The sequence below is a fragment of the Monodelphis domestica genome, chromosome 1 (genome assembly GCF_027887165.1).
Source record: "Monodelphis domestica isolate mMonDom1 chromosome 1, mMonDom1.pri, whole genome shotgun sequence".
Lineage (NCBI taxonomy): Eukaryota > Metazoa > Chordata > Mammalia > Didelphimorphia > Didelphidae > Monodelphis > Monodelphis domestica.
The window spans coordinates 48149321-48437678 of NC_077227.1; the positions used below are offsets into that span (position 1 = coordinate 48149321).

At 41.4% G+C, this 288358-nt stretch overlaps 4 protein-coding genes across 24 annotated transcripts; 3 read left to right on the forward strand and 1 right to left on the reverse strand.

The window, feature by feature from the left end:
* The first annotated feature begins 44609 nt into the window (after window positions 1-44609).
* LOXL1 (lysyl oxidase like 1) lies at window positions 44610-88418 on the forward strand. Its single transcript, XM_001379155.4, has 7 exons — window positions 44610-46450; window positions 72283-72391; window positions 79849-79986; window positions 81043-81199; window positions 82248-82343; window positions 84617-84732; window positions 88095-88418. Exons 1-7 carry the CDS (start codon window positions 45175-45177, stop codon window positions 88099-88101), a joined length of 1899 nt encoding a protein of 632 aa, XP_001379192.3. The 5' UTR covers window positions 44610-45174; the 3' UTR covers window positions 88102-88418.
* Window positions 81197-132713, reverse strand: STOML1 (stomatin like 1). 8 transcript variants are annotated; one of them, XR_008912098.1, is made up of 8 exons: window positions 132157-132412; window positions 121545-121651; window positions 119430-119579; window positions 117364-117567; window positions 114276-114465; window positions 111410-111637; window positions 94240-94339; window positions 86354-86490 (listed from the first exon to the last, which is right to left on the reverse strand). XR_008912098.1 is itself a non-coding variant. In XM_056798578.1 (8 exons), the coding sequence occupies exons 2-8, from the start codon at window positions 132299-132301 to the stop codon at window positions 108265-108267; spliced, it is 1218 nt and encodes a 405-aa protein (XP_056654556.1). In that variant the 5' UTR covers window positions 132302-132510; window positions 132644-132698; the 3' UTR covers window positions 107447-108264. The 8 variants fall into 8 exon arrangements, 5 of the variants coding, with proteins under 5 accessions (XP_016280329.1, XP_056654558.1, XP_056654556.1 ...); XM_056798578.1 differs by lacking the exons at window positions 86354-86490; window positions 94240-94339 and adding exons at window positions 107447-108458; window positions 132644-132698 and having other exon boundaries at window positions 132157-132510; XM_056798580.1 differs by lacking the exon at window positions 94240-94339 and having other exon boundaries at window positions 86229-86490.
* PML (PML nuclear body scaffold) lies at window positions 132448-180823 on the forward strand. Of its 10 annotated transcripts, none has more exons than XM_007478137.2 (11): window positions 132448-132944; window positions 137952-138071; window positions 139004-139235; window positions 143229-143704; window positions 157382-157962; window positions 158581-158672; window positions 161322-161378; window positions 161859-162129; window positions 169796-169845; window positions 171811-171967; window positions 176472-180823. In XM_007478137.2, the coding sequence occupies exons 1-11, from the start codon at window positions 132448-132450 to the stop codon at window positions 177236-177238; spliced, it is 3300 nt and encodes a 1099-aa protein (XP_007478199.2). In that variant the 3' UTR covers window positions 177239-180823. The 10 variants fall into 10 exon arrangements, with proteins under 10 accessions (XP_007478199.2, XP_056654469.1, XP_056654510.1 ...); XM_056798491.1 differs by having other exon boundaries at window positions 161859-162120; XM_056798532.1 differs by having other exon boundaries at window positions 175484-176612.
* A 32960-nt stretch (window positions 180824-213783) lies between these two features.
* On the forward strand, window positions 213784-241463 carry ISLR2 (immunoglobulin superfamily containing leucine rich repeat 2). 5 transcript variants are annotated; one of them, XM_056798622.1, is made up of 3 exons: window positions 213784-214288; window positions 235556-235738; window positions 237502-241463. In XM_056798622.1, exon 3 carries the CDS (start codon window positions 237510-237512, stop codon window positions 239655-239657), a length of 2148 nt encoding a protein of 715 aa, XP_056654600.1. In that variant the 5' UTR covers window positions 213784-214288; window positions 235556-235738; window positions 237502-237509; the 3' UTR covers window positions 239658-241463. The 5 variants fall into 5 exon arrangements, with proteins under 5 accessions (XP_056654600.1, XP_007478200.1, XP_007478201.1 ...); XM_007478138.3 differs by lacking the exon at window positions 213784-214288 and adding an exon at window positions 235011-235434; XM_007478139.3 differs by lacking the exon at window positions 213784-214288 and adding an exon at window positions 235051-235319.
* Window positions 241464-288358: the final 46895 nt, after the last annotated feature.

Sequence of the window (288358 nt, forward strand, 5' to 3'; positions counted from 1 at the left end):
GATTGAGACTAGCCGATTCAATTCAACAAACTTTTCTTAAGCATCTAATATGTGTACTAGGAGCCGGGCATACAAAGGCAAACAAGATGATCAGTGCCCTGGATATAATGCGTGTGCAGGCAATGATGATGATGGTAGTGATGGTGATAACTGGCACTAGAGGATGTTTTAAAGCTTGCAAGGTGTTTTACACCCAAAATTTCCATCTTGTTCTTTCTGTTTGGTTTCTTAAAGGAAGTGATGAGCATTCCTGTAAGCCTGGCTACAAAGGAGAACTCTGTTTCCTCCCAGTTCTGATCTAACCACTTAAATCCCCGGATCTTGGGTTCCTTACATGGGGTTGGGCTAGATAGCCTCTAAGGGTCCTTCCAGCTCCATGTCAATGATCCACTGCAATACTATAAGAGTTATGACTTACCTTCTCTGCATCAGGCACTGTTTGAGTGATTAATAATTCCTAACACTTGTATGATGTCTCTAGTGTACGAAGTTTATCCATAAATTCATTTGATCCAAACAACAGTTAAGGCATGAAGTTGCTCCTGAAACCTATTACTAATACTGTAGCCTAATAGCCTTGAAGGTCTTATCTCAACTTCTTCTCATATTGGCAAGCCGTATTCCCAGAGGATGACTACATATTGGCAAGCCGTATTCCCAGAGGATGACTACTCGGGGTCATGGGGTACCCACGAGGAACTGTTGGCTTGCTTCTTTTAAAGGCAGCCACTCAAGCCTGTATTCCAGTTTGTTCTCCCCAGTACCATCACCAGGTAATTTCATAATATCATTGATACTATTGATACCAGAGATACCATATCTCTAATTCCTCTTTGATGACAACAATGAGCAACTAAGATAAAATATAATTTTATAAAATATGTAATATACTTTAATAACAAAATATAACAATTTATAACAATTTAATATTAAAATATAAATTTTATAACATGGAAGATACTTTAATAATAAAATATAAATTTCATAACATATAAAATAATTTAATAAAAATATAAATTTAACATGTAATATAATTTAATATCAAAATATAAATTCCATCACAATATAGTAACATAAATTATACATTTTATAATAATTTAATAACATAAAAATACATTGTATAACAATATTTAATTTAATAACAAAATACACATTTTCTTACAATTTAATAACATAAAATATGAATGTTATAACATAATTTAATAATATAAAATAGAAATTTTATAACAATATATAATATGATTTTATAACATAAAATATCAATTTAAAAATGTAATATTTTATAACATAAAATGTATATCTTATAAAATGTAATATAACATAATATAATAGCATAATAATAACATAACAATAAAAATATAACATAGTAACCTATAACATAATAATACAAAATATAAATTAATAACAGAATTAATAATAACAAAATATAAAAATAGCATAATATATAACATAATATAATAATATAACATGAATAATAACATAAATATAAATACTATATGATAACAAATATAACATAATGATATAATGTACAATATAAAATATAAATTTTATAACATAATTTAATAATATAAAATATATATTTTATAATATAATTTTATTTAATAACAAAATACAAATTTTCTTACTATTTTGTAACATAAAATATAGATTTTATGACATAATATATAATGTAATAACAAAATATAAATTGTATAACCTAATATATAATATAAATTTATAACAAAATATAAATTGTATAATATATGTACTATAATTTAATACCACAAAATGTAAGTTTTATGAAGGTACATTTACTGCAAACATATGAACAGAAATAAAGTACAAGGCATTCCCCAAAGGGAGACAAACTCTCCCCTCTAAAACTGAATCCCTAGGGAGAATGGGCTCAAACTTTAAGCAGTCATTAAGGCTCCTCCCAACCAAGCTCCCTTCTGAATGTGGCATTGCTATGACTGAAGTTGCTCTCTTGCTTGCTGAACTGAATCAAGCAGGTCACTCTCTCCTCAGGACTGGGAGACTCTCCTTATTCTTCCAACCTGCCAAATCTCAAGGCTGAATTTGAACTCACCTTCCTTACTCCAAGTCCAACAATCTATCCACTATGTCATCTACTGGCCTCCAGCTGTATTTATACACAGCATCCCTTACTTAGCTTTGCAACAACTCTGTGAAGTAGATGCTGCAGGTTATGTTATTCTCATCTTAAAGGCTAAGAAACTGGGGCCCAGGGAAAGGTAGTGACTTGGCCATAATCGATGGCTGAAAGTCCTCTAATTCGACACTCTGCCAACAGTCTCTTGACCACCTGGGGATCTCCAGGGAAGTTGCGTTGCCAGCTCCACAGGCACTGCCTTAAGGTTCCATTTCCCAAGCCTGCCAAAGCCCTACCACTTTCTGGTCCCCAGCCGTCCCCACCATCACCCCCCCCCCCCCGCCCATACCCTGTGTTGTTAGGCAGTCAATCAGTCATTTGGATATAAAACTTTGATTGCTCCATAAATCTAACTGCGCTAAATCACTCCATAACTCAATAATGCATCACCTAATTACTCACATGACTACCAATTTTAAATCACCTAAAAATATTTAGGCAATTAAGTTGCTAAGTAATTTGATCGTTTCTGAAATTAAATGCAGCATGATGGCTTCTTTCTGATTCGCCTTTCCCCACAAAGCACCAGTGAAATGAACAGACTGTGGGGGTTCTCCTTCCCCCAGCTTTCCCAACCTGGGTAACATGGGGAATTAAAGGGCTAGAGAGCAGGTGAGGGATGGAGAGAACTGGACGATGATGAAGTCATCATTTCCCTTCCGAGGACTTCGGTTTTCCTTATTTTCAAGAGGAGGGGGCTGGAATTGATGCTTTTTTAAGGGCCTTTTGAGCTCTGATATCCTGAATCTAGCTTATTGCAGTGGAAAGAGCACTGGCTTGGAAGTCAGAGGACCTGGGTTCAGATCCTGTCTCTGATAACCAAGTGAACTCAAATAAATAAATCACTTTCCTCTCTGCTCAATTTTTGTTTCTTCTCTAAAAAGAAGTGATTGTACCAGATGACCTCTGAGGTTCCTTCCAGGTGTCCAAATAACACAATGGGTAGAATTTAGGCAGCATTTTCAAGTTTACAAAACATTTTACTTGCATTTTCTTATTTGATCCTGGCAGTGGAGCTGTGAGATGGGTACTACAGGTCCTGGCCCAATTTTCCAGCTAAGGATTGAGTTGAGTGGCTTGACCAAAATCATACAGTTGATAGGGTCATGGTCTAGGTCTCCCTGAGTCTAAATGAAGCATTCCATCCACTATGCCATACCATGACTTCTTCCTTGTTCCTAAAGAATAACATCCTCAGAGACCTACGTGGCTCAGTGGATAGAGGGGCAGGCCTAGAGATGGGGGGTCCTGGGTTCAAATCTAGCCTCAGACTCTACCTAACTGTGTAATCCTGGGCATATTACTTAACCCCAATTGCCTAGCCCTTGCCACTTTTCTTCCTTGGAACTGATACTCAGTATCACTTCTGAAATAGAAGGTAAGGGCTTTTAGGAAGAAAAAAAAATTGGTATATGAAAAAAGAACATCCTTAGCCTGAATAAAGTCTATGCTGCAGTGTCTAGATGAAACTAGGGTGTGGTGGCTGGGGCTTTACCCCAGGATGCAAAATTTAGAGAATACTCGGAATATAGTCCTTCACATGAAAAAAATAACAGAACTTGGCACCTAATTTGGCAAAAAGGATTAAAATGGGGCAAATTAAAAGTTAAAATGAAAAACTGCCAGCTAATCCAGGGCTATCCTGGATTCCAAACCTATCTTGCTTCTCCCCTCTCAGCCACATCAACCTCTGCTAACATGGATTTCAGAGCAGTAGCCTGAAGGCAGAGGCCTCAGGGAAATCTCAAGACTGAGCTTACAAATCCAAACCTAGAAAATCACCTATAATGAGGTCATGGCTGCATTTGTGCAGGGCACTTCCAGCTCCTCTCTCCAGTATAGTTCTCCCATTTTTGTGCTAGCCTTGTCTTTTCTAGGGGATGAGTTGCCTTTTTTCCTATTCTTACATCCTCTTCTGTGCCTCCCACCAGCCTGGATGGACACACAGAAGCAGCTGAATCTTTGTTTCTCGTGATCCCCATAAATGCAGACATGACCTTACTAGAATAGCTTATGTAATATTGAAAAATTAATATTATGCCAAATGTAATATTTAGAAATTGGTTTGGAAATATAAGATTGGTTTAAAAAAGATTCTTGTGGTTGCTGTTTATAAAATAATTAACTCAAGTCACAAGGATGATAGTAGCTTTTAACAATTTAATTTTTTTAAATCCTCACCTTCTGTCTTAGAAACAATACTGGGTTTTGGTTTTAAGGCAGAAGAGTGGTCAGGGGTAGGCAATGGGGTTTAAGTGACTTGCCCAAGGTCATCCAGCTTTTGAATGGTTAAGAGGTCAGAACAGCAAAGTCATCAAACCGGGGAAACTGAGGCACTCCTACAAAGGATGATCACAGGATGTTTTAAGGTCAGATTTGAACCCAGGACCACCCATCTCTGGGCCTGGCTCTCCCAGCCTCCCCCTAACAATATAATTTTAATATAAATATAGTTTAAGAAAGAAATAAGGAGGGAAGGAAATAAAAAATATATATTTCTTAGCCTACCACCCTAATCTTACCAGTCCACGAGAGTGTCTTCCACCTGAGCCACCAATGCCGAATCACAGAAAGACCCCCAGCCAAAGACCTCCAGAGAAGACCCCCTCCTCTTCTACAGTCTCATTTTTCATATCCTCTTTCTCCTCGTCACTTCATTTCCCTGTGTAAGGGTCTACCGCATCTCAGTAGCCAATCAAAGTCTCTGTTTGGAGCGTTCCACAGCCCTGGGAGGAAGGGGTTCCCCTTACACACTTCCTAAGGTTAAGGTTATGAGCTCCACTTCGAGGTAGCCCTGGGGTCTCTCCTAAAGGGCTCCAGTGGTTCATCTCATAGATTAAAAAGCCCTAAGCCAAAATCTTTCTAGGAATCGCTCCGAGCTCCAAGCTCATGAAAACTGAGTCTCCACATACTGATCCATCTTTAGCGAAGTTTCCTCTGTGTTTGGCCACATGTTGGGAGAGGAAGGAGTTTGGTCCTTCCTTCCTTCCTTCCTTCCTTCCTTCCTTCCTTCCTTCCTTCCTTCCTTCCTTCCTTCCTTCCTTCCTTCCTTCCTTCCTTCCTTCCTTCCTTCCTTCCTTTCTCTCTCCCTCCCTCTTTTCTTTTCTCCCTCCCTCCCTCCCTTCCTTTTCTCCTACCCTCCCTCCCTCCCTCCCTCCCTTCCTTCCTTGCTTCCTTCCTACCTACCCTCCTTCCTTCCTTCCTTCCTTCCTTCCTTCCTTCCTTCCTTCCTTCCTTCCTTCCTTCCTTCCTTCCTTCCTTCTTTCCTTCCTTCCTTCCTTCTTTCCTTCCTTCCTTCCTTCCTTCCTTCCTTCCTTCCAAATGCTTCCAATGGGAATGGTAAGGCTCCTATGTTTGTGACAATGAGAGACTTAATGGGACCAAGGGGCAAACTCCATGGCTGAGACTTGGAGAGGATGTTAGGGAATGAGATGAGAGAGCATTAAATGAGGGACACAGAATGGAATCAGAGTTCATGAGGTGAAATGGACCTTGGGCTTTGTCAAGTCCATTTTTAAAGATTAGAACACTAAGGCCACCTTCCAGAGTCCCAGAGTGGCTGAGCTGAGACCAGATTTCATGTTTCCTAACTCCAAAGCCGCCCCTCTTGTTATTTTGTTATAACCGTGAACTATATACTATGTTGTTGGAAAAGACTTCTGAGCTCTGTTTAGACACTCTAACCAATTGTGGTTCCACTGAACAGAGGATGAAATAGTAATAGTTACCATTTATGTAGAACTTGAAAACTGGCAAAGTGCTTCCCAAATATTAACTCATTTTATCGTCCTCATAATGGCTCTGGGGCTTGTTTTGTAAAATAAGAGTAATATTAATTATCCCTATTTTCGCAGAAGAAGAAACTGAGGCTGACGGAGATTAAGTGAATAGACCAGGGCCACACAGCATTTCACCTCGTGTTTCTGACTCAAATTCTAGTGTTCTGTCCACTGAGTCACCCAGTTCCTTCCCCTAGAGGAGACGTGGTAGCCTATAAGGGTGGAATTTTACATAAACTGCCAACCTTCATCACAGAGCCAGCTGAATAGGCTTCATTTAACAATATGTCATGGTGGCAAGAACCCTAGACTTGGAACTGAGAAGTCCTGGGTTTAAATTCTGCAGACACCAGCTGGGTGGTCCTGGACAAATCATTTTACCCTATTCTTAGTTTTCCCCTCTGGAAAATGGGCACTTTGTTCAGCTATGAGTTTCAAATGAGATATTTGTAAAATGCTTTGAAAACCTCAAAGAGCTAAATAAATATTAGTTATTATTGCTGTTGTTATTAAATTAATTATTTTCTGAGTTACAAGGAAGGGTCTGTGTGTATGTGAAATGGGGTTTATGTTAGGAGGTAAAAATGGTCTAAAAAATACATCACTGCAACAAACAAAAAAATAAATACAGCATTACTGAAAACTCTCCTGCAGTTTGGGGTCTAAAATGATATAATGATTATGGGCAACCACCCAGGGCTTTTCAGATTTGTAAATTCTATTCAGGTCAGTGAGCACAGAACGGACTGTTATCTGCTACAATATTAAAGACTTTCATTTTGTAACCCACAGACGTGATGTGACTTCACACTTGAGGGCTTCTGATTTTTAAGCAGATGTCTTGGATTTTCGCATCTAGAGCATCCTGTGATCATCCTTTGTAGGAGTGCCTCAGTTTCCCAGGTTTGATGACTGTGCCATTGAAATTATAATCTGTTCTGACCTCTTAACCATTCAAAATTAAACCACCACTACCACCACCCTCGACTCCCTACAAACTCTCGGTGTCAAGAGATGCATCAAAATAGTGGAAGTACCCCCCCACTGCCATTACCATCCAAAGGAAGGCGTGATTTCTCCTCTTTCTCCATAGACAAATTATTTCCCTCAAATATGCCAAAATCTAGGGAGAAGTCTTATAGTCTTAAGTTTTAGTCCCCCCACCCCACAAATGCACAAAGATCTAGGGGGGAAATCTTATAATTTTAGGTTTAGTTTCACCAAATACCCTAAGATTCAGAGAGAGGTTGCCATCATCCCTGAAAGAGTCTCTATGAAGAATTTATAGAAGAGGGACAGCATGGTAGAGTACCAGGCCTAGTGCAGGAGGACCTGGCTTCAAATCTCGCCTCATACTCTTCCTAGCTGTGTGACTCTGGGCAAGTCACTTAACTCCATTGCCTAGCCCTTGCTACTCTTGTCTTTGAATTGATACTAAGACAGAAGGTGAAGGTTTAAAAAAGAGAGAGAATTTATAGAAGGGCGTGGACAATAATCTCATGAAATGAGAAGGCAAAGAGATGCCTCCTTCACCAGTAAAGGAACTATAAACATGGAGAAGATCATCGATCCATGAAATCAGGAAAGTATTCACTGGGTGTTGGTTTTTAAATGATTTAGAAAATGGTTAAGGACTGATAGGAATATAATTTTAAGTGGGTAAAAGCAAGAGAAAACAAAACTTCCTGAATCGAAGGTAGCTATATTAAAAGTGGCCAGAACAATATTCCAAACCCCATCCTATGTCCCCATGGGAGGCCACCCTGGATGCTATAGTCTGGGCTTTTTATCATTCATATGTTATCTACGTTCACTTTCATGGGAGCCATAAGGATTGCATTAAATGTTTGTTCCTAGATGTTATTGGTGTTCCCAGGCACCTGCCCAGTGGATAGAGTGCTGGTCCTGGAAGCAGGAAGACCAGAGTTTAAATCCAATTTCAGACACTTACTATGTGGTCTTAGGTAAGTCATTAAAACCACTATCTGCCTTACTTTTCTCAACTGAAAAATGGGAATAATAATTACACCTACCTCCCAGAGTTGTCAAAAGGATAAATGGAAATAATGTTAGTATTTTGCAAACATTAAAGCAGTATACAAATGCTAGTTATTATTCCCATTTAAAGTTTGCAACATGTTTTAATACATTGTCTTATTTGGTCCTTTTTTAAAAATTCTTTACTTTTTGTCTCAGTATAAATTCTAAGATAGAAAGGCAAGAACTAGGCAAGCAAAGCTAAGTGACTTACTCATGGTCACATAGCTAGGAAGTGTCTGAGGTCAGATTTGAACCCAAGCCCTCCTTACTCCAAGATTCATGCTCTATACACTGTGCTCCCTAGCTGTCCCTATGCCAAGATCTTTTTTTTTTTAAACCTTTACCTTCCATCTTAGAATCAATGCTAGGTATTGGTTCCAAGGTAGAAGAATGGTAAGGGCTAGGCAATAGGGGTCAAGTGACTTGCCCAGGGTCACACAGCTAGGAAGTGTCTGATGTCATATTTGAACACAGGACCTACCATCTCTGGTTCTGGTTCTCCATCCAGTGAGCCACCCAGTGGTCCCCCAAGACCTTTTTTTAAAGGCAACTACTGTCTATCCAGGTTTCCTCCATTTTACGCTTATGACTGTTTTTTTTTTAACCTAAGAGTAAGCATAAGACTTCATTTATCTCTATTATATTTCATCTTCTTGGGTTCAACCCAATGCTATAGTGTCTTAACATTTTTCTGAATCCTGTGTTATCTATCATCCTATGTGTTAATTTCCATTTTATAGATGAGGAAACTGAGTCTTAGATAAATGGTTTTTAATCTGGAATTTGTGAACTTGATTTTTTTTCATTATAAAATTTAATTGGTTAAATATAACCAGTCATATAAAACATGTAAGTGATTTCTTTAAAATCCCATTTCATCTTTAAAAAATAAAACCTTATCTTCTGTCTTAGAATAAATACAAAATATTGATTCCAAGGCAGAAGAGCATTAAGGGTCAGACAATTGGTGTTACACAGCTAGGAAGTGTCTGAGGGCAGATTTGAACCCAGACCTTCCTGTCTCTAAATCCACTGAGTCACCTAGCTGCCCTACATCTTATGCATTTGAAAACCTAATTCTGAAAAGGGATATAGAGGCTTCACCATACTGCTCATAGGGTCCTTGACATAAAAACTGTTAAAAGCATTTGAGAGGGATTAAGTGGCTTGCCCAAGGTCACACAGCTAGGGCTGGATTTCAGTCCAGATAGCTCTTGACACCACATCCAAGTGGCCCCTTCCACTACACCATATTGCCTATGTTCATGGATGCTGCGTAAGCCCAGTCAGGCCATCCCACTCCCCCTGCTTCAAAGGTTCCCCCAGGATTCTCTGGCCTCTTGTTTATCCCTCTGCTTGCACTCAGCCTTTGAAGTGAGCAAGGTTTGCTGTAGGTCATTCTAAGCAGCTTTGAGAATCCCCAGGTAGCCGTAGGTATCACGCAAGGACGGAGCGTGAGGGATTAGTTCAGGAAAGAAGCAGGGAGCAGATAGCATGCTTTGAACATAATGGAGGGTTTCAAGAAGAAGGATGTATGGAGTTATTGTGATCAGATTGGTCTGTAAGGAGGAGGATGAGCCAGAGTCACCTTGGTGATAAAAAGTGTAGCAATTTGGTTCAAATATCCAATTGCCTCACTTGGGCTGGGAGCTACAAGCAGTAGAGAAGAGAACGAGCGAGCGAAGAGAGTGGACTGAGGAGGAGATTCAACCTTGGAACCCTGATCTAAAGGGATTCATGACAACAATAATAATATGAATTCCCTGAATGATCTCAGACAAGTTATCTAGTCTAATGAATACTTTTTCAGGAGGGGCATAGCTTTTCCTCCTCCACCTCCAACCCTACAGCAGAGGCAACCCCACAAAAAGGGGGAAAGGGCCAAGAGGGCAGTAGGGGTGGGGAAGGGACTGCTGGATCACCATTAAAGAGGGGCAAAAATCTAGTATCACCTCTGACCTCCTGGGACTGATAAAGAGAAACGAGATGGTGTTTGTTGGCTTGAACATTCCTGAGAAGACACTTAGATTTGTCTGAATCAGATTTGAGTGGTGGATGAGTGTCTAGAATGGAACAGCGATGGCTGTTGTTAAGTCATTTTTCACTGATGTCTGACCCTCTGTGATCCCATTTGGGGTTTGCTTGGAAAGACACTGGGGTGGTTTGCCTTTTCCTTCTCTGGCTCATTTTACAGATGGGGAACTGAGGCAAACAGTGTTACATAACTTGCCCAGGGTCACACAATTAGTACGTGTCTATGGCCAGTTTTGAACTCATGAAGATGAGTCTTCTTGACTCCAGCCCTAGTACTCTATCTATTGCACCACCTAACTGCCCAATGGAATATTTACCCCCATCCTAAACATTAACTTTGCAGCTAGAACCCACCTTCCCTAGAGGGTTTCTTTCTATGGCCTTTAGAAACATCAAATTTTGAACCAAAGTCACTAAGTCTAATCTTCTCAAGTTTTGGATGAGAAAAATGAGTTCCCAGGTTGTCCCTTGCCCAAGGTCAGATAGGTCATAAATAGCTGAGTCAGGATTTGAACTCACATCCTTTAACTTGCAGAAACTTGTAGCACAATGCCAAATTATTGACCACATAGCCCACAGGCTATGATAACACTCCTCAGTGTAGCCTAAACCAGATTAAAATGGAATCAGGAAATAGTCAACAAAACAAATAAAAATGTAAAACATTGTGGACAATGTTACATTTTCAAATTAAGTCAATATGTGGCCCCCAAGGATCCTTACATCCTGGGCAGTGGCCTATATGAGTTTCTATTTGAGTTTGACACCATGGGTCTAGTGACTAGCATATCATATATATATATATATATATATATGATAGGTATATCTTAGAGTCATGAAGGTCTGTGTTCAAATCTTACATCTAATACTTACTGTCTGTATTAGAGAACAGAAGCAAGTTCTCTAACCATTCAGAATCTCATCTATAAAATGAGAGGGTTGGGAGAGAAAATTAATTACTATTCTTTAGATGACACTTTAAGGCTTGCTCAGCTGTGTACATAAGTTATCTCATTTTATCCTCATAAAAACCCCATTATTATCCCCATTTTATAGATGAGAAAAATGATGGTGAGAAAAATTTACAATGTCTTGCTCAGGATCACCCACTATTTCCCGAGGCAGGATTTGAACTCGAGTCTTCCTGACTCCAAGATGACATACATGGCACCAGCTTGCTGCCTCCATAAGGTCTTGTGATCTTTCAAAATCTCATGATCTTTCTACTGTATCATCCTGGCTTTCTCTCTGCCTCCCTATACTTTACTTGTGATGCTGAGTGCCAGGGGCAGTTGTCCCTCTAGAGAAGAACTAGAGACATCTTTTGACTTCCAAAGGAATGGAGAGAAGCAGGAATACCATCAACAACACTGGTTGCATTGAGGGGTAAGACCACTGGTCCTTAATTCTTTTAGACCAATTCGTTTCCCCAGAAGATTGTTCAGCTTCCATCTCCCACCCCTCTGCCTGCTCTCCTAACCAGTAGAGACCCTGGCCCAGAGGACAGGGCAGCCGGGGTGTGCCTGAGGAGTTCTCTCATCCTCAGAGAAGCCATGGACAAGGTTTCAGTTGATGAATTTTAAATCCTCAGGAATGTGGTCTGGGCAGCCCTTCAGCTGAGGCCAGGTCCTCAGAGGCGCTCGGAGCTCGGGCCAGACCAGGCGGAGGGGGAAACATGGCAGCATTTTGTGTACAGAGCTTTCTACCTTATCTGAGATCTGTCTCCTTGCAGGCAGCTAAATATAGCCCTTCATTCCTTGACTGTTAGAAATCCGGCCACAAACTGTCGAGCGGTATTAATTCCTCGGCACAGCTGTTCGCCAGCTGCTGTTCCTAATATTTTGTTTGGCCACTGTGTTCGGTCTCCCTCTGGCTGGGTCTGCACATCAGGAGAATGGTGGGCCGGAAATGGCCAGTGCAGAATGGGGAGCCATCTTGTTGGGGAGATGGGAATTACCATCGGGTCAAGGCAATAGCTGTGACAAAAATCAGTCGTTTTAGTGCTCTGTTCCTTACATGTCCATCCAAAAAACAGAATTACTACTGATTCAGCGACGACTTTTTGTTTGTTCTAATTCAATTTTATTTCATTTTATTTTTAGATTTCCTTTCTCTCCCTCTCACCTCCCTCTCCAGTCACTCTGTCCCACACTGAAAAAGCAAAAAAAAAAAAGACATAAAAACATGTAGAGTCGAGCAATACTAATTCTCATATTAGCCGTGTGTTTTATATGCATATATGAATATACATTCACACTCATATCTGTGCATATATACTCACATATGTAGAAATGCATCTTTAGTTTAGCTGTTTGTAGTTGTGTCTGACTCTTAATGATCCCATTCAGGGTTTTCTTGGCAGAGACACTGGAGTGATTTGCCATTTCCTTCTCCAGTTCATTTTATAAACAAGGAAACCGAGGCAAACAGGGTGAAGTGACTTGCCCAGAGTCACACAGCTAGAGAGTGTTGGAGACCAGATTTGAACTTGGAAAGATGAGTCTTCCTGACTTCAGGCTCAGCGCTCTATCCACTGCACCACCTAGCTGCCCTCTATATGAATACACTGAGTCATTTATACACACATGTATTGCGCCTGTATATATATTTACATCATACATGTGAAAATTTTATTTACATGCATCAGTACATTGTGTACACCCATGTGCAGGCATGTATCATGTATGTGTACATATGTGTACAACATGTAATATACCACCTAGCTGCCACTGCCTCTGGGGGCAATCCCATCATCCACTTTGGGACAACCCTAGTTATTCCTAATTATTTCTAGACCTAGAGCCTAAATTGGCCTCTTTGTATCTTCTACTCATTGTTCCTCTTTATACTCCTTGAGGCCAAAGAGAAGTCCCATCCCTTCTTCATGGGAGAGCCCTTCAAATTCTGGAAGACAACTATGGCTTTCCTGTTGGATCTTTCCTTCAGACCAAATATGTCTACTTCATTCAATCAATCCTATGCCATGGCCTCAGGGCATTCCACCATCTTTGTGGACACTTCAGTTGACCGATGTCCTTCTAAAAGTGTCGAACCCAGGACGGAAGGCTCCAGAGGTTCTCCAGATGAGGGTAGGGGACAGTGAGACTATCACCTCCTTCACAAACTCATTTTTAGCCATCCTGTCAAATAAAAGGAAATAAGGATCGTCTGGGCATAACCTGTTCCAGATAAAGCCAGGTAGGCTCTTGTGATCACCACTTCCCTTTCCAGATGGTCACCAACCATCTCTTTAAGAATCAGTTTCAGAGTTTCCCCAGTAATCGAAGTCTGTGGACACTGGTCTATTATCTACAGATTATTCTGTCTGTCTGTTATTAAACATTTATTAAGCACCTACTATATGCCAAACACTGTGCTAAACTAAGTGTACAAAAATCAGATATACCAACATTTTTTAAAAGGCAAAACTCAGTTCCTGCCCTCAAGGAGAATACATTCTAAAGGGGAGAAAACATGTAAGTAACTAGACATATACACTATATTCACAAAATGGATTGAAGGTAATCTGAAAGGGGGAAACAGCAGCAGCTGGGAGAAATAGGAAAGACTTCCTATAGAGGGAGAGATTTGAGCTGAGTTTTGAAGGAAGCCAGGAAATATGAGAGGTGAAAGAGAGGAAGCAGAACATTCCAGGCAATTGGGAACAGTTAATGAAAAGTTATGGAGTTTTGGGAGATGGAGATATGACACGGAGGGGAATGGATTATAGAAATCCTTGAGGGCAGGGACTATCTTTTGCATTTTTCTGTATCCCTGACACTTAGTACAGTGCCTGACGCATTTTTGTCATTCAGTTATTTCAGTTGTTTCTGACTCTTCGTGACCCTATTTGGGATTTTCTTGGCCAACATACTGGAGTGGTTTGCCATTTCCTTCTCCTTTTACAGATAAGGCAACTGAGGCAAACAGGGTAAAACAACTTGCCCCAGGTGACACAGGAAATATATTTTTTAAATGTTGTATTACAAAGGAAAAAAATAGAGAAATCCAGTTATCAAAATAGTCATTTAAAAACTCAAATCCATGGACTCTACATTAAGGATGCCACTAGATGGCTCATCAGCTCTGGGAGGGGGGAGGGAAAAGGGGAGGGAAAGAATATAAATCATGTAACCATAGGAAAATATTCTAAATAAATTAATTAATTAAATTTTAAAAAAGAATAACACTAGATTTTTTCTTATCTTTTTTTTTTCTTTTATAACCTCTACCTTCCATCCTAAAATCAATACTGTGTATTAGTTCCAAGGCAGAAGAGCAAAAAGGGCTAGGCAATGGGGGTTAAGTGACTTGCTCAGGGTCACCCAGATAAGAAATATCTGAGGCCAGGTTTGAACCCAAGATCTCCTAGCTCTCAATTCACTGAGCCATCCTGCTGCCCTCAGGATCTCTTTTTTTTTTTAAAACCCTTATCTTCCATCTTAGAATCAATACTATGTACTGGTTCCAAGGCAGAAGAGTGGTAAGGGCTAGGTAATGAGGGTTACGTGACTTACCCAGGGTCACACAGCTAGGCAGTATCTGAGGCCAGATTTTAACTTTGCATCATCCATCTCTAGGCCTGGCTCTCAATTCACTGAGCCAAGGTTCTTTACAGGAATATACTGCGGTCCTGGGATTCTAACCCATCACCAAATCCTGAATCAATTATTCAGGCAGTACAGCCACAGAAGGTAGAGCCTTCTAATTCTTCTCCGTAGAACAACAGAGGGTTGACTTCTCAGTGGGTACCAGAAGTCACCAAAAAAAAAAAGAGCAGAGAGAACACAGCTGAAGGGGATCCCTATTCTAACTGGGAGGCAGGAACTGCTCAGCCACATCTTCGCACTGCCATGGAAGATCCATCTCTCTCTAATAAAAGCTTAGTATCTCCACTCTGCAAGATGGGGAATGTTTCCTAGCAGGGCCTTAAGAGCCACAGGGCTTGGTCTAAGCTTTGGAAATAGTCACATAAGCCGAGGCTTCCAGTTCCTTTGCAGTGCTGGTGATTGGAACCAGACCTCCATACTGCTGCTGGGGATCTTGAGGTCAACCACCTTGGATCTGGAGGAGTTGGAACACAGATGGAGTGTTTATGTCACTGCAAATGCTTTTCTTCCATAGGATTCAGACCCTTTGTCTGTCTGTTGGTCTTCTAGAAGAATGTGTTTGTCATATCTTTCCAGACTCAATCAGGGGAGAAAGATTTTGAGGGAGACCTAGAGCCTCAACTTCCAGGGACAGCCTAAGGCACTTTCTCTGCTGAATGAATGAAAAGACATTAATTAAGCCTTTACTAGATACCAGGCGCTGTGCTTTTTGATTAAGGATACAAATATCTTTTTTTTTAAGAGGCTGACTCATCACAAGGCCAAAAAGAGTCAGTCTGAGACTTTCATTTTCATTATGATAAAAGCCATTATTAAATAAGGTGGCAGTGATGAAATAATAGGATCACAGATTTAGAACTGGGGGTTGGGGAAGGGAACCTTAGAGGTCCTCCATTTATGAATGAGGAACCCAAAGTCCAGAGAGATTAAGAAGCTTGTCCAGGGTCACAATCTGGTGTCTGGGACAGATTTCGAACTCACATCTTCCAGGTCCAAATCCAGCATTCTATCCAGTGTGTGTATGGATAGATAGGTAGATAGATAGATAGATAGATCGATAGATAGATAGATAGATAGATGGATGGATAGATAGATAGATAGATAGATAGATAGATAGATAGAAAGTATAAAGCTACTGAGACTCTAGAGAATGACAAGATCTGTATAGGGTCTTATAGCTGAAAAAGTGGCTGAGGGGGGATTTGAACAGAGGTCTTCCTGGGTCCCAAGTCCAGAGCTCTAACACTGTACCACTTGGGGGGGCTGGGGATACCTCTCTAATCAATCCATTCCCTCCTTTGCATTTCTATTACCCTGACATTATCCTGGGAGCTGGGGCAATGGACCTGGATCTGCTAACTGGTATCCAAGCTACTAATGCTTCTGCACACACACTGCTCTCAATCTAATTAAAATAACTAAGTAACTTCCTTTAAAAACAATTTCATATTGTCACTGTCCTGTTCAGATTCCCTGTTTCCTGTTCTCTCCAGTCTAAACTTCTCTAGAGGCCTGGATTTTTTCAAGGTTTCTACAGAGTCTTTATTTCCCTGGATCTGTCCAAGCTCCTGTCACCCAGAGGCAACTGGGGCAATCAGTCTAGCAGTTAGTCAACAAGCATTTTATTAAGTGCCTACCAAATGCCAGGCTCTTTGCTAAGTGACGAGGATGCAAAGGAATGCAAAAACAAGCCCAAAAAGCCAGGTCCTGACCTCAAGGAATTTGCCATTTTAATAGAGGAGACAACATGCAAACACCTGTATAAATACAAGATATTCTCCGTGAAAATGGAAGCTAGGAAGGAAGTGGAGAAGCTGGGGCAGGAGTGAGAGGTAGGAGAGGAACTGGGACAAGTTCTTGCAGAGGGCAGGACTTGAGCTGAGTCTTGAAAAAAAGCTAAGTGAGAAAGGAGAACATTCCAAGCATTGGGAGACAAGCGATGAAAAGGCACAGGCGTGGAAGATGGGAAAGCTGGCTTCGTATACTTTCTAGCTGTGTGATCCTGGACAAGTCATTTAACCCTGATTGTTAAATTAACTTGATTGTCTAGCCCTTACCTGAATTGACACCAAGACAAGGTTTGGGAAAGTTGGAGATGGAGTGTCCTTTGGGAAGAATAATCAGGGAGGACGATGTCACTGGATCATAGAATATGTGAAATGGGGACTAAAATGCAAGGGGGCTGAAGAGATAGAAAGAGCCACTTTGTGAAAGGCTTCAGCACTAAACAGGACTTTGTACTTGGCCCTGAAGGTAATAGGGATCCTCTAGTGTTTACTGACTAGAGTGATGTGGTTAGACCTACATTTTATGAAGATCACTTTAGCAAGTGACCAGAGGATAGACTGAGTGAGAAGGAAGTGGAGGTGAGAACAGCCAGAGGAGTTATTGCAATAGTCCAGGAGAAAGATGATGAGAGTCTGGACCCAAGTGGTAGCTGTGTTTATGGAGAGAAGGAAACACACAGGAAAGATGTTCTAGGGGTACAAATGACAAGACTTACTTGGTAACTGATTGAATATCTGAGATAAAGAAGGATGAAGGAACATGGAACAAAAAACATTCAATTTGGCAATTGCGAGATGATTAGAAAGTTAAAGAAAGGATTTTTAAAAAATTTTAACCCCTTACTTTCCATCTTGGAATCAATGCTGTGGATCAGTTCCAAGGCAGAAGAATGGTAAGGGCTAGGCAATGGGGGTTAAGTGACTTTCCCAGGGTCACACAGCTGGGAAGTGTCTGAGGCCAAATTAGAACCCAGGACCTCCTATCTCTAGGCCTGGATCTCAATCCCCTGAGCTACCCAGCTGCCCCCAAGAAATCATTTTAGTTGAAAGATGAAGTTGACTTTTCCAAGATAACCCAGTTAATTGGTAGCAGAGGGGGGTCCTGAATCTTGTTCCTCTAAATCCAAATCCAGTGTTCTTTCCATTAATCTACCCAACCTGATGGCAAGAAAAGATTTAACCAGGAATAGGTAAGTAGAGAAAACTGACCAGGTCTGATACTGAAGAGAGTTACAATTCAATTCAACTCAATCAACCAACTTGATCAATACCAACTCTATTCAAAGACTTAGGTTAGCTTCAGGGAATTCAAAAACAAAAGTGAAAAAATTCCTACCTTCAAGAACCCAACATTCTCTTGGGAGACCAAATATCAGATGCAAACCATAATAAAAACCAAGTTTGTCTTTTTTGTTGTTGTTTCTGAGAAAGTAAAAGCATTCACAAATGTTAATTAAAGAAAAAAGAGAAAAATAAATTTGAAAGTTCAAATAAGGAAAGGTTTTATATAATATAGAAGTTATTAACTGGGGGTCTATGACCCCCAATAGATAGATTTCAGGAGGTCTATTATTTTCACTAATCTCTAACTGAAATAAATATTGATTGATTGAAATGATCATTCCTTTCTGTGAACTGTGGTCCACAGTGGTTCATAAATGGTCATAGATAGAGTCCGTGACACCCTCAAAAGTTAAGGATCCCTGATATCAGGGGTGGTTCCTAAGATGAACTTCAAAGGAATATAGGAATTTGAAGAGGTAGAGATGAATGAGGAAGGAATACATAGGCTGCCTGTACAAAAGCATGAAGATAGAAGATGGGCATCAAGTGTAAGAAATACCAACCAGCCTGACTTGAACACAGAGCATATAGAGGAGAGAAATATGAAATATATTTAGAAATGGTGATGAAAGCTAGATTGGGGAGTGCCAGGCTAAGGAATTTATATTTTGCCCTAGAGGCAATAGTGAGCCACTGAAGAATTATTTTAGTAGGAGGAAATGAGCTGACCCTTGTTTTAGGAATATTGATTTGGCAACTGAATGAAGGAAGAAGATGAGAGACAAATTAGGAGGCTATTGCAATAATTTAATGAGGAAGTTGGTCAGTTGATGTCCTTCACACTTGAAGAGGACCAAAATGACATCACAATGGCTTTTGACTCTAGAATAAATTGAATTTAAATGAGGCAGAGTTGCACCAAGGCATTGACTTCCCTCTCTACCAGAGTCATTGAAGTCCAGTGGCAAGACCAAAATGCCTAGTGATGGCTCAGACTATAGTGGATGATGTTGGCTTCTTTGTTGGCTAACCAAGCTCTTGAAGCACTCCATGGCACCTGCTTCTGCCTCCCTTATGGCTGCCGGAACTAATTATTCTCTAGCACCCTTTCCACCAGGGGAAGTCTTCACCTGCCTGGAGTAGACATTCCCCTAACTCACCAATGGGTTTGGGAGCTGTCAGTTCCCTTCAGCTTGGTTTGGCATCTTCCCTGAGGCTTTACCCTGATGGCTGCTGTGCATGCTACAGCTTTTTGGAGCCACAGGTGAGAGGTGGGTGGCAGGTGGATACCAAAGGAGGAAGGTGGACCCGAAAAGGGCTCAGCAAGCTCTCATATCAGAGGTACTAGTCTTCTCTAATATACCTCAGGGGGAAAGTAATGATAAGGAAATGAACTCTAGGAGTGATTGTCAAGATGGAGACAAAGGGACAGACGTGAGGGATATCATGAAGGTAAAATTGTCGGAACTTGAAAACTTACTTGTTAAAGGGGAAAAGAGGAGTCGAGTAAGACTGAAAGGTTGCAAACCTGGAAGATTGGAAAGATGATGGTGCTTTCAGCAAAGATAGGATAAGGGTCGATCTAAACATACAGACAGATACAGAGATGGTGAGACACTCAGACATTCATGTATAGTAGTGCAAGAACACTTGAAAAGGTAGGAGATATTTGTAAAACGTGAACACATGAAAAAGTACATCTGGGCAGAGAAATGTACACCCGAAGCACAGAAGTACCCAGATTTATATGGGCGCAGAAAACTATCTCTCTGTCTCTGTCTTCTCTTTGTCTCTGTGTCTGTCTGTCTGTCTCTGTCTGTCTGTCTGTCTCTGTCTCTCTCTCTCTCTCTCTCTCTCTCTCACACACACACACACACACACACACAACCCCACCAAATAGAACATGGTAACCAAGTAGCCCAAGCACCAATTGCTACCTCTTTCCCATGTTTCCTAAAACATACTAAGACTTCTATGAGTCAGGATTTACTCTGTTTATGGAAGGCTTTTGGTGCCCTCTAGTGGCTCAGGTGTATCTGTGCTTCAAAACAACTGCCCACCAAGGGTATCGCTTTTTCAAAAATTTGATAGCCCAGGTGTGAAAGAAGTGTTCTTCTGGGAAGAAAGGGGGTTCAGTGCCCATAGGTCAGCTCAGTTCCGTCCCTGCAGATCATCGCCTTCTCTTCTACATGTCATCTCCTCGATTTAGAGTGGAAGCTTCTTGAGAACAGAAACCACCTCCCCTTTTTTTAGTATAATGCCTTGATACATAATAAGCACTTAATCAATTATTTTAATTTATTCCTTTTTATAAATCAACAAGAATTCATTAAACATCTACCATATGCTAAGCACTACATTAATTACTGGGGATACAAATATCACTAATGAAACAATGCTATTTAGTCTCTTAAAATTGATCACTGGAGGTAATATTCATATATATGTATGAATATATAAAAACAGAAACACAAAATAAACAGAAAACATTTAAGAAAGGGGAGGCACTAACAACTGGAAGATCAGGAAAGGCACAGAGATGGAATATGTATGTAGAGTTATATGTGAGAATGCCAATATGACCAGAGGATTAGGTATGGAATTTGGTAAATGGAATAATATATGTCACGATTGGAAAGATAAGATGAGGCCAGGTTGTGAAGGTCCTTCAAAGCCAAACAAGAATGTTTATCTTTTATCCTAGATGCAATAGAGAACTCCTGGAGCCTATTGCATAAGCTAGAGATATTGTCAGATCAGCACTCAAGGAAAAATACTTTATCAACTATTTGGAGGATAGATTAAAGAAAGAAACTCTCCTGAGTCTGGAGGTGGCCCAGTTCTGACCAGTATCTCTAGTTTCTCTTTATCCATGTCTCATCAGATGGTTAGATAATCACCACCACCATTACCAATCACTGCTATCTTTCTTCCATGGACCACAAACATACAAACATGCATATAGAAATACACACATGCATTCACATACATGTACATAAACATGCATGTGTGTACTCATATGTGGACACAGAAACACAAAAATAGTTCCACTTAGGAAAAAACAGAGTTTTTTTCAAAGGGATTTTTACTTAAAAGTCCAGGCTGTTAAGCAACTATTAGTTTCTAGTTTTTGATAAATGACTTCATCTTTCTGAATCTCCTTTTTCTCTTTTGTAAAATGAGGTCATTGCATTTGGAGTTCTCAAAACTCTCTCCCAATAATTCCATTCCATGATCTGAAATTCTTCTGGAAGGAGATGCTACCGCCTTCAACTGGCTTCCATAACCTCTACAAGCATCCAGTCATACTTCCTTGTCCAGAGGAAAATAAAAATGCTTTCCTCCCCATTCAAAACAAAACAAAACAAATCCCCTGGCAGATCATTGTCCATTATCTTTCAGTTATCTTGGAAAATGAAAGAAGTATCTTGGGACCAGAGAAAAATATGTGTTATCCCAATTTTCAAAAAAAGGAAGAGAGGGAAGGCAGAGTCAAGATAGCGGCCTAGAGGTTTAGACCTCTGAATACCCTTCCTTACCAATCACAAACTGAATGCTCCAAGGGGACTGAAAAATCAAACCTAAGAACAAGACAGAGCCAAGGAATCCTCCTGCTGGACTCAATTCAAAAGGTTTGCCCCCAAAAGCCAGAATCTGAGAACACACGGGTTTAAGGGGAAGGCAGAAGGAAGGCCCCAGGACCCCAACCCCACCTAGAGTGCTAAGCCTCCAGTGGTAGCATGAACCTCTGGGCAGGCAATGGTGTTGGTCTGGACGGTGTACCTTGCAGGTAGGGCTGTGCCAAGCTCAGAGAGTCGAACACAGATGGTGGGGAAGGAGCTGGAGAGGGAGCATAGATCTGGCAGCCTAGTCAGAGCTGTGGAGATCCTCCATATTGCTCTAGCATTCCAGGAGGTTTTGGCCTCAGGGCCCATGCAGCCCAACACAGCTGAACATAATCCCATCAAAAGTCTTTAAAGCTCAGGGAAGCCCAGGCTCCACACCCCTCCCTCATTGACTGCTGGACTTTAATCCAATCAAAAACCTCCAGAGGACAGGGAAGCTCAAATACCAACAAACCTCCACCAGAGACTGCACCGAGAGATCTTCTGTCAAAGCACCAAGAGGGGAGACTGACAGAAGCCCCCAAAACAAAAAATATCAGAGGAGCAAGAGCACAGACAAATGCGGGGAACAAAGAAGGGGTAAATATGAGCAAACAACAGAAAAAGAAGAAAGAAATCACAATAGAGAGCTACTATACAGCGAATAGAACCGAGGGGGAGGGATCAGCAAATGATAAATCCTAAATCCCAGTGAATTGGATACAGGCTTTGGAAGAACTCAAAATGCAATTCAAAACAATTAAGAGAGGCTGATGACAATTGGGAAAAGAATTTAAAAACTAAGATAACTCATCTGGAAACAGAAACACTTGAACTAAAATGAGAAAATAGTGTCTTGAAAGCCAAAATCAACCAGCTGGAAAATAAGGCAAAGGAGATGAAAGATGAGGTAAAGAGGATGAAAGATGACCTCTATAAAAAATCAGACCAGAAGGAGAAGAATGACCAAAAAGCCAGGGATGAAATCCAGTCTTTAAGAACCAGAATACAACAACTAGAATGAACTCACAAGGCAGCAGGACACTATGAAACAAAATCAAAAGAATGAAAAAAATTGAGGAAAATATGAAGCATCTCATTCACAAAACAGATGATTTGGAAAATCGTTTGAGGAGAGAATTTAAGAATCATTGGTCTACCAGAAGACCATAACAAAAGAAAAAGCCTGGACGAAATACTACAGGAAATTATTCAAGAAAACTGCCCTGATATTCTAGAACAATAGGGAAAAGTGGAGATTAAAATAATCCACAGATCGCTTCCTGTACTTAATCCCCAACTGACAACACCCAGGAATGCTATAGCCAAATTCAAGAACTATCAGACCAAAGAAAAGATATTAGGAGCTGCCAAGAAGAAGTCATTCAGATGCCATGGAACCAAAGTGAGGATAATGCAGGATCTGGCTGCATCTACCCTGAATGACCAAAAGGCATAGAATATGACATTCTGGAAAGCAAGGGAACTAGGTCTACAACCAAGAATCAACTACTACCCAGCAAAAGTGACTATATTCTTACAGGGGAAAGTATGGTCATTCAACAAAATAGAAGAATGTCATATTCTATGCCTTTCGGTCATTCAGTGTAGATAGAAAAACTATGCTAGTGGGAGACCTGAACCTTCCTCTATCCAAACTAGATAAATCAAACCAAAAAATAAATAAGAAAGAGGTAAGAGAAGTGAATGAAATCTTAGAAAAATTAGAATTAGTAGACATGTAGAGAAAAATAAAAAGGGACAAAAAAGAATATACCTTCTTTTCAGTAGCACATGGTACATTCACAAAAATTGACCATGTATTAGGGCATAAAAACATTGCAAACAAGTGCAAAAGAGCAGAAATAATAAATGCAACCTTCTCAGATCACAATGCAATGAAAATAATAATTAGTAAGGGCACATGGAAAGGTAAATAAAAAATTAATTGGAAATTAAACAATGCAATTCTCCAAAACTGGTTAGTTAAAAAACAAATTGTAAAGCAATAACTTCATTGAAGAAAATGACAATGAGACATCCTTTCAAAACCTATGGGATGCAGTCAGAGCTGTACTTAGGGGGAAATTTATATCCTTGAGTTCATATATTAATAAATTAAGAAGGGCAGAGGTCAATGAATTGGGCATGCAAATTAAAAAAACTAGAAAATGAACAAATTAAAAATCTTCAGATGAAGACTAAATTAGAGATCCTAAAACTCAAAGGAGAAATTAACAAAATTGAAAGTCAAAGAACTATTGATTTAATAAATAAGACTAGAAGCTGGTACTTTGGAAAAAAAAACAAATAAAATAGACAATGCACTGGTCAGTCTAATTAATAAAAAGAAAGAAGAAAACCAAATTGACAGTATCCAAGATGAAAAGGGAGACCTCACCTCTAATGAAGAGAAAATTAAGGCAATCATTAAAAACTACTATGCCCAATTATGTGGCAACAAATATGACAATCTAGGTGATATGGATGAATACTTACAAAAACATAAATTGCCTAGACTAACAGAGGAAGAAATAAATTACCTAAACCATCCCATATCAAAAAAAGAAATTGAACAAGCCATCAAAGAACTCCCTAAGAAAAAATCCCCAGGACCAGATGGATTCACAAATGAATTCTATTAAACATTCAAAGAACAACTAATCCCAACATTATTCAAACTATTGGACAGAATAAGCAAAGAAGGAGTTCTACCAAATTCATTTTACGACACAAACATGGTACTGACCTCAAAGCCAGGCAGGTCAAAAACAGAGAAAGAAAACTATAGACCAATCTCCCTAATGAATATAGATGCAAAAATCTTAAATAGAATACTAGCAAAAAGACTCCAGCAAGTCATCACAAGGGTTATTCACTATGACCAGCTAGGATTCATTCCAGGAATGCAAGGATGGTTCAATATTGGGAAAACCATCCACATAATTGACCATATTAACAAGCAAACTGACAAAAATCACATGATTATCTCAATATATGCAGAAAAAGCCTTTGATAAAATACAACACCCATTCCTATTGAAAACACTAGAAAGTATAGGAATAGAAGGGCCTTTCTTAAAAATAATAAACAGTATACATCTAAAACCATTCAGCAAATATCATCTGCAATGGGATAAAATTGAAGCCTTCCCAATAAGATCAGGAGTGAAACAAGGATGCCCATTATCACCTCTATCATTTAACATTGTACTAGAAACACTAGCAGTAGCAATTAGAGAAGAAAAAGAAATTGAAGGTATTAAAATTGGCAATGAGGAGACCAAGCTATCACTCTTTGTGGATGATATGATGGTTTACTTAAAGAATCCTAGAGAATCAACCAAAAAGCTAGTCAAAACAATCAACAATTTTAGCAGTCACAGGATACAAAATAAACCCTCTTAAGTCATCAGCATTTCTATATATCTCCAACCTATTTCAGCATCAAGAATTAGAAAGAGAAATTCCATTTAAAATCACCCTAGACAATATAAAATACTTAGGAATCTATCTGCTGAGACAAACACAGGAACTATATGAACACAACTACAAAACACTCTCCACACAATTTACACTAGATCTAAACAATTGGAAAAACATTGATTGCTCATGGGTGGGATGAGCTAACATAATAAAAATGACAATCCTACCCAAATTAATTAATTTATTTAGTGCCATACCATTGATCTACCAAAAAATGTTTTTACTGAATTAGGGGAAAAAAAACAATAAAGTTCATTTGGAAGAACAAAAGGTCAAGGATATCCAGGGAAATCTTAAAAAAAATGCAAAGGAAGGAGGACTTGCATTCCCAGATCTGAAACTATACTATAAAGCAGTGGTCATCAAAACAATTTCATACTGACTAAGAGACAGAAAAGAGGATCAGTGGAATAGACTTGGGGTAAATGACCTCAGGAAGACAGTCGGTGATAAACCCAAAGATCCCAGTTTTGGGGACCAAAACCCACTTTTTTATAAAAACTGCTGGGAAAATTGGAAGACAGAATGGGAGAGATTAGGTTTGGATCAACATCTCATACCCTACACCAAGATAAACTCAGAATGGGTGAATGACCTGAATATAAAGAAGGAAACTATAAGCAAATTAGGTGAACACAGAATAGTATACTTGTCAGATCTTTGGGAAAGGAAAGACTTTAAAACCAAGCAAGAGCTAGAAAAAAAATCACAAAATGTAAAATCAATAATTTTGATTACATCAAATTAAAAAATTTTTGTGCAAACTAATGCATCCAAAATTAGAAGGGAAGCAACAAATTGGGAAATAATCTTCATTACAAAACCCTCTGACAAAGGTCTAATTACTCAAATTTATAAAGAGCTAAACCAGTTGTACAAAAAATCAAGCCATTCTCCAATTGATAAATGAGCAAGGGACATGAATAGGCAATTTTCAGTTAAAGAAATCAAAACTATTAATAAGCACATGAAAAAGTGTTCTAAATCTCTTATAATCAGAGAGATGCAAATCAAAACAACTCTGAGGTATCACCTCACACCTAGCAGATTGGCTAACATGACAGCAAAGGAAAGTAATGAATGCTGGAGGAGATGTGGCAAAGTTGGGACATTAATTCATTGCTGGTGGAGTTGTGAATTGATCCAACCATTCTGGAGGGCAATTTGGAACTATGCACAAAGGATGATAAAAGACTGTCTGCCCTTTGATCCAGCCATAGCACTGCTGGGTTTGTACCCCAAAGAGATAATAAGGAAAAAGACATGTACAAAAATATTCATAGCTGCACTCTTTGTGGTGGCCAAAAATTGGAAAATGAGGTGATGTCCTTCAATTGGGGAATGGCTGAACAAATTGTGGTATATGTTGGTGATGGAATACTATTGTGCTAAAAGGAATAATAAAGTGGAGGAATTCTATGTGAACTGGAACAACTTCCAGGAATTGATGCAGAGTGAGAGGAGCAGAACCAGGAAAACATTGTACACAGAGACTTATACACTGTGGTACAATCAAATGTAATGAACTTCTCCATTAGTGGCAGTGCAATGACCCTGAACAACTTGGAGGAACCTACAAGAAAAATCACTATCCACATCCAGAGGAAACACTGTGGGAGTAAAAACACCGAAGAAAAACAACTGCTTGAATACATGGATAGAAGGGATGTGGTTGGGGATGTAGACTCTAAATGAACATCCTAGTGTAAACAACAAAATGGAAGTAGGTTCTGATCAAGGACACAAGTAATACCCAATGAAATTATGCACTGGCTGTGGGGGAAAGGTGGGTGGAGGGGAGGGAGGGAAATAATGTGATTACTGTAACCAAGGAATAATGTTCTAAATTGACTAAATAAACTAATTCAAATGGAAAAAAAAAGGGAGAGAGTAGAGTCTGCCTTCATAGGTTATAGATAGTACTAGGTACTCTGTTGATGAGACCAATTAATTTTCCTATTAAAATTTTAGAACAAATTCTAGCTGTTATGTGAGCCTTCAGAAATGGGAGCACTAATTACTAAAAGCCACCATGGGAACAAGTCATACCAAAGGAGATTCGTTTTCTTTTTTAACAAAGTGCCTAGACTGGTGAATAAGAGGAACAATGTATATTTAAATTTCAGTAACAATTCAGACAAAGTCTATCATCATTTGTAGATAAGATGAAAATATCTGTAGATAAGATTTTTAAAAAATGATCGCAAGCCCAGATGGATTTAGAAGTGATTGAAAGTGGACCAAGTCCAAAGAGTAATCAGTAATGAGTCAATGTCAAGTTGGAGGAAGACTCTGGGATCTGGGCCCAAGAGATTTGGCATTGGCCTGTGATATCTGGTATTTTTATCAATGGCTTAGATGAAAGCATGATGTTTTAGATAGCATGAACAGCATGGAAGAATTTCTAACTCATTGAATGAGAGAATTTAGAACCAAAAAGATCTTAATGAATTAGAATAATAGGACAAACTGAATGAGATGGAATTAAATTTAAAGTTCTATATTTTAATTTTGAAAGTAAAATTTGTCCAGGATAGTTGAAATGTGGTCAGAAAAATTTTTTGAATATCTGCAGGGTTATAGTGGATCACAAATTCACTGTAAGCCAATAGTGTGGCATATTAGCCAGAAAACTAATGTTATCCTGGACTACAGTAGATAATGTAATTATGGGCCCTGGTTGGACCACATCAAAACTACTGAGTTCATTTATAGGGATCAAATTTAAGGAAATATATAGACAAATTGTAATGTGTCCAGAAGAGCACAATGAATATATTAAAAGGCTGTGAGAATATTTCATGTGAAGCTTGGGTGAAGAAACTGGGAATGTTTCATCTGAAGGAGAGAAGACTCAGAGGGGCAATGATGCCTGCCTTCAAGTACTTGAAGGGCTTTTAAATAGAAGAGTAGCCACAATTAGCCACTAAGTGGTGCTGTTAGCCCCTAACCTGATCCTTGCCAAGAGGAAGGCTCAAGTGCTGGGCAAATGCCATGCTCAACTGGGCAATTTTGTACACATTCTTTAGGCTTTTCAGAGAGTAGACAACTTTCTATTTCATCTCATCTCATTTTTTCTTTGTCTCTGAATGTGTGTGTGTGTGTGTGTGTGTGTGTGTGTGTGTGTGTGTGTGTGTGTAAGATCTATAATCTCTCCATCTATCACTTCTATATCCCTATGTATCATTTCTACCTCTCTCATTCTCTCTGTCTCTGTTTCTGGCTCTCTATTTCTACGTGTGTGTTTCTATCTCTTTATATTTTTGTCTCTATCTCTTCTCCCTTTCTTTATTTCCTGAGGATATTGCATCTGCTTACCCTTGGAAAAGAAAGTTATAGTCTCTGTCCTCAGGAAGCTCTCCATCTACTTGAAGAGACAAAATTCTGGTGCATGCAAGAAAGACAGACCAAAAAAATATAAACAACCAGAAGAATAGGTACAATAAGAATTCATAATTGAACTGAATTATCCTTGAGATAATGTCTAACATTTGAAGTCAGAGGGTTTGAATCCTGGATCAGCTATTTAATATGTGACCTTTGGCAAGTTACTTCTCTCTGGGTCTCAGTTTCCCTTTCTGTAAAGAAAGACAATTAGAGGACATAACAACTAAGATCCCTCCAATTCTAAATCCCATGATTTATTTTATTTAAAGCTGTGACAAGAGGGTGCTGTCAGAGACATTTTCCCAGGGCACCAAATTTTAGGGAGTGAAAAACTGTCTTTATAGCAATTAAATCTTGGCCACTGTACTAATTCCTCATCCTCCTTCAGCTAAATTTGCTTTAATTAACATATTTTGACATCATAAAAAATATGATTGATTTAAAGCTACCTTTTTGCTCCTTAAACTAGGTAGCAAAATTTCTAGTTAGAGATCTTTGTATAATTCTCATTTGATCCCCATAATGACCTTGTGATAAAGGTAGATGTCTTCCCTGTGGCATCTTGAACAATCTCTCTAGATTTTGTACTTTGGTCCCTGCCTCTTAGGGCATATGTGGCATCTTACTTCCCAAAGAAATCCTTAGTGTCCAAGAACCCTGGTAGTTTGGGCTTATTATTAGCATTACCATCAGGAAATTATACACACCATGGCAGATGTTGGCATAAGACCCTCCTAGGGATCAGAACCAGGTTAGGTAGAAGAGTCTAAGACACTCTAGCTCTCTGCCTGGGTATGCCTCACACTCTCCCTCTCTCTTCACAACAATGGTGCCCTCTCTCCTATCTCTTTATCTTCATGGACCATGAACCAAGAGGGCTGTAGAGAAAACAGTATCAGCTACCCTCTTAGATGTTCTGATCCTCCCTAACTCTCCAAAAAGATCCAGAGTCAGCTAAGTAGTTCCTGAGCTCTAGCCTCTGAAGGATCTGCCTTTCTTGGGCCATGTGGAGCTAAGCCCACCCACAAGGCAAGAAGTCTGGAAGGGAAGAGTCTCCAACACCCTTCCTCCTCCTGAGGAGCCCAAGCATCCATTCTGTGTCCCTGAAGGACCAGGGTTCAGAAGCCTCATTTGGAGGTCTGCTGAAGTTTTTCCAGTGGAAAAGAAGATGGGGGTGGGATGGGAGGAGAAGGAGGGAAGGATTTGAATAAACTAGCTATCTTCATTCATGTGTAGAATTGTCAGGCATTTGTGGAAGACAGATTAAACTGTTCTACTTGGCCCCAGTGGACAAAACTAAGCACAATGGAGGATACTAAAGGAAGCTTTTTTTTGATGCTTCTTCCCATGCCTTTGCAATTACTTTTTATTAAAGTAAATGCAAATTTTTCCCACGGAGATAGTAGGAATCTAAAGAATAATTTGGATTCGGGTCTCCTGGCTCCAATGATCAATATACTCTCCTGCCAGGCTACTTATTTAATACTTAATAAATTATTGCTGGATGAATGAATAAGTGAAGTTGGAGGAAGAATATTTCAACTTGGCATAAGGGAAAACTTCCTAATTGTCATGACTACCTCAAAGTTGAATGGGCTTCCTTGGCAGATAATAGATTCTCCTTCACTGGGTATCTTTAAGCAAAGATTAACTGCTGGGCTATCTGGTAGCAAGATTCTTGGGAGGGCACAGGTTGGATTGGATGGCCTCTGAAGTTCCTCCCAAACTTCTGAGATTCTGAGATTCTAATCCTCCCTGAGAACTTTTACTCAAAATCAATTTTCCCTAATTAGCTGGTACTTAGATTTTTTGGATAGCCAGAAGGGTCTCTCACAGTCTGAAAATTGTCATTAGAAGATTGAAGTCTAAGCAATGTTTGAGCTCACTTGGCTATAGGAAAGTCCATTTTCTGCCATAAAACTGCTGAAATAAAAACTGAAATCTACCCTCAGTGAAGGATACCTGTGGTTGAAACTGAAATGAGACCTTCCTGAATACACCCCATGGTTTATAAGAGCAATTTAGTCTGCTAAACACTAGCAACTAGCAGTGACTTGATCAAAATGGGCTAATGAGTAGCACCAGTTCCATAACTAATACCTTTGTATCAAAAGCTAATGAAATTTTTGAGGGGTAGGGCTTAGGCTGCATCATAGATTTAAAGCCAGAGAGGACTCTAGCAATCATCTCTCTGGGCCTCATTTTATAGATAAGAAAACTAAGACTAAGTGAAAGGATAAGCTATTTGTCTAGGACCATACAGGTAATAAGTGAGAATTCAAGTACATTTCCTCTGAGTCCAAATCTATTTGTCTTTCCACTGAATCGAGTAATTTTTTTAAATAAGGTTTGATTTGGTTTTATTTTGGTGAACGTCTGAGTTAGCTTTATTTGTACTATGTATGATTTCACCATGAGACTTTCCATTTTTACAGTAATAGGCTAAAAAGCCCCAAATATTTCAGTCTGCTATTTTAAAAAATTCTTAGTGTTTATTTTCTCTTGTCCTATTGCCCCTCTCCAGAAAAACAATTTTTAAAACTCACAATAAGAGTTCATAGACCAAAAAACAAATCCCAACACTGACCATGTCCAAATATGAATGTCTCATTCTAGACCTTAAGCTCATCCCTGATTTGGCAAGAGATGGGGGACATGGTTAATCTTTAGGCTTCTGGAATAATGGTTTTTTATTGCATTGATCAGAGTACTCAAGTCTTTCCAAGTTGTTTTTCTCCATAATATTACCATCATCTAAAATGAGCAATTACAAGTTGTATTAGATGGTCTCTAATGCCCTTTCTATTCCTGAGATTCTATGATTCTGATTCTGCCTGAGAATTTGTAGTCCAGAATGATTTCCCCTTGTTAGCTAGTCTTCTTCACTGTCCTCTGCACCAGTTCACAGAGTCTTTCCAGTTTCCTGTCAAACCATTAGTTTCATTATTTCTTATGGCATAGTAATTAATGTTCCATTATGTTCATCTATCAAATTTGTTTAACTATTCTCCAGTATGTGGGCACCCTCTTACTGACCAGCTTGAGATTATAATAAAAAGGCTTTCCATTAATATTTTGTATTTAGTATTCTTTTTTCCTCTCTCTTTGATCTCTTTGGGGTAGAGGGCTAGTGATGGTTTAGTTGGGCCAAAGGGAAAATGCATTTTAGTAAATTCTGAGGAATTATTCCAAATTGCTTTCCAAATGACAGACCATATCACAGTTCCACCAGTAATACATTCATTAAAAAGATTTGTACCAAAACATTTACAGCCATGCTCTTTGTGGTGGCAAAAAAAAATGGAAAACGAGGGGGTGTCCATTGATTAGGAAATGGCTTAACAAATTGTGGTGACTGTTGGTGATGGAATACTATTGTGCTGAAAGGAATGATGAACTGGAGAAACTCCATGTGAACTGGAATGACCTCCAGGAATTGATGCAGAGTGAAAGGAGCAGCACCAGGAGAACATTGTACACAGAGACTGAAACAGTGTGGCACAATCGAATGTAATGGACTTCTGTACTAGCAGCAATGTAATGATCCAGGACAATTCTGAAGGACTTATGAGAAAGAACACTATCCACATTCAGAGAAAAACTGTGGGAGCAGAAAAGCAGAAGAAAACCATATGATTGATCACATGGGACAATGGGGATATGATTGGGGGTGTAGACTCTAAACAATCACGAGTGCAAATATTAATAATATAGAAGTAGGTTTTGATCAATGACACATGTAAAACCCAGTGGAATTGTGTGTCACCTACAGGAGGAGGGTGGGAGGAGGGCTAGGCAATGGGGGTTAAGAGACTTGCCCAGGATCACCCAGTTAGGAAGTGTCTCAGGCCAGATTTGAACCTAGGACCTCTCTTCGCTAAACCTGACACTCAATCCACTGAGATACCCAGCAGCACTCAGACTCCATCATTATTATTAATTTAGAAAGGCATGCTAGCTATATACATGTAGATTTCTGGCCCAACATTGAAAAAACTTGGAAACCTCTCCCTTAAGGAAAAAAAGGGCTCTGAGAAGCCCCTCAGAAAGAGTATACATTTTCTCTGAGCTTGTCCTTCAGTCTTTAAACCTCATTCTTTTTCCCCATAGTCCTTCCCTCTCCTATAATACCTCCACCCTCTTCTCGATCTCCAAAGTCTTATGTGAAAACTAGATCCAAAAGGCCCACACCCACTCAGCTGGCCAGACCATGTCCCAAAATCTATTCCTCCCCAACTTCAAGAGGTTGTATTCCTCGACACTGGTGAGCTTCTTGGCCTGTGGCCCATGTGGGCAAGTGGGGGACAATGGTGGAAGAATATTATAATGAATCAGTCAGGAGACCTAGGGGTCCTGAAAAAACATAAGGTATCTAAGAAGGGGAGGGAGAGAGACTCATGGTAACTAAGGGTGTGGAGAGGGAGAAGTGAAGCTGTAATTAAAAAGGATGGAAGATGGGATGGAGAAAGTGGCCCATGTCTTAATCCAAGACTTAGTTCTTGGCAAGCCACTGCCTGGTCTATTATATCAACTCTGGTATTTCCAATAGGGAGGAGGGGATAGAGGGGATGGAAGAGAAGGAAAAACAAACTGAGTTAGAGCTGAAGGCTCAGAATTCCCCCATGGTCCTAGAGAAGAATGATTTACTTCTCACTCCCAATTCAGAAATCCCTGAGAAGGAGGAGATCTTGATGATTCCTTGGGGCCTGAGCTATTGCAGAGCAGAAGTCCACAGGAGAGGGTTGCTCTGGAGTCTCTCCTGGAGATCTGACACACATTTAGGAGACCTGAAGTGGTTTCTTGATTCCTCTTCATTCCCTCCCCACCCCTGCTCCTCTTGACAGTGCTGAGGCTGGATGTTGGCGGGTGCTGAGGCTGGATGTTGGCGGGTGCAGAGGAAGGCAGTCCGGGTTTCTTGGCAGCAAGGATCTTTGGTGGTGACCCCTAAGTGGATTCAGCATTTTCTCCCAGCCAACTGGCCCTGCCCTCTTAAGATACTTCACTCCAATGTTTTCACTGCCCTATTTCCAATTTCTCTCTCTCTCTCTCTCTCTCTCTCTCTCTCTCTCTCTCTCTCTCTCTCTCTCTCTCTCTCTCTCTCTCTCTCCCTCTCCCTCTCTCTGTCTCTGTCTCTCTGTCTGTCTCTGTCCCTCTCTCTGTCTGTCTCTGTCTCTCTCTTTCTCTCTCTCTCCCTCTCTCTGTCTCTGTCTCTCTGTCTGTCTCTGTCCCTCTCTCTGTCTCTGTCTCTGTCCCTCTGTCTGTCTGTCTGTCTGTCTGTCTGTCTCTGTCTGTCTATCTGTCTGTCTCTGTCTCTCTGTCTCTCTTTCTCTGTCTCTGTCTCTCTCTCTCTCTATCTCTGTCTCTGTCTCTCTCTGTCTCTCTGTCTCTCTCTGTCTCTCTTTGTCTCTCTGTCTCTCTGTCTCTCTCTCTGTCTCTCTCTCTCTGTGTCTCTCTCTCTGTGTCTGTCTCTCTCTCTCTCTCTCTCTCTCTCTCTCTCTCTCTCTCTCTCTCTCTCTCTCTCTCTCTCTCTCCCCCCCCCTTTGTCTCCCTGTTGGTCTTTCTGTGTTTCTTTCTCTCTGTCTCTCTCTCTGTCTCTCTCTCTCTCTCTGTTTTGCTCTCTGTCTCTCTGATTCTCTCTCTCACTGTCTCTGTCTGTCTGACGTTCTCTGTCTCTGTTTCTCTGCCTCTGCCTCCCTCCCTCCCTGTCTCTCTATCTCTGTCTGTCTCTCTGTATTTCTTTCTCTCTGTCTCTCTTTCTGTCTCTCTATCTGTCTCTGTTTTGCTCTCTGTCTCTCTCTGTCTCTGTCTCTGTCTTTCTCCCTCTCTTTGTCTTTCTTCCTTCTTTTTTTTCTATTCAGCACAATTCTAGTCCTAAATGAGTCTTAATCTCTATCTACCAAGTCATGGAAGGGTTGGATCTCCATTAGTTATCAGGAGCTTCTTATGTTTGGCCTTTGTTTCTGTTTTCCTTTTTTTATAACCAGACCTGTGATTTCATTGGCATTGAAAGTCCAAAGTGAGAAATTCTCCCAGTCCTCTCTCTGCAGTGATAATCTAGGGTTACCTAAGGACACCGAGAGATTTGAGTTTTGATGATTTATTGGCTCATACTAATAGCCTGACCCTGGATACCTAAAGAGTTCGAATCACATTCATTAATTATGCCATAGGATCATGGATTTTAAGGTCACTTAGTGAAGTCCATGCCTCTTGTTTTAAAGATAAAGAAACTGCAGCTCACAGAAATAGTGACAGATCTGGGGTTCAAGTCCAAGTTCTATCTCCAAACCAGAGCCTGAGGTTACACAACATGTATGTGTCAGAGGTGGGATTTGAACTCAAGTCTTCCATGATGCACTCATACTCATCAATTTTGTACATATTGTTCTTGCTCAGTCAACTTCTCTGTGACCTCATTTGGGGTTTTCTTTGCGAAAATACTGGAGTGGTTTGCCATTTCCTTTTCCAGTTCATTTTATAGATAAGAAAACTGAGGAAAATAGGGTGGGGTAACTTGTCCAAGGAAAACACAGATAGTGAGTATCTGAGGCTGAATTTGAACTCAGGAAGAGGAGTCTTTCTGATTCCAGGTCTCATGTCCTGTGTACTTTGGTGCCCCACTAGCTGCCTCATGTTAAAGCACAGCATTTGGGCCTTTGAGAATGTCACAAATCACTAAGAAATCATCCTTCTTATTGACTCCCCAAGATGATCCTCCCATTGATGGCTCTTGGCTTCCCAACAACTTGCCCTTTAGGTCTTGATGGTCCCTAGGTCTAACATGTAGAACTATAAAGGAGGCTTCAGCAGAAAAGAGGAGAAAAGGACAAGAGCTAGATTCAGCTCTTTGATCACAATCATTCTTGCAGCTGACCACTCAGGGTCACTGGCCGAGAACCCCAGAGCTCAGATGGCCCACATCCCTGATCATCCAAGACCACTCTGTTGGCCCAATGTTCTCTGATTAATTGCTGGCCTCAGCAGCAGCTAATTCTCTCTTGTTGGATAGAACTTGATCGTCCTTCACTCTTCTCGAATGCATGGTTTTTCTTTCTAACTAGATTGTAAGACTTTTGAGAACAAATATCACTTCTTAGACAGGGCTATGTCTTGTGCCTCATCTGGACAAAGTGTTCAGCAAAGGCTGGGGAAGAATAATATTCATAGATGCACTCTTTGTGGTGGAAAAAAATTGGAAAATGAGGGGATGCCCTTCAATTGGGGAATGGCTGAACAAATTGTGGTATATGTTGGTGATGGAATACTATTGTGCTCAAAGGAATAATAAAGTGGAGGAATTCCATGGAGACTGGAATGACCTCCAGGAAGTGATGCAGAGCGAGAGGAGCAGAACCAGGAGAACATTGTACACAGAGACTGATACACTTTGGTACAATCGAATGTAATGGACTTCTCTACCTACAACAATGCAATGACCCAGAACAATTCTGAGGTACTTATGAGAAAGATGCTATCCACATCCAGAGAAAGAACTGTGGGAGGAGAAGTCCAGAAGAAAAATATATGATTGATCACATGGGTCAATGGGAATCTGATTGGGGATGTAGACTCTAAATGATCAGCCTGGTGCAAATATCAATAATATGGAAATAGTTTTTGATCCATGATGCATGTAAAACCCAGTAGAACTGCTTGTTAGCTACAGGAGGGGGGTGGGAGGAAGGGAGGGAAAGAACATGAATCTTGTAACCATGAAAAAATATTCTAAGCTAATTAATTAAATAAAAAAGAAAGAAAATGAAATAAAATTAAAAAAAACAATAAATCTGGAGACAAAAAAAAAATCCTGAGTTTAAAACCCAGCTCTGTCACCTACTTTTCTGGCTTGGTTTTTTCTGCTTTAAAACAAGGGGCATGGACTTCCCTACATGACCTTAAGATCCCTTCAAGCTCTCAAACCATGACCCTGTGGCACAATTATTGACATGATTTTCATATATTCAAGCCTCCAATCCAGAGCCAGGCAAGGCCATTATTAGTATTATCCAATAAATCAACAAACATTTATTAAGTGCCTACTATGTGCATTGCACTCGTATTGTTAATAATTGTCAGGGGGATTCTGGTCAGTGTTGAACTACATTACCCGAGACATGCTTTTAAGCTTAATCTGCAGTCACATTTTCTCTATCACTCTCTTAAGTCAACAACTAACAGAACAATAAGTCAAGCCCTGGTCTGTAGCACTCACAGATTCCCAAGGTATAAACACTCACAGCAGCATGCCTAAGAGGAGAGCTGACATTTATAGGGTGCTTTAAAGGTTTGCAAAGTGCTGGATTTAACTCATTTAATTCCCACAACAGCTCCTGAGATTGGTATTGCCATTGGACTTCCATGTCTCTGGAAGGCAGAGTGAGGTTGATGACTTTGTGCAATTCTGCCTCACTTAAAGCCAATTCCACAAAAGCCAAGACACCACCCATGACATCATGAGCCCTCTTCCAAAAGGAAGGACAAACAACAACAATTATCATCCCCATTTTAGAGATGTGGAAACTGAGGCTCAGTGAGTTTGTGACTTGTCCACAGCCAAGTGCTAGTAAGAATCAGAAGAAAGATTTGACTGTAAATCTCTTCCCACTCCAAGCCCCACACTCTTTCCACTAAACCGCATTGCTGACTCCAGAAAATAAGTATTTGGTATATAGAAGATTAAATACTTAAACTATCTTTGAAAACAATATTGATGAGCCCAGGCCATGAGGGAATGAACCAAGAACCCAGGAAAGTAGATGGACAGGAAATAGGTAAAGATTAAGCTGTGCCTCCCTTCAGATTTCCATGTTGGGGTAGCAGCCAGGCCTCAGACCTGAAATGTCTGTCTCTCCTCAGTGGAAATCAGGCTCCAGCACTGAGCCTGGATATGATCAGATCTCTGCTTGGGTCACATGCTCTACATTCCACCCATTTCCCCCAGCACCTGCCCTGTGACCACTTCTGTCTCTGATTATGTAGTTTCCAACCAAAGCAACCCCACACTGCAAACACACTGGCCCTGGCGATGACTCAGGGCAGCAGGAGACGTTGGCCTCTGGCCTGCCGTCTATCATCCACGGGGTCAGGCAAAAACTGGGCCTCACCCAGATGTGGGAAGAGACAAAACAGGCTGATCTCTTAGCCAGCCAGGAAGAGTGGGAGAGGGAGAAGAAAAGAAGAAGGGAGATAGATGGAAAGAAAAGAAAAGGAAGGGAAGGGAAAGGAGAAGAAAAGTCAGAAGAGGGGAGATGAGAGGAGAAAAGAAAGGAGATGAAAGAGAAGGGAAACCAGGGAAAAGGTAAGAAGAAAAGGGGAGAGGAAGGAAGGAAGGAAGGAAGGAAGGAAGGAAGGAAGGAAGGAAGGAAGGAAGGAAGGAAGGAAGGAAGGAAGGAAGGAAGGAAGGAAGGAAGAAGAGAGAGAAAGAAAGAGAAAGAGAGACAGGGAGGAAAGGAAAGGAAAGGAAAGGAAAGGAAAGGAAAGGAAAGGAAAGGAAAGGAAAGGAAAGGAAAGGAAAGGAAAGGAAAGGAAAGGAAAGGAAAGGAAAGGAAAGGAAAGGAAAGGAAAGGAAAGGAAAGGAAAGGAAAGGAAAGGAAAGGAAAGGAAAGGAAAGGAAAGGAAAGGAAAGGAAAGGAAAGGAAAGGAAAGGAAAGGAAAGGAAAGGAAAGAAAGGAAAGGAAAGGAAAGGAAAGGAAAGGAAAGGAAAGGGAAAAAAATGATTAAGGGCTTCTTATGCACCAGCCACTATATTAAATACTAGAGATAAAAATAACAAACACAGGGCAGTCACTGCCTTCAAGAATCTTATAATCTAATAGGGAAAGAAAACTCATAAAGGGGACCACATGTGAAAAACTGAGTGGATAGAGCTCTGACCTTTATAAAGTGAAAGCTCATTAAATCAGAGCCCAAGAAGGTCTCAGGGCAGAGAATCTCAATTCTGTCCATAGAAGAAGATCAGAGCATAGGCAGCATGACCTAGAAATGGCTAGAAGGAAAACATGGCTCCCTGACCTTGGGAAACTCCTGCCCTGGTGTGAGGAGAGAAGTCCTCACCCTTAGGAGGTTCGAGTCTGATGAGAGGACACAGTCTTGTCCTTGTGGAGCCCATAATCAATGCCTAAGAAACACACCAGTAAGCACACATGCACATACATACTAACACTCAATGGCAAGATGCTGGGATGGAGTAGGAAGCCCTCATCAAAGAGAGATTTTTAAAAACCTTTACCTTTTGTCTTAGTATTATTATAAGACAGAAGAGAGGTAAGAGCTAGGTAATCAGGATTAAGTGACTTGTCCAAGGTCATACAGCTAGGAAGCATCTGAGACCAGATTTGAACCCAAGATCTCTCATCTCCAGATATAACTCTATACACTAAGCCACCAAGCGGCCCCAGAGAGATGGTTTTTGAAGAGAGGATGGGTTGGTGGAATATAGATATCCCCGATTCCCTGATTTTAGAGCCCATAGAACTAAGGTTTGAATCCTTATTCAGCTCCTTATATTATCTGTGTGACCTTGGACAAATCACTTATCTTTCTGGGTGGGTCTTAATTTCCTCAGTTATAAAATAAGGGGAAGATTGATCCCTTCAGCTCTAAATCAATTCAATTTTAACAAGTTTTTCTGAGTCACCTCCCATGTGCTAAGCACTATCCTAGACTTGAGGAAACAAAAATTTAAAACAGCCTGCCTTCAAGGGGATTACCTTCAATCAGGGGGGTTATGATATGTCCATAAGTTCAAGCATAATTGGGGCACAGGAAAGGTCCAACAGGTTTTAGGAATTTTTGAGAAAAGACAGAATACTTTGCAGGGAGATAAGGGCTTCCTGGATGGAGTGATACTGGACCTGAGCTGGGAAGAGAAAGATTCTTCGAGGCAGAGAACTCAAATTCAGAGGCAGCCTATGTGAAGGGATGAAGGCAGGAAATGGGTTGTATTTATTGATCAACTCATGGTCAGATTCAGATTTGGCTGGAACTCAAAGTGAGTGACCGAGAAACCTGTGGAATAAAGCTGGGCAATTAAGTGGGAGTCAGATGAAGCCAGCTTTAAGTCAGGAAGACTCATATTGCCTGAAAGTGAGAGGGAGTCATTGAACTTGAGAAGTCAAGGTTTTTGAGAGCCTGAAATGCCCTAAATGTAGGCTCTGGTGAAGGAGAAGGGAGAGAGTACAAGAGAGATATACTAAAAATGCCAACAAGTAAAATCCCAGAAGATTAGCTGATTGGAATAGAAAATCTGAGTGTTTTGGGAGGGTTGCCATTTGGGTGGGCAGGGAGCGAGCCCCATAAGCCCATAAGCAGAAGGCCATTTCAACAAAAGAAGGGATATTGGGAAATGCTTGTTATTACTGGCCCTTAGCCAAGTTTCCAGGGGTTCCAACCATAGCCACTGCCCCAGGAAAGCCACAGCGGCATATCTGACAAAGTGAGGCGAACCCTGAGTCTGTCTTCACTCTGGAGGAATTCCATCATGCAGAAGGGAGAGAAGACATGGGCAAAAGAGGAGAACCCTGGAGTCCAGGTCTGTCACTTACTAGCTCTAGGTTTGGGGGCAAGTCACTTGATACCTCTCTAAGTCTCATATGTAAAATAAGGGACTTGGAGCTCAAACAACATCTTCCCTCCAGTTCTACTATTTTTAAGTCCTGGTGTTTGGTTTTAGGTTTGGGTTCAAGAAATCCATTTCTCAAGCACAGAACTTCTGTAGAGGTGGGGGTGGAGCAAGACCCATTGGAGAAAAGTTCCAATGGAAAAACAAAACAAAACAAAACAAAACCTAGACAGGTTCATGGATTATAAGACAAAGAGGAGGTTGGATTTGAGTTATCTTCAAGTTTTTAAAGACCTATCATGATAAGAATTATATTGCTTGAGAGGAAAGATGTAAGATCAATAGAAGAAGCTGTGAAGACAAAAGTTAGCCTTGAAATAAGGAGAACAATCTTCCTAAATATTTTAGGTGTCCAGAAGTAGAATGGTTCAATTTGGGAAATAGAAAGGGTGCCTTTCACTAATGGTCTTCCAGAGAAGTCTGGGTGATTGCTATGGAGAGGATCATTGTTCAGGGATTGGATAAGACTAAATAACCTCTTTGGTCCATCCCTTCCAACCCTGAGAAAAATATAGGGAAGAAATGGAGAGAGACACAGAGAAACAGAGAGAGAAAGGAGGCGGGGGAGAGAGAGAGAAGGAAGGGGAGAGAGAGAGAGGGAGAGAGAGAGAGGAGAAAAGAGAGAGAGAAACAGAGACAGCTAGATAGAGACAGAGACAGTGAGAGATAGATGGAGAGAGAGAGACAAAAAAAGAAAGACAAAGAGAGAGGATATGGCCATGTTTTTGGCACCAAAAGGAATTTCCCTAATGGCCAATGGAATGAGAATAGTTTGTCGTCTTTTTCTATCTACCCTTCCCAATTAGAAGCTCAAGGAAAGAACAAATAAGACAACTATGCAGTCATTTCATGGAATGCCCAAATTGAGAATGCAACCCAGTAAGAACAGTGGGCTGGAACCATGGGATTGCAAAAATAACTCTTGGACCTGGATTCTCCTAAGGCTTGCCCCACTTTGCCTGACTGCTTTAGGGAAATGTGTCAATGACTATGACAGCAGCTGACAAGGGGTTGGAGTGGTCTGGGTAGAGTCCACAAAGTTGAGATTTAGCTAGCTCTGAATCTCCCTAGATGTTGGGTGTGTTCCCCTTGCCTTGGGGGGGCAGTGCATGGAGGGGTGAAGATTTCCAGCTGTGTCCCTGTTGGATGGCTCTGGACAGGAAAACCAAGCACTCCACTGGAGTAAGCTTGAGTTCAGGGGCTGGTGTGGGGAGCTGACCTCATCTTTCTCCCTCCAGGGGAGTCGGGCATGGTTCTGGGCATTCCAGGGACAGCCTGCACTTTGGACTCATCTCAGAGGCAGAAGGAGGAGTCATGGGGGCCTACCAGCCTCTGGAAACTTGGCTAGTAGGATGGCATTGCTTGTTCCCTTGAACAAGAGTCGAATTCACCTCTGGTGGCAGAGAAATGAGGTTTAGGAGTACAAGTCAACTTTGGCCAATAGCCCTGAGATAACATCCTTCCTCCAGTTTTCAGGAGTGATTCTGCCTTTGAGTTTTCCAGTGTGTACATGTCAGATCCATAATATACTTTAAAAAAAACAAAACCTTTTTCTGTCTTAGTAGCAACTTTAAAACAGAAAGGCAAGGTCTAGGCAAACAGAATAAAGTGACTTGTCCAGGGTCACACAGCTAGGAAGTATCTGAGACCAAATTTGAACCTGGATCCTCCCAACTCCAGGCCTGGCACTGTGCCACCTCACTGCTCCCGTAATATATTTTTTTGTACCTCAAGGTTTTTGCCTGGAGGGCAATCCATACTTGGCGGAATTCAGATTTATAGCTAGAGACAAAAAAATGGCAGAGGTAATTTTGGGGGTTACCTAGGTCATGTCAGGCATCCTCCTGAGACCTTACAGAAATTCATGATAAAAGTGTTTAAGTATTCCCTCCACCCAAACAGGTTGTAACTTCTCTATAATTTCATAGGATCATGGATTTAGAGATGTAAGTTTCCCCAGAGGCCATTGAGTCCAACCCATTCGTTTTATAGAAGAAGATCTGAGGACCAGAGAGAAACTTACCTAAAGTCACCTAGGAAACACTAATTAGCAGATCCAGAATTTGATTCCAGGACCCCTGATTCCTAAATCTGACTTCTTTACCATCCTTTTCTTGCTAATATTTAGTCTTTTAAAAAGTTTCCTGAGACACAGCAAGATTACACGACTTGCCCCATGATTAGACAGCTGCCAAATATAAAAGGTAGAGTCTGAATCTATGTCTCCCTGATTCTAACTAGTAAGTCTTTCTGCCTCTTTTAAGGTCTAAATGCTTGGTTCCCAAGGGGATAATTGTCCAGCTTCCAAAAAACTTGAGTCTAGTTTCCCTTTCTTCTCTTTTCACTTCCCTGTTGTTAGTAAGTAGTATCCAACCCATTTGGGGGTTTCTTGGCAAAGATATTGAAGTGCTTCCCCATTTCCTTCTCCAGCTCATTTTATAGCTGAGGGAATGCAAACAAGGTTAAGTGACTTGCCCAGGGTCATATAGCTAATAAATATGGGATGTCACATTTGAACTCAGTTCTTCCTGAATCTAGGCTCAGCATTCTACCTACTGCACCACTTAGCTGCCAGGTCCCTATGTTTCCTATTAATTCTTCTTCTAAAGGGCATATGGGAGTGGGGCTGAGATTCAAAGAATCCTAGATTAGGGTAAGAATTTGGTGTCAGAATTTTGACTTGCACTCAGAGGATCTCCTGATTCCTGGTCTATGGTGAATCCTTTCCTGGATTGCAGTCTACCCACTTCCCACCACACCTCCCTTCTACCCTCTCACTGCCCAGAGTTAAAGTCTAAAGTTAAAATGGCCAAGATGAAGTTTGGAGATTACTTTTGGATCTAAAAGGGTCCAGCTCCCTCTGAGCCCCCTGGGGCAGACATTAAAGAGAGAGATCTGCCTAGCAATTTCCTCTAGGAAATACATCCCCAGATCTATGAGTATTGAGGGCAAAGGTTATCACATCAGAGAGGAGGTAGCAATAGAGTGGAGCTAGAGACAGAGAGAAAAAGAAACAAAGAAAAAGAAGGAAGGAAGGAGGAAAGGAAGGAAGGAAGGAAGGAAGGAAGGAAGGAAGGAAGGAAGGAAGGAAGGAAGGAAGGAAGGAAGGAAGGAAGGAAGGAAGGAAGGAAGGAAGGAAGGAAGGAAGGAAGGAAGGAAGGAAGGAAGGGAGGGAGGGAGGGAGGGAAGGGAGAGAGGGAGGGAGGGAGGAAGGGAGGGAGGAAGGGAGGAAGGAAGGAAAGAAGGAAGGAAGGAAGGAAGGAAGGAAGGAAGGAAGGAAGGAAGGAAGGAAGGAAGGAAGGAAGGAAGGAAGGAAGGAAGGAAGGAAGGAAGGAAGGAAGGAAGGGAGGGAGGGAGGGAGGGAGGGAGGGAGGGAGGGAGGAAGGAAAGGGAAAAGAGAAAGAGAAAAAGAAAAAGAAAAAGAAAGAAAAAAGGAAGATACCAAGAATGAAAGAAACAGAGAGAAGGGAAGGGAAGGGAAGGGAAGGGAAGGGAAGGGAAGGGAAGGGAAGGGAAGGGAAGGGAAGGGAAGGGAAGGGAAGGGAAGGGAAGGGAAGGGAAGGGAAGGGAAGGGAAGGGAAGGGAAGGGAAGGGAAGGGAAGGGAAGGGAAGATACTGGAATACTGCCTTGGACCATTAAGGGATAGAATGTTAGGCTTGATGTCCAGAAAGCCTGGGTTTTAATTCCCCCTCAGACACTTATCAGCTGTGTGACCACTTAACTTTTTTGGGCTTAGGTTTTCTCCTTTGCAAAATGAGGGGGCTGGGTTAGATGACCTCTGAGGTCCCCTTCAGCTTGGAATGAATGATTGCTTGTTTGCTGCTGAAATAATTGGGTGGAGCCAGAAAGTGTGGAGGACCAGAGGCAGAAGGCAGGGATTCTAGGACATAGCTTAAATGGTGGAGATCATCTTGAGAGCTGGTAGGAAAGGATTATAACTTTGGGAACTAAAAGGAAGCCTAACATCATCATCCAGTCTTGTCTCTTCATTTTACAAAGAAAGATATTGAGATGTAAAAAGGGAAATGACTTTCCCAAGATCACACAAGCAATAGGAAGCAAAACAGGACTTCAGAACCTGGTCCTCTTACTTTTCAAACCTGGTGATCTTTCCAATAAATCACACTGAGAAGATCCATTGGCGTTTAAATGGCCCAATGTATGAAGTTGCTCAGAGGACCTGAGTTCAAATCTCAGCTGAGCACAGTGCTCAGTTTGCGACATAGTAAGTGCTTAATAAATGTCTTTTTCATTCAATTAATCACTTAGCCCTGCCACTTGCTACCTATGTGCAACCTGCAGCCAATATTCTTTTTCCTTCTCGGTACAACGAAGGAATTGATCTACATGTCCCCAGAGGTCCTTCCCAACTCTAAATTATGATCCTATGATACCTTCTGCCTTATAAACCCAAGGCTCTTTGAACAACAGGGTACAGGCTAAGGCCCCTCTACAAAGAGAAGAGTGCGTGAAAAGGAAGCCTCTCAGGCTCGAAAACAGCTCGAAGGGGTAAATGCCCCCCTTCTGGCTTTGGATTCCCAGTTGTCCTTGGGAATCCCCTTGGCTAGGAGAGAGCTGAACCAGAGATTCTTCCCCTTTCTTCCTGCACTCCCAAGGTCGCTACCCTGTCCTTCCTCTTCCCTGGGACTGCTTGCTTGTTTCTTCACCAGAGAAAGGTGCCCCCCCCACCCCTTGGCTTGAAGAGCAGAGAGCAAGGGCCAGGCGCCTCGGGGGCCAGCCGCATAGCTGAAACCCGACGGGCAATAGGGCCCAGAGGCGGAGCCCCCAAACGGAGCAGGCTGCTCTGAAACTTCCAAACTTTTCACAGCTTGTTGCTTATTCATTCAGAGTGGGAAAGAGCCAGCCCGGCTGGCCCCAGACCCACGGAGAGAGAGAAAGAGGGAGGAGGGAAGGAGGGAGGAGGCAGCTGGCCAGTCCCCCCCCCCTCCGCCCCCATTCCGCACGGGAGCCATGTAAAGCCCCTCCCGGCGGTGGTCCTGGCCTTGGGGCCAGATCTGCAGGGAGTGGCTCCACCTCCAGCCCCTGAGTCCTGTCCTGCTGCCTTGCCCCAGACGGAGCCCCCGGGCCCGGCCAGCCTCGCCTCGGTGCCTCTCTTCCTGCTGCCCGCTGCTGCCTCTCGGCTCCTCGCCTAGCCTCGCCTGGTCTCACCATGCTGCTGGCCCGGGAACCCTCCCGTTCGGGACTGGCCCGGGATGGGCAGCGCTAGGAGCCCCGGCCGGAAAGGAGCTGCCCACAACGCCTCGGGGAAGGGAGGGCCAGACACGTCGGGAGGTGGGGGCCTTGGGAGAAGGGGCGTCGCTGCCGTTCGTGGCCCACGCCGCTAGGCCAGTCCCCGGGGAGGCAGGCAGGAGACGGACGCCGCAGAGACCATGGCCCGAGTCTCCTGGGAGTTCTGGGCGCTCTTGGGCTGCGGGCTCTTCCTAGTGACCCGCGGGCAGCAGCTGCAACAGCAGCAGAGCTCGGACGCCAGCCCCTGGAGACAGATGATCCAGTGGGAGAACAACGGACGGGTGTACAGCCTCCTGAACTCGGGCTCAGAGTATCTGCCTGCGGGCGCCGCGCTCCCCGACGGCAGCAGTTCCCAGGTGCTCCTGGCCGGGGCCCAGCAGACCACCGGCCGCAGGAGCCCCGGCCGCCCCATCCGCAGGCAGGCCCCCTCACTGCCCGTGAGGGCCGGCTCGGATACCATTCGAGGGCAGGCCAGGCACCCGTTCGGCTTCGGCCAGGTGCCAGACAACTGGAGGGAAGTGGCCGTCGGGGACGGCACTGGGATGGCCAGGGCCCGCACCTCGGTTTCCCGGCAACGCCAGGCGAGCTCCGCCTCCTCCTCCGTCTCATCAGCCTCAGCCTCAGCCTCTGCCTCAGCCTCCGCCTTCGCTCAGACCACCTACCGGCAGCCATCTTACCAGCAGCAGTACCCCTACCCCCAACCCCCCTTTGTCAGTCAGTATGAGACTTACGAGCAGTCCCCCCGGGCCTACGATGAGAGCTACGTGTATTACCGGAGCGCAGGAGGTGGTCCTGGGGCCGGGGCCGCCGCAGTGGCCTCGGCTGGGGTCATCTACCCCTTCCAGCCCCGGCTGAGGTATGAGGAGTACGGGGAGGAGCAGGCCCCGTATCAGCCTCAGGGCTTCTATCCAGCCCAGGAGATGCCCCTCATGCCAATGCCCCAGCCCCAGCCCCAGCCCCAGCCTCAGCCCCAACCCCAGCCTTCCGATGGGTTGGACCGGAGGTATTCCCACAGTCTGTACCACGAGGGAACCACGAACTTTGATCAAGCTTACCAGGACACTTACAACGCGGTCCCAGGCCAGGTGGTGCCAGGCCAAGTGGCTGCTGCTCCCGACACCCCACAGGTGAACGGGGGCTCCTCCCCAGGCTTGGGTCCAGGCTATGTGACCGATCCCCGCCTGGGCTGGCAGTCACCGTATGCCAATGTGCCCCCAGAAACTTACATTCCGCCTAGAGTGGTAGAGCCTCAGCCACCATTCCGGGTCCTGGAACCCTACGGCAGTGCCCCAAGGCCGGAACCCTACCTGCCCATCAGAAGCTCCGAAGCTCCCCCATTAAATGGGGACAGACAGGGCGCCCAGCAAGGCCGGGTCAGCGTGGGCAGCGTGTATAGGCCCAACCAGAATGGACGAGGTGAGTACTGGGCACCCCCAGAAGAGATCCCAATCCAAATGGATGGCCCGGGAGATCCCTTAATGCAGTGCGTGATACTAACAAGAACGCAGGTCCGGAGAGGTGGGGATACTTGGGCAAGTTCACAAACCTTAGTTTCCTCACCTGTAAAATGGGGATATCATTTGCCTTCCCTACTTCATAGGGTTGCCCTATCAAACTCCATAGTCCATGATAAGTGTAAGTTATCATTTGCCAGTCATAACCCTCTGGAGTATTTATGGGTGCCAGACCAGTAGCTGGGGAGACTGATCAACCTGAAACCTTCCTGACCCCAAGGGGAAACAATACAGAAATACACAGAATATATCTACACACACATGTTTGTGTGTGTAGACATATAAGTACATAGAGGCAAATACTGTATTGTGTGCATAGAAGGTAATTTGGATGGGGGAAGGTGATACACCTCTCCCAGCCCCAATCCCTCCCTTTTGGTCATTTTTAATACATGGTATCCCCTTGTGAACTCTTTTGTGATCCACTCCAAGACATGGAAGGGAGAGTGGGAGGAGGCCACCCAAAGAATATGGCTTTTGGATTGAGGGCCTGGGTTCAAATTCTGTCTAGGAAGCTTATTACTTGTGTGACCTGGAACTTGTCACTTGACCTCCTTGGCCTTTGTTTGCAAAATGAGGAAAGAGTTGGACCAGATCCACCTTCAACCCCCTCCTCCTCCTGCCCCAGAATAAAGCTTGGTAGAAGAGGCAAAGAAAGGTGCAAGATCATCTTGATTACACACTCAGACACACACAGATACCGGAAGCTTTTCAAGAAATGAGAGCTCACCTTTCAGGAAACAGGGCTGTTGCATTAAATCAGCAAACATTCATTAGACTCTTACTATTATTCTCTGAACCTCAGTTTCCTTATGTGTAAGCAGGGTTGATACAATCCCTTCTAGTGCTAATGATTCTTTGTACTAGGTGCTGTGCTAGACACAGGGGTGGGGGGGGGGTGAGGCTGGGGGAACAACTACAAAACAAGCTATCACTTGTTCTCAAGGAACTGACATTATATTTGGGTGCTAGGTTGGGGGTGAACACATACTTAGATAAGATAATACAGACTATAGAAGAAATGATTTTGGAAATGGAAAGCAAAGGGACCTCAGGAAGGGGCTTATGTAGGAAGTAGTTCCTCAATAGATCCTTGAAGAGAACAAGGGATTCCAAGAGGAAAAGAAGGTTCTATTTGCACTCGAGTGAGACTAGGAGCAAGATAGACAGCTAGTCCCTTATGTAAGTCTTCCATTGCCCATCTTTCACTTCACTCCCATCAAGCACTACAGCTTTGGCCATTGCTCCTAAGGGCGTTGGAGCTGCTCATCCTGATCCAGCCAGAACCCTTTTGCAGCCCCATGGCTTTCAAAGTAATTGGTCAGTGCCTTTAACCATTATACACAAGCCTCTTCTCTACCCACTCATCCAATCCAATTGAATATGGTTGTCATGGAAACAGCTAGGCTGATGAGTCTCCTAGGTAACAGCAGACCTTGCTAAGCCTCAAGGTCTCCCTTGGAAGGCAGATCCCTGAGGGATTTGTCTTGTAAACTCCTGTTTCTATGTAATTTTAACTAACCAAATCTGTCACCCTAGTTTCTGCTTCATTCTAATTTATAATCAGAATAAGGCTGTTTCCCTGGAATTCAAGCCACTTTATGCCTCACTGTGGAGGCTAGAAGGGCTGTCATCAACACTGGTCACCTGCTTTCTGAAGCAAGGAGCACCTCACTTTATACAGCAAAAGGCAGCTTTTGTTCCTTGAAGTCAGCTGTAAATCAGATTATATATATTGTTTCAAAAGCATGGGAGGAGTTCAAGAGATGAACCATGTGGTTACTCTTTCTGTAAAGTGAAGAATTTAAAGTATATAATTCTACTTCCTTTTTTTTACTAATTCTTTTGTTTGGTCAATTTAGAGACTTCTGTATTAGGTTTTCTTCTAATTATAATAGAAGTTTATTAATATCTTTTATTTTTATCACCCATATATCCCAATATAGCCTTCCCTCCTCCACCTTCCAGAGAATCATCCTTAATAACAAAGAATAAAAAGTGGGGAGGAGAGTTCAGCAAAATGAGCCAACACGTTTAAAAAAAAAAACAGCTTACATTGTAGGTAGTATTCCATACCTATAGTCCCCCACCTTGCAAAGAAAAGGCAGCAGGAGAGAGATGCCTTCTCCGATATCTTCTTTGGGGCCAAGTTTGATCATGATTATTTCACAGCATTCAATTTCAATCATTTTGTTCTGAAGAGAACTTGTGTATTTACAATTATTATGCATATTCTTTTCCTGGTTCTGCTTCCTTCATTTTACATCAGTTCATATGAGTCCTCCATGCTTTTCTAGAGTCATCATTTCTTACTATGCAGTAATATTTCATTATATGCATGTACTACAACTTGTTTAGTCCTGTCCCATTTGGGGAGGATCTACTTCATTTCCAGATGGTTTTTGTTTTTCTACTACTACAAACACCGTGCTGCGGATCTGGGGCTGTTTTTTTCATTAGTGACCTCCTTGGTACATATGCCTAACAATGAGATCTCTGGGTCAAAGGATTTGCACATTTTAACCACGTTTTTTGCTTAATTCCAAATTGCTTTCCAGAATGCTTGGACAGATTTGCCATTTAGACATTAGTGTGCCTATGTGAGTTTTTCTTAAAATGAGTCTCACCTGTATGTCAGGTTTTTCTAAAAAATGCTAACCTATGATCAAACAATAATAATAATATTTGACATTTATATATTGTTTTAAAACTTGCAGAATGCTTAACATTTTATAACATTTGATCCCTGTAAGGCAGTTGTTAATATAATTTTATTATTAAAATTATTCATGTTATGCTATTATTATCCCCAGAAAAGGAGATAGGAACTGAACAAGATTAAGTAGCTTCTTCAGGGTCACAGAGCTAATAAGTATCTGAGGTAGGATTTGAACTCAGGTCATCCTAACTCCAGGACCAGGTCTCTTCACTTTGTAATTCTTCCACTTAATAGCAATGGGTACTTGAACAGATCTCCACTTTAGTTTCTTCTTGTGTAAATGGGGGTGTTGTCTACTTCATAAGGTTGTTGAGTCAAACCAGAGGATGCAAATAAAGTATAATATAAATTCAAGTTAAAATACGTAAAGCCTAAGTGGTGGTATGGCCTGAGGTCTCTATATCTTTGGATGTGAGGGGCATACAGGACATTCTCCAATTTCATAGACTCCTCAGGTGACCCTGCTTCCCCTTTTCTTCTTTTCGCACATGCTTCCCCTCTAGCTATGTGTACAGTTTTGTCCTCAGGTAGTCTGGGAGCCTCCCTGGATTATAGGCTAAAGGACCTCAGGGAACCAGTTTGGGGGTAGAGGATTTAGGACCAGAATGCAGAGCCAACATTGACCTTTTGACTGTCCAAGTTTCAAGCAATCAGTGACAATGGGCATGATACAATGAATGAGGCACTTGAAGATAAGATTTCTCATTTTAGACTGAGTCAAAAGGAAATCTGTTCCTACATACACCAATGTTCCCTCCCCCAGAGTAAGGAGTTAGAGCCCTACAAACTCTTTTCTGCCAACCAATAAAGTCTAAATGTCTTCCCTAACTATCTCCCTCCTTTGTATTCATACCACTTATTGAGTCCTTATCTCATACTGTGGCATGTGTTAGAGCCCTTGTCAGAGAGGTTGTACCTTTGTTTTCTCTTGTATCTTCCCTTGTTGTTCAACCTGTTGGGTTAGGCTCTGTGACCTCATTTGGGGTTTTCTTGGCAGAGATACTGGAGCAGTTTGCTATTCCTTTCTCCAGCTCATTTTATAGATGAGGAAACTGAGGCAAACAAGGTTAAATGACCTCCCCAGGGTCACTCAGCTAGTAAGTGTCTGAGGTCAGATTTGAACTCAGGAAGATGAGTTTTCCTAACTCCAGGGCCAGTGCTCTTTCCATTGCACTATCTAGATTCCTATATCTTCCATATTCCATATATTCCTATATATTCCATAGCCTCTTAGATGTACTAGGCAGCCAGTGAATACCGGAATATGTGAATGAATGAATGAGTATATGAGTGAATAAATAAGTGAATGAGTGAAATGAACAAATTTAAAAGACAGATTTTAAAAGGAGCCTATTAAGTCACAGGCCCATCCATCAGGTTCTTCAGACCAGCCAGATTTTCCTCTGCTTTTGGCCATTTCTCTTGATTATACAATCTGATAGTTTTGGTAGATTGACTTGACCTCTCCATTGGTAGCCTATGAGTCCATTGGCTTGACCTCTCCATTGGTAGCCTATGAGTCCATTGGCTTGACCTCTCCATTAGTAGCCTATGAGTCCATTGGCTTGACCTCTCCATTAGTAGCCTATGAGTCCATTGGCTTGACCTCTCCATTGGTAGCCTATGAGTCCATTGGCTTGACCTCTCCATTAGTAGCCTATGAGTCCATTGACTTGACCTCTCCATGATGAGTGGGGTCTACTTTATTCTTCCTTCAGTGAAAACTTCATTACTAATGTCCTCCACCCCTAGTAAGAAGGAACTCTTGGCTGGCTGCCATCTTGATAATATAGTGGCTCTGTACAGCCTCCTCTATGGACTCAAAACACCCTAGATATCCTTAGCATTTCAAAGAACCAGATCCTTAGAGATTAGTCCAGTTTGCTGGAGAAGGAAACTGAGGCCTTATGTGATTTGGCAGGGGTCACAGGGTGACAGTGACAAAGTCAGGACAAAGAAAGATCTCAAGAACTTTGCCTCCTCTTCCCATTCTTCCCTGTTAGAGGACAGGGTTAGCACCCTTCTCAACACTCACCCCCCTTTCACAGAAGGAGAATTTCAGCTGTAGAACGAGAAGGCAGATTACTTAAGGTCCCACAGACACTGGCAACAAAGACAGGGTCAGAGCTCACCTTTCTTGAATGGAAAAATAAGACATTTTATGCCCAAAACAAAAGAAACAAGCAAAAGGCTCTCCAGAAAGCTCTCTAAGGTCTATCCAGCCTTGGAATATTAGAGCTCTAAAAATCCCATCCCTGTCACCATTTCCCTCTGTCCTGGAAACAGCACCTGGCAGTTCAAGCCCCAGACCTCAGCATAGGTGGGCAGGGCTAATCCCTGCCATACTGTACCTACCATCCCCCCACTCCCCACAATCATCCATGAGGTCTTGTCTTACACCCCTTCCCTGGATGCCCCAGCCTTGATCTGGAGGGGCTGAGTTCCAGGGCTGGATGTCCATTCTTGGGCCTGCCTGCTGGTGGGGCCACTTACCCATGCCTCCTACCTCCACATGTCTCTGATTAGATTTATTTTCCCCTTATGTGCCTGAGTCACCTAGCAACTGCTCAGCCCAGCATTTTTGTCTTGTTCTCCCAGAGGGATGGCTCAGCTCAGTGTGGGCGGTGTGGGGCTTAAGCTGTTTCTCCAGAACTCTTCTCAGCACACCAAAGGTTCCAACTGAAATGAGGGGAGGGAGAGGGAGGCAAATGCCAGAATATCGACCCTCTCCCCATCCTCCAGGAACAGAACGGCCTCTCTAAGCATCACAGATGGAGAGTAGGAAGGGGTCTTGGGACCATCTAGTCTAACCCCTCATTTTAAAGATAAGGAAACTGAGACCCAGAGAAGTGGCAGTTGATTCAAGGTCACCCAGATAATAAGCATCAGAGGTGGGATTTGAACCCACAACCTTTTACTCCAAGAACAAGGGTCTTTGTTCTATATATCACTTCTTCCCCGAAAGGTTCTGAGCGGTTTCTCCTTTCAAAGCAGCTTCCATAGTCAGTGAGATCAAATTTCAGAGACATTTCTAACATCCTCGCCCCCAGGGCTGGCTGGTACCTTTCCTCTGAGAATACTTCCAGGTTCCTCTGTCTATATCTCCGTATTACAGAGTTGTTTGTATATTCTCTCCCCAATTCCAATTCAAATGGGAGCTCCCTAAGGGTGAACACCCAGATTCTGCCATCTTCTGTATCCCAGCACTTAGCACAGTGCCTCACACATAGAAAGTGCTTGTTGACTGACTGAATCTTAACTCCAGGCTAACTCTCAGATCCTCAATTTGCTCTTCTATAAAGTGGGGATAATGCATCGTTTTCTACCTACCTCTCAAGGTTTTTGGAGAGAAACAATTTATAAAGTCTTTAAAGGGTTAGATGAATCTAAGTTGTTATTATTAGCCTGTTTCAGCAAGGGCAATTGCTAGGAACAAGGGGTGAAGACGTAGTGTGGCTGAATGGGAAGGACTTGGCTGGGAAGGTCAGAATCCTGGGGGTCTGGTTTCCATTCAGCCGCTAGATAGTGAGACTTCAAATTGGTCATTTCATGTCTGTGGCCCTCAGTTTCTCCATATGGGACATTTAGATAACATTTGCTACCCTATAGACCTCACTGGGACACTGGATCAAGTGAGATAATAAAAAGGAAAAGTTAAAAGTGGGCACAGTTGGGTAGCTCAGTGGATTAAGAGTCAGGCCTAGAGATGGGAGGTCCTGGGTTCAAATCTGGTCTCAGACACTTCCCAGCTGTGTGACCGTGGGCAAGTCACTTGACCCCCATTGCCTAGCCCTTACCACTCTTCTGCCTTGGAGCCAATACACAGTTATTGATTCTAAGACAGAAGGTAAGGGTTTAAAAAAAGTACTATATAACAATAAAGAACTATCATCATTCATTAACTACCTCTAAGGGTCATTATCCTTATTGATTAATCATCCAGTGACTGTGAGAAAGTGTTTGATCAGTTGACAGTGATGTTTCTATCCTTCAAGGCTCTCCACAATCTGATTTCCAGCTACCTTTCCAATCATCTCATAATACTTCCCCTTCTTATAACCTGTGTTCAAATTCAAATCCACCAACCATTTATAAAGCACCTACTATGTGCAAGGCATCTTGCTGGACTTTAAGAGTGTAAAGACAAAAATGAAAGCAATACTTATTCCAGTTGGGGGAGGCAAAGTGGGCCATGCCTTGGAGAAAGACCAGCATTTAGAAGTCATTTGAAAAAGTCTAGAGAGTGGTCAGGGAAAGATTCTCAGAGGAGATGGTTATACCTGAGCATTTCTCCCAGCCAAACTGGCCACTCTTCATTCCCTCTTCTTGTTCTGCCCCTTGGCTGGCCCCCAGGTCCCATTCCTATGACTCTTCTCTTTTAAGTTAATGCCTGCTCTGATGCCACTTCCTTCATGATTCCCTCTGCAGAAAGGATTCCTTTCTCCAATGTATCAGAGCACTTCCACTGGCTGCCTTCTTTCCACTTAGCTCACATTGTGGTTATTTGTATGTCTGTCCTTTCTGCCCATTAGACTAGTAATATTCTTGAGGGCCAGGTTGATTCCATCTTTTTATCTTCCATGTCAAGCATAGAAAATTGGATGCATGCGAATATAGATTATTTGGGTCAGTATGGAAAAATTTTCTTACACCAACACTTGTGGCCATTGGTGTCTTTTTTAAGCCCTTCCCTTCTGTCTTAGAATCAATTTTGTATATTAGTTCTAAGGAAAAAGAGCAGTAAGGGCTAGGCAATGGGGGTTAAATGACTTGCCCAGGGTCACACAGCTGGGAAATAAGTATCTGAGGTCACATTTGAACCCAGAACCTCCCATCTCTAGGCCTGACTCTCAATTCACTGAGCTGCCCAGATGCCCCTGTTATATGGCACTAGAAAGTATCAGAGGTCAGACTTGAACCCAGGACCTCCCATCTCAAGGCCTAGTTCTCAATCCACTGAGCCACCCAACTGCCTCTCATCTATGTCTTAACAGAGAAATTAAGTACTTTGCTCAGGGTTACAGAGCTATTATGTCTAAGGCCAGGCTTTTCCAATTCTTTTACTCTTTTCCTACCAAACTCCCCATCAAAGTGAGTTTAAAACTGCCTTTTTTCTGTTTAAACCACCTACACCACCCCTCCCCCTTCCTCTTAGAAGACCTGGCTTCAGACTTTACTGAGAAAATTGAAGCCATCTGTCAGCAGCTCCCTCTTCTCCTCACTTCTGTAATTGAAAGTTCTTCAATATCTCATCATCCCATTCTCTTCTCATTGGCTCTAGTCTCAAAGTTCATGTCCATATGTTTGCGTTCATGTGTCCACAGTCAGGGGAATAAATGATCCCTCTCCTTGCCAAAGTCAAACCCTTTCTCCCTGTGCCCACACACCTTCTCCTCCAGGAGCATGGATGGGCCTTTGGTTATCTCCTTCTCTTGTTTTGGTCCATAATCCTTATCTAAGCACTAGCTCCTCCCCTGTCGCTTATAGACATTCCCAGATCTCCCCATTCTTTTTTTTTTTATAACCCTTACCTTCTTCTGTCTTGGAGTCAATACTGTGTATTGGCTTCAAGGCAGAAGAGTGGTAAGGGCTAGGCAATGGGGGTCAAGTGACTTGCCCAGGGTCACACAGCTGGGAAGTGTCTGAGGTCATGTTTGAACCTAGGACCTCCCATCTCTAGGGCTGGCTCTCAATCCACTGAGCTACCCAGCTGCCCCCAATCTCCCCATTCTTAAGAACCTTTGGCCCTGATATCCCCTCAACTGTTCCTTCTCTCTGTCTGCCCTTTAACAGTCCAATGCTGTCAGTATTCTTGGCCTCCATAACTTACCTCCTACTCATATTAGTTCCTTATAATCTGGTTTCCATCTCCACCTTTCAAACAAAACTGCTCCCTCCAAGTTGCCAATGGTCTCCTGACCGCTTGGTCTGATGGCATTTTTCAGGCTTTCTCCTTCTTGACCTCTCTGTAGTTTTTTGGTACCCTTGACCACTCCCTCCTCTGAAACACTCTTTTGCCTGATTTTTGGGACACTTCACTCTCTGGGTTCTTGTCCTAAACTGTGATCATTTCTTCTCATCCCTCTTTGTTTGTAAATCACTGATCCACCTCCTTGGGTGAATGGTAGCCAGAGCTTAGTCCTGGGCTCTCTTCTCTTTGGTCTTTGGTCAGATATCTAATAAGTGGCTTAAAGATCGGAACATCTCCTATGCAAATGATGGCTTAAATTATATATCCAGTCTTCATTGGTCTTCTGAGCCAAAATGGTGTGGTTTCCACACCACCACCAACTAACTGGACATGTCTACCCAGGTATTCCACAGGCAGCTCAAAAGGAACACATCCAAAACTGAACTCACCATCCACCTTTTGTTATTGTTGTGGTGGAGCAATTTTTTTGGCAGTATCCAACTCTTCATGATCCCATTTGGTGTTTCCTTGGCAAAGGTACTGGAGAGGTTTGCCATTTCCTCCTTCAGGTCATTTTACAGATGAGGAAACTGAGGCAAACAGGGTTAAGGTGACTTGCCCAGGGGCACAGAGCAAATATTATATACCTTGCCCTGAAAAAACTCATCTCTTTTCTAGAGTTCCCTATTTCTCTCAAGGACATTCCCACTTTTCTTTTCTCTCCAGTTTGGAACTTCAGTCTTCCTCACCTCTTTACTGTCCTTTGACACTTCTTCCCTTTCTCTCTGTCCAAATAGCTATCAGGTCCTATAGATTCCACCCCCACAGTGCTCTCATATCCATCCCTTTCTATCCACATATACCGCTGCCTCCTATTCATCTTCTTGAGGACCCAGCTTTGGAAGTTACTACATCTCTACTGAATGTCTGCCATGTGGCCATTTCTATGCTAGGCTCAGCGAAAGAGACAGATAACGATGTCAAACATCTTGAAACCAACCAACGACTGGTTGCATGGGATGGCGAAAGGCCCCGATATGCACAGAGATGATAATTGACCCCACAGGAGTATACGGGATCACCCAGAAACCCCTCTGGGTCTCACAGTCTTCATCTCTAAAATAGAGATCCAATAGGTTGGAGAAGGATGGTAGACGAGGCATCTAGCTTCTAAACTACACCCTAGCCTGCCACTTGTCTTTACATGCTCCCAAGTTAAGGAGATTTCCCCCCACATCTTAAAATATTTAAGTAGGTAAAATTTTTACAAATTTTAAATATAAAATTTTAGATTTTCCACATTCTTAGAGAAAACATTGAAAACGTAGAAACCATTCTTAGCTCGCAGGCTCTCAGCCGTTATGGTTTGGTGACCCTTGTGCTAGATTATTCATATGGTTCCTTTCTACTTTAGTAACCTCCAAGTCACAGATTGTTAAAGCTGGAAAAGATGTGCACTGTCTTTTCATCGAGTCCAACTCCCTTGTTTTAAGAGAGGAAAAGAACTAAAACTTTCCAAAGTGAGAAAGATTGCCAGAGTTGTTCAGCTAGAAAGTGGCAGTGCCTGAGTCTTCTGATGTCTATTCCAAATGAATGGCATGACATAATGGGTAGAGTGAAAAACCTGGACTCAAGAAGACCTGGGTTCAAATCCTGCTTTAGACAACTGTAGGACTGGAAAAGTCACCCTACTTGGTTAACTGTAACAAAAGTGTCTCAGTGGATAAATTGCTCTTGTAGCGAGGAAGATGAGTTCAAAACCTATCTCAGACATATACTAATTGTGTGACCCTGGGCAAGCCATTAGCCTCAGTTTCCTCATCAGTAAAATAAGGATAATAATAGCACCCTACCTCACTCAAATGATTATATATATATATATAATATACATAATATGTTATGTATATAATAACTGATATGTAATATGTATGATCAAATGAGATAGTATATTTAAGATCTGTAAATATTAAAGCATCATATAAATACTATTATTGTTGTTATTAAGGGTTTTTGTCAAATCTATTTAGTTATGTCTGACTCTTTGTGACCCCATTTGGGGTCTTCTTGGCAAAGATACTGGAGTGGTTTGCCATTTCCTTCTCTAGCTCATTTAATAGAGGAGGAAACTGAGGCAAAATAGAGTTAAGTGACTTAGCCAGGGTTACACAACCGGTAAGTGTCTGAGGGTAGATTTGTTCCTCCTGACTCCAACCTGGGCGCTTTATCCACTATACCACCTAGTTGCTCTGTTAAGGATTAGCAAGTAATAATAACATATAAATATTGTTATTATTATTTTTGTTGTTGCTAGTCCTTGGTTTCTTCATGTGTAAGTGAGGGGGCTCAACAGGGCTCCTTCTAACCCCAAATCTACAATCTTTACATTTGGGGTCCTTCCCAGAAAAGGGGGATTCCCAATATTTCTCATGTCAAAGCAGAAAGCAGTGGGACAGGTTCAGACGCCCACCTCCCTGCCCTCCCCACGGGTCCCCTTTGAAGCTTTAACCCTCCTCTCTGCTTTTGAATTTGCCTCTCCAGTCTGACCACTCGCTGGCTCAGCGTTTCCTTCCCCCAGTCCCACAGCGTGTGTGCCAGAGACCAAAGAGCCCTGGCATCATGTGTAGGAGGCTGCGTGCTGGGGATCGCTCAGAGCTCGGCTACAGCCTCTTCCCAGGTTCCCAGATTTCCTCCCCTAATGAACATCTGGGGCAGTTTGGTCCCCCTCTCCCTTCTCTTTGTAACCACTCTCCGTATGGCCCGGGTGACACCAACTTTGGTCTCTGGCTCTCTTTTCCCCTACTATTTATTCTCCCTTGTGACCGAGTCTCTGTGATCCCTCATGCTTTGTGGACACTCTCTGTAACTCTACCTGAGCCAAGAACAAGTAGGAACATCCTCTGGGAGTGGCAGGCAAGGGGAAGAAAGAGAGAAGCAGGGAGGGAGGGAGGGACAGCCGTCAAGGTTCCAAAGCCTCATCCCCACAGGGTGGATGCCAGCTACCCACACCTGCTTCCAGTTAGAGAGCCTGCCAGGGCTGAATGTGCCCTTGGCTGTTGGGAAGGGCTGTGGGGAAAGGGACAAAGGGAGGCAGGAAGGAAACAAGAAACCCAACCACTTCTCATCCCAGCAGAGGACAGGGAAGCTGGCCAAGACCACTGGCTAACTTTCCTCTCTTCTCCCCATTGGACCCTGCCTCCACCCTCATCCCTCCCAGACTTTCCTTCCTTTTTTGGCCTGTCTCCACTGGCAGACCCAATGAAACCGGTCAGCCAATCAACAAGCATTTATTAAGGATCTACTATGAGCCGGGCACTTGGCTAGCCACTAGTCCAAAATGAAAAAGACCCTTCTCTAGGAGAGCTAACTCTACTGGAAGATAATATCTTCACAAAATCAACTAATCAGTAAATATTTTAATTATTGAACCACACGGTCTGTATTTCTTGGCAAACACAATGAAGTGGTTTGCCATTTCCTTCTCCAGTGGATTAAGGCAAATGGAAGTTAAGTGACTTCTCTAGGATCACACAGCAACTAAGTGTCTGAAGCTGCATTTGAACTCGGGTCTTCCTGATTTGAAGTCTAGCACCTAGCTGCCATCCCATCTGTCAGGGACTGTGCTAAGCACTGAGGATACCTCAGAGAGCTTACATCCTATCAGAGGAAACACAAATGAGTAATTTACAAATTAAAATCCTGCTAACTTTATTATTTTGGTGAGGAAAAAAAAAGAGGAGGCCTGGCATCATGGAGGGCCTCATGAAGGAGGTGGTGCTAGAGCTGAGTTTTGGAAGAAAGTTAGGAATTCAGAGGCAGAGGTGGGGAAACATATTTCAGCGGTCATAATTGTTATATATTTCCCTTGCTCCCAAACATTTTAATTATCACATTTTATGGCTCCCACTCTCTTATCTACAACTATTTAACGCTCAAAACTATTTTAAATCTAACAAGTGGTAATGGTGGTGGTGGTGGTAGTAGTGGTAGAAGTAGTAGAAATTGTTAGCATTTATATAGTATTTTAAGGTTTCAAAGTACTCTATAAACATTTGGTTCTTACAACAATTCTAACAGGTAGGTATTATCCCTGTTTATAGGTAAGGAAACTGAGGCAGAGCTTAAGTGACTTAAGACATCATCCAAAGTTGTTTATCATATAGATGGGTCTCTCTAACCTTTCCTCTAAGGCACCCATATTTGGTTTGGTGTTTAATAGACTTGAAAAATCCTCCTCAACTTAAGGTCAAGGAATAGCTCTTCTAATGGTCAAGTGATGGGTCTGCACCCTCCTTAGTACTTTTGTTTCCTTTTCTCCTTCCAACTTGCCATCCACTTCCCATATCTCTCCATTTGTCTGAATCCCATACTGTATACCCTTCATGGCTGTACCTCAAATCCCACTTGATCTTTTTTTCTGGACTCCATCCTGGAATGGTTCCAGATAGCTCTTGTCTCTGAGCCATCCTTTACCTTGAGCAAGTAGCCCTCATCTAATAATAATAGCCAGCATTTACAGAGTTTTGAAGGCATAGTTTGCAGTGGCATATGTTAACTCATTCGATCCTTACAACAATAGCTCCTATGTGACAAGAAGAGCTATTATTATTATTACTATTATTATCCCCATTTTATAGATGGGGATTGAGTCAAATGATTTGTCCAGCCTAATATAACCAGTATGCTTCTGAAGCTGGATTTGAACTTTCTTTCTGACTTCAAGTTCCATTTTTTTTTCACTGTGCCACCTAAATATCACTATCATTTATCTGAGGGAAAACTGGCCTGGCCAGTGATGGCAAGAAGGAAGGGAGAATAGGATACAACTCTGATTGGAGCCTCTGACCATCTGGGCTCCCAAGTCTGGCAACTGATCTGGGCCAGACCCCACTGGCCCTTTCATTAAAGCATAAAAGGCTTCACTTTTTTATTTTTGTGTGCCCCTGGATGACCCAGATATTATGTTGTTATACGGACCACAGCCCTCCTAAACATTCACTGACCACCATTTTCCCAGTACTTAGGCTTGAAATCTTGAAGTCATCTTTGATGATTCCTTTTTCGTTTTTTGGTTAAATTTGGAATTTTTTATTTAATTAATTAATTTAGAATATTTTTCCATGGTTTCAAGATTCATGTTCTGTCGCTCCTCTCCCCCACCCCCCTCCTGTAGCCAACACGCAATTCCACTGGATTTTACATGTGTCATTGATCAAGGCCTATTTCCATGTTATTGATATTTGCACTGGGCTGATCGTTTAGATTGACAATTCCTTCTTTCCCACCCCTCACATTCAGCCAGTTGCCAAATCCAGTCAGTTCTATGTTGGTAACATCTCTTGTATGTACTGTCTCCTTTAAACACCCCCAGGGCCACCCTAGTTCAGGGCCTCTTCATCTTAATCTGGCCTGTTATGTGACTTTTTTTAAAAAAACCTAAATCACTCAGACTGGACATACAGGGGCTTACAGGGGTGGCCCGACACTGATCAACTTTGATTTTCTTGGTTTTCAGACGTCATTTCTTAGGCATTCTGTTGCCTGCCACCCCCACCCTCCACATTCCTGGAGCTCATATTAATGCTGAATTTAATACAGACAGTGGGCTTAATGCAGCCCAGAACTCCCAGTCTCAAGAGATCTGCCAACCTCAGCCTCCCAGGTATATAATAGCCTCTTAATTGGTATCTCTTGCCTAAAGCTTTCCCCCAATTTAATCCATCCTTCACACAGTGAAGTGTTATATAATACTAGCTATTCATGTGCTCTTCCTTCATGCCTCAGCTTAAGGGGCCACTTTCTCCATGAAGACTTTCCTAGTAACCCTATCTGAGAATTTCCTTCTTCTCTCTGTCTCTGTCTCTGTGTATCTCTCTCTCTCTCTCTCTCTCTCTCTCTCTCTCTCTCTCTCTCTCTCTCTCTCTCTCTCTCTCTCTCTCTTCTCTCTCTCTCTCTCTTTCTCTCTCTCTCTCTCTCTCTCTCTCTCTCTCTCTCTTTCTCTCTCTCTCTCTCTCTCTCTCTCTCTCTCTCTTTCTCTCTCTCTCTCTTTGTCTCTGTCTTTTCTGTTTCTCTCTGTCTCTGTGTATCTTTGTCTGTCTCTGTGTATGTCTCTGTCTCTGTCTTTGTCTCTGTCTCTTTGTATTTCTCTTTCTCTATCTCTCTCTCTTTCTCTCTCTCTCTCTCTCTCTCTCTCTCTCTCTCTCTTTCTCTCTCTCTCTCTCTTTCTCTCTCTCTTTGTCTCTGTCTTTTCTGTTTCTCTCTGGCTCTGTGTATCTTTGTCTCTGTGTATGTCTCTCTGTCTCTGTCTTTGTCTCTGTCTCTTTGTATTTCTCTTTCTCTCTCTCTCTCTCCCTCTCTTCCCCCACCCTCAAATCTTCTTGGAGTATTTTGTCTAGACCCCTCTTGGCCTCTGTCAAATTTGCTCTTCAATTCTCCTTGTCTGTTATATCTTCTAGATTGTAAGCTTCTTGAAGAGGGGGACTAGATGATTCTTTTCATGCCTGGCCCAGTGCCTCACATAACAATGCATAATAAATGTTTATTTAATTTGTTGAATTGATTAACTACTAGGACCCAGACAATTGCATCTGCCTTGGACTTTGGCCAGAATTCTCCTTCCTTTCATCAGCAGCCCTGTCAGATGCAGATGCTCCCCTTCCCCTGCTGTGGTCCAGCACTAACAAGAAAGGAGAAATTGAACATCCCCACAGGCTTCTCTGTTCACAGTATAGCCAGGTGTTTTGATGGAGCAGAGGTGGCATATTAAGCCGATCTAATCAAATGATTTTTAGACGGTGATCAGACCTAGGATTCTAGTGGATCCTAAGTCCTTGGGGGAAAGGGATGAGGGATTCACCTTTATTCAGGATGGTTCTCAGAGAAGTCATAAGTCACTCACAAATTCAGTTTTTAAAAAGAATCAATTCAGAGAGTATGCATTTGGGACACAAAGATGAATCTGACACATCGCCTGCCTTCATTGGGTGCTTACAATCTAAGAGGGACAAAGCAGTATGTGTTGTAAGACACACCTATACGTAACTATAATACAAAATAAAACATAATTGCTTAAGAAAGTGGAAGCGGGGCAATGGGAAGGAAACATTATTAATCCAAAGAATTAAGAACAGCATCATGAAGTCTGCATAGAGGGCAGCTGTGGTTCAGGAGAAACAGTATTAGACTTAGAATCTTGATTTGAATCTTGTGCCTTGGGCAAATCATTCAAGCCCTCTGAGTCTTTTTTTATCTGCAGAATGGGGAAATCATAATTGTACCATCTACCTCTCAGAATTGCTTCAAGGATTAAATGGAAAAATGTTTGAAAACCATTTGGTAAATCACAAAATACTCTAGAAATGCAAGGCATTTGAGCAGTTCTCTGCCCTGGTTCATCATTTCAGTAGTTCTCTGCCCTTATTTTGCCCAGAAGAATATACGTTTGCTTACGGTGGAAACGGTTTCTTTTTTGTCTTTGTCTCCCTAGCATGTAACCCGGCACCTGGCACCTAGAGGGTGCTAAATCAATGCTGGTTGAATCGAAATTAGTTGGTCAGTCCACATCCATGTTCAATTCTGGCTTCTAGATTTTAGGATGGACATTGATATGCTAGAGAGTGGTCAGAAGGTAACCAAGACCTTCAGCAGTCTGGAGAATAGAAGAAGCTGGCATTGTTCATTCAGTAGAAAAGTTATGGGGAACCTGATTGTTGTTTTCAAGTATACAAAGGGCCATCATGTGTGAGAAGGATTAGAATTTTTCTACTTGGCTCCAAAGAACAACTAGAACTAGAACTGCCATTATGGGAAAGGGCCCAGACCATCCATCCCTCATTCTCCAAATTTAGCTGCCATGCCTAAGCTGCTCCTGACTCTTCTCCCATCAGCCCCTCCTCCCATTGGTGAGTTCTTTCTGGAGGTTCCATTTTGGTGAAGGGCCCCAGACCAGTCATCACTGATTCTCTAGACTTGGCCGCCATGCTGTGACCCTCTTCTTAAACACTCCATCCCTTCTCCCACCTCTTTTAGGTTCCCCTTTGATGTATTGCCTTTTCCCATTAGAATGGAAGCTTCCTACAGGCAGACATTATCTATCTTCTTGCTTGGGTTTTTATCCCTAGGACTTAACCGAGGGCCTGGCACATTTTAATAAGTACTTGTTATTGGATTGTTGGAATGCACCAAGTAAAAATAATAACAGCCACTGAAATACGAGAGCTCTCCAAAAGTAGAATGGATTGCTTCAAAGAGCAGTAGATTCTTCCTTACACTGTAGAGCAGATTCTCAGTAAGGTACATGTTGGTCTTAATGGTTTCAGAGGGACTTTCCAGCTCTAAGAGTCCATGACTATGGAATTCAGACTAAGAACTGGACACAGGAAAAAAGAGAAGACATTCTTGGCATTGAGAACAGCCTAAGCAAATCCATGAAGGTGGGAAAGTATGGGGGAGAGCACGTATGGTGAATGATGAATCGTCCTGTTTGGCCACAGCATAGAGTACGTGGAAAGGAAGAACTCTGGAGTCTGGTAGAACCAGCCAAAATGATTCCCAAGTCTGAGAAGTTTCAGAGTTGGAAGGGCGCTCCTTAAATAAATATATCTGGAATGATTGATGGATTGCCTTTTGCCTCTGTGTATTCTTCAGTCGTAGTCTCGATTTGAACAACAGGGATAGTTCAGCCTCCCACTTTGCTTTTCATGAATGATCCAACCTTCCAAGGGGAAGGGCCTTTAAGGAGACTGGATTAATCAAGTTCTTACAAGTATAGCCCAAGAAGAAACCCAGTATGAACTGAAACCTCTTCCAAAAGAACATGATATGTGTTTGTGGATGCACAAAGTGGAAAGTCAAGAGACCTGGAATCTAATCCCGATTTCCACACAAGGAACAGGAAGGCAACAGAGAAAGAGCCAATTGCCAACACAGCATCCCTGGATGTCATGGTCTCTACCTCTGTGGATGTTCTGAAAGAAGGCAAGTAGTTGTCTCTATAGGGTGATTTCATCACTGCCTTGCCTGAAGATAGAGGAATAGGAATGAATTAACTGGCTGTCAAGGATCTTTAAATCAAGCCATTATTGAGTATCTTCTGTATACCCATCCCATGCTAAGTAATTAAGGAAAAGGAAAGAATCAAATAATTTTCAGTTGGTTCTATCCTAGATATAAAGCTCAGAGAGATGAATAGAATTACAGATTAATAATTGGATATAAAGATACAAGAATTGAGGAGAAGAATAGAGATTAAAACACAATCTGGGGGACAGCTGGGTATCTCAGTGGATTGAGAGCCAAACCTAGAGAGGGGAGGTCCTGGGTTCAAATCTAACCTCATACACTTCCTAGCTGTGTGACCCTGGGCAAGTCATTTGACCCCCATTGCCTATCCCTTACCACTCTTCGGCCTTGGAACCAATACATAAAAAAAAAAACCAACATAATCTACTTATCAGAGAAGATATAGACACTGCCTCAAGAGCTTCCCATCAAAATGGCAAAAGTTTCTGCAACAAATGGAAGGTAGTGGAGTAGCTTGGTGTCTCAGTGGATTGAGAGCCAGGACTAGAAAAGGGGGGGGGGGGGGAGGTCCTGGGTTCAAATCTGGAAGACTTTTTTTTTCTATTTCATAACACTTTTTTATTTTCACGGGCATTTTAGTTCCACTTACATTTTGCATTACATTGTTTATTCCTGTTACATAATTATTCCTAGCTGTGTAACCCTGGGCAAGTCACAAAACCCATTTGCCCAGGCCTTACTGCTCTTCTGCCTTGGAACCAATACACACTATTGATTCTAAGATGGAAGGTAAAGGCTTAATAAAAATACCTGTTTTTTTTTTTTTAATACAAGCTCTGCTGTTTACTAGCTGTATGACCTTGGGCAAGTCACTCCAAGCCTTTGGGCCTCAGGTTTCCTCATGTGTAAACTGAAGGAGGCAGATGAAATTCATTTGTTGTTTCTTTCCTCCTCTCCCTCTTTCCACTCGAATTCCTTCTTACTTCAACATTCTGTGGTTCTCTGACTTCAGGAAAGACCCCAGAGGGCTTGTGCTCTGCTCTGCTGTTCTCAAGTGACCAGGACTTGCCCTATCAAAGGGAAGGACCACAGAGCTTCCCAGGCAGGGGAACAGAAAAGTAGACAGGCTTGTGTGCACACTCCCCAGCACTCCCCAGCTTTTGGCTTCACTTCCTTACTCTTCTTATTGGAGGCCAGCTGTCTTCTAAGGTCAGAGTCGTGAGTCAGGGCTAAGGACTGCGAGCCAGAATCTGGGGGTTGGCTTTGAGAGCCTCAGTGTGAATCTTTCTTCAACTCCTCAGAGAGTGAGGACAGTATCTCCATAATGGCCGGTTGTAAATGGTCTAATTCTTGAAAGGGAACGCCCGGCCACGGGAGACACTGGCCCCCTGACTGTTTTCACCCAGGACCCTGGAAATCAGCTGAGAAGCAGCAAATATTGTGTTCCAGGAGACTGACTGTCAGCTTTGTTCCTTTCCCTCCTGGGTGGCAGGGTTGGAATCCCTCGATAAGCTCTGATCTACGTTCCTGGCACCTTCACATCCCTGCTGAAAACTCTTCCTTGAATCACTTTCCTGAAGGAAAAAAAATTTTTTTACCCATTTTGGAGAGACTAGATTCTGGTAATGAAGTCAACAAATATTTATTGAACACCTACTATGTGCCAGACATTGGGCTAAGTGCTGGGAACACAAAGAAAGACAAAAGCAGTTCCTGCCCACAAGGAACCTACAATCTAATAGGAGAGACAACAAATCAGAGAGTAGTCATAGCATGATAGAGTTGGAAGATGCTTGGAGATAACTTATGTATGGGAACTTCCTCAGAGAGTGTCCCTCGGGAAGGAAGGAAGGAAGAAAGGAAGGAAGGAAGGAAGGAAGGAAGGAAGGAAGGAAGGAAGGAAGGAAGGAAGGAAGGAAGGAAGGAAGGAAGGAAGGAAGGAAGGAAGGAAGGAAGGAAGGAAGGAAGGAAGGAAGGAAGGAAGGAAGGAAGGGAGGGAGGGAGGGAGGGAAGGAGAGAGAGAGAGAGAGAGAGAGAGAGAGAGAGAGAGAGAGAGAGAGAGAGAGAGAGAGAGAGAGAGAAGGAAAGAAAGAAAGAAAGGAAAGAAAGGAAGAAAGAAAGAAAGAAAGAAAGAAAGAAAGAAAGAAAGAAAGAAAGAAAGAAAGAAAGAAAGAAAGAAAGAAAGAAAGAAAGAAAGAAAGAAAGAAAGAAAGAAAGAAAGAAAGAAAGAAAGAAAGAAAGAAAGAAAGAAAGAAAGAAAGAAAGAAAGAAAGAAAGAAAGAAAGAAAGAAAGAAAGAAAGAAAAACCTAGGCTTCCATTCTTCCAGGCCAAGGCTCTTTCTGCTCCATCATGCTGCCTTCTCAGAACAGAATTTTGAATCTTAGAAGAATGGCAGCACCTTTCCTGGATGAGCAAATGACTGATAGGTGCCTGCCTTGGTTTCCCCCATCTGTCATCTATCCACAAAGTCCCCTGCCTAAAGATCTCTCTTCTCTAGTGGCTCCCTTCAGAGCTTTCTTGCTTTGGGACCAGCACTGTCTGATTCAGGGTCCATTAAAAATATATCCTTTACCCTCCAGGGGGAGAATACTCACTCCATAACTCCCACTTAGAGGTGCAAGAGTTTGGAGGCAGCAGGAGGGACCTGCGGACATTACTGGGAAAGAATTGCTAAGACTGGAGAGAAAGAAAACATTCTGAGAGAAACCTAGCCATAAGCCAGAATTATAGAATCAGAGACCCAGAGCTGAGGGGGACTGTAGGAATCACCCCATCTAATTAACCTTAGTTGACAGATGAGGAAACTGAGGCCCATTGAATCTAGACAGATTTTGAACCCAGGTCCTCAGCTGAACCCAGCTTTAGTGCCCTTTCCTTGGCTCCAAGCTGCCTGCCTGGGAACATTCTCCCTTGTTAAAAAAGATTACCCCACCACACCCTGCAAACACATAGTCCCACCCTGCAGGCTCCTCGCTGGGCCTGCAGGCCCCTGAGTATTACATCACCACAGATGACCAAGTGGGGCTGCAGGAAATGAGAGCCATACTGCTGACAAGCAGAAATTCCTCCTGGGAAAATAGTCCAAGAGAAAAGAGAAGCATTGTTCTTTCTAGACACAGACACAAAAGCCTGAACCAGGGAAGGGGCAGGCTGGGCTCACCTTAGCCTGGGGATCAAGGGGGAGCAGGACTAGGGGCTGGGGGGCCCTGGGGAGCAGCACTTAAGCCTTTGGTCCTAGAGACCCTCTCTTCCAGGCAGGAAGCGAAGGCTGCCCTATAGATAGAAAAACCTCAGAGTACCTCGTCTTTAATGCTATATTTATATTTATTATATATTCATTTATCATATTTACATCATATTTTACATTCATATAATATATTATTACATTTATATATTATATTGTTATATACTGCATTTATATGTTTATAGGAATATATTTCCATATTACAGAATGTATTATATTTATTATATATTCATATTATATTAACATATTTATAAATTTTATATTTATGCTATATAAGTGTATGTGTGGTTTCCATGATGAGAATGTAAGTTCTTTATTCTTTTTTCTTTTTTTCTTATATCTCTAGCACCTAGCACTGTGCCTGGCACATGATAGTAGCTTAATAAATAAATACTTGTTGGAATGATTGATAGACTTAGGACATCCAAGTCCTTATTCCAATCCACAAGGTATATGGTGGGACATTAGCTTAAAGAACTCTATACATGCCAGCTATTATCCTCATTTTTATGGCTGGCATTTATGAAGGACTCACCGTCCTAGAAGGGATGGGAAAAATGGGAAGGCAGAAATCCGTGGATGGTGTCCCAGTCCCAGCTCTGCCACTGAGTTCCTTAGTGATTTTTGACAAGTGCCTCCCCTTTTGTGGGCACCTTATAGGACAGGGCAAAGGGGCTAGGCTAGGTGTTCTCCATGGCAGCTTCCAGCTCCTGGATTCTATGACCCATGACCTAGGGGATAGGGTCCTCCTTTGGGGGCCTGGGAGGAAAGAGCATGAAAAAGACTTGCAAATAGTTCCTACATATCACCCAAATATTGCTATACGCAGTTGCCATCACGCAGGCAGGCACTGCCCGTAAGCATTGGTTGGCAAGATGTGGACTGTGCACCATCCATGCTCTCTTACTCAGAACCCTTTGTTATGACAGCATTTCAAGATGACCAGAGTGGGTTAAGGATTAATGTTGCTGCTACTGCTATTACTACTACAATTACTGATGAAGATGATGATGATGATAATTTCTTTGGGATAATTGGACCTATGATATCATCATTTTAGGAAGCTTTAGGGGAAAAACCCCTCTACCAATATAAATCAGCCCCTGCTCTCATATTTAGTCTTAGAGATTTGTCTGGGGAAAAACAAGATCTTCCTAAATCTCCATCCAATTGGCCATACATAGGGTAACCAATGGGCCTCCGACCCTGCGGTGAATTAAGGAGATGTCTACTCCAAGCATGCGAAGATTTGCCTTGATGGAATGAGTGGATGAAAGTAATTTGCTTCAATAGCCATGAAGAGCCTGAAGCAGGCACTGAAGAATGCTTAGAGCTTGGCCAGACCTCTGAAGACACCAGGGTCTTCCATTGCATCCCAGGCCATTGCCCACCATTTTGACTTTGGTCTTGCCACTGGACTTGGATGACTGATGACCTTGTGCAGTTCTGCCTCACTTAATCCAATTCACAAGCAGGTAGAGAGCTCACTGCTGATATTCTTGGTCCTCTGAGAACAAAGGGCAAACCACAACCAACTACTACCGCTGATATATAGATATCGATATTGATAGAGATATAGATATCTCAGTGATTTCAGGTTTGTAAAGTGCTTTTAGGCATTACCTTATTTAGCCCTCACAAGGCAGCAGAGCACGTAGGAAAGCAGGACAGCGTAGAAGCCGGAAGGCCAAGCTACAAAGTCAGGAAAACCTGGTTTCCCATCCTACCTCTGGGGCACACTGGCTGAGGGACTGCCCTCAGGAAGCTCTCTAAGAACATGAATTAGCCAGCAGTCTCCAGGCTGCCAAGATGGAGCGCTTTTCCACACCAGGACCCTCACATGGAGGAAATCCCAGCTCTGCCCCAGGCCTCCCACCTCCCCACACAACCCTGTTAATTCTGCAGAAGAGAAAACGGAAGCCCAGAGGAGTTCTGAGACTTGCCCTTAGAGAGAGGACTAATAGGTGTCTGGGGCTGAAGTTAGGGGGCTTCATCTGGGTGTGGGAGGCTCAAAGTCCGTCTGCTTTGCTCCCCAAGAAGGCAGACCGTCTCGCTTCAGGGAAGGCTTCTCAGAGCACAAAGGAGTACGTGGTCCTGTATGGGGAAACAGTGCTAGCTCTGATGATCTGTGAGTGGAGGCCCCAAGGAGGGAAATGATCTGTCCCAGGTCCCTGCTTGGAAATGCTGCTTCCCCTCCTGCCAAGAAGGCCACTGGAGTCTGGGGCCCCTTAGGAAATGAGGCAATCGTTCCAGAGGCCTTGGGTAATGTGGATCGTGTTAGCCAAGGCTCCCTTGCTGCCCCCCACCAGGATTAACCTCATCCTCACTCTCCAAGCTTTGCCTTCATTCCTGGAGGGTGAAGTCGTGCGAGCTGCTTTGGGAGAGGCCCCCAGTGAGTTATTGAGTGGACCTGGGCCCGGGGGGGGGGGGAGCGGGGGGCCAAAGGGGGTGGGACGGGAAGAGGACGTTCTCTGGCAAGGGTCCGAAAGCCAAAGCTTTAACGCGCCTTCCCCGTCAACCTGAACCAAGCAGCTGATGGAAGGTTCCCAGAGAGCCAGAGGGGAGGGACGGTAAGGAGAGAGCAATGGTGACTCACGGAGGTCGGCTCCCTCGCAGAGCCCTGGAATGTGAGAGCCCAGCTAGCCCTCACCCCTCGCTGTACTGAGGCCCAGAGAGGGAAAGTTACTGGGGTCACACAGCACAGCCAGAAGAAACATCGGGGTTCCCTCCATCCCGGGGACTTTCCCCTAAACTCCCTGGCTTTTGCGAGTGGTGCAGTCGGAGGCTTTCCATTGATCAGTCGTGTCCAACTCTTCACGGCCCCCTTTGGGTTGTTTTGTTCTGTTCTTGACAAAGATACAAGACGTGGTCCTCCACTGCCTTCTCCAGCTCATCTTACCAATAAGAAATGGAAGCGAACCGGAGATGCTACTGCTATCCCCATTTTACAGCTGAGGAGCCTGGGAGATGGCGCACGCAGAACAGAGAAGTGGGAGGGGAGGAGGACTGGTTAGAGGGTTAGAAATGGAGGATGGCGGCAGAAGGAGCCGCTGACGGCCGGGGCAGCTGCACCGAGGAGAGGGACCGCAAACCAGGCCTTGAAGGTCCAGGAGAGCAGACGAAGGAGAGGAGTGATGGAGGAAAGTGTGCTCAGGGGCAGAAAGAGGCCAGAGGGGGAAAAGGGGAGAGCAGGGTTGATCCGGGGCTTGGCCAAAAGCCCTGAAAAGAGGCCTTTCTGTTTTGAGCTCAAATGAAGGAAATGTTGTCAAAGCCAAAGCAAATCCAATAAAGGTCAGGCCCGGTGCCCGGACTAAGAATCCTGCCGGGTCAGCAGCCCTGGGACAAAGGGTTTTCCATGCTTCTTCCTCGGTTCACCCCATCTTGGGCATTTCCGGCTTCTGCAGATGGGCCAGATGGGTTCACTTCCTCTCTGGGGGACATTTGAAGAGCTCATCCTTCCTCACCCCCAGAATCCCTGGGCACCAAAGCCCTGGCAGGCTTGTCTTTGCTCCTTTCCCCTCCACTCTTTCCCTCCCTGGATCTGAACTGCAGATCTAGAACTGGGAGGGACCGCAGATGTTATCTAGTCCAACATTCTCATTCTACAGCAGGGGAAACTGAGGCCCAGGGAGGTGATGAGGTAGGATCACACATTGGTAGTTAAGTGCATTCGAACTGGAATCAGGAACATAGAGACACTCACCGAGCGGATTTTTCTGCCTCAGTTTCCTCCTGTATAAAATGAAGTTAATAATAATAGCACCTCCCTTCCAGGGTTTACATGAGGATAAAATAGTATAATATTCATAAAGCACTGTGTAAACCCAAAACTTTGGTCATAGAGCTAGGGTCATAGACAGGAGGAGTGAAATGATGAATTCTCCCTGGTTCTGCAGCCTCATGGTTGTATGTTTGGTGTGTTCAATAATTTTTCAATCATATCTTACTCTTCGTGACTCCATTTAGGGTTTTCTTAGTAGAGGTACTAGAATGTTTGCCATGTCCTTCTCCAGCTCATTTTACTGATAAGGAAACTGAGGCAAGCAGGGTTAACTTGTCCAGGGTCACCCAGCTAGTAAGTGTCTGAAACTAGATTTGAAACTCAAGAAAATGTGACTTTTGACCAAGAATGCTCTCCACCTCCAGAGAAGGAACTGTTGAAGTAAGAGGGATGCGGATCAAAGCAGACTATCTTTCACTTCAATGTATTTACGGTTTTATTTGGGGGTTTTGGCTTTGTCTGAGTATGCTCTTACAATAATAATGTAACATCATGGAAATGTGTTTTGCATGATAATAAAAATAAAATTTTAAACAATATAAATAAAATATTATATAATAGAAAATAAAATGGAAAATAATGAACTCAAGAAAATGAGTCATTCTGACTCCACACCTCTATCTGCTACACCATCTAACTGCCCTTGGTTCCAATGGTTGGAAGAGGAAGGAAATGTTCTTTGGAACCCAGACACCTTCCCCCATGCTTTGGATATTTGGGGTCTGGTCTTTGAACCTTTTTCTGCGGTTTGATAGGTATAAGGAACTCCTTTTGTGAAATCTCCCACCATTCATGCCCATTGGTACCACATCTATAACTTAAAGTCTTGGGGAATTGCCTGGGGCTACAAAGAAGTCCCATAGCTAACAAGTGCCAGATCCCTGCTCTTCCTACTGGAGTGTGAGATTGGCCCGTACTGGGCATTTAAATGGGTATACTAAATAAAATGGAAAAGGACGGAGCTAAATAAAATCAGTGCCTTGAGTCTGCCTGGGGATGGCAGTGATGGGGAAGCCCTGTTGGCCCAAGTCCTTGTTCACGTTGACTGTCTCTATTCCAGGTCTCCCCGATTTGGTACCTGATCCCAACTATGTACAGGCCTCTACCTATGTCCAAAGAGCCCACCTCTATTCCTTGCGATGTGCAGCAGAGGAAAAGTGTCTTGCCAGGTAAGATTCATGTGCCACAAGAACACCTGAGGGCTCAGTGGAAGGTAGTGTCAGGGACTCCTTTCCTTGGATTCTCGTCTTGCCCCAACTCCACCACTACTAACTCACTGTGTAGCCTTGGGTACCTCAAATGACTTCTTTGGGCTTAATTTATACACTCATCCACAATTCTTCTCTCTCTGAAAAGTATCAAAATTTTGCCTTCAAAATGCTCACGCCTTAGAATCAGGGTCTGAATTACCCAGAATGACAGAAATCCTCCCAATAAAGATAGGGGCTAAGCAGCACTCCATTCCACAACCATTTTGCCTTCACTAGGTTTTCTCATGTACTATCAGTTATCCATTTCATATATATCTCTTGGAGGAAGGGGTAAAAATTCAGTAAAATTCCCATAGCATTCACATCCCTTAAAGATGGAAGATGTGATTGTGGGATGGTTTTGTTGACGTTGGCTCTGGCAAGCCCCAAGGAGTAGAGGTGGTGAATGGAATTCAGTGGAAGAAGATAGGAACATCTTAGCTATATTTTATTTTATATATTGTATATTTATAATTATAAAATATATTGTGTGTACATGTATATTATATATTTAGGTACAATTATATTTTAAGGTGTATGCAGTTGATTCATTCATTGTGGGTAAACTATCTATTTTTTGGCCAAAGTCATTTAAAAAATAAACTATCTGCTCTCATTGCCTCTCACTTTTCTATCCCTTTTCATCTGCCTTCCACGCTCATCACTCAAATGAAACTGTCTTCTCCAAGATTACCCATAACCTCTTAATGGCCAACCCCAATGATTTCTTCTCCAACCTCATCCTTCTGGAGTCACTCTGCAACATCATACCCTGTTGACCAACCTTTTATCCCAAACACTCTCCAGGTTCTTAAGTCACTGGTTTCTCCTCATTCTTTTCCTACCTCTCCTAACACCTCTTCTTAGTCCCCTTTGCTGATTCTTTATGTTTGACCTCTTTTTTAGGAGGATATATCGAGGTTCATTCCAGAGACGATAAATCAGGCAGAATCAGTAGTTACTAATATCTTCTTGATCACCTTCCCCTCCATCCCAGAATACTGCTCTCCAACATTTTTTACTCCAGTTCTTTTAATGTCATCTCCTTTAGTAAAGAAAAATACTTTTAATGGGGATGTCTAGATAGCACAGTGGGAAGAGCGCCTGGTCTGACATTAAAAACTGGTCCCTCAAAGTTTTCAAACTAGTGTACATCCAGCACAGATTTCTTTTATGTGAATCTGATCTGATCCTGATCCAGATTTTTCCCAATTCTACCCACTCTAGTCCTAGACTACCATACTGGTCTACTTCCTTTCTTCCTGTCTCCCTCTATGGAGAGTTTGTCCCCATTTGGATTAAGCTCTCTGTTAATGTGCTGGCCGTCCCAGATCATTATGTTACTTCTGGGCATTGTGTTTTAAGTAAGACATTAATAAACTAGAAAGTATCCAGAGGAAGGTGGCCAAAATGATGAAAGTTCTAGAAATCATGTCACCACATACTTGGTTGGACTTAATGGACCTGAGATGAGTTGTAAAAGGCAGAAATACTATGTGCCCTATTTTCATACTTTTTTATTTCTGTTTTTATTGCATCAGACTATGAGGTCATAAAGCCAGAAAAAGTAACTGTGGCATAAATAAAAGGTTTAAAGCAATATGAAAACTAAATTTTTTTAATAATTAAGTTAAAGAAGTTATAAGAAAGGGACCTAATATTTCAAAGATAATCATAACCCTGCTATCCCCTATCAAAATCTATGGTATGCAGCTAGAGTGATTCTAAGAAGAAATTTTTTTGGCTTTAATTAATAAAAAGAAAAAGAAATATTAAATTAATTGTACTTAAAAACATTATGAATAAAATGTGCCAATATTCCAAAGGAAAGAAGAAAAGAGATATAATGGAAATAATGAATTGGATGGAAAAAGACTTTAATTATTAGAACCAAAAACTTTTTAAAAAGTTGACATTTTAGGAAACAATCTCATCAAAAAGACAAAAGGAAAGAGAAATGACTTATCACCAAGATAAATATAAAAAAGATCGTAAAATACAAAGGAAATTAATAATATTAGGAAATTTTGCATATAGATTAGAGGTTTTAAGTAAAATGAGTAACTTTGCAAAAATATTAATTACTAAAACCAACATAACAGGAAATAGATAAGCAAATTTCAAAGAAAGAAATCAGTCAAATCATCGTAAACTACCTTGCAAAAAATTACAAAGTGAAGTGGTATTTATAGAATTTTTCCCAATCTTTTCCAAAGAGCTTTGCTTTGCTACATAGAATGTTGCTAAATTTAGAAAAAGATGGGCTGGTACCCAGTTCATTTTATGAGGCTAATATGGTCTTGATTTTAAACCTTATAAAGACAATGTAAAAAGAAAATCTAGGCCAAACTCATTAATGAATATGGATGTGAAAATTCCAAATAAAATTAACAAATATAAAATACCACCACATTTTTAAAATTTCTTCATTGTAGCCAAGTGAAGTTTAATGCCAACAATATAAGAATGGCTCAATATTAGGAAAACTATAAACTATTAAAAAGAAAAATATTTTTAAATCATAATAACAGATTTATAAAATTCCTTCAATGAAATACAATATCTACTCATGGCTGTTGAGAAAGAAAAAAGCCTAAAAGGGATAAAATTCTTTTTCCTCCACATAAGAAGAACTATTTACTTAAATAGAGAAACAGCATTATATTCAATGAAGAAACAGGAGCATTTGAAAACAAAACAAAACAAAAATTTACTTTCTGTCTTAGAATGTGTACTCACTATAGGTTCTAAGGTTGAAGGGCAGTAAGGACTGGATATTTGGGATTGTGACTTGCCCAGGGTTACTCAGCTAGGGAGTATCTGAGCCATATTTGTACCTAGGTCTTTCAAACTTCAGACCAGGAATTCTTCCACTTTACCCATTAAACATATTTTTCTTTACTAAAAACAGGACTAAAACAAGGGTGTTCATTGTAGCCATTTCTATTCAACAATATTAGAGAAGCTAGAAATTATGATAATAAATTAAGGAGATTAACAAAGTAAATGAGATCAAAATATTCTTATTTTCAGGTGACATGAATACTTACATAGAAAAGCCATCACCAATTGAAACAAAAATTTTAAAAGACAATAAATGAATTGAATAAGGTTGCAGTATATAAGATAAATCCGTAAAAATTCTTGTATTCTTATATACTACAATTCAAGAGTAAGAATATATTATTTTAAGCAAAATCTCAATTTCCAGCAATAGCAAATTCTTATATATTTTTATGCATACATCTGGAAAATAACTTACATGAACATTACTTTTTAAAAAATAACTTTTTAAATATATCAGCAAATAAAAGGAGATACGAATAGTAGGAGTGAAATTCAGTGTTCATAGATGGGTCCGATCAAAAGAATTAAAAGATTATCCTCAATTAGTTTGTAGATTATCTGTAATACTAGCCAAAATATTGATATGTATCTTCATAATGTTAGGTAAAGTCATGTGTTATGGTGCAAAGTGCAGTGAACTTAGAGTTTGAAAACCTGGGTTGGAACTCCACCTCTGATGCTTACTACTTTAAGGGCTGGTTTGGGTTTTGTTTTTGTTTTTTTGTTTTTTAACATCCAGTCAATTCAGTCATGTCTGACTCTCCATGACCCCGGGAGGCAAATTCTTTCTGTACCTTCATTTCCTGAGGGGATTAGATTATATAATCTCTAAAGACCCTTCCAACTCTAAATGCCCTGATTTAATGACATTTATTTGGAAAAACTATCAAGCAACAATATTAAGGATTAACTTGAGAAAGGGAAAATAAAGCAATTTTAAAATTCAAAACTCTAGTTTCAAGGGAAAATATAGATTGGTAGAATAGAAGATAAATACTAGAACTAGAATCCGATGAATTCCAGTGATCGGTGTTTGCTGCATCGATACACAATAAAGCCAGAGAAAGGATTGATTATTTAATAACTATTGGAAAAATTGGCTGGTAGAAAAGAAATTGAGATTCTCAACTCACTCAATATTCCATTAAAAATTCCAGCTGGGTTATACAATAAAATGTCAGAAAACAAATTTTAAATAGTTGAAAGAAAAGAGAATTATTATTTTGGTTATAGAGGGTGAGCAGAAACATTTTTTAGTGTTAAACAAATAGAAGAAAGTTTTTGGAAATGAGTGGGCGAATTCAATTTCACAGAATTGGAAAAGTCTGTATGAAAAAAAAACAATAGGATCAAAAGAAAAATAGCAGATTGAGTAAAATACTTTCAATAAATAGAAGAAAAATTTTATATGAAAATGATACAAGTATTCAGTGGCAATACCTAATCACCATTTGATAAATTGACAAAAGGTTTGAGCCAATTATTTGCAAAAAAAAATGTTAAATATATTTTAAGGGATCACTTTTTTAAAAGTTCAGCACCCCTAATTATCAAAAATGCAAATTAAAACAACTATAAATTATTACTTCATCATGGAGGTAGTTGAAACAAGCAACAAAACTTAACATTAGCATGGTTGTGGAATAAAAGGTAGATTCATACATTGTTAGTGAAATTGCAGTTGGCAGAATCTTTTTTAGAGGGCAATTTGACAGTATAGATCATGAATCAAATATATATGATAAAGGGTATAAAACAATTATACCATTTGACCAGAATCCTATTATTGTGACTATACTGTTATTGTAAAGATACATCTGTTCATATGTTCGTGCATATTTAATCTTAATTTCTGTAATTTACAAAAGCCTCAGCTGAAATATCAGTTCTGCAATAAGTTTTTCTTAGCCTTGCACCATCTTATTGACACCCCCATTGATTATCTCCAGTTTAGTCTTTATCTTGTTTATATATAATTAGTTACATGTTGTCTCCCTTATTAGGCCAGCAGCTCTTTGAAAGCAGAGACTTTGTTTTTCCATTTCTTTGGATCCTCAATACTTAGCATAGTGTCTGGCACATAGTAGGTGCTTAAAATGTTTTGTTAACTTGATTCAAACAAGCTAAATTTCAGTGGTTGATGAATGGTTGAAAAAGATACGTTATATCAATTTAGAGTGATATTATATTACATGTATCAAAAATTTTAAGAACATAAAAGAAATTCAAATTGAAGAAATCGGGACCATGCTATTGTTAAAGCGATTTTCTTAATCTCTCCTTCTGTCTCCTTAAGAGGCTAGAGAAAAGAATTTCTGAGTAGATCAGAACTGACAGGAGTCAGTGAGCCAGAGCCAAAGATTCCATTACCAGGGCGACCAGGACTGAGGAGAGGAAGTAGCCTGTTAGCCCTCTGACAGGAAATTAGGGGGGAAAGTTGGTTAGTGAGGGGAAAAGGAAGCAGCCACTGAGGGAAAAAAGGTCTTTTGCCTCTAGGATCTCTAGAGAGCAGGAGGTCTTTCTCTGAGGCAAGGGGCTACTAGCAGTTGGCTACTGACAGATGGGCTTCTATAAAAAACTGACTGAAGGAATGGAGTGAGTGGTGGCTGTCTATTATTTTAGGGAGTTAGGTAGTTAGTGAATAATCTATAGATAGAGTAGAGTAGGTTAGGTCTGGTGTGCCAGGCAGAAGAACCTGTCCTCGGAAGACAGTTGGAGATAGTTTTAGGAAATTTTAGGTAGTTATTAGGAATTTTAGGTATATTTATAGTATATAAGTTTAGTGATCTCTCTTTCCTCTTTTCTATCTTTCTATCTGTACTTCTTTCTTAAATTAAACAAAGTTTCTGTTAAATTGCTCTCCTCACTTTGTCAAACTCCTTAATTTAACCCTTACAGTATGACTATATAAAAATGAATGTTAAAATTTGTTTTTATATATAATTGGCAAAATATTATTTAAAAAAAGAAATAATATATACACTATATATATATATGTATATATATATATATATATATATAATGTATACACAAATCCTGAGATCAAAATGGCCAGTGAACAAAGGTGGATATGGAAGGAGTGAGGAACAAGCTATTATGAACATATAGGAACAAAGAAGTTAATTTTTATATATATTTATAGATGTGCATTGAGTTCAGTATTACAAGCATTAATATTTGCTGTGCCAGACTCTGTATTAGGCACTGGAAATAGCAACTGACTTGGTATCCTTAGCTACTGATCCTGGAGTATTGATCTCCATATCTCTGATGATCTTAGTTTTTCTGTCCAACTGCTGTTCTGATAGGTGGTATTCTTGCACATCTGTTCTGTTGCTCCCATTAAGCAAGAAACTGAAAACTCTAAAATTTTCATTGACTTGGTAGCTTTCTAAGAAAACACAAACCCTTTCTAATGGCTTTTACAATCTGACCCTGATCAGCTGTATTATAAACACATAAATTATTGGGGCTAGAAGTGACCTTAGGGCTCATCTTGTTCAACCCCTACATTTTACCCATAAGGAAGATGATCTTAGAGAGGCCAGGTAATGTGTCTACATTAACACAGATGTTAAGTAGAAGAGCCAAAATCTGAACCTTGGTTTTCTAACTCTAAGTCATTATATCACCACATCATGTTGCTTCATATGGTATAGATTCGAAAGTAATAAGAGATCATCTGAATCAAAACCTTCATTTTGCAATTCAGGGGACTGAGGCCTAAAGAAGCCAAATATCTTGCCCGAGGTCACACAGGTCCACTGCCAGGATTTGGACCCCAATCCTCTGACTCTGAATGCAATTATCTTGCCATGTCTGGTTTTTTTTTTTTTTTGGCAATGATAGTCATAATGGTGTAGGACACTAAGATTTGTTCTTACTCTCATACAAATGGACCATTTGCCATCCTCTATTCTTGTGATGCTCATTACCATCCAGGAACCTTTATTCATGCCAGCCCCCATGCCTCAAATGGATTCCCTACCATTAAAATTTCTGCATTTCTTCAAGGACCAACTCCAAAGCCACCTCCTTCATGAAATATTCCCTTATCCTCCCAACACCTTCTTTGGGATACTATATGGTATTGAGGAAAAGCACTTATGAGAGGACTTAGATTTAATTTCAGCCTCTAATCATCATCAGCCATGTAACCTTAGGCAAGTCAGCCTCCCTGGACCTTATTTCATCTATAAAATGAGAGTATTGAACTCTCTGGCTTCTTATTCCCCTTCAATTCTAGATGTGTGATCCCTTGGTCTTTCTCCTTAAGTTTCTCATTGCAATTTTCATGTAACTCTCCTTTTCCCCATCACAATAGAAACAATAGATCACAATAAACACAAATGTGATGTTCATTTGTGTATATGACAGAAGCTTCAATGAATGCTTCATCTGAAGAGCCAGTCCCCTAATATTTTCCATCAATAATCATGACTCATTGTCCAAGTCCAAGTACCTGGAAAAGGTAACAATAGTAACAGTGATAATTCCTTTGATATTCTTCTATGTCCTTTTTCCTCCAGCACTGCCTATAGCCCTGAGGCTACTGACTATGATGTGCGCGTCTTGCTGAGGTTTCCCCAGCGGGTGAAGAACCAAGGCACAGCAGACTTTCTGCCCAACCGGCCCCGCCACACCTGGGAATGGCACAGTTGTCACCAGTAAGTAATGGTGCTTGGAAGCAGCAAGAGCTCATTGGGAAAGATAGGCAAATTGCATAAAGGCAGTTACCTCTAAACATCCTGGTAGCCTTCCTATTGGAAGTATCTCTTCCTGCCTTTACCATCCTATGCACCTGTTCATCATTTGGACTAAGAAAATTAATATCTGTAATTTATAAAGGACCATAGGTATGGGTACTAGAACTATAGAATAGGATGATGCCTTTGTCATGTGACATGATGGTTGTAAGGAGGGTCTTTCCCCCTGTCCAAAAGTGTTTCTTTAAATGACCTGAAACACCACCATTAGAGATTCATATCTTGGGCAAAGTTGACTCCCAATGTTTTATCATGACTTGGAGGTTTGGAGTGCAAATGTTGAATGTTGACAGGTGCTACCAAGATGAAATGGCATTAAGTGTTGGCCAAAACTAGAAAACTATTATCTGAAAACCAGTCTAGCTAAGTGTAGGGAAGGCTCACCATCAGAAGGCATCACCAACAGGTGATGAATTTTTTAGCCACAATGACCCATGAAGTTCAACTTTTAAGGTGAGGAGAGGTTATGACACGCATAAGGTATTTCCACCTCAGTGAATTCATGGATCTTTTGAAGATAGACCTCGGGGAAAATTTGGTTTGTAACTATATCAAAGGGATGGAACAAAATAAATGTACATTTTGATAGGGAATTCCCTATCAAAAGTAGGAGGTTAGGACAGGGTGGGTAGCAGGGAGGTTGAGGGGATGGGGAGAAGATGTCACTGTTTGAGTGAAGGTGTATGAAAGTCCTATTGGGAAAGACTTGATTCTTAGACTCACAGAAAATGGGGAGGCAGAAGATTAGCTTTTGCCCCCACCAGCCCATCTTCTGGTGCATCACAGGGAGATGTGGAGCAGCCAGCAATGGCTTGAAGCAAGAATGACCCATGGACCTCAGATGCTGGGGATTCTCCAGTAAGACTTGAGCCTTTGTTCAGCACCTTGGTCAGCAACCTGACCTCCTGAAGAACCATTATCAAGCAAGCCACAACTGAGTGTCTCTGTTCCTTGCAGGCATTACCATAGCATGGATGAGTTCAGTCATTATGATCTGTTGGATGCAACCACAGGCAGAAAGGTGGCTGAGGGTCACAAAGCCAGCTTCTGCCTTGAAGACACAACATGTGATTTTGGCAATCTGAAGCGCTATGCCTGTACTTCTCACACACAGGTCAGTGAGGGCAGAGTGGGAAAGTAATAGAAGCAGAAAGATGGCACTGCCCAATAGGAGAGGCTAAAGGAAGACCTATAGGTCCTTTCTGGGTGAGACATTGTATTTAGTGTATATTCTATGGGCCTGGGTATAAACACTACCTTTGACATGTTCTGGCTAACAGCATGACCATGGGCAAGTCTCTCTACACAGCATAATAATGACCAGAAATCAAAAACACCTACTCAGTGCATCAATATCTTTATTGAGCACTCACTGTGTACTTAGCAGTATGGAAGTGACTAATGGATGGATGACTCTAGGCCTATAAGGAAAGATGAGGAGGGCAGACTAGGGCTAGTCAGGGAATCTTCCATATGTTTTAGGAATTTAATGAAGTTCATGAGAGAAGTTGTAAGATTGACATGGGCAGAGAAAAATCCTAAACATTTCCCTGCATTAATTTACACTGAGAGTTCAGAAAATCCTGTTCTTTTCACTGTTACTCTCCTTTTGTCCAGGGAATTGAGTATGAGGACCATAATGTTCTTTACTGACTTTTCAGATTCCTGCAGGGCCCTCTCATATCTTCACTGTTGTCCACCCCATTTGGCGTCATCCCCTCTCACCATGCCTTCTTTCCCAGCTCTGCTTTAAGAGGTGACTTGAAATCTGAAAGACCATTGAAAAAGGAGTCATGAATCCTTAGCTCTGGTCCCAGTTCTGCCACTAACCTGGGCAAATTACTTAATTGCTCTAGGTGCTGGTTTCTTTCTCTTTAAAATGAAGAGAGTTGGGCTCAATTATCTCTGAAGTCCTTCCAGCTCTGCTATATTCCATGGAGCTACAATGCTATATTTCTTAGAGTAGGCACAAAATATCAGAAGGAAGACCTAAAATAAAACAAGATGACTCAATCTTCCACCAACCACAAGGCCTGAACAGCAGGCAGTCCTGGGAACTAATAGGAAAAGAGTGTGGGGAAGAAGCCCAGTGTGGGAGGCAAATAACCTAATGGAGGGGCTGAGTTTTGAATTCTGCTCTGCCTCCTCTCCTATCTTCTCAGGGCCTGAGTCCAGGGTGCTATGATACATACAATGCTGACATCGACTGCCAGTGGATTGACATCACTGATGTGCAGCCTGGCAACTACATCCTCAAGGTAGGTTCCCATGGCAACCAAAGGAGATACCAACCCTAGGGGATGAAACCAAGGAGCGTTTTCCTGCATCTACACACATCTGAGCATAAAGTAAAACATGGAGTTATTTATCCAGGTTTTCCCACATTGAATCTGCAAATGCCTAGGACTTACTGTAGCATTCTGTTGATATGGGAAGAAGAGGTTGGGAAGAGAGAATTTTGTACTTTCTAAAGGGATTCTTTAGCATAATCCACACAGGTTCTTCAAAAGATCATAATAAAGCCTTTGGCAAGGACATCCCAGACCAGGCAGTGTTACCAACTTCAAAATAGAGTCAAGGATCTGAGGGCCAGAAAGGATGAAAGAGGTTACTTGATCCATTCTCCTTCCTCAGGCAAGGGGACCTTTTGAACCCTCCCTGAGGCATCTCTGCCCTCCTCAGAGAGGAGGTACAACACAGCCTGTTGTAAGCAGCACATCCCAAAGTCTCCAGACCTTGAGTCAAAGCCTCCTTCTTAACTAACTAAAGCCCTGCTTTCTCAATGGGAGCAGAAAAGATGTTTTCTATGATTCTGAACATCCTTGTAGAGCAGAGGACCTTATGCTCCAAAGCTCAGATCCCAGACTGAGTGCTCTGTATAAGGGAAGGGAGTCATCCCCCTCTCTTCAGATCCATTGAAATCCTATTCATAGAATTTGGAATCTTTCTTACTATTCTTACATCTAAGGTTTACTTAGCTAATGAATTCATGCAAATGAAATGACAAAGGATGTGTTTAAGCAGGTGAGTGTGACGTGATAAGAGGAGAGGCAGCATATATGACAGCAAGTGTGCTGGCCCTGGAGTCAGTTTTCAGGATTGACCTATCACTTAACTTTGTGTCTTTGGATAAGTTACTTCACTCCTGTGAACTTATTTCCCACATCTGTCAAATAGGCATAATACTAATCTTATAGGATTGGTGTAAATATCAGATGAATGGGAGAGAGATGGCTCAGTGGATTGAGAGCCAGACCCAAAGATGGGAGGTTCTGAGTTCAAATCTAGCCTCAGACACCTCCTACTGTGTGACCCCAGGCAAATCACTTAACCTCCATTGCCTAGCCCTTACCACTCTTCTGCCTTGGAACCAGTACTAATTCCAAGACTAAGGTAAGGATTTAAAAAACAAAAAATAAGATGAAGTAACGTAAGTAATGTGCTTTGTAAATTTGAGCTATGGAAATATGCTTTGTTATGGTAACAAATCATTCTTCTTAATGATAAGCAGAGGTGTCTAGGGAATCTTAAGGCTGACAAAGCCCCTCATCTACATTATCTTATTTCAGTCTCACAACAAAAATGCCATTTTAATGTGGAGGAATCAGAAACTTCCAAAGGGGAAGTAACTTGTTGGTCCCCAAGCCAGTAAATGTTGGAGGCAAGATTTCAACCCCGATTATTCACTGGCTCCAAATCCAGTACTCTTTCCATAATCCCACACTGCCCTGTTTACATACAAACCACTAATGGACTAAAGACCTTAACTATTCCTTTAATCTCTGCTTGGTGACATGTTGTTGATGAATTAGAGGGGTCCCTTTTTTCTTTATTCATTCATCCAGCACATTTTGTTCAACGTTCAACAAGTGTTTATTATGTACCAGGCAGTGAGTTAGGCACTAGGATGATAAAGGAAGACCAAAGGGCAGACAGCATGCAAAGAACTTTGTACAAATGAGGTATCTATAGGATGATACGCTGAAAATAATCAACAAGAGGAAAGCACTAAAGATTTCTTTTAACAATTTACTCTGCACTGTAGTAGAGATTCAAGGATGTATAAGGTCTGATTTTTGCCCTTAAAAACTTATAAACTAGCACCTGGAAGTTCTAGAATCACATTTATTTTGAAACATTCCACCAATAAGTCTTATAATTTAGAGTGGCCTTTCAATCTTCCCCACAGCACAGCAGCAAAAAACAAGAGTCCAAAAAATTAAGATTTGACTAGTAATGTCTTTGTTGCAGATCAATAATGGCGATGCTTGGAGCTCGTTATCTACAAATGAATTATGTTTATTTTACATTTGTAATTGCATTAGTAGTAGGATGTTTTATTTGTCATAAATTGCTTCTCTCAGAATCCTAGATGTGGTAGGGTTCTAAGTGTATTATTGGTTAATCCATTTTGAGAGGGAACAGAGTAATTTGGGGACCTCTCTTTCTCCTACCATTATCTATCTGAGTGGCCAGGTGAAGTCGTTGCTGCTGACCAAATTCCCATCTTCTATCTCCCTTTGCCTCATAGGTGCAGGTGAACCCAAAGTATATTGTGCTGGAGTCTGATTTCACCAACAATGTGGTGAGATGCAACATCCATTACACCGGACGCTATGTCGCCACCACCAACTGCAAAATTGCCCAGTAAGAAGCCCCACGAGGGATCCCTTCCTTCCTCTCCCTCAGACTGCCTTCATCTGTGCTTTAGGCAAGGGAAGGCTAGAGGAGCTTGAGGATGGTAAAGGAGCAAGCCAAATGGAGGAGGAAGAGGAGAAGAAGGAAGAGGAGGAAGGGGGAAGAGTTTGGGAGTGAGGGAGGGAGAAAGAGATCTCCTCTGACTGGAGTGATTCGAAAACAATTAAACCATATGTGCTGCCAGGTTAATTTGACCAGTCCTGCAGAAATGGTTCATGAAGATGTTTAAGCCTAAAAATGTTCCATTTGATAGTGTATAGAGATATGAACTCTGGCTCTGCTGAAATTCCCTTGGGACCCAATCTTGACTTTTCCTAACGAGTGCCCAACCAGTAAGGGAAGTTGGAATAAGTTGCAGACCTACTGGGATGTTACTGTGGAAGGCACTTACCTTGAGCACACATGTGGCATATTCTGGCTTTTTTACGTGACGTTGAGGTCTTGTGTATCTGAAGATATTATTCTCAGCTCAGCCCTGATAGGATGGGGGCTCAGAATTCTTTTTCTTGCAGTGAAGTGGGCTCTATTGAGTCTGGCTCCCCTTATGACACTACCTATAAACATTTTTGAGACAACTAAACAATTAGGTTAGCAGTTTATAGTCACAGTTCTAGGTCATTGTGTGGTGGAGATGAAAGATTTGAGTTGCTCTGTGGCCATGATTAGACAGCTAGTCTGTGAGGGAGGTTAGGGGTTGCCTATGGCTAGGATTAGGGATCCATTTGTGACCAATCCTAAAGAGCTGGTCTGTGGACAAAGAATCATTGACTAGGGTTAGGGAGAATTCTGTGCCATGTCAGGGGGTCTCTGACCAAAATTAGCCATTAGATTGTGGTTGGAACTAAAGACCAGTTTATAGCAGGATCAGTGTGTGGCTGCTGGATTTGGGGGTCAGGCTCTTCCTCATTTAAATATAGCTTATCCAGTTTGGGGGGAGGACAAGAAGCTCTTCCAGATTTCTTATTATAGTATTACTTTGCCAGAGCAGACCACGGAGCCAACCAAGCAAGTTAAGGATAGTCTTTGATAGGGGATCCCCAGCAACTGAGAGATGGGCTATGGAGCCCTGCAGTGATCTGCCTACTTCTGCCCAAAGAGAAGAAAGCTAGTATGTCCTTTTGACCGAAGATTCAACTGAAGTGTGGAGAGGCCACTCAGCAAAAGAGTGGGAGAATTAAGGGGTCAGAGTAGCCCCTTCTGTTTTCCATGAGACTTCTGGAGCAGGTCTCCTTGTTGTAGACTTCATCACTCTGTGGAGATTCACATCTTGCTCTCTTCCAAACATTTTACATAAGTGTTTGGAAAGGGCTGCATATTTCAATGAAATAAGTCTATTAATATTTCTCTGTGACTCCAACCACACTCCAGAGGAGCCAGGACAAACAGGAATCGAGGAATGAAGTTTTCCCAGAAAGGCCATGAGACGCCTGTTGGTTTTGACAACATTTTTGAAAAAGAAAAGAGACACTTTTTAATAGTCTTTAAAGAAAGAAAGCATAAAAAAAGAATTTCCAGACAGTCCCAGTTATGGTTAGGGAATGAAAAATGATCCAGGGTGGAGATGAATGTTATTGAGTTGGTTTTGTGGGAATCTTTCAATGAAACCTCTAATGGATGGAAAACTTGTTCCAAGAGCCTCTCTGATCTTGTCCTGAGATAGTCTGGTCTGAAGAAGTTGTCTGAGCTGGTCCCAAGGTGTTCTCTGACCTAAAAAAAGGAAAGGAAATGTCATGATATCCATATAACAAGTAAGGGGGTGGCCCCATCACCTAGGCCCCCACCATCCACTATGTCACCAAGACATAGTGTCGCCTTAACTTGGAAGGATGAAAAGTGAGGGATATGACCTAGGATCAACCTCTGGATCCAACAAAGAGACTAAGTAATTTACCCAAAGGTACAGATTGATCTAGATCTAGTTGATCTAGAACTAGGACTCCTTATTCCAGTGTTCTGCCCATGATGCCAAAAAGGCAGATCTATTATGAGAAAGGAATTTATTGTTCTAGACGTTTTCCTTCAGTGATTTGATACTTTGAAGGATCTTTGTATGATCTAAACTAATGAATATCACAACTGTCTCTATGCTTCAGTACAGAAGAGGTAGCCCTCCCCAACCAGGATGGCTTCCAGAACTTGTTGAGCACTGCCCTTTCCTCCCCCCAAAAGCTCATTACTCTTGGAGGCTAACATTGTTAGAGGAATCTTTCTACACTTTCCCTTGACCCTTGGATGATTGATTCACCATCTATCACTAGACCCATACATGTAGCCCCCAAATCATGGGGTCATAGATGGGGCACTGGACATGGAGACGAGAGGGCCTGGGTTCACATTCCACCTCAGACATTCACTAGCTGGACGACACTGGGCAAATCACTCGATCTCTATTCTTCTTATGAATAAAACTAATGTACTTATTGAGTTCCTTTCATCTTAAGTCTATGATCTAATCATAGGAGTTATGAGAATTTGTCCTATGCTGGCATAGTATTCAAGAGGTCATGGTTAGCCCCATGATGGAGTGTGACATTGCAGGAGGACCTTAATGAAAACAGGAGCTTGCCTGTTTAACTAAATCTTTACTCAATCTGTAAACCCCCAATGTTAGGCAGTTAGATTGTACAGTACAGGATCTTGAATCAGAAAGAGCCAAGTTTGAATCTTTCCTCACATATTCATTAGCTGTGTGACCCTGAACAGGGCACCCAACATATGTCTGCCTCAGTTTCCTCCTTTGTAAAAATAAGAATAATAATGGCACTTATCTATTTAATTATAAAAACAAAATGAGATATTTGTAAGATGCTCTCCAAAACTTTAAAATTCTATATAAATGTTACATATTATGGCAGAGGGGACTTCGTATGGAAGTGGAATTTGATCTACAGTCTGGGAAGGGAAGAGGAAGGAGTTTTCTAGGCAAGAGAATTCTGGGAATAACCATTTGGGAAGGAAGTAAGAACAGTCAGGATGGGAAAGAGGGAAGTATGTGTTTAGAGGAAACTGAAGACTTACTGGAGAAGGCCTTGAAGGCCAGACTAAGCATTATTCATGGTGAGAAACTTTTGAAACCTTTTTGAAAAGCCTAAATTCCAGGGTAGAATTATATATAATGTCCCGTGAGAGCATTCAGACATTCCTGGCCCTGGAGCTGGGAAGTGGGATGAGGAGAGGAGCAGGGCAGTTCCTCACCCTTGAGGGAGGGCTGTGTTGCAGCTGGAGAATGGAGGAAGCCAAGCAAAATGAGGGGAAGTGGTGGAAATCTATCCCATGACTGCTGATTGATGTGTTTGCCTTTCTTCTCTTAGATCTTGACCTGCTCAGGATTTAGTGATATCATCCCACCTGAGCCGCCCTTCTCCAAACATGGTCTTGCTTTTTCGGGCCCCCGTAAGCCCAGCCCAAACCCCCACAGGCCCTGTGGACCCTGGACAGGAAGAAAGGAGAACCTGGCATCTTGGAACAAACTGGATGATTTAAGTGACTTTAGGTCTTATTTTTATACTTAAGTTTCCCAAAAAAACTTTGTCGTGTGGGTTGTTGTATTTTTTTAAATTTTTTTATTATTTTGGCCACAATGCTGAGTGAAGATTGCTGATGATTTAAATTGAATAAAACAAGATTTTCTATTCTGTTGATCTCCATGTAATCTGGCTAGCACAGAACCTTGGGCAAATATTCAAGAAGCTAGACTGCCGCAGCAAGTTCCTGAGGCTTAACCACTGTTACTCATAGATTTTAGAGTGAAAAGGGACCTCCTTCATTATAGATAAGGAAGCTGAGTCCAAGATAGAATAAGTGACTTGTCTAAGACCATATTGGGAGAGAATGTGGGTCCCCTTTAAAGGACAGTGTTTCCCTCTCCTCAATCAGCATCACCAAACCAGTAACTGGCAGCCATCTAGGACAACACCAACTTGGACCCAGAGTAGATTCTCAACACTGACATTGTTCTTGTATCAAGGAGCTAGGAACACTTCCTATAGAGAATCCAGATTCTTCTTGAAACATAATCCCTCATTCTGGGATCAAAAGTCTTGCTTACTAGCTGTGTGACTGGCTAAGTTTCTTAAACTCTGTAAATCTCAGTTTCCCCATCTGTAAAATTAGGAGGCTAATACTTGTTTCCCTACCTTTAAGTTTTTTTTTTTCCTAAGGAAAGTATTTTGTGAACCTTAAAATATTACAGATAATTAAATTATTGTTAGTAGCTAAAGTAGCCATTTATCTTTGATAATAAAAAAAGAATCATCCATTTGGTCCAATCCCCTAATTTTACAGGTGAGGAAACTGAGACATTCACCCACCTCAGAGGTATTATTCAGAGCAAATGGCAAGACACCAAAGAGGCAGCTGGGAGAGAGCATAAGTCACTTAGCCAGACTCACACAGCAAGTAGTCAGGCTTGAGATTCAGGTCTCTGCCTCCAAATCAAGACCTCTTTCCACTACACAGTGCTGGGAATGAGTTCTAATATGCTTGGAAAGGAACATTAATGATTACAGTTTGGTGCCAAAACCAAAATATGCCACTACCTCAATCTAGCTGTCTGCTCCAAGCAAAGGGATATTGGTTAAGGATGTAAACCAGACCCCAAAATTTGTATTAGAGCGGGACAAGGCAAAGAGTCTGATTTAATTGATCACTAGAGGGCAGTGTTGACCAGTTGCCTGATCCTGTTCCTCAATAAGGACCAAATGCTCTCAAAGCATCACTCATCTCCAGGAGTTATGCCCTCTGATGCACCACTGGTATCTCTGTCTCCAAAAATTGACTACTTCTTTTCCCTTGTTGCACTCCTTTGTGGTCATGAATGCTCACATTATTAGGCTACAAATAAATGTCTCCCATCAGACACCTGGATTTTTGGTGTCCCTACCCATTAGGAAAACTGACCTTTGTTCCATCCTTGCTGCATTTCAGTGGGAATTTCTCACAAAAGCATAGCATAGTGGGCATAATTTTTTAATCATACTAGCAGAAAAGAACTAAATGACTATATTAAGTACTCACCATGAACTCAACCTCTAAAGTAGACCCTCCCCCTAGATCAGGCAGCCCTAAACCCTTTTTCTCTACAGAAAAGCCAGAACTCAGGAGATTAAAGAAATGAAGTTCAGAAGCCAGGAGCCAAACTAGCCCATTTTACTTCTACAGAGAACAGGTGGTAGCTTCTGACTGAGTCTTGTGGGCAGGCAAGGTGCTAGAGGTTCAGGCTAGATTTAGAACGAATCTCCCTCATTCATTATTCTTGGTTCCTTACTTTGCTTGCTGCTCCAGCCTTGGCTCTCATGATGCTTTCCCCTCCTCATTCAGCTCCATACACATTTGTCCTATGCTCCTTTGGACTAGCTTATTTCCCTCCTGTGCCTATTCAAGTGGCTGAAAGGCAAACAATTGACTGGTCCTACACCAGTGGTCATTTTTCTATCTCTATACTGTTTCTTTCTCCAAATTCCAATCTATCTTTCCTGGCAATTCCATTCACTAGAGTACTAGTTCTCCCAGGTGAGAAGGATAGGACACAGGGGTACTTTGTGTCTCAGCCCCCAAGTTGGTTGAGGACCTAATTGATGTAGAAAATATGATAGCAGACAAGGCTTGGCCACGATGGATGTAAAGGGCTCTGAAAGTTTGAAGCAAAGTATAAACATGATATACTAATAAAGACCCCTGAGTCTGACTCAGGACCCCTTACTTTGGCTGACTGGCCATCATCTGGAATCTATGTTGCTCATTACCAGCTTTGCTCCTAGGCACTGGACTTTCCAACCCCATTAATTCTTAAGACCCTCTCCCAAGCAACAGATGAATTTTAGTCTACATCACTGTTGTAAATATCCCCTTGGATCAAATAATATAATTTTAAAATATTGATGTGTCTAATAGAAGTTATTCTGTTCACTAGCCAGGAATATTGATGGCAATGAAAATTTCTAAGAAGGGACAAGATAGGGCACAGTTGGGTAGCTCAGTGGATTGAAAGCCAGGCCTAGAGATGGGATGTCCTGGATTCAAATCTGTCCTCAGTCACTTCCTAGCTGTGTGACCCTGGGCAAGTCACTTAACCCCCATTGCCTAGCCCTTACCGCTTTTCTGCCTTGGAACCAATACGGAGTATTGATTCTAAGGTGGAAGGTAAGGGTTTACAAAAAGAAAGGAAGAAAAGAAGGGGCAAGATACCATCTACAACATCCTTAATGGGGCCCCACCACACTTCAACCCTTTGTTAGCTACCTCATATACTCTCCACAGTGAAATTTCCCTGATAAGAAGCTAAGAATGTTGTCTGGAGCCAGCACCCAGGGAGCAGTTCCTGCTGAGAGTGGAGTTAATCCTCCTTCCAAAGAATCCCAGGCCTAAATAGCAGAGCCTGAGAAACACAGGTCATGGCAGACAAGTCCAGGGGGGGCCTGGGTGACAGTATGATTGGAATGTGGCCCCCAAGCCAGCCCTTCAGTCAACACATTCCACCTGGACTTAGGGTAAGAGCAGTAGTTGCAGCCCCAGCCCTCCCTGAGAAGAACAAACTACTGAGAGATCTGGGTACGAAGAATTAAAATTTATCCAGAATACATCAACTTCTAAGACATTTTACAAAGCAAAACAGAGACTGAAGATGTGGCTGAAGGCAGGGACCTCCAAACCCATCATATGCCTACTTCATGCACCAACCATCATCCCCATGTGACCCTTTGAACCACCACCATCTTGGTCTCCTTTGTTTCCCCAGAAGCCTCTGGAGAAGCCACAGAGTTAGAAGGGGGTAGAGGAAGAGCCAGAGTACCTTAGAAAGTATAATGTTAGGACTGGAAGAAACCTTAGAAAATGTAATCATAGAATTTTGAGTTTGCAGAAACTTGAGTGATCATCTGATCCAATACTGTCATGAATGTTTCCAAATAAGTTTTATTGATGCATTTTGTTTTTACATAACTATCATTCTCAGATAACATCTATGACCCCTCCCTTGTAACAAAGAAAAACAAGCAAAATCAACTGGATTAGTAAATGGCTTTGGCTATGCATCATTTTATATCAGTATTACCCCACTTCTTGAATGGAAGGAACCCTCTCATTTTACAGAGAAAGAAGCAGAGATCCAGAGGACGGAGGTCCAGAGGTGTAGTCCAAGGCTACACAAAGAGCTAGAATTCATCTCCTGCCTTCTAGTGCAACTTTTCATTATATCGTGTTGCTTCCAAATTGAAGGGCAAAGTAAATGATGACTTCTCTCCTAGGAGATGTGAGGCAAACTACATATACCATGAGAGACATACAGATACAGGTGTGTACCCAAGGGTTTGAGCTGCCAGGGGTTTAGAGGTAGGTTTCCATCAGTCTGGGAGGGAGTAGGAGGAAGGACAGGCAGTTTTGAAAGCTTTGTCTACCCTAATGGAGTCAGAGACACATCAACCAGGTTTTCTCCAGTGGTGCAGGACACAATTGGGACATTCAGGTCCCTAAAGGAAAGGGGAGATCCTTGGTGACATTTATGGTGCATTTCAAGTTTGAAAAAGTCATTTCTCATCTCAATTTAGCCTTAAAAGAGCCCTCTGGATTAGGTACTATAGGTAACAATATCTCTATTGTACAGAAGGAAAGTGAAGTCCAGGGAGCCTTCCTAAATTATTTGCCCAAGGATACACAGTCAATAAGGTTAAAGATCATGTTGGAACTCAACTCGGGACTTTCTGACTCCAGCCCCATCACTTTATCCAGTGGGTCACCAACTTCATTATTATTGTCATCATCATCCTTATCACCATTATTATTACTATTACTAGAATTATTATATCCAAGTTAGACAAATCAAATGCTTACAGAAGGCAATTTGAGGGTTCCAAAAGTATTCTCTGTACTCCTTTAGCCCAGTACAATACTTAACATTCTTACATACTCAATAAGATATGTTCCCCTGGGTTTATCATTACCTGCTCTAGGCACTTACATCACAATTCTCTATGAGAGGGGAAATTCTCTCTCTCTTTCTCCTTCTCTAGAAAGGAGCTTGTCAAATAAGAACTTTCCAGAATAAGGACTGGTATGGAGGTCTGGCATAAGGGGAGAAGGTGAGGAACAGATAAACAAATATCCCTCTACATGCCCAAGAATGGCTTTCTTCTCTCAGAACTACAAAATCAGAGGATTTCCCAATTTCTCACCTCCTGCCATTTGCCTCTATAATTCCATCCCCTCTCCCTTGCTAACTAGCTAGGGAGCCAGCAAACCTCCTTCCTATAATTCAGCCAATATAAGATCTGGATTTTAAAGGAGAGAGAGAAAAGTCACCTGCTCCCAGAATTCTGAGAGAGGGAGACAGTGAAACTTATCCCTACCTCCCAGAGAGTAACTGCCACACCCAGATAGCCTAATTGCCACAGAAAAACAGTTAGACTGTCAACATTTGAAACTGACACTGTCTCAGATCTGCTTCAAACTCCAATTTTTTTTCTTAAGCCAGCTTCTCTACTTCTTATCTCTAAACTAATATAACAAGACTTAATTTCTAATATCACCCTTATACCTTGCTCTTTTAATTAAATGGGTTTTGCTTTTAATTGATGTTTTACTTAGTATTTTCTGGCATAAAATATATTGGTAGGAGCTTAAGCTAAGCTTTTAAATTAAGTAATGGTTAAGACATTACTCTGAACCTTGGCACAACTATGAGTTGGGCTGAATTTTCATAGAATTGTAGTATTTGGATCAGGAAAAGACCTTAGAGATCTTTTGAAACTAGAAAACTTTTGAAACAAAAAGTCCTTTTATTTGCTCTTTTTGTGATGGTGAAGAATTGGAAATTAAGAAAATGTCCATCAATTGGGGAATAACTGAAAAAATTGTGATATATGATTGTGATGGAATACTATTGTACTATAAGAAATGATGAGTAGGATGCTCTGAGAAAAACCTGGAAAGATTTACATGAACTGATGAAAAGTGAAGAGAGCAGAACCAGGAGACCATTATACACAGTAACAGCAATATTGTATGATGATCACCTGTGAATTATTGAACTATTTTCAGCAATACAATGATCCAAGTCAATTCCAAAAGTTTTATGATGAAAAATGCTACCCACCTCCAGAAAAAGAATTGATGGGGTCTGAATGTAGATCAGAACATTTTTGTTACTTTCCTTTTTTTGGAGTTTTTTTGGTCTGTGATTTTTTTTGCAATATGGCTAATATAGAAATATGTTTTGCATGATTTCACATGTATTATCTATGTCAAATTGCTTGCCTTCTCAAGAAGGAGAAGGGGAGGAAGACAGAATTTGGAACTTAAAATGTTTTTTAAAGTTTTTACCTATAATTGAGGAAAAATAAAATTAGGGAGAGAGAGAGAGAGAGAGAGAGAGAGAGAGAGAGAGAGAGAGAGAGAGAGAGAGAGAGAGAGAGAGAGAGAGAGAGAGAGAGAATCATTTGCCCTTATCCATTGGTCACTTACCTACTGGGGAACCACTCTTGGTCTTACATATTTGTGTTAATTCCCTACATATCTTGGATATATCAGATATTTTCTGTTATATTTGAGATGTTATCCATTCCTATAAAGAAACAGAATGGACAAATGACCAAGAACTCAATTTTCAATACATTTCAATGAGGTGGGTTAAACATCTACTCTGTATGGTATTATTCAAAGCTTTAGAGATACAGAGATGAAAAATAATGATCCCTTTCTCCAAGGAACTCACAAATTAGCGGCGAGAATACAAGATAAACACAATAAATATAATGAAAGATAGATTGTAATAGAGGCAAAGGCAAGTTGCAGACAAAGCAGGATTAGTGTCCCCTTTCAGTGGGGAAGGGTATATTTTAGTGACCCTGGTTTCTTTGCTATTCCTCACAAGATGCCCTTCATCTGGATCCCAGGCATTTACACTGGCTGTCCTCCATTTTCTCCTCATCTGTGCCTTTTGGCTTCCTTCAAGTTCAAGATAAAATCTCACCTTCTACAAAAAGTCTTTCCCTGTCCTCCTTAAGCTGCTGACTTCATTCTGCTGATTCTCCCCAGTTCATTCTGCCTATAGCTTGTTTGCATGTTGTCTCCTTGGGGGCTGTCTTTTGCCTTTCTCTGTATCCCCAATGCTTAGCACAATGCCTGGCACTTTAGAGGTACTTAATAAAAGTCTGTTAACTGACTAGGATTGGCCACTTTGAGGGCCCTCTTCACTGGATTTGGAAATTAGTTAAGAACTCCCACGTCCTTCCCTTCTCCATCCTTCACCCCACCTTCCCATATTTTAATTCTCTATGTCCTGGTAAAATATCAAGGAAGGGGCCTGGAGTACCATCAAGGGTGTGCTAGAGCCAGCTTGCACTGGAAAGTTTAGTTTTTCACCGTGAGCATTTATACCTCAGAAACCAGCAAATGCTACAGATTGGGAGTTGATTTGATGTTTATTGAAGATTGGAAGTTGAATGAATGATTGAATAAGCTTGAAGTAAGGAAGACTCATTTTCTTGAGTTAAAATCTGGCCTCAGAAACTAGTATGACCCTGGGAAAATCCCTTAATTCAGTTTGTCTCTGTTTCTTCATCTATAAAATGAGCTGGAAAAGGAAATGGAAACTACTCCAGTATCTTTGCAAAAGAAAACCCCAGGAGGCAGTTAGGCAAATCAATGGATAGAGCCAGAACTGGAGGCAGGAGATCCTGGGTTCAGACACTTTCTATCTGTGGGGCCTGGGAAAGTCCCTTACTTCCTATTGCCTAAGAGAAAGAAAGGAAGAAAAATGGAAGGAAGGAAGGAAGGAAGGAAGGAAGGAAGGAAGGAAGGAAGGAAGGAAGGAAGGAAGGAAGGAAGGAAGGAAGGAAGGAAGGAAGGAAGGAAGGAAGGAAGGAAGGAAGGAAGGAAGGAAGGAAGAAAGAAAGAAAGAAAGAAAGAAAGAAAGAAAGAAAGAAAGAAAGAAAGAAAGAGAAAGAAAAAAGAAACAAAGAAGGAGGGACGAAGGGAGAGAGAGAAAGAAAGAAAGAAAACCCCAAATAGGGTCAGGAAGAGTCAGATGCAACTGAACAACAAAACAAAATTACTATTCATTTGATTGTTTTAGACTTCAGAAAAAAATGTTAATAATGGAGATTAAACTTAATAGCAGGTTATGTGAGACTTGATTATTAAGCATTATCAGCATACCTCCAATACTCATTTCCAAAATTCTCTTCATTCAATACTCCAAATCTGTATGTTATCTATATAATAAATTTCAACAGCCATGGCCTCTGGGTATACTCAGAGCTATTGCTAGGCCTTCTTCACAGACTTAGTATGAATGGGAAATCCTGATCATTTCAGAGCATGACAATTTAGGACTGATAACTTGGAGCACTTCCACAGCAGGGTAAACCATGTGATGAAAGACCTGAAGACCTGCCAGATGAGAATCTGTGGAAGGATGGATGTTTATCTTAGAGAAAATTTGGGAGAGAAATGGAAGGGTGTAAAGGGTCGCCATGTCTAAGAGGAATGAAACTTATTCTTCTTGGCCCTGAGAGGAAACATTAGATACAATGGATGGAAATTGCAAGAGGAAGAAATAGGATGGATGGAAGAAAGAATGCCCTAACAACAGCTGTCCCAGATGAGAATAGGCTGCTTTACCAAACAGTCATATCTGTGGAGTCTTTCAAGCACAAGCTAAATAATTACTTTTCAGGGTGTGATAGAGGGCCTCTCCATCTGAGCATGGATTGAACCAGATGGCTCTGAGGTCCATTTCTGTTCTGAGACTCTGTGATTCTATGGCCTTTGGAATTAAGCTGAAAAGGATGATGAGACAGATGGCAGGGAGTGGGAAAGGAAGAGGAAAAATTGGAATAGTTCTGGGAGCACCCAGAGGCCATGGCTGTTGAAATTTATTGCGTGGATAACATATGGATTTGGGTCATTTTTCATGGCCCCTTTTGTAAATTTTTTCCTTTCTCCTTACCCTGTTGGTATCTTCAATGATACCTAACCCTTCATAGAGCCACCGAATATCAGAGTTGGAAAGTCATCAGAGGCCGTTCTCCAGTGCAAAAATTCTGGAAGTGAATCCTGAGGTGTGCTGGTCACTGGTGTTTGGACTGCCTTAGGGAAGTGGTGGAACAAAATTAGAGTAGAGAAGGGAATGGAATGCATGATGAGAAGCAAAAGAGAACCTCAACTCAGCCCAGAAATAAACCAGGCCTAACCCAGACCTCCAGGTTCTTCTCATCAAAGACTCCCAACTCCAGATGCATTCTTGCCAAGGTTCCCATTTGGGAACTCTGCACTTCTGAAGACTTCATTAACCCAGCAGGGGCTAACTAAGAGTCTTAGGGGCCCTAGAGAGTAGTCTGGGCTGCAGGCTTCCCAGTGCCCTTTCTATGAAGGCAGAGCCCTCCCTGAGCCACACTTTATTTGCCAGGAAAATTTCCTTCCAGAGAAATAATAATGTAAACACAACCACCAGAGGAATGTTAGGCCAAAGTAAGAGAACAAATTGTTTTTTGAATACTTGTTCATATGAATGATTCCTATACAGATAGATCACAAATGATTCTTATGTGTTTGTTAGGGCTGCCTCTGGGTAGGGTGGGGGCTTCCCTCCCAATTTGGCAATAATTTCTTCCAGTTAGTCAGAATAACTCTATGTACTTGAAAGTTATTTTTTTTAATGCATGGGATTTATTTTTTTAAGGTTTGTCACTAGTTCCAAATCCAAATGAGTGAGATTGGACTGGAAGTGATTTCCCCTCCCTGTTTGGGTTATTTATGTGTGATGAAACCCTTTCCCCCATGGTCCCCCCCACTCTGCTCCCCAGATGACTGTGGATTGAGTCTGGCCAGTTTTACAAACCCAAGTTTGCAGTAGGTAGGGCCCAGAATAATACTGGACCAGACAACTTGGCCTTGGTGTACTGGGAGAACAGGAAGAGTGAACATACGGAACTGTCGAGTTAGATCATCACCCCCAAATCTCTTCCCAAAGAGTAGATCGTGGGAAAGATTAAGGGGAAAGATTTTATGTCTAGAACTCAGCAAGGTTGGCTATTCAAAGAATCATGGAAAGTGTGTATGGGGAGCTGGGGAAGTACTGAGGGAGAGGGTTGGGATTGTTCTTCCAAAGGCTAACATTTCACAGTGGCTGAGAAGCCAGGACAAACCCACTCTCTCTCTGCCTCTACCTTGGCTCTGTTTTAGCTATGGCGGCAGCTACAGACAGCAAACAGCCAATAATGGTTGCCTGCCCTATCTTTCACCATCTGCTCCTCTCTCTTTTTCTGATCCCAGCTATATGAAAAGATCAGGCTAGCATTCTTTCCCAGAAGTGGAGTGCAGGAAAAGAAGGGAGAAGAGTCTAGTTAGGGACCACATAATGATCTGACCCTGACTCTATTTTTCATATGACTTCATCCATGTTCTAAAGAAGATCTACTTTTCAATGTCTTTTAGACTCAGTTTCTCCAGTGAAACCCTTCAGATCCTCTCTAGGTCCCACAGAAATATAATATATTGTATGTCTGATAACATTCCTCCACTCCCTACTGAAAATTTTACAGACTCTCTGTGGAAAAGAGAGAAATTATAAGTCATGCAGCAAGACTCATGCACTCAGCAGTGGCTGAGTGGTGATCTGACTGTCAATCAAATGAAGATTCTGATTTGGAATGTTACCGGGAAAGACAAACCAACTGTTGGCTGAATTCAGGGCTTGGCTGATGGTGGTTACCTTTGAATCAGGGTCTTGGTTGATTTCCTGACTGCCTTTGAATCAGGGAAGAAGCTGGGTTTATCTCTGGGACTTGGGATAATCAATATGGAGGTGGCCTGGTGGCTTTGAAGGCAGAAGAAGAAGGGCAATAGTCCATATAGCTCTCTGACTTGCTCTGTTGGTGATAGTGACTGAAATACTAGACCTATCAACCATTTCTCTCAATATCCTCTAATCTAAGGCTAACTATAGAATTAGGGAAACCCCCAACCCTCTTACCTCCATCCTCCATCTTTTCCTGTCTTTCCCAAATAAACCCTTACTAAAGATAAAAGAAGATAGGAAGTATTTTCATTTGAAACATCATTACCTCACCCTGACTGATTTAGAAACCAGAAGAACAGGGGAAGGGGAAGCTGAAGGGAAGAGGGGAGGAAGGGAGGCTGGAAGAAAAAGGAAGGGAGGTATAGAGGGAGGAATGTAGGCAAAAGAAAATAACTACCTGATTTATTTGTTATCATTTACCCATCAAATATACCCCCTCAATATTATCTATTACAATTTGGCACCTCAGACTGAGTGAACTTTACAATTTCCAAAAATGACAGCAAGATTTTTAAACAAGTGCTCTGTGGGGTAGTTGTGCTGGCAGCTATTACTGGCTATTGGATCTATAACATCCTAAACAGTAAAATGACCACCATGATTGTAGATTTGGTGGAATACCTTGGCAACACCACAATGTTCATACTTCAGTTGCCATTCCAAAAAGAAACTGTTCTCTGGCAGATTATGACTCAGGTTTATATAATTTCCATGGCTGCTATATAGACATTAACCTATCTGAAGAACATCTATAGATTTGTGATCCCTCAACTGACAGCAAAGATAATGGTGGTGGATACTAACTTGGAAACCTTAGTAAAGAAATATGTTTGAAGAATTGATGAAGGCAAAAGGGCTAGACCAGATTAAGGATAAGGGAAATGGTCAGGCAGATAATGCACCCAAAGAGAAAGACAGAAAGACAAGTGACAAGGACACCAAGTCAAATGGGGAACCTGAGAAAATTTATCCACTAAAAGATGTTACCAAGTTATCAAGTACAGCTGGTGTATTACATTCAAAGGTGCATAGACAGTTTACAAATCAGGAATTGGATTCCCTGAAGAAATAGGTTCCAAAACTTATTGATCAGCCCTATGAAACTCAGAAAGAACTCAAATGTGCTTTCCGAATTTTTGATCCAGATTTCCAAGATGTGAAATTTCTCCTGTCAGAACTGTTTAGTGCTCATGAGCATCGCCAATTCATTGAAAAGACTAGATCAGAAAACAATCTGATTAGTTGGCCCACAGAGGAGTAAAGGGAAGACCTTGATTTTGCTTATCCCACCAGCATGACCTACTTAAGGAAATGTAGGGAAGACTTGCTCTAAGCAATTAAGCTCTGTTGTTCAAAGCCTAATGCATGGGCAAGATTTGACAAACCAATGCAAAATACAGGGGAACATCCAGCTTCATTTATGGATCGTCTCTCTGAAATGATTGAATCAATAATGGGTTTAGAGGCAAATAATGATGAGTCTCTAAGTTACGTGAGGAGACAGGTTTTGAAAGGTTGCACTCCTCACTTGAAAAACTTTTTCAGACATTATTTTCTAAAGTATGACACAGTGAGTTTGATCGAATTATGAGAAACGGCAACTTACCTTCATGAAAATCAGTCAGAGCAAAATAAAAAGATGCAGGATTTAAAGGAAAAATTAGAGGTAACAGAGAAAATTTAAGAGACAAGGAGATTGAAGAAATCAAGAAGCTGAATACTGTTAGGACATACACAAAACCTACTTATAAACCAAGAAGAGTGCAGAGAAAAAATAGGCAATGTTTTTTTCTGCCATAAGAAAGGACACCTGATCAAAGACTGTTTTCTGAAAAAGAAATATGAAGTAAATAACAACAAAGGCACACAAACTAGATACAAAAAGCAAATAAAACAGCTTCAAAAAGAAATACAGTCAGTAGCACAGACAAAAGGAAAATATGCATGTAAACATTTAACTCCAAAGAAAAATCTCTACACATTCTATACAAAGTCTCTGCTTACAATAGTAACAGCAAATAAAGTAACAATATTATTTCAAATGAATAAATAACTCCAAACCAAATGAATTACATTATATCCAAATTCTATCTCCAAGACATAACTAAAGACAACATACAATAAATCTCCTTGTGAAAAAATTCAAACATCAAAAAGATAAGAAAATTTCAAATTCATATTCTTAGCAAAATTCTAAGAACTTATACTATACTGCTTACACCCACTCATGAAGATAATCATAAGTCACGCTTACTTCTACACAGGAAGAATAACTAATGAATTCTGACAAGCACTCGTGAAGAACTCATAGCTTACTTCCATAAACAATGAAAAATTCAATCTTACATACATGCACATGTAAAAACCTTACATACATGCATGTTCCTAATTGTTCCAGTATGTTCCTGATTGTTCTAGTATGTTCCTGAATTGAAGAACACAAGACTACAATCAAGATCAGCAGCAGGCAAGAGTGGCATGACCCATGAGGCACAACTGAATATCTGTAAATATAAGCATCATTCTAACCATCAATAGTCAATCCATCCAAGACGGTCATCTCAATGCCATGGGCAACCATCTTCTAGCACTACCTACAATCCATTTCAATCAAATGTAAACCATACTGGAACGGGCTGTTTCAATGACTAGAGATGTCCAAATTAAAGCACAGGACAAATCACAATTCTACAAAAGCATGGGTCACACATACCCTTATTATGTAGACAAATTCACATAAACCAACAAAATGGCTTTGTTAATAGGAAATAGTAGTAACTTCGAATAGAAGCACTGCTAAGAGCTCTGTATAGTATATATAATACTTTTTATAGTATATATAATGCTGTGTATAGTATATAGTGTATATAACACTGTATACAGTTTATATGATGATACAGTACATAGTATATATATGCATATATATTATATGTAATAGGGCTTTATACAACAGATGTGTAACGTTAACATATATGCAAATAAATATAACCAAAGAACCATAAAAAGCAGAAACCGTGTGCTAAAAATTGGCATGCTCCAACAGGAAAACATGGTCCAAGACCTGGAGAAACAAAACAACGTCTTTCAGGATAGAGAACTATTTAAAACTTGAGGTCTCCCTGAATCCCAAGCATATAAAGAAAGGCTAGATAATGTTTTTTGAATTGAGTTAAAGTTGAAACAATGTGTGTAAACAGACTTGGGACTATACAAAAATGTTGTCTACTAGTTAATTGTCTACTAGTTAATTATTGGAGACTTAATTGTTCATTGAATTATAGGTTAATTAATTAATGTATACTTAATTGTGAATGATATAGTATAGTAGATAATAACTAAATACTAACTATAGACTCAATTGTTCATTGTATTGTATACTAGTTAATTATTTGATTCTGTTAAGTTATTGTGTTGGTATTTAGCATGAGATGCTCCATATATACATATACATATATACATATGTCCATGCATATAATTACATGTATTACATAGCTGTATACCTGATATCTATATGTTTAGGTGCATGGTGTGCATCATACATATATATATGTGTGTATATAGTGAGTGTACAAACATATATATACATATAACATACTTCCTAAATGGAATAGGCTGCCTCAGGAAATTATAGGCTCCCCCTCGCTTTGAAGCCTTCAAGGAAATTGGGGGGGCCCCATGTCTCCCCCAATGCGTTGTAGAAGTAATTCTTATTCAGAATGGTTGGGTTGGAGAAGATGGACTCTGATAACCTTCCAGCTCTGACATTCTGTGACTCGGTGAAGGGTTAGTGTCATTGAGGATAGCAAGGGGGAAGGAGAAAGGAAGAAATTTCCAAAAGGGGCATGAAAAAGGAGAAAGAGAATCAACTGGAAAGAATAAAAGAATGGTCATGTAGCAACAAGAGCCCAGCAGAGACTGCACTACAGGAAATTATAATAAATGACAACAACATGGCGGCTTTAGCTTGCTCCAGCATGTATAGCATCTTAGGAGTAGAAACTGAGAAGGTAGTTGGAGTGGATGACCCCAGGATAATGGATGGCAGGTTGTGAAAGACTGAAGGGCGAGGGGCTACAAAATTAAGGATGAAGCATAGCAAAGAGTTAGGCTGAACAAATATAGTATCAAGGATGTGAAAGGAAAAAAGTCCTAAGGTTCTTTGCTCCACCAAGATGGTGCCCCTATGCGTCACCTGTGGCTTTGAATGGAAGGAACTCCTTCTCTTTCTCAGGCTTAATGTAACTTGTTATTTCAACTCATGCTCCTAAGACCTGATCTTCAGACCTTTATCATCCTAGTGTCCTCTTCTGGATACCTTACTATTTATCAATATTCTTCATAAAATGTGGCTCTAAGAACCGACTATAGCATTTCATTTTACAGATGAGAAAACTGAGACACAGAGAGGTTAAGTGATTGATCCAGGCTCACACAACTAGTAAATGTGTGAGGCAGGATTTGAACTCTCAAGTTCAGAGCTCTATTCATGATGTGATCTAACTGTGTAGTTTTTATTCACGTTCTCAATAAACTTAAACGTATATACACGCGATGTATTATTTAAATATGCACGGTATATATATTAAGATAAATTATATGTATGTTAAATATATAAACATATATATATACATATATATATATATATATTTTTTTTTAAGATACACATCCACATAGGGAACTCCCAGAGTGCAACCTGTGAATCCATCAAAGACAGAAAATACGGTAGGACACAACCAAATGAATGACCTGCTCTGGTTCACCCAGTTAGTAGTGTTACAGGTAAGACTTGGAACCAAGTTTCCCAGTCTTCCACCTACTATGAAGGGATTCGCTAGCCAAATTTTCTTAAAAAGTAAAACAAAAAAAAACAAGAAAAACTAATATACTCCTAACATGATAAACACATCAGTAGAGTTCTTTTTCTGCTTTTCAGGATGAAATACTGGATAATTTGGTCAAATAGCTGTGACTGTCAATGCAACTTAGTTTTTCCTGCTCTTAGTCCCAGCCTGGAAAGTTAAGTCCTCACCTCAAACTCCCTGACTTTTATCCTGATCTAAAGATCCATATTCCCATCCACATGGCTGGCATGGATACATCAAGAATGCTTAGGTACACTCTAATATTGCCCCAAAAAAGTGGCTATTTGTCTTTTGTGCTTTTATTTTTAAAATAAACTGTAGTTGCTTTTTATAACACTTCAAAAATTTAAAAAATATTTTCATTAAAATTTTTTAAATGTTTTCAAATTTTTTGTTTGGTGAATAAAAATAATGTCCTTTTATAATAGAACATTCAGTTAATGTTCACTTTAAAAGAGGAAAATTCTTTCCTAGCTGTTTGATCCTGGGCAAGTCACTTAACCCCATTGCCTAGATCTTACCACTCTTCTGCCTTAGAACCAATATACAGTTTTGATTCTAAGATGGAAGGTAAGGGTTTTAAAAATAAATAAAAGAGGGAAACTCTAATTCCTTGGAGATGCACCTTAATGAGATGTACTATATTCACTTCTGGTGGGAAATCAGAGAGGGAGCTTCATTTTTCCTTATGAAGCCAGGTAGGTTAACCTTCCAAATAACCCGAAATTTCCCCTACAACCTCCACAACTAACAAAAGTGGCTTCTGTTTTCCTTAATCTCTGCTTCTTTATACATCCTTTTCTATTACTCAACAGCTGGTTCTGAGACTTCTGGGATTTGAAGTCACCCATTTCATTGGTCCCCTTTACCATAAGTCGAGATCCTTCTAGTCCCATAAACCCACCCCCTACTCATTCACCCTCTTGCCAAAAAAAAGGTTTCTTTAAGACTTGGGGCAGAGAGCTCGATTTTTGCTCTCCTAGGAGAGTTCACTATACCTCTAACTCAGTGGTTCTCAACCTCTCAATTTGTAGCAATGAGAATATATAATGCATATCAGGTATTTACATTCCGAATCATAACTGTAGCAAAATTACAGTTTTGAAGTAGCCACCAAAATAATTTTTTTGTTTGGGGTCACTGCAACATATAGAACTGTATTGCGGGGTCATGGAATTAGAAAGGTTGAGAACCACTGCTCTAACTAATGATGCCCCTTTGGCCAAGGCAGAGATCTTCTTGGGTTCTTGGTTACCCCATCCATAAGAAGGGTAGGTGACCCATGAAAAAAGATCCTTTGAGATCTAGGCTCAAGAGTAGGTTTCTGCATCAAAGTCCCAGAAGGTAGAGTTGGTAAGTTTCCTAACAACGCTGGGATTTCATGAGTTCTGGTTCTGAATTCCTTCCATTCCACTAAACCATTTGCCCCTTAGAAACAGGAGTTTGAAGAAAACAGCAGCTCAGAGGGGTAAGACTCAGGGATCTGAGATGGTCCTGGGCTTCATCTACTCCACTTACCCCCTTACCTTCAGAATGAAAAACAGGAGAATCCAAGCTTAGACTATACACTCATATCCTATTTCCAACCATTATTGGTTTTTAACTAGTTGAGGACACTCTGGAATTCCTCCCCAGAACCTGCCTCTCTAGTTTAAACACACAAAGGCAGCATCAAGATGGCAGCATAGAGGCAGTGAAAGTTCAGACCTCTGAAAACCCTTCCTCACTAATTAAAAGCAAAATGCTTCTGGGGGACTGAAAACCAAATCTAACAACAAGACAGAGCCAAGGAATCCTCCTGCTGGACTCAACTTAAAAGGTATGCCCCCAAAAAACCTGAATTCGAGAACACTCAGGGTTAAGGAGAAGGCAGAAGGAAGTCCCAGGACCCCTCCCCTATCTACATTACTGAGCCTCCAGCAAAGACGCTAGTGTGGAGGGAGTACCTTGTGGGCAAAGCTGTGCCAAGCTCAGGGCTTTGAACACAGGCATGGGGAAAGCAGCTGGAGTTGAAGCTCAGAGAAGGCAGCCCAATATCAGCTGAGACACTCTATATCCCCTCCCCCTTCCTGAGGTTTTTGGCCTCAGGGTACATCCAGCTCTGCAAGATCAACTCCGCCCTGGCTTAATCTTATCAAGCTTTCAGAGGGCGGGGAAGCTCAAGCTTCAACACCCCTCCCCCACAGACTACTCTGAGAGCCTTGCTGATCAAGCTCCAAGAGTGAAGGCTGCAACTACTACAGAACACCTTAATAACAAGGTGGGAAGAGCAGCTCCTTTTCAGCTTCTGCCATTAGCTAGGGAAGATCTGACATCAGGACTGAACCTGACCAATCAGCAGAGCAGAGAAGAAGTCCCTTCAGAACAGAAAAACCCAAACCCATAGATCCAGCACATAATGAGAGGAGCAAGACTACAGGTAGCTACAGGGGGTGAAAGAAGGGGAAAATATGAGCAAACAACAGAAAAAGAAAAAAGAAATTACAGTCAACAACTTCTATCTAGGCAATGAACAAAGAGCAAATGAAACAGGGGAAGATCAAGGAACACCAAACAAAAACACAGAAACTCCAGTGAATTGGACACAGACTTTGGAAGAACTCAAAATACAATTCAAAACACAATTAAGAGAGGCTGAATACAACTGGAGAAAGAACTTAAAAAAGCAAGATAAGTCATCTGGAAACAGATGCACTTGAACTAAAATGAGAAAATAGTGGTCTTGAAAGCCAAAATTAATCACCTTGAAAATGAGGCAAAGGAGATGAAAGATGAGGAAAAGAAAATGAAAAATTACCTCCAAAGAAAATCAGACCAGAAGGAGAAGGATGACCAAAAAGTCAGGGATGAAATTCAGTCTTTAAAAACTAGAATACAACAATTAGAAACAAATGACTTCACAAGGCAACAGAAAACTATAAAACAAAATAAAAAGAATTTAAAAATTGAGGAAAATATGAAATACCTCATCCACAAAAGAGAAGATTTAGAAAACAGGTCCAGGAGAGAAAACTTAAGAATCATTGGTCTACCAGAAGACCATAACAAAAGAAAAAGCCTGGATGTCATTCTACAGGAAATTATCCAAGAAAACTGCCCCAATATTCTAGAACAAGAGGGAAAAGTGGAGATTGAAAGAATCCACAGATCACCTCCTGTTCTTAATCCCCTACTGACAACACCCAAGAATGTCATAGCCAAATTCAAGAACTACCAGACCAAGGAAAAAATATTACAAGCTACTAAGAAGAAGTCATTCAGATATCATGGAACTACAGTGAGGATAACACAGGATCTGGTTGCATCTACCCTGAAGGACCAAAAGGCATGGAATATGATATTCCAGAAAGCAAGGGAACTAGGTCTACAACCAAGAATCAACTACCCAGCAAAACTGACTATATTCTTACAGGGGAAAGTGTGGTCATTTAATAAAATAGAATTCCAAGCATGCGTAAAGAAAAGACCAGACCTGAACAGAAAATTTGATGCCCAAACACATAACTCAAGAATCATCAAAAGGTAATTAAGAAAGGGGGGAAAAACAAAAATAAAACAAAAAACATTTTTAAGGGACCCAATAAGTTAAAATGATCTATAACCCTACAAGAAAAGAGGATATTGATAACTCTTAAAAATTGTTATTATCACCTGGGTAGCTAGAAGAATTATACTTAGAAGGAACAGTGACAAACCGTATAGGATGAAATGCCAAGACATAAATATGTATATATATAAATATGTATATAGATATATGTATGCATATATATGTGTGCATATATATATATATATATAACTAGAGTTTTTAAAAAAGAGTTTAATACTAAGAGAAATGAGAAAAGAAACAAAATGGGGTAAATTTACATGTCATAAAGAAGTGCATGGCGGGAGCGGGGGAGAACACCAATACACTGGAAGGGTAAAAAGGTTGGAGATAAATACTCAATTCTTACATGCATTGAAATTGACTCAAAGAGGGAAGAACAATCTAGTTTAAACACGCAAATTGGGTTTTTTAGCCTTTTAATTTAAAACAACAACAAAAACAATTCAGTCAAGTCAGGAAACCAAGCCAGGATCTGTAAACATGCCCCACCTCCCCACCTCCCATTATTCTCGGTATCACATGCAAGACAAGGGAGACGGACAAAACATCCATAGGCCCAGGAAGCTAGAGACCCACTGGGGAAGGGGCCGGCCCCTTCTTCCCCCCATTCTAAGGCTATGCCCAGAAATTTGAGCCTCTTCTTACTGCTCAGGGCCAGAGAGTCACTGGCTTCCATCCCTAGTCCTCGGTTCTCTCTTCTGTATTCCACTGGTTTGTTGGAAATTTGTCTTCTTGGACTGGGAGGGCAATGTTCTCCTCTTCTTCCTCCTTCTCTAAGGTCCAGCTGATGTGCCATTTACTGCATGAAGCTTTCCTTGACTAGCCCAGTCCATGCTAATTCTTCTGACCTCCTGCCACAGGAAGATCATCGCAGGCATACTCCAACAATGAGTTTTAGATTCTTAGTAATGTTCTCCTAAGATTGCATAGATGTGGGTCTTATCTCCATAGACATGGCAAGAGCTCTTTAAGAGCATGTATCAGGTCTTTTCCTGTCCCTTCTCTGATGTCCCCTGGCAAAGAGTTGGGCTTCAAGAAAGATTTGTCAAAAGAATAAAACTAGATGAGGAAGACAGGAGAGGCAGACCAGGGCAAGGGGATGGGAGGCATCAACTTTCCCAGCTCCATTCAGTGTACCAAAGAAGTAAATCCATCCTTCTTTGCCAATAGGAACCTTGAGAGGCTGGGGACTCAAGGCAGGTATCCCTGCAATTCTGCTACTTCATGGCCTTCAAAAGCAACTCCAACCTCATGGCCATGTTCAAATCTCCCTTCACCTTCAGGCGCCCACTCATATAAGCTCCTAGGGGCCTCAGTTCCCCAGAGAAAAGGGCTTGTAGGTCAGCCTCGGTCATCTCCAAAACCACGTCAGGGCTGCGCTCAGGCACGCCATGCCCAATCTTCCCACTACCTGGAGGACAAGAGAGAAACAGCTGGTGTGGTTAGAAGGACTTGAAATGGCCAGTCTCCCAGCTGGGAAAGCTTCAAATGGTCAGGCTAGTTTAGCAGTTCAGGGGAACGATTCAGAACAGTGTCCAAAGGACTTTTGAATTGGGCAAACCCTTTGATCCAGCAATGTCACTGCTAGGTCTGTGTCTGTCCCAAAAAGATCAAAGAGACAGGAAATGGAACTATTTGTACAAAGAGAGTGATAGCAGCTCTTTTTGTGGTGGCAAAGAATTGGAAATTGAGGGTAATATCTGTTGATTGTGGAATGGCTGAAAAAGTAGTGGAATTCCAATTTTTTTCAATGAATATAAGGAAATTGTTTTTACATTTAATTGGGGGAAATGAAACATTATTTTTTTAAAAAACAAGTTGTGGTATATGATTGTGATGGAATACTACTGCATTGTAAGGAATGATGAGCAGGATGGTTTCAGAAAAACCTGGGGAGATTTCTTTGAACTGATGCCAAGTAAAATGAGTAGAACCATGAGAACATTGTACAAAGTAACAGCAATGTTATGACAATGATCAACTATGAAAGACTTAGTTGCTCTAAAAGAATGAAATTAAATGAAAGACAATTCCAAAAGAACGATGATTAAAAAAAAGGCTATCTACCACCAGGGAGGACTGGTGAATGCTGAGAACAGATGGAAGCAAATAGTTTTTCACTTTCTTTGTTTCTTGTTTTATACTGCTTTGTTTGTTTGTTTGTTTTTACATCATGGGAAATATGTTTTTTTAAACCCTTATCTTCTTTCTAAGCACTGAAAAGAATACTGGATTGGAGTGTGAGGACCTGAGTTCACATCCCAGCTATGCCACTTACAGGGTGACTTCAACTATTTCAGAAATAAGGGTATCTCATGTGCACCCCAGCGGAATTGCTTGTCAGCTCTGGCAGAGGGGAGGGAAGAGGGACGGGAAAGAACATGGATCATGTAACTATGGAAAAATATTGTAAATAAATTAATTCAGAAAAAGAAAGAAATGAGGGTATCTGTTTCTGAGACCTCCTAGGGACCATAGTAATTAATCATTTTAGAAGGAACATGGACTGCCAAGGCTATGTAGTCCAATCCCCCCATTTTATAGAGGAGTAAACTTTGTAGAGGGGAAGCATCCAGTCAAGGTTACACACAAGTAGTTAATTAAGCCTCAGAGGTGGGATTTGAACTCAGACCTCCCAACTCCAAAACCAGTCCTTTTCCCAAGGTACAATTTCAGTCTAGAAAGGCAGAAGGGCCATAAAGTGGAAAGACTGCTGTGTCAAAGGACCTGGGTTCAAATTCAACCCCTCTCATTCCCTGTGTGACCTTCATAAAACAGTTCCCATGTTTCCCATTCAAACTCTTCCTCTACAAAATTAGGAGGCTGAACTTTTCCATCATTAAATCTAGGAGCCCCTGATTATTCAATTATTAATAAAAGACCCTAGTACGTACACACACACACACACACACACACACACACACACACACACACACACACACACACACACACTTTGTAAAAGGTTTTCTCCTCTATGCTTCTTGCCAACCCATCCTTCTCCAAAGACACATGAGAAAACTTGTAAAGCCTCTGTTTTCTGGGAAATCAAGTGAGATAATGTGTGCAAAGCACCTCATGAAACTACATGTGTAAAAGACAAGCATTTATTAAATGTCTACTGTACTTCAGGTACCATTCTAAGAGTTTTACAAAGATTACCTCATTTGATCGTCAAAGTAACCCAGGGAGGTAGGGGCTATTACGATCTCCACTTTATGGCTGAAGAAACTGAGGAAGATAATAGTGAAGTGACTTGCCCAGGATGACACAGCTAGGACGTGTCTGAGAATAAATTTGAACCCTGGTCTTCCTCATTTCAGCCCCAGTGCTGTATTCCCTCCACCACCAGCTATGTGCTACAGAAATTAGACATTATTGAGGGGCAGCTAGTTGGCTGAGGGGATTGAGAGCCAGGCCTAGAGATGGGAGATCCTGGGTTCAAATCTGGTCTCAGATACTTCCTAACTATAACTCTTGGAAAGTCACTTAACCCCAGTTGTCTAGCCCTTCCCATTCTTCTGCCTTAAAACCTATACTTAGTATCCATTTTAAAACAGAAAGTAAGGGTTTAAAGAAATAAAGACTTTATTCATATCATTTTCTCACCTTTTCCAAAAGAGTTTAGATAGACACTGCCCTGGGATAAGCTGACATTCTGCCATTTTCCTTCATATTTAATAGTTTATGGACTATCATTATTATTGTTATTATTACCATTACCATTATGATTGGCATTGCCTTGCCAAAGTTTCTAGGGTCTTAGTCCTTAGATAGAATTCAAGAGCCTTCTTACCAATCACCATACAACTTTGGAGACTTCCTTCGGGGATATACTTATCCAATCATTTCTATAAGTATTTTGATAGCAAATGTATACATAATAATAGCTAATAATATCTATTGCTTCAAGATTTGCCAAGAACTTTACATATATTCTCTCATTTGATTCTATATACGAACAAATCTCCATTATCCAGAGAGGCAAAAAATAATCCAAAATGGTGGACAATTTCCAATTTTTTCCTATTTGGCCTTGTAACAGAGCCAGAGACACCTACATTCACTCCTATTTCTATCTTTCTACCACCCAGTTTAGTATCTGCTTCATAGAACTCTCAATAAAAGCTTCTTCAGTTGAACTGAATTTCTGTCCCCACCTCCAAGTCCAACAGGACTATGCTATCTTGTCAGGGCCTGGCACCTACTGGGGGAGTGGAAGGGAGGAAATGGTAAAGGATCCATAGGAATCATCCTCAAAATGGATAAACTATAGAGCAGATAGTCCAAAAAGTAGACAATCAAGATTCATGCAAACAAAGCAAGCCTGTTGGCCAAGAAAAAAATCCAGAAGGGCATCTCTACCTGTAGTGAGATCAATGAAGTAGGAGCTATGGGCGCTGTTGGGCAGGAGGATGTTAAACTGGTAGCATGCTTGGACTTGACTGACCAAAGCCTCGGATAGAGCCAGTTCCATAGCAACCAGCAGCTCCTCCACCGTTGGCCTCTTCTTGGTGTTGCCATTGCTGGTGCTACTTGGGTTGTTGGTGGATGGGGGGGACCCTTCTACTTCATTCACCATCTCCATGGTGTCTAATGAGTGCAGAAGTCAGATAATGGGAGAGAAGAATGAACAGATGGATGCACTGACCGACTGATGACCCAACTCAAAACTGCAGAACCTCAGTACTAGTAGAGACCTTGGAAACTACTTAAGACAGAACTCATCTAACTCCAGATTGTACCCTACGCTGGGTCCAAGAGGTGTGGTCCAGCCCCTTCCTGAAGACCTCTGACCATTCCATTTCCCTTTGCCCTCTTCACAATCCCTCAAAGGTCAGTCCAAGGCCCACCTCCTCTGCCACGTTATTTCACATGGAGTCAATTCTTGTTTCCCCCTACACCACCTAGAATGAGATCAAGGATCCAGGAGGATCATAATGAATCCCACTTAGATGAATAAATAGAGAGAAGGGCAGTTTAGGGATGACCCCTGTCATGTCAGGTCATTTTTGGAAAAATGGATTTCCAAATACTATCCTGGGAAAATTAGGGATAAGTTCCAAATCCCCCCAAATTCACTGAAGAAAACTTAAAGGGCATAAAATCCAACTTCCTCTTTATGCAGAAATTTCCCCACAGCATCTCTGATGATGATCATCTAGGGTCAAATAGTCATAGGAACCTAGGAGGGACCTCTAAGGTATCTCCTCTAGTTCTGCCCCCTCCATTTGAATTTGAGTCCCTGGGATGTCAAAAATGGTTTTTTATTCAGTCACCCAGCTCCCACAGAGTTTTCTGGGGGTGGGGATGAAAAACTCCAGTCATCTCCACATTTATATCTTTGCCTGCCAGGTCCTTTATCCAAAGGATATTATCTACTTGAATATTATTGGCAGGCAGCTTGGTGTTGCAGATGGAGAATCAGATTCAAATCCTGGTCAACTACTACTAGCTGGGTGATTGTGGGAAGCTCACATCACCACTGTGCCTCAGTTTCCTCATCTATAAATTGGGGGTGTTGGACTCATTGGTCTTTTTTATCTGTTCTCTTGTGTCCATACTCTCTATTAACTCAGGGCCCCCTCACTTCTCACTTGGACTATTTTAAGTCTCCTAACCGAAATCCCAGGCTCTTCCCTCCCCAGCTCATGCCCCACACAGCTACTAGTATAACCCCCCTACTGCAAATGCCTGACCATTGCCATTGTCACTCTTTCTTCTCTTCCCTCCCCACCCTTCTACCATTATTCAAAAACCTCCTCTTTTCTTCTCTATTGTCTATAGAATAAAACATAACTGGATTTAAGGCCTTCCACAATTTGGTTCTAATCCACCTTTCCAGTTTGATTCCACACTGCTACTCTTTCATGTAATTCTTCCCAAAGGAAACCAGACCATCAGTTATTCCTCATTCTCTTCCCCTTCTCTCCCACCTATTGACATATTTTCTCTCTATTAAAGCCTTTCCTTGAAGTTTTTCCTGGTTTTTAACCCAAGTATCCCCTCTTAGCTTCATTCCTACATCACCAATAACCTATAGGATATTTCCCATTAGATGTCCCAGGGACATCTGAAATTCAACATGTCTAAAACTGAAATCATCTCTTTTCCTCCTGCCCCAAACCCTCTTCTTCTTTGAAGAAAATCAACATCCTTCCAATCTCTAAAATTCACAAATTTGGCATTACTCTAAATACCTCCCTCTTCCTCCATATCCAATTGGTTGGCAAATCTTACCCCTTCTGTTCTCACAATATGTCTCCTCCCATCTAACTCTTCTCTCCACTCCCAGTTACCACCTCACTTCAGCCCCGATCACCTGTCCCCTAGGTTACTGCAACCACCACATCCTTCGTCTCTTTGCCTAAAGACTGCCACCTCTCCAGCTGCCCTCCCTTACAAAGTCCCTCTCCCATCTCTCTGTCTTTGCCCTGGCCTTACAGAGCTTCTGTCCAAAATGTTGCCTCACTATCTCTCTTTTCCTCTAAACTGCAGCTCCCATACCACCTTCTGCCTAAAGCCTTTTCTGATCTTCTCCCCCACAAGAGTCCTTCTTCCTCCAAACTACTTGGTATTGTTTGTATTTATTCACTTTACATTCATGTGTATATTTATCTCTACTTGTGCCTGTTCCCCCTGCCCATTCTAATTCATGGTCCCCGTGAGTTGTTGTTCAGTTGTGTCTGACTCTGTGACCCCCATTTTGGGGTTTTCTCGGCAAAGATACTGGAGTAATTTGTGATTTCCTTCTCCAGCTCATTTGACAGAGGAGGAAACTGAGGCAAACAGGGGTTAGTGATTTGCCCAGGGTCACAAAGCTGACAGTGTCAGCTGCCAAATCTGAACTCAGTTCTTTCTGATTCTAGGTCTGGAGTTCTATCTTCTTGCAGTACTTAGCTGCCCTCCCTGTGAGGAGGCATTGCCTTACTTTGGGTTCTTGTATTCCTAGGGCATAGTCCAAATAAAGCTTGATTGATTGATTGATGATTGATTGACTTCCCCCATCTCTCCCAGCTGAATATGAACATTCCTTCTGTTGATCCAAGAACCCTCTGACCAGAGTCCTCCTTTGCCCCATCACATTCTATCTACCTTGTCTTGTCAACAGCCCACCCCCTCTCCATTGACTAGGCTCATTTTTCCTATTTTTATCCCCAGGACTTTGTACATGACCTAAGCGTTTGTTGACTGAATAAATCTTCAAACCTCTTCAGCCCTGACCAGCTACCTGTCTCAGCTGCCACAGGGGCATTGCCACTACTGCCGGTGCCAAAGAAGTGGAGGGCCAGCTGTTGGATGGCACTGTCCAGGCCAGGCAAGGCAGGAGCATCTTGAGGTGTCTGCAGCACAGCCTCCACAGTCAGCTCCACACGGTCCACTTCCAGACCCCATAACTTGGTCATGTCATTGATCTCCAACTGGGTGGGGAGGGGTCAAAGGGACGGGAGGGAAGAAAGGAGGTCAGGAGTGGACATCGCCTGGGCTAAAGTAAGCCAATGAATAATCGTGCACTGTGTAGGTCCCCAGGCACTACGCCTATCCTATCCATCACCAGGGGATAATGGTGGGCTTCTGGCAGGAGCAAAGGAGTTTGGGAGAGAATGATTTACACGGTTATCTCCAGTCTTAGAAGAACCTTGATACCCAAGTATCATTCCACCCCTTGAGAGCTGTCCCCCAAACCCACTCCCAGTCCTCCAATTGGGCACAGATTCAATTTTTTTTTTAATGAAAGAAACCAAAATTAGTTGTATTGTGAAAATATTGTGATCCTTCCTAAAATTTGGGGATTGGTAGAGTGGGAAAAGCCTGAGATCAAGAATCAAGAGATTTGGTTCTTGTCCTGACTTTAATTATTGACTTACTATATGACTCTTCCTCTCTTCCCCTCCCACAGCCTCAGTTTCCTCATCAGTAAAATTAGGATAATAATCCCCAACCTACTTAACTCAAAGGATGTTTAAGTGAGATAATGGGATAAAAAGTAGAGTTCAGATGTGAGAGATGATCACTGATGACACCCTGAACTGTTATAAAAACTAGGGTCAGAACCCTGGTTTCTCCTACTAGAAATCCACGTTGCTGTCGCATCTTTCATCTATCCTTTACCTATTCCATTAGAAAAGTGAATAGAATAATCCTTTGGAGTGGCACAAGCTACAACATTTGGATGTCAGGAATGGGCAACACCTGGAATTCTCAAGGCCAGCAAACTATTTCCTCTGGAAACCTGAAGCTAAAGCTACCTACCTTTAGAGATTCCCTTCCTGCTTCATTATTTCTCCTTACGGTAATTAGAAGTTTGCCCTAACTTCTATGCACCACATGCTAGTTAGCAGATTCCAAGGTCATCTCATTTGGATCATAGACCTTTCTGTGACCTGAGAAGACTGGAGTCACAGTTTGGGTCCCCAAATGGACAAGAAAAGGCCCTATCCCTGACACTGACATCCAGAAATGACCCCTAGATTTCCAATACAATGGAAGAAATTCCTGGGGCAATACACAATAACTCCCTCATAAGGGAAGATCAGGAGGGGACCCAAGGACCACTGCTATATCAGAAGCATCCCTGGGTTTCTGACTTGATCTACTGAAACAAAACCCCACACCTATGGCAGGTGGTGCTCACTATGACTTCCCCTCTCGAATGGTCACCAGCATCAGTTCCTGCTCCAACACTTCATCAGTACGCTTCCTCCCAATGGTTAATGATGGGGAGTGACTGGATGCAGCTCCCTCTAATGGCCTGGTGAGCCAATGCTTCCTATTATTTACTCCAGGAGCCCCTGAGTTACCCCTGACATTGTTCTCAACAGATAAGGGCCGCCATTTTGTGGCCAACAAAAAATATGATTGGGATCTCTTTTTCCCTTTCTGCTGTGCCTGGGGTGCCCCTGCTCACTCTTTTCCTATAGCACAGACTTATCTGTGTATATGCTGTATTACCCTAAGTAGAATAAAAATCCCTTTGAGGGCAGCCAATGTTATTCATCAACATTTTGTCTTTGGACTCCCCTGAGCTAGCACAGTGGCTTGTATAAATGTCAGTCAAACCACAAACTACTACTATGGACCAGGTATTGTGTTGGGTGCTAGGAATACAAATGTAAAAAGCAAGACAGTCTGCCCTCAGAGTCTACTGGAGAAAGTAGTTGCTTAAGAATTTTTTTTTAATTGAATTGCAGTCCACCTGAACTAAACTGGATGGAGATGGGGGAGCACAGCACCTATCTGCTATTATTTCTCTTTTTTCCCTCTCCTCTCTCACTGTCTCTCTCTCTTTCCTCTTCTCTTTCATCTTTCCTCTTTCTCTTCTTTTTCTTCTCTTCTGTTCTCTCTCTGCCTCTGTCTCTCAGTTCTCTTACTGCCTCCTCTCTTTGTCTGTCTATCTCTGATAATCTCATCAGTCTATATATTTAAGGACTTACTTACAGAGGAGGCTGGAATATCCTAGAATCCTATACTTAGGCTCCTCCCAGAAGATATACAAAAGCACACATCTATGTTCTCATTTCCATGAGAGTAGAAGATCAAATTTGGGACAGGAGAGGGAAGTCAACAAGTTAAGTCAGTAAACATTGATTAAGCAGATACCCACGTTGCTTGAAGCCAAGGAAATGGGAGGATAGAGATAATCAGAAACCGAATGACCCCTAAGTATTACTTCTAAACCTAAAATTCTGATCACTTCCCACCATAAGTAGAAACAGGACATATTCCAACTCCCAATAAAAATACTCCTCAAGGGGGCAGCTGGGTGGCTCAGTGGATTGAGAACCAGGCCTAGAGATGGGAAGTCCTAGGTTCAAATCTGGCCTTGGACACTTCCCAGCTGTCTGACCCTGGGCAAGTCACTTAACCCCCATTGCCTAGCCCTGACTGCTCTTCTGCCTTAGAACCAATACATGGTATGTATTCTAAGATGGAAGGTAAGGGTTTTTTAAAAAATACTCCCTCGAACTTACTAGATGTTACACTTTCCAAAGCACTCTCCTGTCCATTTTTATCACCTATCTCATTGTGTCTCCCTAAGAGTCTTTATGAGTGGGTTGGATCCAAGATGGCGACTTAGCAGCAAAAGCTCAAACCACTCTGACAATCCTTCCAAGAGTCTTTGTGAATAGGTAGAGTTTGCTGTACCCATTTGACAAATGAGGAAACTGGAGCCCCTGGGTTTGCATATAGATGAGTTCACTCAAGATCCCACAATGTCTTTCTTAACAATTATTTTGGGAGAAGACAATCTACCTCTGCCTCCCCCCAACAATGCCAGCCCCAGGGATGGCAGGTAGACAGAAAGAAAGGAGACTTACTAGGAGCTGATCCCCAATCTTCAGCTTTTCCATCTGGATTTCACGGAGTTGTTTCTTCAACAAAGTCTTTGTCATGGCATTCTGGGCTGTCATGCGGGTGGCTGAGTTCAAGTCCTTCACCATCATCACTGACAATACTGGGTCCCAGATGCGGAACTGAACATCAGCCCCTACAGAGACCAGGGCGCCATCCTTGGAGGTCAGCTGGAAGTGGGAAGGGAGGTCAGAGATGTCCCAGGGGTCCAGGGCCTGGCCTAGTTTTTAACAGAGATGGGCAGTGGCGCTCCATAGGTTCTTTTCATCTGCCTGGAATTCCCAGACATTCCATAGGATGCCAGAGCCATGCCTCATCAAGCCCACTTTGGAAAACCCAAAGGAAAATTGGGTCGTTGACTTGAAAAACCCAAAGAAACATGTATAGACATTCATTCATGCTCTCATTTATAGACATAGATGGTGAAGTGATCAGTCAATACACATTTATCATTTCCATTTAACAATGGGAAGCATTGGTTTCAGAGACTTTGGTTCCATTTCTACCGCTGAGGAATACTACCTAGTGACCTTGAGAGAGTCACTTAAATCCTATGGGCCTCAGTTTCCTCATCTCTAATTAAGGGATTTGGATTACACGGACTCTGGACTCTTTCCCATAGGGTAAATGGTCCTACTGAAAGCCAAGCAATGTGCTAAGTCCTCACAGGGAGACGTTCACTCAAATGCACACCCATACAAAGATGTACACATCTCTGACTAGGAGGAAAGACTAGTGGTGGAGCCATCCACCTTTCACAGTGGGCTCTGAAGTACACATATCTGTTATTCTGGTTTTTCTGGGGATTCCACAATTGGCCAAGACAGGAGAAGAGATCGAGAAGACAGAAGCAAGTAGAATAGCTGTTGTCTATGAGATTTAAAGAAGAAATCCTGTTTCTGATGATTTCTGACTTCTTACTTCTCTTTTCACCCCACAGAGAAAATTTTAGCCACTTTTTTCCTTTTTGCTGTTTTGTGACTTCAACATCCCCTGCCCTTGCTGGCCTAGGAAGTGGCTTTATTTGTGATGGGTATCCAGAATTTTTTGAGTTATGATGCTACTTTGTGCAGGGGATTTCTCCAAAATCAAAGTCAATGGCAATCAGAGCAGATAGGAGAAGAATTCAATAACCTAGAAGCTAGGCCAGCTTCTATGGCTCAATGAGTGCTCTCTTACACTAATATTCCTGGTGTCTGTAACTCAACAACTCTGTCCTCTCAATATTGTTTTGAATCTACTTCTTTTCCTTAAATACTAATAAAGTCTAATCCAGATCCCTTATTTTATAGATGAGGAAACTGAGTCCTATGGATTTTAAGGGGGGGTGGGGTGGAAATGAGGAACGAAAACAGCCTCCATCTCTAGGGGAGATAAGAAATAGAAAGGGACCAGCTTAGGCCTGGTGCTGTTCCCCAATATCTCTAAAAAAGCCAAAGAAAAAGCAAAATAATGAAAAAAGATAGAATAGTAGAAAATCAAATCAGTGACCCATTTATCAGGAGTTTCATTTTCTTATCACTTTCCCAAGTTCCTCTAATCTCTCATTTCTCCTATTATCTTAGAGATGCATTCTAAGTCACCAAATGGACCCTTAACCCTGACCCCCTGACCTCCTAGCCCATCCTTCCCCTTGTAGGTCTGCTTTTCTCTAGGTCCCATTCTGGCCCATCCTACCAGATCCTAGCCACAGAACTGTCAAATCTCGTTATATTGTAAGCCTGAACCATCTTCCCTTTTCCCCATACTTTTTCATCATTCTCTCATTTTTTCTAAGGCCTTATCTCTCAATACTTACTCCCCCCCACCCCCACAAGACTATGATCTCCCTGAGGGTGGGGACCACTTCTTTTCCTTCTGTGTCTTCCATAATGTAGAACTGGACCTACAGGACTTGCTCACTGCATCAGGAGTGGATATCTGAGAACCAGGGATAATTTCCAGTAAGAGAAACACCATGATTAGGTGAACCCTTGAACCCAGAAGTATAGGACAAAATCCCCACCAAGAGAACAGAGGTGGCACTCCTCACCTTACAGGGAGGGACGTTGAATGCTCTTGTCCTCAGATCCACCCTCTGCCAAGAGTCAATGAAAGGAAGCAGCAGGACCATGCCTGGCCCCTGTGGGGCTCGAATCCGTCCCAGACGAAACACAACCATCCGTTCATAGGTAGGGATGATCTGCAAACAAGGCACATCTAAGCAGATTGGAGTAAGAAGGAGGGTTAGAACCTGAGGTTGGGGGGTCCAAGATGGTGCCTCTGCCATGAAGGCTTGTCCCAGATTCTTGTTTTCCTGGATCACAAAGCAGCTCTCATTTCTCACCCCTTCACCTCTACCTAAGTGCTATTGGAAACTAGGAAAAGAAGTAGAACTAGTTTAAAATTTCCCTCCTTCCTACTATAATGTCTATCTAGGAGAGCAAAGCCATTTATCTCTTACATCAGAAACCAGGAAAGAAATAGATATGTCTAGAGAAAAAAGTGAGGCCCCTAGATGTCATGACTTGCCCCATACCAGAGAGCAGCTGCTGGATGACAGGGTCAGGACTAGAGCCCAAGTTCTTCTAAGCACTATCTACTACACAGAATACCCTTCCTTGGTCCCTCCAGTCCAGTGTTCTCCAGGGTTGTTCTGTGGGAGAGGCTGGTCACTCTCCAAGCATCCCTCAGTCTTCATGAATGGGTAGGCCATTCATCATTCCATCCAAACTCTCTTATGACCCACTTCTATTTCCCACCATGTGCTTGAGGGAATGGATTCCATATATACTTCATCTGTAGGATGAAACAGGTTATCTAATTATTTATTCCTAAACTAGCCTGGCATGAATTTTAATAATTCTACCCAGTCCTTTTTGGATTGGGGGGATAAAGTCCAAGGTCACATTATCCATATCTCCCATGATTTTTCATTGTTATTTTTTTAATATTCAATTATGAAAACATAATAGCACTATATGGATTGTCTCCTTTTTAGAAAGGAATTAAAGGCTCAAAGAGGTTGTTATTTAGAGAGGTAGGATCAAGGGATGGAGCAGATATCAGGCCTGAAGTCAGGAAGACTCCTCTTTCTAAGTTCATATCTGGCCCATGATCCTGGGCAAATCACTTAACCCTATTTACCTCAGTTTCCTCATCTGTAAAATGAGCTGGAGAAGGAAATGACAAACCACTCCAGTATCTTTGCCAAGAAAACCCCAAATGGGGTCACAAGGAGTCAGACATGACTGAAAACTGGACGACATCAAAAGGTTCCAGGGATCCAAATTTTTGAGCTGAAAGGGACTTCAAAGACTTTCTAGTCCAATCCCTTAATTTTCATATTTCACAGATGAAGAAACTAAGAGCCATTACAGCTAAGTGATTTATTCAAGGTCATATTGATGGTAAGAGCTAGGATTCAGGTCTTCTGATACCAATTACAGTTATCTTGACATACCACACAGTTCTGGGACTCAAACCCAAGCCTATGGCTCAGAATCCAACACAATTTCTAATTAGACGATGCAGCTTCTCCAGTCTTTGTAAGCCAAAGAATAACATCCTCTTTGGTCCATTCTCACCAGGAAAGCCCATGATCTCTCCAAAGACTCCAGACATCCTTCTCTGGACCTTCTATGGTTCCATCATCCCCTTCATAAGGTCTGGTGACCAGAACTATCTATAAGATTCCAGGTGTGGATGAACACATCTGATGTGAGGGATAGGAAATAACCTTCTGTTTTCTCTCTGATCATCCCTTCTGGATATTAAGGATAAGGTCTTTGGTAAGGGCTAACAAAACTATAGCATCCTAGGGACAGAAGATGAACTGGTGCCTCTCCTTGCCAATATGCATCTTCCAGGGGAGAACTATTGGTTTCCAAGACTAAGAATGTGTGGGGCAAGCAGTGATGGGGCTGTAATGGACATGGTCCTATCCCTGGCTTGCCCCCTAAAGGGTACCAGTTACTACACTCCTTCTAGCCTTAGTTTCATCATCTGGCAAACAGAGACAAATATTTCCCTGCCATCATAGGAACACCGTGAGGAAGAAGGGGCGGGGGGGGGGGGGATAATCCAGGAAACACCAAATCCCTTAGCAAAGATTAGAGGCGTTGGATGGACAAGGCAGGGGATGGTCACCATCCCTTTTCAGTCTTACCTTCAAGGCAAACCATCCAGAAATGGGGAATGTGATTATGAGCAGCAGAAATACCAGGAAACTGATAATACTGTGGCAGATGTAGGATGGCCAGCTCTGGGGAGAGTCTGTTGGAGGAGGACACAAAGACAGGCTAGCAGCAATAGCTCACAGGGTAGAATGATAAGAGGGTGGCTCAGGAGTAGCTTCTGCGGAAATTGCATGAGTTAAGAAACCTCAATCTTACTCTGAGTTCTTCCACTCACTTCCTTAAAGTTCCTTGAGGGCTAGGGCTGTTCCATCTTAATGTTCATAACTCCAGAACCTAGTCCAGGGCTTGGCACACAGAGGATGCTTAGTACATGTTTGTTGATGGACTGTTGAAAACACTACTATTCCTCTAGTCCCACAGGTTGGAGACCTTCAGAGTAAGCCTCAACTCTTCTCTCTCTCTCTCTCATTCTAAATATCCATCAATCGTCAAATCTTGTTTCTACTTCCACATCACTTGTGTAATTATCACCCTTGTCAATTCTCTTTTGGACTATCATAATAGCACCCCCCCCCATTTCTAGTCTCCTCTCATACATTTGCCTATACAGTTGCCAAGACAATCTTCTGCAATATTCTGTCATTCCTCTGCTCAAAAAGGCTCCCTATTTAATCATCTGTAAAGTGAGGTAGAGAAGCAAATGGCAAATCACTTTAGTATCGTTGCCAAGAAAACCCCAAATAGGGTCATGAAGAATCAGGCACAACTGAAACAATTGAACAAAAACAACAAAATTTATTATAGTAAAATTATATAATTATAGTTATATTATATACTTGTATTTAATTATACTATAATAGCATAGTATTATAATATAGGACTCCCTATTTCCTCAAGAAAAAAAAATACAAACTCAGCTCAACATTTTAAACCCTTTCGGGCTGACTCCAAGCTCCCTTTCCGGAATTATTTCATGCCATTGCCTATTATCATCCAGCCAAACTGGCCCATTGGCAAACTCGGTCTTTTATTTCTCCCCTTTGGGGTTTCTGCACAGGGTGAGGTTTCCAGTGACCGAAATTCACATCTTTAAATCCTAACTTTCCTTCAAGGCACAATTCCCATTCCATCTTCTGTTTTTTCTGATTTCCTGAGCTGTTAATGGTCTCTCCCTTCCCATTATCTTGTAGGTAATCATGTAGGTATGCATGTGTACAGTGCTTTGAATGAATGAATGGGAAAAAAATAAACACATTTTCAGTACAAAATATGTACAAAGTGCCATGCTAAGTGCTTGGGCTACAAACACAAAAGTGAGACATCCCTGCCCTCAGAAAGCTCCCATTCTAACAGACATACAGGAGGGTTCAGCTGCAAAAAAATATAGGAAGGTCCAGTGACCTCCCTCCCATCTTTAGCATCAGCTCCATAGATAAAACCATTCTTTTCTGACCATGAACCATTTCCCAGTGAGAGATTTGGGTGATTAGGACTTATTTACATCATGTTAATATGAGCTCAGTTCCCCTGCCCCTAGAATGGAAGAACAAAGAAGGTAGGAGGTTGGTTGTTTTTTTTTTCCTTTTGCCATTGTATCCCCAGTCCCTTATGTAATATCTACAAAATAGGGTGCACTTAAAATGGATCTTGATAAGTTATTTCTCTCCATGCCTCAGTTTTCCCTTTCATAAAATGAGGAGATTAAATTAGATGATCTCCAAGATTCCTTCCAGCTCTGGAATTCAGGTCTAGCCCCTGAGAAATGTATGAGATGGATGAAATCCATCTTTTTTCAGCCTCAGTATCTCTTTTTGGAGCTTTCCGTCCCCCTTCATGGCTAGCTCTCACTTTACTTTTCACCCAGACCCACCTTATTCTGAGAATAAGAAGCAGCTAGGTGGAATTAACAGATAGAATTCTAGACTCAGAGGCAGGAAGACCATGTTCAGATCCTGCTTCAGACACCTATTAGCTGTTGAACTCTTGGCAAATTATTAAGTTATTTAACCTCCTGAAGCCTTAGTTTCTTCATATGAGGATAATGGCTGCTACTTTACAGGGTTGTTGTGGGGGCTGAATGGAATAATACATTTAAGGTACTTTATAGACCTTAAAATGCTATGTAAATATTGGTTATTATTATTGATTAATATAATTATATAAAATAATTATAATTATAGTATATCACTATATACCATACAAATATACTATTTTATTATTATATCCTATATTATGTAGTATACATAATATAATGCTTTTATATTATTTACTATATAAATCCTATATTATAATACTATGCTTTTATAGTATAATTAAATACAAGTATATAATATAACTATAATTATATAATTTTACTATAATAAATTTTGTTGTTTTTGTTCAATTGTTTCAGTTGTGCCTGATTCTTCATGACCTTATTTGGGGTTTCTTGGCAACGATACTAAAGTGATTTGCCATTTGCTTCTCTAGCTCACTTTACAGATGATTAAACTGAGGCAACCAGAGTTAAGTGACTTGCTCAGGGTCACACAGCTAGTAAATGTCTGAAGCTAGATTGGAACTCAGGGAGCTGAGTCTTCCAGCCTCCAGGCCCTAATCATTGTGCTGCCTATTTACCTAAATGGACTCTAATGTCTTAAAAAAAAAAAAGGTCTTGGATAATTGAGAGCCTACTGCATTTATAATCAATGGGCTGAGTAATCCTGAAACCTGAATCCATACAAGTTTCAAATGACTGATTTTCATTCCCAGATGACCCAGAAAACAAAACTGGACATTCCTTGTGTCCCTCAGTAGGAAGACGGTTGGCCAGGCTTAGGAAAACCAAGATGGTGGGATGCAAAGGAATAGCTCAATGACTTCATTTACACACAAAGGCCAACTGCCTCCCAGGACCCTAATTTAAAAGCCTATTTCACCCTACAAGAGGGACCCACAGGAAAAGAAATACAGAAGCTGAAAATATGTTTAAGGAACCAAGAAGAAAAAGATGGAAGATGGAGAGCCACATGTGAAGAAGAATACAAAGGCCAACAGAGTGTGTGATTAGGGATCAATAAGGCTTGAAAGGTAGGATGGAGCCAGGATGTAAAGGGCTTTAAATACCCAACAGAGGGCTTTATATTTTATATCAGAGATAACAGAGAGCCATTGCAGCTTACTGAGAAGAGGGGCAGTTATTACAACCCGTCCAGCAGTCTGCAAAGTTGGGGGTTCTTTTGACTGGGTGTGATGGCAAAGGTGGATAATGAATGGGAGAGAGCTGAGAGTTTCAGCCTGTTGCACAGGCATCACAAGGGGCTGTTCCACATTGCACAGAGTCGTCTTTATTTTTATACATCGGTGGTCACATATCTTCTTGGCACACAGTCTCATTTTTCGACATACATGATTTCTTACAGATAATTGGATATGTCACACATTAACTTTTAACAAATCATTTAATTAACATTCTATGACCATCCTGCTTAGCATGTTGTTACAGATTTCAACAACAAAGCAAAGCTTGCTAAAGATAAATGTTTTCTTGTCCCAGGCAGGGTAACCTGGGGTCAGTTCCCATTAATCTGTGAGGTGACCGGGCTTAATAAGAAAATCATTGTTGCTTTTAGTCAACTTACATAATCAATCAGAATCACTTAGGAGATAACCAACAAAAACACTGCTGCTAAGTGCAGGGTTAAGGGGTAAAATCAACACAATCCAGATTTAGGTATTTTCCAATATCCAGCTTTCATTTTTCTAAGGTTTCAATAAGGTATGTAAGATATGTTGCTTGGACTTCAGTAAACAAGTCAGTGAAGTGTGACCGACCAGTCTCTGCCTGAGAAGTGATTAATATGCCTATTGTCTCTGGCCTGTAGTGGGGGTGGAGAATCTGAATGTGGTTTTGCTAGAGACTTAAGCCTAGAAAAAAAGTGGGGGGGGGGCTTTTCACCTGAGTGGGTACATAGGAATCATTAGGTTTAATTCTGTAAGTATGATCTTTTCATGATATTCTGGGGGGGGATTAAAGTGGGACATATGTATTAATCCTGCAAGTATTTTGCTCTCATATCATTTTTCCTGAAGCTAGGAAGAGAACAATAATCATAGCAATTCCGATAGTAAGGGATGTTAGTGGGAGAAGTCACATAGAGGGGGGCTGAGTGGGTGTCTCCATCCTTCCAGGGGGTCACTTTGCAACTCTTGGTTTCCACATGCCAACGTGTCAGACAGCGTGGCTTTGATGCCCCCCAACAGGCAGTGAGAAGAGGGAAGTAGATGGAACACAGGAAGTCTGGGAAGATGTCCAGAAGGTGGCCCATAACTCTCCACACTCCCATTGTAAGGGAGAATAATGCCTTCCTAAAGGAAATGGAAGTAAGGTTTTCAATGAGGGGAGAGGAAGGGCAAAAGAGTTTGGAGGGGCAGGAAAGAGGAATTGGTCCTTGTTGGGATGATAAAAGGCAGATAAAAAAGAGAAAGGAAAGGAGAACCCATGGTTGAAGCTTCAAAGTCAAATTTGAGGCTGTTCTTGAAGAAGAAAGAGTTTAGTGTACTAAGGAGAAGAAAGCAGCTGGTCCTCCAGAGAATGACCAAAGAGAACCACAGAAGCTCTCAGCAGGGAGACCAGAGAGAAGAGGAATAGAATTAACCAGTGATTCCCTATTTTTTCAAAGTGATAATTAACAACAGAGAGAACTGTTATCTCCCAGGGTTGTGTAATGGAGACACTCCTCAGACTCATAGAGAACAGATAACAATTATTTGCTTCTTGTGATTTCTGTAGGCACAAAAGACATGTATAGAATGAACCTCAAAATCACTGCCAACAATTGTGAGGTCTTAGGTAAGAAACAGAAGACCGTGGGGGCAAAGATTGGGGTTTCTTCACTCTGGCCATTTACAAAAAGGGATTCAGAAAAGAAAATATAATTTGGGAGGTAAACAGATGGTGAAGAAAGTGGTGTCTGAGAAGGGGATTCAGATATCTGGACCATGGCTTAAAATATAAAGAGGACAGATTCCTCGTCAGAGACGGGAATAAGCCCAACAAAGACAGGTGAAAATTAGTTTTCCAGGTGGCTTGCAAAACTAATCAAAAGGACTTTACATGAAAAGGGATGAAGGAGGGAAAAGACTGTTTAAGTCAATCCCCTAAGTAGAAATTCTAGAAAGTAGCCACAAAGAAGAAAGAAAAATTGCATCTAAGAAACCCCACAATTCACGGGAGACAAAAATAAAGAGGCAGGGAAGAAAAAACACAACATAGCAAATGATTGTAAAACGTTTGATCTCAAATTATGTATACACCCAAAGTTCAGGCAATAAATACCTTAAAGAAAGGAGGCAAATTTTACCCCATAGGTATGGCTAAGATGGAACCCATAACTGGCCTCTGGCCCCAAAGAAATAGCATAGGTTTGTAAAAGGGGAAGAGAGGTAACATTGGATATTAACCTGGAAGGAAATCCAGGAACCAGGAATGGGAAAACTAATGGAAAATGTTTGGGTAAAGGTGAAAGGAAAGAGAAAAGTGAGTCTGTCAGTGGAGAAAGCTATATACCGTTTGAAGAGAAAAAGTAGTTTGAAAACAGATCACCAACCTGACAAAGAGGCACAATAAATATGTTATAGTATTGAAGGGAAATTTCAATTTTTCAGACACTTGCTGGCACTCTCTGACAAAATCAAAGCAGTTAATAGTGACTTCTTGACTGCCTCTTCCAATAATTTCATCTTCCAACAGATGAAAAAATATGATTCTCACTACTAGGGGAGAACTGATTGCTAGGATGGAAATGATGGGAAGCTTGGAGGGGGTGAGAGGGAATGATGACTTCATCCTAGAGTGATAAAAGAGAAGAAATCAGGACAGAGACTGGTATATACCTTAGATTTGGGAAAAGAATATTTCAAATGGTTTAAAGGAAAAATTCCATAGAGTAAAATGCTTTAGAGAAAGCCAGCCTGTGAGGGATGGATTGGAGAATTCAATTCTGAAGACAAAAAGGGAAATAATTCCATGGAAGAGGAAAAATGGGATTTGTCTAAAGAGATCAATAAGGGTACAGAGGGAACTTACCAATCAAATTCAATTTTTAAGACAAATGCATACAAAATGGAAGCAGAGTAACAGGTAATTCATTCTCAGATAACAGGGAATGACTATGACTATGGTAGAGTTCTGTAAAAATGGAGACAACAGTGTGAATGTTTAGAATGAGAAGAGCCTGTCAAGAGGAGCCAAGGACCAGAAAAAGAAGGGGTTTTAGCTATATCAGGGAAAAGAGAAGGATCAGAGAAGGGGCAAGACCTTTGGATGGGCTGATTTAGATAATGATAACTGACAGGAGAAAGAAGGCTGTTCAAGTCTTATTTTGTTTGTTTTCTTGGCAAAGAAAAATATATCTTTACAAGGAAAATAGAACCAAAGTGACTATCAAAGAGTGGACACCCGAGAAGATTAAAGAGATGATCAGGGAGTCCCTAGCAATCCTTGATAGATTCAAGTCACCTGGTCCAGGTGAATTACATCTTCAGGACCTGAAAGAACTGACAGAAAGGAGAACTGAGTCACTGTCAGGGCTAGATGAAAGAGATCATAGAAAACTGGAGAGGTATCATGTGATTAGACAAGGGCAAACAGTCCTGTTTTCAAAGAAGAAAAGAGCAGAGTCTGAAATCATAAGCCAAGGAGCTTGACTTCCCATTCCTGGAAAAATGTCTTGAACTGTGTTAAGAGGGTCCTATTTTTGGGGGGGAGATGGGGTGAACTTGCCAGACCTCAGTGGGAATGCTGTGTTCAGTTCTGGGTGACTTGATTGAAGAAGAACATTATAAGCTATAAAATGCCCCAAGGAAGGCAACAGAAAAATAACTAGTAAGGGAAGCGACAGTTAAAAAGAGCTGGCACAGCTTCTTCAAAAACAAGTCATGGGGACAGCTAGATGGCTAAGTGGATAGAGAGCCTGGATGTCCTAGATTCAGATCTGGCCTCAGATACTCCCTAGCTTTGTAATTCTGGGCAAGTCACCTAATCAGCATTGCCTAGCCCTTATTTCTCTTCTGCCTTGAAACTGATACACTGTATTTATTCTAAGACAGAAGGTAAGGTTTTGGTTTTGTTTTTAAGTGTCAATCAGCCTAGCTGTGTGATAATGGACAAGTCACTTAACCCCCATTGCCGAGCCCTTGGAACCAATACATGGTATTGATTCTAATTGGACAAAAGGTAAAGGTTTAAAAATGAACACACACACACACACACACACACACACACACACAAGTCTTGGCAGGCTAACCTCACTTGAGTAGATGAGAAGTATGCTATTATTATCAGATTATTTAATTTAAATTATTAAAATACTAGATGACAGTTTCCTAAATTTAGTAATGCTTTTTGAAAAGGCATCTCATTATAGATATAGAGATATGAGATCATAATGCAATCAGATATATTCAGAACAGAGAATCAAATTGATATTGTCCTCATTTTTATAACTAACTATTCTGTATCACCAACAACATTTTATACAACGGTCTAAGTCTCATTTCTTTGTCTTTGAGTTAAGTTCAGAAATTTAATCTTCCTCTCTGAGTTAAGTTTAAAAGTTGTTTCCCTATAAATCACTTTAGTTAAAAGCAACCTCCCAACCACTAGCTGTCCTTGAACAATTACAGAAAATTTGTTAACTATGTATTTTTAGTCATTTCAGTCATGTCCAACTTTTCATGACCCCATTTGGGGTTTTCTTGGTAAAAGCACTGGAGTGGTTTGCTCTTTCCTACTCCAGATCATTTACAGATGAAGGCTTAAATGAAGGATTAAATGACTTGCTCAGGGTCACATAGCTAGGAAGTATCTGAGATGAGATTTGAACTTGGGAAGAGGACTCTTCCTGACTACAGGCCCAGCACTCTATCCACTGTGCCATGTTAGTTGTCCTCATTAAATATATATATTTATATATATATGACATATATATGAGACAGCTCATCATTTCCTTTTGCTAATTAGAACTAATCAATCTTACTTCCTTTCCGTTGTTCCCCAAAAGGTATATAAGACCCCAAGTTCTGTCACTCTTTGGAGAAATATCTTTGGCAGGGCATTTTCCCAGAACACTGTTCCCAGAGTCCCAGAGCTTTGGCTCTGTGCGGTTTCTAGAGCTTGACTCTGTGTGGCGGCCAAATATTAAGAATCCATTGCTTACCTGATTAAAGATTTGGTTTTTCTGACCATTTCAGTGGTTCTGTGTTTTTCCATGTTGACACTGCCTTATTGGCTTACTGAGGTGCCTAAGAAACCTTTTATTGGTAATTGTTAGCCTTACCAATAATCTGAACTATCTGCCTCAGTTTACCTTAATGTCAATCACAACAGAACTAATCAGATGATTTTACTCAAAAAGTAGTTATGAAAAAATAAGTAGTTATGATTGGTTCATAGTCAACATGGAGGAAAGTCTCTGGTCAAATAACCCAAGGATCTGTGGTTGGCCCTCTGCTGTTTAATTATTTCATGATTTATTCTAATTATATAATTTTATATATTATTATATATAATTACATATTACTTAATTACTAATGCCTTGGATAAAAGCACACTCATCATATTTGCAGGTGACACAATGATGAGAGGAAGAACACAATAAAAGCCAGAGTCAGAATCCAAAAAAGTCTAACAAGATGAAATTTAATTTTAAAAAATGTAAAGTCTTATACCTGGGGACCAAAACTTAACTTCACAAGCATAAGGTGGGGGTTGAAATAGTTACACAGGAATTGTTTAGAAAAGAGCTTATGAATCTCAATAAATCAATGCAATCTGAAGAGTGTACTTTTAGAACAACTATACTGTAAACTTGCTGGACTTCATCTGGGGCGCTATGTTCAATTCTGGGTGACTTGGTTTAAGAAGGATTTTATAAGCTGGAAAATCCCTAAGGAGGGCAACCAGAATGGTGAAGGGCTGTGACCATGTCAAATGAGGAGCTGGGCATATCCACCTTGGAAAAGAGAAGGCCCATTGTATGCTATATGACTACTGGTCAGGTTGATTTTAGTGCAGATCCCCTTTGTGGACTTGTTGGCCATGGAGGTCCCTCCTAACCCTCTAATTCTCTGACTCTGCAAGGTGAGATAGGGAAGACCTAGATCAAATGCCAATGCAAAAGACTCTTTTTGTAAAATGGCAATGATAAGTCCTGCCCTGCATACCATAGGGAGGAGTCATGAGCATTAAATTAGATAATCTATAGAAAGGCCTTTGGGAGAGTACAAAATGGGTTGCATAGACATGGGAATGATTGATAATACTAGAAATAGGAACACTGTTTCCTCAAGTTATAAGAGGAGCTAAAAACATGTAGCCAGATCCCCATCTTTCATTGAAAAATGAACCAGCCTAGACATTATTGACTTGGCAAGAGAAGGGATCTTCAAAATTATCTTTTTATTTTATTTCATTACGTTCTATCTTAGACTCCATTCTAAGTACTGGTTCCAAGCCAGAAGAGCAGAAAGGGCTAGGTAATTGAGGTTAAGTGACTTGCCCAGGCCCACATGGCTAAGAAGTACCTAAGGCCATATTGGAACTTGGCTCTTCCCAACTGGAGGTCTTTTGACTTCAATATCCAGCATTCTTCCCACTGTACAATATCTCCTAATTCTGACTTTAATTCAAATAAATTCCACAAACGTTTACATAAGGTATCTATTATGAGCCAAACACCAACACTAAAGGCTGTAGATACAAGACTCCCTCCCCTCCAAAAACAAAACAAGAACAGTCCCAGCCCTCAAGGAGCTTACTTAGGGAAAACAACATAGATAAGTAAATAGGAAATAATTTTAGGATATGAGGAAAACTATTTCCTATACAAGTTGGTGCTTAAGTTAAACTCTGAGAGGAATAAGGAACCCAAGAGAGAAGGGTGAGGACAGAGAGGAAAACATGCCAGAAATGGGAAAAAAACCTGTCTGTGGAGGAAGGGCAAAGACGATTGAGTGCTGAGAATAGCAAACTTCACTAGTACAAGGTCAGAAGGCCTGAGTTCAGATTCCACCTCTGGTAACTATCTGCATGTACTCTGCAGGTCTCAATCTCCTCAACTATAAAATGGGAGTGTTGGTCTAGATAACCCCAAGTTCCTTCCAGTTCTACATGGATGATTTCTCACAGGGCCCCCTGTTCAAAGACAAGATCATTCTAAGCCTTTCCTGGAGAATACCTTAGGAAAGCAACCCAGGACTCCTCCCATGGGTAGGATTTTCTAGACATGATAGATTCTGTCCTTATAACTCATTGGAGTAGTGATAAATTTAAGATTTACCTCTATTATCTCATTTGGGCCCCCAAGTGTCTTAAGTTTTGTAGTTATTACTACTCTGCTCATTTTACAGATGAGGAAACTGAGGATCAGAGACATTCAGTGACTTCCCTAGGAGCATCCAAGGCTGGTTTGAATCCTAGGTTTTCCTGACTCCAAGTTTGGCCATCTCTGTGCTTAGTGGCCAGGCTGGCCCAAGGGCAGGGGGCTGACCCCCCCTCCCTCCACGGGGCAGCCCAGTCTACTCTTGACCTTTCCTCCCTTTGGGGAGAGCTGACACGGGTGCAAATGATGGCCCCTGCCCCTCCCCTCTTCCAGCACTCACCCACATCTGGCCCCAGGCTCAGCCGCTCTCGCCCCAGAATGGTGGGGAAGAAGCCCTGCTTGGAGCCGTAGATGCCCAGGCTGGATTGTTGGAAGCGGTCGAAGTCGCCCAGGGGCAGGGCCCGGTAGCCAGACCGGCTAAACATGACGCCTGCTGGGCCCCCAGCCCTTGCTGACGGGCACGACCCAGCTGCCTCCCGCGGCTTCTGCTCTGCTCGCTGTTGCTAGGCAATGGACCTGGAGGAAGCTAGGGATACTCCCAGGCACGCGAGTGACAACAGCCTAGCGATGGATGGATGGTTGGATGGTCCCGCAGTCTCAGCTCCACCTACGCCGGGGGGCCGGGAGCACCGTCCTGGAAAAAGAAAGAGAAAGCAAGAGGCTGGGGTCCTTCCCGTGCATACACACACACCCGGGGGGTCTCCCACGCCCGAGTCCCCTCCCCCACTCTCCTGCCTTTCAGCCTGGGCACCTGGGTGAAGCCCTACCCAGGGGTACCGGCCTCCCTCCCCACCAGGGGCCGGCGGCTTCCTGGTCGGTGACGTCATCCAGAAGCCCAGCTGGGGATAGACAGGGGAAGAGGAGGAGCCAGAAGAAGCTTCACCGCCCAGTCTTCTTCCTGCGTGCTCCCTCTAGCCCAGGAGGACTCTGTCTGGCTGAGTCAGCTACGGACTGGGGGCTTACCTGCCGCTCCCCAGCTCTGGAGGTACCCCAGGGATGCACCCGGACCCCCAGCAACCCCAGGGTTTCCAGACCTGGAGGTGGAGCCGGATACCTCTCTCAGGCTTGGTAATGTCTTAAAAAAAGAAACTATGATGTCATTGTGGGCACCTTTTAAAACGCACAGCTACAATGAGCGTATATACATATATGATGATATTTATTAGATTATATACGAATAAAATAAAGTCGTGGAGTTGTGAATTGGATCTAAAATACAATTTAAAAAATGTGTGTATAATGAATTTTATGCACAAATAGTATGTGTATAAAATCAAAGTTTAAAAATTAATGACCCCAAAATGCAATTTTAAAAATCCATGTGTAAGATAGATTGGCCCAGTGGATTGAGAGCCATTCCCAGAAACAAGAAGTCTTGGGTTCAAATAGTATAGTATAGTAGTAGTCTCTCGGCAACCGAGGATGACGATTGTCTTTGTGCAGTTTCATCTATGGTGTATAGATGAGTGTGCACAAAGACACTTGTGCGTGAAGGAGATTTAAGTGGAAAAGATTCTTCCTAGGTATGTGTTTCTGGATAAGTCACTTAAGCCCCATTGCCTAGTCTTTACCACTCTTCTGCCTTGGAACCAATATACAGTATTGATTCTAAGATGGAAGGTAAGGGTTCTCAAAACAAATAAATAAATAATAAATTCATTATACACATGGATTTTTAAGCAATGGGGGGTTAAGTGACTTGCCCAGGATCATCTAGCTAGGAAATGTCTGAGGTCATATTTGAACCCAGGACCTCCCATCTCTAGGCTTGAATCTCAACCCACTGAGCCACCCAGCTGCCCCCATGTATAATGAATTTAAACCATACATAGTATATGTGTTACATATTATTTATGTATAAAATAAAATGTAAGTGTTATTAATTGGTCCAAAATGCAATTTTAAAAATTCCTATAAATATGTAATAAATGTATACATAAATAGTATATGTATTATATATTATATGTGTACAATATCAAATAAAAAAGCATAATTTATTAATTGGACCAAAATTTACTTTAAGAAAGCTAGGTACATAATACATTTTAACCATTAATAGCATATATATTCATTACATTTTATATATGTATAAAATCAAATTTAAAAACAGCAGGAGTAATTAATTAGACCAAAATGCTATTTTTAAAATTCACATATATATAATATACATGTGTATTTCATATTGCATATGTATAAAATCAAAGTGTAGGAGTTATTCTTTGGACCCCAAAATGAAATTTTGAAAGGCAACACATATGATAAATTTATATATAGTATATGTATTATATACATTATAGTATGTATACATATGTATATAAAAGGATATATGTGTACATATAGTGTGTGTATTATATAATACCATATATATTATATATCACATGTATAAAATAAAATGTAGTGAACAAAATGCAATTTTAAAAATTCACTAGGTATAAGGAATAAGCAAAGAATTTTGTGTGTGTATCCAAAAATATTGCTATATCTGTATATTATACATTAGTCATGCCTGACTTCATGATTCCATTTGGGGTTTACTTAGCAGATATTGGAGTGTTTGCTATTTCTTTCTCTAACCCATTATATAGATAAGAACCTGAGGCAAAAAGGGTTCAGTTGATTTGCCCAGGGTCCCAAAGCTAATGAATGTCTGAGACTAGATTTGAACTCAGGAAGAGTCTTCCTTGACTCCAGGACTAACACTATGCATTAAGCCACCTAACTGCCCTACAAGAACAAGACAATATGGCATAATGAAAAACTGGCTTCCAAGCAAAAAAGACTTGAGTTCTAGTTCTGCCTCTAATTCATAACTAGCTGTATGATTCTCAGTGAATTACTTAACCTCTTCATGCTCCCAGGCAACCATCTATGAACAGGAGTCTGAACCTTTTTCTTTTTTTGGTCACAGACCTCCTTCAGCAATCTGGTGAAGCTCATGGTCCCATTTTCAGAATTATGCTTTTTAAAAGCATCAGATAGAACACAGAGGATGACAAAAGAAACCAGTTGTATAAATATTTAATAAATATAGTTATCAAAATATTTTTTTAATTAACCAACCCAGGTTAATACTTTGCAAGGAGGACACTGACCTGTACCTGTAGAAGAAGTTTCCATACCTGAGAGTTCTCTAAGTCAATGAATTTAGAGATGCAATCTCTTTCCCTATACTACAATTCAAAAGAAACTGGGAAGACTCACCTGAACTGAACAGAGCAAAGAAAACTGGAATGAAACACACCAGTCTATGATAATAACAATGTAAAGGGAAACAATACTCCAAAGCTGCTCAACTTCTTTTAAATGAAGTAACCAAACACTTCATGAGATGGAGCTGGACAAGAACAGAATATTGTATTACATTCTATAGGATACTTTGTTGGTTAGTTTTCCTCAACTATTTTTCTTTACAAGGAGGGTTGCAGGGGCAGGGAAGTATATTAGAAAATGACTGTGACTTTAAAAATAAAAGGAAATAAAACCTTTTTTGGGGGGGGGGTTCAGATCTATGCTTTCCTTCTTAGAGAGATTATCTTCTCTACCAATTTAGATGGACAGCTCTCTTACATTCTTATAATGGTCTGGGCACTGATAGATTCTGTCCATGGACACTCAGCTGGTGTTTATTAGGACTTGAACTTGGGATTCCCATCTGCAAGGACAGTTCCTTATCACTAGCTTTCCAGCCTCTAGTATTATTCTCTCAGATGTCTAAGATCTGAATACTCTGCATGTTGATCAGGATTCATTATCTTTGGCTATGACTCTGGTTGTGAGCAGGGAGCACACTGGGTAAAACCCCTTTGAGAGCTGTGCCAGAGGGTAAGGTCCTTCTGTCTAGATGGAGCAGTCAGTCAAATAATGGATGAAATGCACTGTGTGCTCAGCATAGGCATCACAGAGTGCTCTGCCATGACATTAGGTTCATTTATGATATAGGTTCAGTGAGTATATACTTTTCTGGCATATAATCAATTTTCTTCATATATGATCTTCTACATTTAATTGGATATATCACACATTAACAAATCACTTAATAAGCATTCTGTGATCATTTACCATGTTTCTATAACAGAGAAATTTGTGATGGAGATAAATGACATAGATAGGGTAATCTGGAGGTTAGTTTCTTCTGACCTGCTGAGAGAATCATTGTTGCTTTTGATCAGCTTTCACAATCAATCACAATTACTTAGGAGATGGGTAACAAAACATTTCATATCTAGGTACAGGGTTAAAGGGTAACTTAAAGCAGACCAGAATTGGGGTTTTCCTCAATTTACAAGTTCTATTTTTCTTGTGTTACTTTAAAGCACCTGGCAATGTTGCCTGATTTCTGTCTGTGAACAAATTCAGTGGAGTGTGTTAACAATGTGTGTTTTAGAGGAAAAATTTATTGTGATGCTTAAGCATTTGGCCAGTGTTGGGTGTGGGGCTTTGGGACATATCTCTGCTTGAGAGAGAAAGGAGGGGTAATGGGTACTGATCTTTAGGTGATAGGTGAATATAATCTTTTGGGGGTACTAATCTAGGGATAAGTCTTTGCTCTTATATCATTTCTTTTGTATTGGAGAGAGAACAATAATCATCCATTAGTGAGGGAAGTTAAAGAGAGAGAAGTCACAGAGGGGGATCAGTGGGGGCCTCATTTTAGGCAGCCCCCATTTCCCAAACTGTGACTCTGTCAGCCATTGGGGGGGGTGATGGCTCCCAACAAAACTCCATCTGACAGATTTCTTTTTCATTCTCAGTCTCTAAAAGGGATGCTGGCAAGAAGTGTCATTGTTCCCCAAAGGAAGTATGGTCTTCCAAAACAACCTAACCATCTTCAAGTTCTACCTGCATATTGTATTACTTATTGCCTTTGTGACATCCCTGGAATTCAGTATCATCAAGGTTAAAAGCTCCTGTGCTCCTATGATGAGCCTTCGGGAAAGCATTTTGGACCATGAACCCACCTCATAACAATAGTCTTTCCTCTTTGTTGCTTCCCTGAAGGCTAATATGAACCCTTGGCATTAATAGGCAGCCAACCAACAAATATTTTTGAAAGGATAAGAAATATGAAGCCTTTTATAAGCAATGAAGAACTTAAGCTTCCTCTTAGAAAAATTCCTTAAGGGCAGGGATGAGATTTTGCTTCTTTTATATCCCATAAATTCCCTGATGTAGTACCTACCACATAATAGGAATTCAGTAAATGAAAGCATCCACCAGTCCTTGCCCCCTGGATCTCACAGTCTGGTTCAATCATGAAATAACATGATTTGGAAAACTACTGCTTGGACTGTAACATAGAGTCCTTCCATGTGCAAAAGGAAATAGAGAAGATAGAAATTTAGAACTGGAGGTAATCTTAGGGTCTACCTAGTCCAACCTGGGAAATGAGGAAACTGAGGCAACTTGGTGAAATTAAATGACTTGCCCAAGGTCATGGAGGTAGTAAGGAACAGAGATAGGATGTGAAGCTTCCAAGTCCAACACCTTTTCCCTGGTATCCACATTGCACTGGGCTTGGACGCTGGAATCAGAGGACCAGTGATTGAATCCGAGGTCTACCCTTAACTTGCTGGGTGACTTTTCTCAAGGAATTGAACCTTTCTTAACCATCCAATTCCTCATCTGTAAATCAAGGGGGCTGGACTATCCTTCCAGCTCTTGTGATTCTCTCTGAGTGAGGTGGGGGTGGAGTGGAGGCGGGGCAGGAGTCCCTTTCGTCTACCATATTCTGAGGAGGGAAGAGATCAGCTTTGGCTGTGGTGGTCAGAGGAGACTCCATATTGAAGGTTGAGGAGGGGGAGAAGGCCTCTTTCAATGGACAGCTGAGCACCAGTACAGAGGTGGTAAAATTGAGTATGTGCAGAAGGGGAGGGAGAAAGAGGGAAAGGGAGGAAGGAGAGGGAAGGGAGGTGGATAGATGAGAGGGACCGCAATTTCAGTAGGACCATACAAGCTGCCTGGGCTTGCTCTCCGGCCCCTCTCCCCATCTGTCTCCGCTCTCCAGTTAGACTGGGAGCAACTGGCGGGCAGGGATCTGTCACCACCAGAAGCCTTTTTCTTCCCTCCTTGGAACAGGATTCTAGGTTCAGAGGAGGGGCTCGGAAGATCGCTGCCATCTGGAATTGCATTCCGCTCTGTCATCCAGGTTGGTCCAGCCCAAGGAGGCCAGATGTCCCAAAACGAGAAGGAGTCGGGGTGAGGTTGCCCTTTGCTTCCCATCCCCCATTATCCCATTCCGTGTCTCCCCAAATCCCCATCCATCCCCCCCCTTCCCCTGGGTTTAGCCCCGGGTTCAGCCCGTGCAGACTGGCGTATGTCTCAGATGCCGCGTCTTTCTGGCTGCTCTGCGGCTCTGACGCCCAGGGTGGCGGGTGGGGGGGGGGGGGGGGGGCAGGGAGGGTTCGGCTGCTTGACAACAGCAGCTGTCACTGGCTCTCCCTACCCATCTTGGCTACGTATCCCCGCACCCTCCTTCCCTCTCTTCCCGGACTCCTGGGGCTCCTCCATCAGCATCAGCACCTCTCTTCTCCTTTGATCATTTTGGGCTGGATGGAGTGTGAACTGCGTCTCTCCCTAGGACCTGAGAATGGCCAGCCCCCTCCCCCGAGCCTGCCTTGTACAGGAGTTCTGCGGTATCCACTAGAGTAGCCTCATCCCCTCCCTCTTCTCCTCATCCTCTTCCTTTTCACCTTCCTCCTCTTCATCTTCCTCCTCTTTTTCCTTTTCTTATCTCCCTCCCCCTGCTTCCCTCTTTCTCTTCTTCCTTCTCCCCTCTATCCTCTTCCTCCCTCTGCTCACCTTAGTTCTCCTCATCCTCTCTTCTTCCCCCTTGGCTTTCCCTCTTCCCCATCTCTCTTTCCTCCTCTTTATCCCCCTCCTCCTTTTCCTCTTCCCTCACCTTCTCTTTTCCCCCTTCTCCTCCCTTCTCCCTCCTCCCACTCCCTTCCCTCCTCTTCACTCCCTCCCTCCCTCCTCCCTCTCTGCCCTCCTCCTCCTTCTGTGCGTTGCTCTATAAGGCCCAGCCTCCTGAGGAGGTGGGCTCACGGGCGCTCCTCCCTGATGCTGGGCTCTCCCAATGCGCAACCCGCACAGTCTCCCTCTGACCCTCACTGCCCGGTTTCTTCCAGGTCACCCGCGGAGAATCGAAGCCGTGGGGCGCTTTCCACACCCGCGGAGGCTGCCCCCTCCACCGAGCCCAACCAGACCCCGGACCCGCCTCCGCCCAAGTCCCCTTCTCCGCCCATCCTGGTTTCTGTGGCATCCACGTCTACCTGGTCCTTCCGCACCGACCCGGTGTCCTCCAGCCAGCCTGAAACCAGTGCCAGCGGAAGCGCCAGCTCCCGCGCGCGAGCCATGGAGGTAAGGACGGGCAGGGCACGTGGGAGCAATCACCTGCTCTGTGCCAGGCGCTGTGCCGAGCGCTTTATAAATACAATTTCATTTAATAACAACAACAACTATAATAAATCGCTAGCAAGTGCATAGCATCTATGTGCCAGGTATTGTGCTAACTGCTTTAAGTCTCAAAAATCACCCTGGGAGGAAAAGGCTATTATTATTAGCATCCCCATTTTATAGATGAGACAACCAAGGCAGACAAGATTAAGTGACTTGCCGCAGGCTCACACAGCTGGTAAGTGACAGGAGTGACGGGAGGCAGGATTTGAATTCGGATCTTCCTGACTCCAACTCGGGGGTTCTATCCACTTCCCCCCTTATCTGCCTTCATAGGCAGCTTCCCAAGGACGGACTAGGAAGGAAGAAACCCCGGTCGAGGGCTCTAGGGATGGCAAGATCATACACGTAGGGGTAAGAGGACCCAAGAAGGTTGGCCAGTCAAAACTATTTTACACCTGAAGAAAATGAGGCCCAAGGAGATAAAGGGACTTTCCCCGCGGGATTCCCAGAGAGAGTGAGAAGTAAGATTTCTAACCTAGGCTTTCTGGTTTTAGTCCGTTTTTGGTTCAGTGTGCCAGGAAACCTGAGTTTTCATTGGAAATTTGTCCTGCCCTAGCTTTATGACTTTGGGCAGTTTTCTTAGCTTTTCTGTGACTCAGTTTCCCCCTCTGTCAAATGAGGGGGTTGGAATTGGACTAGATCTCTAAAAGCTTGGCAATCTTTCTGTGAATTTATGAGGGCATCAAGGCATGGGTTACTTTATGGTACCAGAACCAGATAATCATAAAACATTTATTAAACAATTTTTATTAAAATAGTATTAATATTTTATTACTATCTATAGATGTATTCTATAATTTTATGTAATGTTAGTATTATTTATTAAAAATGTTTCAGTCCCTGGAAGTAGAAGTAATACAGCCCCAGCTCTGAGCATTCACCTGTTGAAGGGGAAAAGGAGGGAAAAAGTAGGGGAAAGGAAGGGAAGGAAGGTAGGGGGTCTCCCCCCCCCCCCAGCCCCATAGGGAAATTGACCAGGTGTCAATTAGTCTCTTAGACTACAATTAGGCTTGGGAATTAAATTAAATCAGACAGACTTCAGGGATTTTTAGATAGGTTTATTTTGGCCAGGAAAATAAAGGTCTGGAAAGGCTAGAGAAAATTAGATCTCCAGCCAGGGGTAAAAGGGTTTATGAGGACAAAAGGCTCTTCATCAGAAAAGGCGCCAAAACCAGTGCCAAATCCCACGCTTCTCTTCTCTTTTACACTTTCTCAGAAATCTTCCATAAAGGAAGTGGGAGGTGTCCAAGGAAGTTGAGGTAGAGAGTCCTGGGAGATGTAGTCTCAGATGTAGTTCAGTCATTCAAAACTGCACACACCTTAGGAAGGGAAGGAAGAAGGGAGAAAAACAAACTGGGCAGCACACACCTAGATGTATGTGTATGTGCAGAATAGAATCAAAGGATCCTTGGTGGGGAATGGGCCAGGGGCTTTGGGAACTTCAGGACTTGAGCTGAATCTTGAAGGAAATAAAGAATCCCAAGAGGCCAAGAGGTAAAGACACCAAGGTGGGAAATGAGTGTTAGATGGAACAGCAAGAAAGCCATCTTGGCTATACTGGAGAGTATATGGATTGGGAGTAATGTGTCAGGAAGAGGCAACTAAGTAACATGGTGGATAGAGAGATGGAAGCCTGGGGATGGAAGGACCTGGGCTCAAATATGGCCTCAGGTACTTCTTAGCTGGATGACCCTAGGCAAGACACTTAACCTTTATTACCTAGCTCTTCTGCCAAAGAATTGATCCTAAGATGGAAGGTAAGAGTTTAAAAAGTAGAATAATATCAGGAAAGGTAGGGAAGGCATCTGTGCTATGCTGGAGGTAAAAGGGAGACACTAGAGCGTTTTTTCATGTTTTTTTTGTTGAGTTAGGAATGGGGAGGAGAAGAGATTTAAGAAGGGAGATTCTTGAGTCTGGTACATGAATTAGGATGCTAGAGCAGGGATCTGGGTTACAAGTGATGAGGACTGAACCAGAGTGGTCATAGTTGAGTGAGGGAGAAAAAGGGATCATCTAGTAACTCTGTTGGGCCATTGAGTAAGAGTATAAGATGGTGCCATGCATGTAAACCCCAGTGAAATTGCTCGTTGGCTATGGCGGTATGGGGGAAGGAAAGAACATGAATCATGGAACCATGAAAAAATATTTTAAATGAATTAATTAGGTAAAAATTTTTAATTAAAATTAGGCTTGGGAATTAAATTAAATCAGACAGACTTCAGGACTGGGTTTGAGATACCTATGGGACATCCATGTCTGGATGTGAACATGACCTCAGGAGAGAGTCTGGAGCTGGCTATAGAAAGATGGAAGACATCTGCATAAATTTGATGATTTGTGAACACTCTGGAGCAAGAGAGAGTATAGAGGGAGAAGAGAGTCCAGGACAGAGTTTGGGGGAGGACCATCCAGAGTCAAGTCCAAGATTTATGAGTCTGTGATATAGCCAAGTAGGCTAAGAAAAAAATGATCAAAGTAGAGGAGGAGAAAAAGAGAGGGAAAGTGAGACAGAGAGGAAAGAGAGATCAGAGTAAAGAGAGAAAACAATGTTGGGAAAATCCAGAAAGTACAGAGAATTTAGGAAGAAATCCTGATCCACAGTATCAAATGGTCTTGCTAGGTCAAGAAGAATGAAGATTAAGAAAAGACCAATAGAATTAACCATTAACCTGACCTCTGGGTTTTTCCCTCCTTCTTACACTCACCCCAGTATAGCAAGGAGGGCTTATTTCTACTATTGGTATTACTCAAAGGAAATGACACTTTCAACGGTATGTTAGACCTTGAAAAGATGTTAGAAAAAAACAAATCATCTACTCTAACCACCTCATTATTCAATTTGAGAAACTTGAGATGGGGTGGGGGGGAAGAGATAAATGGCGTGTCCAAGCATGTTCGTGTCAGAGGAACAGCAATGTACTGGTAAATGTTTAACAACTGCACCCCCCCCCCCAAGTCCATAAAACCTTCTTTTCACTTTAATCTGCATTATTTACATTTTCTCCATCACTTTCATAAGTATGGGCAATCAACCAAATACTAAATCAAGCCCTGATTTGTAGCATTTGCTGATTTCTCCAGCATATTATGCTCAGCTGAAAATTTAACAAGCAATTCACTGGCGCTGGTTTGAGCCTCTTCCAGCAGACCCCTACAACAAAGACAAGAACCCAGAACCTAGTGGTGGGGTCGCCATCATTTTCCTTGTTGGAGAGCAAATTCCCTTCAGATGGTGAAGAGTTCATTTCTGTTCTAGAATATTCCACCTTATTGCTCTCCAGTTCTCAAATAAAAGGAGAGAAAAATAGAATAATACCAGGAAAGGTAGGGAAGGCATCTGTGCTATCCTGGAGGTAAGAGGGAGACACCAGAGGGTTTGTTCATGCTTTGTTTTGTTGAGTTTATTTTTAATATCTAATTTTTAGAGTTGGAAAGATGGAGGCTAGCAATAATCAGGGATCCCAACCTCCTGGGTGTAGGGGAGTTGGAATTTGATCCTGGATCCTCTGGCTCCAAATTCCATCATCTTTTTCCTATAGAATTCCCTCTGCTGGCTCTTTTGGGGATATTGAAAATGGAATTTTCAATCATTTTTGAATAATCATACGTTTTCAAATAATTTAAATTTAATTAAATTTAAATTTAAAAATAAAATTTCAAGTCATCTGAGGGACAGAATTTGGGTTCTAGCCCCACTTCTGAGTCTTCCTGCCTTTGTGTGACCTTAGACAGGTCACTTTTCCTATTGGTCCTCTGCTTCATTCTCTCTATAATACAACAGCGGGACAGGACCACGGAGCCCTGGCAGAGCTTCCTCGTACGGGTTCTGGGGTGCCCCTGAGGCTTGGGGGTCTCATGCCACGCGTGTGACTCCTCCCTGATCTCCCCATCCAGGCCATAGGAGAGGAGTTTTGTTTCCTGCTCTGTCACGTCTGTAAAATGGAATCCAAATGTCCTAAGCTCCTCTCCTGCTTACACACCGTCTGCTCCAAGTGCTTGGAGAGCCACGAGCCGGCCGGGCAGTGCCCCATCTGCCGAGACTCCCATCCTCAAGACAGCAGCCTTCGCTCCATGGACAACCTTTTCTTCGAGAGCCTGCAGCGGCGGATTTCTGTGTACCAGCACATCGTCCAGGGGGGCGACGAGGCCTCGTGCAACCGCTGCCGGGAGCCCGCCGATTTCTGGTGCTTCGAGTGCGAGCAGCTCATCTGCACCCACTGCTTCGAGGCGCACCAGTGGTTTGTGAAGCACGAGGCCCGGTCCGTGGAGGAGCTGAGAAAGGAAACGGCCAAGGACTTCCTGGATGGTACCCGTAAATCCAACAACCTCTTTTGTCCCAACCCCACCCACCGGACTCCATCCCTGACCAGGTAAGAGCCCGAGGCCTCCGGGCCGGCCCAGGGAAGGGCCCAGAAGTCCCCCCCCCCCCCGGCCCCCTCATTGTAGAAGGCAGAAAAGGAGGCCCAGCGCGGCTCCGAGGTTTATCAGAGGCCCGCCTAGCTAACCAGGAGAAGGCCGCAGGCCTCAGTGTGCCCCAAACCGCTTCTTTACTTTACACATGAGAAAACCAAGGCCCGGGAACACTGTTTGGTTTGAAGAGTAAGGAGGGACGTTGTTTTTAACATATATTTTCCCTATTATGAGTAAAAACAATATTTTAACATTACATTTTCCTTAAAGATTTTTTTTAAAGAGGTCCAAGTTCTCTCTCTTCCTGTGAGCCTCGCTCCTTCTTGCCCTTCCCCTTCCCTGATATGGTAAGCAATCTGAGATACGTTTTACACTTATATTTTATATATTTATATATATATATATATATATATATATATATACACATATAATCGCATATATGGCATATATTTATATACACATACATTTTAGACATAATCACATCTATTTATAGATACACCTGTAGCATATATAAATATATGTGCATATACACACAATATACATATTATATAGTTTATATAATTACACACATCATATATTTATATATGTACATTTACATATAATCACACATTATGTGTTTATACACATGGTATATGTAAACATATGTGTGCTTGATGTGTATATAGTATATGCATCTATTTAGCATATAATGAAATACATGATATATTACATATATCATATATTTATCTATGTAATTTACATATGTTGTATTTCTATACATATAATATATACTGTATGCATAATATATAGTATGTACACATAATATATATTTTATATATACATGATGTTATATATTGTAATGCATGCATGTAATATAATTTAATATGTGTGATATATGTATATTTAATATGTGTAATATAATTTAATATGCAATATACATATTATATAGTTTATATAATTACACACATCATATATTTATATATGTACATTTACACATAATCACACATTACATATTGATACACATGGTATATGTAAACATATGTGTGCTTAATGTGTATATGGTATATACATCTATTTAGAATATAATGAAATATATGATATATTACATATCATATATTTATCTATGCAGTTTACATATATTGTATTTCTATACATATAATATATACTACATGCATAATATATAGTATGTACACATAATATATATATATATTTTATATATACATAATGTTATATATTGTAATGCATGCGTGTAATATAATATAATTTAATATATGTAATATATACATATAAATGTATCTGATATATAAATATATGTACATCTAATACATTTATACATACACACATTTAACATATAATAGAATACATATAATATATAGCCATATGTTTTACATATGATCATATATGTCTATATATCATATATAATCATATATTATGTAGTTATATATAAATATGTATTTTATATATAATCACGTAAAACATTTTTCCATATTAGTCATTTTGTAGAAGACATTTCAAGTGGAAAAAAAAGAAAGAAAATGAAATAGAATATGTTTCAGTTTGCATTCAGATTCTATCAGTTCTTTCTCTGAGGCATTTTTTCATCATGAATCTCTGGGATTGTCTTATATCACTGCATTACTGAGAATAAATAGGTCACTCAGAGTTGTTCATCAAAAAATATTGCTGTCAAGGGCAACTGGGTAGCTCAGTGGATGGAGAACCAGGCCTAGAGAAGGGAGGTCCTGGGTTCAAATTTGGCCTCAGATACTTCCTAGCTGAGTGACCCTGGGCAAGTCACTTAACTCCCCACTGCCTACCCACTACCACTCTTTTGCTTTGGAAACAATACACAGTATTGATTCTAAGATGGAAGGTAAAGGTTAAAAAAGAAAAAGAAATATTGCTGTCACTGCGTACAATGTTCCTCTGGTTCTGCCTACTTCACTTTGCATCAGTTTTTGTTAAGCCTTTACAGATTTTTCTGAAATCCTCCTCATCATTTCTTGTAGCACAGTAGTATGCAGTAACTATACAATAGTCTATCCATAAATTTCACAATCATATTCAATAATGCACTACAACTTGTTCAGCTATTCCCCAGTTGACAGACAATTGTCCTGGGAGGCTAAGAGACTTAGTTGAATAAAACATGCTCTGCACTTCCAAAAAGAGAACCGATGGATTCCAAGAAGGATATTTTACTTCTATTTTTTCTCTTTCTTACTATTTTTTTCCTTGAAACGTAACTAATGAGAAAATTTGTTTTGCATGTTTATACATATTTGTAATGTTTTTCTTTTTCTCGCCTTTTCAATGGAGGGAGGGGAAGAGGATAGAGAGAATTTGGAACTGAAAATAAAGTATTACATTGAGAGAGAGAGAGACACAGAGAGAGATATGGAGGGATAGATAGAGAAAGAGGAGAGGCAGAGACAGGAGAGAGACAGAGAGGAGGAGAAGAGAGGAGGGGGAATGAGACAGAGAGGCAGAGAGAGAGATGGAATGAGAGAGGGAAACAGAGAGACAGACAAAGAGAGACAGAGAGAGAGGGAAGGAGGGAGACAGAGAGAGAGAGAAGGAGAGACAAAGAAAAAGAGAGGGGGAGGAAGGGGGAGAGGGAGACAGAGAAAGAAGAGAGAGATTAAGACAGACACAGAGAGAGAGACAGAGAGACAGAGAGACAGAGGGAGGGAGAAGAGAAAGGCAAAGAGGAGAGAAAGAAGAGAGAGGGAGAGAGACAGAGAAAGAGGAAAAAGAGAGAGGCAGTGAGGAGAGAAAGAAGAGAGAGGGAGAGAAAGACAGAGACTGAAAGAGGGAGAGATATAGGCAGGGAGGGAGACAGAGAGAGAAAAAGAGAGGCCGAGAGGAGAGGAAAAAAAGAGAGGGAGTGAGAGATTCATTTGAGGTCTCCCATAGCCCTGGATGACCCTGGCAGGCCATGTGGTGTCCCAATAGAAGAGAATGCCTCAAAATGGAGGAAACATAGCATCCATGTGTCTCCCAACCCTGTGGTTATTATTATTTGAATTTGTGAGATGAGACAAGATGCCAAATTAACTTATATTATAGTTTGGGGAGAGAATGCCAGATGGAAGGCTCATAGATTTAAAGGTGAAAGAGAACTTAGATGGAACACTGAGGAGACAGGTTCGGCAGAGCCCGAATTCATACCCCAAATCTCCAATTCTGCCTCTGCCTCAACTCCACATCCACTGTTGTCAGTGGCGTCCCCAGTGGAACCCTCCAGAGTTATGAGAATTCCATTGGGGCCGCCATTGACACCCTGGAGATGTTTTCTAGGAACCAAACTGGCAAAGAGACTCACAATTTAACGACCAATCCTTTGACTAGGGTAGCTCCTGGAATGGAGAAAATTACCAAATAGCCGAAAGGCTTTATAGTTCTTTGGTGATAATGGCAAAGGAGTGGAGCAGAGGACAGAGGATGCCAATAATTCAACACTTTTTAGACCATCTTCAAACATGAACTGTTCATCCTATCAAGGGGAGGTCCTTGTCCAATGGGGATATGCCTGGACATTCTCACTAAAAATGAAGTTATTTAATTAACTTTTTAAATTAAAATAGGAGTCATTTAATTAACATTTATTAAGCACCTGCTGTATTCCAGGCATGGTGGTAAGCAATGAGAATACAAAGCAAGACAAAAGTTCCATCATGGAACTCATTCTAATGGATGAGACAACAGAAGCTTGTTCTTAGGTTCTTTCTGGAGGGGCAGATGAATGATTTTATTTTCTAATATGTCCAAGGGTGGGAGGAGCAGTTAGGTAACTCAGTGACTAGAATCAGACCTGGAGATGGCAGGTTCTAGGTTCAAATCTTGCCTCAGACCCTTCTTAGTTGTGAGACCCTAGGTGAGTTTAACCCCTCATTGCACTTCTACCTTGGAATTCATTAAGAATCCATTAAGAAAGCCCTTTCCTGAGACATTGGTCCTCTCCTATCATGATGAGTAAGAACAAAAAAGATGATCAGAAAGATGGTGGAACTCGTGTGCTGAGGATGAAGCTAGAGAGAAATCCCACAAAGACCTTGATAAGACCCTCTTGGCGAAGTGCAGAAGGAGGGAGGATGGGGGATGGTGAAAACTTTGTTGGCAAATATAACCCTGAGAAATAAAAAAGGCCAAAAGCTTCATGCCTGTGTACTAAAACTACTTTATTCTTTTTAATTGGTCTATTGATTTTTTTTTATCTTTACTGCCCTGCCACCTTCTGGGAACAACCCCCACCCCCAGTAAATAAATTAATAAATTAATAATTAATTAATTGAATGAATGTAAAACCAATTTTTACATGCTTGCTGTATGCACTTCTGCTGTGTATAGATAGGAGTATGGCAGTCCCTGTCCTCAAGGATCTCATGTAGATCTCTCTCGTGTTACCAAAAAAAAAAAATTGAGTAATACAAACAGCTGTGTCTAACAGTCTATGTAACATTCTACACCTGTAAGTATATTTTGTGTGTCTGGGTGTATCTTTCTGACAGTCTCTTTGGGTTGTATAATACAGTTAATGGACTTTTTCTGGGTTAAAGGGTCTAAATAGTTTAGTCATTTTTTTCTCACATAATCTCAAATTATTTCCTACATTGGTTAGAACCAACTCATGACTCATTCATCAATGTATTAAGAGGCCTGACTTGCCACAGCCCTGCCAGCATCGACTTTTTCCATATAATTTTTGCAAATTTGATGAGGGAAAGCCTCAGTGTGGCTTTAAATTTCCCTGATAGAAGGGATTTGAAGCATTTTTTTTCATAAAGGTGCTGATGGCTTGCCTTTCTTTGTCTGAAAAATATTAACATATTTTGACAATTTATCTTTTGGCAAATACCTCTTCTTCATATGGGTATGCATTTGTATTGATTCCTTATATGGTTTGGATACAAAAATAACTCAATGCAGAGATTTTTTCTGTAATAGAAGATTTTTTTCTTCTTTTAGTTGCATTGATTTTATTCATGGTCAGACTTCTTAATTTTATATAATCAAAATTGTCTATCCAGTCCTTTTTAGTCTTCATTATTCATTGATTATGAATTTTCCTTATAACCAGAGATTTGAGAGGCATCTCCTTCCTCCCTCTAATGTTTTAGGGTTTCACATGAGACACATAAGAGTCTGTCTAAACCTACTTTATGCCAAACTACTTTCCAATTTTCCCAGCAGTTTTTTAAATAGAGGGACATTTTCCTACTAGTTTGTGTTTGCATTTCATAGAATTTGAGAGTTAGAAGGGGCCTCAGAGGCCACCCTACGCAAATGGAATCCCCTTATTACATCACTTACAAGTGTTCCAGAGAATGATGAAGAGCCTCATGGAGTGATGACTCATTACCTATCAAGGTGGCCACTGGGATATTTCTAATTCTTAGAAAGTCTTCTTGCTGCCTAGAATCAAACCTAAATTTGCTTTTTTGGAAACTGGTATTCATTGCTCCTGGTTCTACACTCAGGGGCCAAATGGAACAATTTTGTTCTGAAACAGATTTGTTCTTTATTTGTCTTTTTCTAATCTGTTTTTACCCCATGTATTTTTCTCATCTGTTTCTTTTAAATATACTTTCCTATTTTGTAACCAGCACCAAAATGTTTTGATGGTGGTATTTTTTTGGTAATATAATTTAAATCTAGTAATGTTTGGCATCCTTCAGCATGCTATAATGCATAAGGTTGGTGAACTTGTTGATTTTTTAAAAAATACTTTCATAATTGTATTTAATATAATTCATTTCCATTATAACCCTGTCTGTTTTATGTATGTAAAAGAATTATTCTGAGAAGAGGACCCTTGGCTTCATCAGCCTGCCAAAAGGTTCTAGAGATGAGAAAACCATGCTTTCTTGGGATGTCTGACTTGGAGACAGGAAAAACTGGGGAGACTGTGAGCTTCTGGAATGCAGGCACTCTTACCTTTCTCTATATCTCTAACACTTAGGACAGTGCCTGACACATAGTGGGGGCATAATAAATATTTGTCATCAGATTTACTTGTGAGACAAATAGGGGCAAGTCACTATTCTCTGAGACTGTTTCCCCATTTCTTACTAATCCCCATTCTTTAAAACTAAACAATTAGGGGGCAGCTGGGTGGCTCAGTGGATTGAGAGCCAGGGATAGAGATGGGAGGTCCTAGGTTCAAATCTGGTCTCAGACACTTCCCAGCTGTGTGACCCTGGGCAAGTCACTTAACCCCCATTGCCTAGCCCTTACCACTCTTCTGCCTTGTAGCCAATATACATTATTGACTCCAAGATGGAAGGTACAGATTTAAAAAAAAACAAAGCTAAAAAATTAGGGGCAGTAGGGTACTCAGTAGATAGTATGCCAGACATGGAGTCAGAAGGACTGATATTCAAATCTGGCTTCAGACCACTAGCTGTGTGATACTAGGCAAGTCACTGAACTCCAGTTGCCTAACCTGTACCATTCTTTTGCCTTGGAACCAAGGCTTACTATTGATTCCAAGAGAGTTAAAAAAAAGATTCTTGTTCAACTACAGGTTGGCCTTAGGTAGCCTCTGAAGCCCCTTCTAATGTCAAGATTCTGGGATTCTTGTTTTAGGTGCTGTCCTTTAGCCTATGGCATTAGTTTCCCTGGCTGCTAGAATAATAATGATAATAAACATTTATATGGTCCTGATTTTGTGCCACACATTACACTAAGCATATTTTTAATTATCCCATTTGATCCTTACCATTTTTATTCTTGTTGAAGAAAATATTATTCCTCAGTTGAGGAAACTGAGGCAAATGGTTAAGTGACTTGCTCAGACTCATGTAGCTAGTAAGTGTTTGAGGTCCATCTATCCAGTGTACCATCTACCTGCTCCATGACACAGCTTGCAGTCCACTAGGGTAGCCAGGTTCCTCTTTTCTTGGATTCTAATCCTGTCACCACAACCTTATTCTTTCATCATTGATTATTTGAACCCAAGTGTAGATGTTTGCATTTACCCCCATTAAGTTCCTTCATGGAACACATCCCTCTCAAGGTGGTTTCTAGACACCATTTCTGTTCTCTGAAACAGTCTTAGCTGTTCTTTTGAGCTTAGTGTCCTTCACCCTCATGATACTGTGGAAAGAGATCTGACTCCAGAGAGGCTCTGAAGGAACCTTGAGAACCCAGGCTCGAATACCAGCTTTTAACAGCAAGATCATCTCATCTCTCATTCCCAGTTTCCTCCTAGGCAAAATGAGGGAGTTGGGATAGATGGCCTTGGAGACTCCTTCTAGCTCTAGAACAATAGTGCTGTGATCTTTCAGAAGGAAAGAAATTTGTGAAGCACCTACTCTGGGATAGGTACAATGCTAAGCCCTTTAGAAATAGATCATTGGGTCTTCACAGCACACCCTGGGAGGCAGATGCTATGATTATGCTCATTTTACAGATGGGGAAAGTGAAACAGACAAAGAATAAGTGACTTTCCTGGGATCGTGTAAATGTCTGACCCTGGATCTGATCTGGGGTCTTCCTGACTCCAAGTCAAGGGGCTCTGTCCACTGAGCTACTATGGATAGTAATGCCCCATGTGCCCAGTGAGGTGTCCAGAGTCACACATGGGGTAAATTAGAAGGAGGATGCATTTTGAATCTTTTCCTCTGGCTCCAAATGCAGTGCTTCTGCCACCACACCAAATAAACTGTGTTAGCTCTCCAGCTTTTCTTGTACAGTGCTCATAAATCATCATGAAAAATATAGCATATTTTACGTTTTTTTGTTTGTTATAGTTTATGCTCTTATCTCTAGAATGGCCACAGTACTTTGTTTTGAACACTTCTAATTTTTTTTAAAACCCTTACCTTCTTTCTATGGTATGGATAATGGACATTCTTTACTCACTTGATTTTTCCAATGACATTAGTTAGGTTGAACAATGTTGGGTGACCATGGATCTCTTTTAGAAGGTTTCCCTGTATTCTGGAACTTCATTTAATCTGCCCAATGCAATCTGAAAACAGGAATCTCTGGAAGATATTGGCATGCCTAGGATTCCCTCCTTTTTTGAACTCTAGTCAGGTTATCTTCTGTGACCTTTGGGTGACATTGAACACGCCTCCTCCATATCTGATATCTCTCTTTAACCTGTTAAGATAGTCTTCAAGTGAATTTATCCCTGTGGATCTGTTGAGGAATAATAAATTAATTTTGATATATGCATGGGCTTCACCTTTTTAGAGGATAGAAAGAATTTAAGGTAACATTTTGTTCTGTCAAAGCAAATGTTTTTTGATAATCAATAAGTAGAATTATCTTGAATTCTCTAACTTGGATTTATTAGATCATTCAAATTTGTAATTGTCAAAATGTGATCTATATAGAATAGCATGTGTATATTATTCTCATATGAATTTTGTAGGCATGAAAAAGGAGGCATATGAACTAGTAGTTATTTATATTCTCTTGGTTTTTACCTTCTTTGGGGTAACAACAAGGTTCAAGATATTGTTCAAGCTTTTAATATCTTCCCCTTTTCAAATATTTTGTAAATTAATCACTCTGTGCCCCCAAATTGTGTTACCTCCTGCTTGGATGTCCAATGTCCATTTCTACTTCATTCCAACTATTCTTTCCATCTTTGTTTTCTTTATTATCATTTCTTATTTTTTTAATGAAACCAATTAAATTGAAATACAGTTATAAAAATATTTTTTTAAGTTTAAAGATTCTATATTAAGAACTTTTCTGGTCTATGGTGATATTGGCTCTTTTATCCATTTCCCAATTTTTCAAACTTAACAAACTATGTCTAATTGGAAACACCTCTATTGCATTCCAGATCTGCTCATTTTTATTCTTTTTTTAATATGGTATTGATTTTTATCTTTATATTAGCATGGAACACAGGCAGCTGATACAAATACAACTCATCAATAGCTCATAATTTCTGATATCTAAAATATAATTATTTTCATTTTTATGATGTTTTTTTATACTTGGATACATCTAGAACCACAACTTTCCCATCTCTCTTCTTGAAGAAAATATTCATGATACATCAGTTCTGGAAACCAGTTTGAAATTATGTGAGGCAAATGGCTAAAGTATCCATGCCCTTTGACTTAGAAATTCCAGTGTAAGTAATATGGCCCAGGGAGATCAATAATGAAGGAAAGACCCCTGAAGGTCCCATATACAGCTCAAACATTTATGGCAGCACGTTTTGTTGTAGCAAAGAGCTAGGGAAAAAGTAGGTGCCTATGGATTTGAGAATGGCTAAACAAATTGTGGTGAGTGAATGCAATATAATATTGATGTTTGTAAGAAGTGGTAAAAGTGATAAATACAAGAGAAACATGAAAAGACCTATATGAATTGATACAAAGAAAAATAAGTGAAACCAGGAAAACAGTATATACAATGATTCCAATAATGTAAATGGAAAGAATAATAATTAAACAATAGAAACTGGATGTTGTGACATCATAATGAACCCAGCATGATCCCAAAGAAGTGATAGGAAAGGGACAGCTAGATGGCTTGGTGGATAGAGTACCAGGCCTGGAGTCAGGAAGATCTGGGTTCAAAGGAGGGTTTAATTATTTCCTAGCTATATGACTGGGCAAGTCACTTAATCTCATTTGCCTAGCCCTTGCCCTTCTTTCTTAGAGCTGTTACTAAGATAGAAAACAAGGATATGTTGGTTGGTTTTAATTAATTGGTGGCCCCCATTTTTAAAATCTTTGTTTTAAAGAAACAAACCCTCTTAGAGGGTGAGAGGGAGAAGAAAAATTGGGAAATGTAGGTGATATAAATGCAAAAGACACCAATAAAAATAATTTTATTTAAAATATTTTATAGATGTTTTGTTTTTCCAGAGCTTAGATTTCCCCATATATTCTAACTCTTTCTCCACCAGAGATTCATCTCTTCTAACAAATAATTTTTAAAAACAATAAGAGGAGGGAAATACATTCAATTTGCTACTCAATACATTGAAGAAATTTGGCAAATGCAATGTTCCACACCTATGGATTCTCCTCACCTGTGCAAAGGAATATAGGTTAAGTGGGCTTAGAGTCAGAAGATGTCTCTTCCTTGGGACCAAGCTTTTTCATAAAAATTATTTACAAAAAGTATTGTCAAGCTTCTAAATTGTTTCTAATTTTTAGGCCACTCTTGTTTCCTACTCCCAAAGCTTGTTCTCATATATATTTTCCCATCATTCTCCTTTTTGCCTATCCTTTCATTATTGTAGATTAGTTGCCAAGTGTATATATATATATGTGTGTGTATATATATGTATATATTTATATACATTTAATTTGTAGGGTCTTAACAAATTCTTTATAAAATTTCTCTATTTCTCCATTCTCTATAGTAGATGTTGGTTTATAATCCAGAGTTTTATCTTCATGGAGGTCTTACAAATGTATATCACACATTTCCCGTAATCAGATGTCCTGTGAAATGCTATTTCTTATTGTCCTTGGATGCATAATGGAACCAATTGCACCAATTTCTTTATTTACCTATCCATGAAGAGTCTTCATGAGCCTCCTGGCATTGAATGGTGCTTTCCTTTGGTCTTCTTTTTTCAGGTATAATAGAATTGCTGAGGTGAATATGATTGAAGTCCAGGAGCGGTATGTGGTCAGGTCAGGAGCTGCTACTAAGTTAATGTTTCTAGACAGTCTGAAAACTGTATGACTCTTAGCAATGCCACTCTCCATGCAGAAGCACATGGCAGCCAGCCACACAAGGCTGGAGGACCCTTTGTGCTTTTCATGGTTCACAGGTCACCCTGGCTAAAGAGAACTGATTACTAAGTATCCAGCCTGGACTGGTCCCTACTAAATAGATAAATAAATCTGTCAGAGGAGCCTCTCGACACCTCATAAAAAATTGGAGAGGATTTGGTAGATGATAGACAGACAGGTAAGCAGATAGATAGATGAATAGATGATGGATAGATAGACAGACAGATAGATAGATGGATAGATAGACATATAGATGGATAGATAGACATATAGATGGATAGATAGACAGACAGATAGATAGATAGATAGATAGATAGATAGATAGATAGATAGATAGATAGATAGATAGATAGATAGATATAAAATAGCAGATAGCTCAGTGGGGGGAGAGAGAGAGAGAGAGAGATGGAGAGATGGATGAACTGAAAGAAACTGAATTTGTTCATTAAGCAAAAATGGGTTAAAAAACATAGCATATGGCCTCAGACACTTCCTAGCTGTGTGACCCTGGGCAAGTCACTTGACCCCCATTGCCTAGCCCTTACCACTCTTCTGCCTTGGAGCCAATACACAGTATTGACTCCAAGACAGAAGGTAAGGGTTAAAAAAAAACATAGCATAGAGGACCCCAAATCTTGTCAATATGAAAATGCCCACACTGCATCTGTTCTTAAATATGATCATTTCACCTTGGCTATCTCATCTTATCCTATTCTCTCGTCAGTTTTACTCCTTCATACACTCAAGAGTTCTCTCCTAGGATGCAGATGGCAGCCCATTTTCCTGGTCCATCCTATACCTATCTTTAAAACAGAATAGTCAAAATCCCAGATTTTCTTGTCATCCTTAATATGTCTTTGCTCTTAACTGAATTAGTGAGAATTGCATTTTGAGTTCATCTCATTTGATTCTCTATTCCCAAACCAATCTGCCTTCTGAGCTCTGTGCTGCCTCTCTAGAGCAAGTTTCTTCCTCTCAGAGCTGGGGGAGACCTCAGGTGATATGTTGGTTGGTCTCTGTCTGAACCCCAACATGCCCCTGGCTGTTCAGGAACAGGCATTCGCTTCCTCCCATAGAGCCTTACTCCACTTTGGTACAAGTCTGATTATGAGAAAATTTCTTCCTACATAGGTCCACTCTCCTTCCATCTCCTCCCCACTAAATTAGAGCAGGCCTAGAGCATACTGGAGCATCTCTCCTCTCTCTGTGTCTCCCCTTTGTCTTATTTTAGTGGGTTCATATGGTGTGAGCCAGGTCAGTATCTCTCTGCCCCAGAGTGGATGACCACACGTATCCCGGCCACCTGACTTTTTGAGGGAGCTCTCCTGATTTTTTCGAGGAGGGAAGTACTACATACTTTCTAAAAACACACTTGGATTGTATGACTTGCTATTGTTATATAGTGAGTGTGCCACTCCTAAATGAAGCCATTTTGTCACATAGGTTACCAATTTTGAGAAAACTCAAGTATAATTTCACGGCTACCAGAGAGCAAATCAGATTTGGGTTCTAATCCCAATTCTAAGCAATGCATTATATGACCGTGGGCCAGTCATTTCCCACTCTTTTGGACCAAATTTCGTAGTTGGACTAGCTGACTTATAAGATTCTTTCCATGTTCCTGTGTTCTTCCTACCATTCATTTTGTTCAGGGTCTACTAAATCCAAGGCTCTTCCGTTAGAAAAGACATGAATCTAGTTCTCAAATCAGGAATTTCTCTCTCTTTCTCTTCCATTTTTACTACCATTTTGCCATTGCCCTAATCTGTCTTGATTCTATGCTACATTTTTCTCACCCTAAATCTCGGGTCCCCAAATTCCTATACCACTCCTCATATGATACATGGCACAGTAGGCCTTTCATCTTCTTGCTTCCTTCCTCTGTTCCATCCCTGGCTTATCAATGTCCAGCATTGAACAGAAGAGTCCAGATTTGATCTGCCTGGGGCAGGGTACAGTGAGACTTTCACCCTCACATTCCTGGAAGCCAGCCTGAGATTGTATTCATCTTGGTTGCCAGACCCTAGCCTTGATTCATATTGAAGCTTGCAATTCATTAAGATCCCTGAAGTTTTCTCAGACAAACTGCTAACCTTGTCTCCCCCCCCCCACTCCATCTTGAAGCTGATTTTTCTTCAGCCCAAATATAAGACTTTATTCTTAGACTTGTTGAATTTCATCTGATCAGGATGAACCTAGTGGTTTTTTTTTCAAGATTTTTTTGAATCATGACTGTCACGCACAATCTTACCCTATCTCTCCCATCTTGGTGGCATATATATATACACACATATGTATATATAAATAAATATATTTACATATATGTTTATATGTATATTTAGATGGATGGATGGGTGGATGAATAGATAGATGGGTAGATAGATGGGTAGATAGATAGATAGATAGATAGATAGATAGATAGATAGATAGATCACTCACACAGCAGAGATCCTAGGTGCACCATATTAGCAATTTCCAAGTTAATGCTGAACCAATGGATGTCAGAATTAATCAGTTTACATCTATAGAGGGCTTGGCTATTGTAAAACACTTTAGATCCATTTTCTTGATGCGATGTCACCAAAAACAAACAGAACCCAACTTCTGAGACTAGATAGGTCAGATGTTCTCTGCTTCCATTTAGGGATCAAGAAATCCACAAAAATGGAATGAGCTGCTTTAGTAAGTAATGAGTTCCTTATGACAGTAGGTCTGCCAGCAGAAATGGCATAACCATTCATTTGAGATGCCATAGATAAAGATTTATGCTTCTGGTTAGAGGGTCAGGGTAGGTGACCTGTAATATGATGACTTATGGAATAAAAGTTATACAATAAGTGGCAGAATGGGAACTCAGACTCAGGTCCTTCCAGTTCCATGTCTAAGGTTCTCAGACCCAAGTACACTGACCTGATTTTTTTTTAATTTCCATAGCATCTACTGCCGAGGGTGTGCCAAGCCCATTTGCTGCACCTGTGCCCTCTTGGACAGCAGCCACAAGGATCAATACTGTGCCATCAGCTCCGAGATCCAACAGCGACAAGAGGAGCTGTCAAAGATTACATCAGACCTGAAGACCCAAGAGCAGATCTTCAATGATGCCCACAATAAGATTAAGTCGGCCGTCAGCCACCTGGAAGAGGTGAAGAAGGAGACGGAGGAGCTGATCCGTTCTCAGGTACAGGTCATGGTGGAGCACATCCAGGCCAAGGAGAAGGAGCTTCTGGAGACCATGGAGAATCAGTACCAAGAGAACCACCAGCAAATGGCAGGAAAGCTTAGGCACCTGAACAGCATGCTTCAGCGCATCCAAAATGGCGAGGTCTTGGTGGAAAAACTGCAGCATTACGCCTCAGACCAGGAGGTCCTGGAGATGCATACCTTCATCCGAGAAGCTCTGGAGCACCTCAGCAGGGAGAAGCCTCTGAACCTTCAGGCTGCAGTCAAGGTGGAAGAGTTTGTAGACTGCAAAGCCAAACTCCAGGCTCTTTATACAAGAGTCACCAAGGAGAAAGGTAAAGGAGATCTGGAGCATCCCAGATAAATACTAATGAGGCAATCCATAAGGAAAGAACTAGAGATGTTTAGAAAGAAGATGTGAGGGGAGGCAGCCAGCCCTTACCACTCTTCTGCCTTGGAGCCAATACAGGTGTATTGATTCTAAGATGGAAGGTAAGAGTTTTAAGGGAAAAAAAGAGAGAGAACTCGACTTGGGAGAGAAAGTGAATTATGATACTATCCAAGTCTTTGCTCAAAGTGGATTAGCCCTACAAAAAGCAGTAGATGAAACATCCAGGGAGACGGATTTTGAATTCTTATGAGAAAAACAAACAAACAAACAAACCACAGTTGGAGCTGTCCAACTCATTAATGTCAGAATCTGATCTCAAACCCAAGACCTACAATACTTCCTCCCAGATGTCACTGTTTGTCCTAGAGATGCAAGCAGACCCATAAGAGCCCTCCATGGAGGATGCTTCATAGCTTTCTCGGTGTGAGCACCTTCTTTGGGGGATGCTGGAAATTTGGCAACTGGATGAGGGTCTAGACTCTCCTGGCTGGTGGGAGGCATTACAGCCACCCTTGGGAGCCTTGGAGATCTTTAGATTGATCAGGTGTCCCTTCTTCTGCAGATCCTGAAGTTGCTAAAATTGAAACAACTGACAAGAAGGAGGAGCCTATGGAGCCCACCACCTTCACCACAGAAATTTCAGACAGCGATTCGGTAAGATGGTCCTTAAGATCCAGGGTGGGAGGGTTACAAGGAATGGAGACTGGTAATCTTACAAATGAGAATCTTTCTTTGTTTAAAAATGAAATCCAAATACATTTCTTCCCAAATATTTGCCTCCTGGCAAGGGGAAGAGAAAACTGAACACAAGCCCAGCCACACTTCATTACAAAAAGGACATAGAATTGAAAACAAAGACTTATAAATCTTAGTTTCCTTCTGGGTTCCTCTTTAAGTCAGATATTTTATTTATTTGTTTTTCATTTTAGACCCTTATCTTCTGTCTGTATAAATGGAATTTTGGGAAATACTAAGGGACTTCTGGGGCATGAAGTCCAAAGGCTCAAAATCTCCATTTATATATATATATATATATATATAGTTTTAGTTATTATTAATAAAACTTTATAAAATAAAATATTTAGTTATTGATTATTAATTTTGAAACCCACATATCCTAGTATCAACTCTAAGGCAGAAGAGTGGTGAGGGATAGGCAACTGGGCTTAGTAGCATTTTCTCCCTGATTGTTCCCTACATCAGTGAAATAGCAGAAAACACATTGATTTCCATATACCCTCAAGCCTTTCATCTGCATTATTGTAATTAATCTTCCAGCTCTATTACATCTTATAAATAAAAGAGAGTAAAGGGAGGGAAGTCCCTAAGCCATTCACAGATCCAGACCCCAAAATAACCCATGTTCTTCTGGGCTTAAATGTCAAATAAATAACCCAAGGGGCAGCTTAGATTCACAGTTTTAGCTAGAAAGAACCTGAGAAACCATCTCCCCCAATACCCTTCCTGACCAAGTTGAAAATGGGGGCCAAGAGAAGGCAAGGGGCTCTCCCAAGATCAGCAGACAAAGGTGGAAGGACAAAAACAAGGTTTAGGGATGTAGGGCAAAGGGAAAAGCAGAACAGATTGTGATCAGAGAAAGGAATTTGGGAGTTCATCATCATGTCCTCTGAGGTCCCATTCCCCTCAAGATCTATGATCCTATTAATATGTTAGGATAGGATAGGATATAATGTTATATAATATAATATAACATAATATAACATAACAATATATATGATATGATATAATAATATAAATCCTATGATTTACAAATGATTGTTATAGGGGCAGCTAGGGAACTCAGAGGATAGAGAGTCAGGAGGACCTGGCTTCAAATCTGGCCTCAGACATTGCCTAGCTGAGTGACCCTGAGCAAGTCACTTAACCCCCATTGCCCTTACTACTCTTCTACCTTGGAACCAATATGCAGTATTGATTCTAGGATGCAAGGTAAAGGTTTTAAATAATTTTTTTAAACAGAACAGTAATATTCTGGAGATATAATCAAGTTCTAACCTGAACAGCATAGACAAAATAGACAAAATCCTAATTTATTGTTAGAGATTTTCTACTCTAGTCCAGTTAGGAAACATGGTAGCCCGGTTCTTGCTTGCCATGCTCCCCACAACACACACCCCCTTTCATCTTAACTTCTTTGCTTATTACATGATCCTCTGATTCGGTCACTTTCGTTCTGTAATGAAATTATATATATATATATATATACGCATATATATACACACAAGCAGAGAACAGTTCTGTTTTTATTGGGAGGAGAATTCCAGATAAAAGCAAAGAAAACACTAGACCCCAAATCCAAAGGCAAAATCAGAAGATTGGAATCACAGAGGCTAAGCCTGGAAGGAATCTTGAATAGGTCTGACCTGTAGGGACAAAGACCTCCCTCCCTTCTCTCTTCAGAGAGCAGACCTTGGCTGTCAGATAGCCACAGCCTGCATTGTCGATTCAGAAAATATTAGTAGCTCATAAGCTTCTATTAAGCTCCTGCCATAGACCAAGTTCTGTGGGAAGCACTGGGGATACTCAGAAAAGTAAAAATCCGTTCCTGCCTTCCGGGAGCTTACAATATAACAGGGAAGGCAGTATGGAAACAACTAGACAAGCTGTAGACAGGATAAAAATGGGAATAATCAGTGGAGAGAGGACCTAGAATTCAGAGGAATTAGGAAGGGTCTCCTATAGAGGGTGAGATTTTGGCTGGGACTTAAAGGAAGCTAGGGAGGCCAGGAGGCCAAGGAAGAAGGGGCCGAAAGCCTCTTGGATAGAACACTCTCATTTCACTTTGCTCAAGTGGCAGAGCCCAGATTTGAACCCCCAACCGAGTCCAGAACTGGATTGTGCTGCCAGAGATGAGATGACAAGCAGTGATTGTAGAAAAGAGCCCCTGATGAAGATGATCTGTAATGTTGCCAAAAGAGTAATGTCTCATAGAGCAAGGTAGTGTCTCATAGAGGAGATAGGAGTGAGATTGGGATGGAAAAGACCTGAGTTCGAGTGCCACTGCAGTTCTTTAACTAGCTGTATAATTCATTCACTTCCCAGACACTGGGTTTTCTCCTTTGTTCAGTGGGGATAATAATTACTGCACTACTTCTCTAACAAGATTTGTGATGTGGAAATACTGTAGATATACTGTAGAAATAGTATTTGCTGATTGTCAGCACAGTACCTGCTCCATTAGGTCATATTACCATGTCCTCTGCCTCCCCATAAGAATCTAGAGTGTTGCCTGGGTGAAGGTCTTTCATAACTATTTTTGCCCTTTTTCTCCTGATTTTACAGCAAGATGAGAAGAAGTCGCAGAAGCCAGGACACATTGGAGACAATACTACTGAACCAGTAAGCCTTCCTGTCCATCCCTCCATAAGAATCTCTCCTGCTTTAAAAACCTGCTTCCCATGTTCATCCCTTGCCCCTCAGGTCCTTGAACCGTGCAGTCTTTGGAAGTGAGCAGGAGCCTGGTTTGGGGACTGAGGCAGAAGGAAGTTCTGAAGGCCAAGTGCCTACTAGGGTTACAGGACCTTAGAGGAGAAAGAGACCCCAAAAGGCTGGGATGGTCAGGGAAAACTTTCTGGAGGAATGAGCAGGATTTGGATAAAAGAAAGAAAAAGAAATAGTAGGAAATCAATCCTGAAATAGGGAAAACAGCAGAGACCAAAGTAGGGGAGGTCCCTGCCTCCCAGTCCAGGCTTCTGTCCACTCAGTCCTGTCCCTTCCTCTCTCTCTTCTCCCTTTACCCCTCACGTCATCCCACTCTTCTCCGGAGCCCATCCATTTGACTCAAACATGAGTTTCTGTGCCCTCCTTTCCCTTATCTAGCCACGTCCTACTGTCCCATCAAGAAAGAGAAAATCTGTCCATGCCAATAAGCCCACCTCAAGGAAGGTGATCAAGAAGGAATATGGGGAAAATGGAAGGCACAGGACCAATAAGGTCTTCAAGCAACCTGGGGCCAGCACCTCCAGAGCGAACCAAGTCGTGAAACTGGATCCCCACCATGGCCCCACAAACCCAGCCCCGAGCTCTGAATCACGCTCCACAGCTGAGTCCAACAATGGCAGCCGTACCTTGGTGGAGCTAGGTAGGGAGGGTAAGATGGCGCGGGGGGAGAGGAAGAGGGTATCATGAGGTAACGCTGTCTCTTGCACCATCCGAGGGCGCCTTCTGAATCCAGGGACCTCCATCCTCAAGCAGTAATACTCCTGCATCCGTGGAGTACCTTAAGGTTTGCCAAATGTTCCTCTCATAACTCCACCAGGTGGGCATCTCGGTGGCCCTCGTGGACTTGGGAGTCAGGGTGATGTGAGTGCCAAGACTTCCCTGCCTCGGGCTATTAGTAGCTGTGTGCCCCTGGGCAAGTCCCTTCATCTGTCTCAGCCTCAGTCTCCTCTATAAAAGAGAGATAATGATAGCACAATTCTTTACAGAATTGTTTTGAAGATCAAATGAGATACTATTTAAGATGCTTCCCAAACATCGGCATGTTCCATCAATTCTTGTTGTCATCACCATCATCATTATCATCATCATCATCATCTTCTTCATCATCACTGTTGCTTTTTACATTTTTACATTTACATGATGTGCCATTTTTAGAGCTGAGGAAGCTGAGGCAAAGCAAGGTTACCTACCTAACCCAGGATCTCACAGTGAATAAGGGGCACAATCCAAACTCTAACCCGAGGCTCCTGGCTCCCAGGCTCAATGCTTTTTCCTTTTCACCTTTGTATGTTCCAGTAGTGGGCCCCTCGAGTTCCCTTCCATCAGGAGCCCCCAGTCTAGCTGTAAAAGGAAGGCCTCTACCAGCTTATCCTTGGGCAAAGGCAAGTGTAGTTTCAAAGCAGAAGAAGAGAGGGCAAATGTGGAGAAGCTCAGGAAAGCCCCAAGAGCTGGGCCTGGGGGTCTCACCACTGCAGTCTCTGCTGCTGGGGGACTGGTGAATGACTCATTTGGGATGGTTGCAGTCTCCAGGAGCTGCCTGAGAAGGGTGAGCTGACCCAGGTTGGAAAGAGAAGCAAACTAAAGCTTCCATGCTGGTCAGCACAGGGAGTGCCTTCCAGGCTGGGAGAGATGGGGAGACCAAATCTCAAAAAAGAAAAAGCAAAAGCAAAAGCTGAAAAGGGAGGCCCCTGATCCCACTCCTCAAGACTATTGACAGGATAGGAGGCAGCTAGGTGACTCAGTGGATGGAGAGCCAGGTCTAGAGATGGGAGGACCTAGGTTCAAATCTGGTCTCAGCCACTTCCTAGCTATGGCGAGTCACTTAAACCCCCATTGCCCAGCCCTTACCACTCTTCTGCCTTGGAAACAATACCCAATATTGATTCTAAGATGAAAGGTAAGGATTTAGAAAAGAAAAAAAAAAGACTGTAGAAGGTACCTCAGTTGGGTCTTCTAAGGGAGTCCTCCTCAGTAGAATAGAATGGAAGTCTTAGATGAGCACCAGACATTCACTTTTGCTATTGTCCTCCAAGGGTTTATGGTCCTTTGCAGCCTTGAGGACAAGCCCCTCTTCTCTCTCATCCCCCTCCTCAGACTGAAGCATGGACACCTCCATCCCCTCAAACCAAAAATCTTCCTATGGATATTAGGTCTCCTCCCAGGCTCCTCTGAAGGTGGCCTGAGGCCAGAGGGAGTTAGAGTCCACCTGGGCCCACGTCTAGAAATTGGTCTTCCTCAGAGAGCCCTCCCATGTGTGGCGACCTCTATTCTGCCCCTTCTGGGTCCAGGTCCTTCTCCACCCTCCAACCAGGGGAAGTTTGAATGGAAGCAAGTCAGTAGAGTAGCTGTAATATTTGGGCATCATCCAGCTATTTGCAAACCCAAGCCTTCTTTGAAAATGGTAGCACTGTGGCCTGCTAAGGAGACATCCCAGATGTCACCTATGGCCAAGCCAGGGGAGCAGGGGTGGTATATGGAAGGGCAGAAGGGGCAACGAGTGGATTTTTCTTTACGAGGCCACAGTAATAATTGGGCTCTCTGCCCCTGCTAACCACTAGGCACCAGGGCCAGATGCAGCCACAGCTTTTATCATCACTTACTCTTCTAACTTAGGGATGTGCCAGTCAGGCTTTGGAGTAGCACAAGCCACAACCTTCAACTGTGACATGGACACCTGTGAATATCCCACCTGCCACCATGAGGAGATGAGGAAAAAAGATCCAGAACCAAATGCCTAAGGACCAAAATCATTGCCACACTGCTCCTCCCATCTTCAGAACGGCTCTAGTGAGGGGCAACTCACTCCTTCTTGAGGCAACCCAATCCATGTTTGGACAGCTCTAACTGTTAGGAGGTCTTTCTCAAGGTCCAGCTTGACCCAAGCTCCTCCAGGCCCCTTAGGCAGTACAGTAGATAATAACCTTGGAGGATCTTGGCTTAAATCGTCACCAATGCTAACTGCCTATATGATCTTGGATAATTCATTTAAACTCTTTCTCCCTCAGTTTCCTCATCTGTAAAATGGGGATGGGTTATTGTAGGGATCAAATGAAATAACACATGGGAAATGCTTTGCAATTTAAAGATCTATATAAATAGCTCTATATAAATTCTATGTAATTTTCTATATAAATTTTAGCCATTCTTATTTAGTTCCTTGGCAGACCTACTCATGCCTTAAGAACCAGTAGATGAGTAGGAATGAGAGAGCCCTGTCCAGAAGAAGGCACAACCTGAATAAAGAGAGCCTAGAAGTGGTCCCTGGGAGTAACTCTTTGGATCATCCAAATGATCCCTGGGTAGGAATAGGCTGATGGCAAATTTGACTCATCAAAGATGGTGTGCATTGGAAAAGAACCCTAGAGTTCAAGTCAAAGTGCCTATTTCTAGATGGGGACTCTAACTGCTACTTATTGTATTATTACTTACTGAATCATTTAACTTCTCTGGTTCCCAGTTTCCTCATCAGTAAAATGAAAGGATGAGACTCAACTAGGACCCTCCTAGTTCTAAGTCTATAATCCTGTGCACTTCCTTCTTCCCCAGTTTGAATTTGTGCCAGTCAGTTAACTTCTTTTTTTTGTCATTTATGAAATGGGAGAGTTGGGCATTATTACCTCTAGGATCATTTCTAACCCTAAATTAGTGATAGAACATTCTATCACCCATCAACCCGATTGGCTCCCATGCCTCAAATGCTCACCCTCCTAGAATCTCTAGTTTCTTTCAAAATTCAGCTCAAGCAAGGACTTGGATTCCTATCTGACCTCAGACACTTACTTCTTAGCTGTGCAGCCCTGGGCAAGTCATTTAACTTTATTTTCCTAGCCTTTGCTCTTTTGTCTTATGAGTTGTATCTAAGAGAGAAAATGGGCATTTAAACAAAACTTCAACTCAAGGACTACCTTCTACATGAAGTCTTTCCTGGTTCCTCAGTTGCTTTTGCCCACTCCCATACCAAAAGGAAGAAGGGGACAAGCATTTATTAAACACTTACCAGGTACTGGCCCTGTGCTAAGTGCTTTACAGATATTATTATCTCAATAAACCTCACAAATAGGTGCTATTATAATCCCATTTTGTACTTGAGGAAACAAAAATAGGCTGTGATTTGCTCAGAGTGGCACAGATAATAAGAGTCTGAGGTCAGATTTGAAATTGGGTCTTTCTGGCTCCAGGTTCACACACTTAGATGTTCATCTTATCTCCTCTGTTCAAATAGAATCTGCTTGTGCCCCAGCACAAGATCAGTACCTGAAACATGGTAGACATATAATAAGATTTTGATGTGAACTTGGTTGGTAGTGTCAGGTTGGGTAGGGAGAGAGTTTAGAGCTTGATAATATAAAGCTAGTACTTTGCCTTATACTTTACAAAGAAAACAAAGGCCATTTGATGGGTCCCTCTTGATCCCTTCTCTACATCTCAGAAGCCCTTGAAAATCCTCCAGTCTAGATCTGTGAGTCATCCGTAGAGAGCTAAAAGCCACAGGTACTGAAGAGGTTACTTAAAGAGAGAATGTAGAGAGAAAGGAGGAAAACCCAACACAGAGCCTTGGGGTACCCCCAGAATTAGGGGGTTCTCCATGAATGATGATCCAACAAAGGAGTCACAGTAAGAGGAAGAGAGTAGTGAACAGAAAACACAGAGAGGTGAGGAAGAATGAACATTGAAATGGAACCATCACAGGGAGATTAGTTCTTGAGCTAGAAGGGACCTTGGAGGCTACTGTATTCAGTACCCTCTCCTCCATTTTGTAGATTGGGCATGGAAAGGGTGACTTGGCCAGTGCCCAAGAGGGAATTTGAACCCAGGTGTTCCTGGCTCCAAGTCTGGTAAATTATCCACTATGCAATGTTGCTTTTCTATCATCAGATTTGGCCATTAAAATATCATTGATAATTTGGGAGATAAAAGTTTCATTTGAGTGATGAGAACAAAAACCAGCTTACAAAGAGTTGAGAAGTTAATGAAAGTAGAGGAATTGGAAGCAACGACAGTAGATAGATTTTTTCCAGGAGTTTGGCTGAGAGAGAGAAGGGAAATGTGTCATGATAGAGTGAGGAGTTGGAAGGATCAAGTGATTTTTTTTTAAATGGGAGAAACCTGTTGTGTTTGTGGACAGAAGGATTGGGGAAGAGAGAGCCTTGATTTCAAGGACAATCTACCAGAGACTACTGGGCAGGTAGGTAGCATAGTGAATAGAGTGCCAGGTCAAGATTCAGGAAGACTCATCTTTCTAAATTCAAATCCAGCCACAAGAGGACTAGGAACTGTGTGGCCCTGGGCAAGTCACTTAACCTTGTGCTTGTCTCAGTTTCCTCGTCTGTAAATCAAATTGGAGAAGGAAATGGCAAATGACTCTAGTATCTTTGCTAACAAATCCCCAAATGAAGAGTCAGGCACTACTGAAACAACTAAACAATAACAATTACTGGATAAAGGAAAGGATAAGATCTAGAGTACATGTAGGAAGAAAGGGATTGGACTTGGTAAAGAGATTGGAGATTGGTCTGGAGGATGCTTTCAAGGACCTTTGAGATGTAGAGAAGGGGTCAAGAAGGACCCATCAAATGACCTTTATTTTCTCTGTAAAGTATGAGGCAAAGTACTAGAAAAGGAGGTAGTAGAGGACAGTAGAGGAGAAAAGAAAAAGTTTGGGATAATGGCTATGATGAGGACAATAGAAAAATCAAAAAGCAATAAAAGAATTTCCTTGCTCTAGAGAGCACAGCTGAGATCAGGCTCCATAAAATTGTGATGGACCCAGAGGGGTAAATGGTAGAAGCAATTTGGGGCTGGGATTTGACAAGGCATGAATACTGTTAGGTTTGAGGGTGAAAGAGATCTAAAAGGAGAAGGTGGTATAACAGTGAATTCATCCATTACAGGATCAAAATTCCAAAGAGAAGAAAGTAAAGCCAGAGTGGAGGTGATGGTGAGAAAAAGAAGGAGCTTTCAAGGAAAGATGAAATAATAGAATGTTATGGTCAAATAAAGGAATTTCAAAGTTCTTAGTCATGGAAATGGAACATTTGAGAATGATCTAGTAACATCAAAGGTGTGATACTCCCACTGTGGCTGGGTTGGAATGGAAGAGAAGGTCATGGGAGTAGAGGAGGTTAAGAACTGGGAGGCTTGGGTTTTTGAAAGAATATCAACCCATATCTTGAAATTCCCTAGTATAAGGTCAGAGCTGGCAGGATGGGAAATGGCTTGAAAACAAAGAGAGGGAGCTTGGATTGGGTGATATATTTGGGTAGAGTGTATCTCAGAGGAAGAGAAATAATCCAGAGGAAAGGTTTACAAATGGCAAAGGGTAGCAAGATGTATCCTAGCTCTTCTTTCGGGACTAGTTCTTGGAGTATATGAAAGAAGATTGCAACCAGTACAGGACCAGATAGTCAGGAGAGAAGCAGTGTCTTCTGGGATAATCCAGATTTGTACGAGTATTGAAGATGGAAGGAAAAGGAGACAAAGAGGTTCCCAAATAAAAGGGAATTTGTTAATGGTGTAGCAGGAATCCCAAAGGGCACTGTGGAAGGAACAAACGGTTGGTATGGGACAGGGGAGGAAAAAGGTAGAAATGAATAGAAATGAGAGAAAAGGAGTTGGGGATGGAGGGATAAGGAGACAGTTTACACATAGGAAACTTGGGATTTAATTTCACTGGGATTGGGTGAATAAGAAGTTGCAGGATTTTTCTCTCCATAAGGGATGAGACCAGGTACATTGGCAATAGTAGCAATGCTGATGTTAGCAGAGGACTGCAACTCTGCCTTAGCCTATTTTGGTGCCCATTATCTCCCTGTGTCACATCCATGGTCATAATGAAGGCAGCACCTGAGCTCAATAGATGCCAGAGAGTGTCCCAAAGCCCCCACAGATTATATATAATGGTCCCAGAGTCACACACACACAAAGTCAGAGGTTAGACTTGAACTCATTTCTTTTCATGTCATGCTACTTCTACTATAGTTATGAAATACTATTCTGCAATAAAGATAAATTTGAGGCTGAGAAAGACGTGTGAAATAATGCCAAGCCAAAAGAAAAAAAGAGTGGAGAATATACTTATCAGACCACATTAGACAAGGATGGAAATGGATTGCTGATGGAGATTTTAGAAAAATAGAAAACAATAGTTATGAGATATTCTGTACTGAAATGTGTCTAAATAAAAATAGTGGCAAACTAAGTTTAATTGGTAGGATTCATGTTTAATGTTATTTATGACAAAGCATTAGAAATTTTAAAGAAAATTGCTGGAATGGCCATCAGGAGAGACTTGGGTTTAAACCCAGTTCCTATCACTTAGCAGTTATACGATCTTTCACACTTCATCCTCTCTGAGCCTCAATTTTGTCATCTGTACAATGGGGATTTGACTTAAGTCAAAATGGAAAGTGGAAATTGGATAGTCAAAGAAGGAATCCTAATGGCAGTTAGAGAGAGTGTTTGAAAAAAAGTTAAGACATATATCTGTTGCTGTGTAATCATATGGAAATAGTTTCAGAGTAAGTCTACTTGATGGAATTGATGTTTAATATTCTATATTTAAAAACACTGAATTAAAAAAAGATTGCTGAACTCAGCATCAGGAGAGATGTGGGTTTAATCCCAGTTTTAGCATTTGTCATTGGAATTTCCTTGACCATGCCCAACTTTCTGAATCTGTTTCTTCATCAATCAAACAGGAATAATAATACATTGACCACATGCCCTTAGACCTGCCATGAATTCTATAGATCCAAGTACCGTAGAATACCATAGAAATTTCATCTCTTTTTTAATGTCTCACTAATTTTTTTAACATCGCTGTCATTTGTGTATGGTTCACATCCCCATAGAACCTTCCCTTATAGCAAATAAGTACAGTCAAGTAAAGCAAATGAACACATTGACTATGTCTAAAGATGTACATCTCATTCCAAACCAGTTGTCCACCATCTTTTTGCTGAGAGGCAGGAGGCATGTGATGCTTTAACCTCCAAGCTTCTGAAGTCACAATGGGTCATTCCATTGATCATAGACCTGAAATCTTTCAGCATTGTTTTCCTTTTCATTATCTTGGTCATTGTGTCCATTGTTCTGGTCCTGCTTGCTTTGCTCAGCCTCCATATTTCTTCAAACGTGCCCAGTGTCCCTATTTCTTTGCATCCCTCATAGTCATCATTATGGCACAATAGTATTCCGTTATGTTGGTCTTTGTCCTTTGTTCAGCCATTCTCCACTCATTTGGGCATCCTAGATGTTCACACCATGCTCTCCCTGCATATCTCCAGAGCTTACTGACTTGCCTTTCCATTTTGCAGATAACCCAATTGTGGTAATCAGCAGCTCTGATGAGTCCGAAGAGACCGAGGTGAGCCCATTGGTTGTGTAGGCTTTTGTTTCTTCCTTTCTCCACTTGTCCTAGGATCCCACGTATTTTTTTTTGGAAGGGAGCCAGCAATCCCTCCCTTCATCTCTCTATTAGCTGCAAGCCCTCAAATCCCCCTAACGTCTCAAGACCCCCCATATTCAGAGGGTCAGAATTGCCCTGCTGAGTTGAGAAGATCCCTTGAACATCCCTGCTTATGCCTAGTGCTGGAGGGACACGTGTTAAGACAGTGAAGTGACTATCCAAACTTAAGGGCCAGGTCTTGTAAGCTATTCCTTGTTTCCACAGGTACATCCCTTCCTCCACTTTTGATTCTCTCAAAGATCCATTTTTTTCCCAAAAGAGTTTCCATGGCTGTAGTGGCTGGGGAACTCCCTGGGGCATGGGAGGGATGGGAAAAGGGTGGCTATTTTCGAGAATGAATTTTTTTTTTGACTTGGAGGCTGCCTGCAGTAAACTACCTGTGATACAACAGGGGATTTGTGAATAGGGTCCTGCGTCTTGTGTCTATTTTTAAAAGTCGGGTCTTGTGGTCACAAAGAATGGAAAACTAAGGGGTTGCTCATCTACTGGGGAATGGCGGAACGAATTATGGTATGTGCATGTGATGGGACAGTATTGTGCTATGAGAAATGATGAAAGGGACAGTTTCAGAGAAACCTGGGAAGATCTCTATGAACTGATGCAGAGTGAAGTGAGCAGAACCAGGAGAACAATTTATACAAAAACAACAACATTGTAAAGACAAACAACTTTGAAAGACTTAAGAACTCTGATCAACGCAATGACCACCCACGATTCCAGAGGATCCATGATGAAGCGTGCTACCCATCTCCTGACAGAGAGGTGACGGACTCAGGGTGCAGATTGAGACGTTTTTGGACATGGTCAGAGTGGGAGTTATTGGTTTATTTTTATTTTTTGCTTGACTGCATATGTTATAAGGGCTTTGTTTTTATTTTTCTTTTTTCCAGTGGTGGGAATGGAGGGAAGGGAGGTGGGAGGAAGATAAAATAGATTTTTACCAATTGAAAAAAAATAAATTTTAAAAAATAATAAAAGAGCTGGAAGTGACTCTTGTGAGCTAATACTATTGGCTCAACCCAAACAAGTTTATCAGAGTGTGGCAGATTAGAGTAAGAGGCAGCACTGGTTAGCTTGATAGAAGCTAGATGCATGATGATCAGGGAGAAGACATGAAGTCAACACAGATGCTCTGGGTGGGAAGGAAGCTATAACAAGCTATATTCTACTTGGGCACCAACCAGGAAGGGTAAGAAACAAGAAGACTTGGAATTCATCCCTTTCCCAATCCCAGAAGGGCTCATACAATGCATGGTTTTGTGAGTCTTGGAAGAAGCAATGAGCCATCATGGCAAAGAAGTTTTTTGGGGAATTGAATCTCCCCTTAGTAATTAGTCTTCTATAATTATATATTATATATAAATACAATAATATATAAATATAATTTAACTAGGCTGGCCTTCCAATGGTGGACAGTCTTTCTCAGCATAGTAGAATCTACCATAGTTCTTATTTGCAGCCTAAGAGAACCTGGGGTTGCCTTGGTTTCCCAATGAGGCAATAGAGGAAAACTTGAAAAATCATAAGCGTGTTCTTCATAAGACAGCCAAATAAAATTCTTGCTCTTTGGCCTTCCTTTACCCATGTACTTTTTTTTTTACTCTATTCTGGAAAATGATGGATAGACTCCTTTTACTGATATCTTTTGTTTTTATTTGACAACCAGCATTTCCAGATATATCCCTCCCCACCCCACTATATAGCTAGCCTTCTCTAACAAAGGGAAACAGTTAAGCAAAACTAAAACACACCAGGTATGCAACAGTCCCCTCTCAACTCCCTAACTCCCACATTGCTCTGCAATGAAAAGAGGGGGCACACATCTCTTTCTGAGCTGGTGTCACGGTGGTTTCTGTGTTTCAGTCCTCCAGTGATTTCGGGGACAGCAGTGACTCAGAAGATATTGTGGAATGCACGGGCAGCACAAGGGCCCCCCTCAGCCACCCCACCAATAACTTCAGAGAAACCATTCAAGAAGACAGAGCCTTGGTATTCTTTGACCTCAAGGTTGACAGCAAAAGTGAGTCTCCCATACCCACTTTCCCCTTCTGGCCTCATCTCTGGGGTCTTGGGCAATGTGGGGTAGCCAAGTAGGTCTCCATATGAAACCACTAAATGTGGAAAGGCAGCCAAAGCTGGCCTTTGAAATTGTCATGAGATTGCCATGTCAATGTCATGTCATGTCATGATTGTCATGAGATGGTCATTCAGCCAACAGATGCTTGCTTGTGCTTCCCTTTGGTCCAAGGGTCCCAAAGCTAATTTGGGTGTTGAGATCAGGACTTTTACCCTCAATCAAGGAAATATGTTTGGATTTCAAAGTGTATTTTTAATTTTTAAATTAATTTTAATCCATTTCATTTAATCCTAATTTTCATAGGACCAGGGGATTTAAAGCTGGGAGGGGCCTCAGGGGATCATCTAGTCCAAACAGTCCCCCTCTGGAAACTGAAACCTGGAGATGTTAAAAGAGTTATCCAGGGGCACCGAAGGGAGAAGTAGCTCAGATGGCTAGCATCTCTGACCAAAGGTTACTCAAAGGTCTTAAGGCCCAGTTCTGCCATCAGTTTGGAGAGGACAAAGGAGGGAGGGAAATAAGTCCTGCTGGGCAATCCACTCACTCCTCATCTCAGGACTTGTTTCCTTATATGAAAAAAATGTGGATGTTTAAACTAAGTGAATGGCTGATATGGCCCAGAAATGGGCAATTTATTCAACAATTTGTTGAATATTTGTTATGCCTATTAGGATCAAAGAAACTCACTCTGCTATACATAAATTAGATTCCAGAAACAAAAACCAAACAATTCCTTGCCTTCAAAGAGTTGACATTCTATTGTAGAAAACTACACCTTACATAAATAAATCAATACAAAACAAATATAAAAATAATTTGGAATTCTGACAATATGAAGAAAGGGCAAAGGGAGCCTAGAAAGGCCCCAGGGAAAAGTGGCCTTTGGGCCAACCTTAAAGGAAGTGGGATGCTAAGAAATGAGGTTTTCAGGGCAGCCCATACAAAAAATATGGAGATGGGAAATTTAATGTCTTATATGGAGTATAAGGAGGCCCTTCATAAATGCTTCTTGAATGAATGAGCAGCTCCGTGATATAATCAGTGTAGAAAAATGTTGGCAGAAGCACAAATCATGTCTCTGGTTTTTTATGTGACTTTCTAGATGGCCTCTGAGGTACTTTCTGGCTCTGATCCTAGGATCCTGGTTGAGGCCATCATCCATGATCCTAAAGTGTCCATGGCCTATGGTGGGGGTGGGGAAGGATGGACATATAAAGGCAGATTGAAAAGGTGGGAATCAAGGTCTATAATACTACCAAAGAGGATGGAGAGGAGGAAATCCAACTCTCCAAACCCCCTAAATTCTAAAATGGCACCCTGCCCTCTTCCTGTGTATCTGGAGGGGAGTAAACACCAATATGGCACCTACTGTGTGCCAGGCACGGGGCTAAGGGCTTTGGATAAATATTATCTCACTTAATTAGCATCTTCCAGGCAGGGCAGTGGGGAGGTTCATATTTGTCCTTTGCAAACTTCAAAGCGCCATCAAAATGTTAAATATTATTTTCACTGTTGTCATTATTGTTGTTAATATCATTTCCTCAAGTAGGGAGCCCAGACTGGAAGTGAAATCAGGTTTGTAAGCAAGTTCCGTAATGGTTAGAACAAACCCCTTGGGGGACACATTAGCAAAGTCTCACTGATGGAAAGCAGAGATTGCAAAGGAGATGGAGGAGGGTGTCAGTTAATCAATTACTAGCAGCAGCTGGTGGCACCATAGGTCTGGCATTTGGCCTGGAGTCAGGGAGCTCTGAATGCAAACCCAGCCTACCTCAGTCACTTCCTAGCTGGGTGACCCAGGGCAAGGCACTTAACCTTCATTTGCCTCCATTTGCTTAACTTAAAAATGGGGATAATTGCCACAGGCTTGCTGTGAGGATCACATGAGAGAATATTTGTTAAAAGGGCTGAGCACTTTTAATAATTTTCATAACTGCTTATCCTCTTCAAGTAAACATTTATTAAATATCTACTGTGTACTAGGCATGACATGCTGGCACAGCTTCCCCTAAAGTATCTCTGAAATAACCTTCGTCAAAGCATGGATCAGGATGGAGAGAAAGACTGGACCTCCCGCTGCCTAGTAGAGGGAGCTACCAGATGAGGAAATATCTTCTATCCATGCAAGCCAGCCCTCTCCTGGGATGGAGGGTCTTGGAAGGTTGCTGAGAGTAGGGAGAGGTGAAGTGATTGCCCAAGAGCACTCAGCTGTGATATGTCAGGAGCAGCCCTAGAATCCAGGGCTTCCTGGCTCTTTGCAAATTGCCATCTGCCTTACATAGATAGGTTTAACACCCAATAGGTGCTCATGAAAGGCTAACATGATCTTCTTCCCCACCCCACCCCACCCCACCCCCATCCATTTCCATTCCATTCCTTCCTTCCCTCCCTCCTTTCTTTCCTTCCTTCCCTCCCTCCTTTCTTTCCTTCCTTCCCTCCTTCCTTTCTTTCGTTCCTTCCCTCCTTCTTTCCTTCCTTCCCTCCCTTCCTTCCCTCCTTTCCTTCCTTCCTTCCCTTCTTCTTTCCTTCCTTCCCTCTTTCCTTCCCTCCTTTCCTTCCTTCCTTCCTTCCCTCCTTTCCTTCCTTCCTTCCTTCCTTCCTTCTTTTCCTCTTTCTTTCCTTCCTGCCTTCTTTCTTTCCTTCCTTCCCTCCTTTCCTTCCTTCCTTCCTTCCTTTCTTTCCTTCCTTCCCTTCTTCTTTCCTTCCTTCCCTCTTTCCTTCCTTCCTTCCTTCCTTCCCTCCTTCCTTTCTTTCTTTCCTTCCCTCCTTTCCTTCCTTCCTTCCCTCCTTCCTTTATTTCCTTCCTTCCCTTCTTCTTTCCTTCCTTCCCTCCTTTCCTTCCTTCCTTCCTTTCCTCCTTTCCTTCCTGCCTTCCTTCTTTCCTTCTTTCCCTCTTTTCTTTCCTTCCTTCCCTCCTTTTTTCCTTCTTTCCTTTCCTCTTTCCTCCTTCCCTTCCCTCCTCCTTCCTTCCCTCCTTCTTTCCTTCCTTCCCTCCTTCCTTCTTTCTTTCCTTCCCTCCTTTCTTTCTTTGCCTTCTTTTTTCCTTCTTTCCTTTCCTCCTTTCCTTCCTGCCTTCCTTCCTTCTTTCCTTTCTTCCCTCTTTCTTTCCTTCCTTCCCTCTTTCTTTCCTTCCTTCCCTCTTTCCTTCCCTCCTTCTTTCCTTCCTGCCTTCCTTCTTTCCTTCCCTCCTTATTTCCTTCCTTCCCTCTTTCCTCCCCCTCCTTCTTTCCTTCTTTCCTTTCCTTCCTTCCCTCATTCCTTCCCTCCTTCTTTCCTTCCTGCCTTCCTTCTTTCCTTCCTTCCCTCCTTATTTCCTTCCTTCCCTCTTTCCTCCTTTCCTTCCCTCCTTATTTCCTTCTTTCCTTTCCTTCCTTCCCTCTTTCCTTCTCTCCTTCTTTCCTTCCTTCCTTCCTTCCTTCCTTCCTTCCTTCCTTCCTTCCTTCCTTCCTTCCTTTTTAGGAGATAAAGAGGAGTTGGAAAGGAGAAAAAGCAAGTATTTATTAACTGAAAAAATAAAATAATTTTTTAAATTTTAGAGGGGAAAAATACTGGTTTGTTAATTGACTAATTGAGAGGGGTGATGACCCAAGGGTCTCACTTTTGGCTTCATATGTATGAGTTCCAAGAGAGAGATGTGTTGAAGATCAGAAATATGAATAGGAGCTCAATCAACTGTTTCAATGTCTCTGACTCTGTTCACACTGATCTTTCTTACCCCTTCTTCCCTTGCCTCTCTGTGTCTTGTGCATTCTGATCCTCCATCCTCTCTCTCTTTCTCTCTCTGTCCCCCTCCCATTCTCTTTCCCTCCCTTTTAATCTCCCTCCCTCCTTCCCTTTCTCTTTTATTTTCTCTAGAATTCTACCTTTCTTTTTCTTTCTGATTCCTTTCCCTTTGTCTCTTCTCCCTCCCTTCCTCCCTCCCTTTGTCTCTCTCTCTCTCTCTCTCTCTCTCTCTCTCTCTCTCTCTCTCTCTCTCTCTCTCTCTCTCTCTCTCTCTCTCTCTGTCTCTCTGTCTCTGACTCTCTCTCTCTCTCTATCTATCTATCTATCTATCTATCTATCTCTCTGTCTCTCTGTCCCTATCTCTTTCTGTCAATTTCTCTTCTCCCTCCCTTCCTCCCTCCCTTTGTCTCTCTCTCTCTGTCTCTCTCTCTGTCTGTCTCTCTCTCTGTCTCTCTCTCTCTGTCTGTCTGTCTGTCTCTCTCTCTCTCTGTCCCTATCTCTTTCTGTCAATTTCTCTTCTCTCTCCTCTCCTCTCTCTCCTCCCTCTTTTTAATTCACTGCTTTCTCTCTCTCTCTTCTTATCCTCCTCTCTTTCCAAGCCCTCTTCCTCCCTCCTTGTCTCTCTCTTCTCTGTCTCTCACTTCTCTCTGTCTCTCTCTGTGTCTCTCCCCCACCCCCTCTCTCTCTCTCCCTCTCTCTCACTCTTTCTCTCTCTCATCCCCAGCCAAGAAGATCAGCCAGCTGGCAGCGGTAAATGGGGAGAACAATTTCCGTATTATCATCCAACAAGAAGAGGCCCTTTTCAGCCTCTTCTCCAGGGGTGTGGCCATTGAGGACGGCCTGCAGAATTTCCTCTGTTACCTCCGTTCTTCCTCCCACCCCATCCTGGCTGGCTACAAGCTCTGGTCACCCAATCTCACTGTCTTCTTTAAGGCCCTAGAGACTTTCTCCAAAAAGGGAGAGTTCCACGAGACCGTCTCCGGTTTCCTGGACATCCTTCCCTTGATCCGAGATCGCGTGCCTGGGGCTGACAGCTACAAGCTGAAGAACCTGGTCAAGATCTACCTGTCACGGAACATGAACGACAACAGCGCCCTGGCCTCCGTCCGGGCCATGCGGGACCTCTGCAAGATCCTACACATCTACCTGGGTCAGAGCATCAACCGCAGAGTCCTCCCCTTCTCTAACCTGGACTGCTTTGCTTCCCTACAGCCCCTGGTCCGAGTCAACGTCCTGACTCGCGCCCAGGCCAAGCTCCTTGCCCTCCGCAATGTCAGCCTCACTGAGTTGCAAGCGGCTGTCCATGACGATCCTGAGTGGGGACTCAGGAAATACAGCCGCTACTTGGCCTCCCGAAGCTCTCGTTCGTTCCCTTCCCTTCTGGGGCTTAGGACCTACCTGGAGGGCCTGCTGTCCAATCCCAAGCCAGAGGGAAAGCAGGCCACAGGTCCTCACCAGGGTCCCCCCGGAAAAGGCCCTTCCCACGCCTAGAGTGAGCAGCAGTTCTGCCCTGGGCCCTGGGGCTCGGGGGCCATCTTCCTTTCTCCTTCTGCTGTCTGATATTCTAGGCCCCCCTCCCCAGATCGCTATTTCTGTGGCTTTCCGTATCTCTCCATCCGCTTGGTCTAAAGGCCTCTCTCTGTGCGATGTCATTCAGATGTTCCCCTTTCCTGATCCCCAACCAAGGAGGGTTCTTTGGCAGACGGGCCAGGGATACCTGGAGGGTGTCTTCTTACAAGGCCAGGCCGGTGTGACGGGGAGCTTCCCCCCCTAAGCCCCAGCTCACCCCTGCTCCGGTGCCAACCCAAACTAAACCAGGAGACGCTCTTTCCATACAGGCCCAGGCCCCACCCAGACTAGGCTCCCTCTGCACTAGCTCAGATCTCATCCCACCCGCCTCCCAGTTCCTTCTGGCTCCTAGACCTTTGCTTAGCTCCCTCCAGTGGCTCTTTCTCTCCCATAATTCAGGTAGTTCCCTACCTGAATGCCACCTGCCTGGCTGTGTAGCTCCAAGTGCCTTTCATACTGGAATGGCTGCCTGTGCACGGTTGTGGCCCCCCTTCCGCTTCCTTCCCCAGGCTCAGCTGCTTCTGCTCATTGATGTAGGTGCCTCGCTCTTGTTTCTCTCGCTGTACCCCCATTTACCTAGGAACTAATCTGGTTACATCATAGACAGGCCGTGGAGGGATGACTCCCCTCCGGCCCTCACCCGCCTCTCTCTTCCCCAGCCCTCCCTGCTTCCTCCTCAGAATCCCCGGGTCTCTGTTCTCAACTACTCCCCCCATACTGATCTAGATTCCATGGAAGGCCATATGTTGTTCTGGAATACTGTAAAAATGGAGATTTTGAACCCTAGACTTCAATCCCCAGAAGTCCTTGCTATTTCCCAGAATTCCCGATAATCTCACCTGAGTCTCCACCTGGGCAAGATCACACTTCGTATTTAACTGGCAGTAATGCCTCCCTCTCCTCTCTGCCATTGCAATGATGTAGGAAGTTAGTGGTAAGCTAAGCACGGGGATTTTGAATGGGCTCCTCAGCCATGGGCATGTGGTTTTTATTTTGTGTTTTCTTTATTCCTTGATTACTAATGATCCTTAATAAACCTCAAACATATAATATTTTTATTACTAGATACTAATTTAATTTTTACAATATGTATGCCCAGGAGCCACGTTACCCCTTTGGCTCTCGCTTCCTGAGGGATGTTAGGCAAATCCCCTCCACATTCTGGACCCAAGTTCCATTAAGTCTCAAGTGAGGAAAGCCCCCAAAGTCTTGGCCTCCAAAATTCCTTTAACTCATGGTGTGTGGTTCCACCAGAGAAACCCACATTTTCTGAAGAGGCCCCGAGGCCCCCTTCAGGGGCCCTCGCTGTAGAAGTGCTCACCCCAAATGGATTCCTTGCTTTAGGGCATCCATGTGAGAGTCAGAAGCCATCCAGCGACTGGCCCACACTGATGGGGGCCCTTCAGCCTTCTTGAACCTAGTGACCTTTTCGTGTGCAAACTAAAAGACTCATGCATACACCAGACCTAGAAACAAGCCTTGATTGGCTTAGCACACATCCCCCACCTTGGTCTTCAGTAAACAGCTTCACCTGGGTAGGAGTCTCTTTACATGGCAAGAAATTTAGTGACTGGGTCTGATCATGGGCACCTAGAAATGGGAGGTGAGGCCCAGATTATTTCCCACTTCATTCCTGGCTGTCACTACACCAGTGGACCCCATTTTTAGACAATTGGATGGACATCCAAGGACAAGATGGAAACTGACCTGACAGAAGGATGCTTCTAGAGAGCAGGCCCAGAGATGGGAGGCCCTGGGTTCAAATGTGGCCTCAGACACTTCCTAGGCAAGTCACTTAACCCTTATTGTATGTAAAGATTAAAATTAATATCCAGTACACCAGGTATTATATTTAATAACATTTATTAAATATTTATCTTGAAGTATAAGGAAGTAAGGTTAGCAAAAAGCAAAGCCACTCCTCCCTCCTCCACCATGGAACCCTTACCACTCTTCTGCCTTGGAATGCTTACTTAGTATTGATTCTAAGACAGAAGGTAGGAATTTTAAATTTTATTTTTAAAAAAAGGATGCTTCCATTTGTGGAAGGATTTGCCATGACATTCTTATATGGGATAATGAACAAGTCTAGGCATATACCAATAATTAATTTGCTGTGTCCTATTAAGCAAGATAGCTCACCTTTATGGGCCTCCATTTTTCTAATTGATAAATGGACGTAAAAATAATGGCCGACTCATCTCAGACTTAATGCCATGGGAATTGGATGAGAGATGAATTAAGAAACTGCCATGGAATGCCAATAATAGTTTTAATAGTGAGTTCCTTGGCACATTTAAAATAGGTTCCAAATTATTCTAGGAGGGACACCTGCATCACAGATGGAAGAAAGTTATTGAGAATTTGGGACAGGTCATAATTCCATTCCATGGATTCCATGGATAGTGAGATTTTTCCTGGCACTCTCTGTAGCAAAGACAAAGAGCCCCCTTTCCCTCTCAAGGACTTAATCCATAGTGTAGACTGCAGCATTTGGTAATTCCATGGCCACCTTGGAACTTTGTGTTTTCAAATTTGCAAATAATTCATGATAACATTTATCCCCCGAAAGTGGTTTAATGTTCCTTCTCTGCCTTCACATCTTAAGACAAATCTGTGTCCTAAAAGGGGAGCTCACAGATCTTTGCCTTGGCTCAGTGAGAGATGAGTGAGACCCAACCCATCTCTTTGAAGCCATTTGTTCTTGCCCTAACCACAACCATCCCCATCATGTAAGAGGCAAAAGCCCAGCTTTCAGTACTGAACTTTCCTCCTTTGGTCCAAAGTCCTCACTCTAATGTTTGTGAATTGTTGAGAACTTGTCATCATCATCTCCTCCCACGACACAACCTAGCTCCTGACTTCCCTATTTCTGTTAGTGCATCCACCGCCATGTTGGTCTCTAGGAATGGCTCTGAGTGAAAAGGCTGTCTTGGAAGATACAAGTCATCCGTGTAAGCCAAGAACAGACCTCAGAGGTACTCGTACCTGGTGAAGAAGTAGTCGATGAATTCTTGTTTGCAGTGATGGATAGTCTATGTTTTTTCCTGCACTGTTTTGCAGTGTCCAGTGCCTGTATTGTTCCGGTATCCTACTGTTGATTATAGTAAGATTTGTTCATTTGTGCATGTACTCATCTGGCTGTCCAGATCAAAGAGGAGAAGGAGTCCATCCCTCCTCATTGGCCTACTCATTATTTCATGTTTTAAAATGGAGTAGGCCTGGGGGAATATGCAGCCTAAGGTGAGGGGTGGGGGTGGGGGTGGGGGGTTCTGAACTGACCCATTACCACTGTCAGTGGTCTGGACTGATGGATGCTTCTTCCTCTATTGAGACTCTAATTAGTAGTGGAATTAAGTCATTCAAGTCCAACTTTTATTCTGTTCAGTGTGATGTCCTCCTAGACAGATATACTTGCTGTATATCCCAAAATTGGGGATCTTAGGGCCCCAGGGCTCCAATATCTGTGTATCTGTGCTCTATTGTCATTAAATAATTTGACCCTTATAGCGAGTGTGAATAGTTCCTTTCCCAAAAAGAACCAAGTCAGACGAACTGGTAAGAACCATTCTCCAATTAGAAACTATAAAATTATCTTTGACCCTTCACTTTCCCATATATCTCACATTCAGTTGCCATGTCTTATAGGTTCTGTCTGTAGGATTTATCTGGTTCCATGGAACCCCCTTCATTCCACTCCTACCACCCATTCCTAGTCTTCTTCATCTCACATCTCACACAAAGTTGTCTTTTCCTTTTCAAACCTGAATAATTTCCCTAAAGCAGAATTCTTATAATGAAACTCTCTGACTCAGAAACTTTCACTGGCTGCCTATTGTTTACCAAATAAAGTTTACACTCAGCTTGGTAGTCAAAGTTTTCCCCAATATGGCCCCATCCTACCACCTTTGTAGCCTTTCTCACACTTTCATAGCCAAGTTGAAGGTGTGTCTGGATTTCAGCAGCCATCCATAGGCTGCTGACTGTTTTGAATGAGAGGCTATAGAAATGAGATCCCTAGAAATGGAAGATTTTTGAATTAAGCCTGAATTTCAAAGACTCTGTGGCATCAACCTGAATAAATTGGTCTCTTTAGGAAAGTGATACTCAGATCTTCCATGGTCCTAAGATCCTCCCTTTTCCTTGGAAGTAAAGAAATGGCCTTACCAACTAAAATCCCAGATTTATCCCAAGCAAGAACAATCATTTTCCTCCAAACCTTCCCTTCTAGACTCTTCTCTTGCAACCGAAGGCACCACCATCTTCCCATTCAGCCAGGTTCTCTCCACTTTAGTGTCATCTTCAACCCATCCATCATTCCTACTCATCCTAAATATGTAATTTGTTATCAAATCATATTCATTCTATCTCCTCTCTACTCACTCACACAAATACCACCCTAGTACATGCCTTCATCAACTGCTACCTGATCTATTGCGATAGCTGCTGATTGATGTTCCAACCTTGTCTCCTCTCCATTCCATTCCCCACTCAACTGCCAAAGGGATTTTCCTAATGTGTGACCTCTTATTCAATAAGTTCCCTGTCCTCTGTCACCTCCGGGATCAAATATCAAGTCTGATATTTGGCATAGAATAAGTTATTATCTGGCCTCTTCCTACCTTTCCATTCTTTTTATATGTTACTCCCCTCTACAAACTCTATTTAGGTGACTTAGTGGATACAGTCAGGAAGACCTAAGTTCAAATCCAATCTCGGACACTAACTATATGATCCTAGACAAATCACTCAACCCTATTTGCCTCAGTTTCCTCATCTATAAAATTAATTGGAGAAGAAAATACCAAACCACTCTAGTATCCTGACACTTAAGTTTAATATTCATTAACATTTTCTCCATCCCTTTCTTAAGTTTAGGCAACCAACAAAACAATGAACCAATTCCTGATTTGTAGGGTTCAACAATTTCTAAGATATAAATAGTCACACTGAAAATTGAACAATTAGACATTTCCAAGCCAGTTCTAGCATAATCCTATTTCTATCCCCCGCCCAATCAAAAAACTATTCTAGCTATTCCCAAATAAAAATCTTACTCTTGATGATAATCTTACCTGTAACTCTATATATACTAAGCCACAGTCTTATGACAACCCTAACCCTAATAAGGTCCTAATATATGGGGTATACAGGGTATTGAAGGAAGACTAGCATCTCTGGTATGAGGACTGCTGAGTCCTTTTTAGGATTGCTCATCCACCTTTAGTGTTCACTTGCTGCCTAGCTCTCACCCATGGCTTTCAAAAGCTATAGTAGGTGCAGTGGCTATACTCCAGTAAAACCATCACAACAATAGGGCTAAACCAGATTGAAGAGAACCAACAGACCTCAAACCCATTGGTGAGTTGTGTGTGTGTGGGGGGGGGGTGTATCTATCCTCAGGCATGTGGAGACTCAACAGAAGGGACTGATGAGAATACTTCCCTCTAACAATCATGAAAGCAGTGAGAAGCAGGCCATATGAAGCATTTAGAACTTGGTTAGGCATGAAATATGCCAAGCTCATCCCAAGCCATTACCAGTCATCTTGACTTTTGTCTTGCCTCTAGGGTTTGATGACTGTAGAAGAGAGAATAAGGCCAATGACTGAGTAACTCTGCCTCATTTAAATCCAATTTATTCATAAGTCAAAAGACATCACCAGTGATGTTATTTGGTCTTCAAGTACAATAGAGAACAACCAATCAATCAACTTTAGCATACCAAACATAGCCTATTCTGGTCTAGTGCCCAACATCACATTATTATGACTAATCCTGTAGTGAATCTTGGTGCCTACCCTCAAACAGACTCTTATTCTTCTAGGTATCTAAACTCTTTGGAGAGGCAGGAAGGCATCCTGGATTCATGAGCATTGCTGTTACCCTGGGCAAGGACCCTAAGGACTTCTCAATGTCCTGCCATACTACTCCTTAAAAGTTGAAGAATAGTGGCTGATCTGCTTTAGCCACTAAAAGTTCTCTATGCTCATAAAGTGGCAAGTTTGTGTGTGTGTGTGTGTGTGTGTGTGTGTGTGTATGAATAAGTGTTTCCATATACATACAACTAATACCTGTGTGCCTCTGCTATGTGATAATGTTTATTTAATTATCTGTTGATTTAGATGATACAGGAAAAGAAAAAATTTAAAAATTCAGCAATAGGACAAAACTAGTAAGCAATAGCACCAGACCATGATGTTCTCATTTCAGAATCCATAAAGTGTTTTTTAAAAATAAAACCCTTACCTTCCATCTTAGAATCAATACTATGTATTTCTTCCATAGAAGAAGAGTGGTAAGAGCTAGACACTGGGGACTGAGTGACTTGCCCAGGGTCACACAGCTAGGAAGTGTCTGAGGCCAGATTAAAATTCATAAAATTCTAAGGAAAGGTGATCTATCTAGCAAAAGCCTGACCAGGGTGATTTCCCAAACTGTGCCACACGAGGTCTCTGCTGCACCATCAGTTCATATCCTCAAGAATTGTTCAGTAGGGGCATCCAGTCTCAGAAACTAGCTGAATTAGCCTGTGTGGGAGGAAGAATCCAGAGGCCATACAAATGTTTGAATGTCTAGCCAGTGGGCTGAAAAGGATTGGCAAATGAGATAGTTTGGGCCCAGATTGTAGATGATGAGAACTAGAGGAGACAACAAGATGGTGCCAGTGCCAGTTCAATGGAGGTCTTCCAGTAAAGGTAAGGTAACCACTTATTGGGAGACATTATGTTCACAAATAAGATGAACTAAAAGACCTCTGAGGTCCTGCTGAGTTTAGGCAAAAGGGTGACTGCCTGCAGCTGGAAAAACTGGCTATGTTCTAATTAGCCATGAGATGTAGGGCAAAGCATGTACTCTCTTTAGACTTCATGTTCTTGGTCTATAGAAGAAGGTTGGAATTATGACTTTTGTTTTGGTTCTGAGAATGTGTGTCTGAGTGTCTCTGGACTCAGAGGAGATGTTCTTTTTCTTCTATCCCTCCCCACCTACCCCTTTCCCATTCCTTAGTCAGAGCCTCTACTACTAGGTACATTCCTCATGAAACCACTTCAGGGCATGGACTTCTGCTACAAGAAAGGAGATGATGTTCTTGTACCCAAATGAAGACTACATTTATCCTTATAGAAGTTGACTTGTTAGATTTCGCCAAATGCTCTAGCCTGTAAAGACCTTGGATCCTAACTGTTGCCATAGATACTACAACTATCCCTCTCAATTTGGCATCATTTATAAATATGATGAGTGTACCCATTTGTGTTTTCATTCAAGTCACTGGTAAGAGTCATGGTACATCTCTTCTTTCAGGGTCCTTCTCAAATCACCTGCTGTTCTCACCAAGGTAGTATTGGGGGGAGGTTGAAGGAGGCAGCCTTGTGGCTCAGTAGATAGAGAGCCATGTCTAGAAATGGGGAGTCCCAGGTTCAAATCTGGCCTCAGACACTTTCTAGCTATGTGACCCTAGGCAAGTCACTTAACCTCCATTGCCCAGCCCTTACTACTCTTCTGTCTTAGAATCCATAACAATATTAATTCCAAGATGGAAGTTAAGGTGTTTTTTTGTTAAGAAAGAAGTGAAAGACTGTTTTGAGTGTAGAAGGACTCACAAGGCAAGGGACTTGGGCTTTGGTTCTATTCAACTTTCCTCTAGCCATATGAACGAGGTGTCAATTGATAGAGTTGAAGTAAGGAATAAATGTTTGTATAAGCATTTGCATTGTTCCAGGTACTATACTGTCTAAGGTGATCCTCACTGACAATCCTGGGAGGAAGGACTATTATTAATCCCATTTTACAGTTTAGAAAACTGAGGCAACAGAGGTTAAGTGACTTGACAAAGGTTACATAGCTAATAAATATCTGAGGATGGATTTGAACTCAGGTCTTCCTGACTCCAGACCAAGCACTCGATCTACTTTTCCACCTAGCTACATCTCTCTAAATAGATTATAGGATGATACAATTATAGGCTTAAAATTGGAAGGTCCCTTAGAAGTCACCTAGTCTAATATCCTCATATCAAAAATGTGAAAACTGAGGTGTCCAGATGATACCTGTTATAATGTGGCAGAGCTGGGATATGAACCTATGTCCTCTGACTTCAAGCCCAGTGCTTTTTCCATCCTCTCAAAATTATTTACAAAAAACTTTTCTAAAACCATTCTGCCATCCCTCCTTATGAGTTAATTGTGAAATTTCAAGCAGCAGCAGAAAAAAATAAAGCTATAACAGTGAGATTTCAGGAAACAGAGACAAAATTGAGCAGTAATGGCAGAATCTGGGGTTCCATAATAAACTAGAATAGAAGCAATAGAAATCTTCCTAATCCTCCTAACAGCATATTCTTTAGGCAGCCACCCATGCTTCCAACAGGTAAAGCTAACTATTTTCTAAGCAGGATTGTACCCACTCAATTTCCCCGACCTGCCAGTAACTGTCATCCCTTACAAAAACACTGAACACAGAGTTAACCCCAGAAAAGGCACTGACAATTAATATGATGTGAGGAGAATTAGGAAGACTTAACTTCTGCCCTTAAACATCTCCAGTGGCCTGTCTATTAAAGTGCTTGACATGCTCCTAGTACTTCATCCTTTTGGAATAAGGTAACATGATAAATGATATGACCACAAAGTGGTTATTGGTCATGGATGCCTCAATCTAAGACAAAAAATCTGCAAAGGTCTTAAATTTGGGATTCTGCTACCAGAAAATAGGGAGTGTTTTGCCCATTTTATGACATTCCACTATGACAGCTTCATTTTTGCTTTTGTTGCCTGAAATTACACCAGTTCATCTGGAAAAGATTTGAGGGTTTTGGTAAGTTGCAAGCTCTCTAGGAGCCAACAGTGTGGCATAGCAGCCAGAAAATCTAGTGCTGGAGGAAAGGAGCAGAAAGTCTCCTGGTCAGACACCTATCAAAGGGCCATGAGGGTGATAGTAATTAACAGTTAAAGAATAATTTTAACATTTGCAAAACACTCTATGTACATTATCTCTGTTGATCTAACAACCCTGGGAGATGGGTACTGTTATTATGCCCATTATACAGGTGGGCAAACTAAGGCTTAGTAAGGTTGCCAAGGGGATAGTAAGGGTCACAAATTCAAAACCACATTGTGACTATATAAAGAACAGGGGATATTTAATCTGAGGAAGGGAAGACTTAGTCATTTTCTAACATTTCAAGGACTGTCACAAGGAAGAAGAATAAAAGGTATTCTGTTTGGTTTTTGGAGAGCAGACATGGAAGCAATGGGTAGAACTTGAAGAGAGAAACATAATAGAAAACACTTGAACAATTTAAAATGTCAGAAATAATAATAATAGCATTTATATAGTGTCTGAAAGTTTGCAAAACTCTTTATAAATTGTATCTTATTGGGGGCAGGTTGATGGCTCAGTGGATTGAGAACCAGGCCTAGAGATGGGAGGTCCTGGGTTCAAATTTGACTTCAGACACTTCCTAGCTGTGTGACCCTGAGCAAGTCACTTAATCCCCCATTTCCTAACCCTTACTGCTCTTCTGCCATAGAACCAATACATGGTATTGATTTTGAGACATAAAGTGAGGGTTTTAAAAAATAAATAAATAAAATGTATCTTATTTTATCCACAGGATAACCACATGAGGTAGGAAGGAGTTTTTATTATCCCCATTTTGTATATGAGGAAACAGGCAGAGGTTAAGTGACTTGTCTAACTAAGATCAGCTAATGTTTGAAGACTATTTGAACTCAGGTCTTCTTGACTCTAGGCAAAGTACTCCAATTTATTACCTACTTCCCTCTAGTAGAATGGAATCCATGAGGGTTGGGGGGGAATTAGGTTCTATTTTCCTGCTGGATCATCACTTGTATGCTACAGAGGTTGGATGTGTGCACCAGAACACTGAGCTGGGTGAGGGATGGAGAGAGATAAAGGAAGGGATCCAATTATAGGATTCATTTTTAAGAGCCAAAATGGACCTTCAGAAATACTGACCTTTGTGGGTCATGGAGCCCTTTGGCAGTTTGGTGAAGCCTATGAATCCCTTCTCAGAAGAAGGTATTTAAATGTGTCAAATAAAATACAGAGGATCCCAAAAGAAATCAATTATACCCAAATACATTTTTCAAAAAAAAAAAATTTTAAGCATTTTGACCCCAGGTTAAGATCCCTTGCCTCCAGTGTCCTTGTTTTACATAACAAGTAATTGATATTCAGAGAGGATAATCAATTTGCCCAAGGTCATACAGCAAATTAATGACAGAATAATACTAGAGGTCCTCCTATTTCTAATCCTGGGTTCTTTCTACATTTTGTTTTCCACTTTATATACAGCCTGTCCTTTTCCCTTCCCTTTTCTCTCCTTTCCTTCTTTCCTCTTTCTTCCTTCCTCCTTCTCTCTTTCCCTCCATTCCTCCCTCCCATCTTTCCTTCCTTCCTTCTCCCGTCCTCCTATTTCCAATCTCTGCATATCTCTCCCTGTCTCCTTCACTCTATCTCTTTGCTTCTCTGCTTTTGTCTCTGTACTTCTCCCCTCCTCCTATTCCTCCATCTCTTGGCATCTTCCTTTGTCACTTTGTGTCTGTCTTTCTGTCTGTTTCTGTCCATCTCTGTCGTTTTATTTACTGTCCTTATCTCTCATCCAGGTTCTTCGGAATTTACCAGGGGGGTTTCCCCTCCCTTTATCTCTCATCTTCTGTGGGTGACAGCTCCTAAGGGGTCCAAGGACAGGATGATTAGCAGCCTCCCCTGCCCACAGAGCTACATCTTACCAAGTCTATATGGAAAGGAAGGTCATTTTTTTGGAGCTAGAAGCACAAACAAGAGACACAGGCAGGACAGACTTGTCTCTGGGAGAAACAAATAAATCTGTCAAGCTCCCAGCTGGCTCTGCAGATAAAGGTCTATTGTAATGAGGCTTTCTCCCATATATCGGCCACATTCAAGTTCACCCTTCCCATCTGCTCCTCCTCTCCTTTTCCCAGTAGGGGGGGCTCCTGGGGAACTTTGAGGAAGGCATTAAGGAAATATATCTGAGTGATACCTTTGGGGAAAGGTGCCAACTTCAGAGGATAAATCATATTAGCATGGAAACAAGAATAGGAATAGGAATGAGTTGGTTAGGTGGCATAGTGGGTAGGATTCTAGAGTTCAAATCCTGCCACTCAACTCAACTCCCCATTCCTCAGGTTTTTCATCTGTGAAATAAAGGGGTTGGACTTAAAGTTCTCTTTCAATCCTATAATGATGATCACATGACTAATAATGATAATAATTCCCTAAAATTCCTTCATGTGATGCTTTATACTTCTCAAGGTCTTTTCACATCCAAAGGCATGGAATCCTCACTAACCCTTGGTGAGGGTAACCAGACCCCAAAGAAGTAATCACTTATTAATTATTCATTCACTTATATCAAATATATATATATATATATACATTCAATAATGTTCAATTAATTAATAATTCACTCATCCAATATTATGTACAAGTTAATGTGAGAACTAGAAACCAGGTCACTTGATCCAAACTGGGAAAGGCCAGAGAACGTGCATCTCCTTGAACCAGATTATGTCATTCCCTGAGCAATTTGTATAAAAGAGACAAGCTATGTTCGAATGGGTAAAGACGGGAGTCTGAAGCCTGGAATTGAGAAGTGGGCATTGCTATTGTCTTTACAAAGAGGCAGAAGAGGAAGCTCTCCAAATGACAGCAGAGAAGAGGTATAGAAAAGACTGCCCTGACCTCTCGTGTCTATTGGAGACTTCCTGAGAGTTCATGCCCATCCTTCTGTCTTAGAGGGAATGATTAAGTACTATCTGGGACAGGAAGAACGAGAGCATTTGGTGGATTCTGAGACCTTGGAGCTGGGATCCCTGGAAGGTGGTAAAAGGGCAGAGGAAAGATCCATGGCAGCCCCAGAGCCAAGCGGCAGAGAGCAGAGACAGCTTGGGAGTTGGACCCCCTTGTTTGTGGATGCTGGGATAACTGCCCAAGCAAAAGGGCTTCAGACCAGGTGGGATTCCCTGGAGATGGCAGTACAGCGCCAACATCCTCACTTCTTAGTGAAGGACGCCACAGACATAATGTCATCATATGTAGGAAAGCTGGGTGATATAAGAGGGGAAGGGAGTGATGCTTTATAATAACCTTTCCCACTTTCATCTCATCTGAAGCTGAGCATGGCTTGATTTATAAGAGCCCTAATAGAAGCTTTTTCTGAACTTCTCACATCTAGTCTGGCTGACTCATCTGATTTCCCCCTAACCAGTGAGATCAGCAGGCAAAGGAGGGAGGCACTTCCCTCTTGGGCTGGGTTATGAGAAATGGTGGGCAGTGGAAGAAAGAAAATGTTGACCTTCCAGAAGCTAGAGGAGGGAAAAGGGTCAAATTCCCTTCAGTAGCTGTGTGGTCCCAGGGAAACAGTGGCAGCTTCCATTCTTCCATTTCTAAACTGAGTGAATGATCTATCAGGTCTCTTCTAGCAATCATATTCTTTTGGGTTTTTATTGGGTCCAAAATTTAATTGGTGTGAAAAAATTCTCTGATACCAAAATAACTTCACCCAATAGGGTTAGAATCTCTTGGATCACATAAGAATAAGATAAGTGACTTGAACATGGTCAGCAACTAAGAAGTATAAGAGATAGGGCCTGAATTCAGATCTTTCTGATTCCAAAACAGGCTGCTACTCACTTTAGTATCACAAGTAGATAATTATTAACTATTGATCTGTAATAACAATAACAGGGATGACATTAAGCTCTGTGGGAAAACATCAGATAGGAGAGGTGGAGCCAAGATGGCAGAGCAGCACAGAAAGCTGGCACTGCTCTAAGAATCTTCTCAAATCAACCTTAAAATACTACCTCAACAAATCTGGCCTCAGACACTTCCTAGCTGGGTGACCCTGGACAAATCACTTAACCCCCATTGCTAGTCCTTGCCACTCTTCTGCCTTGGAACCAATACACAGTATTTTTTTAATTTAATTAAGTTTATTAAATTAATTAAGTTTAAAAAAATACTACCTCAAAAGGAATACTGGAGTGAAAGAACCAACAAGGGGATGGAGGGAAGTAACTCTTCAGTAGAAAACAACTTGAAAGGTAGGCAAAGAGAGTTTATTTCACTAGGCTGAAAGGGGAGAGCAGCCAGAAGCAAAAGTGCATCAAGGAGTACAAGGCATGCCCCCCCCAACATCTCCAGGAGGTACAAGGCAACCTCAAGACTCTGAGATGCTGCCTAACCCAACAACAGAGACCATCCCTTGCTAGAGCATTTGGTTAATTTGATTTTTAAAAGGGAAATAAGAAAATAAAGTCACCAGTATCAAAAATGAAAATGATTAACTCACCACCAATGAAGATGAAATTAAAGCAATCATTAGGAGCTAATATTATGGAATGATCAACTGGGACAGATTTAGCTACTCCCAACAATACAATGATCCAGGACAATTCTGAGGGACTTAAGACAAAGAATGCTCTCCACCTCCAAAGAAAGAGTTGTTGGGGTCAGAAAACAGATCCAAGCATACTATTTTTTACTTTAGTTTGTTTGGGTTTTTATTTGGGGGGTTTGGTTTATAAAATAATATAATGATTTATAATGATTATTCTCTTACAAAAATGAACAATAATATATAAATATGCTTTGCATGATGGTACACAAAAAGCCCAGATCAGATTGCTTGTCATCTCTGAGAGAGGGGAGAGAAGGAAGAGAAGGAGACAATTTGGACCATATAGCTTCAGAAAACTTATGTGGGTAATTGTTATTATGTGGATAATTGGTAAAATTAAATATCTTTAGTAAACTTTAAAAAAAATAAAAATATTGTATTAATTAAAAACCCCATCAAATAGCTCTATTAGTTCATAGGATAGATCTCCAGTAACATGAAAATATTATTTGTACTCAAGAAGTATAAAATTTTTTACATAAACCAAATATAGAAAATTACAGTTTTGAGTTTGACTCTGGAAGACAAATGGTTTTGAATCAATGGATGTAGATGACTTGGCTTGGTCTTTTCTAGGCAAGGCACAATGAGCAGAAAGGTATCAAGGAGAAAGCTGTGATTGGGTGTGTTTTGAGACTTAATGGATCCTCTGGAATCATAATCCAATAACATATACTTTCAAAACTTTAATTTGATTTATAAAGTGTTCTAAGGAAGACCCACATAATATTAACAAAACACAGACACCCCACCCAACATGCATTACCCTAAGAAATGGAAAGATTAGCACTTCCTCATCAAAAAAAGGAGAAAGGCAATTGATAAATGTCCTAAGAGCACAAAATAAACAGGTGGCCAAAAAGCTACAGACACTTTTGGAAGAAGCAGATCTACCTCATAATCCAGTAATAGAAAAGACTAACAGGAATAAGACAGGAGATTTGTTTTATCATTAGAAAATGACTAAGCTCTAAAAGTGGAATCAAAAGGCCTTCTATGGATGGGTAATGTCCACATGAAGTCATCTAACAATATATTGACAAAGAAATATCAAATAAATGCCTGGAACATACAGATCATACATACTGTTTATGGAACCAGAGAGGTTAATAATAGCAATTCAAGGCCAGGTTATCATCATGAAAAATTTCAAAGGACTTATCCTTATCTGGACTTAATGATCAATACAAATTACATAAGGAAATGATAGAAATTCTACTTCTTTGATGGATATGGCATAGAATGGGACATTACCACCATTTTTTTTTCTGAGAGATAGGACAACTTACAACTTATCATACCTCCCCTCCAACCCTGCCTTCCCCCAGGAAGAAATTGTGCCAATAAGGTCCCATGTGGTATAGGCAACATCTGTAACCAATAGGCCAACAGATGTGGCTGACTACCATTAAGAGGAATTGCTTTGTGCTCCTTCGGGTCACTTTTAATGTTATTATATCAGAGGGGTCATATTCTACCCTTCCCCTATTCATGAAAGTGAAACAGACTCAGAGGAAGGAAATGGCTTGCTCAAGATCAGACATGGTGAACTGGAGAAATGAACCTGGGTCTCCTGACTCCATGCCCAGGAACTTTTCCATAGAAACCCACTTTAGCATGGTCATGTGCTACTTGTATATTCATGTATTATGACATAATTGTCTGTATTACATAATTCTATATTATTATTATTATACTATAACCCCATAGCATCACAGATTTAGAGCAGGAAAAGTGTAAAAGTTGTCTAGCCTAACTCCCTCATACAAGAGAGAAGGAAACAAGCTAAGAGAAAGGACATGAGTTGCTCAAGGTCACACAGAATATAAGTGAGCAGGCCCAAGGTTTTTTCTGGATTACAGATAAACAGATGTTGAAATCTCTTCAATCAAACTCATCTGTATTTCCTCCCCCAAGCATTTATCATGTTGCTTGTACCCAGGACTGAACAGTTTCCTTGAACAGTTCTCATGCCCCTGCCAAGGCCTCTGGAATAGCTCTCCTCAAGGTTATCTACTAGCCTGATGAGTCCGCCTTGCTCCATCAAAGGCTTTCCCCTTCCATGTGGCCTCTGCTCCCAGAGAGTCCACTTTGTCCTCCCCAGACCTGATCCCTAAGGCACAGTCTCTTTGGGGCATGGTGGGTTGCTGTTGTTGTTGCTATTGTTGTTTAAGAAAGAGAACAGGGCTAGAAAAGAAAACAAATTAATTGACTCAATAGAACCCATGATAATAACTCACATTTATAACAACACTTTTAAGGATTCAAATACTAGGTGTTCCATTTGCTTCCTATGTGATACTGGGCAGGTGATTTTCTTGACCTGGGCCTCAGTATTCTTATTGGTAAAATGAAAGACCTGGAAAGGCTACATGACTCCTAAGGTCCATTACTACTTTGAATTAAAAATCCTGTGACTCTTACAAATTCTCTTTCCTGAAAGAGAGAGAGAGAGAGAGAGAGAGAGAGAGAGAGAGAGAGAGAGAGAGAGAGAGAGAGAGAGAGAGAGAGAGAGAGAGAGAGAGAGAGAGAGAAAGAGAGAGAGAGAGAGAGAGAGAGAGAGAGAGAGAGAGAGAGAGAGAGAGAGAGAGAGAGAGAGAGAGAGAGAGAGATTTTCCTTAGGCTGCCTCAAACATTTACTACTTCAGTAGCCCTGGGTAAGTCATTTAACCTCTCATGCTTAGTTTCCTTATCTGTAAAATGAGGAACATAAAAATTGCAGAACTTACCTCATGGGTTTGCCATGAGGCTCTGATGAAGAGATGCAAGGCCTGTCTGAGTAATATAAACATCATCTGTAATTAGGACTTTTTGAGGTAAGGTATGTAGAGAGGGAAATTACAGGGTGCAAAGAGTTTGATTGACAAGCCCTCAAGACTCAGAATCTTCATGAGCTTGGTTGAGTCAGAACTCCTAGGAACAGATTACCAACTGTCACTTTGGAGCTGCAAATTGAAGGAGAAAGGTGTGTGGCTGAGACATCCTGAAAATCCATTCATCAAACAACTGGCCTTGAGGATTTACTGGCTGTGGTGAGAGACTATCTCCAGTCTTCCTGGTGGACAGTCTGACTGGGGAAAAGATCACTACCTTGTTGGGACATCTGAGGACATCAGCTGGACTCCTGTACCTGATTTACTAAGGACTCTCTGTTTGTGAAAAATCTGGTTCCCTGGTGTACTTACCCTTAGGAAACTTAGGTATTTAGTTAGGATATTAGAAGTGGGTTTAATAAGTGGGTGAAGTAATTGGATACCTCCCTCTCCCATTTTCCTTCCCCCATTCATCCCTTTTCTGTTAATAAATTCAATTTTATTTATATGTAATTTCCTTTGTGTTTAACCCTCCTATTTCCCCTTCTTCCTAAAATCTAAATAACAGGTAGTTCAACTATTATTATTCCCATTTCAGACAGAAAAAGATGCCTAGAACAGTTCAATAGAGAAGCCAAGATTTGTCTAAGCCCTTATCTCCTAACTTTCTTCAAGTTTCATGTACTCCCATTATACTATGAGATATTCAATAATTGCCTCTATTCATTGGCCTCAGATGTGTAGGTGGAAAAGTCCTGGCTTGATGCAAAGACCACTGGGAAACCGATCCACCCACCCACCCACCCCCTAACCAGTTTGTCATAGTTCCTGAATATAAGGGAAGCAAAAGGATCTTTGTGTACTTTCTGGGTACTACTGCATTACATCTTACCCATCTGCATTTCTTTAATACTCACACTGCTTTGTTTGAAGAAGGCAGGGAAGAGGGAAGAGAATACTCAGATGACTCGTTTGGATTTTTAAACCCTTACCTTCCATCTTAGAATCAATACTGTATATTGGTTAGAAGGTAGAAAAGGTAAGGGCTAGGCAATGGGGGTTAAGTGACTTACTCAGAAAAGCTAGAAAGTGTTTGAGGCCAGATTTGCACCCAGGAACTCCCATCTCTGGTCCTAGATCACTATCTATGGAGCCATCCAGGAGTCCAGGTCAAGATGGCAGCGTAGAGGTAGCAAAAGTTCAGACCTCTGAAAAACCCTTCCTCACTGATTAAAAACCAAATGCTCCTAGGCAACTGAAAACCAAATCTAACAATAGGACAAAGCTAAGGAACCCTCCTGCTGGACTCAATTTAAAAGGTATGCCCCCCAAAAGCCTGAAATTGATAACACCCAAATTTAAAGGAAAGGAAGAAGGAAGGTCCCAGGACCCCTCCCCCACCCACAGTACTGAGCCTCCAGCAGTGGCCAGAATCTCTGGGCAAGCAAGGGCACTAGTCTAGAGGGAGTATTTTGTGAGCAAAGCTGTGCCAGACTCAGGGCTCCCAACATGGGTAACTGGGAGGCAACTGGAGGAGAAGCATAGAGCAGGAAGCCTAGTCTCAGCAGCAGAGTTACTCCATATTGCCCCACCTTCCTAAGGTTTTGGCCTCAGGGCACATCCAGCACTGCAAGTTCAACTCAGCTGGGCTTAATCTCATCAAGCCTTCAGAGAGCAGGGAAGCTCAAGCTCCAACACCCCTCCTCCACAGACTACTCTGAGTGCCTTGCTAAGCTCCAAGAGTGAAGGCTGACAGAAAATCCCAAACCCACAGATCCAACACATAATGAGAGGAACAAGAGTGCAGGCAACTAAAGGGGGGAAAGAAGGAGAAAATATGAGCAAACAAGAGAAAAAGAAAAAAGAAATTATAATCGACAGCTTCTATCCTGGCAATGAACAAAGAGCAAATGTCACAGAGGAAGATCAAGGAACACCAAGCAAAAACACAGAAACTCCAGTGGATTGGACATAGGCTTTGGAAGGATTCAAAATACAATTCAAAACACAATTAAGAGACTGAAGACAACCAGGAAAAGAACTTAAAAAGCAAGATAAGTCAACTGGAAACAGAGGCACTTGAACTAAAACAAGAAAATAGTGTCTTGAAAGCCAAAATTAATCAGCTTGAAAATGAGGCAAAGAAAATGAAAGATGAGCAAAGAAGATGAAAGGTGACCTCCAAAGAAAATGAGACCAGAAGGAGAAGGATGACCAAAAAGTCAGGGATGAAATTCAGTCTTTAAAAACTAGAATACAACAATTAGAAACAAACTACTTCACAAGGCAGCAGGAAATTATAAAACAAAATCAAAATAAAGAAAAAAATGAGGAAAATATGAAATACCTCATCCACAAAAGAGAAGATTTAGAAAATCATTCCAGGAGAGACAGCTTAAGAATCATTGGTCTACCAGAAGACCATGACAAAAAAAAAAGCCTGGACATCATTCTATAGGAAATTATCCAAGCAAACTGCCCCAAAATTCCAGAGCAAGAAGGAAAAGTGGAGATTGAAAGAGTCCAAAGATCACCTCCTGTACTTAATCCCCTACTGACAACACCCAGGAATGTCATAGCCAAATTCAAGAACTACCAGACCAAGAAAAAATATTACAAGCTACTAAGAAGAAGTCATTCAGATACCATGGAACTACAGTGAGGATAACACAGGATATGGCTACATCTACACTGAAGGACCAAAAGGCATGGAATATGATATTCCAGAAAGCAAAGGAACTAGGTCTACAACCAAGAATCAACTATCCAGCAAAACTGACTATATTCTTACAGGGGAAAGTGTGGTCATTTAATAAAATAGAAGAATTCCAAGCATTCGTAAAGAAAAGACCAGACCTGAACAGAAAATTTGATGCCCAAACACATAACTCAAGAGAATCATCAAAAGGTAATTAAGAAAGGGGGGAAAAACAAAAAACAAAACAAAATAAAAAACAAACTTTCCTTAAGGGACCCAATAAGTTAAAATTATAGATATCCCTACAAAAAAAGAGAATGAAAAACCAAGACATAAATATGTATATAGATATATGTGTGCATAAATATATATTATATATACACAATGAGAGTTTAAAAAGGGCTAATATTAAGAGAAATGGGAAAAGAAAAAAATGGGGTAAATTTATGTCACAAAGAAGCACATGGCGGGAGTGAGGGAGAACATCAATACACTGGAAGAGTAAAGAGGTTAGAGATAGGAAATTCTCAATTCTTACATGCTTTGAAATTGACTCATAGAGGGAAGAACAATCAAATACATTGGGGCAGAGAATTGATTTGTGCCCTATAGGGAAGTAGAAGGGTAACAAATGGACTGGTGGGGAGGGAAGCAATACAAGGGAGGGAGAAGTTTGGGGGATAGTTTAAAAAAACTGTAAAGAAAATAAGAGGGGAATAAGAAGGGAGGGGTAGGAAGGGGAGTAAAATAAAGGTGGGGATTAGGGGGACCAATTGAAAACAAAACACTGGTGTAGAAGGAAATAGTGAAAGAAGAAATGGAAGGACTAGGAGTGGAAATCAAAATACTGGGAAATACACAGCTGGTAATCATAACTCTGAATGTGAATGGAATGAACTCACCCATAAAACACAAGTGAATAGCAGAGTGGATTAGAAAACAAAACCCTACTATATGCTGTCTACAAGAAACACATGAGGAAGGTAGACATACATAGGGTAAAAATAAGAGGATGGAGCCAAACGTATTGGGCATCAACTGATAAAAAGAAGGCAGGAGTTACAATCATGATATCTTACAAAGTCAGAGTAGAAATAGATCTAGTCAAAAGAGATAGGGAAGGTAATTACATCCTGATAAAATGCAGTATAAGGAAAGAGGAAATATCATTATTTAACATGTTTGCACCAAATGGCATAGCATGCAAATTTCTAAAGGAGAAACTAGTGGAACTCAAGGATGAAATAGATAGAAAAATTATATTAGTGGGAGACCTGAAACTTCCTCTATTAGAACTAGATGAATCAAACAAAAAAATAAATAAGAAAGAGGTAAGAGAAGTGAATGAGAGCTTAGAAAAAAAATAGAGTTAGTAGATATGTGGAGAAACACAAATAGGGAAAAAAGGAATACACCTTCTTTTTAGCAACACATGATACATTCACAAAGATTGGCCATGTACTAGGGCATAAAAACATTGCAAACAAATGCAAAAGAACAGAAATAATAAATGCAACCTCCTCAGACCACAATGCAATGAAAATAATAATTAGTAAGGGTACATGGAGAGGCAAATCAAAAATTAATTGGAAATTAAACAATACAATTCTCCAAAATTGGTTAGTTAAAGAACAAATCATAGAAACAAATAATAATTTATTTGAAGAAAATGACAATGATGAGACATCCTTTCAAAATCTATGGGATGCAGCCAAAGCAGTACTCAGGAGGAAATTTATATCCTTGACTTCATATATTAATAAATTAAGAAGGACAGAGGTCAATGAATTGAGAATGCAAATTTAAAAACTAGAAAGTGAACAAATTAAAAAACCTTAAAGACTAAATTAGAGATCCTAAAAATCAAAGGGGAAATTAATAAAATTGAAAGTCAAGGAACTATTGATTTAATAAATAAGTCTAGAAGCTGGTACTTTGAAAAAAACAAATAAAATAGACAAAGTAGTGGTCAATCTAATTAAAAAGAGGAAAGAAGAGGGCAGCTGGGTGGCTCAGTGGATTGAGAGTCAGGCCTAGAGATGGGAGGTCTTAGGTTCAAATCTGGCCTCAGACACTTCCTAGCTGTGTGACCCTGGGCAAGTCACTTGACCCCCATTGCCTAGCCCTTATCACTCTTCTGCCTTGGAGCCAATACACAGTATTGACTCCAAGATGGAAGGTAAGGGCTAAAAAAAGGAAAGAAGAAAACCAAATTGACAGTATCCAAGATGAAAAGGGAGACCTCACCTCTAATGAAGAGGAAATTAAGGGAATCATTAAAAACTATTATTCCCAATTATATGGCAATAAATATGGCAATGTAGGTGATATGGATGAATATTTACAAAAATATAAATTGCCTAGACTAACAGAGGAAGAAATAGAATACCTAAACAACCCCATATCAGAAAAAGAAATTGAACAAGTCATCAAAGAACTCCCTAAGAAAAAATCCCCAGGACCAGATGGATTCACAAATGAATTCTATCAAACATTCAAAGAACAATTAATCCCAATATTATTCAAACTATTTGACAGAATAAGCAAAGAAGGAGTTCTACCAAATTCCTTTTACGACACAAATATGGTACTGATTCCAAAGCCAGGCAGGTCAAAAACAAAGAAAGAAAACTACAGACCAATCTCCTTAATGAACATAGATGCAAAAATCTTAAATAGGATACTAGCAAAAAGACTCCAGCAAGTCATCACAAGGGTTATTCATTATGACCAGGTAGGATTTATACCAGGAATGCAAGGATGGTTCAATATTAGGATAACCATCCACATAATTGACCATATTAACAAGCAAACTGACAAAAATCATGATTATCGCAATAGATGCAGAAAAAGCCTTTGACAAAATACAATACTCATTCCTATTGAAAACACTAGAAAGCATAGGAATAGAAGGGCCTTTCCTAAAAATAATAAACAGTCTATATCTAAAACCATCAGCAAACATCATCCGCAATGGGGATAAACTAGAAGCCTTTCCAATAAGATCAAGAGTGAAACAAGGATGCCTATTATCACCTCTATTATTTAACGCTGTATTAGAAACACTAACAGTAGCAACTATAGGAGAAAAAGAAACTGAAGGTATTAAAATAGGCAATGAAGAGACCAAGCTATCACTCTTTGCGGATGATATGATGGTTTACTTAAAGAATCCTAGAGAATCAACCAAAAAGCTAGTCAAAACAATCAACAATTTTAGCAAAGTCACAGGATACAAAATAAACCCACATAAGTCATCAGCATTTCTGTATATCTCCAACCCATTTCAGCAGCAAGAATTAGAAAGAGAAATTCCATTTAAAATCACCATATATGATATAAAATACTTAGGAATCTACCTGCTGAGACAAACACAGGAACTATATGAACACAACTACAAAACACTCTCCACACAATTTACACTATATCTAAACAATTGGAAAAACATCAGTTGCTCATGGGTAGGATTGAAAATTAATTTACTTATTTAGTGCCATACCCATTGAACTATGAAAAAACTTTTTTACTGAATTAGAAAAAACCATAACAAAATTCATTTGGAAGAACAAAAGATCAAGGATATCTAGGGAAATAATGAAAAAAATGCGAAGGAAGGAGGACTTGCAGTCCCAGATCTCAAACTATACTATAAAGCAGTGGTCATCAAAACAATATGGTACTGGCTGAGACAGAAAGGAGGATCAGTGGAAAAAACTTGGGGTAAGTGACCTCAACAAGACAGTCTATGATAAACCCAAAGATCCCAGCTTTTGAGACCAAAATCCACTATTTGATAAAAACTGCTGGGAAAATTGGAAGATAGTACGGGAAGTTTGGATCAACATCTCACACCCTACACCAAGATAAACTCAGAATGGGTGAATGACTTGAATATAAAGAAGGAAACTATGGAGCCACCCAGCTGCCCCCACAGATCATTTCTTAAAGTAGAGGTTAACAGCCTATATAAACTAAAGAATTCAGAGGAGGCTGCTTAACAAAAAGGGAAAGAATAGCTCCTCTGAAGCTAGGCTCTAGAAATGAGAATCAGGAACATCACTTGGGGTCAGGGAGTATTCGGGTGATCGCTGTACCTTGGTTAGACCAGACCAACCTTTCTGAGATATTTCCTGTAGCATAAGAAAGAGGGGAAAGGAGAATCATATATAAAATTCATGGAGGCTTACAACAGTTCCATTTTGGTGGGCTTGGATTGCTGCCATTGTCCTCTCCGGTGGTTATGTATGTATGGGAGGTGGGGATCATTACTACTATGACTCTCCAAGGACAGGTGGCCACAGAAATTGCTTATATTCCCAAGGATGGGGTTGTGAAGCCCAAAGCTAGGCTTTGTACTACTTAGGAATCAGGAAACAGTTTAATAGTGACAATATGTCCTCCAGATTCAGTCAGAGAACCATGTATTTGACTCCCAACACACACACTGTGAAGTCCAGTTTCCCATCCTTCGGGAAGATTATCCCGTGGTGGGTCCACCTCTTTGTTTTAAAGAACAGACTTGGAGCTTTTAATTTGAGGATTAGCTCTTCTGCCTTTGAACCAAGAAATTCCAAGAAAATGAAATGAACAATAATTAGTCTCTGATTTTCCTTTTGGGCTTCTGAGAAGTGACAGAAGCCACTTTCCCTAGGGGTGGGGAAAAGAATCAAAGTTGGGAAGCCAAACTGTCTGGCTTGTTCTAAATATTTTAGTTAGGCAGAAGAGAGGCAAGTTCCTGTCGGGTCAGAAAGAGGTTGACACAGCTAAACTGAGGTAGTTCTGGACATCTGGAAAATCATGAAAGCCAGGGACATAGCCTGGGCTGCTCTATCTGGAGAAGTCAGGCAAGGAAGCTTAGATTATATCCAATCTGTCTTTGAGAGTTTTCTTCAATACATATTATTGATGTCCTACAACCTGTCCCTCATATTTCTGGTTGTTATTCTTCATCCTTGTGAATAAATCCTAGAAAACACTTCCTTGTCTAGAGTATCAGAGAAGTAAGCATCAGAGAGAAGGCACTGAGTATTGTTAGTGGTAGACAGAAAAGAGAGAAAAAATAATTCCATAGTTTACTCATTCATTAAGCCTTCATTAAGTGTCTATTACATGCCAGGTACTAAGCTAAATAATGAAGATATAAAGACAAAAACTAAGTCATCCATCTCTTAAGGAATTTATATTGGGGAGAGAAGGAGTTGCAACATATATACAAAAAGTAACTATAAAAATATATACAAAATAAATTTGAGGTCTCCTACAAGAAGTAGAACTCCAGCTACCTTTTGAAGGAACTGAGTCATTTTTTAAAAAATAGTATCCAGATTCTTTGTTTGTAGCAGCCCTTTGGGACTATGCCTTCATCTGGCACTGGTACTTATAGGTTGGTCTCCAGAAGGCAATATTAATATTTAATTAGTTAAATTAATTAGTTAAAACATTATTATTATTAACAACAATAATAATAATGCCCTAGCTTTCCAGGTATAATCTTGAGAGGCTGAGTTTCTCATAACATTGCATATGAGCCCCCATCAGTGTTTCCTGATTTGGCCCTAGTAACCTAACTCCCATTAGAATTTCTGGATGGGTCTTCAGAGGGAGCAGAGCTTTCTGGGATCCCAAGTAAGTTCATTTGGGCCTCATTATATGAATCTGTACACATGTAATTGGATTTGCATATGTTTATCTGGCTATAAAAAATACCAAGAATGGAATTCCAAAAATATAACAAATATATTTCACCTGTCTCTCAGCTGGGTCCCCTAGGTTCAGCTTGGTGCAGATAAAAGTAAAACAAGTCAAAGTGACCCAGTCAAAGGAACTTACTTGATAAAAGTGACTTGCAGGGAAAGCTTCAACTGCTAAGCTGTTTTTGGGGTCCACAACTTATCTTTGGGGCTACCATTGACCTTTTCTCTTCCCTTTCCAGCTTCATGGTCCCAACTAATCAAGTATTACTTGTTCCTTCCTATCCAAGATTAATGTTGATTAATAACTGGGTATCCTTCTCAAGGCTTGAGAGTGATTGGGACAATGGGGCCAACAAGATCAAGGATGGCCAAGGGAAGTCTGACTTGCCCCTACTGATTAAGACCTTTTACCAAATGCTTAGAACCCAGCTTGACTGCTTGGCATGGAGGGATTCTCATAGCAGTGCCTTTCCTCACACACACACACACACACACACACACACACACACACCTACCTCTGCCTAAATCTCAGCATGACAAGATTTGTTTATACTTTAAGGTAAGAGTTGGTTGGGACCAGAAGAACTCTAGTAACAAACACATACAAATACTAATAAAGAATTCAATGAAGGACCTAAAGGTAAGGGCATACATATGAAACAAAGGAGTAAATTCACAATTTCAACAGTGCAACCCTTTTTTTCCCTTTGTGAAGTCTCCATGAAGTTTTCTGTTGTTTCCTGGTAATGGAAAAACTCCAAAGATAAGCAATTGCTAAGCAAATTGTTGGATAGTTCGAATCTCTGCTAGGATAGACCTCTCTTCTGTTGGACTACCCCACTCTACTCCACTCTTTCCCTCCACCCCTTCTGCTAGGGAAAGGTAAAATACTAGTTGTTCCTCTGTAGTGCCTCTGGACATTGTAATGCTTGCAATGTCACTGTCTAGGTATGGACTCCTCAAAGTTATTGCTCCAGAGAACAATAGATACAATAGAAGAAAAAATACATAAAAGATAGAGGCAGCCAAGTGTTTATAGCTCCCATGGTTAGGTGGGAGATAGGGACTTCACTTCTCTCTCAAAGTAGTCCTTCTCACTAGAAGCCACCAAAGAGACATGGCATAGGGATGGGCTGACTTTTTTATATGCCTACTCATTTCCAGCTCAGCAACACCTGAGTCATCAAGTTTTTTGGCTTCTGCAGTCAATTAAAATACTTTTAATCATCATATAGCAGATGCCCCTGAATCACACATGGCCAGAAACTTGTTTCCCACCCTACCAAGTTTCCATATTGTTCCTTGGATTGAAACCAAGTGGAGAATGTTTGTGACTTCTTTATATAACCCACTAGAAAAACAGTATCTGTTTTTTATGTTACTTTCATTTCCAAAATTATGCCTCCCCGCCCTGAACCCGGCAACCCATCTCTTGTAGCTAAAATGAAAAAAGAAGGAAAAAAAAGTTGTTCAACAAAATTAATCAAAAATTAACTAAATTTGTCAGCTTATGGAAAATTTGATACCCATTGTTTCCCAGTTCTTCAAAGAAGGAAGGAAGTATAATTTCCCATCTCCTCTCTGGAGCTAAGCCTGGTTGCTATAAGTATATGTTGTTATTTCTTGTTGTTATCACTGTTTTCTATCAACATTCTTAAAGTCTTTATGGACACTTTTCCTAATTCCATTTAACTTCACTTTGTAGCAATTCATATGTCTCTTTATGCTCCTCTAAATTCTTCCAATTTACCATGTTTTATGGCAGAATAATATTCTATTACATGCAGTTACCACAATTTGTTTGTAACAATAAGCATCTACTCTACAAGTTTTTCTGTGAGGTAAAGGTGAAGAAGTACATTATGAGATTCAACCTTTGCAAAGGCAAAGAGAAGGAAGGAAGGAAGAAGGAAGGAAGGAAGGAAGGAAGGAAGGAAGGAAGGAAGGAAGGAAGGAAGGAAGGAAGGAAGGAAGGAAGGAAGGAAGGAAAGAACTTGAAGCTCAAATTAGGAACTCAAAATCATTGAAGTTTAAAATAAATGAAAAGGGATGAGTGATCCTTGAATTCATTTCAAGAAGGAAATAATTCCCAGAGGAAGCCACCCTAATTCTATAAATCTGTGTTCTATGAGTCCTATGGATATGTAGATACTTAGCAAGAACATATAACATCAGAAGAGCATGACAGCTACTTTCAAGTATTTGAAGAATGGTAACATGGGAAAGGGATATGAATTATCCAATTTAGCCCTAGGGGGAAGAATAAGGAGCAAAGATGAAATAAGGAGCAAAGGTGGAATTTGCAAAGAGGATCATTTATGCTTTATGCCAAGAAACACTTAGTAACAATTAGAATTGCCCCAAAGTGAAATGGGATGCCTTTTGATGTATTGGGTTTGCCTTATTGGAGGTCTTTAACAAAGACCAAATGACAAACTACATATTGAGTATATTACAACAGAGATTTCCTTAGGGCATGGGATGTACTAGAAGGCCTCTAAGGTCTCTTCTAACACTGAAATTATGTGTTTCAACATAATCCTACAACCGAGGATCATTCCTTTATAAAAGTTCAATCTTTTGCTATTAATAAACACATTTATAAAAATGTAAATGTTTCTTGAATGAGAAACCCATTCAATTATTGTTGATCATCAACTCCTTAGTGAGAATCAGTCCCAACAACTCAGTTTCCTTTCTGAGATGCTAGGCAGAATCAGGGACCTGACAGATTAGGAGTTTTGTTTTTCATGACTTCATGTATATAATACATAATGAAATACCTTTTCAAGGAGGGGGAAAGGAATGGAAAGAGAGAAGTTGGAACTATAGCAAAGGAAAAATAAAACTATGGGAAGTTAGTTGGGTTAGGGTTGGAATATTCCATCCCCACTCTGAGAGTGCTACATTCCAAGGGTGGGGGCCAGAGGAATTCTAAGACTCTAGCTAAGACAGTAGAGGTATTTAATAATTAAATACCTTTTTGCCCCATGCTTTAGGTGGCCATATTGGAAAATTTTTTTCAAGTTTTTCCCTTTTAGTAATTGTTTGTAAAATTATTCATAGTGGATTATAATAATTCTTATTCACCTGCATTATCCTTAAATGTAAACATGTTTGGAGACATGATAATTGATGTTTTGATGGTATTGTGGGAATGTATGTTGCATATCCCATACATTGTATTTGTTTTATTCCCTAATGTTTGTTATGTAGGATTGGACTATAGATGAATGAAACTTTTTATGGATATCACAATGCAAACTGTTCTGTCTCATGTCCCCATAATTTGTATCTGTCTTTGTGTCTTGTATAAGTGTTGATTGGAATTCTTTCTCATTGGTAAATGGTTTAAAGTGATTATGATTTGCTTAACAAAGGATTCAGAGCTCAAAATAATAGTGATACATATGAAAAAACAACTTGATCAAATGGAACTATATATAAAAGATAATATGTTTATAAAAACAGAATATGGGTGTAGAGAAAAGATAAACACTGATGCAAAGGAAAATCTAAATAGATTACAACAAGAAGTGGCTAGAGGGATGATTATTCTATGTCCTCTAAGAGATCTTCTTGTAGTCTCAAAGAATGAAATATTCCAGGTCAAGACACACAAAATATTCACCCCAGAGGAATTGAAGTCCATAAAGAAAAGAACCCTAGCCTTTGCATATGAACCCAATCGTGTAATCAAAGAGATGAAGAGGGTTATAGACATATTTGACCTTGATTATAATGATTTTGCACTATTAATGAAGGAACTATTAACAAAAGAGAATGTAATAAATTTATTGAGGAGATAAGATCAGACCCTCTATTAACACCATGATCAGAAAGATATGAAATGGACATGAATGATGGGGCTCAATATGTTATGAAGGAATGTAGGCAAGCAATTTTGGAGGTCATGGGTTGATATACCAAAAGACCAAATGCTTGGTCAAAATTTGAGGGAATAAAGCAAAAGCCCACAGAAACACCAACATCATTTTTAGATCATATCACTCAGGCTGCTGAGACACATCTTAATATGGATGTACTTGAAGAGGGGACAGTTTCTCATATAAAAAGGGTCTTTGTAAAAAATGCCATACCAAAAATTAAGCTATTCTTTAAAAATAACTATTCTTATTGGGAAGAAATGGAGCTAGAAGACATTAGGTGAAAGGCAACATATTTGATGATGGATAATGAGGGAAAATATGAAAACAGAGATACAGAAATGGAAGATCTTAAAAGAAAGCTTAGGGAAGCAGAACTTAAAACTAAAGAAAGTGAAATAAAAGAGGTTAAGGCAGTGACTGCATTGAGATCAAAAAAGCCTAATAATAATAATAATTACTATAAGCCAAGGGATAGGAGATCAAGTCCACAGCATTGTTTCCTCTGTAACAGGGTTGGCCATTTTGTGAAAGAATGCAGATTTAGAGGCCAGTTTGCAAGACAAATTAACAGATATGTAGGATATAATAGGAACAATAGGAATAACAACAATAATAATTATAACAATGGTTGGAATAATAATTATGCAAGGAGAAATAATAGGAATGGGTGCCAAAATGTCTGTTGCCAAGAACCACAAGCACCAGACCTCAACACAATGCAGGGCTGGGTTAAGTTCGGAGCAAGGCCTAAATATAGTCAGGTAGTTAAGGGTGATCAGAGCAAGAGTGCATTTTCTTTATGAAAGTTTCCCCAGTGTACTTCTATAATTAAATCAAGGGATAATGAATAGAGAGTAAATGAAAATGAGTGTAATAGTAATAAGATTAATGAAGAGATAGATGAATTGATTGAACCAAATGATAATATAATTAGTGTTAATAATTGTAGGGAAAGGGAAATTATAATATAAATTTAGTAGAAAATTCTAATGAATGTAAAATAAAAGAAAATATCAAAGAATGTAAACTGGATAATGACAATGAAATTGTAAATGAGAACAATGATACCAAGATGGAGAATATAAGGACCAAAGGGAGTAGTGAAAAAGCTGATGATGGAGTTAAAGATGCAAAATCCTGGGAATATCATGTAGTTGAAACAGATATAAACTTGAATGGACAGGAAATGGCTGAGCTTTGTACTGATGTTACTGTGCTAGCACCAGTATTAGAAACATTTCAGCCTCAAAACAGCACAGAACTATATGTTTCTGTGACTATAGGAAATCAGATATATGATATTTTGGTTGATACTGGATCCAGTAAATCAGTTTTGCGAAGTTTTCTTAAGAATAGTAGAGCTGTGGGGGCATCTGGGTAACTCAGTGGATTGAGAGCCAGGCCTAGAGATGGGAGGTCCTAGGTTCAAATCTGACCTCAGCCACTTCCTAGCTGTGTGACCCTGGGCAAGTCACTTGACCCCCATTGCCTAGCCCTTACCACTCTTCTGCCTTGGAGCCAATATACAGTATTGACTCCAAGACGGAAGGTAAGGGTTTAAAAAAAAAAAAGAATAGTAGAGCTGTGGGTACAATGGAAGTAATAGGAGCTACTGGAAAACCAGAGAGAGTAGCAAAATTTCAACCTAAAATGATTACTTTAGGTACTTCATCTGTGGAGCATGCTTTTCTTTGTATGCCAGATTGTCCCATGAATCTTCTAGGCAGGGATTTATTGTGTAAATTATGAGCAATAATCCAATGTACTGATACTAGTGATATCTCATTACATCTACCAGAAGAATCTCTGAAATTTTTTCCATTGCTGTTCTAAGATTCAGTCAGTACAGAGGATGATTTGGATTCAATCTATCCTATACCTGAGGATATCCCTGAAAATTTGTGGTCAAAATCTTCCACAGATGTAGGTCTATTAAAATCAGCTACTCCTGTAAGGGTGAGGACTAAGGAAGGACCAGTGCCTTGTGTACCTCAATATCCCTTAAGTAAAATAGCAATAGAGGGTATCAGACCAATCATTGAATCTCTAATCCAACAAGGGATCATAATACCTTGCTTCTTAGAATATAATACACCTATACTTCCAATCAAAAAGTCAAAGCTAGATCAAAATGGCAAAGTAGCATACAGATTCATAAAGGATTTAAGAGCTGTAAATGATCATGTGATAAAGACACATCCTATTGTACCAAGCCCTGCTGCCATAATTTCTTCCATTCCAAGTCAGGTAAGATATTTCACCGTGGTAGATTTATGCTCAGTGTTTTTCTTGATACTGATGCATGAGGATTCTCAAAAGATCTTTGATTTTACATAGGGAAAAAACTCAGTGGGTTTGGACTCAACTTCCCCAGGGGTGTACCAATTTGCTAAGCCAATTCTCACAAATTGTAATTAGAGATCTAAAAACTGTAACATTCAAGGAAAGTAAAATAGTGCATTTTGTTGATGATATCCTCCTTGCATCCCCAAGTGCTAAAGTGTGTCTCAGAGACAGGAAGATTCTTTTGATAGAATTATATAAATGTGGACATAAAATCTCCAAGGCAAAATTATAATGGGTTTTGCCTTGAGTGCAATATCTTGGATTTGTGTTATCAGAGGTTTCCAGAAGTATCACACAGAAAAGAATAGCAGACATCCAGAAACTGAGTGCACTTAAGACCAAAAAGTAACTCAGAGCTGTTCTTGGAACAACTGGTTTCTGTAGGTAATGGATACCTGGGTATAGTGAATTAGCAAAGTGTTTAACAGACTTAACCAGGAATACAGAACCAGAACCTCTGAAACTAAAGCCTGAACATTTGCAAGCCTTAAGTAAGCTTAAAGAAGCCATTTTATCTGCCCCAGCTCTGAGTGTCCCAGACTATACAAAACCGTTTCAACTATTTGTCAATGAAACAAAAAGTATTGCTTCTGGTGTACTGACAGAAACTTTAGAACAAAGATATCGTCCAATTGGATATTATAGTTGTCAGCTTGACCCAATAACTGCTAGTACAGTTCCTTGTCTAAGGGGTGTAGCAGCTGCAGCTGTGTTCTGTGCAGCAGAAATCAGCAGATTTAGTTTTGGGATGTCCATTGACTGTATATTGTTCACACCAAATAGAAACACTTATGAAGAAATTTTATACTCAAGCATATTCAGACCAACGAATATCTAAGTATGAAATAATACTCCTAGGTAGTGAGAACATTCAGTTGAGGTGGTATAGTGTATTAAATCCAGCTATACTTCTTCCTGATTTGCCAAAGAACAGTGAACCATTATGTGAGTGTGCAGAAGTAGTAGATGTAGTGGATATGCCTAGGATGGATTTAAAAGACATTCCAATCGAAAATCCAGACTTGGTGTTATTCACTGATGATTCTTCATATTTGTGTAATGGAATTAGATGTGCAGGTGCTGCAGTTGTCACAGAATTTGAGACACTGTGGCATAGATCATTACCTAGTAATCTTAGTGCTCAAGGGGCAGAGTTGGTCACTTTGAAGCAAGCATGTCTTCTAGATGATGGTAAAAGTGCAAATATTTATACAGACTCTCATTATGCATTTTCTGTATGTCATGCTACAGAACAGATATGGAAATAATGAGGTTTATTACTGCATCGGGAAAACCAATTGCTCATGCAGAAATAATAACTGAGTTGTTAGATGCTATCCAAAAACCTAAACAGCTAGCTGTGATCCATTGTAGAAGTCATATTTATGGCAGAAATTCAGTCTCTAAAGGAAATCATAGAGCTGATATAACTGCAAAATTTGCTGCCAGTAATACTCCAGGGTATGTAATGAATTTGTCAACTATTGAATCTGATAATCTAGAAAAAAAAAAGCTTATGTAGATTCAGAAATTAAAAAGTGGAAGGAGAAGTTTGGAGCAAGGAAAGAACATGGAAGATGGGTTGCAAACACTGGAAAACCACTGTTGCCAAAAGATTTGTATACCTATTTGTGTCAAGCCATTCACACAAAAGGTCATTTTGGTATGCAAGCTGTAATTGACTCTGTAAAGAGGCAATGGGTAGCTTCTGGAATAAGTACTGTAGCTAATAAGATCTGTACAAGCTGTTCTGTTTGCCAAAAATTCAATCAGGGGGAATTCATACAGAAAAGTTTAGGTGGTAGACCTTTAGCATATTGTCCATTTTGAGAGACTACAAATTGATTACATCAGCCTGCCAAAAGCTGGAAGATCCAAGTTTTGTCTAGAAACTGTAGACAGATTAACTAAGTGACCTGAAGCATTTCCATCAAATACAAATACAGCTAGCTTTGTGGTAAAAGTGTTGATTAAGGAAATTATTCCTAGATTTGGAGTACCACTTACCATAGACTGATAAGGGATCTCATTTTACCCAGGATATCCTGAAAAGAGTCTATGAGAATCTAGGAATAACACCCAAATATCATGTTCCTTATCACCCACAAAGTTCAGGTCAAGTGGAGTGTGTAAATAGGGAACTCAAGACTATGGTAAGGAAGATCTGTCCTGAAACTCATCTAAAATGGCCAGGTATTCTTCTCACAGCTTTGTTTTACCTTTGTACGAGACCAAGAGCAGAATTACATGTATCATTGTATGAAATGCTCTTTGGACATGCTCCATTACAGGCAAAGACTTGTAAGACAGTCTATACATCTCTATTAGGAGGAGATTGTCAACTTGCTTCCTACTTAAGTGCTTTACAATAACAACTTAAAGAATTACATGATATGGGAGTATTGATCCAAGCTGGTCCATTGGATTATTCTCTCCATAATTTCAAACCAGGAGATATGATATGTTAAAAATTTTGCTAAAACATCAGCAGCACAAGAGAGTTGGTTAGGTCTCACCATTGTGTTAGTATCTCCATCTTCAGTAAAAGTTTTAGGTAGAGATTCATAGTATCATTGTTCACATATAAAATCAGCACATTCTATAAATAATGAAAATGTACAAATTATTGAACAAGAAGAAATTGAAGAAGAAGAAATAGTAGAAAGTGAGAATCATCAGTCAAATTGAGTCTGTAGTCAGAAAGATCAGTAAGGAGAAGACCATTCCATTGAAAGAAGACATCTGGATGGAAGAAGACAATGCAGATCAAGAGGAGAATACAGGAAATTAATGTACATTGTTAAAAGACTGAAAATTTATAAATTTAAAGACTTTGAAAAACTTGCAATGAAAAGAATCATGGGATTAATGGACTAATGAATTAAAATTGGGGTCATATAGTATAACACAAAACAACATAACACATATTCACAAACATTATAAATATATTTATTACCATGAAGTTGGAGAAGAAGAATTCCTCAAGCAAGATGTGATGAAAGGAAGAGGAAAAATCTGGAGTAGTGGTAAATATATCACATGCAACAGTAACATAATATTAACATAACAGTAACACTAACATAACACTAGCTAAACAAAATAACATAGCAAAAATAACGACATAACAAAACATAAACACAAATACATAAACATGATTAGGTTACATTGAATCACTATGTGAATGAGTGAAACAATGTATAATTAGGGTTCTAACAATGTTATAAGTAGTTATAAATTAGTTGGTTACTAATAAAAATTAGGTAGATACTTAATTTAGCATAGAAATATAACTAGACAGGAGAATTTTATTAAGATAGTGCTTTAGTTAGATAAATATTATAATTTAAGATAAATACGATAAGAAAAAGTACTGACTTTCAATACAACATACATAACAATTTATATTATATAACAACATATCACATCACATATCACATGAAATTGTAAATACATATGTAAATATGTGTAAATAGTGTGTCTAATAGGATTATAAAATTAATTGTATTATAGTGTATGTATATGTATATATGTAATATATGTGTAAATGTAAAGTGTATATATGTGTGTATGTATAGCATAGATGTATAGATTGTGTGTATGTATTATATGCATATATGTATACATAGGTAAAATGTATGTAAATAGATCACTTATGTATAATTTTATCTATTTTACATGTAGTTTGCATAAGTGAGTTTAATAGTTTTGGTTTAATTTCTGTGTAAGACTTATGCAATGTGTTTATTGTACTTTTCAAAAAATTTCTCTGCTGTTATGCATTACAATAGTAATAGTATGATACAATACTATTGATACAATGATACAATACAATACAATAGTATTAGTAGATAAGGGTACTATTTATGAGTTTAATGTTTGCATGGAGTTTAAAGTTTGCATGGAAGTACTTGTTCATTATTTAATCCCCTTTTCCCCCTTTCCTTGATGAAATCCCTAGAATAGGTTAATATTAGATAAGTTAAGATAATTGAGTATAGGTGGTTTGTAATTTGGGGTAGATATTTTAGTTTAGGTAACATGTAAGTAAGTTAGTTTGTGCACAAATGCCAAAATAGTGTTTTCAATACAATTTAGGCTTTGTGCAAAGGGGAGACTGTAGCAAAGGAAAAAAAAAACTTATGCAAGGAATGATTGACAAGGCGTGAGACTCAGAGTCTTCCTGAGCCTGATTGAGTCAGTACTCCTAGGGACAGTTGATTAACTGTCACTCTGGATCTGAGAGAAAGAGGAGACAGGTATATTTGTAAATCATCTAGAACCCATCCATCAAACAACTGGCCTTGAGGATCTTCTAGCTGTGGTGAAAGAATAACTCCAGTTTTCCTGGTGGACAGCCAGACTGGGGAAAAGATCACTACCCTGCTGGGACATCTGAAGACATTCCTGTTTCTGGCTCATCAAGGACTCTTTGTGAGATATTGACTCTGTTGGACTTGCTTTTAGATAACTTAGGTTTAGTTTAGTGTAGGTCAGATATTGTTTAGTTAGTGGTTTAAAGAATTTAGAAATCACCTTTCTCCCACTCCCCTCTCCTTCATCCCTGCTATGTTAAAATAAACTTAATATTTATATGTTTTTTCTCTGTGTATTGCTTTCCTTCCCCCTAACCAAATTATATGTACTTTTAACAGAACTCAAAAATTATTTTTAAAAATGTTGCATACACTTTGACCTAGCAATACTCTACTAAGTCTGTATCTCAAAGAGATCAATGAAAGAGGAGAAGAATCTATACATACAAAAAATATTTGTAACATCTCTTTTCTGGTTGGCAAAGAATTGAAAATTGAGGGGATATCCTTCAATTGGGGAATGGCTGAACAACTTATGGTCTATTTCTTACTGCTTTAAGACAGGATAAAGAATATGTTTTTTAAAAAAATTTTAGAAGACTTATATGTACTGAATGAAATTTTAAAAACCAAAAGATCATTGCATATTGCAGTAGCAATATTGAAATGAAATCAACTGTGAAAGACTTAGCTCCTCTGATTAATACAACGATCCAAAGTAATTTTGAAGGACTCATGACAAAAAATTCTATTTGCTCCAGGGGAAAAAACTGATGAACTCTGAGTGCACACTGAAGTATAACTTTTTCACCTTCTTTATTTTCTTTGCTTTTTTTGCAACATGGCCAATATGGAAATATGCTTTGTGTTATGTCACATGAATAATTGATACCATAATCTTTCCCTTCCCAATAGGTAGAGGAGGGGGTAGGAGGGAAAGAATTTGGGGCTCAATTTTTTTTAAATCCCAAATGTCAAACTGTTTTGTTAAAGAACTACAAAATTATTATTTTGAATAAGATTTGTACCCCTATACCAGAAATATTTAAGGAGGAAAGTATAATTCTTGCTTGGTAACTGCTTTTAGAGACCAAACAAAAGAACATCCAGCCTTGAAGCACTTCTAAAATCAGCCTGCCCTTTCCTTCTGATCACACATGCGCGCACACACACACACACACACACACACACACAGAGAGAGAGAGAGAGAGAGAGAGAGAGAGAGAGAGAGAGAGAGAGAGAGAGAGAGAGAGAGAGAGAGAGAACATTCTGTATTTTGTGCAGGAAATGTCCTGATCTCTTCTTCTCTGCAGAGGAAGACTAGACTTCTGGTAATAGCTATCCATACTGCCCTTGAGCTATATATATAATACAGATGTTCTGTCTGGGCATAAACTTCTTCCCTGGCACTCATACTTATCTTACAAATATTTGTTCATAACCTTTCAGAGACATATTGCTAGGGAAATTTGGTGTGATCAGACTGCTGGGACACAGGCATTATCTTGTGTCCACCAAGTTTCTGTAGCTTTTGATTTTGAAAAGAGCCTTGTCCTACAAAGAAGACAAATGGTCTAAGGATGAAGAGAAGTCATCTGAAGAGAAAAAAGGAAGGTAAGATTATAAAGTATGCTGGTTACTCCTCCACTATGCTTCATCTGCCAAACCAGTGAGAAATTGTGGAACTTTGGATCCTGCTTCTTCAAAAGAAAGAGACAAAGGCAAATAAATCTGAAACTTAGTCGTATGGAGGAACAAAACCAACAACTGGTAAGGCTGTGATCTGAACCCAAATCCTCTAATTCCAGACTCTGTGATTTTCCTACAGTGCTATTTTGCCTCTGTAAGGCTAAGTTCTCCTGTTTTTCATTTCAGTGTACATCCTTTTAAAATTTAGTTTAATTAATTTTAAGTGGTTTATGACAAGCAATATTAAATAGAAATATGACTAATTAAAATTGCCTTGTAACTATTTGCACTTGAAACAGTTTCAACACATAAACTGACATAACAATTTTTCAGTCACTCCCTTTAAGTTTCCATCAGCATTATCTGTCCATCCTTTCCCTATTTTTCCACTTTTGTGAACAGAATTCCTAAAGACTTTGTTCTTCAGGCTCTGCTTTGCATAATCTCCTAAAAAAAACTTTTTCTCATATATATTCATTCTTTATTCCATTATTCTATTTTGTTTATTTACCACAATTCCTTAACCAATTCCCTATTGCTGGAAGTTCGGTAGACTTCGCATGGCTTTGTAGAATAGAATCACAGAACTAACAATGGAAGGGACCTCAAAGCCCATCTAGTCTATTTGCCTCCCTTCACAGAGGACTGAAGGAAATAGAGACTCAGTTATCTAAGTGGCTTGCCCAAGATTGACCACCAGGGACAATATATTTTCCACTATAGCAATACTGCCTCATTCATCCTTAGCATTTCAAAACAATGATTTTTTAACATGGCAATCCTAGATTATTACCTAGATAGAAACTTACAGAATAACACAGAACTTTGGAGCTAGAAGGGAACATGGAAATCTTGTAGAACAACCTCATCATTTTATAAATGGGAAAATGTAAGTCCAGAGAACTTATATGATGTAAGTCAAGTGTCATGGCTGTAGAGTTGGAATTCAAAGGCAGATCTTTCTACTGAACATTTTGGCTCAACACACATTTTTATATGTTTTGAATTATTATTATCTCTTCCATGTACATAACTTCCTCTGTGTTCTAGGATTTAGAAAATTCTATGAATTTCTAAAGAATTTTCCTTCAAAAAATAGTGTGATCTGTAAAAAAAAAATATGCTACTCACTTCTTCCACATAGTTGTAAGAGTACCCAATAAAAACTAAAAGTTACTTTCTAAATGATAACTGCCTCTCCCCCACAAAAAAAATGAATATAAAAATATTGACCACTTATGAAATTGATTTTTCACAAAAATCTACTATTCCAATTCTTTCAATACTATAAATTTTATTATTGGGCTTGAATATATTAATTGGTGGTCACCAGGGATTTAATTTCTAAATCCCAAAATGAATTACTAAAGTAAATGGAATTAATGGTAATTTATTTACAATAGAGGGAAGATATTAAGGAAGAGATAAAAGGGGACAGAGAGGGAGAGAGAGCTCTGGCTTCCTCAGAACCAGATAGAAATTCTAAGCCCCAGCCAGGGGAAAAGGGTCTCAAGATGACGGGCCTTTCTCAGAGGTTCACACCTCTAGAAAGGCAAGAAAACTAAGTCAGCCTTTTCACTCACCACAGTAACTGTCTAAAAGGAAAGCAGTCTAAAGGAAAGCAGTCTGAGGTCTTTTGCACGAGCTCCTCCAGTGATCTAGTTCTACAGCCAAGTGTCTTCACTCCAAGTCTGAGTGTCTGTCTTCCAGTCTCTCCTCAAGTGTCTCTCTTTACTCCAGCTCTGAGTGACTGATTCCAGTCTCTCCTCCAAGTGACTGAATCTTGATCTATCAATCTGTGTGCCTCCGTTTCCTCTATTTAAAGACCTTTTTCTCTTGTGTCACATCCCCTAAATTTTTACGTCTACCAATCACAGCAGATACTCCTCTCCAGGACAGCCCACTCAATGTATGAAATGGGTGTCACACCTTTTGTAGTTAGTTTACACCTTTTGTGGTTAGTTAACACCTTTTTGTGGTTAAAATGGGTAGATCTACTTTAAATACTGAGTTAACACTTTGGGGATTAAAATCTAAAAATAGACCAGAGATTACAATTTAATCTTCCCAATAAAGGAAGAGCTAAGTATCTTCATTGTTACAATCAGGAGATAGCCAAATCCAATCTTTACAATATCTAATTTGTGGAGAATTTACTTTTGTCATTATTTGGTCTTACTCTTAATTAGGAAATTTAAAATGGGGTGAGTGCTTTCTTTTGACTTATCCTTCTAGGGAAAAAAGAGAGATAATAGAATTAGAGCTGGAAGAAGATCATTGGTTAAGCTCTTTGCCTAAGGTCACAAAGGGAGTTAAGTAGAAAAATTGGGGTTTAAACCCTGTTTCTCTGACTATAAATCCAACACACTTTCCACTATACCACCTTGAATCAGGCACAAAAATAGTTAGGGAGACACTTTCCCCATCAATGCAAGCCTTGTTCAAGTGCTGAGTTATTTATACAAGCTGCCTTGCCTGCCTGCCAGAGACAAAGTGGGAAATTCAGAGCCTTTGCTATGATGCCTGGAGACGCTTTTAGGAGCCAAAACAACCAACTAATGAGCTTCCATCATTCCCAAAATAACCCTGGAGGCTGGGGTAGACATTCCCTTGAAACTGTTTTCCTGGAAATTTTTCTCTTTTTTTTTTTCTTGAAAGTCACTTTTTTGCTGATGCTGGTCATTCATGGGTACAAACAATACAGGACTACAGGAGGGAGAACAGGTCCCAACTGAACACAAAAAGAATGAATATTGGTCTAAGAATCAGGAAAGTTGAGGTATTCTCAGGGATGTGCCAGTAGATATTTAACAATCTGCTCCTGGTTTATGATTTCAAGTCCTAGTATTATTATTAATATTGTCACTTTTGTTATTGTTGTTACTAATGTTATCATTTCTATTCTTGCTGTTATTCTTGTTGTTGATGTTGTTGTTGAAATTATTGTTACTATTGCTGTCGTTATTGTTGTAGTGGTGATCATGTTGTTATTGTTATCATTATTGATTGTCTATTTCTTTGAATATGCTCTAATTTGTCCACTTCCCTTTCCTGATACCTTATCCTGTTTCTCCCTTGGCCCTCCTCCTTTCCTTTTAGTAGTTGGGACAAACTAGAATTCATGGTTTGTTTGTCTATTTGAAGATAAAGGGGGAAGGTATTCTGAGTAATGTCTCTATAGCCTGAGGGTCCCTGATTCAGGGCTGGGTCCTCCTCCCAACAACTGGACAGAGCCAATGTCTGCCATTCTCTAGCAGAAGATTCCAGGATGGACTCCTGCACAGATCTGTGTGTTATCTTTTGCTCCTACAGTAAGATGCTAAGGGAGTTCTTAAAGGAGGCAAGTTCTCTTATGTTAATGTATAATTATTATGCCTTGATGGGATTCTGCCTTTCTCCTGTGGACTTAGTTACTCAAAATCCAGCATATAATCCTTCCCACCCAACCTTGTTTTTGGAAGTTTGTAGAGTTAAAATGTTTTGGAGAAAGAAACTCATCTTCCAATTTGTTCATATCTCAGGCTTTCTTAAACAGATATACAGAATAGAACATGACCTTTCCTTAATGATTCCAGATGACATTGTGAGCAGAAGTATTGTCCTATGCCCCAACATCTCTCACACCATCCTTCAGAAATGATTTAACGTATAGAAAATGAGTTGCAAACTTTAAAGTTCTGTGTAACTGCTAGCTATTATTATTCATAGCCTCATACATAGATCTGGTAAAATCATATCTATGCTAATATAACATTATAATACACTATAATATCTTAGAGGTATTTACTGTTTAGTGGTATTTGAATCTTCTTGACCCTACTTGGGGTTTTCTTGGCAAGGATAATGGTGAGGTTTGTAATTTCATTCTTCAGATCATTTTACAGATGGGGAAACTGGGGTATACAGGGTTAAATAATTTGCCCAGGGTCAGATAACTAACACCTGTATGAAGCCACATTTGAACTCAGGAAAATGAGGCTTCTTGATTTCATTGGTGCATTGTGCCCTCTAGACACAGATAGATAGATAGATAGATAGATAGATAGATAGATAGATAGACAGACAGACAGACAGACAGACAGATAGACAGACAGATAATGATGTTCAGTAATTCCATATTTAAAAAAAAACCCTTACCTTTCATCATAGAATCAATACTGAGTACTGGTTTCAAGGCAGCAGAGCTATAAAGACTAGGTAATTAAGATTATGACTTGCCCAGGGTCACACAGGAAACGTCTTTGGTCAGATTGGAACCCAGGACCTCCCATCTCTAGACCTGGCTCTCTATCTACTGAGACACTTATATTCCTCTAACTCCATATTTATTTTCTTTTTAAATTTTTATTTCATTAGCCAATTTAGAATATTTTCCCCTGGTTATAAGAATCATGTTCCTTCCCTATCCTCCTCCCATCCCCTCCCATAGCCAAAATGCAATTCCACTGGGTTTTACATGTGTCCTTGATCAAAACCTATTTCCATGTTGTTGATGTTTGGACTACTAACTCCATATTTCTTAACAAGTCAATTTCAAATTCCTTTACCTTCACTGAAGGCCCTCCTCAATCTGGCATTACCTTGTTTGCTCCCATATTATCTTCTCTTACATTTTAGAAAAGTTAGTAGATTTCTGGCAAAAATTGAATGGAGATATTAAGGAATATACCTCCTTTTCAGCAGCACATGGTATATACACAAAAATTGGCCATGTACCTGATCATAAAAACTTCACAACCAAATATGGAAAAGCAGAAATAATAAATGCATCGTTTTCAGATCAAAATGCAATGAAAATTATTATTGATAAGGGTTCATGGAAAGACAAATTCAAAATTAATTGGAAACTAAATAATCTAATAATGGGGTGGGTGGAAGAATAAGCTATAAAAACAATCTATAACTTCATTAAAGAGAATGACAACAAATAGACAGCATATCAAGATTTATGGGATATAGCAAAAGTAGTACTTAGGGGAAAATTTATATCTCTGAACACTTACATCAATAAAATAGAGAAAACATAAATCAATGAATTAGGCTTACAACCATCTTCTCCTCTCTTAAATCTTCAGCTCCTCAAAGAAAGAGACTATCTCTTGCCTTTCTTTATATCCTCAGTGATTAGCATACTGTCTACCACATAGTAGGCTCTTAATTGATTTTTGTTGACTGATTGATTGACTCTCCTTTATAAATACTCTTTGCTCTCATTAAATTGTTCAACTCTGTATTCCAAGCAAGCCCTGCACTGTTATGCCTCTGCTCAACCTATCCCTTGTTTGTCATGACCTTTTTTTTTTCTCTTTGCCTATTAAATTGTTTAAACTTACCTTAAATACTGACTCCTCCATTAAGTACCCCTGATTCCTTTTGGATTGATACTGGGCTTCCCACTAGGCTCTCACATAGGACTTTGTTTTTTACAGCTCCAAAAGAATTTATCATATAATGTGCTTTAGCGTTCTCTGTTCTGGGTCTTCTCTCCTTATAAGACTGTAAATTCCTGGAATGCAGGAACTGTGTCTTATCTAAACTTTGGGTCTCCATTCTCCTCCCCTAGCACGGTGCTTTTGCAGAAGTGGGTGCCAAAGGAAGGTCGATTACCAGACATTACTATAATAGTAGTGAGTGTTACTGTTATTACTAATATTCTGGAAATGTTTTCCCATGCAGAAAGTGACTCCAGACTTTAGAGCTTATAAGTTCTCTCTCCAGGGCTATTCCTAGGAAAACCTGGTCTACTTTCTGTAGGGTCACATTATATGTGTGCTCTATGATCATGCTGGTCCAGGTGAAATAGGTTAAAATGAATGGTAAAGGCCACATTGAAAGTACAAACCAAAAAAAATCACAAAATAAGGGTGGGGATAGGGAGGAGGAAGGGTGTAGAGAAGGGAAAAGGCAAGGGGTAGCAAGTGACTTGTGAGGAAGCAGAAGGTAATAGATTTTCCAACTAATGCTAGGGTTAGGGTGAAAATTGAGACTCATATATACACAATTAGCCCATAATCTCCCCCTCTTCCATGAGTAAATGCTGCACCTGTCATGTAGTAGGGGTAAGGGAAAGGATAAGAGAAAGGGAGATTATGGGCTAAAGAAGAATCTTTAGATGGTTTTTAAATTTATTAAATTTTAAATTAAGTATAAATTAAAATTATTTAAAAATTTTAAATCAGCTAGATGACAATTGGGGCCAGGAAGCCTTGAATTCAAATCCTGTATTAGGCGCTGTCACCCTAGACAAATCACTTAACCTCACTCCTTCTGAGTTTCATAATATGTAAAATGGGAATGCTGATAGCTTCTACATCACAAGCTTGTTGTGATATGTATCATATATGTAAAGTGTTTTGCAAATCTGAAAGCACTATGTAAATGTTAGTTATTATTACCTTTGCTGTTGTTATTATTATTTCCCTTTTGTTGTTTAGTTGTGTCTGAACACTGTGACCTTGTGGACTCTACTATCTATCCGTCCATGGAGCTTTTATTGAAAAAGATATTGTAGTGGTTTGCCATTTCCTTCTCTAGTGGATGAAAGCAAACAGAGGTTAAATGACTTGACCAGGGTCACATAGCTAGTAAATGTCTAAGGCTGGATTTGAACTCAGGTCTTCCTGACTCCAGGTTTATATAACCCATCACTTGAAACAAACCTATGAGATAACTAGCATTGCTTCCAATTTCCAGATGAGAAAATTGAGGTCCTGAAGGCTAAATGATTAGCCTCTTGTCACACAGCCAGGGAGTGCCTGAGGAAGGATTCAAGCCCTGCTCTCCTGAGTCTAAATTCTGCACTTTTCCCTTAATGGTTCCCTTCTACATGTGCTATTGTGTAGGGCAAACTGGGTCATTCTGTCCTGGGAAATAGATTGGGCAACATTTCTTCAGTGAAAACTCGGCAGGTTGTTATAATTACATGAACAGCAACAGAAGGTGCTGTTGTTAATTTTTATGAAAATAAATGGCTTTGTTAGTGTGTTAAACTAATCTCCTTATAGCCCCTGGGGCTCTGCATGCTGTGGGGCTGATTGGGTGTTATTAATAATGTCGAGTCTTATTTCAACCACTCAGGAAATATCTCCTGAGTTTTCCTCCACAAACTGCTACCAGTTGCATCCTTTGGGCTATATCACCATCCTTTTATGAAAATGGACTGGAGGTTTTTTCCTCTCTTCCTTAAAAAATAATTAAAGTCACAGAGACCAATAAATACTTAACTAGATAATAGCTTTAATTAAAGTCCTTCTGGAGAGGCAGCTCAGCTGCCATTCACCTCAGGCAGGAAAAGTGATGAAATGTATCTACCAGCAGGCATCTGTGGGCCAAAGAATCAGGGATCTGCTTTGCTACTGCACCCTAAGGATCATGAGACCTGTATATCTGACTTATAGCTGAAATCTTCTATTTATGTTATGTCTTCTGGTAGAATGTGAGCTCCAAGGTAACTGGGACTGGCTTCCTTTTTTTGTTTGTATTCTTGGAAATCAGTACAGTTCTTTGCACCTAGTAAATGCTTAATACATGCTTTTTAAATTCATTCATTCATTTATTCATGTGGTTCTTGATGTTCAAAACTCTTCCTCCTGGTCCCTAGGCTCCTTGTTACTTTAGAAATAATTTATATGTATATATATATTATATATATATATATATATGTATACATATATGGGATATCCATAGGTTGGGCTTTCATTAAATTTTTCCTGTGTATGAAGTTCTGTTGTAATAATAATAATAACAAATTATTATTTTAATTATAATTACTATATCATACATTATATATAATTGTATAATTTATATTAATGTATTTATTCTATATTCTATTTATTGTTATAATTGTTACATATTAATGTAATAAATACATTATTATAACAAGAATAAATATAAAAAGAAATAAAATACAAAGAAACTCCTACTAGGAGCATGGAACATCAGAACATTACTTGATAGAGAGAATACCCCAAGACCTGAGAGAAGAACAGCTCTAATCGGTAAAGAACTGGCGTGATATAACATCGACATCGCAGCCTTAAGTGAAACATGCTTACCAGAAGAGGGATCACTCAGCGAACCCACCACTGTATACACCTTCTTCTGGAAAGGCAGAGCCTCAAATGAAGACAGAATCCATGGTGTTGGCCTGGCCATCAAGATCAGTTTGCTCAAACAGCTGCCAGATTTGCCTGTGGGCATCAGCGAGAGGCTCATGAAGATCTGTTTGCCTCTCAGCAAAGACCAGTATGCCACAATCATCAGCGCATATGCCCCAACACTGACCAGCACAGAGGAGACCATCGAGCAGTTCTACTCTGACCTGAGTGCCGTCCTGCACTCAGTGTCCACAAATGACAAGCTGATACTACTGGGAGACTTCAATGCCCACGTTGGCCAGGACCATAAAAGATGGAAAGGAGTGCTCGGCAAACACGGCGTGGGCAAAATGAACAACAACGGCCTACTGCTACTCAGCAAATGCTCAGAGTTCAAACTCACCATCATGAACACTGTGTTCAGAATGGCGAACAAATATAAAACAATGTGGATGCACCCACGATCAAAACAGTGGCATCTCATTGACTACATCATTGTACGCCGGCGAGACATCCAGGATGTACAGGTCACCAGAGCCATGAGAGGAGCTGAATGCTGGACAGACCACCGATTGGTTAGAGCAACTCTACAAATGTTGCATTGTGCCTCACCATCCAAAATCCAGACAGTTCGCGCATTTTACAACACGAGTCGTCTTAGAGATCCATCTTATTTGCAAACATTCTAGTCCTGCCTGGATGACAAGCTGTCTGCCAAGGAACCACTCACTGGAAGCTCACCCGAGAAATGGAACCAGTTCAGAAACGCAGTGAAGGAAACATCAAAGGCAGTCCTAGGCCCCAAACAACGCAACCACCAGGACTGGTTCAACAAGCACAACACTGCTATTGAAGACCTATTGAGCAAAAAGAACAAAGCCTTTATGGAGTGGCAAAATAACCCAAACTCTGCTCCTAAAAAGGACAGATTCAAGTCTCTCCAAGCCACGGCGCAGCGTGAGATCAGGAAGATGCAAGACCAATGGTGGGAAAAAAATGCAGAAGAAATCCAGCATTTTGCTGATACAAAAAACTACAAACAATTTTTCAGTACCCTCAAGACTGTCTATGGGCCATTAAAACCCACCACCACTCCCTTGCTATCCTCTGATGGTTACACTCTCATAAAAGATTAAAAAAAAGCATCAGCAACAGGTGGAAAGAACACTTCAGTCAGCTTCTCAACCGACCCTCTTCAGTCGACCAAAGTGCCTTTGACCAGATCCCCCAAAACCGCACCATTGAACAACTTGATGTCCCTCCTTCAATAGAGGAAGTCCAAAAAGTCATTAAACAAATGAGTGCAGGCAAGGCACCCGGTAAAGATGGGATCCCAACCAAGGTGTACAAGGCCTTAAATGGAAAGGCGCTCCAGGCATTCCACATAGTGCTGACCAGCATATGGGAAGAGGAAGACATGCCCCCAGAACTCAGAGATGCCTCCATCATAGCCCTGTACAAGAGCAAAGGCTCACGAGCAGCCTGTGACAACTACAGAGGCATCTCACTACTCTCCACTGCTGGAAAGATCCTCGCCCATGTTATACTCAACAGACTCCTGTCATCTGTTTCAGAGCAGGACCTGCCTGAATCACAATGTGGCTTCCGACCAGATCGAAGCACCATTGACATGGTCTTCACGGTGGGGCAAATGCAAGAAAAATGCCTTGAGCAGAACCTAAGTCTCTACATTGTCTTCATAGACCTGACAAAGGCATTCGACACAGTGAACAGGGACGCATTGTGGGTGATCCTCAGCAAGCTCGGTTGCCCAGCAAAATTTGTCAAACTGATCCAGCTCTTTCATGTCGACATGATAGGGGAATTCCTATCTGGTGGAGAGACTTCCAATCGCTTCAACATCTCCAATGGTGTGAAACAAGGCTGTGTCCTCGCTCCGGTACTATTCAACCTATTTTTCACCCAAGTATTATGACATGCTGTGATGGATCTAGACCTGGGCATCTACATCAAATACCAGCTGGATGGCTCACTATTCGACCTTCGCCTCCTGACTGCAAAAACAAAGACAACAGAGAGACTCATCGTGGAAGCTCTCTTTGCAGATGACTGTGCTCTCATGGCCCACCAAGAAAATCATCTTCAAACCATTGTGGACAGGTTCTCCACCACAACAAAACTGTTTGGCCTGACTATCAGCCTCAGCAAAATAGAGGTGCTGTTCCAACCTGCACCAGGGAGGCCAATGAACCAGCCGTGCATTACAATCGATGGCATGCAGCTTTCTAACGTCAACACCTTCAAGTACCTGGGCAGCACCATCGCCAACGACAGGTCCCTAGACTATGAGATTAATGCCAGGATCCAAAAGGCCAGCCAGGTACTCGGGCGGCTGTGCTCCAAAGTCCTCCAAAACAGCAGTATAAGCACTGCAATAAAGCTCAAAGTGTATAATGCAGTGGTCCTCAGCTCGCTCCTGTATGGTTGCAAGACATGGACACTGTACTGGAAGCACATGAAGCAGTTGGAGCAATTCCACCAACGCTCTCTCCGGTCAATCATAAGGATCTGATGGCAGGACTGAATCACCAATCAGGAAGTCCTCGACAGAGCCAACTCCACCAGCATCGAAGTCATGGTCCTCAAAACCCAGCTACGATGGTCTGGACACGTCATCCGCATGGACCCACAGCGAATACCAAGACAGGTATTCTATGGTGAACTGTCAGCTGGACTCAGGAAACAAGGCCGACCAAAGAAAAGATTCAAGGATCAGCTAAAGTCCAACTTGAAGTTGCCTGGCATTACACCAAAGCAACTAGAACTCGCTGCCTCTGACAGAAGCAGCTGGCGAACCCACATTAACCATGCCACCACCACCTTTGAAGATGAGGGACGTCGACGTCTTGCCGCTGCGCGTGGATGCCGACACCAGGCCACAACCGCACCTCCCGTAACAACTGGCGTCCCATGCCCCATGTGCTACAAACTCTGCGCCTCAGACTTTGGACTTCAAAGCCACATGAGGGTACATCAATAGATGATAATGCACTAAGACAATAGTCATTCTCGGTCACGGAGAGACTACCATTACATTATTATAATATTTAATTATAATATTAATACCACTATTACACATGTGTGAAAGTATATAGGAAAATGCTATATGTAATTGCATTTTGCCAAATTTGTATTTGTTATCTCATTTGATCATCACAACAACCCTACTAGAGAAAGTGCTATTTTATCTTCATTTTATAAGTGAGGAAACTGAAGGTGACTTGTTCAGGGTTACACAGCTCAGTAAGTATCTGAGGTAGGATTAAAACTCAGATCTTCCCAACTGATTCCTACTCTAGCACTCCACTCATTGGATCATAGTGAGAGAGACAGAGGGTTTGAGAGGTATAGATGAAGGAGGATGTGATGTGGTACTTAGTAAACCATATGAACTTGAAGAACAAGGACCTTGATCTCTCAAAAACTGCATCAGTAGAGCACGAACCCTGGAAGATTTTTACGAGATTCTAAATGTTTCCAGTATCATTACAGTGATGAAACATGTAAAGAACCAATCTAGCAAGGACCAGAGAGGACCAGCCCCAGAAGTTTAGCCACAGATTTTTTTTTCTTGCCTCCATCAACTTTTGGTAAACCATATATTTAGGAAGGTCAGCTTTCAACTATATTAGTGGAGGTAGTCACCACAAGGGTGAAATCATAGGTCTTCAAAGTGTTACTCTATCTTTCCCTAACCTCCAAAGTTTGTGTTCTCATGGGAAAACAAGACACACACACACACACACACACACACACACACATCATACTTAAAAGAACATATACCTCCTGGGATCCAGAGGTAACTGAAGTCTCTGAAACCAGGGGTAGGGATAAGGATGGGTTGGAAGCAAAAGAGCAATTTGGGGAGGCATCCTGGAAGAGATTTTAAAAAGGAAAAGTCCATGATTAGCTTTTCGTGAAAGGACATTCTAGAAAGAGAAGGGTAGTATTTACAAAGATTTAAGTCTGAAGTAAATTCAATTTAACTTGACAAACACTTATTGTGTGCTGAGGGTACTGAACTAGAAGATGGGGATAGAAAGATATTCCCTCTTCTCTAGTAGTTTATATTCTACTAGAGGGATATGACATATGCCCAGAGAAGAAGAATAAAATAACTCACATTAATACTGCTTTTTGGGATTAGCAAAACACCTTCTCCAAAACAACTCACATGATGTGAATAATGCAAGTATCCTTACCCTCCATTTCACAGATGAAGAAACTGAGATTTGAGTAGATGAATTAACCTGTAGAAGGGGTAAGATGGGGCTGTAAAACAGCTGGTCGGTGTCAGAGCAGGGAATGGAACCTAGGTATCCTGACCCTAGGTCAGGCATAATTTTCACTACGTCAACTTGGAGAGGAAGACAAGGTGCCCTAAAAAACCTTGATGGAACAAAACACTTTCAGCTAGAAAGAGCACAAAAACTTCATGGAGGGGCTCTTGGGCTGAGTGAGCCTGCAAGGTGAGAAGGATGCTAAAAGGTAAGAGTGGAGAACGAGTGTGATGTGCACTACAGTCACACTTAGCCATTTCCTAGATTTGCAATCCATTTGTCTGTAATAGCAAATCCATGAAGGGAAGTAATATGGCAACTCATGTGTGGAAATTATTACAAGTATTATTACTCCCCATTTCACAGATGAGTTATCTCTGTGAGAAGTCTGGGAAAATTGATTGGAGCTGATGAAGCATGTTATCTTTTACAGAGAGAAATAGCAGACTTAAGATGCAGAATTAGACATACACACACACACACACATATATATATATATGTGTGTGTGTGCATACAACGGGCAACAGCTTCAACAGGCCGGCTAAACCTTGTGAGGGTAGCCATCGGGTGTTCATGGACCCCTGGTGAACCAGGGCTTTGCTCACCCAGCATGTGAAGACTGCTTCAGCTGAACAGACGGAAGAAACCAATAAGAAGGTCCAACGGCTGAGAGGGCAATGCAGCAAAGCACTGTGGAGTGCTTAGGGAGTGTTGGAGCACAAAGGACAACACGGCCATCCAATGCAGCTGAGGAAGTCTCCAGGTATAACGACTTTTCATGCCACTGGACCCAGGCTTCCAACGCCGAGAGAGTGGGACTGTCTCTGTGCATCGACTTTTCCACTTAAATCTTCATGCACAAGTGTCTTTGTGCACAAAAACACACAAAGACAATCGTCATCCTCGGATACCGAGAGACTACTACTATGAACATATATGTATAAGTGTATGTATACCTGTATCTGTATGTGTATGGATATGTGTGCATACAGCCATTGAAAGAATTGATGAGTATACACACATGAGTACCTGTGTATATACATGGATTTTTACATATATAACATATATTATGTATAGGTACCAAGAGGCTTATTTACTTAATTTTGCACATTTGTTATGAGAAATTTATTTTTCTTTTCTTTTCAATTAGGGTGAGGGAGAGCAAAACTAGATTTCTGTTCATTTTTTTAAAAGAAAGGTGGGGGCATGCCACCAATGCGAAATGCTGCATTCCCTTTCAGATCAACCCACTGGATTATTATTTGTACTTAACTGCTTTATTTTGTTACAAAAGCCTTCTCATAGCCTGAGAGTGATCTGTGTTTGTAATGTAAAACCAACATATATCAATAAGACCAAAAAAAAGAATAGATAGAAATTCAATTGTGTAAGGCTTTAAATGCTAAATTCAAGAGTTTGTGTTTTAATCTACTACAATAAAAAGCCACTGAAGGTTGCTGAGTAGGTAAGGAGACCTGTATAAATTAGCTTGGCTAGAATAAAGAGTAAATACTTAGGGACAGCTGGGTGGCTCAGTGGATTGAGAGCCAGGTGCAAAGATGGGAGATCCTGGGTTCAAATCTGACCTCAGACACTTCCTAGCTGAATAATCCTGGGCAACCCCCATCGCCTAGCCCTTACTGCTCTTCTGCCTTAGAAACAATACACAGTAGTGATTCTAAGACAGATGGTGAGGGTTAAAAAAGAATAAATAACCAAAGAGCTGTCCAAAGAATGTGTCATCAGTTACTCAAAACTTGCCAAATTAATGCAACAATTTTTGAAGTTTTGATTGACAAGAACTAGCAAATTCTAGTGTGTAACTTATGTGCTTAAAGAATTTCTCTAGGATATGATCTATAGCCATGATCTCCTTTAGCAGGCATGCCCTTCCCTACCTTTCCACATTTCAGTCTGTAAGTTCAGCCTGTAGAAGTATAAGAAATTACTGGGTCACAGCTGAATTTCTAGTATCTTGGGGGGAGGGACATATTTTCATGTATCCAATGCCATGATTAAAGAAAGAGAAAATATATTGGGAGTGATTGTATGTTTGTTTTCATCAAGATTCTGAATTGAACAGACTCATACAAGTTAAATTCTCGGCTTGCAAAAGTCAAGATTCCAAGGCTGGAGTGAACAGGTCTTGGTAATAAGAGATGGGCACATGCTTCATATTCATCATCTTTCCACAGTGACCTGAAATGAAGAGAACACTGAGTTGAAGATCTGGAAATCTAGGTTCCAGAACCAACCCTGCCACTTTCTAGCTAATGTGGACTTGAGGAAATTGCTTCACCTGAACCCCAGCTTCTTTCTGTGCAAAACAAAGGAGTGAATGAAGTGACCACCCACGTCCTTTCCAGCTCTAAATCCATTCCAGCTCTGACTTTTGGGGCCTAGGATTCAGTTGTGTGCATGACTCCAGTCCTATATCCATGGAGCTGAAGTCCCCCGCATCTTCTTCCCAGTACCTTCCACTGAGATATGACCCCAGCGTTGGCCCCACAGCAAAGGGAGCAGAGGAGGTTGCCTGGGGCTAAAACGGAACTAGGCAGCAATCCCTCCTTGAAAAGAGGATTTGGCTTTCCCGTGTCTGTGCATTTAAAACTCGTCTTTAAAGCCAGAGCTTGAGCGTGTCCGCCGGGAGACTGAAGAGCTGCGGATTGCCAGCGACCAGATGAGACTGTCTCAGGACCGCTCTTCCAGCCCCCTCCCTGAAGCCCAGAAGCATTCAGCTCCTCCTTTTGTGCCCTTGCTTCCCAGAACTGTAGGCCCAGGAGAGACGCCACTTACATCACTCTCTGCCGGAACCTTCTCCGAGATATAGGCGCAAACATCGTTCCTCTTCGATCCCGCACTCCAGGGTAGGGTACTCACCACCAGCCCGTGACAGCTCCCAGGTGCCATCTAAGCATCTCCCAGAACAGGTCTTTGACCAGAGATTTGCTGGCCGGATGCTTCCGCCAGAGGGCGCACTCGCTACGAGCCAGGGAATCTGGAGGGGTCGGGCAAACAAGATAGGAAAAGACAGATAGCTACCTTCTAGCCTCCTCGCAGATCCTAGCCTAAATGACATTAGCTATATTCCGTTTTATATTTAACAGCCATCTTCCTTTCTCCCTCTCTGCTCTTCCAAGTTATTGAGGAGAGATGGGAAGCAGTGGCAAAGCTGTGGCCAAATTTCAAGGCGGCTTTCCACCGGTTTCAATGATGTCTGAGTTTTCTGGTTACCCCTTATTCATATTCTTAATCTCGTGAGCCCTGAGACTTGGACCTTTCATGAATTTAGACTCTAGGAAAAAAAAACGAAAACGACCAAACTGAAAGAAAAGAAAGACTACTTTAGATTCACGGATTTAGAACTGAAAGGGACGACAGAGGATGAAAAGAAACTCAGGGAAACTGAGGCTAAGAAATTTACGTACCTTAGGCACGTTTTAAGTTGCAAAGTGTGGGTCAGAATGTAGGTCCTCTGACTTCAAAAGAGAATGCTTTCCATTGGACCACTGTTGCCTCTTGCGTGAGGAAATTCTGAGGCTGGGGTAAAGGTGGGGAAAGGACATGGTGTTTCATTATTGCATAGGAGCATAGATATAATGCTGGAAGGGACCTCAGAAGCCAACTAGTCCGACGTCCCCTCCCCCTTTTATTTGGCAGGTGAAGAAACTGAAAGCTAGTGAGGTTAAGTGACCTGGACTCTGAGTTCACATTCATCATGTTTTCCATTGTACCAGTGTTGCGTCTTTATAAGGAAAGTCAAAGGCTGAGTTGGGGGTGGGAGAAGGATGCGCTATTCCCGTTATTTCTTTTCTCTGCTTTAATAATAAGGAAGGATATTAGCATAATAATAGCTCTTGCTCGTTCTGCAGGCAGATACAGGCATTTTCCAAGTGCTGCTTCCCAGTTCCCTAGCTAGAAATGGAACTGTAGAAGAGAACCCAGGAATCCCTTTTCCCAGCCTTCGGGCTGCTTCAGCCACAGCTTTGACAAACATATATTGAGTTGCCATTTTTCTCAGAATTGAAAGGGGGGGAGTGTAGGGGGAAGGTGGCAAAGAACGGCTTTCTGGCTGCAGTCACAGGAAATGGAGAGGACAGGGTAGAAGTAAGAAGAGAGGACCTGAGCTGGACTTGGCCAGGAAGACCTGAATGACCTCTGGCATGCCTCCTCTGCCTCTCATGCTTCGTCCACACAAGTATAACCGCCAGCTCTCTCTTTTCAAATTTATCTTCATCCGTCCCACACCTCTGCCCGGAGACTCTTTTCTCGGATTGCCAACCGGCCTTTCTTGCCATTTAACCTGCGTTGGAACGCCTTAAAACCCTTTTCTACGACCCCGAAAAGAGCATTCTAGTAAGAAGATTCTAAAGGTCGATGTGGACTCTTCCCTCTTCCCAACGGCCTAAGAAACAACCTTGTTTCTCCTCGGGGCAGTTCTTCTAGCTTAAGGGCTCGGAGAGAAACTGACAAGGGCGGAAGACCAGGAAAAGCATTTTCGAGGAAGTCTCTGAGCTCTGCATTCCTCCTCCCCATCCTTATTTCTATCCCCTTCCCCTCAATCTCGCTTCTTTCTTTCAATCTGGCCCTTTCACTCCTCTCCAACTCCTGCTGGGCGCCGAGGCTCGAGCCAGCACGCTGAAGAAAGACTAGCAGAGCTAAACCTGGGCGGTTCTCTTTCTGGTTTGAGAGCCTTCTCCAGACCAGGGTCGTCTCTTGTTTATCTTCTCGCGCTTGCTACCATGGAAGCTGAACTCGGGGCTGAGAACCAGGACCCCTTGTTGCTCTGTGTCTAGCATCTTTACCATCACCCTCCCCTCGCAAAGGTGGCTACAACTTCGAGGGAACTCTTTATAAAGCGTTAGAGAGCCCTCGGGTAGCCAAGCAAGGCTAGGTAGCCTTCAATCTCTTCGTTGCCTCCCCGGAAGCACAGTCCTGCCTAGCCTGACTCCACCTGGACGCCGGTCCCTTTCCAGTGTCCCGACCCACAGTTGTTCCCTCAGGGATCCTGCTTCCTCAGTTACTCTTCCATGCACCCCGCCAGCAGCCAACGTTTGGTTATTTCCCTCCCTGGCTGAGAAAGAAGTGAGTCGGTGCAGCTCAGTTCAGGGACAAAAAGACCCATTTCCAGCCCAAGGGTACTCACTAAACTGGGTAAGGGCCAGCTCTCGATCCCTCTTCCCCTTTCAGCCCTATCCCTTACCCCGGAATATTCGAGTTTCTCTAGTCAGAAGAGGGGTGGAGGGCAGGGGCAGCGCCTAGAGTCCCAATAAAGAAATGAAAATATTTGGCACACCTGCGGCCCTTCTCTTCGGGGTTGGCTGACTAACTGAAGAAGAGAAGGGAAAAGGAAAGGTCAACCATTCCCTAGTGGGGAGTGGAGAGGGATAGGGAATATTAGAGACCTGGCTGACCCAGGATTCCCAGGGGGCCAGGATTTGGGTCACCCCCCCCCCCTTCAGCCTTGTACTAGGCTATAAACCCATTTCCTGAGGCTTGGAAGCTGGTGAGGGTCACTGAAGGCTGGAGGGTTGATGAAGACAATCTGGGCGACATAGCTACGTGTGCACAGGTGTTTGTATGTACACACGAGTGTACGTGCGTGTGTATATTCTTATTTGTTGTGCAAAGGATCAACAGAAACCCAGGTTCCAGGTGGTCTCTCGAGATTTTAAAACAAACAAAAAAGCACTCTTCTCTTCGTTCTCTCCCTACTCCCTCTCTCCCTCCGCCCCCACTGTGCTTATTAAAATGCTAAGCATTCAAATTGGCGGCTGCATAGCCTGAAATATTGATCTTATTAGACACCAAACAAAATTGGCGGAGGCTCTATTGATTAAGCTCCAGTCGGGCCTGAGGGCTATAGCGCGCGCGCGCGATGATAATGACTTTATCTGGGGAAGGAGGGGTGTTCACTGTGCTGGGGGTGGGGGTGGGGGGCTGTGTATCCCTTAGGTGGGCACGGACACTGACCCGCGGAGGCAATAGATAAGTGAGGAGGCTATGTCCCCTCACTTACAGCCTGTTGTCCCCGTTGGTTCTCGTCTCTCCTTGTGAAAGCTGTGACTTGTCTTCTATGGAAGTGCGCTAGCAGGGAGATGGGGGTGGAGAGACGCGAGAAGGTTTAGAAGGTGGCCTCTCCCGGGCGGACGAATGGAGAATGAAGTATTAACACTCATTAGCTGAGCGCCTCCCAGTCTCCTGGTAGAAATGTTTCGTCAAAGTCTGTGCGTGAAGGATGGCATAGTCACAGGTACCGAGCACAGAGACCTAATTTGATCTAGGCTCCTACACCTCCCTCCTCCTAACCCACATCCCCTAACAGGGCCGCAGAGATAAGGCAGTGACTTCACTCTTTCTCAAGACTTTTATTCTCAGCCTCCGAACAGATATCCTTCAAGGCCACCTGAGGAAGGAGAGTAAACTGTTAGAAAAGCAACCCAGCTGCATCAATACCTTCCCTGATTACCCCAGAGCTCATTCATCGCTGGAGCGCCATTGCCGGCTCTCTCCCCATCTTTCTCCATTTTTGCTTCCTTCCTTGAGCCAGCTGTGGCCGCCTGTAATCTGGAAGCCGGATCCTGCAATGAGCTGGCTGACTTCTGGGACTACCAGTTCAGCACTGCAGTAATTGTCCTGCTGAGTAGGCCTGCAGTGGCCACATTGCAGGTGGGGTTGCTGAATGACACCTGTTCCTGTGAATTCTTACCTCCATCCAACCAGTCCATCTGTAAAAATCTCCCTGGAATCATTTCTTCCACCCTGTAATTATGTAACCTGACACTACAGGTTGTCTATTTTAGGTTTACTTACCTGGCACAGGAAATACTTTTTTGTAGTCACATGCATAGAGGTAGCTTGATATGATTAAAAAAAAGAGAGAGAGCTCTGGGATTGAGGCAAAGGCCTCCTCTGACTTTTGGCCAGGCATTTATGACTTCTCTGAATCCCTTACTTCCTCAACAATAAAATCAGGTTAATATTTGCACTGTGGTACTACAGAATTAGAGTTGTAGACCTGGAAGGAGTTTTTAGTGGCCATTTAGTGGAACCCCTCCCCGGCTTTAAATATAAACAATATGGAGTCCCAGAGAAAGGGATGACTTGCTCAAGGTCATAGCAGAGTAAATGGGAAAAAAAAAATCAGAATTTGAACCTAGATCCTATTTCAGAGCCATTTCAAATCCTATGCTCTTTCAACTCCACTTTGGTGCCTGCAACAACCTCCTAGCACTTTGCAAAGTGCCCCACAAATGTGAGTTATTATTATTGCGAGTGGGTATATATGCATGATTGTGTCTGGGAAAAATAGAAGGAAAGAATGGCTGTGCCTGGGGTAAGATGAATGTGTATATGTGTGCATAGTTGCAGGCACTATACATGAGTATGAACAACTGTGACTGTGTGATTGAATGTGAATATGGTTTGTGTGGGACTGTGTGGTCCTGTACCAATGAGCTCCTGTGGTCGTGCTGTGTAGATGTGTAGAAGCAACTGTGCCAGTATATATCATTTTGGATACATGGGGATACAAGAGCCAGTCTTCAGTGCTTGCCCAGTGAAAATGTAAAGGCAAGACCAGAGGAGAAGACCCAAAGCTTCAAGCACATTCAATTAGGTGGTGGTTGCATTTTAACTAGGCATTCCCCTATATATACATTTACATACCACGGATACACAGCCAGAGGGAGGGTGCTAGAGAGACAGGCTCTTTGCACCAGAATCTACACCCACAATGAACAAGCTAGGAATAGAGCCCAGAATGGCCCCTGATGGCAATGAGCCTTGGGCTTGAGGTGGACCCAGGGCATAGGTCCAAGGTTCTTTTCCCCAGTAAACATTTGTTGGACTAGCTCTCCTCTTAGTCTCTATCTTGGTCTAAGTCTCTCAACTCTCAGCCTTTCCTTCTCCTTGTCCTCCTGACACCCCCACCCCGCTGCACACACAGAGCATTCCTTTTGCAGCTCCCAGAGCGTTTGTAGGACTTCACCTCCTGGTTTGAATTGGGCTTGGTAAACAAAAGATGTGACCACAAGAGAAAGGAGGGAAAATGAGGGTCTAGCAGAGAAAACACTTCTTCCTGGTCTTCCTCCACCAAACTGTTCCCAGCTCAGACAGATGTGCTTCTGTGTCTATGGTTGGGAGTGGGGGGGGGGGGGAGAGGAAGAGGTTGGAAGGGCCAAATTGCCAGGTTCCAGACAAAAATAGAAGGGAGGGAAGATGAACTCTCTCCTAACACAATCAATTATGCATCATGTTGAATGTGGCTTTGAAGAGAATGGAGTGGGGGCTGAAGGGAGGGGGAGAGGGAGAAAGAGCGAATGGAAGGGAGGAGGGAGCAGAAAAGGGGGGAAATAAAAGATTTCACTTGAACTGGGGGTGGGGAGCTAAAGTGTATGTCTCTATCCATTATTTTTCTGGTCCAGAATCCATTCAAGATTTTTTTGGAGTGTCTGTTTTGTTTTGATTTAATAAAGAGTTTAAAGACACAAACACCCTCCCCCTCCCTGATTCCCTCCTTCCCCCAAATTCCTCAAAGATGGTTTACCTCACGTGCTGAAACGATTAAAAGCCTTTTGCATTCAATCAGTGAGCAGATCCAATGTACTCGCAGAATGTGTGTGTGTACGGGGCGGGGGGAGCTGGCGGCTGGTCTCTGTAAGATGGCAGTGAGCACGAAAACATACTGATGTGATAAATATTGCATTGGCTTTGGTGAGGGTCCCTACAGCTTTAACACACGCAGAATATGCAGGAGGTGGGAGAGGCTAGGCGCGCCCCCGCAGGTCTCGGGAGCGCGCTCTGACTGCAGCCTGCAGCCAGCCAAAAGGTGGGATTTGGGGGGAGGGGGGCAAAACTGACTGATTGGAGTTGGGGGGCAGTCGGCTGGAGGAACCCGGAGACTCCCTCACTCATACCCTTCTTTTTTCCTTCCCACCCCCAAAACCTAGGACCTGGTGTTCTCACAGACCGAGAGCCGAGGCAGCCGCCGTCACAGCAGCAACAGATGCAGGGAGATCCTCTCCTCCGGCGTCCGTACTTCGAAACTCAGCATCTAGTTAGGGGTCCGAGTCCCCGGGGAAGCTGCGCCTCATCGCTCCCCAGTGAGAGCTTGGGGACCTGAAGCGGAAAAGGTGAGTAGGTCTGTTCCCGATACAACGCAAAGCCAGGTGCAGTTCTGGGGCGTGGGAAGGACCCTGGACAGCGCCCGTGGCTTGTGCCTGAGGGGGCATCTTTGTGTGTGGACTTGGCCCGGGCGCCTCCCTAGAAGCGGGGACTGAAATCTGGGGTAAGGGAGACTAAATGGGCCCTCAGGGTGTACGGAGGGGGAAGAAGGATATTGCCAGGACTGGACGAAGTAGGTATGTTCTGCTATAGGCAAGAAGGAGATAGGAGACATTTGGAAAGGGGAAAGGGGGTGATGGATTTTCCAAATGCGAACCAGCAAATGTCCTGGAGCAGCTTCAAATAAGCAAGTCCTGGAGTTGTACGGAGCTGGACACAGACGCTGTAAGTGGGGTGAGACTTTGTATATCCTCCTCCAGCTCTGGTGGGTTAGTAAAGACATTGCTCCCCAGTGGGGGTGGGGATGGGGGGAGGAAGGACGCAGGTTTCAAGCTAAGAAAAATAGGTACCTTGCTCCTCTTCTCTCTACGGGGTTACAGTACCAGGCACCCTTAAAAGAAGGAACCAGCCGACTCGACAGATGGACACTGGTTCTCCCAACCAGGGGGCCTGAGATTCCAGAAGGCTGCAACAGGGGGTCTTTAAGCACCAAGAGACAACTCAGGGAGTATATTCCAGGACACTGTCTGAATGTCCCCCCACGCTGGATTTTCACCGGGGATGGAGATGAGGCGGAAGGCTTTCTTTCCGTCCTAAGTTTTTATACTTTCCGATCGGTTTCGAATACTGGGTTTACAGTTATATTTGTATGTGGAAAAGTGTGCATGTCTTGCAGTATTTAGACCTGCATTTGCGTGCATCTGTGGTCTGTGTGTATGTGTACATGTGATTGTATGATTCATTGTGAACATGCGTCTTGCTGTGTTTATATAATATGCTTGTACATTCTACAAAGCGGAGGAGTCAGGAAGTCCCAGACAACACTGTATTTGTATTTTTAAGGAGAGCCCTCCTCTCCTTGTGGAGCTTCTCTGGGTCTCAGAAATTCCAGCAGAGAAAAATTCTTCCTCTAGCTGCCCCTTCATCGCCCTTCCACACTTCCTTACCATTAAACTGGGGAAGAGAGACGCTCAGAAAGTGCTAGGCTAACCCTTGGGGAAACCTTCCGGCGCCGGGTAGCACACTCCCTCAGCACCAGCTCATGGAAGAGGTGCCATGGGACATGGGTTGGACGCTCGCATGAAAACTCGGGCTAAATCCAGCAGGAGACAGTGGGTGGCATGAGACGGGAGTTGGAACGAAGGGCTGGGAAGGGGGAGGGAAACAGGGTGAGTTGCGCAGAAACCTTATTAGATTCCCAGCCATTTACAGCTCCACTTTATGTGTCTCGGGGGCTTTTAGAAATGGGACCCATGCCAGCAACCCCTCCAGGCCAGCCTTGGCCCTTGGAGTGGGGGACACGAGGGCAAGTGATAGAGATAGCACAGGATAGGAACCTTGCTTCCAACTGGAGCAGGACTGGTACCATGTTTTGCCCTTTGCTAGATGTAGTGGAAAAAGCACGGAATTTGGAATCAAAGACTTGGGTCTCCCTCCTCTGCAAAGTCGCCGCCACACCTTCCTGGATCTGTTTCCTCCTCCGTCACATGGTAGTGTTGGACTAGCTAACCTTTGCAGTTCTTTCCAACTGCCTATTCTATATAATTGTATGGTAAAGAATGTATATTCTGTAACCTGGTGACTTCCCCTTTCCTCACTCTCTTCCTTGCAGGAGACACGATGCCAGCGTCTGTGTTGGGCCTGTGGCTGGCGTGGGCGCTGCTAGGGGTGGCCCAGGGCTGCACCGAACCCTGCGCCTGCGTGGACAAGTATGCGCACCAGTTTGCAGACTGCGCGTACAAAGACCTGCAGGAGGTGCCGTCAGGGCTCCCTGCCAACGTGACCACGCTTAGCTTGTCTGCCAACAAGATCACCTCGTTGCGCCAGGGTGCCTTCGCCGAGGTCACGCAGGTCACTTCTCTGTGGCTAGCGCACAACGAGATCAGTGCCATCGAGCCGGGTGCCCTAGCGGTCCTGGTCCAGCTTAAGAACCTGGACATCAGCCACAACCAGATCGTTGACTTCCCCTGGGCGGACCTGCGCAACTTAAGTGCCCTGCAGCTGCTCAAGATGAACAATAACCGCATGGCGGCGCTGCCGGCCGACGCCTTCCGCAATCTGCGCGACCTGCGCTCTCTGCGCATCAACAACAACCACTTCAGCTTCATAGCGGAGGGTACCTTCGACGCGCTCACCTCGCTATCCCACCTGCAGATCTACAACAATCCCTTCGACTGCACTTGCCGCCTTCTGTGGCTCAAGGCATGGGCGGAGAACACCCTCATCTCCATCCCCGAGAGAGAGTCCATCACGTGTGCCTCGCCCCCAGCCCTCAAGGGGGTGCCTCTGGGAAGCCTCCCAGCTCTGCAATGCGCGCCGCCCACAGTGCGCCTTAGTTACCAGCCCAACGTGGATGGAGGAGAGTTCCAGGATGGCCTGGCCTTGGCCCTGCACTGCGTTGTCACAGGTCACCCCCAGCCTCAGATCCAATGGCGGATCGAAACAGCCGGAGGAGCACTGCTCATCGAGCGACCCAACGCCAGCGAGGCCGGGGAAGAGATGCCCTCGATCTCTCCACAGCGCTTCCTAGCCTTCTCCAATGGCACCTTACTTATCCCGCACCTGAGCAAGAAGGAAGAGGGCACCTACACGTGCCGGGCAGACAACGAGCTGGGCAGCAACGAGACATCAGTGAGCGTCGCTGTGGCTGGGCCGCAGAAATACCCCCCGACCTCCCCCAGAGGAGAGCTCCCGGGCCTAGGGAGCAAAGGCTCAGGAGGAGATCGCAAAGCTTCTGGAAAAGGATATGGTAATAGCGTCTTGACCTCTAAAGGCGAGGAGAGGACCAAAGGCCGGGGCGCCTGGGGAGGACAGGGCAGGGCATCCGCTGCACGGACCCCAGGGGTTCCCGAGGATGTGGAGGTGGAGGCAGAGGCAGAAGACGAGGACCCCTTTCGACCACCTCCATTTGAGAGACGCTGCGGGCAGGGGGACCCTACAATGTACGTGTCCAACCACGCCTTTAACCAGAGCGCCGACCTCAAGCCCCACGCCTTCGACCTGGGCGTAATTGCCCTGGACGTGGCTGAGCGTGAGGCCAAAGTACAACTGACCCCGTTCGCTACCAGGCCAGAGAAGCGGCACCTGCGCATGCTCTACCTGTGTGCGGAGGGTGGCCACTCAGTAGTGCAGTGGTCCCGGATCGAGGAGGGCGTCAATTCCTACTGGTTCCAAGGCCTGAGTCCCGGCACCAACTATTCTGTGTGTCTCACTTACGTAGGCGAGGCCTGCCAGGTGCAAGTCGTGTTCACCACCAAGAAAGAAGTGCCCTCCCTAGTCATAATCGTCGTGGTCAGCGTCTTCCTCCTGGCACTGGCCACCGTGCCCCTGCTGGGGGCCACGTGCTGTCATCTTCTCTCCAAGTACCAGGGCAAGACCTACAGGCTTATCATGAAGGCGCAGAACCCTGACCAGATGGAGAAACACATTGCCGCTGACTTTGACCCCCGCGCTTCCTACCTGGAGTCTGAGAAGAATTACAGTCCTACCGACTCTGGTCCCGGGGTGGGAGAGGGTACTGGGCCCGGGAGCAGGATTGGGACAGGGATTGGGGAAGAGGAGGAGGAGGACCAGGAGGAGGAAGAGGTGGGCGTAGGACTGGAGAGGGACGAGAGTCTAGTGGCCGGCTCCCTTCCGGAGTCCCAATCCAAGACCAACCAGGAGGAGTTTGAGGCAAGCTCAGAGTACAGCGACCGCTTGCCTCTGGGGGCTGAGGCGGTTGATATAGCCCAGGAAATTAATGGGAACTATAGACAGACAGAACGCTGACCTTCCTCTCCCCTCCTCCCCATCCTCTTCAACCCTTCAATTCCTGCCTGGCCCCCAACCTCCGATATTGGGAACCAAAAGAAAACGGGGTGGGGGAGGGGACGGGAACAGATATAATCTAAAACATTTCACGTTAACAGCACACATGAGGTTGCTCTGGGGTATTGACCCTAAAACTTTCGGCATGCAGTCGAATTGCGGGGAATACAATTCTCCTTCCTTTTGCCGCGGATGTCCCCTATACCCAGTCCCCGGAGGCTAAGCCCCTCACCCGAAAGCCCTTTAAATTGAACCATCCCTCCCCGTCTCATTTCTAGATGCTTTCCTCTTGGAGCAGGTGGATTTATTCCTTAATGACCCGAGCCCTGCTCCTTTAGAATTTTGAAACAAACAAACAAACAAAGAAAACAAAAGTCCCTTTCCTCCTTCCGTGACTTTGAAGGGAACAAAATCTAAGCTCTGAGTCCTCCTCCTTTTATCTCCACCTCAACCATTTGTTAGACAAAGAAACAGAAGGGACTTGGGGACTGGGGCAAGTTGCAACTCACCACTCTGTGATTTTAAGATGTGTTGTTTTTAAAAGAAAATCATGCCATTATTGGATCTGGTGCTAACAACCCCGCTTCCCCGCCTGATGGGAAATAAGGGTCTCTTATTCACTCACTCACTCATTCATTCATTCATTCATTCATTCTCTGTGTTACTGTCTCACTTTTTTCAGCCTTGCCTTCTCTCTCTCTCTCTTTCTCCCTTCTTTCCCTTAAAACCGGGATTCTGGCCGATCACTCTCTCCCACTCTCTGCCCGATCACTGCCCGTCCCACTCTCCAAGAAGGTGCGAGTTGGTTCCCACTATGTATTTCGTTGTAACTATCTTTGGATTTCTTGAGGTCTCCGAGCTGGACAGATCCAGCATCTGCTGCAGTCATCCGTCCTAACTCTGGAGGCAACTCTGTAGGAAACGGAAAAAAGAAGGGGCTAAGAAAGGGCCCCAAGAACTCCCCCTCCCCGTTCGCGTCCCCTAACCTGGCAATCAACTCCATGTGGAACAGATTTGGGTCTCCCATACCGAGCCCACGCCTCGGAAGGCGATCTGTAGAGGTTAAAGGTGTGTGTCTTTGTACTTGTGGCTTGGACTGATCTTCAACCGTGAGTGCTTTAAATTTGTTCGGCACAAAATATCTGTATATAGCTATGGAGCGAGGGCAGAGAACGAATCTCTGTTTTCTTTTTGTGGATCTCGGCGTCCCGCCCGGCCCTCCTCCCCCTTATCCCTACGAATGGATGTGGTGTTCCCCATCGAGAACCGTATTTGCTCAACGTGTATCCCTAGGCTAGCGTGCTTTCTAGAAATAAAAGTATGTGTCCTGTTAATTGTAAACCTGTAGTCTTAGCGGGGGGGGGGGGGGGGGGGAGGTAGGGATAAAGACTCAGCCGCAGACCACCCGGGTCCAGCTCAGCCCGGCCAGTCTTCAGCCCGGCAAGCGTTCCGAGATCTTTCTTTCCTCTCTTTCTTAAAAGAAAGAATTGGATTTCTTAAGATGTGTTGGGGGCGGGGAGGTGGAGTGGGGTGGGAGGTTATAGTGTTGTGTTTGTTTGTTTTGGAGAGGGGCTATTTTTCCCTGGCCTTGAGACAAATTTCTTCTACCCATCGCCCAGCTCAGCACAAGCTCTTCCTCTGGGGGTCCTTCCCCGCGGAGCCGTAGAGTACAGCTAACCCTCCCTCCCTCCCCATTGAACTCTCAAATCGGTGACCTTTCCTAAAGCGCTTCTGTGTGTAGAGTCAATAAAAGAAATAGATTCAAAACGGACGTTTCAAACTCTGTGCAGAGGGAGGGGTTAGGGGGAGGAAGAGGAGGGGATTTTCCAAACCTCTCTCCGTTTTGAGCAGTTTTCGTGGTGTTCTTTTCAATCCAGCAATGGACTGGGACATTGGGGTTTAGGTCCGACTCCCTGCACCCTGGTCTCTCCCTAGCTGCCCAGCCGGTCTAAGTGGGCTTCTTGGGCTTCTCTCGCTCCCGACACCGCACCAGGGTGGAAGGCGTAGGGGGTAATTTTGAAATACAGTGGGCAGCTCATCAAGGAATCCTTGGGACCAGAAGCCCACAAAGGCCTCAGTACTAGGGAAGGACTCGGCGGCTCACTTTCCAGGGAGCAAGGGTGGACCCCTGGAGTCAGTGCGAAGAGTCACTGATACTGGGAAGCATGAAACGCAAACTGTCCCTTCCGAGCGGCTGCCTCAATTTCATCTGAAAGTCCCTCCCTGCCCCAAAGGTCTAAGATGATAGGAGTCTAAGGACAGAGATGTTGCATGTCACAGCAGCCTGGAGCAAAATGACCATCCTGCTGGCGTTGTTTTCCACCTGAAGATGTGACAAATCTTCTGAGCAGAAGAGACCCTTGGGCTTATCAACAGGAACCCGCAGTCAGCATGGATCACATTTTTGTAAGAATTCTGAGAAATCAGCAGCCCCTTTAACTAGACACTTACTGAACACACAGTTAAGCTGTTCTGCAGCGGCATGACGGCTTTCTCACTCTGAGTTTGTGCTGAAGAGAAAGGACGGAGAGAAAAAAGAAAGAGCAGAGAGGTGGGGAGAGAAATGAGCTAAGGCAAGGTAGTAAGTTTGTATTTCTTTTGAGAGTTCTTTGTTTATATCCTTTGACGTCTATTGGAGGACTCTTGATCTCAGAGACCTGTATAAAATCCTTACATGTTTTTAGATAAACAAGAGAAGAAGGATGCTGAAAAGGAGAGGCAGGAAAAAGAGGGAGAAGAGAAGGAAGGGAGAAAAAGAGTGAAAGAAGAAAAAGAGAGGGAGAAAAGGAGAGAGGGAGAGAGAGAGATCACTTTGATTCCTCTCAGGTTTATTTATAGGAGCCCATATACACTATGTCATTGTCTCAATTAAAAGCATAGCAATCTAACAGCTTTACAAGTGAGCTGATATCAAATGGGGCTCAAGAGACAGAAAAACAAAGCAGGAGGCATAGAAAGCTGGCCAGGACAAAAGCAGCCTCTGTGCTTGTTTGGCCTGTGACTGGTCTATGAATTTATGCTCAGTAGTTTGGGGGAGGGGAGCAAATGAAGAAAGCCTGATCTCTATTGTACAGACTCCTGTCCCACATACACACCAGTGGAGTGACTTCTCTGTTTCTCTTCTTTTTGGCCAAAATGCATGTCTAAACTCCAAAGGGGGATTCCAAAACCAACCCAACAACCATTTGCTTTGCCTGGCATGCCAAGGAGGACAAGGTCATCACCATCTGAGCCAGAGTTTCACCTAGAAGAACATTATTTCATGGTCCCTCATCCTGGCTCTTCATACAACTGAAGTCTATTTCCTACCCTGGTCAGAAACTGACCCTCTAAACTCCTGAGTGTGCTGTTAAATTAGCCCCAGGTTGCTGCATACCTCTGGTCACAGTCTGACTCCTAGAACTCCCTACAAATTGACCTCTAACCCAAGCACAGTCTGACCCATCTGATTAACTCTTAATCCTAGTCAGAGACTTTGGCCAGTTGTCCCATTAATAAGGTCACAAGAGGGAAATCTTGAGAGTTTGGGGATACCTCTGAGAACCAAGTCAAGCAATGAACCAGCAGCAGCATCCTTTATAAAGAAGAGAATTTTTAAAAAATTCTATTTGCATATACAGGAATATGACCAAGGGGAGAAGGGCCATGGCTAGCCCATCTGCTGACCCAATTCCTATATACATATATTAAACTGATATTCTAGTGGTCAAGACCTATTTACCAGCAGAGACAAACTATTTCTATCTAAGCCTGAACACTTGAATGAGAAGTGAAAAAAGTAAGTTGATGATTCAGAAATATCTCAATTCCCATAGGACCTTTACAGTTTTCATCCAGATGTTTGGCACTCCAAATTGTCCTACTCTCAGCTTCTCCTTTTCTTCTTCCTCCCTTTTTGTCTTTATCTGTTATTTATCTAGGCAATCAGCATAGTTACAGAGGAAGAAGAGCTGACTAGGATTGGAGGCCCTACTTTGAATTCTGGCTTTATATTATAGACCTGTGTAGTTTGGAGAAAGCCACTTCTCTGGGCTTTCAGGTTCCTCATGTGTAAAATGAATGGATATGATCTAGGGGATTTCCTGTGCCTTCCAGCTCAAGAATAATAGAGGTTTCCTAAAATAGAACTTGCACTTGTCAGGTTTTCAAATTTTTTGATAATTATATTTTTATTCAATTTTGTTTTCTTTTCAATTCCCAATTATCTCCCTTTTCCCTTCTCCCACCAGTTGAGAAGGGAAGAAAAATAACTCCCCCCCTTAAAAATATATGTAGACAAGCAAAACAAATTTCTACATTATCCATGTGATAACTATTTCAGTAAAGTTGGTTTCCTACATAATCCTATGCATTTTATTGGAGGTCTTTAAAAATATAAGAGGGAGTTCCAAGGCTTCATCAGACATGAAAAAAAACCACATGCTAGAGTCTATTATCCTATCTATTTATCTGTTCTTCTATTTCCCTCTTTCCATACTATTCTCACCAGTTTACCTCTTGCACTAAGATTTATACTAAAAAGCAGTTTTCTTTCTGTAAGGCTTGATCACTGAGAGTCCCTCTTATTCCTCTCCATTCCTGCTATTTGAGTAGGGTATTTCCTTCCCCATGAAAATAGCACAGACTTTTCTGTTCCAAAGGTTGGCCCATTTATAGCTTTTGGGTAGCTGCAGAACCTCCCCTCCCAACCACCACCATGTTCCCAAACCCAAGCCCATAAACCATTCTTTATATGTCTGTATATATTTCATGGTGGGAAAGGATTTGGATTATGGACTATTACAATTTTTTTTCTTAAATGGAAGAAACACCAGCCCTATTATTTACTCCCTGGAAAAAAAAAGCCCCCTCCTCAGCCGTCATATCCTCAGCAGAGACAGAGACTTTCTCATTCATAGGTTTGAGATTCGAAAAAAAGAGACAGGTTTTCCTCCAGAGCAGAGATTAGAAAGAGGAAAGAAGGGAAAGGAGAGGGGAGAAAGGGAGAGAGGTATGGGGGGAGGAAGGAGAAAGTGAGAGTAGGAGGAGAGCAGACAGGAAAAAAAAGCCAGGAAAGATCTAAGGGAGAAAGGTGAATGCCAAAGGCTCTAGAACAAGCTAAAACAAGGCATTTGTGTGCCCCAGGCAAAGGCTGATGATTGCACCCCAAGTGGATTACTGTACACCAAAGACTGTCTTCCCTGTAACATACCACACTTGACATCAGAAAATTAAATCATAGAATCAGAATATTAGAGCTAGGAGAGCCACTGGAACACAGAACATATAATGTCAGAGGTAGAAAGGACCCTAGGATGTAGAATGTTAGAACTGGGAAGGATCTTCCCAGACAGCCTTTGATAGTGCAAAGGACAGACATGGTCTATCAAGGGGTCCTTATTATTTTTTGTGTCCTGGACCCCTTTGGTCTGTGAAACCTGTGGTCCCCGTCTCAGAATAATGGTTTTAAATGCAACAAATAAAATGCACAGGATGACAAGGAAAACTAATTATACAGTAATACAGTAATCAAAATATTGTTTTAGAAAGCAAGCTCAGAGACACCAGGTTAAGAACCCTTTGTTCTCATTCAACTCATTCTCCATATGATGAAGCAAAATGCTTTCATGCTCCAAAGAGCAAAAAGTTCCAGTATTCAAATATATGCATTTAAAAAGGGAATATTAAAACATGTCTTTTGTTTGGGCTCCTCTAGACAGCTGCCTACCTTGCCTGGACCTAATCCCAGTACTTAAGAGCCCAAACAAGATAATTTATTGTATCTTAACATGGTCAGCTACAGTTGGAAGAAGGAACCTTCTGACCTTTTTCTGGCCAGGAAGGCTGTTGTGAAACCCATTCAGAGAGGAAGAGATCCACTGATATTCTTCTGTCAAGCTTTTGGGGGTAAAGGGAATGGAATTAAAGATGTTTATTTCACAATGAGTGCATATAATATAGTACAATGGGAAAGGAGGATAGGACTGGCAGATCTCATTCTAGTTCTCCCATTTACCGGCCATGTATGTAGCCTTGACAAATCCCTTGCCATTATGTGGCCTCAATTCCTCCCTCTGAAAGGAGAGGGGTTTGAATTACATACTCTCTAAGGGTCCATCCAGCCTCACTATTCTGAGACAGCCAGCCAGTGAGAGCAGAGGAGAAGAAAGCATCTGGGGAGCTGCTGCTGGTCTGAATACACACAGGTCAGAGCTCCATGAATATGGAGAATTATTGATGTTGAAATGTGCTGAGCTAGTCCCTTTGGAGAAAACCCTGATGGAGGCAGAATTCTCTTTGAAGCCAATGAGAGGAGGGGCTTGAGACCTGTTGGGGAGAGAAGCAAGGAAATGTGGACAAAGGCTTCTGGCCAGACAGGGGATGCATAATCAAAATGACCAGTTGATTAGAGTTGGTCTACTGTAGGGTATGGAATCTTAAATCAATAGAAAGCCCATAAGTGACCTGCCAAACCCCATGAATAAATAAGTTGGGTGTTAACCCAATGAAGTGGCCTGAAAATTGCCTACTCAGGGCCCAGGGGAGCAGCTCTTTCTCTTTCTTTCCCAACTATTCTATTCAGCACATATTTCTTCAGTGCCTACTATTTGTAAGGCACTATTCTAAGTACTCTAGATGCAATGATGGCCACTAACATATTCCCTGCCTTCAAGGAGCTTACAAGACATACACGCAAATAACTGTAAGGTATAAGGTAGAATGTGATATTAGCATATAAAGGCTGGATATCAAACAGAGGCACAGTGGAGAGTTTGAATGTAGAGCACAAGACCTGAGTTGAAATCCCTTCTCTTGTGTGACTTAGGGTAAGTTGATTCATCTATCTGGATTTCTGTTTCTTTATATGTAAAATGTAAGAGTTAGACTAGACCTCACAGGTCTTTTCCAACTCTAGATCTACACTCCTATTAAGAAATGGAGGGAAGGGACCCTTTCTGACTGGTAGGACAAGAATTTCAATAAGCAGAGAGGTGTCTACATCTTTAGAAGGCATTCTATGGGATAGTGGTGGGGAAGGGCAGCTTGTGGAAATGTGTGGAGGCAGGAAAGGGCAGGACAAGATTGGAACATTCCATTTTGGTAAAAGGAGAAAGGCATACATTCAGCAAGCCTTTATTAAGTAACTAGTTTGTGCCAGGCACTGGACTATGCAATGGTGGGGAGGATCAGGATTATAGATCTGCATATTTCTATAAATCATTCTTATAAAATTATATTATAATGTAATGATACATAATATATTTAATAATATATAAGTATCCTTTCCACATCTTTACTTGCCCTGTCACAGTTTTGATGCAGAACAGATTGGGATAAGACATTAAATGGGAATTTTTTGCAAGTTTTGTGGAAACTGAAGATGGCACGTGAAAGCCAGCAGACATCAGAGAAAAAGTTTGGAAACTCAGAAATGCCTAAAATATATATGTTCAGTATTATATAACATCAACACACATTATTTTTTAATTTCTAAATATATACAATTTCTTTTTAAAGTTAAAATAAGTAAAAAGTTAAAGCTTGATTACAAGTATGTACCACAGGCACAGGATGAGTACCAGTAGGGAATCTCCAAGGTTATTTTTTTAATGTCTTTTGTTAAATATATAGTATGTCTAGTATTATTCTCCTTAAATTTGTTTAATTAAAATATCATATTTATTTCATTTTTCATACAGTATATTTTCTTAACATTGACCTACATATAGCTGATGACCAAATACTTAATGCTAATTTCACAGTGAAGTACTGTAAACATCACATAAAAGAAAAAGAAAAAATTCAGATTCCTTTTCTGATACCAAAGGAGGCCCAAAAAATATATTACATGGATTTTCCGGGACACTGTGCCCCTAACCCCTGAGATATGAAAGGGATACCTGAATAATTATATGTTGTTATAAGGTATTTGTTATTATTTACATACATATCTATTATTGCATAACAGATATTTTATATAGCCTTTTAATGTCTACAAAGTGCTTTACATATATGTTAATTCATTTTATCTTCACAACAACCCTATTAGCTGGGAAACCTGAGACAAAGAAAGTGACTTGCTCAGGATCACATAGACAGCAAGTACCTGAAGCCAAATTCAAACTCTGGTCTCAGGAGGGACATGACAGAGCTCACATTCTCCTAGGAGGCAGGGAGATAGATATCATGTACATAGATAAGCAAATGAAAACTATATGCCAAAGTAAGTACCAAGTCAGGAAAGGTGAAGAACAAAAATCTGGGGGATTCAGAAGAGGTCTCCTATGGAAGGTAACCTTGGAACAGAATAGAAAAGGGGGCTATCAAGAGGCAAAGGTAAAGGTGGAGCAATTCGGGAATGGTGGAATGCCCTGTTCAAAAGCATGGAGGTAGGAAATGAAATTTTGTGTATGGTGAACTCAAAGTATGCCAGTTTGTCTGAAATATATATTTATATATGTGTTATATATATGTTATATTTATATATTTATATCATGAAGCAAAAGGGGAGTAAAGTGAAATCTGGTTGGAAAGTTAGATCGGAGGTAGTATATCTTTCATGCTGGGAATAAGGAATTTACCTTTTACATTACTTTCAAAAGCAATCCATTAAAGATTTTAAAGCATCATGTGATCAGATGTGTACATGAAGAAGATTTATAAGGATATTGTGTGAAGGACAGTTTGAATCCAGGTGGGAGGGAAAGATTAGAAAAAGAAACACCAGGTAGGAAGCTATTCAAAGAGTCCAGGTGAGAGGTGATGGGAGATGGAATTAAGCTAGTGGCAATGGGAATGGAAAGAAGAGAATGTATGTGAAATATGGTAGAGAAAGGATCAATCAGATGTGACAATTCAGTAGATCGAGAAGAGGGAAAAGTTAGAGAACATCAGAGAATTTAAGGATGGGGAAGAAACCTTGAATTCCTTCTCATCCAACCTATACCTAACCACTTATACCTTCAACAAGGGTCAGACAGCCTTTACCTGAAGCTCCCAGTGAAGGGGAACTCACTGCCTTTGGAGGTAGCCCATTTCACTTTCAGGGAGCCCTAATTTATTAAGATCTTTTCCTCTTTCCTTATATTAAGTCTAAATCAGATTCTACAATTACTATTCATTTTTCCCATTTCTGTCTTCTGAAGCCAAACAAGATTGATTTTTGTGAAGGATAAGAGTAACTGGAACAAGTTTTTAGGCAGAGAGAAAGGAGCTGATGGAAAAGAAGAGATAAAAATCCCCAAAGGAGGAGAGGCAATTGATGGCGCAAAGTCCTTAGAAAGGCAAGAGGGGTGCAGGTAGGGGCAGTTAGTCTTGGGGAAGAGAAACACACCTGACAATAGAGAGAAGACAAGAGGAGGATAAGTGAAATTAAAAAAAGAGGCTTAAAGATGTCCAAGAGGGGCATTCTAGAAGTTCACATTGCTTTTTTCATTTTGACAGTAAAGTGGAAGGAGAGAGGAGACCATTTCCTGGTAGGGGGTAGGCAGATGACTTTGGGAATTGAGAAAAAAGGTTGAATTCAGCCACTCTCAAGAAGGGAGGGTGGATGGAGTGCTAGGTTTTTATAATCACTTAGATTATAAAAAAGATTTTTGTGCAGCTGGGAGGACCCACTTGCGTATAATTTCATTTCTCCTATGGGACTAATATGCACAGAGAAAGGGGAATGATATATCTCAACATGGATTTGGCAGCAGAGACTAGGTGGGGAACATTTAAGAAGAAAAAGAAAGGAAAGGCAACTCTCCCTGTGCTTGGTAGTATGGGGTGGATGGTAGAAGAAGATAGTTCCCTTGAGAACTTGAGAGCTCCCTCTCTGGATGGAGAGAACACCCAAAACCGTAGGACAATGAGAGAATAAAACAAGAAAAGATGTGATTAAGCAACCAGATGTAGGATTGATCTATTGACTTCAGGAGGTGAGAGAAGGGAATGATCAACCCTACCTCCCAGTTAGTTTAATCAGGATGGAATTCACCTCTGGAGGTGAGACTCTGATCGATAGGATGGGATTAAAATAGGAAGAGAGATGGGATAACATTTCAAGTGAAAGTGGTGAGGAACCACAAAGACTCAAAGGAATAAGCCTGATGTGTTTAGGGGGATGGTAGGCTGACCAGACTGACTGGAATAGGAGGTGGTTTGGAGAACAGCAAAATATCAGGATGGAAAGATGAAGGGGAAGATTGTAGCCCCATGAGACTAAAGAAAAAGAAAATGTTTTTATTTAGCAGTACAAGAGGGTCAGTTTCAGACACGTACTTGCTTCCTTTTAATTCAACAAACTTTTAAATTTTTTTTTTAAATTTTATTTCTTCTCAATTACATGTAAACAACATTTTTTATCATTCATTTAAAATTTTGTTGAGTTTTAAGTTCTCTCTCCCCTCCTTCCCTTCCTCTCTCCTTGAAAAGTTTAACAATTTTTTATAGATTATACATGTGCAGCCATGCAAAACATTTCCACATTAACCATGTTGCACAAGAAAAAAAAGAATAATAAAGAATTTTTTAAAGTATGCTTCAATCTGTATTCAGATTCCATCAGTTCTTTCTCTGAAGGTGCATAGCAATTTTTCATCATAAGTTCTTTCAAATTATCTTAGATCGTTGTCTTGCTGAAAATAGCTGTCATTCAATGTTGTGTATAATGTTCTTTTGGTTCTGCTCGTTCTACTTTGTATCATTTCATATAAATCCTCCTAGGTTTTTCTGAATGTATCCTGCTTGTCATTTCTTATAGTATTTGCACAGTATATATATTCATTCCCTTGATATTCTTGACTTCTTGTTCTTTCAGATGAATTTTGTTATTCTAGCTGTGTAAAATATTTTTTAATAATTTGATTGATGTGGTACTGAATAAGTAAATTAATTTAGAAGAATTGTCATTTTTATTATATTGGCCCAGGCTACTCATAAGGTTTAGATCTGACCTTATTTGTGTGGAAAATGTTTTGTAATTGGGTTCATAGAGTTCCTGCATTCATCTTGGCAAGTTGATTCCCAATCAACAAACATTTACTAAGTACCCTCTGCACACAAGGTACTATTCTTGGTATTGACAGGTAACTTGGTGTTTTGGAATCTGCCTCCTCTTGAGAGAGGAGGCCTAATTTGAATTTGAATTTCAGGGTTTTGTTGAGGACTTCAGTAACCCTGCCTGTCTCTTCCCCTCTCTGGCCTTAGTTTTCTCATCTGGAAAATGAGTAAATTGGACTAAATGATGCCTATGGTGCTTTTCCTTCTCCAAATCCTATGTTCCCTGCCTAAGGGATGACAGTTTATTCTCTTCTGAACCTATATCCACTCCAATTTGCAGACTACAGTTTGGGAGAATAATTTTCTCCATCTCTCCCTGCCCCTTCTAACTGACCCCAAGCCTCCTTGTGCTAGCACATTCCAACATTCCAGTGCATTCTATCAAAGAGATAGTGATTCAATAGCTAGTGTGTATCCAAAACTTACCAAACCCCTATTGGTCAACATTTGTCAAATTATAAATATTGTTCTATTGAGTTCAGAAACTAGGAGCTCTGGAACTGGGCTAGGGAATGGTACCCAAGGAAAAGAATTCTATGTCACTGCCCTCTAGGAGATAAGCATTTTGTTTTGTTTTGAGGAGGGTGAAGTGGAGAAGGATCAAGGACAGGAAGTAATTTACACAGCCAGGATGAGTCTGGAGATGTGTGATCTCAGCAATGGGAAGTCAACGCCTGCCCTGGAATGTGGTCCCCACAAATGCACGGCTCCGAAGGGCTGAGTTCTGTCTACTTCCTACAATGACAGAGTGCAGAGGCAGAAGCAATATCTCAGAAGGACTCATCCTCAGGGAACCTTCAGTTTGAGGCCAGAGGCAGATCCCTGCCCTCTGGTAGGATCCATCCAGGGCTGGGTGGGGAAGGAAGGTGGAAAAAAAAAACAGCTTCTGTTCTTGGGATACCCTCACTCTTAGGGGGAAACTCCCCTTCAAAGATGACAATCTAATATGGAAAATAGTCTGCCTGTAGTGTGAATGAAGTCTGAGAGACAGACACAGATCAGGTCCTCAAGGAACCCTTGCTCTGAGGAGGAGATAAAGCCTCTGGCTGCTGGGCATCCTTAATTTGAGAGAGCCAGGAGCAGAAGTGCACAAGGAACAGAATTCAGAATTAGGAGAGCAAGTGTAACAGGTCGTGTCTGTGCCGACAGTGTCCCACTCTCTTCCTGCCACTCCTACATCCTGCTGAGGCTCTGATTAAATCAGATATTCTTGGCTTGGTCTCTACTCTCACCCTACAGTCCATATCCACTATTTAGAGTCAACCATTAAAAACCACACAGACCTCATCTAGTAAAAAGAGGTATTATTGTGATGTGGAAATATATATATATACATAAATATTTACACATCCACACACAAATATAGAAATATTTAGATCCAGCCGTTAAAAACCACACAGACCTCATATCAGAGTAAAAAGAGGCATTATTGTGATTCTGAAATATATATTTATATATATTTACACAGACGTGCATTATATAGAATTTATTTTGCTCCAGCCATACATGTATGTATAGAGAATTCATTTAGATCCAGCCGTTAAAAACCACACAGACCTCATATTAGTGTAAAAAGAGGCATTATTGTGATACTGAAATATATACACACATATTTACACATATAGAGATAAATGTTTAGAGCCAGCCATTACATGGATGTATTATACTTAGATCCAGCCATGAAAAACCACATAGACCTCATATAATTGTAAAAAGAGGCATTATTGTGATCTTGAAACATATATTTCCTTGGACATGCATTATATATAAAATTTATTTAGATCTAGTTATACAGGTATGTGTATATATAGAGAGAATTAATTTAGATTCAGCCATTATGTTTTTATTACATTTAGATCCAGCCATTAAAAACTACAAGTTCATATCATAGTCAAAAGAGGCATTATTGTGATATTGAATATATATATTTACATAGATCTGTATTATATGTAGAATTTGTGAGATCCAGCCATTAACAACCACACAGACCTCATCTTATAGTAATAAGATGTACTATTGTTATACAGAAATATATATTTACAGACATGTATGTGTATATAGAGAGAATTTATTTAGATCTAGCCATTATATGTTTATATTGGATTTAGATTCAGCCATTAAAAACCACACAGACTTCATAGCATAGTAAAAAGAGGCATTATTGTGATATTGAAACATATATATACATATATATTTGCACCTACACATATATAAATATTTATGCCATTAGGAAACTATGGCCTCAAGCAGACTACCTGGTTTCCTCTTTACCCCAGCTCTCACCACTGCCAGCCTTAAAAATTCTAAAACATTGGGGGCAGCTTTGTGGCTTAGTGGATTGAAAGCCAGGCCAAGAGATGGGAGGTCCTGGGTTCAAATGTGGCCTTAGACACTTTCTAGCTGTGTGACCCTGGGCAAGTCACTTAACTCCCATTGCCTAGCCCTTACCACTCTTCTGCCTTGGAACCAATACATAGTATGGATTCTAAGATGGAAGATAAAGATTTTTTAAACATTCTAAAAAGTTATACATGGCCCATCTATGGAAGCCACATAATTGCTCACCCACCACTACAGGAACATGCCTTCTTCTGGACTGAGGAGCCACAGGTGTTCCACCGCTTTGGAAGGGGTGAGCCAGCATCTGGCCCCCAAGCCAGGTTTCAGCTGGAGTTCTGAAGTCTGTAACTGTCCTGCTCAATGGTCTAACTTCAGCAGGCAGGGAGAGGAAAATCTCCCAAGATCCAAAGGGAATTTGGGGGTCATCTAGGCCAACCCCCTCATCCTAGAGATGAGGAAATGGAGGTGGGGGTGAATTTTCCAAAGCCATGTAGCTCATAACAGCCAGAACCAAGATTTAAGCCTGAGTCCTCTGCATCCAAATCCAGGCAGGGCACCCTTCCTTCCCCCTTCCCCCTCCCATTCTTTCATGCCACCTTTCTTCCCAGCATGTTTTTTTTTAAACTTTGGCAAGTTTCTCCTGTACTTAAAGACAATCAGAGTTTACACTGAGGTGGCTGCATTACCATTTGCTTTGCCTCTTCCAGTCCACACTGCATCCTAAGCCTTGGGAGAAGTGGAATGAAGCAAGTCAGGAAGACCTTGAGGATAATCCCCAGATGACAAGGTCTGGGGGGAGCCCTGGGTGTCCCCCACATCTCCCTGCACACACACTGTTTTCTTCTAATTCAACCTGAGGCAATTCTGCTTACCCAGTAATCAACTCAGCCCTCTCAGAAGGTAATCAGACAGTTAAGGAGTTAATGCATCGCTCATTAAACTCAGATGTGCTTTGCAAAATTGAAGCAACACACTGAGAAGATCCTTGTTTACCAGAAAAATGAGTCAGGTCACCCTTTCGGCTGAATGGACGATTATGAAAAGCCTCAGGCACTAGTTGGGAGGTAGCAGTCATTTCAAACCACCTTTTGGGTTTCAATCAGCCCCACTGTTTCTGGAGTTTGGGGATGATACAAGAAATTTCTTTGACTTCTTGGTCTGTAACAGGCTGACTCTGCACTAGAAATGTCCCTTGCCTTGTCCTTAGCTAGAAACCTCTATACCATACTCAATTTGTAAATTCATGAGACAAACACTAGGAGGTCACTCCGTGTGCATGTAAGAGACAGGAAATCCATCAATACCTGGGACTAAAAATCTGCCCCCTCCTGGCCTTTCCTGTTGAGTTCCTCCATTATGGAGTTGAGGGAACCCAGCCATCATCTTCATTAACCAGGAGGAGTTAAGACCTGGCAAAGCTAGCTATGCCAATTCCAAGAACAACCTTACCAGTAGATCACAGCTGACCGGATTCCCTCCAATCCACAAATTCTCTTTCTTCCTACTGTTACTTTGGGAACCATCCAGGGGGCTCCATGAGGGTGAGGACTCTGTCTAGATGTGACAATCCTGTCGAGTAATGAAGATGAGAGACACTGTGTGCTCCGACCCACGTGCATAGGAGTCACACAGTGTTCTGCCATAGCACAGAGGTTCGTTTATTATATAGGGTTTCAAGTACATACTTCTTTGTCACACAATCAATTTTCTACATATATGTTTCCACAGAGCTTAAAAACAAGATGTGTAGACTAAGGAGATAGTCATTCATGCCTCTAGTACTGTTACCTACAGCACATGACACCCAAAGGTCCAGTGACCCCTTTTGTAGTCTTTTTCCTTTGATGGTCTCCATGTTCTGGTCCCTAGGAACCTCATCTCAGGCCTCACCTTGGCAAACTTTAGCATTGTGAAGGACAGAACAGAACTAGTTAGCCAGTTCTCTGGTCAAATATTGTCTTAATAGCTGGGGGATATGAGGGAAATCTCTTCATCTTCCAGGTTCAGTTTTCCAATAGTGCCTGCTTGTCTTACAGAGTCCTGGTGAGGATCTGGTGAGATAAGATCTAAAGTGCTTTGTAAACTTCAAAGTGCTATATAAATGCTTGCTATATGCTTTGGAGCAGCTGGGTGGTACAGATTCATCTCCATGAGTTCAAATCCAACCTTACTATGAGTGACCCTGGGAAAATATGTTTGACTCAGTTTCCTTATCTGTAAAGGGAATGATGACAGCATCTACCTAAAATGATTGTTATGAGTCTATTTGACTCAGTTTCCTCATCTAATAAGGGAATGATGACAGTATCTACCTAAAAGGATTGTTGTGAGTCTTTTTGACTCAGTTTCCTCATCTAATAAGGGAATGATGACAGTATCTACCTAAAAGGATTGTTGTGAGTTTATTTGACTCAGTTTCCTCATCTAATAAGGGAATGATGACAGTATCTACCTAAAAGGATTGTTGTGAGTCTATTTGACTCAGTTTCCTCATCTAATAAGGGAATGATGACAGTATCTACCTAAAAGGATTGTTATGAGTCTATTTGACTCAGTTTCCTCATCTAATAAGGGAATGATGACAGTATCTACCTAAAAGGATTGTTGTGAGTCTTTTTGACTCAGTTTCCTTATCTAATAATGACAGCATCTACTTAGAAGGATTGTTGTGAGTCTATTTGACTTAGTTTCCTCATCTGATAAGGGAATGATGACAGCACTACCTTGAAGGGTTGTTGCAGGAATCAAATGAAGTAATATTTGTAAAATGCTTACCACAATTGCACACAGTAGACTATATAAATTCTTATTCCCTTCCCTTCTTTCTCCTATGTGCTAGTGCCTTCCCCCTGAAATTACCTTGTGTTAACTTTGTATGTGGCCAGTCCTCAATTAGTACACAATCTCATGAATTCCAAAATCTTGTTATTCAAAGTTATAATTATGTAAAATATGGTCATTAGTTCCAGCCCCAAGGAAAAATGCTGTGGGAATTAGCAGATTACTCCCATTTTGTGAGATTCATTATTTGTACCTAGCTGGATATCCTGTGTTAATATGACCTGTTCTTTCATAGACTGTAAGCCTTTTGAGGACAGCTATTATTTTATTCATGTCTTTATATTCTTGCCACCTAGCAAAATATTCCTTAATAAGCCGACTTCCCTCAATTGCCCTTCACCCCACTAGCCCTAACTACCATTTCTTCTGGTATTGTTTAGATACTTTAAAAATATATCTTAAGGCAGCAAGGTGGCACAGTTGATAGAGCATTAGGCCTGAAGTCAGGAGATCCTGGATTCAAACCTGAACCCAGACACTTCCTAGCTGGGTGACTCACCTGGGCAAGTCACTTAACCACAAAGTCCTTACTGCTTTTCTGCCTTGAAGCTGATTCTTCGTTTCATTTCTCTAAGATAGAACGTAAGGATTTTAAAAAGAAATAAATAAAATGTATCTTGTAGGTACATAACTATTTGTATTTACATATTGTTTTCCCCCAATAGAATATGAGCTTCTTGAGGGCAGGGACTGAGTTTTGTTTGTTTGTTTTTTTCATTTTTGGTGGTATCCTCAGTGATTAGTACAGAATCTGGCCCATAGTAAGTAATTAATAAATATATTTTGGCTAATTTATTTATACAGTTTAGTCAGAAGTTCTGCCAGTGGTTAACCTGGGCTTCACGTCTTCAGATTGTCCAGAACAGGCAGACGCCCTGGGACTCGACTGACGTCTGTTCTCTTTGCAGCAGCTCCAGGTCCCTGTGAGGGCAGAGCTGAACCCTATTTCCCACAGATGTCTTCTCAGCAGTCAGGCTGGCCTGGAGCTTTGCAGCCTCATTCCCATCTGCAATCCCAGGCGCTCTAAGCATAACTTGAAACAAACAAGAGGAAATTCTTACTTGCAGATCATGCAGTGAGCAGACAGATGGGGATGGATGTGAAAACAGGCCCCTGGGAATTTTGGTGACAATTGTTATTATTCATGGCACAGAACCAGGCTCTAGTGGAGGCTGTGGGTGAGAAAATCATGGGACCAGATTGAAGCTTGGGTTTGGAAGCAGGAGCTCTGTGTTGAAGACTGACTTATTAGCTAAGGAATGTGGACCCCCTGAGCCTCAGTTTCTCCTTCTTTAAAATGAGGATAAGAATACTTTCCTTGCCTTCCTTGTAGGGTTGTTGGGAGGGTCAAATGACTTAATGGACTTGGAAACTCCCTCTCTACACTATGCAGAAGTCAGATATGACTAACTCCTGCTAAATGCAGCATTACTTCTTATTTTGAACCTTCAGCACAAGGTAGAATTGGAGCCAGTTCCCAAAGGAGAATGGGGGAAAGAGGGGCCACTGCAATGGGGGGAAGCAGGCTAATCTGATGGAGCCATCAGATTCTATCTAATAAGTGTGATTCTAACAGAGGGACTCCATTGCCCTGAGCCACACTCACTGTTCATATCTGTAAAAGGGGACTTCTACCTAGAAACCTGTCATCCTAAGTCTATTCCTTCTACCAAAGACAACCCTTCACTGTCTGCTGGCCTTAAATTGCTCTATTTATGGAGGGAGTGGTGGTGTTACTATCTATCTATCTATCTATCTATCTATCTATCTATCTATCTATCTATCCATCCATTCATCTATCTGTCTGTCTATCTATCTATCTATCTATCTATCTATCTATCTATCTATCTATCTATCTATCTATCTGCCTATCTATCTATCTATCCATCCATCCATCCATCTATCTATTTATCTATCTATCTATCTATCTATCTATCTATCTATCTATCCATCCACCCATTCATCTAATCTATCTACCTATCTATCTATCCATCCATCCATTCATCTATCTGTCTATCTATCTATCTATCTATCTATCTATCATCCATCCATTCATCTATCTGTCTATCTATCTATCTATCTATCTATCTATCTATCTATCTATCTATCTATCTATCTATCCATCCATTCATCTAATCTATCGACCTATCTATCTATCCATCCATCCATTCATCTATCTGTCTGTCTGTCTATCTATCTATCTATCTAGTGGTGCCTTGATACACGAGTGCCTTAAATCAGGAACAATGTGAGATAGGATTAATCAGCCTGGGATTTTTTGCTTTAAGTCATGAGCATCCTCCACTAGACAGCCTGCCAAATGTTCAGTTTCACAAGTTACACGAGGCTGTTTTTTTGTATTTTTCATATTTGGGAATTTCCCAAGGTGACCACTTATTTAGATTTTAAGTCAAAACACTAAAAATTATCCTTTCAGTATGTAAAACCCAGTAGAATTGGGCGTCAGCTGTGGGAGGGGGTTTGGAGGAGGGGAGGGAAAGAACATGAATCTTGTAACCATGGAAAAATATTCTAAATTAATTAATTATATAAAATTTTCCAAAACTTGGGGGAAAAAAAGAAGAAAGACTGTAGATTGTCCACATAGCTGAGGCTTGAGTACTGCCCATTGCTAGCTAATGGGGCAAAGTTGGAGCCTCATCCCAAGGCCAATCTATTATTATAAGGAGACCTAGATGGATGGCTGCATTGCTGATTTTGCAGTAACTCTATGCATAATATAGTATAATAGTATCATGCAATATAGCATACTGTATCTAGAATATATGTTATATGTGTAATCTATAAGTCCTTGCTTAATATTCAGCCATCAAACTAGAAAGTGTTCGTAGAGCAGCCTGCGGAGGGCTATCAGGGTCTGAGGTTCCCCTTGGTTTTCTCAATTCCAAGATTCTTTTCATCTCCCATGCAAATGAACAAGAGGGAGAAAGGCAGAGGGACAAAAGTCCCTAAGAAGGGCTTAAAAGAGAAAATAAATTTTTTAACGTGCTTAGAATTTTTTTGCCTCAGTTTATCTTAATTTCAATCATGACAATATCATCCTCCCTTCGATCATTTGCTTCACATTTTGCCCTTTATTATGTATGCATAGCCAATTCCAAAGCTTTTCAGGGAGTAGGTCTGGATTGGTGACCACACTATGATCTTTACTCTTCAAACATGCAGCTCACTAAAAGCCCTCTACTATTTCCTGCAGATGAGCTCACGCCCAGCATCCTGAATTTATAATGATGGTCTTCGGAAATTAAGTGGAAGTGGTATCTGTGTGGCACGGTGGATAGCATGCCAGGCCAAGAGTCAAGAGGACCTGGGTTCAAATTTAACCATAGACACATCCTAGCTGTGTGACCCTGGACAAGTCATTTAACCCCATTTGCCTAGCCCTTGCCCTTCTGTCTTGGAGTTGTTGCTAAGACAGAAATTAAGTTTGTTTGTTTTTTTTAAAAGAAATTAGGTGTAATATTTTACATTTTTTCCTGTCCTCACTCAATCTCTTCTATCTTGTTTTCTGTCATCTGTGAATCAGACAAACCTCCCACCTATGCCTGTACCCAAATCATTTCTTAAAAAATAATGAATGCATGTTCTCATACTCATCAACACCGTATCCTCAACAACATCACTGCTCTCCCCCAATCAAAATAACCTATTGCTTCTCTTTGCATGGAAAACAAAGGTCTCATTTTCCCTTTCCCAAGACCCTGACTTTATTGTCCAATTGGGTATCCTTCCTTCTCAATGTCTTTGACCATCTTCTTTCCATGGCCTTTGTTTCCATCTTAGTTAGCCCAGCTCTTCTCTTTCTCCCACTGGGTAGCCCAATATGGAGCTGGGCGGTAGTTGGATGGGTTGATCATTGGATTCATTTGTTAATTAGGCAGAATTCAACATGAGAATGTGCCTCCAGGCCAGCCAAAAAGGGCCTAACTTTATCAAGTTCTGGACCAAGAGAAAGCCAGCTGGCTTGGGGGCAAAACAAATTGGAAGTGAAAGGGTCAGATTTATGAGTTGTTAGCCCAAGCAGAGTCTGCCATTAATAGAATAAGCAAAGAGCCTGTGACAGATTTATGGGCTGGGACTTCTTTCTTGGACAGGCAGAAGGGAGGCATGAGTGTATGCTATGATAGCAATAGTGAAAATGGAGTGATGAGGAGATAGGGTGCAGGGTGGGGAAAGACTCACAAGATAATGCTGAAGAGATAATATCTTCCATTAACCTACATCCTTTCCAAAGGGATTTCTTCACCTCACAACAACTCTAGGAGGAGGCTTCTGCCAGTTTGATGATGCCCATTTTATAGGTGAAAAAATAAAGGCTCAAATATATTTCCACACAGGCCATACTCAAACCCTAAATACTCAAATTCAGGTTATCTGCCTCTAAGACTTGTATTCTTTGCACTAATTATTTTGGTTGGTATCTCTGTGCCCCAGATTCAGTGATGCCAAACTCAGATAAAAACACACACTAAACTCTATAGAAGTATCCCTGTGGGCTGCATATTGGCTTAGAAAACCATATATCAACATTATCTATGCTCTCTTGTATTTTTTTTTTACTTTGTTAAATATTTACCAATTGTATTTTAATCTAGTTTAGACTTCCCTTAGGAGTAAAGCTGCAGGCTGCAATGCTATTGGTCATGCTGGATTCCACTGGCCTGGAACGCTCATAAATTCAAGTCCTTGAAAGCTAAATCCATTGTCAAGAATCATTTTGGATGGACATTTATTCAAACCAAAGCTCCTGAGTCTCCAAAGATCTGTAGTTTTCATACTAGTGGACACATTATTTTATTTTATTTGTTTATTAGAAAATCTTTTTTGTCTTAACATTTTTATTTAATTAATTGATTAATTAATTTAGAATATTTTTCCATGGTTACGTGATTCATATTCTTTTCCTCCTTTCCGCCCCCCACCGGGTTATACATGTGTCATTGATTAAGTCCTATTTCCATATTATTGATATTTGTGCTAGGGTGATCCTTTAGAGTCTATGTCCCCCATCTTATCACATCGACCCATGTGATCAAGCAGTTTTCTTCTGTATTTCTACTACCACAGTTCTTTCTCTGGATGTGGACAGCATCTTTCTCATATGTCCCTCAGAATTGTCCTGGATCATTGCATTGCTACCAGTAGAGAAGTCCATTACGTACTATTGTGCCACAGTGTATCAGTCTCTGTGTACAATGTTTTCCTGGTTCTGCTCCTCTCACTCTGCATCACTTCCTGGAGGTTGTTCCAGTTCACATGGAATTCCTCCACTTTATTATTCCTTTGAGCACAATAGTATTCCATCACCAACATATACCACACTTTGTTCAGCCATTCCCCAATTGAAGGGCATCCCCTCGTTTTCCAATTTTTGGCCACCACAAAGAGCGCAGCTATGAATATTCTTGTACAAGTCTTTTTCCTTATTATCTCTTTGGGGTACAAACCCAGCAGTGGATGCATAATTTTAAAAGGACATTCAATTAAAACAGAATAGCAAAGAGCAAGGGAAGCTCCTGGACCCTTTATATACAGAAAAATGCTGTTCCACAGATGGTCACACCATTGTTGGGAGAGGGAACATGAAGAGGAAACACACCTAGCCTGGGTAATTCACCCTTCTAGGGCTACAGTCAAAGGGTAGTGGGGCCAGCTCATACACTCTGCTAAGAGTGATTGTTCAGTGTGGGCATTTACACCCCCCAAATCAGACTGAAAATCAAGAACTTGAATTATCATTTTGTTATGGTGTCTACAGTTAAAGTGAAAGAGAAAGTATTAATATGGTAGATTAAACTTAAAAACACATTGCTGGCACAGTTCCCCACCCCCACCCCACCCCACCCCCCAAAAAAATTCGTTGTTAAACATTTGCTAGTTGAGAGAAAGGTAAGTGACTCCATGGCAGGCCTAGAGACAGGAAGACCTGGATTCAAACCTGACCTCAGACACTTCCTAGTTCTGTAATCCTGAGCAAGTCACCTACCCCCAATTGCCTAATCCTTAACACTCTTCTGCCTTGAAACTGATACTCATTAATGATTCTAAGACAGAAGGGAAGGGTTAAAAAAAGAAAAAAGAAATACAAGTATAGCACTGCTTCCATCTTAATTGGACAACTTCCCTGCCTCTGGACCTACCTTTGTTTCCCAACCAAGCTGCTGATGTCATCTGCTAGTTTGTGTCTGCATCTTCCACCCAGCTGCAAATTGTGAGTGTCATCTTCTGGGCTTTCTTTATTCTGCTGCCTCAGAGTCAAGTCAACAAACATTTATTAAGCACTCACCACAAGCCAAGGTTTTTTGCAGAATCACAGCTGCTATGGGACATCTTCTATCCAAGGTCTTCTGTGAGTTGACTCAACATCCAAGGCTATTTTGGTTCTTTTGTGAGTTAGACTCAGAGATGCACACAGCCAGCTAACGAAAGATCTTTGGTCAAGAACTTTTTTTTAACCTCTAAGAGCACTCCAAGTCTTCAAGCCAGCCTGTTATTTTAGTGGGGCTAACAGAATTGCTCTTTAGTTCCCATCCTGTCCCTGGTGGCCAGTCCTGGGGTTATGCAATTTACCCAAGAACTTCACTCTCACCAGATTGGAGTCAGGGTCCAGATAGTGACTCTTGTCCTTCAATCCAACAGCTACACTCAAATCAATCACTCACCCCCTACTAGCCCTGAGAAGAGGGTTTAGCCTTTAATCTTCTCTATAGCCATAGACCTTTCTTGATTTTCCTTGGATCTATTTATGATTAGGGAGGGAATTTATTCATCATTTATTCACTTCCTGTAGGATCTCGTACAAAGTCTTCAGCATCAGATTCAAGCCTCTTTCTACCTAGTCCAAATCTATTTCCTACTTCCCTGCTCCTACATCCCCTAACACACATCCTCTGCCCCATACATATCCTGGACTTGTGTAGAGAGACAAATCCTGGACCTGGAGTCAGAAGACCAGGTCTGACTACTTACTGCAGTTCTCACTAGCTGTTGCCTCTTGGACAAGTCATTTAACTTCTATGACCCTCAGCTTCCTTGTCTCTAAAATGCTATACTATTTGCATTGCCAGTCTCATAGGATTGTGATGAGAACAGCATTTTGTAAAATTTGTAATGTGACATATGTGTGAGTTACTATTACTACTCCTCCATGGGGCAGCTGGGTGGCTCAGTGGATGGAGAGCCAGGCCTAGAGGAGGGAAGTCCTGGATTCAAATATGGCCTCAGACACTTCCTGACTGTATGACCCTGGACAAGTCACTTAACACCCACTGCCTAGCCCTTACCACTCTTCTGCCTAATAGGTTCTAAGGCAGAAGGTAAGGGTTTAAAAAGAAATACTTTTCCATGACTGCCCTTTCCTCTTTCTTTACCTCTCTCCATACACCATGCTCATTCTCACTTTCCTACCTTTGTCTATACCAGTGAAAAAACACTGGATTTTGAGGCCTGGACCCAAATTCCAGTTGTGACATTTACAACCTTGTATGATGGTGGCCAAGGCATTTCCTCTCCCTAGGCTTCAGTCAACACATCTACAAAATGAGAGGCCAAGAGTCAACAAATTTTCTTTAGGTAATAATATTTATTAGGCAATAATACAAGTCAATATTTATTTAGGTGCCCGCTATCTGCCTAGACTGTGCTAAGCACTGGGGATACAAAAGAGCCAAAGGCAGTCCCTGCCCTCCAGGAGCTCACAGTCTAATGCAGAGATTGAACTAGATGGCCACTAAGGTCCCTCTCATCTTCCAAGCCCCTTTCCTGGAGTGCCTTGCATAGGGTTGTTCATAGGGGGGAATTCAGTGGTGACTTGAGGGAGTCCATTTCATTGATCTGTTCCCCCCATTCCTCCCCTTGCCCTGAAGCTCGCCTCTCTTAAAGACACTGGGGTCCATCTGTAGTGAGCACACCCAGCCTTCTCCCTCCCCTCCAACCCAGAAGCTAGTGAATTGAGAGAGAGGCAGACAGACAGACAGACAGACAGACAGAGACAGAGAGAGTAGAGACACAGAGAGACACAGAGAGAGACAGAGACAGTGACAGAGACAGAGATAGAGAGACAGAGAGAGACATAGAAGCAGAGACAGAGACAGACAGAGAGACAGAGACAGAGAGAGAGAGACAGAGAGTCAGAGACAGAGAGACAGAGACAGAGAGACAGAGAGAGACATAGAGACAGAGACAGAGAGAGGAAAGAGACAGAGAGAAAGAGAGAGAAGAGACAGACAGAGAGGGAGAGAGGGAGAGAGAAATAGAAAGAGAGAAACAGAGACAGCGAGAGACAGAGACAGAGAAAGAGAGACAGAGACAGAGAAAGAGAGACAGAGAGAAATAGAGACAGACAGACAGACAGAGACAGAGACAGAGACAGAGACAGAGACAGAGAAGTCAATGACCTCTGCTGAGGGGCTCTTGGGCTCTTCCCCACCCAGCCTAGGTGTCCAAGAGCTTCAATCCCTTTTGCCATCGACTGTTACCTCCTTCACAGTGAGAGGGGGCCTGGGTGCCTCTGGGCTCCTTTCCCGGATGGGAAGATGCCAGAGGCTCTGTGTGTGTGTGTGTGTGTGTGTGTGTGTGTGTGTGTGTGGTGGTGGTGGGGTAGTTGCATGGAAACTGAAAGCCCTGCTGCATGACCTGTTAATGAGAAGCAGATGTGAACAGCTAGAGGAAAGGCATTCCACAGAGCAGTAAGAATGTGTAACTTTTCTGGTTCTAATGAACCCTTTCAAACCCAGAGCAGTTTGACACATACAAGTTGCAGTGACTATAAGGTTCATGGTATGACCAACATACATGCTAGTATCTGTGATGAATGGATTTTTACATGTATGAACATACATGTACACATGTGTATAGCGACACCCCCCTCTAACTCCAATCTAGTCTACATCAGACAACATCTGCCTGTTTAATGAGGGACTTGAGGTCCAAAGAGAAGGAACACATTCCTAAAGCACAGCGCCTACCACATAGTAGGTTCTTTTTTTTTAACCTTTAACTTCTTTCTTAGCATTAATATGCATTTTTTAAGCCTTTACTATGTGCCAGGCACTGTGCTAAAGGCTGATGATACAGTACAAGCAAAAAGAAACAAAACCCCCTGCCCTCAAGAGAGTGTGTGTATTTGGTGGGGAGAACATCATGGAGAAGTCCAAAGTTGGTAGTGGAGGAATGAACATTGGGATGCTGGGGGAGTGGTGGGGGTGGATTTCCTCAAAGCTGAAATCTTAGGAACAACTCACTTACCAAAGGATGGGCGCAGCGAGATATTCTAGGATAAGGTGCCTTCATTTCCATTCCTGATGGTCTCACTCTTCTTAACTCTGCAGCCTGGCTTCCAACCTCATCACTCAGCCAAAACTGCTCCCCCAAAATGATCTCTGATCTCTTAATGGCCGCATCTAGTGGCCTTTTCCCAATCATTCACCTCCTTGATATCTCTTTTGCCTTTGACACTGTCAATTACCCTCTTCTCCTTGAGAGCTCTCTTCATCCTTGGTTTTCCCAACACTGCTCCTTTTGGGGGCTCCTCCTGCCTATTTGGTCAGTCCTTTCCTGGTTCTTCATCTGGTTCATGTCCCCTAATTGGATGTGTGTGTCCCCCTAGATCTTCTCCTTTGTACTGTTCCACTTGGTGATCTCAGTAGCTCCCATGAATTCAACTATCATCTTTATGCAAATGATCCTCACATCTATTTGTCCAGATCTAAATTCTCTCCTGACTTCTAGCCTCTTATCTCTAATTGCCTATTGTTGTTGTTTAGTCCTTTCAGTGGTGTCAGATTCTTCAGGACCCCATTTGAGGTTTTCTTGGCAAAGATATTGGAATCATTTGCCATATTCCTTCTCTAGCTCATTTTACAGATGAGAAACTGAGGCAAACAGGGTTAAGAAATTCTCGCCCAGGATCACAGAGCTAGTAAGTGTCTAAGGCCAGATTTGAACTCAGGAAGATGAAGCTTCCTGACTCCCAGATCCAACACTCTAGGCACTGATCCATCTAGCTGCCCCTAATGTTAGAGTGACATCTCATAGGATTGTTATGAGAACAGCATTTTGTAAAACTTATTGTTGCATACACGTTAATTACTATTTTTTTCAAAAACCCTCACCTTCCATATTATAATCAATATTGTGCATTGGTTCTAAGGCAAAAATAAAAAAGCAATAAGAGCTAGGCAATGGGGGTTAAGTGATTTGTCCAGGGTCACACAGCTAGTTCTGAGGCCAGATTTGAACCTTGGATCTCCTGTCTCTGGGCCTGGCTCTCAAATCACTGAGCCACCCAACTGCCTCACATACATCTTAATTATTATTATTACTCCTCCATGATTGTCCTTTCCTGTCCTCCTATCCTCCTACACATATACCATGCTCATTCTCACCTGCGTACTTCTGCCTATGCCAGTGAAAAGAATACTGCCTATTGGATGTCTCTAATTGGATGTCTCCCAGACAACTGGACTCATCCTTCCTTCCAACTCTCTCCTGTTATGATTAAGGATTCCTCCGTCCTCCCAGTTATCCAAGCCTAAAACCTACATGGCATCCTTGACTCTTCACCCTCTCTCATCCCCTTCCCATATTCAATCTAATGCCAAGTCTGTTGATTCTTCCTTCAAAACATCACTTGCTTATGGCTGCTTCTCTCCTCTGACCCAGTCACCATCCCGGCTCAGAGCCTCATCTCCTGCCTGGACAACTGCAATAGCCTAAGTGTCGGTCTCCAAACCTCAAGTCTCTGCCAAAGATGTGCAGGAGACTCAAAAAAGTATAAACAGCCAGTGCCCTGAATAAATTATTAGAGCCAGTTGTATTGCCCTTGAGAAGGTACAAAATGATTTCTTCTTAACCCTGTGAAATCTAGGTGATATGGTAACGCCCAAAGCTAACATTTCCTTCAGCTACATGAAAGCCGAACTTCTAGGAATGAGGAAGTGATAGTCCTACTCAGACCATACATATCTGCAGCCTGTGTTCCATCTTGAGTTCCATGTTTGGGAAGGACATTGATAAATTAAAGTGCATCCAGAAAAGTGACCAGGGTGGTGAAAGCTATTGAGTTCATGCCATATGGAGACAAGTTGTCAGAACTGCAAGTGATTAAGTGGGAAAAGAGAAATCTTTTTTTTTTTTTAACCCTCACCTTCTACCTTAGAATCAACATTATGTATTGGTTCCAAGGGAGTAGGCAATGGGGGTGAAGTGACTTGCCCAGGGTCACACAGCTAGGAAGTGTCTGAGGTCAGATTTGAACCCAGGAACTTTTATCTCCAGCCCTGGCTCTCCATTCACTGAGCCTCCCAGCTGCTCCTAGAGAAAAGGAATCTAAGGAGAAGTGTGTTTTAATATGAAAAGGTCTGTCATGTGGAAGAGGGATTAGACTTACTTTCTTTGACCCCAGAAGGCAGAATTGGGTTGAGGGGAGTGGGGAATGGAATTACAAAAAGACAAACATGGGCCTAATTGTAAGGACAAGCTTCCCAAGTGAAATGGAAAGTGAAATGGACTATCCAAAGTCTCTCCTGGTATTATTCATTTATAATATTATAGTAGTCCTATAGATTGTTCTCTTTTTGTTTTTGATTTTTGATTTTTTTATTCTTTTACACTGAATCAGTTCATATAATTCTACTCAGGTTTATTTAATATTTATTTAAATATTCAGATGTTTACTTCTTGTTTCTTCCCCTTAAACATCTCTTAATAACACTTTCATTTAATTAATTCCTTTAGTCATTTTTTGTAGTAAGTTAATATTTCATTAAATTCAGATAAAACCATTTGTTTGTTCATCCTCTTCCTTCCCTGTTTATGGATACTTTCTGAGTTTGGGGCTGAAGCAGGTGCTGTTGAGTTTACTGTTAGTCACTCAGATGCCAAGATCCTCCACTGCAACCTGGGCCATCACCAGTTGTCCTGACTTTTGTCTTGCCGCTGGACTTTGATGATTCTGGAAGCGTCATTGGCCCATTAACAACAATGAAAGGAGGACAAATGTTATTGAGATATAGCTTTATGGGATCTGGCCTTATGAGTTCTGCTCTTCAGGGAGTGCTTCCAACAATGAACTTACATCATCACCATCTTCCCCCAAACTGGGCTCCTCATCATTGGATACCTTCCAACAGAAGCTGGATGGCCACCTGTTTTATATATGTGTGTGTATATGTATGTACATATATAATTGTATCAGGAATTCTTGCTCATGCATGGCTTAGATTCATTAATTACCCTTAACTTGGAAATAATGTAAATCTGTAAGACAATATAATTATACCCATTTTACTGATGAGAAACTCAGACCAAGAAAGATACTTGTTCTTAGCTACCCAAACAGTATGTGTCTGAGACAGAATTTGAACCCTAGTCTTCTGACTTCATGTTCAACATTCTGTCCACTATTCTATGACATCATTCAAATGGAAATTCTTCAATGATATCTATCAGCTACTTATTTCTTGGTCTCCCAGAAGCCATATTCCCATACTCTTTTCCTCCTTGAGAATTTTCTGACTTTGGGATGTATACTAGGAATCCATTCTCCCCGTCCCCATAGCTTTAAGGGACTCCATTCTCCCATTGTCATCATCTTCCCCAGGATAGGGAAACATGGCAACCATGTGTTATAAAACACTTCCTGAAGAGTGGAACTCCCTGGGCCACATCCCTGTTAAACAGTGTCTCTGGGATATCCATCCTCCTAGGACATAGGTTGTTATTTCTGGCATAGCAGTTTTGCAGTTGATAGAGCTGGCTACTTTGGCAGAGTGTATTGAAGGCTTCTCTGGGTCTTGTACCCAGTCTTCCCTTTGGGAATCCTCTCAGGCCCCTTGAGTTCCCTCTTAAGCCATCAAACCACAACTCCTGGGCTTCCTTGATCAGAAGCAAACATGGTTTTAGCCTGAGCTCTCAAAAGGGGAGTAAAGGGAAAATGCAGGGAATTTTTTAAAATAATAAATTTTTGAATTGTAAAGGACACTAGACACCATATAGTCCATCTATCCACTTTTACAGTTTAGGAGACATCCTAGGGAATTTTAATAACCTGCTCAAAGTCACACAACTAGTTAAGTGACAGAGCAAGGAACTTAATATAATGAGAAACTGCAGTGTGAAGTTCTGAACAATAAAGAGTATAAAGTAATTTGTGATTCCTGGGAAATAAGAAATTGGGTAAGGAGCAGCAATTAAGCATTTGCTTGGGGAACAACCAAAGAAATTTAACTGGGTCACCATCCCCTGCATTATTGGCAAAAATATAGACAAAATACTCTACAAATTATGTAATTCCTGGGAACCATGCAGTAAAGAAACTGGATCAGTTACCATTGTGGTCAAGAACATAGAAAATCTGTGGGCAGCTACTGTGCTTGTCATTCTGGGCCAAACACACCTCTGCATGGTTAGGGGAATTAAAGGGATGCCAAAAAGGGGCAGAGCCAGATATTTAAAAGAGGAAGGATTGAGAAATTCAAAATGAGTACCAGAGCCTTGTTTATGGCATACTAAGACTGCAAAGATATGGAGTTCCATTTGTATAGTGTGTTCCAACTAATTTATTCTGGAAAACATGAAAAGAAAGGAGGAAGGAGAGAGGGTAGGAGGAAGTGAAGGAAGAGAATGAAGGAGAGAGAAAAAGACAGAGACAGAGACAGAAGGGGAGGAGGAGGAGGAGGAGGAGGAGAAGGAGGAGGAGGAGAAGGAGGAGGAGGAGGAGGAGGAGGAGAAGGAGAAGAAGAAGAAGAAGAAGAAGAAGAAGAAGAAGAAGAAGAAGAAGAAGAAGAAGAAGAAGAAGAAGAAGAAGAAGAAGAAGAAGAAGAAGAAGAAGAAGAAGAAGAAGAAGAAGAAGAAGAAGAAGAAGAAGAAGAAGAAGAAGAAGAAGAAGAAGAAGAAGAAGAAGAAGAAGAAGAAGAAGAAGAAGAAGAAGAAGAAGAAGAAGAAGAAGAAGAAGAAGAAGAAGAAGAAGAAGAAGAAGGAGGAGGAGGAGGAGGAGGAGGAGGAGGAGGAGGAGGAGGAGGAGGAGGAGGAGGAGGAGGAGGAGGAGGAGGAGGAGGAGGAGGAGGAGGAGGAGGAGGAGGAGGAGGAGAAGGAAAAGGAGAAGGAGGAGGAGGAGGAGGAGGAGGAGAAGAAGAAGAAGAAGAAGAAGAAGAAGAAGAAGAAGAAGAAGAAGAAGAAGAAGAAGAAGAAGAAGAAGAAGAAGAAGAAGAAGAAGAAGAAGAAGAAGAAGAAGAAGAAGAAGAAGAGGAGGAGGAGGAGGAGGAGGAGGAGGAGGAGGAGGAGGAGGAGGAGGAGGAGAAGATTAGGAGGAGATGAGAGAGGAGGAAAGAGAGGAGAGAAAGGGGAAGAGAGGTGAGAAGGAGAAAAAGAGGAGAGAGGAAAGGGAGAAAGGATATTTAGTTTTTTAAGAAAGAAAAGAGCGAGAAGAGAGAAGGAGAAAGAAAAGTGAGAAGGAGAAAAAGAGGAGGAGGAAAAGGGAGAAAGGATATTTGGGCTTTTTTAAGAAAGAAAAGCCTGAGAAGAGAGAAAGAGAGAGAAAAGTGAGAAGGAAAAGAAGAGAGAGAAGTAGGAAAAATGGTGGGAGTAGAGTAGTAGTAATGGTCTGGGAGAGTTTCACTGAGGGGACCAAGAAATGAAATATTGTTCTGAGTTCCTTTGTCTTACTTAGAAAAGATCTCCAACCCTATTGCACACAGAAAGTGAAACGTTGTGTAAGATCAAACATAATTGACTTTGCTGGTAATAGCAATGCAGTGGTCCTGGCAATTCTAAGGGACTTATGAGAAAGAAAGATATCCACATCAAGAGAAAGAACTGTGGGAGTAGAAGCACAGAAGAAAAGCATATGCTTTATCACTTCTTTTATGAGTATAGGATTCAAGGTATTGGTTTTAAAAGATTAATCCATTAAAAAATGAATAATATGGAAATAGGTATCAAGTGATAACATGTATAACCCAGTGCAATTGCTTGTCAGTACTGGGAGGGAAGATGGGATGGAGACAGCATGAATCATGTAATTATAGGAAAATATTTAAAAAGAAATAAGTAAAAGGCATCCATTTTCAAGAAATTTACATTTTAGTTAGAGTGACAAAGCATAAACTATTGTATGATGTAAAATATAAACAAAAATAAAATGTAAGAAATATGTGAGTGAAACAAAAAAAAAAAAAGATCTCCAATCCATGCTATGATTTCCAAGTTTTTTGTTGTTATTCAGTTGTTTTACTTGTGCCCAACTCTTTGTGACCCTGTTTGGGGTTTTCCTGGCAAAGATTCTGGGATGGCTTGCCATTTCTTCCTCCAGCTCATTTTTTGGACGAGGAAACTGAGGCAAACAGGGTTAAGTGAATCGTCCAGGTTCATACAGTTAGTCAGTGTCTGAGATCACATTTGAACTCAGGTCTTCTTGATTGCAGGCTCAGCTCTCTATCTACTTTGCCACCTAGTTTGTCCAGATTTCTAAGCTAGGGGGTGAGAATGACACTCCCAAACTATAATTGGAGGCAGTTGAAAGCTGATTCTACTGAAGCTGATAGACTCATAGATCTGTTTCTAGAAGGGATCAGACACAATCTAGTCCAGCTCTTTAGTTTTTCAGATAAAGAAACTGAGACTCAGGGAGGCTAAGTTACTTGCCCAAAGTCATTAGAGGTAAGACTTGAACTAAGATCTTCTGACTCCAGAGTTCTGTCCAAGGCTTGGCTCAACAAACAGCCTTTTCTGGTACCAAGAAGACTTCTTTGGCTGATCTTCATCTTCCTTTATAAACACTTATAGCTCACAGAGCTGTTGTGAGGATCAAAAGAGAACAGATGAGTTAATATTTGTAAAGCAGTTAGCACAGGGGCTGGTTCATAGATAGTCCTCTTGACTTTTTGCCACTTCTTGCCACTGGAGTTCAATGACTCTGGAAGAAAGAGTGAGGCTGATGCCTTCATGAAACTCTGCCTCACTTCAATCCAATGCATGTGCAAGTCAACATTACCCCATGAGGTCATTGGTCCTCTTTGAAATGAAGGGCAAACAACAACATAGTAGGTCCTCTAGAAGTGCGCATTCTACTCTCTGACATATGAGTTGATGAGAGGCTATGGACTTGGCTCAGAGGATCTAGGTTCCATTGCCCCCTTCTTCTTCTACTTCCTGACCCAGATCTTCTGGCCTTTCTAGGTCTGAGTTGCCTCACTTGTAAAATGAAGGATTTGGACCAGATAGCCTCTAAGGTCCCTTCTAGCTCCAAGTCTAGGATCCTAGGAGACCCTGACCCAATTATCTACCACATGACCATTTCAGCTCCTAGTTACATTCTGTCTTGAAACTGGTATCATTTCACCTGGGAGTCCCATCTTCTCAGCCAGACAGTGAGCATCCCAAGGGCAGAGGTTGTGTCTGCTTCTCCTTCCAACTTACCCACTTATAAATCCAATCTAAATTTAAACGGCATTTTTTTTCCATGAGAAGGCAATTTTGAGAAGGAATGTAGTGAAGTACAAAGAACACAGAAGGCCTGAACAGGGTGGCAATTTTACTTGGAGGTGGTTTACTTTAATTGCTTTCATTCACTTTAGTCCCTTCCCCTCATGTCTTCTGGCACATCGCTCCAACCATCATCCCTTTTCTCTGCATCATTTTCTTTTCTTTTTTTTTTTTAAATGTTACCTTCTGTCTCAAGTCAGAAGAGTGACGAGTGCTAGGCAACTGAGGTTAAGTGACTTACCCAGGGTTGTCCCACAGCTAAGAAATATCTGGGGACCAGATTTAAACTCAAGACCTCCAGACTCCAGACCTGTCTAATTTTCCATCTCACTCTATTTACTGATTTCTTGCATACCTACAAATACACCCAAGTCTCCCCTGTCTTAAAAAATGCACTGGATCCTGCCATCAGCTGTATCTCTCCTCCCTTTGGGGCCCAAACTTCTTCTTCCATTGCTCTTCTATCATATTGCTCTCCTCTCACTCACTTCTCAAATCCTGAACTCATCTCACAACTGAAAAGGCGCTTTTAAAAAGGTGTCTGTGAGCCTTTAATTGTTTTCTTCATTGTCTAATTCATCTTCTGGCCTTTTCTTAGTCCTCCTTCCTCTGCCTCTCTCCTGGGTTCAAATCTGACCTAAGAGCCCTGGGGCACATCATTTAGCCCCCATTGCCTAGCTCTTACTGCTCTTCTGCCTCGGGATCAACATAGTTTTGATTATTCCAAGGCAGAAGGTAAGGGTCTCAACAAAGTGGAGGGAGGGATAATAAAAAGACACTCATGGCATAGGCAATTGTGTCTACAAACAAAATAAATGCCAAAGAGTTCATTTACAAGCATTTACTTCTCCAAAACAAAATTAAAACAGGATTCAGGAACTCGTAGTCCAGAGAAGGGAGGGGAAGGGTCCAGGGAGAGCCACCCCTCCTCCAAATCAGCTCTCAGGAAGCAGATTTATATAGTCCTAATACTAGTGCAAAGCCAGAAAAAGAGAAACTGAGGGACAAGTCACCTCTTTTATTAATCCTCTGAGTCACTGGTTCTTCTGGTTTTGCAGCCAATAAGGGTTGACCCTCTCAAAATCCCATGGCTTTAACTCTAAGATATACCTGGTTGGGGTAGCCACCACCCTACTTTAGTCCTATAACCTCTCATCTAGTCTGAATTAGTCATCTAATTGTTCTCTAAACCTCAGCTCTGTCCCATTTTCATTCCATCTTTCATACGACTGCCAAAAAACAATGGTCACTCCTCAATAAACTTCAGTGGCTCCCTATTACCTCTAGGTTCAAATATAAATTCTTCTATTTTACTCTTAAAATCCTTTACAACCTGGTTCTAACCTGCCTTTCCAAGCTTATTATACAATACTACCCTTCACATTCTCTATGGCCCAACTCTTGATCTCAGAGGACATTCTCTATCCTGTCTCCATGCTTTTTGCATGACTGTTCCCCTACAACTGGGATGTATTCCCTCCTTACCCTCAGCTCTTAGAATTCCTGTTAGAATTTCCTTCAAAGCTCAGCTCAAACACCAACTCCTATATGAAGTTATTTCTGACTCCCACCCTGCCTCCAGCTATAAGGGCTTCCTCAATCCAAATTGCCTCAAATTTCCTTTGCATTCTTCTCTCCCTCTCCTTTCCTCTCTCCACTCATTCCCTCTCTTCGTCTGTCTCTGTCTCTGTCTCTGTCTCTCTCTTCCTCTCCTTCCCTCTTCTCTTCCTCCCTCTCTCTGTCTCTGTCTCTTTCTCTCTGTCTGTCTCTGTCTCTCTGTCTGTCTCTGTCTCTCTGTCTGTCTCCCTCTCCCCCTTTCTCTCCCTCCCTCTCTCTGTCTCTGTTTCTTTCATTCTCTCTCTTTCTCTCTATGTCTCTGACTCTCTATCTCTGTCTCTCTCTGTCTCTCTTTCTCTGTCTGTCTGTCTCTGTCTCTGTCTGTCTGTCTCTGTCTCTCTCTGTTTCTGTCTCTGTCTCTCTGTCTCTCTTCCTCCCTCCCCAGCATTTAGCCCAGTGCTTAGGATAGTGTCTGGCATATATTAAGTACTCAATAAATATTTATTGATTGACAAATTTATCTCACCCAGGCTGGAAGTGCAGTGAATATTCACAGACCCAAAGCCACTAATGATGAGCCTGGGAGCTTTGCAGTTCTCCCTCTGGTTTGCCCATCCTTAAGCAGTTTGATGGATCCCTGCTCTCAGGTGTGCACCATATTGTGTGGACACCTGATTGGCTTAACCAAATATAGGTCTGAAATCCTTAGACCAAGAGATCAGCTGGACTGAGCCTCCCTGGAAGCAGGGCTTGCAGGCATGTACCTACCGCCACTCCAGGTATGTTTCTTAAGCAACAATGCTATTCCTTGACCCTGTTTATTTATTCTGGTCTTGAGATGACTGGGAGGCAGAGTAGGTAGTAGTTTGCCCTGGACTTGGCAACATATATATTCAAATCCTCCCTCAAACACTTAATTGCTGTGTGACCAGGAGCAGGTAATTTTTCCTCTGTCTGCCTCAGTTTCTTTATCCGTAACATGGAGATGATCCAATGAGATAAGCCTATGTAAAGCACTTTGTAAACCGTAAAATGCTGGGTAAATAAATGTCAGTTATTCTTATCATTTTGCCTTCTCTATACCTTCCCGATACCATTTTCCAGTCATGAGTTCCAGGCCACCAATTCTCAGTGATATCTATAAAAGGGCTTTGCTCCTCCTCCCCAGATCACCTCAGCTGGAGGGATTAGCTCCTGGGAGAAGCCGCTTCTATTCTCCTTCCAGGAGAACGGAAATAGCCTCTTGCTATTGGCTTCATCTCCAGAACTTTGTGCATCTTTCCAGCTATCAGGCAGAGGCAGTCTCTCATGATCTCCGTCTCCCAGGGTATTCAGCATGGCATGAGCTGCCCTGGGGATGGGCAGGGAAGGGCTTCCTCTGAGAATCAGGCTCAGAGTTTGAGTCGACTTTGTCCTTCTTCAGGCCTCTGCCAGACCCATTCTTGAACCATGATGACCCTGGAGGCACAGATGCTGCAGCCAGCCCAGAAGGGAAGCCTTGAGGAAGGTGCTCAGGCCACAGACCCAGGGAGTTTTGAACTTGGAACTTTGTGGGACTGAGGTGATGGGGGGGGGAAATGGTGTCACTATGGGCTATGGGGGGCAGATGGGGGGATGGGGGGTGACGATGGCATGCCTCTTCTTGATATACATTTGAAGCAAATATTCCTTTGTAAAAGCTGTTGTTACATGGTTAAATGGAATTTGGGTCCTGAAAATCCTCAAAAGGAATACCTCAAAAGGCTTGAGCCAGAATAATGGGGAAAGGGATAAGCATTTATATATTGCTTACTACATGCTGAGCACTATGCTAAATACTTTTTACAAATATTATCTCATTTAGTCCTTATAAACAATTTCTCATGGCAGATGCTGTTATCTCCATTTTAAAAATGAGGAAACTGAGGCAAACAGAGTTTAAGTGACTTGCTCAGAATCACATAGCTAGTAGATGTCTGAGGCTGGATTTGAACTCAGAGCTTTCTCATTCTAGGTCCAGTGCTCTCTCTTCTGCACAAATGACTGTCTCTAATGGTGATATATGCATAAATAATATGCTTAAAATTACAAAGGAAATAAAATTTATTGAACTAGACTTACCAAAATAGCAGGAGAGGAGGGATTCCCCTGAAATCTCTCCACTGTTACTTGGAGGTCTGTAAATGCCAGCTTAAGAATCCTTGTTTTAAGGGGTGATCTAGAAGTCCAAAGTCCCCTCTCAGAAGTCACCTTAACCAGCATTCTCTTCCCAAATCCTTCTTTTCCAAAACCTATGCCTTCGATCAGCAGCGATGATGAAAATGTGCCTCCTCAAGTTCTGAGTTTCTTGCCCAGAATTTCCTGGTCTCTAGCAATGATTTCCAGTTGGTTGGTTGGTTTTTTTCTGGTGGCATCATCTGTCCCCTCATGAAACAACAAAAGTGCCTCATAATTATCAAGTCTGATAAGTCTTGATGGATCTGTATCCAACTCTCAGTCAGGGGTTCTCAGCTGAGGCTCTCTGAATTTTTCATTCATGTTTTATAACCGCATTTCAATAGTGTTTCCTTTGTCATTGGATATATTTTATCTCATGCATTTAAAAGCATGATTCTCAGGAGTCTGTAGGCTTTCCTAGACTACCAAAAGGGTCCATAATATACACAAAAAGACTGAGAACCCAGAAAGATGGAGAATTCTAGTTATGAACCCCAGAAACACAGCAGGCCTTCCTGTTTATGCCATTTGGATAATGGCCTTGGAATTCCTTAGTAGGGGGTTACTTATTCCTTCAACTTATCTCTTCTTGCTTTTAAAAGCTGACATCTCTCTTGATGGTCTCCCAGTGGATTCCCATAGTCATTCCTTGGAGAACAAGAAGCTGAGAAGATCCCAAACCTTCCAGGGTCCTTCTTTCCTTCCTTTTTAGGTCTCATTCTTCAGCCCTCAGGTCTCCTGGTATGGCTTGGCCATACATCTGAGTTCTGCCTCTGGATATTCCTTTTATTGTTATTATTTCCCTTTTGAAGTATTCCCTTCTTGTGTATTTTTCAGAATCTATTCTCTTCCTTTGAGGTCCTGCTCCCACGTTTACTCCTCTGGGAATTCTTCCCTGATCCTTCCCAACTAAAAATATTCTCTTCTTCCCCAAGTATTCCTAGAGCCCTTTTATTCCCATCACACTCTACCATGGCCATGTCATATCCTTCCACCCTATCCCTCAGGTAGAATATAAATTCCTCAATGACAAAGATTATCCCTTTTGTTTTTATGGGCTTGGGCATGGGTCTTTTGGGCATTTTTTGCCAAGTTAAATGAAACCTATTTATTCTATATTCAATCACTCATGAACATGAATATTTTCAGGGAAGTTTCATCAAAAGCTCTTTTTAAAAAACCCTTACTTTCCGCCTTAGAATCCATACTATGTAACGGTTCCAAGGCAGAACAGCAGTAAGGGCTGGGCAACAACAGGGTCACATAACCAAGAAATATCTGAGGCCAAATTTGAACCCAGGACCTTCCATCTCTAGACCTGGCTCTCAACCCACTGAGCTAGCCAGCTGCCCACTCAAAAGCTCTTTTTTGAGGAGCAAAGTGAGCCATATACTAATGTCCCCAACATTTCCCCAGATAAGAATAGAAGTCAGATGAGCATTTGGGGAAATGTGAGCCCAATTCTGATGCTCCCAGATTTGTAAAAGCCAGAGCCAGTTTGTGAGCAGCACCTTCAAAATTGTACCCTGGTCCTCAGGGCAAGAAGGCAAGAAGCATTCTCTATACCAGGATCAACCATGTTTACAAATCCTAAACTTAAGGAGCATCACTTGTCTCATATTCCTACACACCCAGGTATATATATATATATACCCTAAGGTGCAATATACATTCATGCACAGGCAGTCTCTTTCTGTCTCTGTCTCTGACTCCTTGTCTCTGTTTCTTTCTTCTGTCTCTCTCCATCTGCATCTCTGTCCTTTTTCTTCAGTCAAACCCTACATAGACATTTTTAGATCAGAGTAAAAGAGTGTCTGACCTGGGGAGGGAAGAGGGAGTTCAGGAGGAAGAGTTGGCTCTCCAGTCAGAGGAGAGATGGGTAGGAGGCTCTCAAACATGCCTGGCTGTCCTGATTTTCCAAATGGTGCCCCAGAAGAAGAGACCCTGGAGAAGAAGAAAGAACAGAAGCATGGGGAAGTATGGTGGTAGGAAGGAGAAGAGGGGAAAACTAGCCACATCCTGGAAACATTCCCCAGAAAAGGAAAGGGAAATAGGTCAGGGAACAGCATGGAGAGAAAGGGAGGTTGAGAACCTAAAGCAAATAAGAGGAGAGAGGATCAAAAGAAGGGTGGTAAGGAGAGAGAATTACAGTACAGGCAGGGGTGGGAAACTGGAGAGTCAAAGGCACTAGATAGAGGTCAAATCAAATAGCTTGTAGGAAGGAAGACCTTCATGGGCTATAACTTTTCCCAGAATGGTGTGATAGAATCAGACTCATAGATCCAGAACTGAAAGGGATCTCAGAGATCACCTATTCTAACCTTCTCATTTTACAAATTAGGAAACCGAGGCCCAGGGAGATTAAATATCTTGTCCTGGGCCACTAAGGTACTAAGTGGAAAAGACAAAATTTAAATCTGAGACTTCTTAGAAATAATGGTAAATATAATAACTGACCTTTTGGGAGAACTTTTAGTTGTTTTTTTTTTAATCCTTACTTTCATCTTAGAATCAATACTGTGTTGGTTCTAAGGTGGAAGAGCAGTAAGGGCTAGGCAATTGGGGTTAAATGACTTGCCCAGGGTCACACACCTAGAAAGAATCTGAGATCAGATTTGAACCCAGGTCCTCCCAACTCCAAGACTGGCTCTATCTGTGAGCCACCTCAATAACCCAAACTTTCAGGTTTTTGAAACACTTTGTTTATCTTAAGAGATACTTTTCCATGGCCATGTCACATCTTTTCATGCTATCATTCCAGTTTTGCATTTATTTCTCAAAACAACCCTGTACGGGAGGGAGGGGGGCGCTATATTCAATACTATCCACATTTTGCAGGTGAAGAACATGAGGTTCAGACATGGCAAGGGATTCACCCATAGTCACACAACAAAGAATGCAGATTTCTCTGGATTCTAGGTTCTGATCTCTTTTCTACCTAACCTTAGCTGTCTTTGATTGCAGGAACAGACAAAGAAAGGAGGAGACACGCAGCTGGAGGGGAGCAGTATGGGTAGGGTCCAAAGCATTTAGAGTATCTTCTCCAGCTTAGAGCTAAGTCATCATTCACTCATCCAGTCATTCAATTAGCACACATTTATTAAGTGTCTACTGTGTGCAGAGCACAGTGCAAGTTATGGAGGAGCCATTGAGTTTAGGCTAGATATGGTCCCTGACTTTAGTTAAGTTCCAGTCTTGAAGGGCAGTAATACAAATATAGAGAGCAATCACCACTTATCAGTATAGTAGAGTGCTGGGCTCTGAAAGGGATAGTTACTAATCGGCAGAGGAGAAGGGAGGGCTGAAGACCAGAGAAGACTTCAATGGGACCTTGGTATCTAAATTGGGCTTGAAAGATTGGGAGGAACTCTACAGGTGAGGAGGATGAGAGCACAGGGTGGATTCTGGGAGAGGAGAGAACAGGGGATTCGGGTTGAAGCTGAAAATGAGAGGGGGCTCTCAACTGTGGAGGACCTTAAATACCTGGCAATGCAGTTTAAACTTCATTTGAGAGACAACAGGGATGGAGAGGTGATGCTGGGGAAATTGAGCAATGCGCAAATTCTCTGAATGATTCTTGTATGTCCAGCCTTGTTTCCATGCTCAGGATAAGAAGATGTTATCCTCAGCCCTGGAAGTTCACCGTCTGGTTAGGTGAGAAAAAAAATATCGGTTCTCTGTATTCTTAGCTGTCAGTTAAATCATTTATTGAGGGGATTATGGGCAAATGAGGGAGAGAAGGATGTGGATGGGGATGGTCAGAGAAAGCTCCCTGGAAGATAGATGGTTTTGAGTTGTGTTTTGAAAGAGAGGGCATAGAGACAGATAGATGGATCAGTGGATAAAGAGCCAGGCCTGGAGATGGGAAGTCCTGGGTTCAAATTTGACCTCAGACACTACCTAGTTGTGTGACTCTGGGCAAATCGCTTAATACCAATTTTCCAACCCTTTCACTCTTTTGCCTTGGAAATAATCCTTAGTATGTATATTCTAAGACAGAATGTAAGAGTTTTATGGGAGAGAGAGAGAGACAGAGAGAGAGACAGAGACAGTGACAGAGACAGAAAGGAGGAAATAAGGGAGGGAATAGATTGGGATAAGAGTTAGTTTTGCTTGTTCCCTTGCTGCCTGCTAGAACTACAGGAGACAGTGTGCAGAATTAAGGGCCAGGTGTGAGACTTAGTCTACAGGCCAAGAACAGTATGGTAACATCTGCCTGGGACTAGTTTTCCCAGTCAGGTGGGCCACCCATCAGCCACCTCTGGAATAACATTCCAACTGTGAATTTTTGAAGCAACATGTCCATTGTTGTCCCTTCTCCCCCTCCAAGTCTTTCCTCCAACTTCTGCTAAGAGCAAAAGGTCCTCAGGCAGAAGTCTGGACACCAAGAGTGAGTGGTTTTGACCATAGCAGCTCATGAAGATTTGATTGGATGCAGAAGAATCTGCACCAGGGAGATCATGAATGTTGGTCTGTGACAAATTTGGAGAAAATGGGTACCTCCTCAGGAAGTCTTCCTGGCTTAATGCCATAAAGATTTCATCATCCTTTTATTCCAAGTCTCAATCCTAACTTACAGATGCACAATATTATTTAAAATGTTTCTGCTGTGGATGTTTTCTGTTCTTCTTTCCTCCTTCCCCGCTTTCTCAATACCACCTTTTAGGGGTGTGTGTGTGTGAGAGAGAGAGAGAGAGACAGAGAGAGAGAGAGAGAGAGAGAGAGAGAGACAGAGAGAGAGACAGAGAGACAGAGAGAGAGACAGAGAGAGAGACAGAGAGACAGAGAGAGAGAGAGACAGAGAGAGAGAGAGAGAAGGATGGAGGGAGAGAGACAGAGAGAGAGAGAGACTGTCTCTGGCCAGCAAAAACATAGGAAATGAAAGCATTGGAAAGCAACACAGGGAAGGACAGATGTAGAATATATAGTGAAAAAAGAATCAAAACCCCATCTCCACCAGGGAGCTTTCCCTGACTGCTAGAAATAAAAGCAGCAAATTATCCATAAGTCCCATGGCACTACAGTTTCAAACTGACTACTTTGGCTGGTCTGCCAGTGAGAACTTTTCTTTTTCTTTTAAAAAAATAATATATTGGGGGCAGCTAAGTGGCTCAATGGATAGGGAGTCAGGCCTAAAGACAGGAGGTCCTAGGTTCAAATCTGCTCGGCAAGGTATTTAACCCCCATTGCCTAGCCCTTACTTATTGATTCTAAGACAGAAGGTAAAAGTTTGTTAACAATAATATTATATTGATGATGTTTTCTTTTTTAATTTTCATCACTGTCATATTATTTCTTGCTTCCCCACCCCTATTCCCAAGGGTTTTTTTTGTAAACCCTATGACTTTGCTGCTATATTAAAGAACACCTGATAAAGAAATTCCCTTCTAATGTGGTTTAGCACCTTCTCTGCCATCTAGTCTTAGAAACTTATTTGGAGCACTGAGAGATGAGGTAATTGTATCTCAGAGACAGAACTCAGACCCAGTCTTACTGATACTAAAGTCAATCTTCTATCCATTAAACCATGCTACTTCTCTAGAAGAAGAAAGTAGAGTCAAGTAAAATAATATATATAAATAATAAATATATATATAAAATAAATCCACACATTGATCATTCCTGAAAATCTTTGCTTAATTCTCTACCTTTAGTCCATCACCTCTCCATTGAGAGGTAGCAATCATTTCATCATCAGAATTTTTCTTTTTTTTTAATTTTAATTTTTTCCATGTTTACATAGTTCATTTTCCACTGGTTATACAAATGTTTTCACTTATACCAATTTCCATATTAAGAACAATCTTTTAAAACCCCAACCCCAAATCATATACCCATATAAACAAATTATAAATCATTTGTTTTTCTTCTGTGTTTCTACTCCCACAGTTCTTTCTCTTGTTGTGGATAGCATTCTTTCTCATAAGTCTCTTGGAATTGTTTTGAATTAGCAACGTCTATTATATTGTATTGTTCCACAATGTTTCACTTTCTGTGTACAATGTTCTCTTGGTTCTGCTCATTTCACTCTGCCTCAGTTCATGGAGGTTATTCCAGTTCCTATAAAAATCCTCCATTTCATTATTCTTTTGAGCATAATAGTATTCCATCACTAACATATACCACAATTTGTTCAGCCATTCCCCAACTGAAGGGCATCCCCTCATTTTCCAATTTTTTGCCACCACAAAGAGCACAGCTATGAATAGTCTTGTACAAGTCTTTTTCCTTATTATCTCTTTGGGGTACAAACCCACCAGTGCTATGGCTAGATCAAATGGCAGACAGTCTTTTAAGGCTCTTTGGTCATAGTTCCAAATTGCCATCCAGAATGGTTGGACCAAGAATTCTTTTTATTTTTAACTCTTACCTTCTGTCTTAAAATCAATACTATGTATTGGTTCCAAGGCAGAAGAGTGCTAAGGGATAGGCAATGGGGGTCAAGTGACTTTCCCAGTAACACACAGCTAGAAACTGTCACATTTGAACTCAGGACCTCCCATCTCTAATCCTGGAACTCTCCAACTGAGCCACCAAGCTGCCCCATCATCATCAGAATTCTGAGGCCATGCTGGTTACTACATTGCTCAGAACTTGGAAATCTTGTGGTATTTCCTTTTGTTATATAGACTGTTTAAATTCTTGTCTTGATTCAGCTTCACTTCAAAGAAGTCTTCCTAAGTAGAACCAAGAGAAGAATTTATTATTATAATTTGGTATAATAATTGTTATTACTCATCTTTTCTTATTTCAAAGTAATATTCCATTATATTGTTAAATTTATGGTTGGACTGAATATATTTAATTGGTCACCAAGGATTTAATTACTAAATCCCAAGATTGAATTATTAAAATCAGAATGGAATTTATGGTAGTTTATTTTACAATAGAGGGAAAATATTAAGGAAGAGAGAAAGAGGAGAAAAAGGAAAGAGAGAGAGACAGTGTGAGCAAGCTCCAGCTTCCTCTGAGCCAGGTAGGAATTCAAAGGCCCCAGTCAGGGGAAAGGAGTCTCAAGACAATGGGTCTTTCTGGAGGCTAACACTTCCAGAAAGGCCAAGGAAAGGAAGTCAGCCTTTATACTCACCATGTGTCATTTCAATTAGCAGATTCATTATCAGCCACTACTCCAGTAGAACTTCTTCTTACAGGAGGTTCCACTCCAAGTGTGTCTCTTCACTCCAAGTATGTGTCTGTGTGTGTCTCTGTTTTCATTTTTAAAGGTCTTTTTCTCTTGTGTCACTTCCCCTAAATTTTTACGTCTACCAATCATAGCTGATGCTCCACTCCAGGACTGCCCACTCTTTCACACATGGGTCACAGACCTCCCACTCAGGGTATGAAATGGGTGTTCATGCCTTTTTGTGATTAAAATCCAAAATGGGTAGATCTCCATACTCAACTTAAAGTACTGTGCTTACATTTTTGGGGATTAAAATCTAAAAATAGACAGGGGATTTCAATTTAATCTTCACAATCAAGAAGAGCTAAGTACTCTCATTGTTACAATCATGGAAGAGCCAAAATTCAATCTTCACAATATTCATGTGAGAAGTGTAAAGATAATTTAGTGTTGTGACTTGAAATCTAAATTTAAATGGTCGCCAAATAAAATTCCCAAGGCAGTCTGGAAATTATGGAGATTTTAATTAAGAGAGAGAGAAGGAATTAAGGAAAGGAGAGAGAGAGAGAGAGAGAGAGAGAGTTAATTTAAACTGCTCTGGCTCAGGCTGATCCAGGAAGTAAAGGCCTTGGCCAAAGTGGCCTCCCTGAGCCTAAGGGTAAGGGAGTCAGTCTTATCACTCACCATGAGACTGTTTCCAAGCTGGGTTCCAGGCCTCCACTGAACTCAATCTCCTGAACTGAGTTCAGAAGAATCTCACTCCAAACTATATTCAATTAACTGACTTTTTACCCCACCTTTTAAAGAAATTTTCTCTTATGTCACCTCCCCAAATTTTCACATCTACCAATCACAGTAGATGCTTTTTTTCTAGGATTGCCTATTCTTAGTTCTCACCACTCTTTAGTTCTTACCTTCTCTGGTTAGAATATAACTTCTGAGTACTTCACACTTCTTTGTTAAGCTTTGCCTTTTGTGAGTTATTTGGCCTTTTTGTGATTAATTTAACTTTTACAGGTACTTAACACCTTTTTGTATTAGATCTAAAAATAGACCTAGCTTAAGGTTCTAGCTTCACTATAAGGTATGAGTTAAGAACCTTCATTGTTCAATCAGGAGTTTACAACTTTATCTTCCCCTAAAGTGTGTCTAATTAGGGTGGAGTAATTTTAAAAGTTCCCAATACATTCCTGATACTTGTTAGACCAAGTATCTCCATTGTTACAATAAAGAAATATCTAAATCAAATCTTCTAAAGTACAGTCTGAGTAGTTTTTAAGATTCACAGAAGTACTGTGTCATAGTGGATTGAGAGAACCTATCAGGAAGAGTTGAATTCAAGTCCCACCAATGACAAATATTGGTTGTGTGATCATGGGGAAGTCACTTAACTTCTCAGAACTCTAGGCTACTCTGTTAGATTATAATAAGTTGCAGAAGTGGTAGAGATAATTTCCTCACAAGGAATTTTCCTCTAATAATAATATCATACTCTATGTGTTTGGCACAACAGGGGGAATATGAAAATCTGTATTTCATGAAAACACTGGTATAACCTATAGCAGACTATTTACTGCCATGGGGAGGATGGGGAGGACAGGAGGGAGAGAAACTTGAATTGAAAAATATCAGAAAATAATTGTCAAAAATGGTTTCTATGTGTAATTGAACAAAAAAAAGTTAAAAATTCCTTATAGGGGCACCTGGATGGCTCAGTGGATTGAGAGCCAGGCCTAGAGATGGGAGGTCCTGGGTTAAAATATGACCTCAGCTACTGCCTTGCCATATGATCCTGGGCAAGTCACTTAACCCCCATTGCCTAGCCCTTATCAGTCTTCTGCCTTGGAACATGGTATTGATTATAAGACAGAAGGTAGGGGTTTAAAAAATACTGATATCATGGGTCCAATTCCCAGCCTTAGTCCTACATTCATATACCACAATTTTTTCAGCTATTTCCTCAACCATGGGGTACCCTTTTTGTTTCCAGATCTTTGATAGTACAAAAAGTGCTACTATAAATGTTTTTGTAGACTTCTAGCCAAGATGGCAGGGCATGAATGAAGGCAGATAGCCCAGCTTCCATTTGCCTACTCCAACAAAATCCTGAAATTCTTATCAGACTAAATAATGATCAAGGGAGCCAATAAGAAATGACAGTAAGTGATTACTTTCACTCCAGAACTGAACAAAAAGTGAAGCAGAAGACTACAGGAAATAAGAAAGGAGACCATCAGCAAAGCAAGTCCCAGCTTAAGCAAACAAGCCCACAGCCTCCCAGCTTGGTCAGAGATGGGCCAAAGACATGTATAGCCCATAAATTTCTGGATCTGGGGGCAGCAAGAGGGAAGAGTTATCTCCAAAAAGCTCCATGATGGTAGAAATGTCCCAGAGGAAACCCTGTAAGTCAGAGAGAATGACAGCAGCCAGTGAGATGCCCCAATGCTATATCAGAATAGCCGGGGAGCCTAGGGGTCAAGAGGTCCTTAGCACTCAGTCCTGGGACACCTTGAGGACCCTGTAGACCCAGGGCTCGGGACTTCAAAATTTCATAAGGACAGAAGCAGGTAGGTAGCTTAGTGGATTGAGAATCAGATCCAGACAGAGGAGGTCTTGGGTTCAAATTTGATCTCAGACACTTCCTAGTTGTATGACTTTGGGGATCACTTGACCCCCATTGCCTAGCCCTTAGCTCTCTTCTGCCTTGGAACCATTACAAATATTGATTCTAAGAGAGAAGGTAAAGATTTTTTAAAAAGATGGAAGGTAGGGTTTAAAAAAGGTTTTCATAAGGATTTAATTTTAAGAAGTGGAGGTAGAGGTGGGTGTAGGAACTGGGGTGACCCATGGTAAGATCAAACAGGACTAACTGTCCTATCCAAAAACCCAGTAGACAGTACAGTTTAACCTTGGTACAACTTCTGCCCCTACCCCACCCCACCCCCAAATAGGAGCTAAGGCTGGAAAGAGGAGTAAAATAAAGATGACATGGGCTAGCATTTTTTTAAAAAATCACTGTAGATCTAGGGATGCTCAAAAATCCAATATAAAAAAAAGAAAACAACCCCTTAACAATTACTGGCTGAGATGCAAAGGAGAAAATGGATTTTCCACAAGGCCTTTGTGATTATCTAGAAGAAATGAAGCAAAAGATTTTAAAATGTTTCATAGAGAATATTTGGAAAGAGAATAGTTTTAAAGAGAAATTTATAAACATTATCTAAATAACTAACTCCATAAACACTAGAATAGATCAAATAGAAACCAATGACTCCTCAAGACAGCAGAAAATATTAGAACAAAGTTAAAAGATTGGAAAAAAAAGTAAAATAGCTGATTTTTAAAAACTGATGTGGAAAATAAATCAAAGAGAGATAATTTAAGATTTGTTAGACTTTCTTAAAACTTAAAAAACCTGTATATTTCAAGAAATCATGAAGTTTATTAGATGTATTAGAACAAGAGAGCAAAATATAGAATGAATCACCTTTCGAAAGGAATTAAAAAACAATGTGATAGCCAAAATCCAAAACTCGCATATTAGAGAAAAAATACTGTAATTATCCTGAAAGAATCAATTTAAATGCCAAGGAAGTACAGTCCAGATCACATGTGACCTGGCAGTTTCTGCAATAAATAAGAGATAGTTTGGGAATATAACATTCCAAAAGGCAAAAGAGATAGGTATTCAAACAAGAAACATTTACTCTGAAAAACTGAGTATAATCTTAAGGTAGGAAAAAAATGAAGTTTTAATAGCATATAGTCCTTCCAAGAATTTCTGATGAAAAGATTAGAGTTAAAGTAGGAACTTTGAAATACAAAGACAGAATATAACTACAAAGTCCAGAGAAACCTAGAAAGGTAAAATTATATGAACACCAGGAATAAACTTCATCACGATACAGTGCTAAGATTTTAATAAGGAAAGAAGAAATGTGTGTCCTTTAGAACTAAGTATCTTCAAAGAATATGGAAGATATTAAATAAGAAAAATGGAGATCCTGGGTGTGGATTAGTGCTATTCTGAGAGTTTGAAGAGGGTAAATAAAAGGGAGGGTAAAAGGAATACACTAGTGTAGAAAGGTAGAAGAAAGAATTGCATCTTGCTATTTCTCAAAATTGGGGTATGTGAGCAAAAAAGAGTATGCAAACATGGAGTTAGGGATGGGGGAGTAACTTTCCTTCTTGTTTAAACCAGAGTATTAAAAACACAGAGCGATTTGGTGTAAAAATATAGTCAATTCAATTGGGAAATGAGGGAATTGGGAGAGAAAAAGTCACTAGCAAAGCCAACTTCCTGATCTTGAAGAGGGGAAATAAAAAAGAAAAAGAGAGAAGAGAAGAGGAGAGGAGAGGGGAAGGAAGGAGAGAAAAAAGAAAAGATTTAAAGAAATACTCCTCAATTGGGAAGTGGCTGAATAACTTATGATATGTTAATGTAATAAAATATTATTACAATATAAGCAATAAAGAAATAATTTCACAATACCCCAGGTACTAGGAACTGCTCAAGAGTGAAGTGAACAGAAAAATGGAGAAAACAATTTACACTAGGAAAACAAAATGCAAAGAACAGCCTTGAAAGACCTAAGAACTCTCATCGATGAAATGTCCAACCTTGCCCCCAAGAGTTACTTACCCCCTTAAAGAGAGGCATTGGGCTTAAAGGACAGAAAGAATTCATTTCTCAATATTGACACAGAAAGGATCCATCTTGTTTATGTTTGTTAAATGATTTTTAATTCATTATGTTTATTTGTTATAAAATTTTTCCCTTTTAGTTTTTAGTTGGGAAGGGAGGTATTAAGATGAGAGGGAGGTGAGGGGATCAAGTCAAAGTAATATCTCTATAATGAGGAGCAATAAACCACTTTTAAAAAATATTCAAAAGAAGAGAATTTTCCCATTTGACATTTGAAGCATTTTACAATCCTTTCCCCTCCCAGGTGATTTCATATCACTTCCCTCATGTGCTTTGTGTCCATCCAAACTCATCCCTTTGCTGTGTTCTATAGATGCCATTTCATCTCTCACCTCTGGGCCTTTGCAGAGGCCATCCCCTACACCTGGAATA

Excerpts from the sequence above, each read along its gene's own strand:
- ISLR2 (XM_056798622.1), top strand. The coding sequence starts at position 237,510 with ATGCCAGCGTCTGTGTTGGGCCTGTGGCTGGCGTGGGCGCTGCTAGGG.
- STOML1 (XM_056798578.1), bottom strand. The coding sequence starts at position 132,301 with ATGTTTAGCCGGTCTGGCTACCGGGCCCTGCCCCTGGGCGACTTCGAC. Across the intron at positions 119,580-121,544 it reads CTGGATGGTTTGCCTTGAAG|ATCATCCCTACCTATGAACG; the intron begins GTAAGACTGAAA and ends CCTTGTTTGCAG. Across the intron at positions 114,466-117,363 it reads AGATTGGGGATCAGCTCCTA|TTGGAGATCAATGACATGAC; the intron begins GTAAGTCTCCTT and ends CTCCCCACCCAG.
- LOXL1 (XM_001379155.4), top strand. The coding sequence starts at position 45,175 with ATGGCCCGAGTCTCCTGGGAGTTCTGGGCGCTCTTGGGCTGCGGGCTC. Across the intron at positions 72,392-79,848 it reads GAGGAAAAGTGTCTTGCCAG|CACTGCCTATAGCCCTGAGG; the intron begins GTAAGATTCATG and ends TTTTTCCTCCAG. Across the intron at positions 82,344-84,616 it reads CTGGCAACTACATCCTCAAG|GTGCAGGTGAACCCAAAGTA; the intron begins GTAGGTTCCCAT and ends TTTGCCTCATAG.
- PML (XM_007478137.2), top strand. The coding sequence starts at position 132,448 with ATGGATGGTTGGATGGTCCCGCAGTCTCAGCTCCACCTACGCCGGGGG. Across the intron at positions 157,963-158,580 it reads AAGAGTCACCAAGGAGAAAG|ATCCTGAAGTTGCTAAAATT; the intron begins GTAAAGGAGATC and ends CTTCTTCTGCAG. Across the intron at positions 171,968-176,471 it reads CCTCAAGGTTGACAGCAAAA|CCAAGAAGATCAGCCAGCTG; the intron begins GTGAGTCTCCCA and ends TCTCATCCCCAG.